Raw genomic sequence first — 239,271 nt, forward strand, 5'->3', positions numbered from 1 at the left:
GACTGGATCAGGGCTATCAGGGACCTGAAGACGTTTATTGAGCATTTAGCTCTGCAGTCCTCTTTTGCCATATGAGCAGGATCTTTGTTCGTAACGCTCTGAATGTTAGAATCCGGGAACTGCAATAAACAAAACTAAGCTAGGACCCAATCACATCAACACTCAAGCACATGTATAATTTTACTCGTGTGTGTCATCCCACTGACCTGAGTCAAGTTACACACAGACCGAAGTGTTTGCAGGATCAGGGCCTCAGATTCCATTTGTACTCAGCTCTATCACACAAAGATATTCTGTATGGCTACATCAAATGTGAACAGGTACTTTTTCTTTACACCAAAGCTGCCCTCCTCCACAGCAGTAGTAAAAACAACAGTAGGCCGGCATGCTGAAGACAGAGTAGGGACCAAAGATGTAACTGACTACAAAATGCTTCATTTGAAAAAGGGGATTTGCTCTCTTTTTACTTGACTGTGTTGTGCCACGTACTTAATGTTCTTTGCTCTAGTGCAGTGTGTGTTGGATTGATTTAGGTATTTTTTGCTCTAGAATGCAGAACACGGCACTCTTTGCTACTCTCTTCAGCAGAGTTGCACTGATGCAAAGATCAGCTTTTGTTTAGAATGTAAAAAATAATCATCGGTAGTAATCGGAGGGTCACACAGTTGCAGGCAGTGGGCAAAGAACATTTAATTAAGCACAGAAGCCGTAGAAGCAGTCACTATAAACCAAAAAATACACTCAAATGGTAGCTAATCCCACATTTGAGATTATTATGAAATATTGCCTAACAGATCTATTAGACTATGGAATAGTCTCCCAAGGGGAGTGGGGAAAGCCCCCTTACTTGAGTCATCTGAAAATAAACTGGGCAAGGCATTCAGCAAAATCCATAAAAGAACAATCCCTGGCACGGGAAGGACCAAAATGACCTATATCTTTTCCATTTTTAATGTCTGTGATTCATGCACTACCCTTTCTCCTCTGGAGACTGGAGTTCAAATACTGCGATAGATCAACAGCTAAGAAAAGGTTTGATGGGTCTCCCCACACAATTTAGCATGATTAGCAGCTTCTGCTGAAGGGAGGTACAGCACTGAAACATTACAGTGTTACAGATCAGAACTGAAATAAAGCCAGAGTTGTGTGCGGAGAACCTTTAACAGAGTTTACTTGAGCTCATCAATAATCCCCTCATTTCAAGCCCAAGCCAAAAGCCATTGCAGTCAGTGGGAGTCTTTCCATTCTCTTCAGTGGATTTTGGCTCAGCTACCAGTTGTTGTTTTTAAAAGGTAAAGAAACAGATCATTGTGCATGTCAAATGTTCTCTAGCTGTGCAAATGCTCTGAAAGCAGTATCAGTCTCTCTTGGAGGTTGAAGTATTTACATACAATCTGACAAAGGCAGTTTGAATAATGGCTACAATTGAAAAGATGCATCATCACAAATTATTTGCTAAACAACAAAGTTTCTCTCTCTCTCAAAGATTTTGTAGCGTGAAGTGGGTTTTGATTTTGATCATGTCTGTGAAATGAATTTCTGTATCAACTCCCAGCAAAACCCAAAGAGGAGCCATTCAAGGAGGGAAGGGTGGAGTGGAAGGGAGAGCACTTGGCTTGCTTCCCAGTAAACAATTTCTGTTTTTCAGGTAAGCTCATTCTCAGGTGAACATGAAAATAAAAAACATGTATTAATGAAAGCTCTGGACACTGTAATTAGCCAGAAGCGAAGAAGATCTTATACAATGAGTTCCAAAGGCATTCTGTATCTGGGCACTCAGGTACTTTTTAAAGCATTGCCTGTTATGGAAAGGCTTATTTCTTTCAGGATCACTGTCTGATGGTTTGATCATACACGCAGTTCTGTTGTCACACAAGCAAACTCCATCCATAATTGCTCCACTGTCAACAGAAAGTATTTACAGCGTGTACAGAAGGCTCTGACAAGAACAAGCCATTGCAAACTGGCTAGAGGCAGTTGTAACTTCATCTGCTGTGGTGGACAAGCTAAAAAACATAAAACAAAGCAGATCTGGAATGGCAGGGCCTGGTGGCTAACTGTCAATTTTCCCATTTCAGCTGTCTTGTCTTTTTATTCATTTGCCGCTTGACAAGTCTTTTCTCATGGAAATCTCAAGTTGTATTTCATCATGGAAATATTTTATTTCAAGGACTGGGTGTTCTGAAGGGAATCAGTAAAGCGATACGGAACCGTTCACTGCCAGTACAGAACTGGTGGCAGTCTTCTCGGTCCATTCTTAGTGAACTGGTGGCTGCATCACAATTGTCATGAACCGGATGTCTTGTCGTTAGTCTGAGCTGAGTGGCAAAGAACTAAACAGAACGACCCACTCAGCTCGCCAGGTCAGGGTCAGGGCCGGTTGGAAAACAATTCCATTTCGCAAAAGACAGGTTTTGACATTTGTTTTTGTTTGGCCTCAGAATGACATGGAAGTCTTGTGAAAATTTTCACAAAAGACATGAGAACACGCTCCCGCAGAAGAGTGAACAGCTTGGTGGCTGGAGCATGAGCCTGGGTTGTGGGAGACCCAGCTTCGACTCCCCGCTCTGCCAGATGTCAGTGAAACATGTCACTGTTGATGAAATGGGTATTTTTTGACAGAAATATGTTTAGTTGATACTGACAATTCTTCAACCAGCTGGAATGAGAGTGGAGGCCAGGTAGCTGGGGACAAGGCAGAGGACAAGGCTTTCCCTGCCTGGGGACAAGGCTTTCCCTGCCATTCTCTGTGCTGCACCTGTCTATAAGAATAAATCAAAGACTTATTCAGCCTGATGCCTTTTGATTTCACCAGCATGAAATTGCCTAGCCTATTAAATTTGCTCTCCCAACAGCTGTTTCCACGCAGCACAAGTTTACTGAACAAGGCACAACAGATCTCTGTGCTGACTGCACAGATCCAGCATAGCTTTTATTTTACTTGTGCACCTGAAGTTATTTGTAATTATGGCAAAAAAATGTCAATGATCTGTGTGCTGCTGGAATCCAGGTGGTTTTCTGTCTGATTTAACTTCTGAAGTTTCTTTCGTAAGGACATCATAGTGGGTAGAAGACAGGAATGGGCAGAGATAATGGCTTATGGGACCTGTAATAGCATACAGATTCTCTCATAGCTGTACCTTAGGTAACCAGTTCTAATTCATGGTAGAATCCAGATCACTAGTGACAGCCAGTCATCATCATCTGACAGCTGTGAATGGCCTACACAAAAGGACTGGTCTCAGCTCTTTTCTTAGTGGACAAGTACTAATCTCAACTGACACACTGACTGCCCTCTGCACTGAAACTGCCAAAGACTGTGTGAACCTAACATCTGAATTACTCTCTTATGCCTAGAAGTACCACCTCCAGAAGAGAGTTAAGGCGCAACTGCTACACAGTGTGGGGAAGGTGACCAGCATACAGAAATCTTTGGATATTAGATCCAAAATGTAAGACAGGTTCCTCCCACTGATCATCTTTTTTTTCAGTTCTTAAGCCACCTAGCTAAGATCAAAGATCATGACTTATGTAGCTGCAAGCCCCATTCCAGAGCCTGCAGCTGCACCACAATGCCATCCAAGATCGCCTAGTCAAAGCCATCCCGCCACCCGTGGACTTTGCTATCCCTGGAATGGACAGTCAACTGCAACAGGACATCGTCATCACTAACGAGGAATGGAAGAAGATGGTCATGGTGGACATCACAGTTGCCTTTGAAAACAGGACCCCGGCCTTCTGCAAGACCTGAGGTCGAAAGGTGGAGAAATACACCTCTCTGGTCGATGTCTTGAGTGCTAGGGGTTATGAGGTTCAAACACATGTGCTGATCGTCGGAGCACTGGGCGCATGGGATCCCTGTAACAAGTAAGCGTTGCGCGAATGCGGGAACGGTCAGTGCTATGCTCGGCTGATGCGGCAACTCATGATGTCAGATGCCATTAAGTGGTCAAGGGACATTTATTTAGGACACATCACCGGACATCAGCAAAACCAGGAGCTGGCGTGCCATTGAGAAGTGAAGTCAGGAAAGTAACTGAAAAACTTCTCTGATGGATTGTATTTACTATCCTAAATTCTCAGTTACTGAGGAACAATCTACACCCATTGCTATATTTTCTTTCCACAAGCTACTCTTAATATAACTTTTTATGAGTGATGTACCCAAATATTTGGATGCTACTATTTTAACTGTATTCTTAAATTTATTAACCTTAATTTGGGGTATTGCAGATTATATACTATGTGTATTTTCTTTCCTTAATTTGTGTATTAGATAGTTTTAACATTAGCTTTAATACAATTTTTATATCAAAAGATGTACATAAGCAGATCAGGGGCCTTTGCAAGAAGAATGGACTCCAATAGAAAAGGAGGACTTGTGGCACCTTAGAGACTAACAAATTTATTTGAGCCTAAGCTTCCGTGAGCTACAGCTCACTTCATCGGATGAAACCTGACTCCAATAGGTCTTTCCTATCTCTTACTACAGTGATCCTGTCAGGAACTGGGGCCTGACCTTCAGGGAACCTTTACCAGGTGCACTGTTTGTAATCAACTTACCCTGAAGGCTGCCAACACACAGACTTTTGTTTTGGTTAAAGCCCTTCTCTTTCACTGTACAGTACGTGATAGGAAAGTTCAAGGTGTACTGGCAACAGGAATTTCCTTTGCTCCACCCTTCCCCCTGAATGTTAGGCTTGAATTTTATCAAGGACCTGCAAAATCACCTTCAGAGCTGCCATTGACTGCATATTGATTAGCACAGCTGCTCGGCCAGGGTTCCAGCATGAAGCTCTTTACCATCGTGCCCTGTACTACCATCACCCTCGTCTTCCTCTCCATCATTCTTCTGAGTTCTTACTTAGCAGGTAATTCTGTTCTATTTAGGTTCTTATACTGCAGTTGTCACCTAGGTATTTGAGTGCCTTGCACCTCAGCATTCAGGTGATTAACGGACTAAACAAAGATTTTGTTCTTGATTTATGCAAGAAATAAGCCTCTGTCCCTTAGCTAAGAAGTGTAAAGAACTGGTGCTGGTTAAAATTAGTGATAGTTACTGCAAAAGGATTCCTTGAGGGGAGCACTCACAGTATCGTTCTGAAGAGATCTGATGTTATTAAATGCAGCAGTTTTTCAAAACTCCCATGCGCCTTTGCCAGGCATGTACTTTAACAGTGCCACAGACCGAGTCTGCTGATTCAGCTGTAATTTGCTCTGTAGGATGTTAAGTACTGGAGGCAGCTACAGAAGAGACATGTGGCTTCCATACTCAACCTGCTGGGTTAAGCGACCACTTTAAAGTATCCAACATTTTTCAGTATAATTTGGTTCAGTCTTTAACTGCTAATTATTCCAGACAACTGATTTTCGCTGCTCCCTTGAGAGGAGTGGCTGCTTAAAACAGGGCAGGTATTTTCCTCTCAGGATATTGCGTCCATTTAGGTGTCAGAATTTCTCTAGGTCTTTTAGCAGATTTTTAAAGATGGGCTACTTAGGGTACGTCTACACTACCCTGAAAGCCCCACAGCACTGCTGCGGTTGGCTGGCTCAGCTGAGTCTGGCTGCAGGATACACATTCAGGCTTGGGCTGGAGCCCACGAGGAGGGAGGGTCAGAGACCAGGCCCCAGCCTGAGCCTGAACATTCAGACTGCTATTTCTAGCCCCGCAGCCCAAGCCTCATGAGCCTGAGTTAGCTGACCCAGGCTCTGAAACTCAGTGCCATGGGCTTTTTATTGCAGTGTAGCTGTACCCTTAGTTTGCTTTCACAGTAGCTCTTTTTCAGCTAGACTAGGGGTGGTCAACCTGTGGCTCCAGAGCCACATGCGGCTCTTCAGAAGTTAATATTTTAACGGCTCCTTGTACAGGCACCAACTCCGGGGCTGGAGCTACAGGCTCCAACTTTCCAATGTGCCAGGGGGTGCTCACTGCTCAGCCCCTGGCTCTGCCACAGGCCCTGCCCCCACTCCACTCCACCCCTTCCCACCCCCTCCCCTGAGCCTGCCATGCCCTCACTCCTCCCCCCAGAGCCCCCTGCATGCCACAAAACAGCTGATCAGGAGGTGCGGGGAAGGAGGGGGAGGCACTGATTGGCAGGGCTGCCGGTGGGTGGAAAGCACTGGGAGCAGAGAGGGTGGGAGCTGATGGGGGGCTGCTGACGTATTACTGTGTCTCTTTGGCAATGTACATTGGTAAATTCTGGCTCCTTCTCAGGCTGGCCACCCCTGAGATAGACTGTAAAAGTAGAGATTATAACCACAACGCTGCTTTGTACTTCCGTGGTGCCTTTCTTCCAAAGATCGCACATTATTTTACAAGCTTCACAACATTCCTCTGAGGTAGTTATTAACCCTGTTTTACGAGTGGAAAAACTAAACACAAATGGATGAAGTGAGCTGTCCAAGGTCATGCAGCAAGTTGTAGCAGAAGTGGGAAAAGGAACTGGAAGTCCAGACTGCTCCTGCCCTTCTCTAAGCTGCTCTCGATATAGCTGTGCGGAGGAAAGGACAGGATTCGCAACTCCCTGAGGCCAACTGACCCAAAGTCAAAGGTGGCACACAAGAACGTTATTCTGAGCGGGAAGATTTCTTTAGTATTTCCTGTAACCTCAAGTTTCGTGGCTCTAGATTTCTAAAAACATGGAACAAAATTCCTGAAAAACAAAACCAAACCAAAAGAGGAAGGATGGTTTTGTGGTTAAGACACTAGACTGGGACTTAGGAGACCTTGTTCAGTTCTTAGCTCTGTCAGCCTTCCTGTGTGACCTTGGACAATTCATTCAGGTGGGGATTTTCAAAGAGGCCTAAGGAAGGAAGACAACTCCTAGGCTCCTTTAGAAATCCCAGCTTTATTCTCCTTGTGCATCAATTCCCACAGTTGTACAAACGAGATAGTATCTCCTTCCCTCCCACTATTTGGCTGTCTTGTCTATTTAGGCTATAAACTTTTGGGGGCAAGGACTGACTTTTCCTGTTTGTAGAGTGCCTGGGCACAACGGAGATGTGATAAAAAAAATGAAGCATTCTTTAGGTCTTTCGTGACGAGAGACGCTCCTTTCTAAGCTAGTGCTGACAATGGTGGTCTGAGGGGAAGGGAACCCAGAGGAGACAGCATCCTAGAACACACATTTGGGAACTGTGGGCTTTAATAGTAGAAGCACTGGCAACGTACAACAGCCAGACAAGGGGCAACCTCCTCCCACACTAGTGAGTTGTAGATCAGCTGAACAACATGCACTGTCAGAGACAGCACCTGCCCTGGCAGAAAACCCCATGCGCTGCCATTTCACCTGTGCCACAGGAAAAAGCTCTTTTCCCCAGTGCTTCTTGCAGAAGAGGATCATCATCAGATTGCCTGTGGTCAGCAGACTCCAGCCGGGCCAAGACATTTCTCCATTTCCTGTCTTTGTTTTTCAGTCTACGGAACCCTTTTCTCCTGTGCTTTTTCCTTCCAGAGGCCGAAAGGAGCTCCAGTGTCTCCTTGACAGACCATGGGGGCAATGGGAGCCAGTGGCCATGCCCTGGTAAGACTTCTTTGATTCATTACTACAGCTCCTAAGCCTAGTGGTGAGATTACACAAAAAAAGCATCGAAAGGCAGCTATGGGGTAGGATTTATTACTATGATGCACTTAACCGAAAGCTCAGGTTATGGGTAAAGTTCTGTGAAACATTTTACTAGAATCCTAAATTCACCTGATATGGGTGGCTTTTGAGGCCTAGTGCTTCCTGGGACCAGTCAGCCCAGGTTCACAACTTTCACGGGCCTGGACTAATTCAGTTTGCATAGCGTTTGGTTCCACATCCCTTTCCACACAAACCAGACCTTTGTTTTCTCAGGCACCCAGTGGTTTGAGCCCCTTCCCTCCCAGCCAGACCAGCCATGTCTGTAGGGTGTGAAAAAAACCCTTCTTAAAGAGCCCACTGTCCCCTCCCCACAATCCCCAGTTACCAATCCCTCCCCAAACTACCTAATGCACTGAGTTTAACTAATCCAAGAGCCTCCTTCCAGCTGCTAGCTGCTCCAGTGCTTCCAATCTCATCCTCTTTCCCAGGTGCCAAATATTTCTGTGAGCCATGCACCTCCACCGGACTTTTTCCTGCTTCAGAATGACCCCCCACTCACTCACACATAAATGAGATTTGCCTTCACTCCCCCCTGGCTTTTTTTCTTGGAACAGCTACTTTTACCTTAGTCCATCCCTGGAATCAGTCAGTGGACAGATGCTGAACTAGGTGTTTTCAAAGGATGCCCCCTTGAGGGAGCAGCAGCTCTTGAATGGGAGGGTTAATACTGTCCCCCACCACCCTATGCATTCAGCTAAATGAAGGCAGTTGGCCAGAGAGTGTAAAACTGGGGCATGAGGAGCTGGAGAGCGCAGAATGTAGAGGCCAGGATCAGGTACATGCAAAAGTCATTCCCCCACCTTCCCTCTGGCAAAGAGAAGTCTGTTCTGTGTAAAATGACCTGGATGGCTCGTTTTGCTTTCTCTGCCATCAGATGTGCAATTCTGCCCGGATGTAGCCAACTGCTGCCAGCTCGGGGTAGACGAGTACGGCTGGATTGCAGCTGCTGTTGGCTGGAGCCTCTGGTTTCTGACTCTCATCCTGCTCTGCGTGGATAAGATCATGAAACTCAGTCCCGATGAACCCAAGTATTTGCAAGCATGAGATGTGGCAAGCCAGCAAGAACCAGCATCCGCCAAGGTCATCCAGGGAAGAGCAGATGGGTTAAGAAGCAATTGAACTGCTTTGCTGAAGAAAGTAAAGTACAGTCAGGCCTCTTATACTAAAAATGGGTCCAGATCCAAGCGAGGCATGGTAGTGCCTTCCCCAGGAGGTTTTATAGCTGATCCGCTTGAGCCAACCAAGTCCTGGAGTGGATTCCAGTCCCTTGTAGTAATTTACAATTAGTCCTATGATGCAGAATGCCCTCTTTCCTGGATACCTGTACTCTGCTATGAGCTTGCCACCTGCAATTCACCTATCACTAGCCCACATAACACTTACAGAGGACAGTTCAGTACACAGCTTTTGACCGTTGAGCAGACAACACGTTAGTGAAGCTAATTTTATTTATAAAAGACCCACCATTAGCAGCTCCATACTTAAGAGTATGTAACCTGGGCCAAATCCTCAGCTGGTATGAATTGATGTAACTCCACGGCTTTTATGGAGTTGTCTTCACACAAAAGTTGCACTGGTTAAATTAAAAGTGCGTTAAAACTGATTTATTTAAACTAGTGCAGACTTCTGTGTGGACACTCAAGGCTTGTCTACACAATAAAATTGTGCTGGCTTAATTTAGAACTGATTTAGTTCAGCTAGTGAAACTTGTGTTTGTGGATTCTCTTGAATCAGTTCAGAATTGCACCAGTTTAATTTAAACAATTTTTAAAATTATATATTTAAACCACCGTGAACCCATCTGGACTCACTTTGGTTTAAGAGAGCATCATTTTGTTTTAATAATCAAGATCAACTTAAACTAAATCCAAAAAAGCCACCGTTAAACCAAAGTAAGTGCGTCCACAACAGGTTTGCACCCTTTTAACTAAATCAGCTTAAATTCACACCTCCGGTTCCAACTGTGCAACTTTCCTGTCTAGACAAGGCTCAAGTCAATTAAAAAACCAACCTTTAAGACCTTGTCTACACCTGTGGTGGTGGCGGCATGTAGGGACATGTAGCTCCACAGCACAGTGAAAAGTGGGGAGGCAGTGGGACCTGCAAGGCACTGCTCAGATGTGTAGAGGGCTGGGTAGGGTATATACCCTAACAAGACACCATTTAATACAAGGTAACTCCTCTGTGGAGAGAAACGCTGAGCTGAAATTTTAACATCAGGAAATGAAGCATGAAAAAGGAAGGACTTTATTCTTTTGTGGCTTTTTTATTGTGATTTTTTTTTAAACATGCGCAGAAATACCAGTAGGAAACAATCACAAAACATCGCTCATCAAGAAAACCTCACCATTTCAACATGCAAAAATTAAACAAAAGCAACAGTCACCTGACAAATATTAGTGTTGGACCCGCCAACTACTCCTTTTCACAAAAAATATATATAAACTTGTATATTTACAAACTTACAGAAACAAAGGATTTGTATTTTGTCGTCATTGATTGAAAGAACAGTGAGTTGACAGTTAAACACTGTAAATTACGGATGAATGACAAATCTTACAGCTATATACACACAATGGTTTTGTCCTGATCTATTATTTTAATGTGTATTGGTCTGACTGCAACATGATGTGTGTTGTCAAAAACGCCATATACTGCCTAGTATCTACCTGCTGCAGAACCCTTTCTGTTCTTCGGCAGTTTTAGGGAGATTGTTCTCCAGATTAGAAATAGATCAGCGGCTGCTGGAAGTGGGATTAGCTATGATTTCTGTAGTTCTTTCACTACCCTAGCTAAGTTCGGAAAAAAAAATCACGGCTCTTGATACGGTGCAATTCCACCACAAAACAAACTTTATACACCAGTGTCATGGGGCAACAGCCTCCCATTCTCAGCAAAAGGCAGGTCTGAATTATATTGACTAAATTAATTATTTAGAATTTCTGTTATTAAATGGATATATCCCAGATCCCCACTCCTGTGTAAATTTCTTATGTAGTACAAGGGCCTTGTTTGCAAGCTGCATAAACCCTTTGCATTTGACATTACTAAGAGACAACTACACAGTACAGCATATGATTTTAAATACCTATTTGGTGCTTGATCCATAGCCTTTCAGTTGGACTCACTCCACTGACTACAGCGGGCTTTGCATCAGGCCCTTAAGGAAAATGTAGTCCTGTTTATGAATGTCATGAGTATAATACTACCATCACCAATATGCTCTGGGGTCCTCAGAAGTGGTGGCAGTATACAAAAAGCTCCTAGGCTACCAGTGCAAACAATTTAACAGTCCCATTTGTACACAGTAAGTTATGATGTAATTAAAACTCTTCTAAAAACAGAGACTGTCAACGAGGCATGTATTATATTTTTGCAATGATGACACGTGTTGTGAGAGACAAGCACAATGTAAAATCTACACACACACACACACACGGCAAATAGCCAACTGGTCTTCCAGTAACAGGACTTCAAGAATTAGACAGCAGTTGCAGAAAGTGCAAAATAAAAGGTTGTATCCAAGGACTCTGGAAATGGGCCTTCTAAAGATAAATAGAAAAATAACTAATGAGCTGTCATATGCACAGCAGGGTACCTCAGAGCTGGTGCACAACAGTGCACAGTACCCAAGTACAACCAAAAGTTTATTTGTGATGTGCCGCTACATTTGTTAGCGTATTTGGGAGGTGGAAAACACATCACCGTAGGATTTATGTTGTGGAGCTGCTAAATAGCTTCTTTCTGACTGACAAAATCACAACAGAAGGTTTATCAATGTGAAGATACACAACAAATAAGATGTCCAGTTTTCATTTGTAAGCCAAAGACGATTCAGTAGTACAGCACCTTTTACAACTGTGTTCTTTATGCAAAACCATGAAGCATTTAGTCTGCTACAGTCATACTGCTAATAATAAATATATCCGACCAGAACCTCAGCTGGTGTAAATCTGCATAGTTTTATTGATCTCCAGTGGGGCTATACCAATATACCCCAGCTGTCCCAACCTTTAGTTTCGGCATTACAAATTAGCAAAGCCAACCAATCTCTCTTTCACAGTACAGAACATTAAGCCCAACTAATTTGTGTGCAAGCTTCATTTTCACCTGCGATAAACCTCACAACTCTTAAGCTAGTACATACTGTACGGGTGTTATCGGATTGTTTAAGATGTTTTAGGTCCCCAAATGTCTAAGACAAAGCATGCTGAAATGAACACAGACTGACCAAGTGATCTATTAAACTGTGAAATAACCTCCCACAGATGATGATGGAAGTCCCAATGCTCAAATCATTTAGAACTTGACTAGTGCACTGCACAGAACCACCTTGCATTGGCAGGAAGATGTACTAAATGTCTTCCCCATCTCTAACCCATGTAATCCAGTCCTGGCCATTAGAACACAGAAAAGGCAAAAAGGGTTGAATTTGGATGGTAAGACAAATAAACATAATTGAATAACCCCAGTGTGAATCTTATGATTGTTGGTCAAACCAGCAGACTTCTATTTGCTTTTGATGAGGGTAACAAAGATTCCCAATTCCAGGCATGAGATGTAGTGCCTATAAAGAGGGAGGGAATATCCAGTAAAGTTGCCATTAGCTTAAACAGAATGAGAGTTCTATGCACCCTAATAAGATGAACAGAGCAGCAGGAGGCTTGCAGCTGATCAGCTTTTCTAATACCACCAAGTGCCATTGAAATAAATGAGCATTAGTCGCAGCAAATGATTCTGGTGTAAATACATTAACTTGCTCTGAAATACAATAAATCCAAATACTGTATATCTGACTAGGGTTTTTCCTTGTTCCTTAACTCAAGGCTAACCTGATTAGCACTTCATGCGTGACTCTTCATCTTTCTCGATACCGCTGTTCTGGTAATTACTCACACTACTCACTCACTGTTTCTATCAAGGGGCTGTTCTTTGGGGTTTTACTGAATAGGCTACACATTAATCAATTGCACTTTACAATGATTGCACTTTACAAGTTCACCACAGGGATGAAAGCTGGCAAAACACCAGAGCTTCCTGCATGCATCTAATGTACAGAGTGAAGACAGAGATTAACTTCATAAGAAAAGATGGTCTGTACTGGGACTTTAAGAGCTGGGATTTTTTAAGCCAAAGAAGTTAATAGATTTCATTAAAGTAGTATACTTAATTACTTCCATTATAACCAAGGACAGTAGCAGACATTCATGGGAAGCCACAACAATTATGCTCAGAACTATATGCTCAAGACCTCCTGTATTCCATGATTCAGAGGTTTCAGCATCTGCCATAGAATTCACTCCTTGCTGCAGATGTGAACCGGTATCTAAACGTTCACTTTAAAAAGAATAAGTTTCCAGCCCTTATGTCACGCTGATAACCTTCCAAATGTGATTGAGCGTAAACAATGCAGTACTGTCTTCCTGAGTCTGCAAACAGCTTGAAACAATAGCCGTAGAACTGCCCCTTCATCTAAGTGGGATGTCAACTCTGAACCCTAAGGAAGTCAGTTTAATTGTTCGCAATTAAGTATCAGCATTTCACTGCTGATCATTGTAAAAGAAACATCCAGCTAACTCATTTGTGTTGGATGCAATGGCAAATAATAGGGCAGGGGCTGCAAAATGTTGCTGGTAAGAATTCAACTTCTGCTTCAGAACCTAAAGTCACTTCTGAGGTTTGGTTGACATCTAAAAGTTAGGTCACCCTAGCTACGTCACACGATGATGTAAAAAATTCAATTCCCCTGAGAGATGTAGTTAAGCCAACCTAAGCCCCAGTGTTGACAGAGCTGCAGCATTTATAGCATAGACATACGGTGACTCAAAGAGGGAGGGAAAGAAGAGATGCATCCATACGTCACGAAAGCTAAAATGCTTCCAGAGTGCCAAAACTCAGTGTCCCCTTCGCTGTCCCACATTCTGAAAGCTCCAACTGTCCCCTCCTCAACTGTGGAAACCTCTAATTTCTCCCTCTGCCAACATCAGCTACACAATTAGGTTTTTGCCATACAAATATCTGCAGCACGTTGAAAATTAGGGGCAGGATAAACTAAAACGACAACACGCTACACACTGTATTAGTTAGTCAGAAGCCTCCATTTTTATACTTACCAAAAGGTGCCACAGAAGCTTGAGTTTGCCACACTAGAGAACCCCAGAAACCAGGGACACTTGCAACATAATTTAGATCTAGTTGCCAGAGAATACATGGGCTTTTCACATGCTCCTGCAATATGGTTCTTTTCAAAAATAGAATAGAATTATTTAAGCAGTCGGCCTGGGCATTTTGAAGTTAACCTTTTGGAAACAATGGATAGATTATATCAACACTCCTCAATGACTTTCTCTTTCTCTTTTCCCTTTTATTCTGGTCACCACTCTTGTTTCTCTCTCTCCCTTCTGATCTTGGTTTCCCTTTAACACTTTCATATTCACTATATAAGATTTGCACAGCACTTTAACCACATAAAAACTCTATAATTCCTAAGTATTGGTGATATATATATATATATATATATTTATATTTTTAAGAGACAGACATACGTCATCCTACCTTCAATCTTGTGTTCCCATCATAACTCTTTCCTTCTGCTTCTAGGCTCCATAACCACCTCACCCTCCAAACCCTTTGGTCATCTCCACATCTTGTAGTGTTTTTTGAAACTTCAAGGCTCTATACCCTTTTCTCCAGTTCTCCACCCCATAGGTGCATTCAGTGTTTGTTGTGACAATCCAAAAGTCCTGTGAAACTCCCCTGGCTTCCTAGAGAAAAACATGCCATTTTAATCACTCCCTAGTTTATCTTTCCATAAACTAATCTTTCTTCGCTGATGACTGCACTTTACATGACAGTTCTTTCCCCTCCACTGGCTTTTTTCCATAACATACTTCGGTGTCAGAGGCACTTCCAAGTCTACAATAAACCACATTGCCCACCACATTATTTGACTCTCAACCTTGGTCCATGGACCATTGGTATTGTATGGAGAGTTGGTTGGTCACATGGTGCTGGCCTTTCCTAGTCTCTTAGGCTGACCAGACAGCAAGTGTGAAAAATCGGGACGGGGGTGGGGGGTAATAGGAGCCTATATAAGAAAAAGACCCAAAAATCGAGACTGTCCCTATAAAATCGGGACATCTGTTCACCCTGTAGTCTCTAGTTATTAGATCAAATTAGTAACAGCTAAACATTCAGCCAAATACTTTCTTAATATTACACTTCCACGTTACACAGGGATGTCAGGCAGTTATGAACGGGAAGTGGAGGTGGTCCACATGACGGTGAATGGGAACAGAGGTGTGCTTGAGGCACTCTCTCTCTGTCAAGTTGTGGTCCACACAAAGACATCGATTGAGAATCCCTGACTCGTAGGGTGTCACTAACGTAATATATTGTACCCAACAGTTCCCAGGATCTGTTAGGAAAATATTCTCTTCATCAGCATGCTCAGAATGCCCTAGCTCAAATCAATACCAAAGCTAGTAAATTTCATTTTCCTTTGTTAATGTTTGTAAGCTCTCTGAAGATATAAAGCACTTTATAAATGCTAAAGTGTTATTTTATTGCAGGCAGACACACAAAACATTGGCATTTGAGTCTTCCGGGGCTTTTCTCTACAGCCGGAAATTCATAGTAGATTGAATGGTAAGAAATAAAGCTTTTAGTATGAAATAAGACTTACGTGTCTCTCACATCAGTAGCGCCTCCCTCTTCTGAATCCATTCTAGAAGAACTGACAGAATAGGCACTCAGCTACATTTTTGCCCCAGTATCTTCCTGATAATCAGGGATTATAATATACTTATTTGCCCTACAAAAGTGAGCCATCACTCAGAGTTTAGGGCCTGATTCTCTATTGCTCTGTGCCTTGTGCAGTCATTTACACCAGTGAAAAGGAGATGTAAAACTCAACCACTCTGATCTGGTAGCATCTTAAACCCACTTGCACTGGTATAAATGACTACACAAGGTACAGAGCAATGGCAAACCAGGCACCTAGTTATTAGTCAGTGTTCACAGTAAGCTGACTGAGACATCACTATGTCATGTAGTGACTCACCAGCACAGACAGGGTCCTCCTAACTCCCATACCTTCGTTCTAAGCAATAGGGACAAAATTTTCCCTCGGTGGTTTATAAAATTTACACCTAAATACACATTTAAGTAGCTAAACAAAAGTGGCTTTTCAGGGATCTTCAACTCTGAAAACCAGATCACTTATTTAGGTGCCTGACTGAAGAGACTTGCATTTGAAAATTTTGTTGCAGAGGACTGCAGTTTCATTGTACTGTGTTGGAATCTGCAGTGGTGCCCTATTCCCACCATCATCAAGGCTGTAATTCAAAATCAAGAACCAAATGGCAGAGACTCAAATGCTGTTCACTACATAACTCTCATTTGCTCAAAGCCCACTGAAGTCTTCTGTTGGATGAGGGCCATAGCGAAGGTACAAGAGTACTTATAGCACTGGGACGGCCCCCAGTCTGAGCCAAAGAAGTTACATTACAAATACCACGCTGATTAGTTTGGAACCATTTGTCATATTCATTAAGTTCTAATTGTTCTGCAATCAGCTGAAAATGCTGACTAATGGCGGTTACTGCACATCAGCCCTAAGGGACCTACTACATTATTCACTGTATCACCTCACTTCCCCCCCTTTCTTACTTACCGAAGTTCATGCATATGGTATCAACTAACAGAGCCAATCAGCAGAGATTCATCTTCTCTGACAGGGTAGTGTAATTAAAACATCTGTTATATTAAGTGTATAAGAGTAAAAACTTAAGGGTAAGGTAATAAATTTGTTAGTCTCTAAGGTGCCACAAGTCCTCCTTTTCTTTTTGCGAATACAGACTAACACAGCTGCTACTCTGAAACCTTTTAATATTCAGTTGATTCTCCAATGCTCTAGTAAGTGCAATATTTCAAGTTGTTAGCCTTACCACTCAGGCTGCCATTCTGTCATATCTCAAAAGCTGAGCAGGCCTGAGCCTGAGCAATGCTAAGGATGAGAGATATTCATGGGCAAATAGAAGTGGGATTTTCTAATGTGCTCTGCACACTAGCCTCAACTCTGTTCCCACTGAAGTCAATATTAAAACTCCCACTGGCTTCAGTGCTGAATGCTTCCGAAATCCCACCTCAGAATGCAACAGGAAGTGGTAATGGTGATTTCAGGAAGTGGTGTTCTTGTCTCCCCACCTATTCTGAACCAACACCTTTGAGTAGCGTTAGGAGGCACTGTGTTGCTGGAAATGCTCTCTTTCTGAAGGGACAAATATCCTTCAACACTTGTGGTCACTAAAAATCCTGCTACACTTTTCACCAGAGCAAGATGATTGGCACCAGCATCCTGGCTAAATTCCAATTAGGTGAAACTCCCCTGTAGTTTGTACTGAATAGGGGATTCTTCACTTTGTATCCTGAACGGTTGCAATGTGTTGTGTAAAGGTTCCCACCTTCAACAGCAGAAGTGGAAACGTTGCAATGAGTACAGAACTTATCACTGTTTGTAAATGGGTTTATGAATGTCACGACACTTGGGAACTTTTGATAAAATGTGCTCTATAAATATCTGTTACCAACTTATCTGGTATCACTTTAATCAGGGTCACACAGTTTAACCCCTCCTATACCAATCAATCCATAAGTTTGTTTGCTATTCCACTATTTTAAGTGCCAGAATCATTCATAGCTGATAACCCTTTAATTGGTTTAATGTTTGACAACAAAGCTACATCTTTTAAACTGCCACAGATGGTGGCTTAATTCACAACTCCATCTGCTGTTTTCCTGTTGCCAGTGCTCAGTAATTTCCCGCTTTATTACTATTTCAATGTTTTCTTTTAACTACAGAACCACACTTCATCCAGGTCTATCTTTTAAATCCAGAACAACGTTAATGTATTGCTGTATATAATGATACTTTGTTTTGTATACCAGTAGAAGGAAAAGCAAGGTCACAGTCTATGGTAAATCTAGCTATTGCTCTCAAATTACACACATCACAGGACACTAAAAAATAAACAGCCTGACAGAGAAGCCAATTCCGTCTTTGCCTCAGAAATGACAGGAAAAACGTTAAGGAAATGGCCAGTGGAACATGACATAGGAGTGCCACAAGTATAGCTCCACAGGAAACCTGACAACTCTCAGTCCTCAGTCTCTTTTCCATCCTCTCTTGATTCTCATTTCACTGAAACTTTGCTAAGTAACTACCAACAGGCTAAAATAACACGAAACCAAAAAACCCACATTACATTTTCATAGCGGTTTAGCATACATAAGCTGAAGAAAACCTTCACTTCATCCATTCAAACATACTGATCAAGGCAATAGGGAGGAGTAGTCTGAACATAAACCTCCAGTTATGGGGCAAGAACTACTGAAAACTAAATAGGGTTAGCCATTCCAAGAGAAATATTTGCTTTAAATGCGAAATAAGGCATCAGTAAACAACACACAAAACCAAAACTAAATACTGCAGCCCTGCAAGCTACATAGGCAGAGACCTTTAGCGTGCTGTTCTAGAGTAAGTGCCCTAAAGTCACTTTTCTGTCTGTTGGCCTTCAACAGAACTCTCAATTGAGCTTCTGTTCTGGGGAGTGACTCTTTAAAAAGGCATTGTTGGGTTCCATGTTTCCTGTTCTTCAGTCAATTCCACATACCTGTAAACTCACCCTGGGATCTGAAAGTCAGATTGGATGTTCTCCGGCTAGCACATCATGTGCCAGCAATGCCCCTCTGCCATGTACATTGGTCAAACTGGACAGTCTCTACGTAAAAGAATAAATGGACACAAATCAGACGTCAAGAATTATAACGTTCAAAAACCAGTCGGAGAACACTTCAATCTTAGGTCGATTACAGACCTAAAAGTTGCAATTCTTCAACAAAAAAACTTCAAAAACAGACTCCAATGAGAGACTGCTGAACTGGAATTAATTTGCAAACTGGATACAAATAACTTAGGCTTGAATAAAGACTGGGAGTGGATGTGTCATTACACAAAGTAAAACTATTTCCCCATGTTTATTCCCCCCCTCCCACTGTTCCTCAGACGTTCTTGTCAACTGCTGGAAATGGCCCACCTTGATTATCACTACAAAAGGTCCCCCCCCCATCCTCCTGCTGGTAATAGCACACCTTAAGTGATCACTCTCCTTACAGTGTGTATGGTAACACCCATTGTTTCATGTTCTCTATGTATATAAATCTCCCCACTGTATTTTCCACTGCATGCATCTGATGAAGTGAGCTGTAGCTCACGAAAGCTTATGCTCAAATAAATTTGTTAGTCTCTAAGGTGCCACAAGTCCTCCTTTTTTTTTTGCGAATACAGACTAACACGGCTGCTACTCTGAAACAAAAGATCTTTGGGCCAAATTTAACCCTCATTCACATCTCTGCAACACAATGGTTTTCAGAGGAGTTGCACTGGTGTATGGGGATAGAAAAATGGATCAACTACTGGAACTCAAGCCTGATCTACACTTAACAATTAGATCAACCTAGCTATGTCGCTACGGGCTCTGGAAAATGTTGTGTCCTATGCAATGCAGTTAGGTCACCCAAACTCCCGGTGTAGATGGAGTTCTTCTGTTGACCTGGATACTGCCTCTTAGAGAAGCAGATTAAATACATCGATTGAAAAACCTTTTCTGTTTGTAGCATAGCTATACTCAATGATTCTGTGGACATGTGAGCAGCAGCAGAATCCAGTTCACTTTACCAGAGCTTATCACTCTACAGAGTTACAAGGAGTAAAAAGTAACACAAAAATAAAACACACCCTTACTTCTGACACTAGAGCAAGATCTGACTGAATGTACATGAGGAGCAGATTTGCTGAGCATGAATTTTTACAGTCATTTTTCTGACATGAACTGCACTTCAAAGAATGTTGTGCATGCACAGGGGAGACCAGGCACCCAGCAGCCAAGTCCTCTCCATGCTTCCGAACCATAGAACTGCTTTGAAAATTGTCCTTTCTAAATTTAGGTTTCCCCTTTCTTCCTTAAGCTTTAATCTCTAGCCACATTGGAACATGTGAATATCAAGAGGCTGGTGATAGTGATGTACAGAATTTCCTTTTCCTCTTTACATTTATTATAAAAAGTACCAGAAATAGGCAAAAGATGCCCAAGACACAGGGGTGGCAAGACTCAAAAATGGGAGCCTAAATTTATGCTCCTCTGTCCATACTTAGACACCTAAATAAGTGTGGACATAGGAGCACAACTTCTGGGGCTTAATTTCAGAAGTCTTGGTCTGAATGTAGAAGTAAAAAGTGAGCACCTTGGGTGAAGCTGCCACCCTCCAAACACTGGATATGAATCCTTGCTGCGAACTGTCCTGACACTGGAGCAAGAGGACTGGACTTTGAAATATCTCCTCTCCCCTGAAGTCCAGATTTTGAACACTTTCTGCTATGAAGCCTATCCGTCCACCAACGTTCCCTTTTCTGAATCACACGCTCATAGAAGCTATGCAGTGTTTCCTAAGCAAAACTATCTTTGAAACTATCACTGGACTATTAGTATAATCTCCTTGTGAATTATGTTGTATCATAGGGAGGCATGGGAAACACACGGCAACCTCCATGCGATCAATTACGTAAAGCGTAGGTCTAAAATATTTCGGTTAGTTCCAACAACTAAGTATCAAACAGGCTAGAGGTCAGCACTTTTGACAAAAAAAAAATCTAGCTTTCATTTTGCCAGTTTTTCTTTCTTTCACCTGTATATTCCAAATTGACCACTGACTATACACATAATAATTCTAGGAAAATTGTGAAGGGTTATGAGAGCGTGTAGGCTTCTACAAAATAGAATGGTGTAAGCATGGAATTAAAATATAAGCATTGGTAACACTGCTTCTTCTGCATGTACATACTAGCCAAGTGCTCAATGGGATTGATGAGATTCATTAACATATGCTTTATATTTTACCCTTTGTTCGTCCACAAAGCTGTAACACAACAGTACAATAAAAAGGACAATTGACAAAACCAGACACCTAGTTGGCCTAGGTAACCAATCTCCCTCATCTTGAAACTCACTCTGTTTTCCTTCTCCGGTTTCCTTTTTAAAGGTGACTAAAAACATTACAATTGGTTGGTAAACATGTACATGATTAGTACTGGATCATTTGCCTAGATTCTAAAGAGGAAATACACATCTTGGCCCATCTGTTTCAGACAGTGCTCTTTTCTTGCACCACATGAGCCACCTAAACCTTCAACAATTCAGCAGTTGCAGAAAGTCTGTACACAACCCCTTTGTGTTATGGCCATTCTTTTGAGTGAAGCATTGGACATCTTCCATGGAGGGTTTTAAATGGCATTGGGAGACAGAGGACCATATATAGATGGTGAATAGCAAATAAGGTCTCTAGCAGGTCTGAGAGCGGTACTCGGGCACAAACCTGTTACATGTGTTTTCCATTGTACTTCTCTATGAACGCTTCAGGTCTTAAAGAAGGACTTTCATACTAGAGAAAGCTTAACAGACTAACTTAAATCCTTCACCTTTCTCAAGTTGTTCACAGTGTTTAAACTGGGAAGAAAAAGTGCTTGTTCGCCCATCCCTACAAGTGATGATTTACTCCAACGTTCTCTCCACTTGCTGCAGTGAGGGTATGGCATAAATCACCTATCCTCCCATCCATTTCAGAGCTATCCTTCCATAATTCTTACTTATGTTTGCTGGTTACAGTATTTGCATTTAATAAAGATTTTACACCCAACAGCCCATTTTCTCCTGGAGTGAACTCAGAACACTATATTAATGATTGCACAATGTACCAATGATCATGTATTAATAGCACAATGTATTAATGATACCATAAGCGGAGTGATGTCGGAAGCACAGTAATCAGACTTCACTTCAGGTTCTAGAAGGAGAATCTGGGCTGTGAAGGACGGAAGTTTTAATGAAACACCCAATAAACAGTCTTCAGTAATATCAAAACATACAAATACTGACCCAAGTACATTTCTCACCCTGCTAATGCTCTTGTTTTTCAAATTTGCTTCAGTGTGAAAGTCTCTCTTTAAAGCATCCTTAGGGTTTGCTTTTACAAACCATTGTATGAAACCAGTGTTTCATCCATTATGTTTGTACCAGGGATGACATGTTATACACTAAGTCAACAGGTAAATCTTGAAGAATGTCATATTAAAATATTTAAAAAAAATATAAAAATTCAGTGACCTGATGGCTCCGCTGGTCATAACCATACAGGCATCAGGATTAAATTCAATCTGGGCTCATGAAGGCTTGGAGCACTGGCTGGGGGATTGATTATAAACCTCAGAATTTCACTTCGACTGCAAGTGCATAGCCTCATAGTTACCCTACCATAACAATGCTATCTATGCATACTATACCAATGCGGATTCAAGTATCAGCCAAATAAGGTATCTATATGAGGCAGATTCAGACATACCCCAAAGCCACCTGCTTGATGACCCCTTTTGTGGTCCATAGTTCAGACCATTCATTACTATCCTTTGGTTCTGTTTGAAAATCCCAACTCCTAGTATCAAGTAGTCAAGAACATCACTGTCTCAGTGAGAGACTCCTAAGCCTCCTGACCAATATTAACTTACACTTTCTCTATGCCACCATTTTAGATTTAATTTGATGTAAGTTAAAAATAAAAATACTCCAACAAACCAAAATTTAGTCAGAATTTTCACTTGTATTATGCAGGTTACAATTGTGCAATGGCCAAATATTAGTAAACTCATAGCTAATTGTAAATTAAACTCTGGAAAAATAATAACAGACACTCCAAGACATGTACCATCATTACTGTGCCCCTTCATCCATGGGGACAGTAGGAACAGATAGAAATAAAATAACGGTCTCAAACAACAAATCTAAGCTTATGTTAATATTCTAAATGTCTTTGCCCCAAGTTTTATCTTTTGTAAGATTCAGTTTCACTAGATATGACTGAGATCCCAGCGTAAGCTGTGGTTTATGGTAAATGTATACCTAGTGCTGGTGATCCTGCATCACCCAGGCTGGCTTGCTTTCTGGCCACACAGCAAACTACAGATTAGTATATTTTATCCCTCGTCTTGTGAAAGCATATAGTATGAGAGTATTTATGTTTAGAAGACAAACGTACATACTTATGCTCCAAAATTCAACTGTGACTAAGAATTCTCAACTAGATTTCAATGTATTTTTAACAAAATAAATATCCAGCCTTTTCTTTTTGGACATTTTGCTTTTCCACTCTGAATGAGTTTCCAGATATATTCTTGGATTTAAAAAGGCCATGGTTTTACTTTGCAAACATGAAGATGAAGGGACACTTGAAGCTTCAGCACCAGAAAAAAACGAAGAGGAGTGCAGAGAGTAGCTCCATTTGAAAACACAGAGCTCTAACAATTATTGTTCTGGTTTGTTACAAGTAGCTCAGAAATCCTTTTTCCCCCCCCTAAGTAGTCTTACTGTTATTGTCATTAAGGTGATTTCCCGTTCTGGATCACACCTTCAATGTCTCCGATCCTATATAGTTTGTAATCCCGCAAAGCAGCAACACGAGCCACTTCACTAAAAACACTGGAGAGGTTAAAATTCTTGTAATCTCTCATCAAATGTTAATTCAGTCCATCTTGCTGGTAACAGGAAAGCTTTGCCTTCTTCTTTAAGCAAGGTGTCTCACCATCTACTATTCTTGGTGGGGGTTTTGTGTGCGCGTGTGTATTTTTTTAGGGTTAGCTTTTGACCTAAAGTTTTATTTTGTTCATTAGATCAAACCAAAGAGGGGCACAGTAATGCTAACAGATTAAGCAGGATAGCCAGCTCTGACAATACCACTTTGGCCTCCCTCTCCCTGCCTCCACACAAATCTCTCTTTCTCCTTCTGTTGCTGCTCTTTTCTGAAGTGTAATCTCTGGTGCCGTGGAAGTTTACTCTGATGACAGAAGAAAAACGTTGCTGATTTCCTTTGAGTCTTGCTTCCATAGGAAGCAGATACCTGGCAGATTTGCAAGAGCATGACAAATCAGCTGTGAAAGTTCTGAACTGTTGTCTGTTTCTGTGAGAGTCGCAGAAGCTCCTCTCTAATTGCTTTTATGAGAGATGCCGAGGAGTGACCAGTTTGGAGGTCCTCATTGGAACCGGTGGTGTAGCAGAGCCCCTGTCCCTGAAGGCTGCTGTGTGGAAGATGAGCAGGTGGTGCTGAGGGCTGTCTGGCCGAAGTCCTCTGCATCTGGAATACTGGTGAGGAAGAATATTCTTGATGTCCATACATGTGTGTCTGCAAAATGGAAAAAAAAAAAAAAGTGATTGTTCCTCCTATTCAAAATAAGATGAGCTTGAGAAAGGAGAAGAAAGGAGAAAGACAAAAGGCAGAGGAGAGAGAGAAAAAGCAGCACGGAGATATGTCTAACCCCTGCTAGTTCCCTACTGCGTGAAAGGGTGATTGTGCTTGTGAGGTACAAAACAAATAAGTTGCTGGCTTGTCCTAAGTTTAGGAATTCTCATTTTCTCTTCTAAGGTTTACAAAAATTTGGCCATTCTCTAATGTCTGATGTTTAAATACAGAAAAGATGGGAGAAAGTCACGAAGGACTGTCTTGTGGATAAGGCACTGGACTGGACTTGGTTTAATTCCTCTCTCTGCTATCAACTTCCTGTTGGCCCTTGGGCAAGTCACTTAATCTCTCTGTGCTTCAGTTCCCCATATCTGTAAAATGGGGATACTAGTACTTCCCTTTCCCTACTCATTTCTGTCTTGTCTATTCAGACTGTGCAATCTCCAGGGCAGGAACTGTCACCATGTGTTTGGACAGTGCTGAGACCAACAGGGTCCCATATTAGTAAAAGTAGAACTAGAAGAAAGACTCAGCAAGAAAAATTTCATTTTTCCACTCTCTAGAGTTGTTTGAGCTACACAGTTTCAGAAACATTGCCTTGGTGTAGGCCCAATTGTCCCAAATTAACAAGGAATACACCCTGTTTTTGTTCTCTAGTGCTATTTGCTTAAGAAACAAAAGAGGGTCTTAGTTTAAGTGGGGGAGGAAAAGAGGGGACCCTAGTGAAGAAAACTGTATTCATTAAGCAAAACAATAAATTCTCTGTAGTCTCTTTTAATGGCTCTCAAACTGTGAATGGAGAAATATGGCAAAGCAGTTGAAACTAGTAATGGATGACAACTAAAGAATAGGCTTGGGATTTTTGTTAAAATGACAATCTTGAAATCACAGTCATCCTCATAATATGTAGGATGCTATCTTGCACAGCTCATGTATAGTGCAGCTGGGTTTTTTTGGGGAAAGGAGCTTTGATAGGAAAATGAAAGGATTTATGCTGGATAAAGTAGGACTTTTTTCTGTTATAAGTGGTATCCCATCTTGCTTGTGAGAAAGAAACAATTCCAGTTACTGGAAATAAATTAATTGCTGCTTTGATTTTTCAAAATAGAGGCATCCCGGCCAAATGCACTAAAATAATTCTTACCTGCAGTCTTTGGTTAGCAGACTTGGCAGGTAGTCTAATTCTATATTGAAGAGGGACAGGTTCTATGGTCCCAATTGAAAAAAGCAAACAAACTCCATTTGACACTGAGGTTTTACCAGCAAATTAAGCTATTTTCAGAGTACATTAACATTAGAAGTCACTATACAATTCAGCTTCTTACCTAGTAAAAAACAGTCAGTCAATAGTATACTGCAGGAATGGTTTCTTGGTGGAAGTAAAAGAGAATGTTTGCTGACTGTGGTTGTTGATTATTTTAGTTTTAAAGTTGCCTGTTTTTTAATATCTTATTAAAAGCACAGGTGGCTACTGTTGGGCTCTAAACAAGTCTGAGGCTATAAAAACGGAGACACACTAGCTCACAATGCCACCAATAAAATGGATTATGACAACCAGTTGAAGATGATCTACCAGTAAAAAGGCACAAGGATTTGTGCAAATAGTTTTAGTCTATTATTTTTTCCTTTTCTTACCAAAACAAAGATGTTTTCTACCGTGCAGATAAGTATCAAAGTAACATGAACTGCTGTTAAGTGTTTACCCTACTTCACTGATGCTTTCTCAATGAGAATTCTTTCCTCCTTCATAATGCGCTCTATTTTGACACAGAAAGAGTACCAGTGATGGCTGTATTTTACTATTTCCTAAAAGAAATATAACAACTTGTTCTAGCTATCCAAATCCCTCTGAAATCAATGGAAAGCCTCCCACTGACTTCAAAGGAGTCTGTATCAAGCCTTCTTGGATTAGCTTAGTGGAAAAGTAGGATGAAGTGTAGCGACCTGCTTGCTGATTTTGGGTCAGGAAGCAAGACTGAAGACTCATATCTTAGCATATTCCAGAGAAAATCTTCGAGAGTAAAGACTGTGGAAAGCAGAGGTAAGAATACTGTAAGGTAATAGAATCCATCACAGGAACACGAAAGAATCAGAACCCACCTGTGTCAACCAGGGAAGAAAATATTCTAGTTCTAACCTTCCTAACTGTGGAGGATAATGTCAGAAATGTGTGTTCATATGAGAGAGACAGAGTGAGCGAGCGAGAGAGCAGGAAGAATGTTGGTGAAAGGGTCCCAAGCATCCAGGAAACATGACACCTGAGGAACGCAACTGTAACAAAGAAAACTTTTAAAGATGTCATCTTTCCAAAGAGGAGAATTGCAAAGATCTGAACTAGCGAAAGAAATCAGTCTGTGAAGGTACAATAGAAAAAAACTTCTTTTCTGTTACAGGGAACCGTCAGATTAGGGCACGGATTTAGCATTTTTTTCTTTTTTTCCATTTAATTACACTTTGTAAGAAGGAGGGAAAGAACAACTGCCCCACTAGAGAGGCACACTAGGCATTCACGTGGGCTCTGTGACAAGCAACAGAACTGATGTTCTGTAGGGTGTGACAAAGTTCCTCCTCTGCCTTGGTGGGTCCTGCGCTTATTGGCGGATTTTCTCACCTCAGAGGTTCACGTCAGCCCTCAGTTTGGCCACTTTCATGGCTCCAATCTGCCGTTCACTCAGTTAGCCTCATCACTGGCCAGCATGGGGAAAGGAAAAAGAACAATCCCCGCAGTCTCTGATGATCCACCTAGTGGATCGGGGAACAGGCCAGAGACCTTCCCCTCTGGTGGAACCCACAGTCCAGTTCAACTCCTCCAGTATCGAGTAGGGAGTTGGAGGGATGAGGAGAAACCTGGCCTGCCCTCTACTCTGGGTTCCAGCCCAGGGCCCTGTGGATTACAGCTGTCTACAGTGGCTCCTGTAAAACCTGTGTGACAGCTACAACTCCCTGGGCTACTTCCCCATGGCCTCTTCCCAACACCTTCTTTATTCTCATCACAGGACCTTCCTCCTGATGCCAGATAGCGTTATCCTCAGTCCTCCAGCAGCACGCCCTCTCACTCTCAGGTCCTTGTGCCTCTTGCTCCCAACTCCTCGCACACACCACAAACTGAAGTGAGCTCCTTTTTAAAACCCAGGTGCCCTGATTAGCCTGCCTTAATTGATTCTAGCAGCTTCTTGATTGGCTGCAGGTGTTCTAATCATCCTGTCTGCCTTAATTGTTTCCAGAAAGTTCCTGATTGTTCTGGAACCTTCCCTGTTACCTTACCCAGGGAAAAGGGACCTACTTAACCTGGGGCTAATATATCTGCCTTCTGTTACTCTCCTGTAGCCATCTGGCCCGACCCTGTCACAAGGGTTTTAGTCAATGTTATAATCTGCACAATTTTTTTTTAAGCAAACTGAGAAAACCTCATAAGCATCTGCATATAAACTGTAGCAGTCAGAAAGGAAAAAGAGCAGGGAACATAATTAAAATGTTACCACAGTTGACTAAAGAAAAGGATGTTTGCTGAAACCACATTAGAGCGACGCGTGCCTATTTGAAATGGTAACAAGAGCTGCTAACTGAAAATAAGGGCAATAAAATCCTTTTAAATGGGTCCAGAAGCTTTGAAATGCTCACAAACCACTCAGACAACTGATGGGAGAAAATGAAGAGACTGTCTATCAAGGAAAAAATTATTTAATTAAATGTATGACAATATAGAGATAACATTGGAAGAGTGTATATGATAGGTATTGATGTCTGAAACAAACAACTGTTTACTTAGCATCTTGCAAAATGGGGCTCTGATCCTGACTGGAGTCTGAGCAATACTGTAATACAAGTAATAAAATAATAACAATATAATGGTCCATAAGCACTTGAGAAAAAAGCCCTGAAGACCGATAAAACTAAAGTCACTTGAGCTGCCTGGGGAAAGGGCTGAAGGACAAATTATGAGAGCTGTCAAACCAACATGGACCCTGAGATACCACTGGAAGAGGCATGGAACAGAGCCTGTAAGATCTCTCCGCTGAGTGCCGGTCCAGGTGTAAACGAGCATTCGGATGCTTACCTTGACCAGAATGGAATGAGTTACTTGGATACCACATTCCTAAGCACGGAACAGGGGTACAGATATCTAGCTACATTAGACAAACAGACCATTTTGGCCTTGTTAGCTATGTTTTGCATAGCATGAGGAGAGTCATATTTACATCCTGTCTGATTTTCAGAGGTGTTGAGCACCCACAATTCCAACTGAAGTTAATAGGAAATGCTCTGCATCTTTGAGAATCAGGCCCCAATCCTGCTTAATTTTGATTTTGTTGAGCCTCTCAATATTTTTATTAAATACACCTATTTTAAGACAACATGGAATATGGATCGTGGTGATTGCTAGTGGGGACAAATGCTGGTGGAAGTACACAAAGGGAGGAAATTCTCTTCCTCAGGGAGGGGACGAATTTGAACAGAGGTGACAACTTGAGAGTGGGGCGGACAGCCAGAGCATAAAGGGGTTATCTCCAAAAGGGTACCTTGAGAAAGCTGGCATAGGCCAGTATGGGTAGAGGAATGGTTTAAAGACCAAGTGCATGAAATGCTGGTGACAGGTATCCACATCTTTCCTGAGAAAGACAATACAGTAGCTGAAACATCACAACGCTTATAGTTTAATCAGAAATTTCATCTTCTGGAAGCAGTATTCTGTCAAATCATGGTGCCTGTCCGGTAGTATAGGTAAACTAACAGATATGTTGTTGACAGGTGAAAGGAAAACACCTTGTCCAGAAATCTCTACTGCTGTACACGACACATCTAATTCTACGTTCAGTACCCAGATTCTCTGCCCTTATGAACTGGTGCAGCTCCATAGAAGTAATGGAGCTGTGCCAATGCATGCCAGCAGAGAACCTGGGCCATTTACTTCAGTGCTTTCTACCTGCAATTATCTCAAATTAAAGAAGTGCATGGAAAGCAGACTCGACCTCTGCTCGAACTCTGGGGTAGAAGTGGTGAACTATAACCAGAACACAGTGGTTAAAGGCCTTGAGTGAGGAAGCGGTTAGGGAAGAGTGAGAGAAAGAGGTTAGAGAAGCAGAGGTGAAAGAATAGCAAGCAAGAGAGGTTAGAAGAGCTAGTGAAGGTTGGAAGAGCAAGCGGAGGTTGTCAGAAAAGCAAGTGAAAGAATCATCGGAAGAAATTCCAAACAGCAACGAAGGCAAAATCTGAACATATCACTGCTTTAGAAACTATATAAATGTGAAACAGTACTCACTGCATCTCTCCTAGCACATTCATCCTCTCCACGATAGTGGGGCCACCCTGGTCCCCCCGGCTGGCCATGCCCTGCTCTGACTGAGGGAATCTCCACTTGTTGGGCTCCGATTCTGCTAGCAATTCCCACCTGAGTGAGGTGCTGTATCTGAGAACCTTAAAAGCAAATATTGGTTTTTCATCTTTATACACAGTATGTTTGCAGGGCAGACAAATGACAAAAAGCTAACATATAATTTTTTGGGGGAGGCAGGAAGAAAAAGAAGCTTAGTTTTTGTTTAACACACAAATCAGGATCAGCAGACAGAAGGATACCAATGCAGATTGGAGAAGAGAAATGCATTTACTCTGGTGCAGCTCACTCAAAATTTGGTATTTTTCATTACCTTTCATTGATAACAAACATTACACATACATGCACATCAGACACTGAATGTACATCTCAAGTATATGCCAGTCATTAAAACAAAGACTACAGAAAGCCCTTACAATTTTAAATGCTAGTGATCTGGCAGCAAAGAGGAGACATTTGCTATTGCACCAACAGACCAGGAAGACCCTAAGTGCGCACTGTTCTCTGTTCCATCCCTCACAGCCACAGCATGAATGGCTATCCCTGTATATTGTTTTTCCTGCTTTCATTTGTGCTTAAAGATTAAACAGTACTGACATTAACCAATGGGAAGGTCAGTACACAGCTTACTTCCTTTATTAACTCAGCCTGGAACCTAAATCCACTCCCTTCCCACTGCTTTCTGCTGAATGCCAGGACAGCTATCATCATTAATTGCAAGAGAGACATTTAGCAACATGCCAAGTTTACTTTTCTCCAAATTTTCTCTTATGATGGGCCAAAATTTTTCTGTAAATACATTAGGAGCGAAATAACTTTAAAGATCTGCAGATACCTCATTGAAAACTTTGAAAAACAGAAGCTGTTGATACTTTGTGACTGTGTGTTTTGTGCGGGGGTGGGCACATAGACAAGTTGCCTAACTTGCATGTAATATTTACTTTACTCTTCTTTCCTTAAAATAAATTTTTAAAAAATTATAAAACTGATATTTGGTTGTTCTTGTATCTTAATTGAAGGATAAAAACTGGTTATTTGAGTTCACCAGAAACAAAAACTTGCAGCTGATCAACCATAGAAACTTAAGGAACAGTTTACATAATATATTAAATCATCTATGAAATAATGAACCCCCTCACCACAATCACTTTGCACAATTATAGGGAGAGGAGAGCTGCAGGTCAAAGTTAATTCTCTGGACTACAACATGTACATGTCTAATTTAGAAATTCCTGAACACTCCTATATTTTCAGTATTTTAAATTCCCTCTCTTTTGGAAGAAAGTTAATAGAGACATTTACATGAGAACAGAATCTTTGTTTCTTAAGAGTTCATCAGCTCCTGCCGCTTAAACCCAATGTGAAGTTAGAACCTTGTTTGCTATGGAAATTGTCTCACAGTCAGGAAGATGATTTCATGTGGTACAGATAGACTCTTCAGATACTGTTTTTATGCAAATGTCCCTAGTAAGAAAAAAGAAAAAAAAGATGCAGGATAAATAGGCAAAATTTTGCTGAACAGAATATTTTCTCCAGAAGGCATCAGTTACCGTTTAACTTACCACAAAGGAAATACTGCAGTCACCTGTGAAAAGTCAACATTCACTGAACTCTTTTTGAAATGCTGAAGTTATTTCCTATTCTAAGGCTATCTTTTCACTACAAAAAAAAAAAGGTGTTTTTAACCATAGGATAACTAATCCACATTAGCTATCCCACTGAAAAATCCTAGTGGCACTGTAGTTTTTACCACGAGGCAGCGAGGCTCAGGCCTGGGTATGGTGATGATCTTGCCTTGCAAGCTAGCAGTAAAAACTACAGTGCCTTGTCTCCACTAGGGGATAGCTAGCAATAGTTAGTTGGCAGTGAAAACAAAGCCTCAGTTTGGAGTATACCATTTACGGTGACCAGATGTCCCGATTTTATAGGGCCTGTCCTGATATCAGAGGCTCTCTCTTACACCAGACCCTATCACTCCCCACCCCAATTTTTCACACGTGCTATCAGGTCACCATAGTACACCTGATGGCAAATGATGACTTTTAGTAGGGACAACTATATATGGAACATATTGGAAAAAGGTGTAATATTCCAGTGCACGTTCAGTATAAACCCAAAGTACCTGCAGTGCTTCCTACTGGTCGTGGCCGTGCCACCGATGGCATTTCTTCTGGGTATAGCCCTCTGGAGGAATACTGAACATCAGATTGTTGCTGGTCTGGGTGCATTAACTCTGCAGGCTGAAGGAAACCCGGGCCAAAACTTTGCCTGTTGGCAGAGCAACACATGATCACACTGACTGATCTTTCCACTGTGAAAATATTTACACTTGTCCCTTATACTTAACCCTATTATGATCACTCATGCGTATTTTTACCGTAGCTGCTACAAAAAAGAATTAAACTTCATTACCATAATCCTCTTTCGTAACATGCACTTCATAAGAATAGGCTTGTACAAAGACTAACACAGGAGTTTGAACACAAGCATTTTCATGGATTGGGGTGGCTTCAATGCACTGAGAAGGGTTTGAAAAAAAAAGAAAGATTTACTTTTTCGCTGAGGAAAACCATCATCACTACTACCTCAAAGCGACCACGGAACAGGACAGAGTCAAATTCACTACTAATGTAAGCAGGTTCATCTAACTTCACTGACTTCAGTCGAAACACACCTGCATAATTTAGGGACCCAAAAACCCTACTAACTAATGTTGCTGAGTCAGGGGCTTGGATCTAAATCAACAGGAAGAAAGTGCAAAATGTAACATGTATTTGGCAAACAGAGATACCATTTGGTTTATGGGTACTTCCCTAAGTGTTATGAATATTTGTTGTGTTGAGCTCTAGAAATTTTCAAACATCCTCTGATTATATATGATACATCGTACCATGTCACGTTGTGTCGTGACACAGGTCAAGAGAAGGTATGTTAACATCCCTACTTCCTGCAGTGTGATTATTCAAAGGCAGTCTCCACCAATGGTGATAATCATAACTCCACAATTGTTTGCTTACCAAGGGTAGTCTAAGGTGACTTAGCATTAATAAAATGTGTCAGATTGACAGCACTGGAGAGGAAAGCCTATTCACTGAACTGTTATACCAATATGACTCACCCTGAGCTGGAGACATCACATTTAAGGATTAGCTTGATCTCCACTGTCTATCGAATTCTCAGTTTCTCTGCTGAGTGTGTCAACATGGTGCCAATCAGTGCTCATTGTGAGAGTGCTCTCTGTGACATGGACTCCCATTTAGCTATACCCTCGATCCTGCAATGAGCTCTGCAGGAACTCATGTGCCCAGATTGAGCATTTTACAGGACTGGGACCCAAGTTTCTATACTATGCTCATCACCCTGGTGTCTGAGCAGCTTTTTCCTAGGAATTTGGCTATTTATTCTCCCTAGATTTTTATTCCACTCATTAACATGGACCACTAAACAGTCATCTGATTGTATCTTACTCAAGCCACTGCTGACCTGGGGAGCATTTGAACCAGTGACCTACATAAGAAAGGCTCAGAGGACTGCATGACTCAAAGTTGGTAATGGGATGTGGAACCTAATAGAGAGAAACCAGTAATTTAAAATACAATATATTAGTCATTTAGGATACAGCCTAACAAAGAGTTCTGAAGGGTTCAAGAGAAACATTTTTAGTTTGGAACAGCCACACTCTCCCTATATCCCATGGACTTGTTCCCAATTATCTACTCAGCAACTCCAGGGAAGTGATTTGGAACCAGCTTTCCAAGCATCATGGGACATTAAAATGAATGTCTGAAAGGGGTTTAACGATGCCTATTTGGGGTTGTTATCTGGGGACCAGTAAGAGTGGAACAGTGAGAGAAGCGCCCATATGGTATTTCATGCCTACACCACCAAGCTGGAACCTTATAATCAATAATCTATTAGAATCATTTTAGATGTTTCCTTTCAAAGGAAATATCCTCCCAAGATTACAGCTGAGGGTATTATTTTTGTGCAAAATTATTTTTTGAGGGGGGGCACAAGTATTTCCATTACTGTTGCTCTTTCTGTAGATGAAAGAAGTTTATGTTTAACAGTTCTCCTCAAGCCTCCCATTATAATAAATGATGGTTTTAACTACTCTTTACCACTAGTCAGAGATCCATGACAGATGATGCAAAATGGATACCTGTATCATTACCTAGCTATTGCTGGTCCTAATTTGGATCAGACAGACTTTCCAGTCCTGGTTTCTATTTTCCAGACCAGCCTTCCATCTGGCTTCTCTAGTTTCAATGGAAAGGTTTCACTTCCAGCCAATTTAATTGGAAAAAACCCTTTGCAAATCAATTTTTAGATTTAGACATTCTCAGCATGCTCAAGATCAGTGTACGTCTATCGCATGATGCAACATTCATACCATGATAATGGCTGCCAAGCCCCAGTATCAGCACAGTAAGTAAGTGACCTAACTTAATATGTTTTGCCTTTCTGCCCAGGTTGGTTCCAGCCCATTAAATATGTTGATTGCATTAGTACAGAGAAAAGGGAACAATCTGGTTTCCCGATCACTGTTCCATGCATTGGCTATTTAAGCCATTGGACTGTGACGTTAACAATGTCGACCTGTAGTGATTTCAAAACACTCCCCTTCCTATTTCTATAGGTTTCTGCATTGTTTCTACCAGTTTCATTAACTTTGTCTTCAGGAGATGAGTGTAACCTTCTTTACTAGAATACAATACATTTCTTCCCTGCTCCGTCACAATGTAAAATGAAGAAGCCGTGGTATTTTATACGGGTTTTAAAGAAACCTTCCTGTGCAGGTCAATGAAGTTGCAGGTTGTTACTTTAACCCTGTGGCACTAGCAGGTCCTGGGTTTCCACCACCACCACCACCACCTGTGGTATTAATGTTTAACTTAAGGAAATTCAAACTGCGGGTATCAAGGGGCTCATAGCCTTTTGAAAAAGTAATACACAGTGAAGGTACTGCCTTGTTCAAGGATTTGATAACTGGCTATGGAGCCTTTCACTATTAGCCCGCCTCTGTAAATCTGAGACAGGTTGAGAGCGAATGAAAATTGTTAATAATTGATGCCTAGTGGTGATCTACATACAGCGCGCTGGTGATCTCAGTACTGTTTCTAATGTGCTAGCGTCTCAATCACAAAATCATCTTCTCACGTCATGATTGGCCGTATCAGCCAAGACCTCAAAGAGCAAATGTGCATGGGGACTAAATTCCCCTCTCCCCTTCTAGAGGTGATCCTTTCACTCTCAGTCCCATGGGCAGGGAAAAACTGTCCATCCCCATTCTGCAGATAGAGGTTTTCAGTGCCTAGGACTGTCAGCACAGCCCTTCTCCAAGAACTACATTCATTTTAAAATAAATAAAATAAGGAAGTAATACACTATGTATAAATCAGACCCCGACTTTCTCTTGGAGCATTGTCCTGAGGAGAATTTGTGCTCTGACACATCTGTCTCCAAGGTTAGCAGGTGATCTTCCCTTTACTGGGGTAAGCTTTTGGGACTGTAACTTGCTCCCACTTGATAATGTATATTGAACATTCGTGATTATATGGGAATTAAAGGGAAAGCCAAATAGTAAATTTGGAGTTGGGAGGGAAGGGAGGCATTTATCAGTTGTAAACCTACGAGGAATAATGTTTCCCTTATATATCTACATAGATTGGGATTTTCTCACCTCCTTCTTCATATGAGACTACCACAGCAGGGCCAGGAGAGCCTATGAGATAGATCCCCACTGATTTTATACAGGTGGGCTTGCTACCAGGCCTTCCCTGAGAGGCCCCCTTTGCTCTGGAATTTATTCCCCACTTGGCCCAAAATAAATTGAATCTCTTAATCTATAAGGCATGCAGGGAAGACCATTTATTTACAGGGCTTTTCAAGAGGGCAGAGGGAATGGACAAGAGGGAGTCTTTGTGTGGAGTGAAGTACATTTGGTTGCTCTGATTTACTGTTGGTTAATTTAATTTTTTTTATTATTAACATCTGACATTTGAGCATGGGCAGTGTTCCGCTATTCATTCAGCATCTGGCACAAACCTTAATCTCCCCTAACTACCACAGTGCTTTTCCATCTAGCTGAGACTGCAAAGTATGAGCTTCCAATAGCCCGCTGCTGCACCATGAGCAGAGCACTGAGAAATACGGAAGGGATCATACAGTTCCTTCCAAACTTCTCTTCAAGCACTTGTCCTCAGAATATGGCTAACTTCCCATCTCTGGCATGAGAACTGCAGGGGTGTATCCATGAAGTTCTCAAAGGACTGGGACCTGTATCTCCATTTGTGCAGTAGAATAAAAAGAGTTAACAAGCATGGAGTTTCCATACGTTTAACCATTGCAAAAGTGGCTGCCCAGCAACAAAGAAAGCATTCTATCATTGGCATACAGCTTACACATGTTATATGAATGAAACAAAGACAGGAGAAGCAGCTTAGTGCAAAGGAGAGTGCACTGGACTGGTATGCAGGACACCTCTATTCTGGGCTCCACCTCTTTGTGCTCCATTTGCCCTCACACCCTTTGTCTGTCTTGTCTGTTTAGAGTGTAAGTTCATTGGGACAGAGACTCTCTCTTAATATGTGTTTATACCAAGAGTGTCAAATCTACTCAGATGAGAGAGTTTAATTACTTGTTTAATTATGGCCCATGGCCAGGATATAAATTCAGAACTTCATATTCTCCTCAATCCACAGTGCATCTCTCACTGACATCAGTGAGAGAGGTCTGCGCAGAGATTAAGTGAAAGATACAGACAGCCTCTATGTAGTTACTAAACTTTTATTTATTAGCTATTTATTCAGCAACTTTTTGACATATTCAGCATCGTTCATTGAGATAATCAGCTCCCCTTTGGGTCGATGCTACTCCTGCCATGTGTTTTTCTTCCTTCCCCTCCCCCCACTTCTCTTAAGTCTTTCATTCTTCCTTCTGCTCTTCCCTCCCAGGAACTCCCAGCTCCCACGCTCTTTCCTGTTCCATCTATTAAAATGATCAGCAATGGAACAGTTAATGTTGACAATGACATTTCTTCGTCACTGGGCTTTAGAAATGCCACTCCAATGAGATTAACATGTTACACATGTTGATGTCATTGTTTCAGGCTCTCTGCAGACTCTGGCACTCAATGGTATGCTCCATTCACATTTGGAAGGTTATCTTCGCAGCCATGAAGGCTTGAAATTTATTGTTTTTTAATTAAAGCTTGGAATCTACGTAATCCAAGTGTGTCATGTTGGCCACATAAATACTTTATGCAGGCTGTACCTGGCCTGTGGGCCATCTGTTTGACACCCTGAGTTTGCACAGTACCTAACAGAGTAGGGTCTCAATCTCAGTAGGGCCTCTTGGAGCTAATGTAATATAAATAATAATTATAATTCCATGAACAGAAAGGTACCTCTGCAGCAGACCCGGCGCTGTTGGAGGAGTCATTCCAAATTCCACGTATCTCTATTGGAAATAAATTAATAAAAATAAAATCAATAAATTGGAAATTTCAGTCAGTGTTTTACAGGTTGAATGAGACCCAATTGCCAGGCCTACATGTGAGCTGACTGCAAGTTTACTGACAGAGATTTACAAACATTTTTTGTTAAGTGGCACAAGAAGACCTGGGAAGTGCAGCTCCAACAGGACAACCAGCTCTTCTATGTTTGCTCATGCTCCTTATGTGGCTTATCCACCTTTTGAAAATGTGTTCTCTGACTTGCAGCTCAAGGCCCCCTACAATGTGTATTTAATATAAATTTTATGAAAAACTAAGCTATTATTTTACCTTGTGAGGGTGGGGGGAGCCAATGGCACACAGGTAGTGCTAGATCTTAATTTATCCTGCCTAAAATGATTTATTTGGTACAACAGACTTCCAACTCTATTTACAATTTCATACAGGAGCATCAGCTAATGGTTAGAGCAGGGGAGGAGAAAATCAGGATGTCATGGTCTCAAATGTCCAGGTGGAAAACTCTGCCTAAATACTTAGAACTTTATCTTCGTGGGCTCTAAATAGGTGCTAAGCTAAAACAGACTTTAGAAAAGAAATGTTATTCATTTAAATACCAAGACTGATCTGTGAAAGATCACAACTGAGTGGACCAGGCAAGTGTTCTCTTAAAAGAGAACTCCTATCTGCCTCCAACTGAGAAAAAAAGTTCACAGGATGGTTTAAACAGTGAATCCCCCATTTGGTAACTGTTCACATCACAGATATCCCTGGTTCCAGTAATTGCTCAATATCCGTGATGAACCCTGATCTAAAAGGTATAACAATAGTGACCATGGCTCAACTGGTCCTAACACCCTGCCCTGAAAAGCCTTTCAAGACGTATCACTCACACTAAATGGGTTGTTTACTGCCTGGGCTGGACCATATGGTGATCCCCACTGGGGGCATGTGGTTCCCCTCCCTGCTCGAGCAGGAGTGTTGTTTACCGGCTGTCCCGCAGAGACCCCAGGTGATGTGATGGCAGTGGAACTGGCTGCTTGGCTACTGGGAGCCACCAGGGCAAAGGCATCATCCAAGAGAGAGTGCATGGTCTGCCGGGCCTCTTCAATGGATGGCTGTGGAGGGATGTACTGAGAGGCTGGGTGGGGAGGCAAGCCTGGGTACTTCCCGAGATCAAGAGAAGAAGGTGTCTGTGGTTCTGCAGGCAGGTCAGGATCAGACTACAGAGAAGACAGAGAATGGAACCAGGAGTCAGACAGACTTTTACATACGCAGTTTCAAGTCAGTGACATTTAACTTCTGAATAAGGATTAGAACAAGCTGGAAGCAACAGAGGAGAGAGACCTGGGTGTGTGGATTGATCACAGGATGACTATTAGCCACCAGTGGGACGCAGTTGTGAAAAAGGCAAGGCATTTTCAGTAGAGATAGAGAAGTGTTAATGCCACTGTACGAGGCCACTGGTGAGACCTCATCTGGAATACTGTGTACAATTTTGGTCACCCATGTTCAAGAAAGATGAACTCAAACCGGAGCAGATGCAGAGAAGGGCTACTAGGATGATCAGGAGAGAACGGACAGCCTATCTTATGAGAGGAGACCAGAAGAGCTTGGACTGTTTATCCTAGCAAAAAAAAGGCTGATCGGGGATATGATTGCTTTCTATAAATACATTGGGGGAGGGGTAAATATCCGGGAGGGTGAGGAGCTATTTAAGCTACAGGACAGTGTTGGCAGAAGAACAAATGGGTTGAACTGACTCCAAACAAATTCAGGCTGGAAATCAGAAGAAGGCTTCTAACCACCAGAGGGGTGAGGTTCTAGAACTGCCTCCTAATAGGAGTTGTGCAGGCAAACACGAGAGAACAGCACAAATTGATCAATGCGACTCTACGACAGCACTGCTGGTGATGCTAGGTGCCAGGGCTCATTTCCGGTTTTTGTCTTATAAAAGCTCATGCTTCAGAGCTTCAGCGAGCCACCTGCAGGAATCAGGAAGGGATTTCCTCCCTCCGCCCCCCATGAGAATTTGGTCGGGGGTTGGTCTCCTTCCTCCAAAGCATCATCCGGCGTGGACACAGCTGTAGATGAGACCCTGGATGGAGTGGGCCAGTGCTCTAAGGTGGCATCAAGCATTCTGTCTCTCAGGTGCTTGCTGGCTGGTTCTTGCTCACCTGTTCAGGGTCTAACTGATTGCCATGTATGGAGTCAGGAAGGAATTTCCCCCAAGGTCCCCCAAGGTGATCTTGAGGGTTTTTCACCTTACTTTGCAGCATGTGGGGGTGGGTCACTTGCCAGGATTATCTGGGTATATCTCACTTAATCATTTCCCTGCCACTGCGGGGGTCTCAGGCACTGGTGCACCTCGGTCCCTTCTATTCTCTCCCTGCAGCATAACAATCTAATCTGGGTGCTGTAACACTTTGGTCTCAATTCGGCTGTTGGGTTTAGTATGTGGGGTGGTGTTGGTGGCCTGTGACATACAGGAGGTCAGACCAGATGATCTGGTGGTGCCTTCTAACCTTAAATCCTATGACCATCGAAACCAAGTTGAGATTTAAGGCATCTGTGTGCATGTCAGACAAAACCAGCGCAGTTCTTCTACCAGAGAATCATTTAAGTTCAACTGTTTCAGCCAATTTAAGCTTCCTCACTACATTACTAGGTGGGGAACAGCGTACCACCTGATAGAGACCGAGCTGCACTAGAATGATGTGGTTTGTAAATGTATATGTATCTGAAATCACATAGTGAATGCTGACTCTTATCTAGAAGATGACAGTCTGAGCTAGCTCTCTCTCTCTCTAAATCAGGGATGGGCAAACTTTTTGGACGGAGGGCCTCACCTGGGTATGGAAATTGTATGGCAGGCCATGAATGCTCATGGTTCCCGGCCAATGGGAGCTGCGGGGGTGGCGCTTGGGGCAGGGGCAGCGTGTGGAGCCCTCTGGTGCCCCTATGCATAGGAGCTGGAGCGGGGACATGCCGCTGCTTCTGGGAGCCATGTGGAGCCCCAGCACGTGCGGAGCAGGGCAAGCCCCGGACCCTGCTCCCCGTCAGGAACTTGAGGGCCGGATTAAAAACGTCTGAAGGGCTGGATGAGGCTCTCGGGCCGTAGTTTGCCCACCCCTGCTCTAAATGAAGTCTTTCTGAACCTTTGCAGCTCTACGGAGCGAGTTGAGTCTTTGTGTAACAACTGACCACGTTAGCTGAAATGTGAAACAATTACGGCTATCCTGAGCAACACAGGACAGGAGCTATTCAACAGCTAAGCGGTTAGCTGTGAGGAAGCTGAACTGAAGTGCATCGTCCTAAAGGGATTCACAATAGTGCCTGATGTAGCCAGCACAATTACTACATACGGTCTTACCTCAGGAGCATATTGCTCCTCAGTAACAGGAAGTTACGCAGCCTTGCAGTAGCAGACTTATTGTGTCAGCTCCTTCTTGCTACTGCATGCCGGCTGCAGTGTCACCTATCAAGCCACACCCCTCTACGTCACTGGGAGTTTCGAATGCTGAGGGCCAACTCTCCACGGGTGCCGAAAGGGCTGAGCTTGCGATGTGACAAGTTTCAATTAAATAGCTGTGGACTAGAATTCATTCCAATATGGGTGACATTAAAATGATCATGTCGCATGTTTGAACGCCGATGAAGACCACAGAAAGAAACGTTATGGTCCTTCACTACATTTTAAAAAATGGAAACTGTTTGAAACTGTCCAGAGGTTTTGACTGTTAGCAGCGTCTGAGTGAAGACTGATTAGTGGGCAGAGTGCGGGTGCACCAGTCCAGAAAGCACAGTAAGTGCAGTTTATTACATGATATTATTAAACTTAAAAGTTCTTAGTTACTATTTTTAACATGGAAAGAAAGCTAATTTGCTAGATACTGTATGAAAATTATTTCAGTTATTTCTGCACTGATATCTAAGTTTAAAGAAAAGAAAATCTATCATTGAGGGACCTCAGTTTTTCACTACCTGAAAAACTAGAATAAAATTTCCTATAACATTTGGGATTATTTAATCACTGGTAATGTGGACTAGAATGTACTGAACTGACTGTGCTCAAAGGATCCTGTCGCATGCACACGTTTTCATGTGATGGGTCTTTTCCAGGATTTATATTTTAGTTTCTAACGTTGCTCATTGGAGAATCCTTTTCTCATTTCATAGCATTTCCTATGATTACTGTCCCTAATGGCCCCATTTTCAATTCTCATTATATAGTTTATTGGGACTGATAAAAATGCTTTTCAGTGCTTCTGTTTTGAAGACCAAGCAACACCAGCACGAGTGGAAAATGACAGGTTTTACTATTTTACCCAAACATTCTGCATAGGAGGTTCTTGACTCACTCAGTTTCATCCAAATGGAATTAGCATATAAAGTAGCCACTCAGAGCATATCAGGAAAATAGGATATTCGCCTAAGTCACAGTTATCGTAAGAACTATCAGTGTATTCCTGTCATCTGAAAGACAAACATACAATATATGCAGAATTATTGACTCCTGGTGGTCTTTTGTATGTCCCATCACTGTCGGTGGTGATTAGCCTGTCCTTCTCAGCATCAATAGGGCTTCCATTTATCTGATGTCTCCGACGCTGCTTGGGAGAACGTTTTGCACGTGAACTTAAAAAAAAAAAAAAGAGAGAGAAATCAAAACCAAGAGAAAGTTCAGCACCTTTTGTCTTACTAGAAATACAACTAGTTTTTATGGCTGGTTATGGATTGTCCTCAGTTCTTCTGTGCATCCTTTCAGGTATGACCCCCTGCTGCACATGAACATTTTGGAGAGTCCTCAGGCAAGGGACATCTCCTATGAAGTATAGTGCAATATCTCAGTCATATGTAATTCTACATGAAAACTGCCAAAAATTATGTCATAAAGGAGGGATTTAAAACAAAAAGAGAAACGTACATTTGGTCATCCTTTGGCAAAGCATCAACATACTTCTGAGAATGACCTTGGTGACAAGGATGCTATCACTACACACAGCCTGTGCGTGAGTGAATGAGTGTACAATTTTGCTTTGGAAGACAATTTTTCTACCTTGGCTGGCACCTAGAATATTTAATAAGTTCATATATTCTTCCAGTCTCCTTCAATCACAGTAGAGAGTATTGATTTACAATTCATATTTTTAGGATTTTTAAGAAATAAAACTACATAAAAAGTAAATCAATACTCCCTAATACAATTGAATGACAGAATCTGATAAGCAGTCAATCCTATTATAGTGCCTGTATGATGGAATGGAATTTTGAGTGCCCAGTTTGAGACACCTAGGATCTGATTTTTCAGTGTTCCTAGCATTATATAGCATTCTGTATGTTCAGAGCAGTCTCACCACTGACTTCAGTTGAAGCTGCAAGTGCTCTGGAATTCTGCAAATCAGACCCCAGGGTCTTAAGTTAGTCACCCAGAAAATGAGGAACTGACCACCCGTGAAAAGTTTGGTTTAACTGACTTGTCCATCACCATATAGGAACTCTGTGCTCTACTGGACACAGACTCTACTGCCATTTCCCCCCAGGTCTTGAGACCTTTTGTCCTGTCACCATCCCAGTCTTGTATCTTCCCACCCCAGCTCCTCGTTCCTGTCTTGTTTTCCTCAACTAGCAGTCTCCAGTGAGGCTCCACTCAGGCTTCTTATCCCAGTCCCAGTCTCCTTGCTTCACAAATACTCAGTCTCCCTTGTCCCAGTCTCACCCAGTCCATTCCCATTCTTCTTGCCAAGCCAGTCCCAGCTCAGTTTCCCGAACACCCGATATTCCTCATTCCAGACCTGCAGCATTCTAAATGATGGCATTATGGAGCTAACAAAGTAACCGTCAGACTGCAGGACAGAGATTACGCTGAGCTTTAAATTGATGTATGTAAGAGCAGGTCTTCACTACCCGCCGGATCAGCAGGTAGTGATCGATCTATTGGGGATCCATTTATCGCGTTTCACCCATCGACTCCGGAACTCCAGCTCGCGAGAGGTGGAAGCGGAGTAGACAGGGGAGCAGCAGCGGTAGACTCGCCGCCGTCCTCACGGCCAGGTAAGTTGACCTAAGATACGCCGACTTCAGCTACACTATTCCCGTAGCTGAAGTTGCGTACCTTAGGTCGACCCCCCACAGTGTAGACCAGGGCTAAGTCAGCTGAAGGAAAGACACAGTGGAGGAAAAGTTTTGTTTGTTCTCAGTGTGAAAGTGGTCCAGGCAGGACTGCGTTTAGGGAACCTGGAACTCAAGAGAAAGAGCCCCCTGTGTCCATATACCCCACAGAAGACACAGAGCAGACACTGTCTTGACATATAAGACCAGGAGGGAAGATCTGTGAGATGGGTTAAGTGCTGTGTGCATCTGGTTACCATGAAGGAATAAGGAAGAAGGGATTTTATTGTCTGGTATTTGCCGAGTTTTAAAGATAAATTTGAACTTTTGTATATTTTATCATTAGTTTTCATGGTCTCTTGACTGCATGTTTTTCTCTGTTTTGATATGAAAATAGTATTCTTTGCCATTTACTTTTTTTTCTTATTCCTTAGTCTCTGTTAGTGCTCTTAAGTAAATTCAAACTTTGTTTCACCCTGGGTTTGTTACCTGTGATACTTAGTACAAATTGTGGTGGTGGTGTGGGGATAGTGTGTGATTAAGTAGTTTGCTTCAGCCTGCTCCCAAAATTACGTTGCATTTAACAATTACGCTAGAGGAATTAGACAGTTTCCATGTGATCTTATGCAGCTACTAAACAAAAGAGTGTGCAAAAGTAGCGACACAAATAATAAATATCTGCTTAAAAATGGCTTTGGTATGTTTCGTTCCGCTATTGAGAAATGTCCATGAGAACCTGTAAAAAAAACGCATGGCCCTCTGAATGCTGTTAAAAAAATCCAACCACCACGCAAAAAACCTCTGGCATGTATTGACTAGACCAAAACACCTAGAATAACCCCAACCCTTTCATCTCTCCAACTCAAAAGTTCTTTAGGGAACAAAATGATTCTAAGCTCTCCAAGTGCAGAAATACAGGCCTGATGCAGTTTGCAAGTCTTGACACTGATTCTAAAGGAGACTGAATCTTCCCCTTGCTCTCAGTCTGTACCTCTTCCTGGGTTCTATAAAAACAGTAGGCACGTTGCCTCCAGGGTCCAAGATCTTGTCAATCTGCATCTGCGCTTTGCGGTATATTCTATGCTGCTCTTTGGCGTCAACAACAATCACATCATCCACAACTGGAAATTCATAGTGGCCTTTGCGCTTGGCTCGAAGACGGATCTTATTGCGGTGATGCTCGATCTCAGACTTATGCCTCAGAGCTGTTTGTATCTTAAAGGAAGAAAAAGAGAAAACCATGAGATACACTTTTGCAGATAGAGCCTATTACTGCTGTACAATAAAAAGGAAAGCCAGAGCTAAAGCAAGCAATTTGAAATTGGCACACAGGTCCTCCCTCAGTTATCTCGTCCTTTTGCGGGTAATAGACCTATAATCTCCCCAGGTAGATGTGCTATCAGACATGGTATAATCACTAACACAGCAAGTGAAATTAAAGACAAGTGGCAGAGTGTTTATAAAAGGCGTGATGGATAACAAAAAGTCCTGCCAGTTGCCATGAGAAACATTGCTCCATTAAAATTAGACTGCAACCAAGGGTGTACGTGGCATATGTCTGCCTGCACCCATCATAGGAGAGATTTGATAATTATAGCCAAAGTCTGTCTCTGATTCCCTTTTTAAAAAAAACCTCATAATACAAGGGGCAAGAACTTAAGGAGCTGCTTGAGGAGCACATTTGGAAGAGGGAAGGAGGAGTGGAATGGTCCGGGGCATGGCAATAGGTTCTTCAGGTCACTAGTTTAAGCGTAGACCAGTGCTTTTAGAGCTGGTCCAACACCTACTGAAGTCAATGGGACTCTTTCCATTGATTACAGTAGATATTGGATCAGGCACTTAATGGCCACTGTGCTTGTGTTGGAACTGTGTTGAGGTGCACAAAAAGCACGAAAAATAAAACCCACTATAATCTTTTACAAAAGTATAAAAAAGCCATTAGACCAATGTACATAGCAGGATTTTTCCTAGTAGTTAAATTTACATTTCCTGGACTTCCTTGTCTACAGGTATTAGATGTATTAATTTACTTTCCAACATATTATGTAAGGTACTCAACACAAAGGACGAATTGAGCTTTTAACCTAGAAGCAGGGGGAGGAGACGATCTTCAACCAAGTACAAAATGAGTTACTGAGCAGCAGCTGGGAGAAGCATGCAGAACTAGACCCAGATAGCCGAGTCATCTAGGTGTCACACAAATGTACAGAGCCACCACGCACCACAGAGTGTTTATAAGTACCTGCATGGTAACTCAAGGTTGCATGGTAAACAGTGTGTCACCACTCTAGTTGCAAGATATACCTAAATCAGAGCTCAAACAAAAGGTCAGGCTTTTCTCCATGACCCAAAACAACAGGCAACTCATGACTACACACTTATAAAAGAAAAAAACCATTCACAGGATCTGAAGTGTGACTCTCAACATATAAGGGAAATGCGAACCTTTTTGCTCCCCTTCTCACTTAGCAGCCCATTTCTATATCCACTGTATATACACCACTGCATGAACACAAGAACATAAGAATGGCCATCTAGCCCAGTCCATCTCAAAGGTCCATCTAGCCCAGTATCCTGTCTACCGACAGTGGCCAATGCCCGGTGCCCCAGAGGGAATGAACAGAACAGGTAATCATCAAGTGATCCATCCCGTTGCCCATTCCCAGTTTTTGGAAACAAAGGCTAGGGACACCACCCCTGTCCATCCTGGCTAATAGCCATTGATGGACCTATCCTCCATGAACTTATCTAGTTCTTTTTTGAACCCTGTTGTAGTCATGCACACAAACACTATCTTAAAATACCTCTTTGTTAATTTTGTTGGACTCTGCTACTCGGTCAGACAGTGCTGGGTTCTGAGTGGGAGGGGCTGCGATTGGCTGCATGGCAATCAACTGGATCTTGCTGGGGACCCGTCTACTTGCGTCTGAGGAACGAGACATCCTGTCCACATGCTCAAAGATAGAGGCTGAGGAGTGCTGCTCGTTTCCACTACTGGTCTGCGGAGGTCCTGAATTACCAGAACAAATAAAATAAAAGACAGTGTCATAGCTAGGATCAACTCAGTGAAATGTCTGGCCATACAAGATAACATGAAATGGTGTGCTACGACATTATGCCTTCTTTGCCGCTGCATTTAATTTGCCCTGGAGGTCTTCCATCTGCTGCAGATTTATTGCAGGCAGTTTACTCAGTAGTCTGCAGATTACTAAACTTTTTCATTTTTTCTCCCGACGGTGAACAATCATTCTTTATTTTTTTAAATCAAGTATTTGATATTTTACAAAGATAAAAATCTCAAACTAGTTTTATCACACCAAAAGCTATTCAGAATGCTCTAGTACGTACTACAAATTGCTATTGATAACATTACTTAAGAAGGCTTAGATTCCACAAATGGAATTTTACAAGCCAATAAAAGACTTCGAACTACGAAATGCCATACTTTAACAGATAAGTGATAGCGAGGGCAATTTTTCAACTAAACAAAGATTTAAAAATCTGTCCAAAATCTAGTTTTAGAGGTAATTTTTACAAATTTAAGCTTTTTAATTGTCTGTTTTTTCTTACCAACAGAAAGTAAACAGTCTAGCATTAGGTGTTTAGCTGTACGAACAGTGCTTTGCTCTGATTCGTTGGGAAAATTAATTTCTACACCTACAATCCAAATATACTTAAGAGTGTCATTCTAGGGAACCAATGGACATTTGCTTGATAACGAGCTCATCAAATATCTTGTTACATTTTTGTACTAATTGGTAACATATGCAACTATACTACTTAGTCAGAACCTTTATAATTTTATCGATAACTTTTTCTTCACAGTGCCTATTCTATAAATGAAAATTTCAGAGAAAATGTCAATCTGAAATATGGTCAATTTAACGAAATTAATTAAAAGTAGTTTCAAGTACTGCACCTGCCCCTATGTCCTCCTGCCAGTTTTTGTGGTTCTACAATAACATTTTTCTTTTTGAAAAAAATATGTTCCTCTCCCCACTGCTGCTGCATGATAGACCTACAAACAAAGGAAGAAACCCACTAAAACTCACTATTCCTACAACAAACTCCATATGAAGGCACTGCTGTGCTTGTGGAAGCCCTAAGAAGTGAGCCAGAAGAACTCCGCATAGGTCCTGGGGGCTGCTCATGTGGAACAATTTGCAGGACTGAGGCCTAAATGACTGATTGTACAAATGAACTAGAGAAACAGACTATACAAAAAAGTGCTGTCAAATGCATTAATGGAACACATGGAAAAAAAGAGAATTTTATTTTGCCTAATTTTTTTCAGCACCAATAATCATAAGTATTATTTTTAATACAAATACAGAAAGTAGCATATTTTAAGACGATTGTGTCCCTTTAAGCAGAAAAATAAAAGACAAAAATTAATTCCTTCTGTAAATACTAAATGGGGAAAAAAAGTCTCTGAAATGATTATATTATTTCAATTGATCCATCACATCTGTAATTTGCTAACCTACAATTAAGAGAGTTAAACATTTTATTTAAATAATATTAAATATTAAAATGAATAGCAAATCTCCTATGGATATCTCATTGAGTTTATCTATGCTATTGACAACAACTTAGATGATTAAAAATAAATAATTTTAATCACCTAATTTACTTTTTACTATCTACGGTGTTTGTTTCCTTTCCTCTTGAACAATTTAAACACACTAGTCAGTTTTTCTTGTTCACTGTCCATTCTAGTTACTTTCACTTTCAGCTTCTCACGTATTAAAACAACGCAGTGGCTTGGGTTCCAAGTGCAGCTGAGGAATGCTACTTTGTTAAAACAATTATTTCCCCTAGAATGTAACAAAACACATTGAGCATTTGTATTGGTTTTAAGAATTTTGCAAAAGCTTGTCTTTACAAAACCTAAGTTGCTTGTACAAATGTGATCTAACCTCTCTAATTTTGTCCCCCTAATTTAACACAAAGCAAGTCCAAGTGCAGCTATTTCCCTTCAATGGGCATCGTTCAAAGTCCACTGTAGTCAATGGGCAGTAGTAGGTACAGTAATGAAGCCACCAACCTATTTTCACATATGACACTGAATAACCAACTGATAATTTTTAGTCCCAACAGACCTGGGCTGAGTAATAACTGTGAACAAGTGAAAAGAAAAAAGAAAAGGAGTACTTGTGGCACCTTAGAGACTAACCAGTTTATTTGAGCATGAGCTTTCGTGAGCTACAGCTCACTTCATCGGATGCATAGCATATTGTGGAAACAATATGCTATGCATCCGATGAAGTGAGCTGTAGCTCACGAAAGCTCATGCTCAAATAAACTGGTTAGTCTCTAAGGTGCCACAAGTACTCCTTTTCTTTTTTCTTTTTGCGAATACAGACTAACACGGCTGTTACTCTGAAACCTGTGAACAAGTGAAGGCTCATTATTCAATTATCAACCCCTTGAGCCATCCAGTCCCATGGAAGTAAAGACTCAAATTTACGAGTCACAATGATATCACTTAGGGCTAGGAGCTATCTAAAAATATATACTACATTAAACTGAACAGCTGACAGAGTTCAAAGCAGCATAAATATTGGCCATTTAAAAGATATTAACTATTCACATTCTGTTCAGGGAAGGAAGCCAAAAGGCAAAGAATAACAGAGATCACTTTAGCATACAATACTTCAATCAAAACATCACAAATCACATAATTAAACAAAAAGCCTCAATTAGAAAAAATGCACTTGCTACCGGATAAACAAATTATCCTTTAATATAATTTGTGTTGTTGAGAATTCTTTCTGACAGTAAATTGCTCAAAACCAATCTTCGTTTTTAGACTCTGAGGACAAATCGACTCAAACTTCAGATACAATTAGTTAAGCTTTCTAAGACTTTTATTCGCATTTGTACCACAAAACTGCCAGTTAAACAAAGGCTGTCAAACACTAGGATACTTACCCACTCTGTTTGCTCCTGACAGCATAAAGGAGAAAGCAAGAAAAGATGACACCATAGTTACGAATAATTCAGCAGAAATGGCATTTAGAAAAACGTATGATAAAAAGGCCGCTCTGGTGCTGAGTGAGATACATGATTGCCAAGCCTTAGCTGTAGGAAAAGGAGGCTCAGACTGGAGTTTAACAGCAGTAGACTACACCATTACAGTGGGGTCTGGTCTTGAACATTAAAAATAGTCCCCTTTATCCCTTGACCAGGAGGACCAATTACTGAGAAACGGCTTCTTCAGCCCCAGAATGGCAGAAGGGAAAAAGAGGACACATTTTGCACAGCTCTCCAGCAAATCCTTTCAGATAATTAAGATACAGTTAAAATTAGCTCTTGCTGTAACAACTTCTAACACTCCCTAAAGCCTAACATGGAAACTCTGAGGAAGATGCGAAACAAGGTGACAAATAGGGAGTTTCCCAGCAGGAGGCAATGGGATAGTATTGAATGAGATGCAATAGGGCTGGATTCACATAGACTGGAAGTAGTAGTAATCCAACAGTCTTTCATAATATTAACTCCTCATAAAACACTAATATTATACTCATTTATTCAGGCATTAATTCTGGTCCTTACAGCAAACATAAGACATTATAACATACACCCTAGGCCACTAGGATGACATCTTACAAAATAAGAAGGGCACCTCGTGAAAGGTATATGCAAGGGACCTGTATTGCATTCTAGTTTACTAGGAAGCACACTTTATTTTCTGGCAGCATTTGCCTACTTTGTGTTTTGTTTGCTTACATGTTACAACAGAATGTTCATCTGGAGGTAAACCAGCCTCATCAAACCAGCCCTTTCAGAATCATTCAGTGTGCTAAGCATTGCGTAGGTAGAAGCATACACTGGGGGAAAAACAGGTGCTTTGGAAGGGAACTAGTGATTGATATTATCATAAAGACCTCTTGCATCTTACTCATTATCACCTCTTCTCTGACACAATGGTAAACTGGGAAATGTATGCTATTAGCTCAAGTATATTGGCATTGCATTCCTCAATAGCCACCTCATGGAAAACTCTGAACACCATTCAACTTTTAGAGAGATCTGCCTGTGGTACTTCCAGTATTCCCTTCTCTCTTGTTTTACTACTACTAAGGACATTTGTACAAAACAGGATTGTAATGTATCTGGACCTCCACACTGGAGCTACTCTGATTGATGAGCTGAGGATCTGGTCCTAAAATCTCCAGTGAGAAGTAAGCAATATGAATAGAAGTGTTAGCTCTTAATCAAAATCCTGTTTTCATGCAAACATTTTAAATACTTTAAAATGCAGGTAAAATGGAATAAAAATATGATAGGGGTGAGGTGAATAACGTGCAGTATTTTCCATGAGATGCCAACAAGTCTTTACCAAAACTCGTGCTAATAATAAGGCATCCTGACTTCCTAAATTATACCATGCACAAGCACCACACTGATTTTTAAACTCTTAACTTGCCACCCTATTTTTAAATCTCACTTTTTCAAAGTCACAGTTAAAGGCATTGCCCCCACGGTGTCAAGTCCTGTTGTGATCTCCTTACACCTGTAATTTCCTGCAAGATTTCTACCAACAGAGTCATAATGACGTGATTAGAAACGTATTTGCTGGATGAGAGAACAGAGGGTGATTGGTGTTATATCACTTGGATCAGATGCATGCCTGAATGAAAGAAACATGCAGATCTCCAACTGCAACATATGAAAAGAGAAAATAAACAGAGGGAAAAATGGAGGAGAACCAAAACAAGAAGATCCAATAGACAAAAATTATTTTTTAGAAAATAGCACTGAAATGTATCTCAGTTGTGCCCTACCAAAACACTGCAGCAAGAGACTGAAGAAAAAAATGTAACAAACCACTCTTTGGAGCTCTGCGTGGTTTGCCCTCATTGGCAGTGGTTGGTGGTCTTGCGTTTTCTTCCCCTGTCTCTCTCCCACTGGACTGTTCACTTGCTGTGGAGTCAGCATCTGAAGGGGAAACTCTGCAGCCATAAAAAAAGAAGATATAAAAAAAGATGAATGAAATGTTAGATGGGTTTATAAAGGGCTATAGCCAGCAGGTACAAGGAGATCCCATAAGAACATATGTTGGTAGGACTTTTAAAGTTCTTTTGAGAAAGAACTTTGACTTATAATACATAACTGATCACCCTTGTCATGAACGTGGGAATTGCAAAATTGTGGCAATGCTGTGCCCCGTGACTTCACTCATACACATGACAGGATTGTTAAGTAACCTGTTTTTACTTTTAAAAAGGTAATCTTAATTGTAACAGAAAGCCCTTCACATTAGCAACTAGCAGGATTACTTTTCAGGCAGAAAAGTCATCTGTTACTTCAAAAGTAATATGACTAAATGTGTAGTTAGTATCAGAGTATGAACTTACCAAGTCCAGCTACTAAAGTAACTCTGAAAGTAAGTCCACACTGATAGTTTTGCTAACTATTTAAGCCTACAATCAGCCAGGACTATTAATATTTTATTTACTCAATACGGTACAAAACAAAAGAAAGATACAATCCCTTGGTTTCTACAAATCATGGACATAGCTTGTCTATGCAAAAACACATTAGCATTATTGTTATCCCATCCTTCCTCCTCAGCAACTCTGTTTACTTGTTTGTCTTAGATTTAGATTGTAAACTAACTGGGGCAAAGACTGTGTCATCTACATGGTTGTTCAGTATCTAGTAAAATGGGGCCTCCATCTATTTGGGCATTCAGGAGCTGCAGGAATACTAATAACCTACAATTTCTTATATCACTCAATTTAATTAGCTCATGGTAGGTATATATAGAACAATTAAAGGCAATCTTGTGGTTTTCCCCACCAGCCTCTGAATTGCACGCGTATTTCAGCTGACAGCTATTCAAAAAACAGAATACAAAACAATAACGGGACAAAGTACACTAGATGCAACTGATTCTAAATTCAGCACTTCAGCAGAGGATTAGCTGATGCGATAGTATGCATATTGGATATATAATCTTGTAAACATTCATAGTCTGTCTGTGCACTAATGCAATGGTTTCATGAAGCGGACTAGTTGGTCCACCAACCTTGCTAAGTGCCAGATTTGGCAGATATTTGATCCAGTTACTAAAGCCTTCAACTAAAGGTCAGCCTTCCCTAGAGAGTGCACACTAAGATAAGTGCTGCTCAGGCAGATGAGTTCATCAAAAGTTCAACCCACCACATGCACTTGTTAGCGTTCCTAACTCAACTTCCCTCACCCTATGCATACTGCCAGTCTATCTACAGAACTCTATACAAATTCTCTTCCTGTAAAAGTAGTATATTGGTTATTCACATCCCAATACAAAATACTCCTGGAAAAAAGAGAATCACTATAGTATGTACAAATCTTCCTCACTACATAATCTTTTTTATAGACAGAAGAGCCCCACAAACAGGAAAGTGAGAGCTGAGCTCTCTCTGTTTGAGCATCTCTTTGTCAGAACATAAGAATGCCCTTGCTAAGTCAACACCAATGGTCCATCTAGTCCAGCATCCTGTCTTCCGACAGTGGCTGGGGGCAGATGGTAAGGAGGGAATGAACAGAACAGTATTTATTGAGTGATCCATCCCCTGTTGTCCACTACTCCCAGCTTGAGGCAGGCAGAGGCTTAGGTACGCCCAGATCATAGGGTTGCATCCCTGACCATCTTGGTTAAGAATTAATCTAATTCTTTTTTGAACCCAGTTATACTTTTGACCTTCACAACATCCCCTGGCAACAAATTCCACAGGTTGACTGTGTGTTGTGTGAAGAACTACTTCCTTATATTTGTTTTAAATCTGCTGCCTATTAATTTCATTGGGAGACCCCTGGTTCTTGTGTTATGTGAAAGGGTAACTAACACTTCCTTATTTACTTTCTCCACCACCATTTATGATTTTATAGACATCTATCATATCCCCCTTGTCTCTTTTCTAAGATGAACAGTCTCACACTTTAATCTCTCCTCTTATGGAAGCTGTTCCAGACCCTTAATCATTTTTGTTGACCTTCTCTGTACTTTTTCCAATTCTAATAAATCTTTTTTGAGATGGGGTGACTAGAACTGCATGCAGTATTCAAAGATGGATTTATAGGGTGGCATTATGATATTTTTCTGTCTTATTATGTATCCCAGGGATCGGCAACCTTTGGCACGCGGCCCATCAGGGAAATCCGCTGGCGGGCCGGGACGGTTTGTTTACCTGCAGTATCCGCAGGTTCGTCCGATCGCAGTTCCCACTGGCCGCAGTTCGCCGTTCCAGACCAACGGGGGCTGCAGGAAACAGCGTGGGCCGAGGGATACGCTGGCTGCTGCTTTCCGCAGCCCCTATTGGCCTGGAATGGTGAACCGTGGCTAGTGGGAGCTGCGATCGGCCGAACCTGCAGACGCTGCAGGTAAACAAACCATCCCAGACCTCCAGCAGATTTCCCTGATAGGCCGCGTGCCAAAGGTTGCTGATCCCTGATCTCTCTCTTTCCTAATGGTTCCTTACATTCTGTTAGCTTTTTTGACTGTCTTTGCACCAGAGAACTATCGCTGGTGACTCCACGATCTCTTTCTTGAGTGGAAACATCTAATTTAGACCCCATCACTTTGTCTGTATAGTTGGGATTATGTTTTCCAATGTGTATTACTTTTCATTTATCAACACTGAATTTCATCAGCCATTTTGTTGCCCAGTCACCCAGTTTTGTGAGATCCCTTTGTAACTCTTTGCAGTCGCTTTGGACTTACCTGTCTTGAGTAATTTCATATTGTATGCAAACTTTGCCACCTCACTGTTTCCCCTTTTTTCCAAGATCATTTATGTATACGTTGAACAGAACTGGTCCCAGTAAAGATCCTTGGGGGACCCTGCTATTTGCTGCTCTCCACTACAAAAACTGACTGTTTATTCCTACTCTTTGTTTCCCATCTTTTAACTAGTTACTGATTTATGAGAGGACCTTCCCTCTTATTCCATGACTACTTAGTTTCCTTAAGAGCTTTTGATAAGGGACTTTGTTAAATGCATTCTGAATGTCCAAGTACAACATATCCACTGGATCACCCTTGTCCACATTTGTTGATACTTTAAAATAATTCTAATAGATTGGTGAGGCATGATTTCCCTTTGCAAAAGCCATGTTGACTCTTCCTTAACATATTGTTTTCATCTATATAGCTAATAATTCTGTTCTTTGCTATAGTTTCAATCAATTTGTCTGATACTGAAATTAGGTTTACTGGTCTGTAATTGCCATGATGGCTTCTGAAGCATTTTTAAAAAATCAGCATTACATTAACTATCCTCCAAGCATCTGGTACAGAGGCTGATTTAAACCACCAGTTACATACCTCAGTTAGTAATTCTAAAATTTCATATTTGAGTTCCTTCAGAACTCTTGGGTGAATACCATCTAGTACAGGTGACTTACTACTATTTAATCTATCAATTTGTTCCAAAACCTCCTCTACTGACACTTCAATCTGGGACAGTTCCTTAGATCTGACACCTAAACAGAATGGCTCAGGTGTGGGAATCTCCCTCATATCTTCTGCAGTGAAGACTGATGAAAAGAATTCATTTAGCTTCCCCACAATGGCCCTTCCTTGAGTACTCCATTAGCACTTTGATGGTCCAGTAGCTCCACTGGATTTTTTGGCAGGCTTCCTGCTTCTGATGTACTTAAAAATGTTTTTTGCTGGTAGTTTTCATGTCTTCTGTTAGCTGCTCTTCAAATTCTTTCTTGGCTTGCCTACTTATACTTTTATACTAGACTTGCCAGAGTTTATGCTCCTTACTATTTTCCTCAGTAGGATTTGATTTCCAAATTTTAAAGGATGTCCTTTTGTCTCTAAGCACCTCTTCTACTCTGTTGTTTAGCCAGGGGGGCATTTTTTTGGTCCTCTTGCTGTACTTTTTATTTGGGGGGTTACATTTAGTTTGAGCCTCTATCATGGTGTTTTTAAAAGTTTCCATGCAGCTTGCAGGCATTTCACTCTTATGACAGTTCCTTTTCATTTCTGTTTAACTAATTTCCTCATTTTCCTCATTCTGTGCCTTTGTTCTACCTCCCACTCTTCGTCTTCTCTATTTAGATTTTTAGTAAATATGTATTTTATGGTAGCATACAAATGCCTTATTAGGGATTGGTGCTCCATTTTGCTGGGTGCTGTTGTAAGATGTTCAGGGCAGGGGAATGTCCCTTATTATGCATTTGTACCTTGCACAGTACAAAAGGACCCTGATTTCAGTTGGGGCCTCTAGGTGCTACTTGAATAAATAAATAGTTTATATATCATAAGTCTCTTCCATTTGATCAGCCCATGATGTCAGCCTCCTCTGCCCACTAGTTAAATTTTCAAACAAGCACCTTTGTGCTTTCTCCCATGTTGCCCCTCACACTTATAGGAGCTCCCCGTAAACATCAACAAAACTACTTTATTATCCTCCTTCAAAACCCTCCTCTGCCATGATGCCTACAAAAAAACCCTTGACAACAGTCAGGCTCGTGGCGTGCTGAGACCACAGGCCTATCATGTTGACCAACACTGGTTTATTGTTCTCTTCTAGCTTCCCACCTGTCTGTATCCATTTGCTATCTCTTGTTTTATGCATAGATTGTAAACTCTTTGGGGCCCAAACCATCTTTTTGTTGTGTCTGTACAGTACCTAGTACAATAGGGTCCTAGTCCATGACTCAGTATTTCAGTAAATACAAATAACAAATATGAATATTCACCATACTGTTTTGTACAGCATTATATTGAATCAGATTCTGTTTTATTCTGTACATTCCCACAAAACCAAATAACTGAAGGAATGATCCATAAAATATAAATCCGTAATATGTTCGTCTTTCCCTCCCGCAGGGAGAAAATGTTTTAAACGTCTCACTGGCAGCTGCACATCAACATATTATGAAGTGACTCCACAGCTGAGCCTACATGGAGATTGCACTTAAAGCAGGGGGGGAAAATGCCCACATTTCAAATTTGGCATAATGATTTTTTAAGTAAAATATTTACTAACTTATCCAGAGGAAACATTTAAAAAAGCTTCTTTTTGAAAATTTACCATGTTTTCCTTTGAGTCCTGCTAAAACCCCCAGACACCACAGAGCTCTCAAACTCCAAGCTACTCTCTCTCTTTTCACACACTTACACATTCTGATAATATCTCTGACACAGGCCACTTTTGAAATTTTAAAATGAAACACACGAACTCATCTCTCTCATTTAGAATAATCTAATTGATCTGAGCCAAGATTAGCTGACAGACGTGACAAGTTCCTTCAACTGCTTCTGTTTTCTGGGATGCTGCTAGCCTCGGTCCCTGACTCACTAGCTCTACTCCTTACAAAGCCCATGGGGAGGCAGGGAATATGGGGGATGGGCTCTGGAGAAGCCCATGTGTGGCAGCAAGGGTGTCAGGAGGCCAGAAGAGTGAATGAAGCTCTGGGGTGCATGAGGGATTGAGTGGAGAGGTGTGGAGATTTATAGGGGTGAGTTGGGGTGCAGCGATCTGACACTGAGCAGGGAGACTTAGGTGGGAAGGAAAAGGGGATGTCCATCCTCTGCTTTCTGGCACACCATGCTGCGGAGAACCAGAGGAGTCAAGTGCTTCTCTGCAGAGGCAATGATATACCAGGGGTTCCCCACAGTTCTGCCAGTGCAATGCACTAGGGAGTCCAGGCAGCAGCAGATGAAGAGCCCTTCAAGTGCCGACAAGTCAGTGCAGAGGCAGTGTGCTGCTTAGACCCCCAAAGCACCATCTGTATGCCCCTCATTCTTCCCAGCAAGCCTCTCCACCCAAAATATTCTCTCCATACGCACCCCACACGCACCCCTCACTCCCTCTCCACATCCTCACCCACCATCACTCTTGGTTTCCCCCTGTCGTAATGCAGCAGCACTGCGGGCAGCCAAGGTGGGATCAGCAACCATGCTGGGGGACACAGCAAGGGACAAATGGCTGTGTGTGTTGGGGGCATCTGGGTTGCAAACAGGGATGGTGAAGAAGGGGTGGGAGTGAGCAGAGATGTGAAGGGGAGAGGAGGAAGAACTGGTGAAAAGTGCAGCAGAGAGGAGCTCTGTTCTGCTGAGCCACTTGTGGTTCATCATACCATGGCTCCTCGTCTCTGCTTCATTTCTTCCCATCAGGCCCCACCAAGCTCTGGCCCATTTGTCCCACATTTCCCTCTCACAGTCCAAATTTCTGTATGCCCCCACAGCCCAATCAACTGTCATGCCCGGCTACACCCCTGCACACCACTCAGTACTCTCCCGGCAATGCCACACTCCTTTCTCTCACAGACTTCCTCGATTGCCCCCCCCCCCCCCGCACTCTTCCTAGGCACCCACTTACAGTAATGATACAATCCTACGCCCCACGTCCTCACACAGCCCCGCTCCTCCATATGCATCTCCTACCCATCATCTTCATCCATCACACACCCTGCTAATTCTCAACCACATTCAGCTTTTAAATACTGATATGCATCAACACTGATAAATGTGGTAAGGGAGTAGGGTAGCATCAGCCCAGGGACTTGGGTGTGGAAGCACGGTGAGGAGTGAGGCTGTAGAAGTTATGGATGCCAAAATTGCAAACACTTGATATAGGTGGTTTCATAAAGCACCAGTGATTTTCATTCAATCAGCACATTTGTGAGCGAGGAAGCCACCCGTCTTCCACAAACTAATATCCAGTCTCTTCTGCAAAGCTGCAACGTATCTCAGTGTCCTGCTTTGGTGAGAACGATTCCGACAGCAGCTCTAGTGAAGTTTAGTTATGTGACATACACATATTCAGGAGAATATCAGAGTACCGTATTCCTTCCTCAGTATGCTGCACAAGACAGAGAGAACTGGGCTGGTAGGAGACCTTCCTCATCACAATACTCAAGATAATTAATAGCTCTATGAGAGAGGAAGATGGATGGCTTCAGTCATCACAAATGCCACAGCACTAATATCTCTAACTCACTGTCTCAGCTACACACCCTTTCTCCCCATAGGCCTGATTCTCTCTGGCTCTGGCAATGCAATGAGTAGTGGATGAATGATGATGTCATTCAGCCCTTGCTGACGGTCAGGAAATTCTAAGTGAAGGGTGATATGTTGTTCTCAACTTGCTGAGCTGTGCACCTTTTTGCCTGACATCAGTTTGAGGAGAGTGTTGGACATTTAGCAGATAGGTAACACAGTGATGGGCACAGAAAAGAGTGTCGTCTTTGAGTTTTGCAGCTTTTGTTGATTTGTGGGAATTTTAGTCTGACTTACATATAATAATTGCAACTAGTATCACTAATAGGATTTCTTAATCACCCATTTCCCTACTAACCACAAGCAATTACAAAATTCAATGCATTAAAAGCAATACACTTAACATTACCCCATAATAGGTAATGCTCCGATTCTGCCCAACCTACACCCTGCCCAAGATATCCCATTTAACTGAAAATGCTGCAATTAAAAGCCAAAAAAAAAAAAAAAAAAGCAGCCTTGCAATGGCGCCTATAAAGTAGCTAGACATAAGCTCTGATGAACTGCTAGAAAAAGCAAGTTCCAAAGTCGAGGATCCTTCACTGAAAATGCTTTGCAGTTTACAATACCACTTTGCATTTAATTAACCGTAATCTAGCCAACGCTACTTCTCTTCAGCTGAACTAACCTCCCTCTGTGTCGAACATTCTTTGAAGGCTTTGAAGCGGTCTTTGATTTGGGGCTTGGCACATCTCCATTTTCAGAAGGGGTAGTGTCCTTAATAGGTCCTGGAAGAGGAGCTGGCTCATGAATGATCAGGATGTCATCTTTGTTGTGCTGGCCCAGATGCTGCTTAGCAAAATCAAACCCCTTCACACTGGGGGCTTGTAGCTGTAATGAAAGAATAAAGACCAAACAAAAAATATTAGAAGACACAGTGTGAAAGCTTAATGTCAGACTGTTGTTCAGAGTTGTAATCAATGATCTTTAGGATGCTGACCAGAAAACAGGTTCCCAGGGTGAGTGGGAAAGCGCTGTAAAAAGAAAAAGAAAAACTATATCTGCAAACATGTTTTCAGATTATATATAAGATACAAAGGCAACAGCTCCAGGGGAGAGAAGGCATTATGTTGCTACCACACAGACAACTAATTCCTTAGATTTAATAATTGCAATAATACCCATCATTTTCATTGGGTTTTCCATCTGAGGATCTCAAAACACTGCACAAACTTTACAAGTGTCTCTCAGTACCTAAGAGATACGGAAGGATTATTGTTCCCATTTTACAGATGAGGAGACTGAGGCATAGAGATACAGAGGACTGTAGAAACTGCCATACCAGATCAGATCCAAGACTATCCTTCCTTACCCATTTGTACAGTATTACTAAATTACAATAGATGACTGTTTTGGCTGGGAAGCGGTGCTCTGAAGGACCAATCCTCACCAGGACCACAAAGCCAAAGTGCAGGTGCAATCGGATCACTGTTACTGATGGGATAGTACTGTGCTTTAAGCAACAGCAATCCCGGTGGGAAAGCAGGAAAGGAGTTACAGGGCCTCAGGAAACCACAAGATTAAAAATTCTTTAACTACCTGTACTAGGCTTCACTCTGGATGCGGGGAAAAAAGTTTGTCAAGTTCTGCTAATCTAAAGACGTTATGGCCCTCACATCATTATTTAGGTAACACTCCTACAGGATTTAATGGGAATTTTATCTGAGTAAGGAGTTCAAAATTGGGCCTTAATAGTCTAAACAACATTTATAAAATAACTAACTTACTTTAATAATATTTGTTTTTGGCTCTTTCAACTTAATCAAATTATGAGAATGAGAAGTTCACCTGCTAATTTTCCAGACCTTGAAATAATCAGAATCTGTTCCATTCTAATTTTGTACACATTTTTTTTTAAAAATTGCTTTTCTTTAGGTCACATTTAATTAAAAAGTCTGGAAGCTGAAAGTAAGAAAAACCTTTGACGATTCCGGTTTGCACAGCAAACACACACATATGATGGCTGCATAACAAACACACCCACCACTCTGTTTGTTCCCAAAATAGGTTTGAAGAGAAACCGAAAGGTGTGTCTGAGTATGCTGACGGGTGCATCTAGTTTTAAATGTTTAAATGAGCCCCCTTTCATTAAGCCTAGCATGTAGTTTCCAACTACAAAATGGCTGATAAAATGCCAAAACAAGTCTGCCTATGGAACATTTTGAGATCGTCAAAATATTTTCCAAAGGTTCTAGAAGAGCATGTTGAAGAAGTGTGCACTGTCTGCTTGATCCAGCAGATGGTGATAGAAGCCCTACTGTTGAAAAGATTCCTTGACAAGGGCATACATAACACATGCCCAATCATGTCTTTTTTGGGTACATTTTGCATAAGAGGAGAAAACTTACTAGTTTACTAGATATTTTGGATTTCCTCAATTTACCCCTTCCACACACACTTCTCCCCTGCAAGGTGAAAGAGGGCAGCATTCAGCATTATGGGCCAGATCCAGAAATGAATAAATCACAGATCTATTGACTTCAACTGAGCTATGTTGATTTATACCAGCTGAGGAACTAGTGCTGTTTCTCCACCTTTATTGACTTCCGTGCCCACAATCCCAGCCATGTATCTGAACCTCTCCCCCACACCACATCCCCCTCTTCTGCACACAATCTTATTGACTTTAAAAATATATATATATAAAAGACCAATGTCTGACATGATCTTCCTCTTTTCCCTTTCTCCTCCACTTCCCCACCCCCTTTCATCATCTTCAACACCCTTTCCTCCAACCCACTCACTTGCTCACTCGACCCCATCTACTCCTGGCAACTATCTGCCCTCCTCCCAATCCCTACTCTCACCCACTCCCTATCACTCCTCCACAACCTCTGACTCTTTTTCTGGTCTGCTCCCCCACGAGCAGAACACCCGCCCTAACCCCAAAACTATGGCTCCATCTTCCTTCTGCCCTTTTTCTTCACATTTATGCAGTGTGCCATTTATAATTGCTAACTCCATTCTTCCTCCTTCATTCCACCAAAAACACACTCACCTGAGGTCTTTTGCAGCCTCTTCCTAAATCTCAGATCTTCTACTCCATCCCCATCCTCCTTGGCTTCAATACTAACAAAAACAGCAGAGACCACACCATCCTTCTTAAACTCTTCTCCTCCCTTGGTTTTCTCAACCCCGTCCTTTTCTAGTTCTCTTCAATCCTTTCTGACCATTCTTTCAGTGTTTCTTTTGGTATTGGGTGGGGTGGTGTGGAGGAGGAGAGAGAATCTTCTCCCTTTACACTCTGGATGATCTTATCCACTCACGTGGCTTCAACTAGCAATGGCCAATTACTTAAAAATTACCAGTGACTTAGGAAATGTCAGAATTAAAGTTGCCCCTGAAGAGTTAATTCAGACCCTTTGTACATATACAATTTTTAATTATATGATCACATACTATTTTCCCCCAGGACCCCTGCCTCATTCAGTACACAGGATGGACTGTTCTCCAAGGATGAATCAGAACTGTGTAGTGCAAGAGGCTGTTATCTGTCTCCTCTGTTGCAGAAGATGGAAGGTGTCTAGTGAATGAGCCAGGAATGCAGAGAAAGGGAGGCTGTTATCTTCCATGTGGATCTGCCACTAAAGGAGAATGAGATATGCACTTTGCCGGTGGTTTCAGAGTCACTTGCTGACAGCAGAGGAATGGTGACTCAGGAATATCTAGTTCCATTCCAGGTTTTGGAGGGGCATGTGGTCTACTGGCCACACACCACTCCGCCCTGTTTCTCCCACGCCTGACCACTCTGGTTCCTCATCAAACATCAGTCCCAATCTTCCTGTTCCCAGTCTCTCCCCGTCTCCCCTCCCTAGGGTTCCCATTTCCAGTCTATTCCCTCTGCTGCCCTCCCAGGTCCATCTTTTATCCCTTCTGCATTCCCAGGCAGCAGGTTTCTCTTCCTCGCTGGCTGGGTGCCAGCAGAGGGAGCACTGAGAGCACAGGAGAGATGGGATATCCCTGGTCTCACTTCTGGTGCCTGACCCCACAGCCCTATCCATTGCAAGGAGAGTTGTGCTCAGCCTCTGCGACCTTGGGATAGAGCATGTTCAGTACAGATGGAATCTTCTGATAATTTTGCCCCCAAACTCGACTAAAAAGCCTAATGTGCAAACTGCAATTTTTCTAAGGTTTACAACTTGGTTGCATTTTTCAAAAGAAAACATATCCCTGGCAGAAATTCCACCCTCCTGCCAAATTTTGAGCCCTTGCTCCAAAGCACAGAGGCTCTAGATCTCCTCAACAAAACAGTTCCGACACGGTTTTAGTAATATGTACAAAACAATGTATTTTTCCTTAATCTCATTCTTTTAAAATAGCAGAACCCTTTTTGCTGAAACTTCCCAAAATGATTCAGCCTGAAACAGACACCAAACATGGGAAATTTCAGCCAAAAGTTTAACAAAGTTATAAGCACTGAAAACAGGAAGTGTCAGGCAACCTTTACTACAGCTGGCTAGGAGCTACTGGCTCTGCCTACTATATATCTGTATCTATCTATACTGTATCTATCTATATCTACTCGCTGCTCAATATTTTTATTAAAAATAGAAAAACTAGTGTATTTTTGGATACAGACACAATACCCATAGACTCCGATTTTGTAAAAAACAAACAAAAACAAAAAAAAACCCCAAACAAACAAACAAACAAACAAACAAAAAAAACCACCTCTACATTTCTATGATCTTCATTCTTTTGACCTCATGATTCTTCTTAAAAATGATACTGGCCAAAATCACATTCTTGGTGACAAGTGTCAAAAGGACATTGCAACACAAGTCCAAATTCAGCAAAGCAAGATGGTCATAACACTGAGATGCAGTGGAATAAATAACATCAGCGTAGTTCAAGATTGAAAAGGCCTTGAGGCCTTCCTGTATTTGTTTTCATGTGCGACAACAGACTACTTTCATCTTTTTTTTTTTTTTTGGTAATAAAAAGTGATAAGCTGTAGCAGGCTTACCTGATTATACCATCTGTGTTCATCTCTGAATAGAGGTAACCAGAATCCCATGGGTAGATCAGTCATTTTATTCCTCACACACCAGTGATGGAAATTGTGGGGGTAGGAATGGAAGAGACCAAACTATTACACCTCTTTGAAGAAAACACATTTGTTCTGGTACATCTGTCTGTCCTGGCACTGAAATAAAACCTTTCAGCTTTATTTTATTGCCTTCTCAGCCTGTGCCTAAGACTGCACAAAATCAGCACTTTGAAAATCTCAGGTTAGGTTCTCTTAGGGGGATGTTTAATTTTACGTTGTAAAAAACTCAATTTTTAAAGCCAAGTTTCTAAATGGTAAAACAAAAAGCAGTTACAAAATTCAGTGAAAACTACTGTCACACCTTCAATAAAGAGAATGAGCTAACCCATTGTTAAGGCAGCTGTTGTTCAGTACAAGGTGATATCTATTGAAATTGAGAGTCAAGATGTTTAAAAAACTGGTGCCTCAGGTTAGCCTCTGAAGTCTATATTTAGACACCAAATTCAATGGGAGCTCTTAGGTGACTGACACTTTTGAAAAATTAGACCATTTATTCAGGTGCCTAAATATGGATTTAAAGAGACTAGCATGAGGATTCCATTTTTGAAAATCTTGGCTGAGACATTCAAGAATGTTCATCCAATCAAGGGGGAGAAGACTGTCTGAAAATCATTTGACGCTTCTAACGTAGACCATGTGTTTGCCAATATACTGTTTTCCTAGGTAAAGGCACAACATGAATGAGACCAATTTGTTTTCCAATAATAATGTTTGGACACACATCTGTGAATGGTTAGAATGGAAAACAATATGGAGGAAATTGGTTTTCTCTAAAATAACGTACTCATTTCATAAAGCATCAATCACACATCTCCTACACTTACAGCTACTACTGAAAAAAGAAAAGGAGTACTTGTGGCACCTTAGAGACTAACCAATTTATTTGAGCATGAGCTGTAGCTCACGAAAGCTCATGCTCAAATAAATTGGTTAGTCTCTAAGGTGCCACAAGTACTCCTTTTCTTTTTGCGAATACAGACTAACACGGCTGTTACTCTGAAACCAGCTATTACTGATGTACTAGTCTACATATTACATTTGAGACATTGTTTTTTCTATTTATTTTTATATGAACAGTATTGCCTTGTTCTTTGAAGAGACATATGCACTGAAGAGAGGTTGCCAAAACATATTGCTAATGAAACAAAGGAACTAAATTTGATCCCAAGAATAATATTTCAGATCTGGCAGCTAATCTGTGAACAGCACTGGAAACCCTGTAAAAATGTCTTGCTGAATTATGATATAACTAAAATACTAGTGCACACAGTTCTGGAAAACCAACAGAACAAAACAGTGAACATTTACTTTAAAAAAAATTCACAGTAAAGATATTTTGATATCTACTCATTTAAATCTAGGGAGGAAAAAAAAGCCAATAAACATAGCACTAGCAGACGCTGAAGATCTATTTCAGTGGTCTGACAGCTAAAAGTTATACAACGGTCACAGACTTCCACAATTTCAGACTTACAGCATTAAGCTGTTCTATGTATTCCGAGGATAACACAGCACGGTCAAGTGTGAATTCATTGTATTACTCTCAGAATGCACCAGTAATGCAAACTATTTCTAGCAACTGCTGTGCATACAAAGGTGTACATTTAATTGCACCTTATTTGGTTTTACCATTTCTCTATCCAATTATCCAAGTTATTTCTAAAATTACATTTTTTCCAAGTGACCTATTAGCCCATCCTCTCAGCACAGTATTAAGAGACATTTGGAAACATTTACCACTAACTAAAGTTTTGGAACTCCCAAGACACATATTACATTTTAGCATTTAATTCCACTGTGTTTGTATCAGAGTAGCAGCCGTGTTAGTCTGTATTCGCAAAAAGAAAAGGAGGACTTGTGGTACCTTAGAGACTAACAAATTTATTTGAGCATAAGCTTTCGTGAGCTACAGCTCACTTCATCGGATGCATGCAGTGGAAAATAAGGTGGGGAGATTTTATATACACAGAGAACATGAAACAATGGGTGTTACCATACACACTGTAACCAGAGTGATCAGGTAAGGTGAGCTATTACCAGCAGGAGAGAAAAAAAAAACAACCCTTTTGTAGTGATAATCAAGGTGGGCCATTTCCAGCAGTTGACAAGAACGTGTGAGAAACAGTGTGTGTGTGTGGGCGGGAAATAAACGGGGAAATAGTTTTACTTTGTGTAAAGTTCCCCAGTGCACTTTGACTTAATAGGTGTCCCTGCTTGAAAAAGTACTCTTTGCAGATATGTACAGACACAGTCAGATTCCTGGCAAAGCAGGGGGCATCAGGAATACTCGTCCAGCTGTAGGTGCTGGAACTAGGGGTGCTCGGGGTGTTGCCGCACCCCTTGGCTTGAAACGGGTTCCATCATATCCAGGGTTTACAGTTTGCTTCAATGGCTCTCAGCCACCCCACTATACAAATTGTTCAAGTGCCCCTGGTCCCAGCTATCAGCCCCGGTGCACATTAAAGAAGCGCCTCTGCCAGCAGGCAACAGTTCCCCCAGGGGACTGCACATTAGCTGGGAATAGCAGAAACACAGTGTGCTCTGGCCATGTCTCCTTCCCCAACCTGACATATCCCATGTTGGGAACTGCAGGCAGGGTTGTGTATGTTCTATGCCCTCTGGCAAAATCCATATCAAGGGAGATGTGGCCCTTCTCTGCTGCCTTTGAGGCACCTGAGTGGCACAAATGGAGCAGAGCAAGGCACAGAATTGGTTCTGGTGCCTTGAAAGGTGGAAAGTCACCTCTGGACTTTTAGATGTGGTCTTCTGGTGAAGGTGGAGGAATTGCACATCCCGTTCAGTCAAAGCCATAGCTGTAAAGCCAGTGGATACAAAGTGCCAAATAGTTGTAAGAGAACTTACAAGATCTTTTAAATAAATCAATATACTTATCCAGGACGCCTCTATGGGTGATACTGATTACCTTCAGTCAGAGAAGAACTTTTTCCTGAATAATTGGCAACAGCTGAAATCACCTTGGAACCATAGCGTAGAATTTGGTTTTATCAGCTGGAAGCTTGAACAGCTTAGGCAAATTGACAAAGTAAAATGGGCATCCAGAGCAGATCAGGTTCCATTAATCAATTTTTGGATGATCAGAAGGAGAGAAATAGTGCTTAACCTAGTGGCCTTACAGGTAATAAACAGAACTGCTCTGATTGCTTCATAATCTACCAATTTAAGGAGGGTCCAAACAATTCTAGTTTTGATACTGGTTTCTCATCTAAACCCTTGCACCAAATGAAATGTAATATAGCTTTGTAAAGCCTAATTTTAGTGCTATGGGGCTGGGAAGAATCAGATTTGTTGTTCACGATCAGCACAGGGGCAGGATCGTTTCCTTTGTCCATGGCTCAGCACTGGGGGGAAAGGAGCAAAACGCTACTGGGAACGAATTCTGTAAGTAGTTAAAGACCGATCATGTGCAACATTTAATATAGGCTCAGCAAAGCATTAGAAAATGCATTATCGGGATAATCTTGCAGGCTTTCTAGACAAGTCTGAAGCAAGACTTGAACAAAAAATTCAAGATTTTTGACTCTCTAGTGACTAAAATGGAAAGTACAATGGAAACAGCGAAGGAAAGGACAAACTGAGTATAGAGTCCAGATATTTCCAAAACAAAGTAGATACTACCTAAGCTGTTTCTGGTCTGTGGGTCAAAGAGACTGCTTCTCTTATCTCTGCTTGAGACAATAGAAAACGGAGGATTTGGAGGATACAAGAGTGCACTAAGGTTACAGATTCCTCTCTTGGGACACAGATTTATTAGACACTTTGATAAAACGGAAATGAATGTTGGCACTTCATTACAAATTAGTAAAAACTGTTGAAGCTATTGTAATATGTTATATTGCAAGATTTCACGTAATCAGCCACCATCTTGCTCTGAAATTTCTGGAAAAAATTATGAACGGTTATAAGCACTCTTCATACATGCTAGTGGTGAAAGTCACCTCACTGCAGAGATGCCTTGCACAAAAACATCAACACTGGGGTTAATTTAACCCTAAATTAGCAACCATCCTTTAAGTCCCTCCAGTGCCTTCATAGCTGATCATTGCCTACCTATTTCAATTTTAATCCTCTTCAGGAAGGGACTGCATCTTCCTTCATTTATTATATAGCACAGACCTTCGCATATTATCAGTGCTTAACAAATAAATAATAATACTATTTATCACTGTTAAGTTTATTTTTAAACACTTCCTCCAAACAAAACAACCCCCCGCAACCCTATCAAAAGTATTATCCTTCACTACATGCCAAATCTCAAATTAATTTTCAACTCCTATTCAGGATTAAGTATTATTCCAATCAAACGCTGAATTAAATATTACCATAGCCAGGGTAAAATGAAAGTTCATGTAAGGTTTCACTTGTTGACCTTGATTCTGCAACTGAATCTACAACGGCAAGATAAGTGGCAGCTGCTATTGATTTATTCTTGCTGCTTTACAAAGTGCAGCCACTTTCTACTTCTCTCACCTTTTCCAAGACTTTTAGAGAGGAAACTGTTTGACTGAACATGAGGTGACAGTAGGCTGAACATAACTGTAGTAATACCATACTAATGTCCCTGGCAAGAGAAAGCAAGAGTTTAGCCACGAACAAGTATTTCAGACACACTGCCATGTCCTCCTCAGTTTTGTTCAGTAAGTACAAAGAAAAAGGAGGATGCCATACTAGTTTTGTCTTTGTACTAATGCGTTTTTTATGAAAATACAGCTTTAGGCAGTTTAGCATAAAAAATACACTATCAAATTCCTCACCATAAGAATGGCCATACTGGGTCAGACCAAAGGTCCATCCAGCCCAGTATTCTGTCTACCGACAGTGGCCAATGCCAGGTGCCCCAGAGGGAGTGAACCTAACAGGTAATGATCTAGTGATCTCTCTCCTGCCATCCAACTCCACCCTCTGATGAACAGAGGCTAGGGACACCATTCCTTACCCATCCTGGCTAATAGCCATTAATGGACTTTACCTCCATGAATTTATCCAGTTCTCTTTTAAACCCTGTTATAGTCCTAGCCTTCACAACCTCCTCAGGCAAGGAGTTCCACAGGTTGACTGTGCGCTGAGTGAAGAAGAACTTCCTTTTATTTGTTTTAAACCTACGACCCATTAATTTCATTTGGTGGCCCTTAGTTCTTATATTATGGGAACATAACTTTTCCTTATTCGCTTTCTCCACACCACTGATGATTTTATATACCTCTATCATATCCCCTCTTAGTCTCCTCTTTTCCAAGCTGAAAAGTCCTAGCCTCTTTAATCTCTCCTCATATGGGACCCGTTCCAAACCCGAATCATTTTAGTTGCCCTCTTCTGAACCTTTTCTAATGCCATATATATCTTTCGTGAGATGAGGGGACCACATCTGTACGCAGGATTCAAGATGTGGGCGTACCATGATTTTATATAAGGGCAATAAGATATTCTCCATCTTATTCTCTATCCCTTTTTTAATGATTCCTAACATCCCATTTGCTTTTTTGACCACCACCGCACAGTGTGTGGACGTCTTCAGAGAACTATCCACAATGACTCCAAGATCTTTCTCCTGATTAGTTGTAGTTAAATTAACCCACATCATAATCTATGTATAGTTGGGGTTATTTTTTTCCAATGTGCATTGCTTTACATTTATGCACATGAAATTTCATTTGCCATTTTGTTGCCCAATCACTTAGTTTTGTGAGATCTTTCTGAAGTTCTTCACAGTCTGCTTTGCTCTTAACTATCTTGAGCAGTTTAGTATCATCTGCAAACTTTGCCACCTTGCTGTTTACCCCTTTCTCCAGATCATTTATGAATAAGTTGAATAGGATCGGTCCTAGGACTGACCCTTGGGGAACACCACTAGTTACCCCTCTCCATTCTGAAAATTTACCATTTATTCCTACCCTGTGTTCCCTGTCTTTTAACCAGTTCTCAATCCATGAAAGGATCTTCCCTCTTATCCCATGACAACTTAATTTACGTAAGAGCCTTTGGTGAGCCATCCATGGCCTAGCCCTCCATGACTTTAGCTATAATACCCGAAGCTCTGATCTTGTTCAATCTCAAGCCCCAGGCCTGCATCAGGACCTACTAAGCAGGGACCCCAGAGCCCATGTTGAGACCGGCTCACTTGCAGGGGGCAGCACACAGATGCAAGGGTTTGCTCTAGCAGATCCCAGTGCAGGACTGGGGTTGACATATGGTTTGCTTTGCTTAATGCTTGGGTGGAATACCTCCAAAAACCACTTTGGGCTTCCAGAGAAAGTGAGGTTTGTGATTCACCAGGCAGCATGCTTCCCTGTGAATCAGTACTGAGTCAAAGCAGAGTGGTTGTTTTTTGTGGGGGTTTTTGCTTGTTTGTTTTTTTACATTTCCAAACCTTTCCCCACTTCTGGGAAACACAGCAAGGCCAGACAATGCCTTGCCACACATAAACTTGTGGAGGGAAATGTTGCACATACCACATAAAAATTTGTGGCTGAATACTCAGGCTACATCTATGCTGCAAGTAGGGGTGTAATCTTCAGCTCATGTAGACACACCCATGCTATCTTTAATCTAGGTAGTTCACTAAAAATAGCAATGAGAACACTGCAGCACAGTCTACATCATGCCTACCAATGCCTGTATCTACCCGGGGGACCAGGTGGGATTATACAGCCTGCACTGAAGTTTGTGGCACCAGGGCATCACTGTTATTTGTAGTTAACTGGCTAGATTAAAGATAGTGCAGGTACATCTACAAAAGCTACACATTAAACCTCCGGATGCAATATAGACAGAGCTTTAAGTTGTTAACCAACTGCATATTTCTATCAATATTGAGTGAGCTCAGTATATCAGCTCCAAAAAACAAAAGATTCTCTCTCCAGGAAGTTAAAGGAAGAGCTCTGTCAGCACAGAGAACTGAAATGACCAAAGTCTGATATATTCCACTCAGTAGAGCACACACATATCTCTGTATACATACACACACACAGCCATAAAGAACTGCACAGCAACGAAAATGTGCAAGAACAGACCCATTACACAGCCCAGGTTATAAGATTTCATTATATGCATATACTATGTTATTTGTGATAAGACAAATTGTACATGATTGGTGGGAGGGATAAAAGGTTTTAGCTGCCATTTCCGGAAGCTAAATCCACTTGTAAAGGCAAGTTAGAAAGTTAAGAGGACAAAATACATGCTTTTTACAATATACTTGCAAAACACTTAGTAAATTTGTAATAGCCTATGTCGAAGGAGCCTTAAGATAAGTCTTGAGTTCCAGGAATTAATGGGACAATTGGGCAGTGGAACAATTTGGCTTATGAGGTATTCAAAAGACACAGAGATGATCCAGACAAAGTTAGAGTATTTCTTGCATCTAGAAGGAATAATACAGCATCTTTCTCACAAGGAATAAAGGTAAGAAGATGGATTAAAATGATGCAGGCAAGTTTCTTTCAACCTTGTCACCTAGGTTTCCCCAACGGGAAGACAGATCCTAGGGGTGTGACACAGCATTAGATAATACAACAAGCAAAGGAAAAGCAATGGTAACCACTGAGTTTTTTGGATTTATATTATTGTGTAATTCATAGCAGTTCCACTTTTTTTTCCAGATTGCAGGAAGCCTCTCCCATGGTGCGTCTCACCTTCTCATCTAACGACACTATATATTTCCTAGACTGTTGCATTCACAAGTGCTCAGGTTACCTTAACTATTCCCAACACATCTTCCCATCTCCTTTTACCTTCTGTCGCTGCTGAATATTGCTCATGGTGTCTGGCTGAAACTCCAACTTGTCTGTTCGGCAGAGCTTCCAGTATAAAATAATAATGATAAGCAGCACCACAGCCACTGGGACTGCCACACCAACAATAATCCACAGATTGTTATTCTGAGACTCAGACGATGACTCTTTCACTTTATCCACAGCTGCAGAGTTAGAAGGGGGTAGTGGGGAGACAAGAATTTTATACAGTTATATATTTTTTTTTAATCTGTTGACACTTTAGGGGATATTCATTTCTACACTCTCATAATTGTTAGTAAAGAGCTACATTTATAGGAAACAGACTGCCGTATAGGCAAGGTGATAAATGTATTACTTAATGTACATCTTGGCCAGGAAACACAAGTGTGGAGCAAATGATCAATTGTCTTAAAGCCTACTTTCAATTCTGGAGACCTGTGCTTAAGTTGCAAGTGAAAATGGGTTTCCATCACAGCCTTTGACATGATTAGTCCTCTCTGTTCAGGAGGAGCCATAAATTGAGTTGACATGTAACAGTGTGGGAGAACTTTTAGCATTCTTGCCTGTACCCTGACTTTGTAAAAGGGACACAGTCAATTTGAAATCCAGTCACCTACAAAAAACAGGTTAAACAGTATTTTCACGTACAGTATTACACCTAGCCCTGAGTTCTGCAATCATATTTTCCCAATTTATTTACTAAATGTTTTTCTTTCCCGTTATTATGTGCAAATCCCTACTAACAAAGGAGGAAACTAATTATACAAGGGGACACAAGGAAACTACTATGCACAAAGTAAACAAACTGGAAATAGAGAAAATTAATTCTAGTCAATTTCATTTACAGTAATTATAGATGCTACTTGAAACAATAGCAGGTAAAACATTTTCAGTCAGAACTGTAATTTTTAAAGGGGCACTTTCAAACTAAAATTAGTATTTCTGTGTGAATTTATTTTTGTGTATTATTCTTACAAGTAACTCCAGCTGGTACAACTGGAAGAGATTAGAGGAAAATAATTATCAGATTTTTTCCCTTTTGTTTACTTTGCACATTTGATACCACTTGGAGTATAGTCGGTTTCACTGTTTCTATCAATATATTAAGTTTTCCTTTGGTTTCTGTGGGCTTTTGACAGCAACAGGAGAGACAAACACATAAAAATAACATATATGCTTTTTATTTGTGATTTATGATCTTCAAACTTTTTAAAATTAATTATTTGGAAATGAAATTTCATTTAAAATGATAAAATAAAAGAGAACAAACTTAAAAACACACTTGGGTGTACACAGCCATTAGCATCTTCCCTGTAGCAGGAAAACACCATAGCAGCCCAACACCGTCGCATTTAACTTCAGAAAGGGGGACTACACAAAAATGAGGAAGTTAGTGAAGCATAAATTAAAAGGTACAGTGTCAAAAGTGAAATCCCTGCAAGCTGCATAGAAACTTTTTAAAGACACCATAATAGAGGCTCAACTTAAATGTATACCCCAAATTAGAAAACATAGTAAGAGAATCAAAAAAATGCCCCCATGGCTAAAAAACAAAGTAAAAGAAGCAGTGAGAGACAAAAAGGCATGCTTTAAAAAGTGGAAGTTAAATGCTAGTGAGGAAAATAGAAAGGAGCATAAAAGGCCAAAAAAGAATTTGAAGAACAGCCTAGCCAAAGAATCAAAAAGTAACAGCAATTTTTTTTTAAGTACATCAGAAGCAGGAAGCCTGCTAAACAACCAGTGGGGCCACTGGATGACTGAGATGCTAAAGGACTCACTCAGGACGATAAGGCCATTGCAGAGGAACTACATTAATTCTTTGCATCGGTCTTCACTGTTGAGGATGTGAGGGAGTTTCCCAAACCTAAGCCATTCTTTTTAGGTGACAAATCTGAGGAACTGTCCCAGACTGAGGTGACATTAGAGCAAGTTTTGGAACAAACTGATACACAGTAATAAGTCACCAGGACCAGATGGTATTCATCCAAGAGTTCTGAAGGAACTCAAATGTGAAATTCCAGAACTACTAACTGTAGTTTGTAACCGATCATTTAAAACTGCTTCTGTACCAAATGACTGGACGATAGCTAATGTGACACCAATTTTTAAAAAGGGCTCCAGAATCCTGGCAATTATAGGCCAGTAAACCTGACTTCAGTACTGGGCAAACTGGTTGGAACTATAGTAAAGAACAAATTTATTGGGGAAGAGTCAACATTTTTTTGTAAAGGAAAATCATGGCTCGCCAATCTACTAGAATTCTTCGAGGGGGGCAACAAGCATGCAGACAAGGGGGATCCAGTAGATTTAGTGTACTCAGACTTTCAGAAAGCCTTTGACAAGGTCCCTCACCAAAGGCTCTTAAGCAAAGTAAGCTGCCATGGGATAAGAGGAAAGATCCTCTCATGGATTGGTAACTGGTTAAAAGATAGGAAACAAAGGGTAGGAATAAATGGTCAGTTTTCAGACTGGAGAGGGGTAAATAATGGTGTTCCCCAGTGGTTTGTACAGGGCCCAGTCCTATTCAACATATTCATAAATGATCTGGAGAAAGAGGTAAACAGAGAGGTGGGCAAATTTGCAGATGATACAAAACTACTCAAGATAGTTAAATCCCAAGCAGACTGAGAAGAGCTACAAAAGGATCTCACAAAACTGGCTGACTGGGCAAGAAAAATGGCAGATTAAATACAATGTTGATAAATGCAAAGTAATGCACATTGGAAAACATAATCCCAACTATACATATAAAATGATGGGGTCTAAATTAGCAGTTACCACTCAAGGAAGAGATCTTGGAGTCATTGCGGATAGTTCTTTAAAAACATCCACTCAATGCACAGCAGCAGTCAAAAAAGTGAACCGAATGTTGGGAATAATTAAGAAAAGGATAGATAATAGGATAGAACATATCATATTGCCTCTACATAAATCCATGGTACGCCCACATCTTGAATACTGCGTGCAGATGTGGTTGCCTCATCTCAAAAAACATATATTAGAATTGGAAAAAGTTCAGAAAATGGCAACAAAAATGATGAGGGGTGTGGAACGGCTTCCATATGAGGAGAGATTAATAAAACTGGGACTTTTCAGCTTGTAAAAGAGAGTACTAAGAGGGAGGGATATGATAGAGGTCTATAAAATCATGACCGATGTGGAGAAAGTAAATAAGGAAGTGTTATTTACTCCGTCTCATAACACAAGAACTTGGGGTCATCAAATGAAATGAATAGGCAGCAGGTTTAAAAGAAACAAAAGAAAGTATTTTTTCGCATAACGCACAGTCAGTCAATCTGTAGAACTCCTTGCCAGAGGATGTTGTGAAGGCCAAGACTATAACAGGGTTAAAAAAAGAACTAGATAAGTTCACGGAGGATAGGTCCATCAGTGGTTATTAGCCAGGATGGACAGGGATGGTATCCCTAGTCTCTTTGCCAGAAACTGGGAATGGGTGACAGGGAATGGATCACTTGATGATTACCTGTTCTCTTCATTCCCTCTGGGGCACCTGGCATTGGCCACTGTCAGAAGACAGGATACGGGGCTAGATGGACCTTTGGTTTGACCCCGTATGGCCGTTCTTATGTTCTTAAATAACATCCCAATACTGGTTTATCCTTACAACTTCGTGAATATTTCCCAAACAAATATTACACTTCATTAGTAAATATAGAGCATAAGCTTAAAAGGTAACTGAGCTACCTAAACTACTAAACTAGAGGGAAAATAATATTTTAAAATCATGCGTGAACCAATCATTAATATTTTCATAATAACTACCTCACTGGGCATATACATTTTTTCCATAAAAATCTTTCTGCAAGTGACTTTGTAGATCAGACCTATGCTGTATTATATCTGACTATTCTAGCTACTGCTACCAAAGCAAAAAGACTTTGTGCTTTCGTGTCACTCACTTCTCATCTACATACAGCAAAGTCTTGTGTTCCAGTAGGAGTACTCAGGGCAAACAACCTAACTAGTTTTAAATGGAGTTTGCTAAATTTATGAACTGGATTATGAGACGTGATTGCCTGAGATAGGAGGTGACTGGACTGAATGATCCAGGAGACCTCTTCCAGTCCTGTGTCCTATGTTTCTATGTGTTGCCTACACTGAAAAAAAAAATGAAGTTAATTATGGATTTAAATCTAGTCAGAGATATTATATTGTTTATATTACAAATGTTATAGATTTTAAACCTTCCTCCCTCACCAGGGTGCACAGTTTAGAGTAATTCTTATATGGCACCTTAGCTTCATTTGGCTGTAAATATTTTCCATTTCACATTCCCGCCTCACAACTCTCATTGAGTTGGCATGCTAGGGATCTCCTATACTAATGTTCATGCACATCTAGTTAATGAAATCTTATTAACAGGTAATGACAAGATCAAACTACAGACACATCACTAATAGATCAGTAAATAAAGATGAGATCTATGACATTCAATCAAGGAAAAGAAGCCACAAGTTGTGCCTCCCAGCTGTTATGATCCAAACAACCCCTTCCCCACAGTAACTGCATCTTTCACTCACAAGGAAAAAGTGTCTTTCTTTTTTTGCTTTTTTGGGGGGTAGGGAGTTATAAAAAGAGTAATATTTAAATTGTGTAGGCTTGCATATTTCACATAGATGGAATATTCCATCCCACAAGTATACTTTTTCCCCATTACCCTAGATTTTTTGTAAATTCACGGGTGAGAGCCTCACCCCTGCTCCAGCTCCTTCATGGTGCTTAAAGGGGCTGGAGCAGCACAAAGAGCCTCAAAAGTCCCGTTTCTGGCTGGCGGACACAGAACAGGCATCGCACAGACAGTTCTAATGCATTACAGACATGATATAATACGTATTACAGTTTGCTTTGTCTCCAGATTTCCATAACTAGGGTCATGTTTCTCCTTTCTTTTCAGTGGTACAGCGATGCAGAGTTGGTGGGACTTACGTTGTGCAACTGCGCCTTGAATGCGGTATCCAAGAATGATAGCGGCTCTCTGGATGTCAACTCTGTTAATCAGATCTGAAGACTTTACAGCGCTGAGCCTCTCTCCAGTTTGATCTTCCACAAAATAGATCAGTTCTACAGGGTTATCAGCACCCACTAGCCGTGACACGTTGACAATCTGAAGAGATACAGGAGTGTTTTAAACTTCAAATAAAAAATTTTTTTCCTCCAAGGTTCTCCCATATTTCATCTTTTAACCCTTTCCTCACACACTTCTATGCTTATGGGTTTGCACTCAAAAAGAAAGGCAATGAGAACAGCTTTACTTAGAGAGAATCAGTGCTTCTCTTTGAACTGCCACTGTCACTAACCCCTGATGACGCAAGAGCAAAAGGCCCCAAATTAGATCACGGTGAGAAAACATGTTGCTGCTAAGGTGAAATCTTAATATCCATCAGACCAGGCACGCCAGAACACATGGTACCCCACTAAATGCTCACTGCGAAACCTGGAAATGGACAGTATCCAGAGAAACCCAGCAGAAAGACGTGTTGTGTAAACAACTCCAAGACTGTGAGAGTATTAAGAGACAATATAAGACCTAATTCTACACTACTTCTAAGCATGCAAATATCCCTGATTTTAGCAGCATTCTAGTTAATACTGAGGAAGCGAGGACATCAAAAACTGATTGTTAGGTGTTTATCATTAATCCATAATAATTTGCTCCCAAAGTAAAACTCAAGACATCACCTCATAAGTAATAATAATGGAATAATAATCACAATTCATTATTAAGAGAAAACTCCATCTATTCCAGTGGATGATTACATCAATGCAGTGTTAAATCAGTGCCCTTAATTACACAGGCCAACATTCAAGTGCTGCAGGAAAGGGAGAAATCTATAGACATGACTGCCTGGTGGCTGAGGAGGCAATTATTTACGGTGAACTAACCCTTTGCACAACACAACCGCTCAAGCACAAAGCTGAAGTTCTTGGCTTGAACAACTTTGGTATCGCTGTAACACAGATTTCTGGGTGTGGGATGGGAGTAGGAGTGACTTCTAGCGATTCAGATTTGTGCCAAATAAAGAAGTTAATTCCCAGCTAAATTTTACCATGCAGTTGGAAAGTGATGTCAGGAATTTGTAATACTCTAAGGGTTCGTGGGTTTGATTTCCCTTATGGTTTGATTTCACTTGCCCTTCCCAAAGCACCTATTTTGGCTTCACTTTATTGTTTTTGACTTCATTTACTTGACTTAGACCCAAACCGTGTTGATGTTACCCATATGCATAGGAAGGCTTTGTATTTGCTCCAAATAAATCATTTTGCTTGTCCATAACTAGAGCACCGAACCTTCCTACAAGAAGCCAAGAATTTACAAGACACACTAAGAAGCCAAAAAGAAAAGGAGTACTTGTGGCACCTTAGAGACTAACCAATTTATGTGAGCATAAGCTTTCGTGAGCTACAGCTCACTGCATCCGATGAAGTGAGCTGTAGCTCACGAAAGCTTATGCTCACATAAATTGGTTAGTCTCTAAGGTGCCACAAGTACTCCTTTTCTTTTTGCGAATACAGACTAACACGGCTGTTACTCTGAAACTAAGAAGCCATTCCTTCAGTGCAACTTTAATGCCATTAATCAAAAATATGTGTTCTCTGAGGCAGCCCTGTAGACACCTTCTCATGAATGAACATTTAAATTGTAGATGAGAACCCTCAATACTCTGTTCTTGTAAAATTAAATCTAATACATTTTAACCATCTTTAGATTAACCATTTATATGGTGCATTCAGTTTAAAAGTAGGTGAAATAAATGCTGGGAATGATTCTATGGAAGGCTGAACCAAGGTAATGCGATATGGAAAGAATCATAACAGTAGGGCAATGGTATTGTTCTCTCACAGAATTATCTTCTAATAAGGAATTCATTCCACTGATGATTTCGAGTCCCATTCCTCCAACCATTTGTGCACATGTTTAAAGTTAAGCACATGCATCAGTGTTTGCAGGATCAGGGCTTACGAAAGCAAAGCCAACTACTCTCCCCTCCCCAGTTTCCAACACTCAAATTGTTATTAGGGAGTGCAGTGCAATATTCCAGTTCACACCAGTTGTATTAGCTGTAACATTCCATCTCAGAACATCAAGTTTATGATGAAATCATTGACAGATCCTTTATCGTAACAGTGTTATTGGACTCTGATGCAATTATATCACGAATATACACTTTAGATTTCACACACTGACACACAAACAAGACAAATTTCTTTTCAGTACGAAGATTGGAAAAAGATGGGAGGATCTCACCCTCCCACTCTCCTTCAACCCTTCTGCCAGCTGAGGAGTTGTCTATAACTCAGTGGTTCTCAACCTATTTACCACTGTGGGCCGCATATGCAGTTCTCTATGTGTTACGTGGGCTGCAACCACACAATATAAAATGCCATTGCCCATGATATATAATACTGGAGGGGTGAGGAGGGGGATTAACCTGGAAAAAGAATGTATGGGGCGGGGTGGCTCTTTGATAATTCCAGCTGAAATAAATGTTCATGCAGTTGGTAGGGCAGCATTTAAAAGTGCACCCCTTTGTGACCCGGCTCCACTTTTAATTCTTTTTTACCAGGACTGTGACCCCTTGCGACTCTGCCTACTTTAAGCCTTGCCTGAGCTGGGCCAACGAAACAGCTCATGGTCAGCAGTATATCCTCCTCCGGGCCGCTGCGCTGCAGTCCAGGGGGCAGCGTGCCTGGCGTGTGGCACACAGCAGCTCTGTGCCCTGGGCGCCTCTCACCTGGAGCTCATCTGAGGTGGAAGCAGAGCAGGCTGCCCAGCTGCTGTCTCTGTGCATGGGTGAGCGGGCACTGACCTCCGGCTGGCGGTAATGACTATGGAGGGGGTACAGCTGGGAAACAGCAGGTTGCTCCAAGCCCAGCTCAGTGCAGTAGGAGTCCCATGTGGGGCTCAACACTAGGATGCTGTCCAGGCCAGAGAGGATCACTGCTGTGGAGGGCACTAGAGCCCTGTAGCAGAGATTGCACAGGAGGGGGAGAGGGCTCCTCCCCACCTGGCCTGTTGCGGCTGCCCAGTCGGGAACATGTCCCTCCACGGCTGCTCCCAGACAGTCAGCGGCAGGGGTAATCCCATCCACCAAGCCAAGGGACACCCCAGCTGGGAAGTCACCCACAGGACAAATTTCCACCCTGCACCAGCTGTTGCTTGCAAATAATGGTACAAAATTTTAATATGATGACTTACAGGGCAGCCTGCTGCTCTAGCTGTGAGCTCCGGGTCTGCCATGTCAGCAGGGGATGGGCAGGCAGGCCCTGTCTGCTGCAGGCAGCCCAGGGCGCACTGCAACCCGGAGCATGCTCATCCTCTTATGACTCTTCTTTGAACCCGCTCCAATTTATCAACACTGTCCTTGAACTCTGAACAACAGAACTGGACACGCTATTCCAGCAACAGTCGCACCAGTGCCAAGTACAGCATAAAATAAGCACTCTACTACTGAAGATTCCCCCGCTTATGCATTCCAGGATCACATTAGCTCTTTTGGCCACAGTGGCACACTGGCACAGCGGTTCTCAACCCATGGCCCACATGCAGCCCAATCAGCACAAAGCTGCAGCCTAGCTGAGCTGTGTGCTAAAGGCCCCGGGCGCCGGGCTCCCCGCTGCCCTGTGGGGTCTGGGCTGCCAGCGGCTGCCCGGACCCACCTGGCTGGCTGCAGGCTGCCACCGGGGTCTGGGCCGCCGCCTGATCCCACATGATGGGGTCCAGGGTCAGGGTCCCTGCCCAGCTCTCTGCTTCTGGCCCCACTCTGTGGAGGGGGCTCTGGGCAGAGGGCGCTGGGTATAGGGGTTTGTGGGGGGAGGTGGCACTGTGGTTCTCAACCTGTGGCCCATGTAACACTTTGTGGGCTGCATATGTGGCCCACAATGATAAATAGGTTGAGAACCACTGCACTAGGAGCTCATGTTCAGCTAGATTATCCACCATAACCCCAAATCTTCCCAGGATAGAGATGCCCATCCCTAAGTATGGCCTACATTCTTTGTTCCCAGATGTATACACTTAAATTTAGCCATAAACACATATTGGTGCTTATGCCCAGTTTAGAAAGTAATCTAGTTTGCTCTGAATCAGCGACCCATCCTCTTCATTATATACCATACCCTCAATTTTTGGGTCATCCACACACTTTATCAAGTCAACATCTGTAAAATGGGGTAATTAACACCCACTTTTGCAAAACTCTGGATTTCTCTACACTTACATAGCAGTTTACATCTAAAGTATTATTTTAGATATATTTCATAGTACAAGGCATAGACCACAGTGTGTATTATATATATATATATATAAAGTTTATGTGTAGTAGGTCTCATACTATTTTACCAGTGAGGTCTTCTGTACAATTTCAAATTATTTTTGTTTTATAATTTGTAAAGTGCTTTAAGGTGCTAAAGACAGCACAAATGCATAGAAATCCAGTTTTCCCATCAAATGGAGATGCCTTCCATGTGTTAAGAAGCAAGAGCCAGTATTTTATATCTGTGCTTTGAGGGTGGAGGAGAAGGGAGAGGAAGCATATGAAAAAAGCAAGAATTTTGATCATTAAAAAACAAAACCAAAAAAACCCCTCGTCAGTGCAATTCACTCCGTTTCTGCATAAATCACATCTTTTCTGTTAATATTAGACATGTGCTTTAACCTCTACAGACTAAAAGCTTAACTATGTTGCAGTGTCAGTAAAAATTAATTTAAAAAAATGTTTCCAAAGGAGTACCATAGGTCAGTGAATAGTGTTGCCTTGGTAACCAATTCCAGTCCATAAATTACAGTAGGAAAATCTACGTAGTGGAGCAACTCAGAAAGCATTTGCACTGTGTCAGTAAGCCAAAAGATCCTATAATCAGTTGCCAATTTGTTAGTAAACAGCAGGATTACTTCTTTTTGAGAAATATGTACATCCCACAGGAAAAAAGAACAAAAAGAGATTCTGCTCTATCAAAAATAGGATTTAAACATCAATGCAATTAAGTCAAGCTGTGCCAGGGTCTGGATTACTTAGCAGACATTACAGCATGAACCATATGTTCAATGAGCAACACACACACACACACACACACACACAAACACACACACACACACACACAAAGTCTACCTTAGGTTTGAGTAAGATGTTGCATAAACCTGCAAAACCAGGAAACACACTGGTGGAGCTTTAATGATGGCAGCTGTGTCCTTATGCAATCTTGCTGGGTCTACATGTTGCAGTATTTGTGACTAATATCAAGGATTCATCCAATTTGGCATTTAGGCTCTGATTCTGTAATTGTCATGTTGGGAGGGACTAGTAACTAAATCTGCATGAGGCGCCAGCTACAAGGTCTGTTCCTGTAGCAGCTATCCCAGCCAGCAAACCACCTCTATTTTGCTAGCTGGAAATCTGGTTTGCCACAACAAAACGGGTTTGTCCAACAGTCATAGGCAGAGGGGAGCCTGAGGACTTAATCTCTATCTGAGGACATTACTGGAAGCCTAAGGTACATGGAAACACTACAGTTCCCTTCAGAAATCCACCCCAAACACCACTGCCAGGAACACCCTCATGTGCTGGATGGGTCCCTCAAGCTCTCTCCTGCCAGTACAGGTCTGGTGAACTACCTCTGGTTCATCAAACCAGGCCTTGTCTACACTAGGGGGGTAATTTGACAGAAGTTATGCAACTCCAGCTTTGTGAATAATGTAGCTGGAGACAAGGTAGCTTAGGTCGACTTACTGCAGGGTCTACACTGTGCTGCATCGACAGGAGATGCTCTCCCGTCGACTTACCTTACACTTCTCATTCTGGCGGAGTACCGGAGTCGATAGGAGAGCGATCTGTGGTCGATTTAGCGGATCTTCACTAGACTGGCTAAATCGACCTCTGGCGCATGGTTCGCAGCAGCGTCGATCCCCAGTAAGTTTAGACATGCCCCCAGCAAACTAACAGGTGGTTCACCAGCTAGGGCAGGTGCTGGAGTAGCAAAAGTTAACAAAAGAATTCCAACAAAAAGGTCAAACAGTGGAAATTCTTGAAGTTTCCATTTAAAAATAATAAAAATCCCAAATAACCTCAATCTTTACTCACAGATTATGTGCTGTCAATTTGGGAAGGGTACACTGATCATACAAAAGAAGACACTGCTCTCAGTGAAAAGCTGAACCCACCTTTGATATCAAGGTTGCTACCACACTTATATAATAATTATTTTCTCATATAGATTCTTAGATAACTAAATATTAGCCATATGAGTTATTTAATTTCTGTAGTTTTCCTTTAAATGAGAACTTCACTGCTTTCGTCACGCTGTGCCACAACCTTAATTGCCATTCTTTTCTAGGATTCACCTTTTTGTTCTCTACAGCATTCAAAAGGAACATAGATAATTTCCATCTAACATAAATGAAGTATTATTTTAATATGAGCTTCTGGTGGGTTTTTTTTAAAACAGTACTTAACAGCCTCATTCCTCATAAAAGTGCATGAGAGCTGACATGACAGACTACTCATAAAAATGTCAAGTGCCTTTAAGTCCGCATGATGTAATGTAACCTACAGAGTATGCCTTGCATTTGCAAGAAGAAGCTATAAAAGGTGAAATTCTCTGTGAAACATTTGAACGAACACACAAACATAGATGGGATTGTGTTGTGTATAATAAGCAGCCGTAAGGCTGTAAATCCTGTGTGTAGCTATGGCTTTAGGTGTTTATCTAACAGAGCGTGCCACCCTATGAGCAATGCAGATGAGAGAATGGGAAAAGAAAAGATGAGCCCTTTGGGTACTGCCAGTCCAAACCTCTTATTTTTATGAAAGGTTCAAAAGTGTTTAGATTTAAAGAAGTGATTTTACCCAGTTATGATTTTCAATAAATATATTTATTAAGGAAAAAAATGTGCCCCCCACAACGGTGCCAGTCCTACTTCCACAGCATAGGAAAAGAAAACAATTACTGTGATAGCATTTATCAACAATTGCCTCCTTTTCAGCACAAGCTCTTCAATTTTCACAGCACTCAGTGGTGTCGTGTTTTCATACAAAGTACCTTTCACTTCAGGAAACCTCAGTTCTAAACTGGCTTGTCACAAGTGAAATGAATGTGTGGTCTCAGTTTAGTCTCCAGTGGACAAATGTCCTTTTAACTAAAACAACACACAGTTTGGTACAACTGGCAGTCTGCGCCCTTATTTCACTCCATTGTGGGTTGGTATTAGAACAGAGCTATCAGAAAAGGCATTACATTATGCACCACATGTTGCTAGCCTGCAGTATAAGAGAAAGGTTGAAAATAACATGCATAGACTGGAAATTTTGTTATTTGTGTCATGGTTTCCTCTGGATGCGCGTGCATGCGCACACACACACACTTCTCCAAACCAGTTCACAATCTCGTTCAGAGAAACCTGCAGAATCTGCTGCAGCAAAATTAAAAGATTTATTGCGGTTGAGAATTGATTTCTATGCCTCCTATCCTCAGCTGAGGTGGGAGAGGTGATGTTCTATGTTACAACAATTTGCAACAGGCTCCAAGGGGCTATTGTGCAGCCAATGGACCACTGAAATGCCACAACACTCCAGCCACCCACCCTGGTCTCAGACATGTGCCAGGGCTGGGCATGATGGCACAGGACTAGCTCTGCACCACCTGGAGTCCCTTACACCAAAAGAATCCTCATATAATGGTGCAGAGTAGCTTTATTGGGGTCAGGAATCTGGGCTCAAACCTATACTTCTGCTACCTCACCCTCAATAATTACAGGCCAAACCCACAGAATCATAGAATATCAGGGTTGGAAGGGACCGCAGGAGGTCATCTAGTCCAAGCCCCTGCTCAAAGCAGGACCAATCCCCAACTAAATCATCCCAGCCAGGGCTTTGTCAAGCCTGACCTTAAAAACTTCTAAGGAAGGAGATTCCACCACCTCCCTAGGTAACGTATTCCAGTGTTTCACCACCCTCCTAGTGAAAAAGTTTTTCCTGATATCCAGCCTAAACCTCCCTCAAATAGCACCACTGTATACACTAAAACTCTGCTGCTCTAGCAGATCCTGTTAGCAAGTGGCTGCAAGAGGCAGGACAAGGAGCATGTGCAGTAGTTCTATGTCCTGAACACTGAGAGAATAACAGTTCTTATGAAAAGATGAAAGAAAAGGAGTACTTGTGGCACCTTAGAGACTAACCAGTTTATTTGAGCATGAGCTTTCGTGAGCTACAGCTCACTTCATCGGAGTGAGCTGTAGCTCACGAAAGCTCATGCTCAAATAAACTGGTTAGTCTCTAAGGTGCCACAAGTACTCCTTTTCTTTTTTCTTTTTACGAATACAGACTAACACGGCTGTTACTCTGAAACCTATGAAAAGATGGTTACCCCCTTAATAAAACAGCTGCTGATCCCCCAAAAGTCAAGGTTACCCTATTACTACATTAACTACCTATCTGCAAAGGGCAGCCCAACTGAAAAGAACTTCATCACTTTTGGTGGGAACACTGCAAAGTTTCACTGTCTAATATGTGGTTCTGAGGGCTGAGGAGGGAAGAACACAAGTCCTGTTTAGGTGACAAGTCACAGATTGTAAATAGTGCACTGTACTAGTTACTCTTTTGCCTATAGAAGAAAAAATACTGCAGGTAGGGAGAGAAACGTTTATGTTCATGTTTACACTCAGTTACATGCAGGCTAAAAGGTAGGGAGAGAAACGTTTTTGTTCATGTTTACATTCAGTTACATGCAAGCTAAAAGTAAGTGCTCCAGAATTTTCAGTCACATAGTGCAGACACTATAACTCCATGCTCACCCTAGGATTGTAAATCTAAACTTGGGTGAAGACACATGAAGGGTTGTGTTTGTGGGGGCATAAGATTCTTCCCTGTTGTCTTCTAAGTGGGTACTGGCAAACAATGGAGTGTAAAAAAGAAAAATTACAAAAGTGTGGTCACTTTCTGATAGTTAATAACTTGATCCAGGAGATAAAGAAGGTAACTGTCAGCCAACACAAGCACAAGGGACTACATGTACCAGATCACAGGTGTCACTTATGTGCCAAAAGGACTGTTGGAAGTATTATATATAAAGTATACAAAACTCCACAGTGAAGAGGACAGGGTTGCTACATACACGGCATACCTGACACTAGCCCACAAAAGCAAGGATATGAGAAGTTAAGCTACTTGGCAATATATACCCTCTCCTCCTTCATCTACAGGCATGTGTCTTAACATTATCACAATTACCATACACCACAACCTGAACTCTTTCCCCTTCAACCGTCTCTTCTCCATACACCCATTCACCAAACTACCCTCACCTAACACAATTAGCTATGGCGGTTTGGTGTAGTGCTGTGTTGTGCTGGGAGAGTATGGTATAGTTTGGTAAAAAGGAGTGATGAAAGGCTGGTATCCCTAGGGAATTAAGCAAAGGTTGTGGGGTGCAGTACTAGGTTGTACTGCCTCACCACTGGGGCAATCCTCAGCTGCTGCCCAGTTAAGGAAGCTTGATAGCTCCTTTGTACCAATGAAGCAGTAAAAAGGAACAGTTATTGGTGACTAAGGCCATGTCTGCAATACAGCTGCTGCAGCTGTGCTGCTGTAGTGCCTTAGGGCAGATGCTTCCTACATCAGTGGAGGGGTTTTTCCATCAGTGTAGATAATCCACCTCTCCGAGAGGTGGTAGCTAGGTCAACCAAAGAATTCTTCCATTGGCCTAGCTATATCTACACCAGGGTTAGGTCAACCTAACTTACAACACTCAGGACACAAAATTTTTCACAGCCCTAAGCACAGGTGCTGGAACTACGGGTGCTGCTGCTGCACCCTGTGGTCTGAAGTGGTTTCCATGATCTACAGGGTTTACAGCTTGATTCAATGGCTCTCAGCACCCCCACGAGACAAATTATTCCAGGGCCGCTGGCCCTAAGCAACGTAGCTAGGTTGATCTAATTTTTAAGTGTAGACCAGGCCTAAGACCTGGCCCATAGAATACAGCAGAAGTACAGCCACTTCCGGGAGTAAAGCTCTGTGTTCTCTCCCAGTGAAATACAATGCTATCGCTAGAAAGGGATCTCACTTAAAACCTGTGCATGTAAACAACGCAGAACTGGCGGTTTATTACCTAAAGGATAAAACAGTAACTTTTTCCATGCAGCCTAACTGTATGTATTTTCAATATGATCGCATCTTTGTGGGTAAGACATAAGGTTTATTTTATTTCAAGAGGCAGAGGGATAAACATGTGCAATGGGGAGAATGAAAAATCTGAAACAGGGCTCTGTATTCACAGTGAATCATAGCGGCGCAAAAGAAATAAAATACAAACTACTCATAGAACAGATGCTTCTTTGAGCCCCAAACCCCTCAAACATCTGGAAATTAAAACAGGAGGGGACACTGCAGGGTTATACTGAAGGAAGATGACAGGTCTGAACTGCCTGGATGGCAACTCTGAGGTCAACTGTTGATGGATTAGCTGGCAAAGTTATTTTTAAACAACTTTCCCATTAAAAAGGTAGACTGGGTTTCAGTTTGTTGATCTGGCTGATAAAGGACCATCTGTGACAGCCAGAAATCTAAGGAAAGGTTAAGTTTTCAAACCTTTGCAGCCAAAAGGTGGCTTTCACCCACATGAACACCACCAGCCACAATGAAAGTACAGTCTGAGAACCACCAACACCCAGATATCACAGCATGGGAGGGGCTGTTATGGATGCCAAACATGGTGCTGGTGCAGTTAATTCTTCTTTCACTGCAACTTCTATGACTGAGAATATCAGACCAAACAGGCAGTTAAAAAGTGTAATATGTTATTCTGTTTGACAAGATCCCTTAGCTGCATAGCATAAGTGCCAGCCAGCACTCAGACGCATTATCCTATTTCATATTTATATACTGTTACAAAACACGACAGAGTACCTAGAAGCGTTTTAAGAGCTGTATGGCCCCCCCAAAGGGGGGGGGCAGCCTTTGATCCATAAAAGCGTTGTCCCTCTCTTTGCAAGACACCTCAACTAAATCAGGAACTCAGTCAGTTCTTAAAATAGGCTGCTTTTAAGAGCTGTTCCTGAGGATTGTTTTTAAAATCACAATACTTACTTTATAACCATTTAACACTCCCATTGTTTTCACTGTTATCACAGTCATTAGTTCAAAAGGCAGCAGGGCAGCTAAAAGAATGTTAAGTTGCACAACATGATTTATGCATCAGTCACATATGGCAGCTGGACTAGAGGCTTTCATTTCATTTCTTCTTCCTTCAAGTGCTAGGTATTATTTACTGTTTGAACAGTTTATTCCCCTTTACACATACACACACACAAGCACAGGTCCAGCCTCTGACCTATTAGTACCTGCACAACGTTGCTGCCGGCAAACGTGGCTCGTTTCCATATTCGCCCTCCGGTCAAAGCCTCATTTAACAGCTGAGCCAATTTCCGCTCCATCCCAGCCTGAAACACTTCCTCCTGAATTCGCTGGTTGACAACACCCAAGAGAACTACATTAAAAAAAAAATCAACCCAAGAACAAACAAATTAGTAACAAGCATTAGTGTCTTTTATGCAACTTCAATTGCAGGCCTTGAATCATTCTCTAGAGCCCTCTGCTGGACTACTTAAGCATAGCATTGAAATATTCACACAGGAATCCCTCCCAGCTCAGCGGGAGATTGCAAGTTGCAATGCAAGACTTTGGAAGAAGGGGTATTAAAACTAAAAACCGCTGAGGTGATTCCTGGAACTTCACAGGGGCTAGACTGGTCCAGAACAAATGTAGTCACGGGGCAGCCCTGCCTCCAAAAAAGCTAAATATATGAAAATATATATATAGTGAGATATATCAAAACACAAGCAGCAGAGAGTAAAGAATTTAAAGTTATAACCAATTCCGATTTACCTGCTTTCAATGTTAACCATACTTTGAGTTCACCAGTCACAGAGTCAGGGGTAGGCAGGGATAGGGGATATAAACAGGAAGATAAAAATAGGACAGAAATAGCAGAACACGTAGGAAACAGAAAGGAGAAGAGTGTATTGTCACCTGTTTCAGACAGCCCCGAGCCTAAGCCTATGAGAGCAGTGGTGCACAGAAACTGGTTAGCACGAGTGGCTTGGACAACCCAGGAGGCAAGTGCTGTAGACACTCCAACCATTAGAGCCACCACGGCAGTTCAGTTAAAGGGGTTACACTAATCATCGTCATTAAGGCATACCACATTTAGCAATTCCATCAGTAGTTACTGGGCACAGAAGCCCTTTTTTGGTTCAGACAGGTTCTAACCTCCATGGGCCCATGCACTCCCCTGGAAGGAACCCACAGGTTCTAAAGTCTTTAGGGCTTGTCCATGCTGGGCAGCTGCCTTTCTACTTTGGACCTCACCCTTTTGAATCTGGTCTCCAGCAGGCTGGAATTCCAAGCCCGCACCTGCTACAGTCCTTTAGCTGAGACTTCCTTCCCCAGGCCCCGAGCCGTCTCTGTGGCAGCCTCTAGCCATAACTGTGTTCCCCAGAGACTTCCTCGCAGCATTCCCATTTCAGGCTGCTTTTCCTTGGCCTTTTCTTACTGAACACCCCCACCCCCTGATCTCACATACACAAAGATGCGAGGTTCCTTAACTCAGCCTTCCCTCCGCCCCCTCCTCCCGCTCTTTTCTCAGCATCTCCTCTCTTTCTGCCTCTCTACAGAAAAGCTCCTTTCTTGGTGTGGGCCACATTCCAGGAGCATCTCTTGCTCCCTTCAGGGCCAGAGGGACCACTGCTTCACTCTCCCACTTTCTAAGATGGCTTCCATCACTTGTTCCACCCCCATGATTTGACCGACTAATGGAAATGTTAGTTTTTGATCAGTCCCAAAGCTGGAGCAGCACTTCCCCTGGCTGGTGAAACAGTAACAGCCTGGCCCTTTAGCGGTCCATGAATGTATAGAAAAGCAGCTGACTCTGTGACTAGCACTACCCTAGTGTACTTCTCAATCACAGGTGCATGGAAAAGGATTTACCTGCTTGTGAAATTTCTATCATAGGAGGATGCTAGACTGACACTCTCAGCAACAGAAATTAATATATCAAAAATATCCTTCACAAACAGAGCTGGTTGAAACATTTTTTGGATGAAAATTTTCATACAAAATTTTCATTTTGGTCAAATTTTTCTTTTTTCTTGGTTGAAAAAATGGATCAAAAGCTCAGAAGAGTCTGACCAAAAAATTCAGTTTTCAGAAAAGTTTATATATTTTTGGCTAAAATTCTCATTTTTTAATTTGGTTTTCAGTACAAATGTTTGTGTTTCAGTTTTGAATTCTTTTTAAGCCTAAATGATTTTCAAATGCCTTTTTTTTTTTTTAAGCTTTTTGTTCTAGTTTCTCCATTGGGGGAAAAAGAAGTCACAGGAAGTTTTAGATTCTCTGTCTCCCCCTCCCCCCCAAAAAGAAATTTTCCACACAAAATAAGTGGTATCTTTCAACTGGCTCTAATCACAAATGAAGTATCTCAGAATTAAACAGCAATATAAATGATCAGTGATCAAGAACAATTAAATGCAGGAAACTTGACAATATAATTTTTTCACCTTCTTTTAAATTCATATAGATTGAGAATTACAAATAATAGCAGCAAGTGTATTCCACACCAGAAGGGCATAGTTACAGAAAGCACTAACTCTCACTGTTTTATGATTATATTCAGGGCAAATTAGGTCAGCTGACTTGGACGAGAACAATTTGCAGGAAATTAATTTGGGGGGAAAAACAAAATAGGATGGAGCTGCATCATTATAGTCCCCAAAACCATTTAAATTGTATGGCATCTATTTGTATTCTGTTGTATAGCCGTGTGTGCTTTGGTGAAAGGTGCCATGAATAAATCAAGTGTTAAAAGTTTAAAAAAAAAACATAGCTTAAAAAAAATAAAATAAAGCAATGTCCAACTTAAATGGCAGTTAGTGTATACAGCACCCTCTGCATATCGGAACTGTGTTACTGCACTCTGAATAAACTGCATTCTAAATATAAAACAATTTTTGAGCCAATAAACAAGGAATTGCAATAGTTCATTCTACACAAGTGCATTTCCCAGCAGTTCCAGGTTATTCATTCTTTTGCTTTGGAGTTTATTCAGACCTGAATATAGTTATTACCTCAAACCGTAAGCAATCTCAAAAGTTATTAATGTGTTATCTAGGTCCCGGCTAACAAAAATGGTCTCACAGCTATCTACCCTTATATAGTCTACATACCTGTTCTCACCCAGGAAGATTTCATCAATTGAGACACATTGAGTTGAGGGTAATGAAAGGCTGGGGGGAAAAAACATCTGTAAGAACTGTATACTCAACAGCACAAAAACAAGAAAAGAGGCTGTTTCATAATTCACATTAAGTCAGTGAACATCTTATTTGCCGATATAACTCTTAGTGCTATAAATAAGTGACAGAAAGACATTGCTCTTGATATATATTTTCTGGTTCATACGTCTGAACGTAAAGCAGCTGACTAAAGTGGTCAGATTAATTACCTGAAATATTTAACATACCACCCCGACAGCTTTGCTTCTAGAAATATTAAGCAAAGCCTGTTTGGCTAATTTGTCTTTAATGTAAGATGAGATTTTTGTTTGCTAAGATCAGGCTGTACACTGGATGACTCTAGGTCAGGGTTTCTCAAACTTCATTGCACTGCGACCCCCTTCTGACAACAAAAACTATTACATGATCCTGGGAAGAGGGCCCGAAGCCTGAGCCCCACCACCCTGTATGGTGTGGGGGTGAAAGCCCAGGCCCTGCCACCCTGGGGAGGGGCCAAAGCTTGAGGGCTTCGCTCTGGGCTGGGAGGTGTAACCTGAGCCCTGCCGCCCAGGGCTGAAGCCAAAGCCTGACCCCTGCCACCCAAGGATGAAGCCCTTGGGCTTCAGCTTCAGCCGTGGGTGGTGGGGCTTGGACTCTGGCTTCAGCCCTGGCCTCAAGAAGTCTAACACCAGCCCTGGCAACCCCATTAAAATGGGGCTGGGACCCACTGTTTGAGAACCGCTGCTCTAGGTGAGTCATTCATGGCTTTTTGAGGAAGAAAGCATCTAATTCTTTGTGACTGCAACCAGGTAGAAAAGTTAAGACTTAAGTATAAAAGAGAAAATTGAATGTACCTATTTTGTATTCCAAGCCCATAACAAAATAAAATATGCATTAACCACTGTGAAGCTCAAACTGGATTTATGAAAATCATAAATGAATTCCATGACAAATCCCGTGGCATTATGGTTTTATTTTGTTCAATAGCCCAAGTTTTGTCAAAATGACCAGCCTCCTGGAAACGCTAAGCTTCAGAGGTAAAATCCAGGCCTCACTGAAGTTAATGAAAAAACTCCCATCAACACCTGTGGGACCAGGATTTCACCCCAGATTCCCACTGGAGCAAAGTAAAGAGGCACTGATGAATAGATAAAGACAGAGGCTGGGACTAGTTTTCCTGAAAAGAGATCGAAACTTCATGAAAGGAATGGGGGTGGGGGTGGGGGGAGAAGGCATAGTTTTGTCAAAGTTTTCCCTGAATCATCCAAAGTTCTTAAAGTGCTTAACAAAGATAACTTGTTTAAAACACATTTTAAGGATGGGGAGAGTGAGGCACACAAAATTAAACTGACTTGGCCTAAGGTCACAAGGCGAGTCAAAACCAAAAATCAAGGTACCCTGACTTCCAGTTCTGTGTTTTAACCACTACACTATAATTAGTTCAACTCCTGCTATTGTAGGCACTCAAAGAAACAAAAAAATTATTAACGTTCTAATTTACTCAGTGTGTCTTATTGGCAAGCTAGCTAGCTAAGGCCTCTCCCTCTGTGTATAAGGTTGTTCACATAAATACGCTACCTTCCAGAATCTGCTGATTTTTACTATTAAAACCCTGATCACTCTTTTCTCCCTTAATGCAAAAGCAGAAGAGCCTCCAGATATATAGAACCTTTTCTTTAAAGCTCGGGTTTTTGACACCGCACTTTCCTTCTGTACAGTGAAGGAATTTACTCTTTATTCTCTTCTTGTTTAAATTAAATGCCACTGTGCCCAAAAACTGACTTCCAATTCAACATTTTCTGATACCCTTATTCCAGTTTAGTAGCACCTTGCTTCACGGATCGTGCTATTGAGACTTCAATAGGGCCACTACTGTGAAGTACGGGAGTGGTCCATGTGCATAAGGGTATCAGAATATGGCCATTTATGTATTTGAATTAAGTATTACATAACAAATGTTGAAAAATGCCACTTGCAATGTACAAACAGGAAGCGCCCCGCTTTTTACATTTCTATATTATATAACAATATATATTGCTGCAGGGTTCTTCTAAACCAAAGGATGAGAGGGTCTGGCTCAATATAGCTGGAAGGCTGGAGATTGGTTTCCTATGGTAAGGCACTCGTTTACCTCAATCTAAAAATATCATCCTGCAAAAAATATGTGTAAACTGCAGCTGCACTGGTGTTTTCCAAAGCCCAGGAAAAGCAAGATCACAAGATAATTAACCATCTGCCAATGGCAATAAAATTTTGAACTGTTAAGAGTGTTTAATTACTTTCTTTTTTTTAAACAAGGTAACAGTTGTGCTTTGACACTCAATATGATATACCCTTTTTTTCTAATTAGTGCTTGAAAATGATTTAATGTATGCAAATTCCTGTATGCCTAACAAACTTCATATAGAACTAGAAACTTAAAAAAAATCCTTGAGCATCTGATCTTGATGGTACAATGGGAGAAGTGCTCTAATCTTTCAGCCATGCAATATTGGGCTGAAAATCTGGCAAAGAGTGCAGGAAAGGATTGGGAATATGTACATGGTACAGCTGAGCTCTGTCCAACTCGCCGCTGTGTTTCATGCTCAGAAGGAGTTCCACGTTGATAATGTTCCCATTGCTACGCAGCCTTTGTAGATGCCACTTGTTTTTTTTGGCATGATCTAGGTAATGAATTGTAAAATGAAAAAACAGAATATAGTACACTTAAGTGCAATGTAATATGGGCTGGTATTTAAATGCACCTGACACCCATAAGGAGTACTGAATAACCCAAATGTAATTTCTGTTCTTTGTACGCACTCCCTCCCTCATACCAGAGGCTCTGTGTGCAACCTTTTCTCCATACTATGGTCTCCCAATCTCCCCCTCTCAGGGCTTTGTGTGCACCTCCATTCACCCTTTCCCCTCTCTAGTCAGCACTGGATTCTACTATTCTAATTAAAAATTGTATTTCTTTTAGAATCCAATAACCATCGTGATTTTAATGGTTTCCTATGGGAGATTTGTTTAAGAGCTCCAGAAAAACTTTGTTCCATTACCTTTTCACTTTCCTTCAGTTTTTAATGATACTTTGTATTGATTAGCAACATGTTACTGAGCAAGAAATGTCTCAGGTTAGATACCATGATTTGGGGAACATTTACATAGAAAGAACTGAAGTCATAAACCATACGTTATATAGACTATTTTTAAACTATTCCTAAAACGATTCTTCACTCTTTAACCTCTCCCTTAAGCCATCCAATAGAGTGATCTGTTTCCAAACAAAATAAATCGCCCAATATATGGAGTTCTGGAAGTTATCAGCTGTGCTCTTTATGAAAATAGTTAGTCTTACGAAAACGTCCACCGTTCTGCAGAAATGTGGAGGATTAAATAATCAAAAATGGACAAAATGTGCAGAATTCAAAGAAGTGACCTGACACATCTCATTGATCCATATTACTGCACCACTGGGCTATTTATCAGGAGTCCAGTAAGTTTATAAACCAGAACTGAACTGGAAAGGGGAAATTAAAAACAGTTCTTTAATCAAAACAGGCTTTTCTTGAACTTTTTTGTACCGGGGAAGAGGGGTTGGAATAATCGACTCACTTAAATTCAAAAGCCAACCTGTTCACTGAAACCTACCAGCCATGAAGACCACATGTTGTTTCATCTCGTACTGTATTGTATCATATTGTCCTGTACCTTTTCGTGCCTTTAAGCCTGCACTCTCTTTGGAACACGAAGCCTTTCATTTGACACAGTGTATCTTTTACAGAACATACAGCACTATCAGTGTTGCCCACTTTCATGATTTTATGGCAAATCCTGTGATATTTGTTGTTCAGAGTCCCAGCTGCTGGAATCATGTGAATGCATAAGAATCTCAGTGCTCGCACTCAAAACAGGAAGTATATTTCTGCAGAATAAAGCGATCCCTAAAGGTTCAGAAGCCACAAAGCAAAGAAAAAGAGCCCAGAATTTATTATTTAAAAAAAAAAACTCATGATTTTTGGAGGGGGTGGGGGGGTTTGATTCATGATTTTTGGATGCCTGGGGACTGGCAACAGAGCACTATGATAATGATAACACTATAATTGTCTTCGTAGCAGTCCACCATGCTCAAGATCCTTGTCAGTCCAGATTATAAAACATACTCTTATTATTTGTATTGCAGTAGCACCCTAGAAAGCCTTGATTAGGTTGTAGTAAAATCTCTGCCCGAATCAGCTTCTAATCTGAGAAACTAAATGTAAACACATGGGCAAGGGAAAAACAAATGGACAGATGGAAGGGGAGATGAAATAACAGACAGGATATTTTAGTAGAGATAAGATGTTAAAATTGCCTAGCACTCTTTAGTACCTTGCAAGAAAAGAGAAAAAAAGAAAAAAGCTGGCAGCTCCCACCCTTGGCCATTCCCACTGCCATTATTCTTGCACAGACCCCTCCACTGTGCAACAGGTACCTTTATTAAAAATAAGAAAGTTACAAAATATCCCGAAGTACCTTACAACCAAACCATGTACTGCATTAGGACTATCCTGCAAGCGTTCGGATTCTGTTTAAGCTTTATGAACAGTCTCCAGTAAAAGGTTTTTATACAGAAGATGATCTAAAATAGACAAAGACTGGGCATAAAAATTTCTTTTTCCAGACACAGTTACTAATATTCAGGCTGTCAAAAGTTTCATTTAATCACGCCCAACAGTTTGAGTTATAATATGAGATTAGCTTTTCCTTAGTTTGAACCAACATCAACTTGCTTGTAACTAAACTCACCTGGAATTTGCAAATCAATCCTTTACTTGCACACTATTTTAAACACATTTATATATAAAAAAAACATATACACAGACAAGACTGATTGAAAAAAAAACACTGGGAAAAATCTTTGGAATGCATTAAACCACTCTTCATAGTGTAATACTGAAAGTGGTGGGCCAAATAACTAAGAAGCAAATGGCACAGAAAAGTATGTTAGGCAATATGAGAAACTGAGATGTAAATGCATTTTCCAGAATTAATGAAAAGCTAAATATCCATCAATTTTGCATCAAAGATGAAGGATTCTGTATAATTTGCTGAATGCATAAGCAGATTTCTGACAAGGGCGGACATCTTACAAGAAGGGATATCCCGGGTCAGACCAATAGTCCATCTAGCAGAGTATCCCGTCTTCTGACAGTGGCCATTAGTAGGTGTTTCAGAAGGAATGAACAGAAGAGGCAATCATCAAGTGATCCATCCCCTGTCACTCATTCCCAGCTTCTGGCAAACAAAGGCTAGGGACACTTCAAAAATGGGTTTTGCTTCCCTGCCCATCCTGGCTAATAGCCATTGATGGACCTATCCTCCGTGAACGTATCTAGTTCTTTTTTGAACCCTGTTATAGTCCTGGCCTTCACAACATCCTCCAGCAAAGAAGTTCCAGTGTGAAGAAATACTTTCTTTTGTTTCTTTTAAACCTGTTGCCTATTCATTTCATTTGGTGACCCCTAGTTCTTGTGTTATGCGAAGGAGTAAATAACGCTTCCTTATTTACTTTCCCCACATCAGTTATGATTTTATAGACCTCTATCATATCCCCCCCCCCTTAGCCATCTCCTTTCCAAGCTGGAAACTCCTAGTCTTATTAATCTCTCCTTATACAGAAGCTGTTCCATACCCCTAATCATTTTTCTTGCCCTTTTCTGTACCTTTTCCAATTCCTATACATTTTTTTGGAGACGGGGCAACCACATCTGCACGCAGTATTCAAGATGCGGACGTACCATGGATTTATATAGAGGCAATATGACATTTTCTATCCTATTATCTATCCCTTTCTTAATTATTCCCAACATTTGGTTTGCTTTTTTGACTGCTGCTGTACATTGAGTGGACGTTTTCAAAGAACTATCCACAATGACTCCAAGATCTCCTTCTTGAGTGGTAACTGCTAATTTAGACCCCATCATTTTATATGTATAGTTGGAATTATGTTTTCCAATGTGCATTACTTTGCATTTATCAACATTATATTTCATCTGCCATTTTCTTGCCCAGTCACCCAGCTTTGTGAGATCCCTTTGTAACTCTTCACAGTCTGCTTTGGACTTAACTATCTTGAGCAGTTTCGTTTCATCTGCAGATTTTGCCACCTCATTATTTCCCATTCTTCCAAATAATTTATTAATATCTTGAACAGTACTGCTCCCAGTGCAGACCCCTGGGGGACACCACTCTTTACCTCTCTCCATTCTGAAAATGGACTGTTGACTTCTACCCTTTGTTTCCTGTCTTTCAATCAGTAACTGATCCATGAGAGGACCTTCCCTCTTATCCCATGACAGCTTACTTTGCTTAAGAGCCTGTGGTGAAGGACCTTGTCAAAGGCTTTCTGAAAGTCCAAGTACACTACATGCACTGGATCACCCTTGTCCACATGCTTGTTGACTCCCTCTAAGAATTCTAGTAGATTGGTGAGGCGCAATTTCTCTTTACAAAAACCATGTTGACGCTTCCCTGATATATACCATGTTCATCTATGTGTCTGATAATTCTGTTCTTTGCTATAGTTTCAACCAATTTGCCTGGTATTGGAGTTAGACTTACTGGCCTGAAATTGCCAGGATTGACTCTAGAGACTTTTTAAAAAAATTTCTATCCACCAGTCATCTGATACAGAGGCAGATTTAAGCAATACATTACATACCACAGTTAGCAGTTCTGCAATTTCATATTTGAGTTCCTTCAGAACTCTTGGGTGAATACCATCTGGTCCTGGTGACTTACTACTGTTTAATCTATCAGTGTGTTTCAAAAACTCCTCTAATGACACCTCAATCCAGGACAATTCCCTCAGGTATGCACCTAAACAGAACGGCTCAGGTTTGGGAAGCTCCCTCAAATCCTCAGCCGTGAAGACCAATGCAAAGAATTAACTTAGTTTCTATGCAATGGCCTTATCATCCTTGAATGCTCCTTTAGCATCTCCATTACCTAGTGGCCCCACTGGTTGTTTAGCAGGCTTCCTGCTTCTGAAGTATTTAAAATTTTTTTTGCTGTTACTTTCTGAGCCTTTGGCTAGCTATTCTTTAACTTTTTTTTTTGGCCTTTCAAATTATATTTTTACACTTCACTGGCCAGAGTTCATTCTCCTTTCTATTTTCCTCACTAGGATTTAACTTCCACTTTTTAAAGGATGCCTTTTCGTCTCTCACTGCTTCTTTTACTTTGTTGTTTAGCCACAGTGGCACTTTTTTGATCCTCTTACTATGTTTTTTTTAATTCAGGGTATACATTTAAATTGAGCCTCTATTATGGTGTCGTTAAAAAGTTTCCATGCCGCTTGTAGGGATTTCACTTTTGGCACTGTACCTTTTAATTTCTGTTTAACTAACTTCCTCATTTTAGTGTAGTCTCCTTTTCTGAAATTAAATGTTACTGTGGTAGGCTGCTTTGGTTTCCCCCCCGACAGGGATGTTAAATTTTATTGTGTTATGGTCACTAACACCAAGCAGTTCAGCTATATTCACCTCTTGGATTAGATCCTGTGCTCCACTCAGGACTAAATCAAGAATTGCCTCTCCTCTTTTGGGTTCCAGGACTAGCTGCTGTAAGTAGCAATCATTTAAGGTGTCAGGAAACTATCTCTGCATCCCATCCTGAGGTGACATGTACCCAGTCAATATGGGGACGGCTGAAATCCCCCAATATTATTGAATTTTTTATTTTTAAAACCTCTCTAATCTCCCTGAGCATTTCACAGTCACTATCACCATCCCTGTCAGGTGGTTGGTAATATATCCCTACTGCTATATTCTTATTATTCAAGCACGGAATTACTATCCATCAAGATTCTATGGTACTGTTTCGTTCATTTAAGATTTTTACTTCATTTGACTCTACGCTTACTTTCACATATAGTGCCACTCCCCGACCAGGACGGCCTGTTCTGTCCTTCCGATATATTTTGTACTCTGGTATTAGCATGTCCCATTGATTATTCTCATTCCACCAAGTTTCTGTGTAGCCTATTATATCAATATCCTCATTTATCAAGGCACTCAAGTTCACCCATCTTCATGTTTACACTTCTAGCATTTGTATATAAGTACTTTAAAAACTGTCACTTTTTAACTGTCTGCCATTACCTGATGTAATTGAATGGGACTCTTTTTCATTTAACTGTTTCTCATCAGATCCTACCTGTATTTTATCATCTTCCATCCTCTCCTCCCTACTAGGGTATAGAGAATCTCCATTAATAGATCCTCCCCTAAGGGATGTCTCTGTCCAAACCACGTGCTCTTCCGCACCTGTCAGCTTTCCCCCTTAATTTAAAAACTGCTCTACGACCTTTTTAATTTCATGTGCCAGCAATCCGATTCCAATTTGGTTTAGGTGGAGCCCATTCTTCCTGTATAGGCTTCCCCTTTCCCAAAGGCTTCTTCCTGTATAGGCTCCCGCTTTCTCAGTTCCTAATAAATCTAAACCCCTCCTCCCTGCCCCATCATCTCATCCAAGCACTGAGACCCTGCAGTTCTGCCTAACTGGCCTGCATGTGGAACTGGAAGCATTTCAGAGAATGTTACCATCGAGATCCTGGACTACAATCTCTTACCTAGCAGCCAAATTTGGCCTCCAGGACATCTCTCCTATCCTTCCCTATGCCACTAGTACCCACATGTACCACGACCACCGGCTCCTCCCCTGCACTACACATAAGTCTATCTTGAGAGATCTGCAACCTTCGCACCAGGCAGGCAAGTCACCATGCAGGTGTCTCAGTCATCGTAAACCCAGCTATCCGTTTCTAATGATCAAATCCCCCAGTACTATTACCTGTCTCTTCCTAATAACTGGAGTTCCCTCCCCCAAAGAGGTATCCTTAGTGCGAGAGGATACCATGACATCATCTGGAAGGAGAGTCCCAACTATGGGATCGTTTCCCTCTGCTCCAGTTTGATGTTTTCCTTCCCTGAGACTTTCATCCTCCACAACACTACAGAGGCTGTCTGACCAAGGATGGGACCGTTCTACTGTGTCCCAGAAACTCTCATTTATGTACCTCTCTATCTCCCTTATCTCCTCCAGTTCAGCCACTCTAATCTCCAAAGCCCGTACAAGGTCTCTGAGGGCCAGGAGCTCCTTGTACCGAATGCACACAAATGACACCCACCCATAAGGCAGGTAATCCTCCATGGCAGATATACAGGTCAGATATAGAGCGATCACTTTGTGAAAAGTGTTCACCCACAGGTGATACGGTGTTTTCGTCTCATCATTTTTCTGAGAGAGTTCATTCAAGAGTATAGCGATTGCCTTGTTTAGTGGGTTTAAGATCTTTAGATGTGACTTCCTGCAAGTATATGACTGCTCTGCTGATGAAGTGAAATGCATGAAAGCAGAAAGACTTGGTCCCCATTACCAGAATTCAGTGTAAAAGGCAACAGGAGTAGTTTTCCGTCTTAACACCGCTTACAAACTCTTTAAGCGTGATCTCAGTTTTAACAATTTAGAAATACTCTGCAAGTTATAGGACAAAAATTGGTCTTAACCTTTGATCAAACTATATTAACACTTCCAATTTGAAAACTTTATAAAGGCAACTGGAAAGTCTCTTAGGTATGTCTACACTGAAGTTAGACACCCGCGGCCGACCAGAGCTAGCTGACTCAGGCTCGCGGGCAAACGGGTTGTTTAATTGTGGTGTAGACACCCGAGCTCTGGGACCCTCCCCACCTAGCAGGGTCTTAGCTGCCTGTGGACAAGTGTTCTGATTCTGCCACCTCCTCCTCCCCTCCCATTGCAAATTACAGATTGAACCAATACTGGAGTCAGTGATTAAGTCCAGCTACTGTTGCACAGGGACAGCTTATGTGATCAGAGGCACTGTTGTACAGATTTGCATAGAAAGACCAAATTAGAAGCTATGGAAATTAACTAATGTTAACACTTACATAGAACATTACTATGAAACTGCAGAGAACACCACACAAAACCAATTTTCTGCCTCCTTAGTGATATGACGTACTCACGTTCAGCAATTTGCTGCACAGGAAAGCCCAAGTAGAAACTGAACTCCACCACAGACAGGTTCCTCAGCAGCTCACTGATTTCAGATCCATTCAAGAATCCATATGTATCCTGAATGGCAAAGACAATGTTCACAGGGCCCTGCCGAAATGCCACACGAGGCTTGCTCAGAGTTATATTCAGTATCTGAAAAGACAAAACTGGACAGGTCAGGAACAGCAAAAACACCAGCACTTCTGTTCCCTCCCTACCCCATTTTTTTTTTTAATAATAATAATATAAAGTGGGATGCTTTACAAGAGAGCTGAGTAACATCCATTTCAGACTGATTCAGCCACACTGTCTCAGCAAGAACACTGTTTCCCTTCCAAGATTTATTCTTTAAACTGGGTTACAATCCATGCTGATGAGAAAGGTGCTATCCAGAAAATGACTGAAGAAAATGTCCAGAGAAAAGTCAAACGCAGAGTCAGCAAAACAAAAGCTATCAACAAAAGAAGCCTGTGTGGATACCTTACCTATCTGGAACAGATAGGAAAAGACCCCCAACTTAAGGTAAATGAACACTGTGCAAAGAGAGCTGTCCTGTCAAAATCCACTATGCCCTGCACTTCCAGAGCCAAAGACGGGTGAAAACAAAGTACAATCAGATCTCAAAATGTGCTTCCATAGGTCTTTCCCTGGAACTTCACCTAGCAGCTACGTTCACAAACAGATCACATGCATCAAAAGCAGACAGGCTAGTGTGTTTAAAGTTAATTTTGGTATGGGAAAATTACAGGTATTACAAGCTGTTTCATAAATGTTTTATTATGACATCTTATATTGTCATTTTTATTAACCCAAGTATTTCTATTTACTTAATATCTATATTGTATAATATTTTGCATATATTCTTCACTTTAAAGACGTACTTAAACACAAAGAAGTTATTTTATTTTTATGACAGGTTTCAGAGTAACAGCCGTGTTAGTCTGTATTCGCAAAAAGAAAAGGAGTACTTGTGGCACCTTAGAGACTAACCAATTTATTTGAGCATGAGCTTTTGTGAGCTATGAAGCGAGCTGTAGCTCATGAAAGCTCATGCTCAAATAAATTGGTTAGTCTCTAAGGTGCCACAAGTACTCCTTTTATTTTTATGGTGATTAGATACTATTTTACATTGTTTATGAGTTTATACAGCACAATTTTTATTGATTTTAGTTTTAGAACAAAGTTAGAATAAATAAACTTTCAGGAAAAAAAAGCAGCATGTCTTATTAATTAGATTTAGAGTTTATATCCAATGAGTTTTAAGCCCCTTTATTGAGTACAATATCGAATAAAGACTTCTCAATTTCCAAATCTAAAGTTCAGGTAATCGCTACTAAGGGCACATGGCACTGGTGGAAACACTAATGAACCGTGGAACCCAAAAACCTTAAAATCTATTAGTTATCCTCAGTATAAACCCACCATTAGATTACCCACTCAAAATGTGTGATGCAGAGTACGGTGAACTTCCTTTTTCTCAGTGCATGCTAGCATTCTTACCTGCACTGTGAAGTTGTAGATATCCTGGTGATGTTTTCTCACCTCCATGAATGCCATTGTCAGCCCTTTTTCAATGCGCTGGCTGAAGTTACAGAAGCCAGTATCAACGTTTTGAGGCACAAACTGAAGCACTGGAGGTAAAGGGTATGTGTTAATCCCACTGAGTGCAGTGCAGTTATTTGCACTGAAGGGAGAGAGTGGGGAAGCAGGGAACCCTCTCCCTCCATAAATGAATCCGTTTTCCATTAAATCCCGACTGCACTCTTGGCAGCTGAAAGTCCAAACAGTGCAGCTCAAGAAATTAATTACGGCAGAAACTGTTCTGCATTGATGCAGAAGGTTTTCTTGTCAGTAAAATCTGATGTGACAATAAGGCTCACTTGCTGTCAAGAGATTCTGCAGCCAAAAAATAAAATAAAATCCACTTCCTATTACAGGCGACAAAGATTCCCAGCTATACATAAATTGTCTCTAATACTGAGTCAGTCTGAAGCTCTGGAATCCCTGAATTATCCAAGATTTTTTTTATGAAAATCTTTAAAAAGAAGACGACCAGCAGCATCCTTCTTTGTAGGCTGATGGTGAAGTCTAGTATTCAGTTTGGTTGAAAGACTCCAACTTTGGTATACCAGGCATCCATTGATACCAGTCTGACACCTTTCAACAGCACTTAATAAGCATACATACATTATATATAATGTGTGCATACATGCGCACACCAATTAAGCACTGGTGAAAGGTGCCAGAGCGACAGCACTCGAAAGTGAAATTCTTAAATATATAATAAGAAGTTCACTCTCTAGTGCTGTCATTCTGGCACCTTTCACCAGTGCTTAATTAGCATGCACGTGGCTAGTGAAAGCTGTCAGATTGACAGCACCAGTCTCCCACATCATGAATATAAATCAATCTGAATATGAAAAGGTCTTTTTAAAATTAAATTATAAGCAAAATAAAACTAAACATTTTAAATAAAATAAACTTTAAATTCAAAAATAATTTTCAGATATACATGAATAAATAATTAAATATGCCTTACTATTAAAAGCAAAATACTGGAGAACAGAATACCTTTCTCTTTTATGTATCTGCCAAGACCCTTATTCAGGGTTCTGTATTTTCCCTGCAACAGTCTGCAAATGGTAAGTGGCCAGTGAGGATGAAGAAAGATCTGGAGTTTTGCACCATGATAAAATTGTTAACTCTTAAAACTTGGTAAAAAAATGCAAACTCCCTACACTGACTGTCAGAGACATCATCAGCTATAACAAAAAGTAGGGAGTAGAATAGAACATTGCATTCACCTCTTGCCAATTAAAAGTTTTTCAACTAATTAAATAAACAACAGTAATAGCAATGTTTTGAATGTATATAGCATTTTCCATCCAAAGATCTCAAAGCACTTTGTTAATATTCATGAATTAAGCCTCACAAAAATAAAGCCTAGATCTTTTGATTCCCAATCTTGTATATTAATCACAAGACCATCCTTCTTCCCAGATCAAAATCTGTATCAATACTACGTTATTTCTCCCCCTCTCTACAGTGTGAAGCACAGAAACAAGAACTCACCTGTGTGAACTTGGAACCTGGGATCTGGCATGGTGAAAGAAGGCTGCAGTGACAGGATGACAGGGGCCTGACCACGTAGAAGGCTGCTGTTCATAAGCACATTTATGACAGCTATTGCTGTGTAAACAAAAGGACCCGATGTCACCAAGAAAGAGAATTTTGGGGAAATTTTATAAACCTATGGAAAAGAAATTAAATAAAATTATCAGCATCAATATTGGCAACAATACCTCACATCTCTCTCTGTCCATCTAATGATCTTGAAGCACTTGGATAAATTAAGCAACGTATCCCTGACAGGTAGAAAAATAATTATCTTAATTTTACAGCTGAGGAAAGAGAAGCACACAAAGTCAGAGAGCTGGGAATAGAATCTTTATCTGGAGACTCCAACTCCAGTGGAGTAACCACAAGAGCATCTTCCCTTTGCTAAGTTTACCCAATTAGAAGTTGTACAGTACAGCAGTTCTCAACCAGGGTTATGTGTACGCCTGGAGGTATGAAAAGGTCTTCCAGGGGGTACATCAACTCATCTAGATATTTACCTAGTTTTACAACAGGCTACATACTAACGAAGTCAGTACAAACTAAAATTTCATACAGACAATGACGTGTTCATACTGCTCTATATGCTGTACACTGAAATGGAAGTACAATATTTCTATTCCAATCAATTTATTTTACAATTACATGGTAAAAATGAGAAAGTCAGCAATTTGTCAGTAATAGTGGGCTGTGACACTTTTGTATTTTTAGGTCCGATCTTGTAAGCAAGCAGTTTTTAAGTGAGGTGAAACTTGGGGGTACACAAGACAAATCACGCTCCTGAAAGGGGTACAAGTAGTCCGGAAAGGTTGAGAGCCACTGGTTCAGAACATTCACCTTTGCTTTTGCAAAAAGTACTGCAGGAATTTAAATGGCCACAAAGTGGTCAGGACTTCAGTTTTATGGATCATCTCTAGCAGCACAGTATCTCATCCTCTACACGATATTGGAGGGCACTACAGATTCCATACCAATAACTGGTGACTTACTGAATCACCAGCATGGCTTCTTGCATACTGGACACACATATGGTAGTGTATACATCCCATTGACTGTGTGTGTGTGTGTGTGTGTGTGTGTGTGTGTGTGTGTGTGTGTGTGTGTGTGTGTGTGTGTGTGTGTGTGTGTGTGAGAGAGAGATGCAGGAAGCAATACACACAATATAGTTTATAGATATAATACAATTTTGTATGTGTACCTATACATACACTTTTTTTTTTCAGAAGACACTCCTCCCCCTTATTTCAGCACAGCTACCAATAGAAACTTCCCACAATTCATATATCCCCTTCTATTCGTTTCAGAAGATAAATCTAGAGTTGAGCTGTCTATTCTGAAGATCTCTAGCCATCACATAACAGATGAGGATCTAAATAGAGGATTTACTATAAAACCAAGTGAAGGTTTCAAAGCAGGCGCTTTTGTATATCCTTACAATATTATCTAAAACAAAAACAAGGTGAAGGATTTGAGTATTTTACAGTATTTCTTTCTCCAACAGGAAGTCTCCCCTAACCCAGTCAACACACCTACTTCCTGGCTGCTTCTTCACACTCCAGTTCCCTCCATCTACCACACATGATCACATTGTGACACACTTTCTACACAAAAAGCCAAGACCAGAGCCCTAAGACTTCAGGTACACTTCCACATCTTTACAGAGGGAGACACCAGCTCTCTCCAGACCTTGCCCGAATGATGGGATACCCTGAAGAATTTGCAGCTGAGGATCAGCCTTGTGGAAGAGCACAAAGTGCTACCAAATCCTAGCTTACATGTCTCTTATTGACATCTCTATGGCAGCACAAATTAATAGAAATTAATTTTCAGAGGACACAATAGAAAGCCTTTTCTTTTTTGAAAAACAAAATGAGCAAGATGTATTAAAAAAAATTAAAAAAAAAACTGCAAGGAACAACCTCAAGTATCAAGGAAAAAAATACGGTCTCAAGAAAAATATATACAGATCTCCCTATATTCCTTGTCATTAGACGCCAAAAGCGTGTTACTGTCAGATTTTATTATAAATGGATCCAGACCTGTAGCATTCAAATTAGTTCAATATAAACAGTTCAATATAAACAGATACTTCAAGCCTTTTTGCCTGAAGTTTACCCTTTTATCTCAAGAAGAAATGTTTTTAGCAGCTTCAGTTTGTGAAATGGGGAAGGAATGCCAGAGAAATGTTGTCTAGTACCCACAAAAGAAGACAGGCAAGAAAAAAAGAGGAAACAGTGTTTTCAATCCTTCAGCTGCAATTATTTGGTGTTTGCTAAAGTAAAACATGCAGAAGGAGAACAGCCCAGCATAGCACGAACTGATACTGATGTACTCTAATCTGACACTTCAGTGGTAAGAGAAGAAAAAAATTGTTATCCCCTAAACTCCCTCAAATTTTGCATAAAGTATTTAGCCTGAACAGTCAATACACACCAAATGAGTCCATTTTTGTGCTTCATCATGACAGGAGGTGGACAGTAAATCCAAAAGAAACATAATTTGAAAGATTTTGAGAAGTGTGAGCTGGAGAAAGGTAGTGAGAGGAGAACCATTACAGGCCCAAGACAAAAGTCTAAGTAGTATGCTTCACCACCACCACCGTACCAAGTGTCTGATGATAAGAAGTATCCCTAGAAAGCACTTTATTTCCCAAAGGTTTACCAAGGCCGGTAGGTGTTAAAAGTGAAATGCAGAGCTTTTTATTTTTTGAATTACTGTGTGCGCGAGGATGTGCAGCTTAAGATCCTAAAGGTAACATTTTCAAACCATATTTTGGCACCTAAACAAAAACAGCCTAAATTTCAGAAATGACAAGCACCCACAGATCTCACTGAAATTAATGGGAGCCACAAGAGCACCTCCAAAAAACAAGGCCACTTTTATTTAGATGCCTATCATTTAAGTGCCTAGCTTTAGATAGGCAGGTTTGAAAATCTTGGTCTAAATCACTAACAGGATTAGGAGAAGTCTTAAAACATAAATAAATACTATAATGACCTGACTAATGTGTATTTGTATACTGCCTTCCATAGGATAGAATCAGAACTGATCAACTAGTCTCATAAGCCCCATGCAGCACAGAGTTGACAGATTCTCAAAAGAAAGCATTTTCAATTCCTGTTTAACATTAACATTTGTTCATATTTCAGCGGAGCAGCAGTTACATCAAATTGCAGCCAAATATTTTATTTTTGTAAAGGATACCTTGCTACTATGCTAAATTTAACAGAACTGCGTCCTATTTTACTGTGCTGTAAAAATGAAACATCTGTAAGCTATAATAGGAGATGTAATAAAAGAAAAATTAAAAACAAAATGTACTAATTTACCTCAAGTTGTACTTTACATAAACCAGTTCATGACACTGTTGCCAAAAAAAAAAGTCAGATTTGTTTGCTTGGTTAAGCTAAGCACCAAGGAAGAATCTGTTTAGAGGGCTGCATGACTGCAGTCATTAATACATGTTACTATATTGGACAGCTGTTAATTTTAAAGCCTAACAACCTTGGCAGTATTCCATTACTGACATGAAATTATATTTTGGTAGGGTAGGGAAGCAAGAATACTTCAGCTTTCTGGAGTTAGAAACAGCTACCCCCAGTGCATCACTAAGAGAAAACACATACGATAGTACTCTTCTAGTTCAACATAAGCATGACTTATTTTACAGAGCTGTTCTCTGCCTTTGATGAGAAAGAATTTGCAAACGATGAACCAAGACTCGGAAGACTAGCTGCATTATTTATAAGAAGAGTAGACTCCCAGCAGCCTTAGGGTCAATATAGTCTGTCAAGAGGTCTGCATGGCAATAGTGGACATAAAAGGAATGAGTTTGAAAGAGAAAAATCATAAAGGGACAGGATATCAGATGTTTGCTCCAGTCACTTTACAAATATTTAGTAATATGTCTGGTTTTATTGCAGTTGACATCACCATGTCAGCAGAAGTTTCTCATATTACTGAAACATACAGGGCTAGTTCTCAGCTAGTGTAAATCAGTGTACGTCCACGGAAGTGAACCTTTGACTTCAATACAGCCATGCAGACTTGCACCAAATGAGGATATGGCCCATAGTTTGGAATCACTGGATTTGTCTAAATGGAAAAGAGAAAGGACATTTCATTTCAAAATGGTTTATTCTGCAGATCTACTGTAGAAGCGCCTATTCTAAGCTACACAGACTATTCATATACATAAAATGTAAAGGATATAAATAAATAATAGTACTTGCCAGTCATAACGATTCACAATTTGCAAAAATAAATAATACAATTAAAGAGCTTACCGGAAGCCTAGATAGCCACCCTTAACAAACCATCCCATTTCCCTTTAATCCACATCACTATCCTCCTTCAAAAAGCCCAGGAAGGTAGAGGAGCTTTGTAAAACCAATTGCTTAGGCGAACAGAGGGATTTGAATCCAGGACCCTGACAGTTAAAATGATGAACTTCTACCACTTAAACCAGAGGACTAAATAATATAGCAGAAACTCATAAACCACTTATGTGGACCAGCTACAAGATGTGGACAAAGATCCACATTCTTAGGATAGGTCTTCACTTCAGAGTTAATTCAAGTTACAACATTTGAGTTTCTCCACTTGAGCTAGCCTAGCTTGGGTGACAGCAACCATACTGTACCTCTAGCTATACCAGAAGTATTGCATGCACATAGGTGCTGTAATGAACCAAGTGAGGTGTTAGGTCTTCCAGGGAGCACATCGCTTAGTTCTTAGTGCTACACTGGTGTCTCTCTTTTGTGGTGTACTATGGGAAATGTTGTCTGTCCTTCCCGGGCACATGGACAGAAGTAGTCTTAGACTGTCAACTCGTTACAGGACACAACTTCTGGTTGTGTGTACCTAGCCTATGTTTCCGTGAAGACCTGGGTCACACTCAGAATGATGACGTACCAAATGTTGGCATTCATGTGGACAAATAAAGGACAGGAGACGTGAAGCCCAGAGTCTTTTGGCAGCAGTTTGTTGCCCTCGGAAGGTGGAAACATGAAGGAGAACACACAGGCTGCATGCAGGCAGGATGAAGGGACAGAGGCAGCTCATGCAGACTGTCGTAGCTGAGAACTCTCTCTGTGCTGACCAGCTGTTCCAAAGCACCAAGTGACAGGACTGCAATGTAACACAGACCTGGGATGAACAGCAGCAGAAACAGAACTTTCACCACCTTCCTGGAGTTGTGTGAAGAGCTTTCCTCAGCACTTTAAAGACAGGATAAGCAGATGAGACAGACCGTACTAGTACAGAAGTGTATTGTTATTGCTATCTGGAAGCTGGCTACCCCAGACCGATGCAGGTCAGTGGCTAATCAGTTTGGCATCAGGATGTCAACCATCAGTGCTGTGGTGATGGAGATCTGCAAAGCAATTATAGCTTTAATGAATTATAGTTTGGTGAAGATTGGAAATGTTCATGAAATAACAGTCTTTGAACAAACTGACCTGAACTGTGCTGGCACCATTGGTGATAGAAATGTGCCCATTATCTGCATGCTCCACAAGAACCTCATGACTACATAAACCAGAAAGGATACTGCTCCATTGTTCAGCAGTCACTGGCTGACCGCAGAGGGAGGTTCAGAGGCAACTTCATGGGATGCATTGTCAGGGAGCATGATGCCAGTGCATTCTGGAGATTCTGCCTATTTGAAATTTGACAAGCGGGGACTTTATTCCCATCCAGTGGGATATCAATAGGATGTCTGTCTCCACTGTTATTTTGGGAAACCAGCTTATCCTGCATTGCCCTGGCTCATGAAGCCCTGCCCGGATGTGAGGACATCTGGCAGAAGGTTCAATTATACCATGTGCAGCTGCAGGATGGTGGTGCATTTGGCTGACTGAAGGTTAGATAATGTTGCCTACAAAACCATTTAGACTGCAGCTTCTAAAATGCCATTCATGTCATTGGGGCATGCTGTGTTCTGCACAGCAGATGTAAGGTTAAGAGGGAATACTGTGGGCAAGACTTGGGCAATGATTTTGCTGCTTTACAAATCCGATACAGGCAGCCAGGAAGTGCATCAGCTAAGGTTGGGCCTGGGAAGAGCTAGGGAAGTAACGGACTCCTTGGCTTGGAAGGGGAAAATAAGATAATGAAAGCATTTACTGTAATGGACTGCACCTATATGAGAATGATGTGCTTGTATATGTATTGTCAAGCTGTGAGAGTATTAAAATCATAGAAGTGTAGGACTGGACAGGACCTCACTAGGTCATCTAGTCCAGTCCCCTGCACTCGAGGCAGTTTAATAGAGTTCCTCTCAGTCTTGTTCTCAAAGTACTTACACACCAAGTGACTATACAACAAAAGATTTTATTGAAAGAGAGTAACACTGTCAGTGCAGCTGTCAGAAGGTCGTCAAGTGCACAGGGGGTGCAATACCACATCACCTGTAATGAAAACGCACATCGTCAGAGTTCTTGCCATCACTCTACTGTGCCTGCACAGGGCGGAGTGCACAGGGTACAGCTGACCATGTGCCCTCCCTCCCATCCATGGACTGGGTTACCCCTTCTGTAGAGGGCACTGGCTGCAGGATATGTTAGTGTGGAGGGGAGGCAACAGCAGGAGGCTGACCTGGACAGGGTCCAGACCCAAGTTGTACTGAAACCTGCTGCCATCAGTCCCAGCATGTGCTCAGACAGATCCCTCTACTCCTCATGGTCCTGCTCCCTCATGGTGCAGTCATGGGTGATGTAATCTGCAGCCATCTTCTTCCTCTCCAGCCTCTCCTCAGCTGCAGCCTGGTTCTGCCTGTCCTGTTCTATCATCTCCCTTGGAGCTCAAGGAGGCAGTCTCATCTACAGACAAAGTCCCTGTGCATCTCTATCAGCTGGTTATCCTTTATCCTTTTCCTTCAGAGGTTCTGGACCCTCGTGCTGACTGTCAGTGGTCTCCTAGATGGATGTCTCACCTGCACTGGGACAGATGGCCCTGAAAAACAATGCATTATTCTTCTGCCCAGAGCGGGAAAAAAGAAAAGTTTCTTCCCTTTAACTTCACAGCGAGGGAAAAGTCACAACTTTTATCTCCTTGGCATTCATTGTCCTCCATCTTTACATTTCTCTACTCTGAAGCTGCCCAGTTCCAGCATTCCCTCCCCTGCCCCCGACAATGGCAAATGCTTTATACAGTCACACAATTTTTTTTTATAATTTCATTTTTAAAAAGGGGGTTGGGGACTTGGGTGTGCAAGGGACAGGCCTGGAACGACAGAACATTAATACCATGACAGTACTGTTACTTCAAGTTGTGCTGGCAATGGAAGAGGTGAACCTGCCTGACATCCCTGGACAGGTGTTCCAGGATGCTGGGAGATAGCTTCCTAGCATAGATGGGTGGTTATTTCATCATCTGGTGAGTGATGGGCAAACAGATGACTGGGGACTAGTGAACTAATCTGGGACAGTATAAACAGGCTGCTAAAATAGAGGCAGTAACACAGAACCACCACAGATGTGCCTTTGCAACCTAGCCCCTTCCACCCTGGCAGCCGAACCACAGACCAGTATTTCCAAGAGACTTTGGAAGTGTTCTGGATTTAATACTACCAAAGACCATGCAATGGATTTATTTCCTAGGCTAGTGGGGTTTTTTTTGTTTTTTTTATATAAAGTTTTGGCTGCCTCCAAAAACATAATGCTAGTGTGAGAAAACACACGTTGCTGTACACGCATTCTGCAGCCATGCTTGTCTCACCCCCATTGCTGCGTTTGCTACCATTGCTCAGCTTGTATTAATAGCCACGGCTTTGCACACCTGGAGGGGTGTGCACCACACAAAAAAAAAATCACTGCTTGCATGTTTAAAATTTTGTTCCCCCATGCAGAATTCATCTTGGACTGTATGTGCCCAGTAGGAAGGCATTTCTCCTCTTACCCCTCAAGTATACCTGAAACCAGTATAGTATAAAAGCCTGCCCTCCAGCACCCAACACCCCCCACTACAGTAATAGAGATTGGTACTAAACAGGCAACAACAGCCCCCTTATGTTGTCATATCCCCCCTAGCCATAACAAGGGCAAGTCACTCACTCCCTTACCCAACTGAGGTGATGCTGGTTCCTCTGCTGCATTCCCCCCCAGTCTGTTTCTCCATCTCCTCCCCAAACAGGTCCTGGGAGTACTGAATGAGGTCAGACTGGCTGTGCGTGGACGTGGCAAACATCTGCTCTGCCTCCGCTGAGACTGCTGTGGCTGGTGCTGACCCTGGCTTCAGTTCCTCCCCTGAGTCCACGCACAGGCCCTTGAGGTGTCCGGGGTGTACTCGGGCTCCATGTTTGGGACACTACTGAGCACCCAGTGCAGCTCCTCAGAGGATGGGGACATTCTAGGGGAGTCATCAGACTAGGACTTGTAGTTCTTTGCCTGGCAGTACAAGTTCTTCATGGATTTTATCTTCTCTAGTCCAGTGAATCCCGTCCTCAATGAGCTTACTGGAGGTAACATTGTAAGACTTTTGATTTCTGGTCCTGGACCTGAAGCCATTCTGATTGGCCTCACACCACAGGTCCACAAGAACATTGGTGTCAGACTCAGGCCAGCTAGATGCATGCTGGGAGGATGCTCTACCAGATGCCATCTGATCTGAAAAGTGCAACAGGTGCAGAAAGCTGCGTGCTAAGGCAGTGTCTGAAAACCAAAGCAGGCTATTTATACTGACTGGAGATAACTTTCAGTCCTGAACTAAGGACCAGGTAGGTAAACACAACAAAAGTCCCAAGGTGAATTCTGGGACAGCATTAGAGACCTTTCAGCACTCAAGAAGACTCTAGCTGCAACCAAGCTGCATGCATTAGCTTGAGCATCAGCAGCACTCCTTCTTCAACCAATACCCCAACAGGCCATCTAGCTTGAGTTTAAAGTATCACTGTGCTCGAGCTCGAGATTTGTGAGAGTAGACAGGAACAACCCTTAAGTTATAACTCAAGATGACTTTGCAGGAAAGACAAACCTTTCTGATGGGTTGCACTTGCAATACGCCTTGACGGTCAACACACCTGAGCTTTGTTCCATCAAGGGAGGCTTTGCTAGATTGTATAAATCTATACAGTTGTAGGGCTAGTATCTCTTTAAACAATGTTTATAAGGAAAGCATGAACGCTTGGGGAGATAATATTATCCCAGATTCAAATAATAACTAACTCCCTTTGTGACCCTGGGGCAAACTGCTGGATCTTCTTGTGCCTCAAACTATGTCTTCATTGCAGTTAAATTGATATCTACACTCAGATTAGCCTAGCTCAAGTGAGACACAGAGTTGTGTTAACTTGAGCTTTAGCTTACCCCTCCTCCTCCCGAACAGGGCAGACACCTCAAGTTACAAGCACCACTACGCTCAAGTTAAGGATTTGTGTATGTGGACAGGAATCGAGTTAGGGGCAATATACAAGTTATAACTCAAGTTACCTAGGCAGTTAAGACAAGCCATCAGCCACCCAGGAAAGCTGGGAAAATTAAAAGAGGAATCTTGCACAGAATGAGATGTTGCATCTGTGTTGAGCTATTATGGTCAAATTAACAGAAAGCTGGAGAAAAGCTCTTTGTTTATAAAACTTGGTTTGTTGAATGGACAACACTGAGTATAAACAGAAGATGTTTTGAATATTCTTCAAAATATTCACTAGAGTCAACAATAATAGTTAAGAATGAAAGAAAGCTAAGCCAATAATTCTTAAGGTAAACAGAAATACACCCAAAATGCTAAACTGAGCTGGCCCCAAAGAGTTACTATTAGCATTACTACGCTAGTTACCCTTAGTCTCAAAATATAACATCCCAGAACAAAGATACTATTAAACCCTATGCTACTGTTGACAATCAAATTATGGAAATTAACCCTCACCTGAAAACCTATGTAAAAATAGCATGACATTTACAAACTATTGTTTATTTATCCATATTTTATTTTACTTGGGCTGAATTAGCTTTCATCTTATCCATGCCTCTTGCGTTCTTAAAATTGAGATGGAAATCTCATGAGAACACAGTATCAGCAATGTTCTATTTAGAACCCAGAGGGTTAAAAGGAAGCATAAGTGAAAAATCACTGGACAGGGAGAAAAAGTTAACTAAACTTTCTGAAGCCTCAAAGCACATTCAACTTAAATTTGGTGCAAAGTTTAGGGGTAATTTTCTTGTTTTCACCCATCCTAAAATAGCACTAAGTTGCATGACACTGCTAAGCAATTCCCAGCCCATTCAGACACAGCACAGACTTTAGACTGTTATTGACCAGCTGGATTACTCCGTGACATTTATTGAACTGCCTTATTTGCAATAATGCATCAATAGTTTTTGACAGTGGCACTTCCCATAATATAGCTTGTGTTTTGCAAAAGGCCTTGCATTTTATGTGCAACATCTTCAAACTAAAAGAATGAACTTCCAAAGAATGTAAAGGATCTCTTTTTGAAGAAGAAAGTTACACAGTATATACTGAAATTCTGAAAACCTTATGCACAGTACATTTCATCCTTTTGTAATATGAAGTTGATTCATGCTTCCTAATTTTAATTCAGATCATTCCACACAGCTACATGTAATAAACTGTAAATTAAACTTTGCTTAGTCTTTAAGGGCCAGATTCTTCCACCTTTACATAACAACGGTAATTATTTCAAATTTTAGAGTATCTGATTATGCAGAGACTAAAGTCAGCATTTTGTTTGCCACCCAAAAAACTACTTCTAGGGTCTGTCAAAAAAATTTTTTTTAAAAGGGGTACTTTTAACTGAATGCAGACTTTAATGTAAGTTCCAATTTACACTGATTTTTTTAGACTTGGGAACCATGTTGAAACATTATATAACGATGACAAGAAGTAATTCTTCTGTTCTACTCCATGCTGACTAGACCTCAACTGGAGCATTGTGTCCAGTTCTGGGCGCCACATTTCAGGAAAAATGTGAAAAATTGGAGAAAGTCCAGACAAGAGCAACAAAAATGATTAAACGTCTAGAAAACATGAACTATGAGGGAAGACTGAAAAAATTGGGTTTGTTTAGTCTGGAAAAGAGAAGACTGAGAGGGGACATGATAACAGTTTTCAAGTACATAAAAGATTGTTACAAGAAAGAGAGAGAAGAATTGTTCTTCTTAACCTCTGAGGATAGGACAAGAAGCAATGAGCTTAAATTAGAGCAAGGGATGGACTTTAGGAAAAACTTCCTAACTGTGAGGGTAGTTAAGCACTGGAATAAATTGCCAAGGGAGGTTATGGAATCGCCATCGTTTAACCTACTCTTAAAAATCTCCAAACACCTGTAAGGGATGGTCTAAATATCACTTAGTCCTGCCATGAGTGCAGGGGACTACTGGACGAGATGACTTTTCGAGGTTCTATGATTCTATGATTCCCAGACCTGATTTGAGCCCCAACCTGGAGGGTGGTCTAAGCCTTTAAAACAAACAAAAAACAAAAACACAAAACTTCAGCATCACAGAGGAGGGAAGGGAAAACACTACTGAATATCCCAGACGTACCTATCTGTAGACTTAAAAATGACATTTAACAACTGAAAATTATTTCCTAGTTTCTTCAATCTACCAAGTCTTGAGTTCAGGATTCCATATTTCCCCTGCAAGCACTGATATCACTAAAACCTAAATGAGCACAAGCTATGGAAAAGGCTCCCTGCTTTGTTTTAAATGCTTGGGATGTCATCAGCTGGCACTGGAGAAAGACAGAGCCCTGAACTGATATTTTAGACGGTATAAGCTTTTCAATTCATCTTTTGATATTAATCTATGCAGGGGTTAAAGTGGGGGAGCTCTCAACACAGCAGCCAATAAAGAGGGTGAGCTGTGGGGGAGCACTGCTAAACCAAGCCAGAGAGGAAGGCACGCTTCCCTAAATCTGTCACATTATAAAAATATAAGTAACAATTCATGTTACACTTGCACTAAAAATGCGAGAAAAGATGTTTTATGTATACAGTATTCCTGTTCAACCGCAAACAAAATTCCATTGTGCTTTAGAATCACCAGGTTTTTGTGTTTTTAATCATTATTTTACATAGGAAAATTACAAACGAAAACAAACACACCACGCTATAGCATTACACTAAGCAAAGAACGCACACATTTGGTACCACTTACCTCCAGTTCTACTGATCGCCTGAACTGAACTCTCAGCACTTCTTTGATGGAATTACTGACATTTTCTAGCACAGCTCTGCGGGCCAGCACTGGAAATTAACGAGAGTCAGTAAGTACATTTTAGCTTCATCTATGGTGCTTTGGTTCATTGTTGCATTTTCAACTGTGTGACGCATGACAAAGCAGATAATGAGGTCAAGTGTGTTGAAGGCGTAAGACACAGGGATAAGGTGCAGATAGAAGTATAATTATACCCTGAAAAGGTAACTCTGTAAATAGCTTCATGGGTTCTGTGGTTATTTTCTCTCAACTTTGTTCATTTGCTAGTAAAAACAATTACCTTTGTAACAGACGGACTAGAAATTCAAACTGGATCTGAAAGTCAAACTGCGTTCTTTTTTACTTGAGCACTTGTAATAAAGATTCCGCTGTTGTAATACAGTTAACAATTCTGTAGATGATGCATAAGTCAGAATAGAATGCAAATCACTGTCCAATAACTGTGCTGGATATACACTACTAATAGGCATTTAAAAAAAACAGTTATTTTTATTAAAAAAAAAAAAAGTAAGCAAACTCTGCTCTGATTACACATGGAGGCACGACTGTTGAATAAGAAACTACCTTAAAAACACTCACAGGTGCATTGCTAACCATAACCACACTTTAAATTATAACAGTGATTATTGAAAGCAACTGTAAAATGGCATCTCGGTGTTTTGTACTTATTCTCCATCAAATATTTACATAGTAAAACTGCTCTGTTTACAAGTCCCCTCCACCCCCCAAAAAAGGCTCTTTCTTAACACTAGCACAGCCAACTCACCCTCGTAGCTGGAAAAAATTGAACTCTGTTCTTTCTGTTTTATACATCAAACGCACACATTCTGACCATAAAACTTAAATGGAAAATTTTTGTTGATTGACATTAAATATGGCTCCTTCACAACTGTAGTATATTAGCTCGGCAGGAACAAGGCAACTTTCTTTTTAAGCATACAAAGTCAGTTTTCTGATCATAACCACACCACTTCCAACTAAAATAATCCAAATACAGGTACATAGCTCATTTTCACATGGCAAAATAAAATGTTAAAGATATTTAGAAAAACTAACTTTAGTTTCACATGTTCTAAAGTTTATTTTAAATTATGGCATTTATAAACACTCCCAATATCTTCAAAGGGAAACTTATTCCACCATGCTATTAAAAGATTCTGCATAACAGTTCTGTAAGAATACTATAAATTTAACACCAAAATTATAAAGGAGCTGCAATTAAGCCTACATGTATGCATGATCAATTTTAAAGCACCATTTGCATTCCACTTTTCCACAAGGAATAGGTTTTGTGCAGCTAAATTTTATAATTTGTATGAGCAAGGGGTAGAAACCAGGCTATATGCATGGAAATATAGGCTGAGTTTTGAAAATCTGGCCCTTCATAACAACTACAAGTAAACAAGACTGTATGTTTACATTTAGTAATCTATATTCCATGCTGTGTTTCTTTCAAATGTTTACTGAGCACCCATACATGTGTAATTTAAATGATAAGATTTGCATTAGAAGGTGACATTCATTAGTGATTTGGGGGAGGGGGGGGAGCCGGGAGGAGAAGAACGGGGAATACTTTTGAAACAATTTTAAAGAAAAAAATTGAAATAAAGTTAGCAATATCTTACCAGCCATGACTAAGTAAGTATCGGGAACCGTGATGTCACAAACATATGGTTGTCGGGTTGTGGTCATGGCAGAGGTGATAATTATAGCTTCAGATGGAGTCGTGGCCACTACAGCAGTAGAAGGGGATGACGAAGTACTTGAGTTGCTCTCAGTAGTTGTACGATGGCCAACTATACTACTAATGGTGGTAGTAGTGGAACTAGTAGCACTTGTTCTATTGGTAAGTTCAGTTACATTAGTTTTTGTTTGTATGCCAAATTCAGTGGAAGTGTTTATGGAGGGAGGCAGCTGTGTAGGTACAAATGATGTGACCACAGAAATGGACTCTGTAGGTGAAGCTGTAATGCTGTTCACATCTGTGTGCAACAACAGTGTATATGGATTTGTTATAACATGTGCTGTACTAGCAGTTGCCTTGGAAAGAGATGTTAAAAGTAACGTGTGGTTAGCAGTAGCACCAGTATCCTCATCTGAAGCTGTAACAGTTGAGAGAAGGGACGAAGATACACTTAAGACAGGAGTTGTCTGAAAGGTGGTAAACCATGAGGTCAAGTGTGTTTCATCAACCAAGATATTGCTGGTGAGAATAGATTCTGAGTCAGAAATGGACAGCACCAGTGTAGGAACTGCTGATTCAAGGGAGAAGAGTGAAGACTCTAACTGAGAGGTAGCTTCTGCGAAAATTGAGGTAAACGAAACTTCAGAACCCATTAGCAAGACTGATGTTCCTTCTAGTAACATGGAAGAGTAAGAGTAAAAACTTGATGATACCACTTCAGAATTGTGTGTGTTTGGAACAGAAAATGTATTTGAATAAAGGTATGAAGTCTGCCAGGGAGAGAGATGAGAAACCTCTATGCTTGTGCTGTCAACGGCAGGAAACTCAGTTGAATCCCAACTAGAGGAATCATCAAAAACTACTGATGTCCCCAGCAGTGTAGGGAAGACCTGAGGTAATAGTGTTGATAAATCACTTGGCATTCTTGAATAAAAGGTCGATACAGCAGATGATAAAGATGACCAGCTGCTAGGTTCAGAGAGAAATGGTGTTGATAAAAGGTTGGATGAAAAATCTGAAATATTTACAGATGATTTGTCTGTTGAAACACTTGCAGGTGTTTTGTCAAGCAAAAGTACAGATTCTGAGGGCATAAATTCAGGTGATTCCAGCAGGCCTGTATGTTTGATTGTAACTGATGGTACATTCTCACTTGTGGTAAACATGGATTCAAGGAGAATGCTGGTGATAACAGAAGGTTTTGCTTTAACACCAGATGTTAAAGTAACAGTTTCAGTAATAGGGAAGGAGAATTGAACAGAAGTGATATCCAATGATATTCCCTCAGAGGGCTGTCTGTAGGAAGGAAATATTGTTGTACTCATTATGTTAAGACCAACGTCCACACTGTTTGAAAAAGACAAGTTTGACTCAGAGACTTCTATAAGTCTTGAAGAAAATGAAACAACAGGTCTTGATGGAAAAGTAGTATCAAAGATTTCAGGAGTTGACTCCTCCAGTTCATACAAGTCAGTAACTACAGTTGTAAGTGGAGTAATGCCTTTTTCCTCAGAGGCAGTGAATGACAATGTTTCAATATAATCACCCGAACCCACATCATGTTCTGTGTGTCCTGCTGAAAAGCCTTGTTCCGGTGGAACTGAGGCAAAGCCACAGTTCGAACATGAAGCATATGGTCTAGTGAAAGGCACTGGGCTTATTAACTCACTGAAGAGCTCAACTTGACTTGGTATTTCTAAATTGCCAGGCAAATTTGGTGTTGTACTGGAGGATTTATGGGAAAATACATGTGTAAACAAGTCATCAGTAACAAAAGTATCAGAGTCAGTGGATCCAGCAGCTAAGTGAACTGGGAAAGACACATATGGAAGACTAACTGAAAACAAAGCAGGCTCCATGCTAGTTACCAAAACAGGTGCTGCCCTAGAAATGCTTGCAACAGAATAGGTCCTTAGATCCAAAGTTTCTGTTGCATCGCTATTCACATCAGGGTAAGCTTCAGTGTATTGATCAGTACTTTTTGCCAAAGCATCTGGTGTAATTTGGCTATCCTCATTCAGCTGTCTCATAAGAACAGAGGACCCTTCTGAAGCAGTATCAAAAGGCAAAAACAGTGAGGAGTCTGAACTAGATGCATAGCTTCCATCTACATTTTCCACCAGTCCAACCACCACCTCTGATGTAGTGGAACTTAAATAAAAATCTGTATTTGTGGGGTCCAATAGCAGGTCTCTGCTTGTAGTCGGAATTATACCATCTGGAGCAAAAGGCTTCAACTGTATGAAAGCACGACTGTGACCAGAGGCAGCACGTGATGTTGTCATTTGTTGTGCTTTCGTTTCATCATATGGCAACAAAAGGACAGATAATGAAGGTGTTAGCAACACAGTTTCTAAGGTTTCTCTTGGTGGCTCTACTGAACTATACTCCACTGTAACAGACTTTAGCGAAGGAGTCCACTGTTCATTCAGAAAGGAGCTCATCAATCCATGGTCACTTAAAAATGCTTCATTGCTAGTTACTGTGACATCTCCTACTGGCATAGTTCTTCCTTCTTCACTTCTCCTCATTCTTTCTTGGTCATACAAAGTCATATCAAAGGCAGTGGTAAGTGATGATAAAACCACATGAAGAAAATTATTTTCCTGGGGTTCTACTGTGCTTTGTGTTAAGGCCTTGTGTGTCATGATGCTCACTGTACTTTGATGTAGTTCAGATCCCACTGAGACTAAGGAAAGATTTTGCTGCTCCAAGGATAAACCATCTGAAAAATAAAAGAAAAAATTTGATCAGTTTTAATGTAATCAAATGCACAAACACTAAGACTGCAATCAGGAAACCCTACAAATGGTGGTTAATAGGCAACATACTCAGAATTCTGAGATAATAATCGTAAAAAGTGACAACCAAGACAGACAAAACTTCTGAATGACAGTATAGACTGTCAACACAAATGTTAAATTTTATTACAGTCATAAATTCCATGGGGGCAAGTAGCTTAACGTTAAAGTCTTCCCAATCCACACCTGACGCTAAACCCACCAAACTGATAGGATCTTTAAAGAGACAGGGTGGGTGAGGTATCTGTTATTGGACAAACTTCTGTCAGTGAAAGAGACAAGCTTTTGAGCTACACTTAGCTCTTCTTCAGGTCTGTATAGCTCGAAAGCTTGTTTCTCTCACGGACAGAAGTTGGTTCAATAAAAGATATTACCTCACCCACCTTGCCTCTCTAATAACCTGGGACCAGCAGGGCTAAAAAAACACTGCAAACAGGATCTTTAAAGGCAGTAGCTTTGTTTTCAACTGTCTTTTTCATATACTATAATACGCGCCAGCTAACATCCTAAGTATATAAAAATGAGTAAAAAGGCATAATACAGAGTAAAATTCTTCTGCTTTTTAAAATTAGTATTACTGAATTTCCGTGAGTTCTTATTACGCTCACCAGTAAAGTGAACACACAGTGCGCAGTGAAATAGTTATGTAGTGCATGCAGGATTCTAACACCTCACCAATCAAGATATAATGGGCCAAGTTTTCAAAAACAGACTCTAAAGTTATGCCTACTGCCACCTGGACATGCATACTTGGGCAGACATCCAAGCACAGTGCTGAATTTACGAACACATTGCTGTTTATGCATGGAAATATGAGGCGCAATAGTCCAATATAGAGGTGTATTATTATGTTTGTTGACTAGCAAATTGACACATGCAAAAATTGCACTTTTCACTCACACAGAGTTCTTTGGTCATAGGATCATAGAAAAGAAGGGCTGAAAGGGACCTCAAGAGGTCATCTAGTCCCCGGATATAACTTTTTTCAGTCAGTTCTCCCCACCCATCCACCCATGAACAGTAGGTGGCAATCCCACTCCCTCTACCTGCTACAGGCACCATCCACAGAAAATTATTATAGCTGTCCTATGCAGAGCACTTCATTTGGTCACTGAGGCCAGTTGTGTCCGGCAGAGAGCAGCCAAGTTTTCTCATCTCTTCACACTCAGGCTGCTGGAGCAATCTTGTAAAATGGAATCTCTCAAAAGGATCTGGAATCTCTCAAAAGGATCCACTTTTATTCACAAAATTTTTTACAGAATTACTAAATTAGCCACAGGTTCTTTAAAAACACTTTTTTGCCTGTGGAGCCTGGACTTACAGCAATGAATGGTCCATGAGACCTTTATGTGATGAGGCAATTTCCTATATCAGTAAGTGTTGATATATATATAGCCCAATACTGGTTTTATTCATTATTGTACGTCTCCCTGTTATATTATAGGAACTTGATGCAGTGTTAAGTGTCAGCAGTCAGCACAGACACAGATATTACAGCCCGTGAGTAGAAAATCCTGTAGTTCCCTTTATAGTGTAGCACACTGTAGCAAACACACCAACCTTTTTGGTGCACTATTGTACAAAACCTAATATACTTTCACACTGTCCTCATTTTAGGGACGAAGGGATGATGCTGGAGATCTTGCCCAAAGCACAGTGAACCGAAAAGACTTGGTAATGTTGCTGTCAAGGTTAACATTCATGTGAATGCTGATGGGACAGTAGGCACCGCTAAGAGATGCCCTGCTCATGGCTCTTTGGCATGACTTTAACTGAGAGTCCTTTCTCTGGGAGTAGAGCTGCTTCATGAGGTCATGTGTAAAGCTGATGTGTGTGTTGTTCTGCTATTTAAACAACTGATACCTGACAATATTTTAAAGGACTTACATTCATGTTAATTATGCTGGACCAAGGGGTATGTCTGCACTCAATGTCACTCGAGTTTATTAATTGCAAAATTATGTCATTTGCTTCTAGCAAGATATGAACCTGTATTAATGCTACCATGTGGTCCTCTCCTAGTCTCTGAGCAGTATACTGTGACCATTTCATTTGATCATTACTCTGCACTTGCAAGCCACTGACAGAGTAATTATTACTCTATTACTTCATTTGGAATACAATTTTACTGTTCCCATCTACCAGAATCCAAGTGGCAATGGCTGGATTTGAGCACCTATGAGAAAAGCTAGAAGCCAACTGTCAGGATACCCTCATTTGAACATTACTTGCTTTCTCTTAGCATGTCACTTTCCCGTTTCATGGTGGTGTTCTTGGGGCGTGATGGAGACCTATGTGACAGCTATTTCAGAAACGCGTGTGCTTGTGTGAATCAGGAAGGCAGATTGTGGCTTGAATACTCCATGTGAGTTTCAGGATCCAAGTACTGACCCTGCAGCCAAACGCAAGAGAGCTAGCTCCGGACACATCACATATAAAATCTGCCATCTGATCACCTTGCTATCCCATCCAATCCCGCTGCTGTCATGGTAATGTTCGTGGGATGCTACTGGCACACCACTGCAGTGGTGCATGTGACAAGAGAAAATATATACAGGGCAGTTTAGTCACAGAAAAGGAATTAAACAGTTAAGAAATATAATTAGATATCATCATATACAATGCAGTGATATAAAACAAAAAGTGCTCTATAGAGGTACAGTAAGTTGTCCAACTGGAGCTGTGTCCTGCTAGAACATCCCTTTCATTCAATAACCTGTGGCAAGTCTTTGCAAAGCTGTCTGTTACGCTGTCAGACTGCCAACACCACCTCCTCCCAAAAATGATGCTGTGACAAGCTGCTCCTTTTTGATCAGTCTGGCAAATGCCCCAATATAATTTTTCAACTGAGAGGTGGCACATTAATGTGATTAGTTTCATATCTGGTGATCTGAAAAACGCCAACAGATTAGCATTAGTATGCAGGACACTACCAGTAAAGGATGTGTGCTATGGTAAAATTTTATTTTATGGAACTCATGCACAGTGTCTTGCAGCATATGCACTACTCACTCAGGAAAAATCTGAACAGAGTTTATCCCCTGAGCCTCAATACAGGCAGAAGCAGTTGTGTGGCCTTGGGTCACTACAGGAACAGAAAACAGAGTGACGATACAGCATGGACAAAGTATAAAATCACTGCATTACAGTAAACAATCTTTGATCGTACCTTCCTTGGAAAAAAAATATGTGCAAGACTAATACCCACACATAATCACAATTGTATCCCTGATAATTTTCTGCTCAAATAATTTTCATTCCATTATCCCTGTGAACCCAGTGTATAGTGCAGTGTACCATATCATTATGAATTTTACAAAAGATTTTCATTCACTTGCATAGTGATTGGAATGATTGTGAAAAAAGTGCCTTCCAATATGAAGGCCAACACCTTGTCTGCTAATTGCTCCCCAGACACAAAGCTTCAGCAGGTGCTTTGGATACAGTTCAGGTTAACAAACTCCAGGGTGCATTGCTCCATCATCAGAAGCCTCCCTGACATTGATCCATCTTTTGACCTGGTTTTTGTGCTTCTTCTTAATCACCTCGAGTGTGCAGACAGTGACTAGAGAATAAAGTGACAGACTAATGACTGAACATTGTAAACATATATAACTTCTAAATGTAGTATACACACAGGCACGCAATAAGATTTACCGAGTGTTTCCATAACACTGTCCTCCTTTCTCACTTTGTTCTCTGTGCACTTGCTTACGGCAATGCCAAACTTTTCTTGAACGCTCAAAGACTTTAGGGGAGGCAGTTCTTTGTTTTTTGTTTGTGACTTATAATTTCATTTGTATCAGCAAGACAGATGTATTAGGCTTCTTTACCACAACAACCACAGTAACTATAAAAATGTATACACTATTTATATCTATTCTGACATGCAAGTATTACTACAATCTACTTACTTTGTGCAATTATGAGCTGATCTCTTCACATGTCCTGGGAACACTGGTCCAAATCTATATCGGCTGATATTTATGCCCATTCCAGGGACACTGGAATCACTTTCAGTGGTGCTTGCACTACCTCTGGGCATCATCCAGAGATTCATATTGAGAACTCTGTGGATTTTTGGCATTATGATAGTGATAGAAGAATGAATACTAAGCAAATTCTGCTGGAAGCAATTGAGAGTTGTTGCATGACATTGTGTTGTAAAAACAGTTGCAGTACTGCAAGACATCTAATGAGCATGCAGGCTGGTAATACACGCTTATATGTACAAATATAAAAAGGTGGGTAATGTTGCTCTGAATCCAGGCTGTGACTTTGCAATAGGCATTTCTTGAGAGGAGATTTCCATTAGCTCTTATTCAAACCACACAAAGGGTTAACAATACAATAAAAGCAAGCAAGACCTTTGCCATGCTCTGGTGTCCTTTACTGGCCTAGAGAGCCACCTGACGGAGGTCATGAAAGTGAGCAAGCTCCTGTAAGATGCTGGGAAGGATACTGAAGTTTTACTGAGATACAAATGCTTTGGAGAAGTTACTAACAGAGAAAGGATAAAAGTGCAGGGTGATTAGACAAACAGAATGTCTAATAGTCTCACTTCAATAGCTTGCAAACCTTTAGAACAAATCTTGCAGGAAAGAATAACTACATCCATGGAGGTAAACAGAAAATGGGATGTAATGCAACATGGGTTTACCAAAGGTATATTGTGCCAGACTAACCTGATTTTCTTCTTTGCGAAGATAACTGATTTTTTAAATAAGGGAAATTCAGTAGATCTAATATACCTGGACTGCACTAAAGCATTTGACACAGCACTACATGGGAAATCATTAGTTAAATTAGAAAATATGGGAATTAGTTCAATAATTGTAAGGTGGGTAAGTAACTAGCCAAAGGGAAGAAGGCAATGGGTGGTGCTGAAAGGTGAGTTATCGGACTGAAAGGATGTTAGAAGTGGAGTTCCTCAAGGATCAGATTTGAGACCAATCTTATTCAATATTTTAACAACCTTGGCACAAAAAGGAGCAGGTTAATGAAATCTGCTGATGATAAAAAGTGGGGAGGCACCATCAATACAGAAGAAGATCAGATTATTATATAGGAAGTGACCTTGTAGAGACTGGAGTAACAGAAATGGGATGTTTTAGAGTAGGAGCCGTGTTAGTCTGTATCCGCAAAAAGAAAAGGAGTACTTGTGGCACCTTAGAGACTAGCAAATTTATTAGAGCATAAGCTTTCGTGGGCTACAGCCCACTTCATCAGATGCATAGAATGGAACATATAGTAAGGTTATATATATAATAATAACAAACTTATCTGTTTGTGTGTGTATATAAACAAATAAGTTGGAAGTTACCATACAAACTGTGAGAGGCTAATTAGTTAAGATGAGCTATTATTAGCAGGAGAAAAAACTTTTGTAGTGATAATCAAGATGGCCCATTTAGACAGTTGACAAGAAGGTGTGAGGATACTTAACTTAAGGAAATAGATTCAATATGTGTAATGACCCAGCCACTCCCAGTCCCTATTCAAACCCAAGTTAATAGGATGAAATTCAACAGAATAAAGGCAGTAGCTAGTGCTGGTGGCCTGTGATGTACATGAGGTCACACCAGATGATCTGGTAGTCCCTTCTGGCTGTAAACTCTATGACTATTTGTTCATTATTGATTTTGAAACAACCGGATAGCAAGTTTGCGAGCCAAAGTTCTACATACTGTATACATTGCTTGGCTCTTAAGAAACAAGGGAGCATCAATGGCACGTCATTAATAATACAAATTATTGTTTTCTGTCATCTCAAGGACAACACTGCATTATTAGACTGCTACATATCAGAACAGTGTGTGCAACTCATCAAGAATAGATAGGACTTGTAGCAGGGGCTCCAAAAAGCAGACAGACAGAAGAGAAAGCATAAAAATAAAGTGAAGTTCATGGAAGGAGGTAAGCCTCAGGTAAAGCATGCTGCACGACAGACAAACCCCTCGTTACTGCAAAGCAGCCAATCCAGCTATTCTCTGGGATAAAAACATACAGACCACCTGTGCTCTGATATATTTTAATGTTGTGAACTGCACGAAGTTATTGACTAATATCAGTACTGGCTTGTCTGCCAGCACAGCTGTTATCTTTGGACAACTATACTGTTACTGAGCCAGCCAATGACGACAGGGCAACAAGCCAACAAGCCAAAATCTACAAAGCTGATAACATTAAAAGAGAGATTAGATGGCTCAGGAAACAGAATTAAGACTCTCAGCTACAGATTGAAAAAGTAAAAGGAGAAAACCACTCACTTGTGGTTCTGAGTAGATGAGTCATGGATGGCACAAGTGCAATGGCTTAGGTTGCAGACTACTCTTTAGTCGGTGCAGACATAAGGATTTGCCAGTGAAACCATGGTGATAAACTATCTTTAACATTAACTTCCAAACTACCCAAAGTAATGAGTGGAGTTAGAACATAACCCACCAGTAATTCAAGTACATCACTGAGGACTTCTGAGCACGAGAACATGATGTTCATTCAAACCGGTTGATCTACCTTTGGAGATTTCAAGTACGAACAGGATTATGGCCATACACCATGGTGGATACACCAACACAACCTCTAGTAGGCAAGAAACATCAGTGCAGTATTTTGCTATAACCAAATCAGAGTATTGTTCCATAATATAGACTCCTTCTGTGACAAGCTGCACAATGCCATCTGGCCAAGTGTGTCTCATAAGCCAGCAGCGGGACAGCCAACTTTTCATGGAAGTCATAGGAGAGATATATTCCTATGGCCTTGTGGCACTCCAGCATCATATGCCCAACGTCATCTATAAACTGTCCTCCAAGGGAAGGAAGAATGATCTTGTGGTAAAAAGCACTGGACTGGGACTCCAGAGATCCTACTTCTAGTCCCATCTCTGCCACAAACATCCTCTGTGACCTTAGGAGAGTCATTTCACTCATCTGTTTCCCAGTTCTCCATGTGTAATATGGGCTATTAATTTCCTGCCTTAGAGGAATGTTGCAAAGCTGAACTCATTAATAGATGTGAGGTGCTCAGACATTACAGTGATGAATGCAATAGAAGAGACTATACATTTTTTGAAAACTACGTTTTGAGGGTAGAAATAAAAATGCTCTTAGAGAAACCAAAGCAACACTTGCAAGTCGGTAAGTAAAGGTCTGTAAGCCTCAACCAGGACCAGCAAACTACTCAAAACAAAAGTTACTTCATGAATGATCTTTTCAATGCACATGGACACAGTGACCTATGCATAATAAAGGTTTATTTGTAACAGTACATTCCTATTTTAATGCTCTTATTCTGTAGATAAGGAACAAAGCTCCCTCCTGTTACCATGCTCAATAACATTAAAGAGAGACCACCACATGATAGTACTTAGACCAATACGGGAAATTATTATGATTAATGCATTACATAACAATGGATCCTAAATTATGACATGCTAAAGCACTCTGCAATGCAATGTACAAGTCACACAATTACTTAAATGTCGGTGTGTTTGAGGAATAGCATGCCTCCCATTTCAAAGAAACATTTGCCAACATTTTCCCCACCTGCCACAGGGAGCAAAAGGAGATGGAAATACCCAAATGCAGCTCAGGAGGGGACCATCAGTGTGCTTGGTGCAGAGAAATCCTCAACACAATGACAGTGGCAAATGCATTTGAAAAATCAGAAAGTCTTCCTCAAAGGGTCAAAAACTCAAAGACTCTATGACTGTTTAATCATTTAACATTTTCCTTTCTGGATTAGCTGTGGTCAAGCAAGTCTGTGTATGCTGTGTCCTCACAAACCATTTACACAGTTATCCTGTCAAGTCTGTGGGCAAATTTACTTGGATGCCTGGTTCATGAGAAAATACCAAGTCATAATAGCATTTGCACTTGAAAAGCAGGATGCCTGGGACTTTTTGTAGAGAGGTACACAAAAGCAGTAAAAGAATGACTGAGAAGGGAGCTTGTTTTGCTTCTCTCCCCTATAAATCATAAAATACTATTAAGACAGTTATATTAAGACAGAATATGGAACAACTTTTTAAGTGCACCCACTAATTTAGAGAGCATGTACTAACCTAGAGAATGGACCTAGGCCTTTCTGAAGCTTTTGATCTCTATATAGTGGCATGCATACTGATAGAATATTATTACCTTGCTTGGGGATATATATAACTGAACCACAAGTATGGCAAAATCTTTTAAAACGTCACAGAAAGTCATACTAGACCAATATAATACACAGGTGTGACAGGGCCAGAAAGGGTTACACAACTAGCAGGCTATTTGATCCAGATTCAACCTTTAGAGACATGTTAGAAAAGTATGTAAATGGTAATTAGGGCCATTTCATGTTAGATAGACTAGAGCTTTGAAATGTAAACTTGTATTTTTAGAAAATTAGAGGTAATACTAATTGAATGAGTTTACTTACATCTGGTTAGACACTAACCATGTAAACAAATGGTTCCTGGCTATTACTATAGCTATTAATTCAGAGATCAAAAGGAAATTTTAACATTTAGATGAAACTTGGGTGTAATAATGTCACTATCTATATTTCTCTTTGAAGTCTGTAGTAAACTCTCTATGAACTGCTTACTGGATAATTACCTTATGCTGATGAATGCAACAAGTTACTTGTGTGTACATAGGAAACAGGTAGTTCTACTTCAAAGCTGCTATTCTTCACCAAAGGAATACCTTCTGTCAAGAGGTTATTATAGCTGCCAGAGATCTATATAAAAAAATCTTGGGTCCTGATCCTTTTTATCTCAGATGTGCTTAAGCTTCATGCAGGGGAAGTTTAAGTCGCAAGACTGAAGTCTCCAGTCCCTTCTGGACTGCCCTGATATTGAATATTTGGACATTGAACTATAACCTGATGAACTGATTTTGAAAAGGGCTCTTTGCAACTGTAGAACTCACCATCTCTACTATGAAACTGAGAACTCTATTGCTACATGTATAATGATCTTTTAACCAAGATTCACTCTCTCTTTTTTTTTTAATACATTTTAGTTTAGTTAATAAGAACTGGCTGTAAGCATGTATTTGGGTAAGATCTGAAATATTCATTAACATTAATCCGGAAGGTAATGTGTCCGATCCTTTGAGATTGGTAGAACTTTTTATATGATTAATAAGATTTTCAGTAATCCTCATCATATTTGACTTGGCTGTCTGGGTGGAAGCCCAAGGCTGGGTTGCTTTAAGGGAACTGTATTTCTGGCTTCTGGGTAACAAGTAAGGTATTGTAAAAGCTGTTTTGTTGCTGGCTTGGTGAATCTAAGTATTAGAATAACCACCAGTTTGGGGGACTGTTTGCCCCATTCTTTGCAGTTTGCCCTAACTGAGCAATCTCAGAGTGACCCCCCCGGGAACCCCAGTCACAAAAGGTTACTATATTTACAACACCAGTGCACGCTTTTGGAAATTACACAGGCCATGCTCAATAGCTATTTCTCTGAGAAATTTTTTTATTCTAAAAGATCCAAAATGCCTACATTATTTGACATGTGCGCTTGTGAAATTTAATTGCAATGAATTAAGTTGCTTAGTCCACCTTCAAGAAGGCAAACGTCCAGAAGCCTATGCTAAGTTGCAGCATTATACAAAGCTGGAGATAAAATACCAGGCCAAGTATAAGTGGTTATATTTCAAAACTTTTGTGCAAGTATAAAGTGTACAGTGAGAAGGTATATAACATTCACACACTTTCAGTGCCCTCTATGTTTCTATAGATTTCCAAAAGAAGGACATCTTGAAGTCTCTCTTTATCCACGTAGGGTCAGACTGTGCCCAGCTGCTCCACAGGTGCACACAGAACGAGAAGCTACCCATCTGGTAGTCTGCACTCCTGCGCAGCAGCTAGACACAACTGCAGGCTTTCTGGGAGCAAGCTCCTTACAACAAAGGAGACAGAGGTGGCAAGGCTCTCTCTTCATATTTGTCAGCAGAGATGGCCAGGCTCACACGAGAGGTATAGCAGCAGATGCATTCTCACTGCTGGAGAGCCTAGGCAGAAATCCTGTCTTCCCTGAGCACAATCTTTCATGCAGGGGTTGCCAACCTGTGACTCCAGAGTCACATGCGGCTCTTCAGAAGTTAATATGTGGCTACTTGTATAGGCACCGATTCCGGGGCTGGAGCTACAGACACCAACTTTCCAATGTGTCAGACGGTTCTCACTGCTCAACCCCTGGCTCTGCCCCCACTCCACCCCTTTCCGCCCCCTCCTCTGAGCCTGCTATGCCCTAGCTCCTCCCCCTCCCGCTCCAAGCCTCCTGCACGCTACGAAACAGCTGATCGGGAGGTGCGGGGAGGGATCAGGAGGAGCTGACTGGCGGGGCTGCTGGTGGGCGGGAAGCACTGGGAGCGGGGGAGAGCAGATGGGGGGCTGTTGACGTATTACTGTGGTTCTTTTGCAACGTACATTGGTAAATTCTGGCTCCTTCTCAGGCTCAGGTTGGCCACCCTGTTTCATGGTGATACTTAGGTGGTACTGCACCTGCACACTGCCCTCAACATGGGCCAAAATCCTGTAAGACACGATCAGGCCCACAACAAGCTCTACTTTTACGACTTATCACTGCAAAATGATTAAATTCTCCATTTTTCTCCTCCTCCAGCATGAAAATAGTTTCCCATAGCAACTGACAAAAAGGGTCCCACTTATTTTAAGGGAGAAAAGCTTTTGACTTGGTTCAGGATTCTGTATTTCCTCTGCAGTAGCAAATAGAAATAGCTGCAGTCATTACTCTGATTCAGGAATTTGTTGTAAGACATCCTTTGCTGGAGTGGAACAAAGACCCTCTGCTAAGTCCTTGGCAGATAAAGAAAAATGCAGCTTTTATTTATTTAGCACCATTGTTGTGCATGCTGCTTTATAAACAAGTTAAAAAGCCCAAGAAACAAAACAAACAAAAATAGTCCTTGCTTTGAGACACTTGTGATCTCAGTAAAATTTTTCATACATCAAAAATAATGATAGACCAATGAGTCAGGAAGTAGGGAAAGAGGGTAGGGAAGGGATTTAAAAAACAGTAAACATATGTAGAACCATACTGTGCAACACTACTGCCTTTGGACATTTTGCATATTATGGAGCCTTGTGTGAACATGATAGGTGCACAATATACAGAGTTGTTCTTTTTTGGGGGGGGGGGGGAAGGGGGAAGGTTTGAACCATGAAGACAGAGCACCCATGGATCTGGTTATAAGAGAAATCCTCCTTTAAGGCAGTCCACAAAACATTCACACCAATGGACGCCCTGAGTGGATATTCACATTCCTAACAAACTTGCCATGATCCAGATGTGAAAACAAGATAAAAGTGATTATTCAAAACCAGGGTATTTTGGAGCATTTGCAGGAGAAGTCAGGAGAGAAGACTGAATTAAGGAACTAATCACATTCTCCTGAGAATACCGCAGATATATAAAAAGAAAACCCAGAGCGCTAAGAAAAAAAAAGGCAATTACACTGTACAAGCCCAAAAGCTCTGCTTCAGCTTACGCGCACACACACAGAACTGCAAATCGCAGTTCAAAGTCTAGTTTTTGCTGGGAGCATTCACACTTTTTTGGCAGTTAGCTGTACATGACATCGTGTGGGAAGCCTTATATCGGGGAAAAAGTGCACGCAACTTGAACTGGACTTACAAAAGTTAATTCTAAGAAAAACTCTAGTTACATTTGCTCATCATGATAACTAGGTCACACTTTTAAAGAAAAATATAAAATGCCCCCCCCCTTAAATTAAAGACAGCCTGCATTGTGATTTGAGTTCTATTCTCTAAAGACCTTGTGTCAGTTTATATCCAACCAAAATACAATTGACACGCTTTCCACATTCTGGCCTCCTCTAACATGCAGACTCTAGAAGCACTGAAAATTGCAACTAAATTTACATTAACCTCCTCTTTGACAGAGATTACCCAGACCAGATAGAAGTGTTTTAGATCCCTTTGTTCAGATTTAACACATCCTTTTTAAAAATAAAGATGCACTTTGTAAAAACTATGTTACAGTTGTAAAAAAAAACTCTAGTGGTGAGGTAACAGGCAGCCCAAAAGACAAGCGCAACTGCCTAATTAAAATGAAGCTTATTCTGTATCTTAGTAACCCCATTATCCATAGGGACACTTCTCACTGACATAGTTCCTTAACTATGCTGACAAAGAAGAAAATAAATAAACTTCACTGAGCTTTAAACTGTTTGGCCAACATACTTTTCTGCTTCTAAGCAGCGCTGTCTCTAGGATTTAATTTTAGTACTCATAAGAATATACAAGTGACCCAAACATTCAGGGCCTCAATCATCCTCTTTGTGAGCTTAATTTAAAAGACAGTTGTTAGGCAAGGCATGATTAAAGTTTTAGAAGACAGAACTTTTAAGGAGTATCTTTTGATCCTGCTAAATACTATTAGGCCTTGTCTACACTACCAAATTTTGTCGACAAAAAACTGCCTTTTGTCAACAAAACAGTGAATGCGTACACACTGCGATGTGACTTTTGTCAGGAAAAATGCCCGGTTTTGGTGACAAAATACAACCACCCCGACTAGAGAAATACACCTTTTTCCTCTAAATTTTTCTCGACAAAGTGCCAGCGTAGACAACATGCTTGATTTTATTGCTTTAATTGGTGTCCCACAATGCTCAACCTGACTCCTCTAGTCAGCAGTTTGAACTCCGCTGTCCTGCAGCCAGATAAACAACCATCTACAACTCCCCCTTCAGATGCCCCTGGAATTTTTGAAATTCCATTTACTGCTGGCTCAGCATGGAGAGGTCTCATCACGTCTTCCCAGGTGACCATGACGGGTTATCACAGCAAACACTCTCCCGCTTGGACCACTGCAGAGCTGTTGAATCTGATCAGTATATAGAAAGAGGAGGCTGTGTGCTTGAGTCATAGGAATTGGGATACCTACGGGCACATTTCTCGAGGTTTGTGCAAAAAGGACTGGGATTGGGACATTTTGCAGTGCAGAGTGAAGATAAAGGAGCTGAGTTAGGCATGCCATAAGGTGAGGGAGGCAAACCGTCACTCTGATGCTGCACCTAAGACCTACTGGTTCTATAAAGAGCTGGACGCTATCCTTGGTGGTGACCCCACCTCCATCGCCAAGAGTCCCATGGATACTTCGGAGGGCTTGGAGGAGGCAGAAAGAGTACCTAACCTGGAGGACAAAATTACTGATGAAGAGGCGGAATTAGACAACGATGTGGAGCTCCCAGGAGGGTCGCCCACTGGGAGCCAGGAACTGTTCTCCACTCCAGAGGTGTCTAGCCAGTCTCAGCAGTTGCTCTCCGGCGAGCAAGAAGCAGGAAAGGAGATGCCTCATAAGTGGCTGTGGTTTGCGTAGTGCAGAGGTGGGTTCAGGGTATAGAAATGTAGAAGACTGGCTGTGTTTCTGTGAGGTGGCCATGTCCCTGTGTAGCTAGTCTTTACGGCGGAACAGGGTGTTGTTGCATCCCAAGTTCTCACAGAAATCCTCCAGAGAGATCTCCTGAAAAGTTTATTGGAGGTACTCAGCAATCCTCTGCCAAAGGTTCCGTAGCAGAAAAGCTTTGTTCCTTCCCCCATTCTAGGAAACTTCCCGCGCCCTTGGGCAATCACTTATGCAATGACCAAAGCGGCACACAGGCGAGCAGCATAGGGAGCAGGGCGGAAGCCACAAGCATGGAGTAGATGTACCCTCATTTCTCTGCTTACCCTTAGCAGTGAGATGTCTGCTAGAATGACCCCCGCCTGTGGAAAAGTGGGAGAGAATTTTTTTCCTAGTCGGCTGCACCACAACCCTTGCAGAGAGTGTGCTCTTTTCCCCATGTGGAGCACCTCCCTGCTCCCCCTCCAACACTCACCATGCTTTGGGTGTTAGCAGAGATGTGTGCCTGTCAAGGGTCAGTGAGAAAGTGATTATTATGTTGCCAAAGGTGCATTTAACTGAAATGTTTCAATGCTGTGTGTGAATTTAACAATCCTGCTTCTGTGCATTGTCCCTTGTGCTTTGGCACATGTGGCCTTCAGGAACACCCCACACACCCCGGCCGAGCATCTCTGCCAGGTAAGAAAGTGCCCAAGATGGAGCAAAGGAGACATGTTCCGGGAAGTACTGCACTGCTCTAATGCAGAAAAAAGGGAACTTAAGGAGTGCTGGGAAGCCAAACGGCAGGACAGGAAAGAGAATCAAGAGTTTGTTAAGGACGCAACTAAGTGGATGATTAAAATAATGGAGAAGCAAACGCAGATGCTGCAGTCCTTAGTACTGCTGCAGACTGAGAGGATCCGTGCTCGCCCGCCCCTGCAGCACATTCAGAAATCTTTTCTGTGCCCCCAAAACTCCACCCACACAGTCCTTTCTGCTTTCCAGGACTTCTCAGTTTCCCCTTCACTCCACCCCGTGGGACAACTTTCACAGTGATAGCTGGACCTACATACAGCTGTGAAAGTCTGCCCTTTCCTGGTACCTCATTTCCCACCAAGCATCTTTGTGTGTTTGTTTGTGTGTACTGTTTCTTGTGCAATAAAAGCAAAGTTTTTAAACAGTAACTCATCTTTATTTGTTTCCTACAACTTGAGATAGCAGGCACTACCAATACATGCACAGGCATTTTAAATCATTTGCTTACTGGAATGTAAGGCCCCCAGTGTCACCACTGCTTCCTAGCAATGTTACATTACATGTAGTTTTCCAGCACCAATCACAGAGATATACATTACTGGTTCTCATTTTCGAAGTGTTGACTCAAAGCCTCCCTGATTTGAATTGCCCCCCCGGGCTCCTCTGACAGCCCTGGTATCTGGCTGCTCAAAATCAGCAGCCAAGCAGTCTGCTTCAACACTCCGCCCCTGAGCAAACCTTTCACCCTTAGCTTCACAGAGATTATGCAACGTACAGCACGCAGCTATCACCATGGGAATATTATCCTCATTGAGGTCTAACCTGTCATAAAGGCATCGCCAGCGCACCTTTAATCTGCCAAAGGCACATTCCACTGTCACCCAGCATCTACTCAGCCTGTTCTTAACCACTCCTTACTGCTGTCCAGGTGTCCACTGTAAGGTTTCATTAGCCATGGCTGTAAGGGTTACGCCGGGTCTCCCAGGATCACTATGGGCATTTCAACATCCCACACTGTAATCTTCTTGTAGCTTTCTGTACAGGCCAGCGTTCCTGAAGATGCATGTGTCATGCACCTTCCCGGACCACCTCGTGTTGATGTCAGTGATATGTCCACGGTGATCCACAAGCGCCTGCAACACCACAGAGAAGTACCCCTTCCTATTGATATACTCCGTCGCAAGGTGTTCTAGTGCCAAAATTGGAATATATACGCAATCTATCACCCCTCCACAGTTAGGGAAACCCATTTCTGCAAACCTGTTCACCATTTCACACACATTTCCCACACATTTCCCAGACTCACGGTCCTTTGTAGCAGGATGCGATTTATTGCCCTGCATACTTGCATTAACGCCGCCACAACAGTTGACTTCCCCACTCCAAACTGATTCACAACCAACCGGTAGCAGTCTGGAGTCACCAGCTTCCACACAGCGATTGCCACATGTTTCTCTACCGATAGGGCAGCTCTCACTCTGGTGTCCTTGTGCCGCAGAGCAGGGGCAAGTTCTACACATAGTTCCAGGAAGGTGACTTTCCGCATCCAAAAGTTCTGTAGCTACCGCTCATCATCCCACACCTGCATGATGATACGATCCCACCATTCAGTTCTTGTTTCCCAAGCCCAAAAGTGATGGTCTACCCTATGCAGCTGTTCTGTGAATGCCAAAAGCAATCTAAAATTGCTCCTATTCATATCACGCAGCATGTCAGGTGCCGAGGAGTCTTCTTCAGTTTAGAACTTAACTGCACTGCCACCCATGATGTCTTCATGACAGTTAACACAGCATAGGATAGCAGTGCAGGATCCAACCCTTCTCACAAAGATGCCAGGGTGCACAGCAAAGAAAGGCCATTGAAAAATGCTGCAAAAGAAAGCCAGAAGCCCATGGAATGCTGGGACAGAAAACAATGCATCACGGGACATTGAGCCATGTCCCAATCTGCACCCCAATCTGCTCCACCTTCCTACAACACCTAGTGATAGAAGGTGTTGATCTGGACTGTGGGAACACCTTGGAAACACCTGAGGTACAAGGTCTGATCCAGGCTAGAGGGATTTCTAGCCTGTGAAAGGAATACCCGGGGTTTTTAAGATGCAAGCAAGGGCAGCTGGCCCCTTAAGGAATCTCTGCAGTGGTCTTAAATCACCATTTAGGGTGAGAATTTGCTACTTATATCCAATCTCTTTGGTATATTAAGCTTAGATTGCATTTTTGTTTATTTGCTAGGTAACCTGCTTTGATCTGTTTGCTATCCCCTATAATCACTTAAAATCTATCTTTTGTAGTTAATACATTTGCTTTTGCTTTATCACAAACCAGTTTGTGGGAGTTATAACTTGGGGCAAAAAGCTGTTGTATATTCTCTCTCTACATTGAGGGAGGGAGTGAATTTCATGAGCTTACGCTATACAGATCTCTGTGCAGTGCAAACAGTATAATTTTGGGTTTACACTCCAGAGAAGGGTGCATTCTTGAGCAGCTGGGCAGTTTCTTAGCTGAAGCCTCCCCATGAAGAGCTGATCACAGCAACCTGTAAGTACTGCATCTGGGTGTGTCCCTACCTGTACGTACGCTGATGAAAGAGCAAGCTTGGAGAGCTTGGCAACTTATCACAGCAGCACAGTGTGAGAGGGAGCCCAGGCTGGTGGGTCAGGGGGGCTCAGTGGTATCCTGGTTGCAGGTGGCACCCCGTGGGGAACAGTCACAATGCTTAGCTTCACTCACAAGTATTCTGTAACTGATTTCAATAACACTACAAAGCTGAGTTCCTAGGAAAGAAGGCTGCTTGGCAGCACCTCTAGCAAACAGTACTGCGCAAACTGGTTCAGATGAAATAAAGTCAGCCCAAAAGTGAAATGAAACCCAAATATTTGAGTATCAAATAAGTTTGGCTAAACTGTTTTTTTCTTTTAAATCTGTTTTTTGCATGCCTGGTGTGGACCTTAACTGGAAAGAGAAATACCTCAAAATACTACAGTAGATACTCAAAAAGCTAGTCTTAATACCAAAGAGCAAAATTTTTTTTACATCAATGCAATCCCACGGTAGTAACCGTAACAAAAAACCAGAGATACAGAAAGGTTTTCCTAACATTTTTCTTCAATGGGATGTTTGTTTTGTTCCAAAGGATGGCATAACCATCACCTTTGCTAGAGACACTAGAAATGCATTCACTGGAAGGATGGATTGGGCAATCAAATTGTGCATATATTGCAGCAAAGAGTCACAACATTTAGCAATTAATTCTAGTCTTCTTATCAGAATTCTTATTCTCCTTTGATTGCATCCTCAAAGGTGAAAAAAAGAATATTTGTTATCTCAGAGCAAATAAACTTGCCCAAAGCCTTCTCTTCTTATTCCTCCTGTATACCTAATGCATTACAACAGGCTTGATCACTTCTGTCAGAGGCCTTGTCGACACTAACCTTGTAAATCAATCCAAGTTACGTTAGTTAAGTTACGTAACTTAAGTCGACGTAACTTATATAGACTTAGAGCAGCGTAGGCACCGCTTTATGTCGAGGGGAGACGCTCTCCCATCCATGACAGCGGCGCTGATTTAGCGTGGTAGTGAAAACACGGTCAGAGTATTCTCCTGGAAACAGCTTATTCTGGACGATCGTCAGCTGAGCAGAATCCATTGCTTGGCTAAGAAAGTTCAAGTCAGTTGACTTCAATAGAGTGTACCCAATTATTCCAGCAGTGAACTTGGTCCTCAGAGTCCAAAAGTTCACCTTTTTCCATAGAGCTACTATTATGCAAGGTACTAACATGTTTTGTGTCCTAATACATCTCTTGGTCTTTTTAATAGCTAAAAGTGAATGCGCTTCTCAGAGTTGACCAATAAATTGTAAGTTAAAAAGCAGGAGCATCCCCAGCTCCTGCCTTCATTCTCTTGCCTGGTGGGAACAGGACTGGACAAGACTTCAGCCCAAGATTCCAAGTGACAGCTCTGAATGGTCCACAGTATCTTTGTAAAGGCAATCAGTCTGCTCGTGATGGAAACAAAAGGGAGAGGGATAAACAAGAGGCCAACATCAGTGGTGTGAATAAATTGGGACTCAGTGGATATGAAGTCAGAGGCAAGATGTAATGAGTCCATACTTGAGAAAAAAAATCAGAAAGGCTGATTTTTAACTTGATTCAGAGATTGAGAAGAAACCAACAAAGGTAACAAATGATTTGTGTGGGGGATGTGGGAGTACGACTAGAAAGCATTGCATGGTTCTTTACAGAATATTCTGGCTGCAGAATTCTTGACTGCCTCAAGTTTAAAAGAGTAGGGCTTTATGAATATTACAAAAAGGGATTTTCCAATAGTTTATTATATCAACAGGTACTTCTAAGGCTGAAAAGTAAAAGCGGAAAGGAGCAGATCATTCAGTCTCACCAAAAGTTAATATGTATGAGGACAAAGAGAAGAGGCCTGTTGGGAAATGGATCGGTCTACACAAATTTTCTAAAGGAATGCTAACGTAGCCTGATTGAAAAAGGACAGTAAGTATTAAAGAGTCTGAAGTGCCTCACTTTTGCCTTGTTATCCTTGAGGAAGATGTTCTGTTGTGACAGATGGTTCTTGGAAGGGTGAAACAAAACAGCCTCTTCAGGACAATGAGGAGCAAAGAGGGTGGGCAAGGTATCATGTAAATGCTTTTGACAACAGCCACACTGAAGCATTCAGGAATCATCCTTTTTACACTCTTCTCTCGCTGTTGCCTATCCTTCACACTGCACTGCATATGCCATGCCCTGTGTGACCTTGCGTTTAGGGTTTCCTGCAGCAGCATTTTAATTATTTATCTGCCTTGTAGAAGAATTAAGTGATACTGGAAACTATCCTCTCTCTACAAACCCATAGAGTACCAGCCCCTTTGCCAGGCTGCATTGGTCTAAGTGGAAGGAAAAAAAGAGAGGGGGTAGATTTCTTTATTCTCCGTTCACAACAGATTAAACTTTAGCTATCAGTCTGGAAAATCTAGAGATGCTATCAAGATATACTTCAATTTGAGGTCATGGGGCCATTCTTGAAGAAGCAACAGTCAGACTGCCTCTATCCTTACAGAAAGGAATCTTGAAGGGACAAAACGCTAGGTCTCCTCTGGATGAGCAATGCTCACTGATGTGCTAAAGGTACTGGACATGTGCCATCCCACAATCTGTTCTTAGGATCTGCATCCCTTCTGGCTGATGGAGACTAGTGGGGGAATACTGGGTCGATTGCTGACAGAAACTGTTAACGCCTACATTAAAGATGGCAGGGTGCTGGCTTCTCTTAAAGAAGCTATTGTGGGTACTTTGCTCAAGAAACCAATATTTGATGCCGACAACCTGGCTATCCCCCACTGTCACATCTTCCATTTCTGGTAAAGATTTTAGAGAAGGTTGTGTCGGGACAACTGAGTGACTAACCACCTCAGATATTCTTGATCTTTGTCCATCTGGGTACCAACTTGGATATGGAACAGGAACTGCACTGGTAAGGCTGCTAGACAACAGCCTCCTGGTCATGAAGATATGTTACGGATGCTAATGACAGATGTTTCAGTAGCCCATCAGTACCACAGACCATGAGGTATTGTTGACTATGCTGAGGACTGCTGCTGCTGGCTGGCTCTGTTCTTTCCTGGGTTGAAAGGCCGCTCTAAGGCCACTATCGTTTGACATTCCACAGGGTTCCAAACTGTCTCTCTCAATATTCAAAGGCTATATGGGGAGAGTCGAAATGTTGGTAAGGGGGTATAGGCTACAACCTGTTCAGTATGCCAACAACACCTCACCCAACTGGAGCTGTTAAACTCCTTATCCTGTGTCTGGTGAGGTTGGGGCATGTCTAAGAACTAGCTGGGCTGCATCTCAGTCTGGATAAGCCAATAGGCTGGAGAAAGCAACCAAAAGACATGGCCAGGATGTATCAAAGGTATTTACTCTCCATTTGTAATTACGATACAAGCAGCATTGGGGAACAGTTCTGCCTTTGAGAATACAACAGTTTCATTTGGATTCAGACCTTGCTACCATGATCCAGGTCTCTGTAATGTCAAAGTTAGAGAACTACAATGAACCTTGTATAGTACTACTGTGACATTACCCAGGGTGCAATCTGGACTGATGAACAGTTGTGTCCTCTCAGTTCTCAAACCTGGGGTGCCTTTTACTCTGCTTAGCTGTGACAGCAAACCACTATTGGTCTGCTCACAGACAGCCTCCAGAATTTAAATTACTCCCAGCTTTACTGTATGAGTGGTAATGCCAGCCACTCTTGAATTACACTGCAGAGTAACACCAGCAAATTTCCAGTCCCAGACTTTCCCCCAGAAATGTGTGTCTCGTACTTCCCGCATTCTCCTGGACAATACAAGCTCATAGAAAGTCTGTCATTTTACTAATAGAAAATTATATGCACAAATCCTGTTATCCCAAAGGGAGCTTCCCAAACACTTCAATCCAAACACACAGGGTTAGATAAAACACTAAAACAAATGTATTAACTACAGAAAGACAGATTTTAAGTGATTACAAGTAATGAAGCATAAAAGTGAGAATTGGTTACAAGAAAATAAAAGTAAATTGCAACCAATTCCTAACTTAACAAGCTAAGTAGATTCAAAACAAAAGTCTCTCTCACCACGTCTTAGCAATCTTACTGGCTGAACTCTTTCGATCAGGATTCTTCTTCCAGTCCAATTCTGTTTCCTTTGCTCTTCAAGTGTTGTTGATGCCATGGATAGAGAGGAAAGGGAGAGATAATCTGGGGGGTTTGCGCTCCTTTCTTATAGCATTTCTCTTCTTTGAGAATCATCTAAAGAAGAGGCTCAGGAATGAGTCTCAGGAGACAATGTTTGTTTTGACGGGAACCGCCAGCTGTTTCTTTTGTTCTTCATGTAGATTTTTGCCCATCTCATCTTTCCTGATAAAGAATGGCCATTTAACCAGGTGACAGTCCATTTGACTTTGCTGACACCTGGCTAAGGCACTGGCTAGCCTTTTGTCTCAGGGGAACTGGCTTGTGGCTGCTTTCAGATTTGGAATACATTTTACCAAAACAATAATTATCAACGAATTATGAACAACCATAAACGGCTTAAGACCTTCCTACATGAAAGACAGCTTCTCACTTTGTGCCTTATCACAACTGCAAACAGCAGAAGGCCTTGGGCTGGATCCCCCTCAATTTAAAAGGGGAGGGGGGCTGGAAGTAATTCTCTCCATGAGGGATCCTCAGATTTGGAACCATCTCCCTACCCTGTCTGAAATAGCCCATTGTCCTTCAACGCCCTACGCAAGGCGCAATTTGCTTTTTTTTGAGATTGTGGGCGTGATGTAGGAAGTTGAATTTTAGTGGGTGTTGTGGTATTAGTTACTAATTATCTATTTCATTCTTCTAATTTGTGTGCTTTGGGTACTCACTTTGTGTGTGTGTGTGTGTGTGTATAAATCCAAGTAACTAAATGGGTAAATTTTTCTAAAATAAAGATCAAATTAGCCCTGGTCTACACTAGGACTTTAGGTCGAATTTAGCAGCGTTAAATAGATGTAAACCTGCACCTGTCCACACGACGAAGCCCTTTTTTTTGACTTAAAGGGCTCTTAAAATCGATTTCCTTACTCTACCCCTGACAAGTGGATTAGCGCTTAAATCGGCCTTGCCGGGTCGAATTTGGGGTACTGTGGACACAATTCGACGGTATTGGCCTCCGGAAGCTATCCCAGAGTGCTCCATTGTGACCGCTCTGGACAGCACTCTCAGCTCAGATGCACTGGCCAGGTAGACAGGAAAAGAACAGCGAACTTTTGAATCTCATTTCCTGTTTGGCCAGTGTGGCAAGCTGCAGGTGACCATGCAGAGCTCATCAGCAGAGGTGACCATGATGGAGTCCCAGAATCGCAAAAGAGCTCCAGCATGGACTGAACGGGAGTTACGGGATCTGATCGCTGTATGTGGAGAGGAATCCGTGCTATCAGAACTCCGTTCCAGTTTTCGAAATGCCAAAACCTTTGTCAAAATCTCCGAGGGCATGAAGGACAGAGGCCATAACAGGAACCCAAAGCAGTGCCGCGTGAAACTTAAGGAGCTGAGGCAAGCCTACCAGAAAACCAGAGAGGCAAACGGCCGCTCCGGGTCAGAGCCCCAAACATGCCGCTTCTATGATGAGCTGCATGCCATTTTAGGGGTTTCAGCCACCACTACCCCAGCCGCGTTGTTTGACTCCTTCAATGGAGATGGAGGCAACACGGAAGCAGGTTTTGGGGACGAAGAAGAAGATGATGATGAGGTTGTAGATAGCTCACAGCAAGCAAGCGGAGAAACCTGTTTTCCCGACAGCCAGGAACTGTTTCTCACCCTGGACCTGGAGCCAGTACCCCCCGAACCCACCCAAGGCTGCTTCCTGGACCCGGCAGGCGGAAAAGGGACCTCCAGTGAGTGTACCTTTTAAAATACTATACATGGTTTAAAAGCAAGCATGTGAAAGGATTACTTTGCCCTGGCATTTGCGGCTCTCCTGGATGTACTCCCAAAGCCTTTGCAAAAGGTTTCTGGGGAGGGCAGCCTTATTGCGTCCTTCATGGTTGGACACTTTACCACTCCAGGCCAGTAACACGTACTCGGGAATCATTGTACAACAAAGCATTGCAGTGTATGTTTGCTGGCGTTCAAACAACATCCGTTCTTTATCTCTCTGTGTTATCCTCAAGAGAGTGAGATATCATTCATGGTCACCTGATTGAAATAGGGTGCTTTTTTTCAGGGGACACTCAGAGGAGCCCGTTCCTGCTGGGCTGTTTGCCTGTGGCTGAACAGAAATGTTCCCCACTGTTAGCCACGGGGAGGGGGGAGGGTTGAGGGGGTAGCCACGCAGTGGGGGGAGGCAAAATGTGACCTTGTAACAAAAGCACATGTGCTATGTACGTAATGTTAACAGCAAGGTTTACCCTAAAAGAGTGTAGCCACTGTTTTATAAAATGTGTCTTTTTAAATACCGCTGTCCCTTTTTTTTTTCTCCACCAGCTCCATGTGTTTCAATGATCACAGGATCTTCTCCTTCCCAGAGGCTAGTGAAGCTTAGAAAGAAAAAAAAAACGCACTTGTGATGAAATGTTCTCTGAGCTCATGCTGTCCTCCCACACCGAAAGAGCACAGACGAATGCGTGGAGGCAAATAATGTCAGAGTGCAGGAAAGCACAAAATGACTGGGAGGAGAGGTGGCGGGCTGAAGAGAGTAAGTGGCGGGCTGAAGACATGGCTGAAGCTCAAATGTGGCGGCAGCATGATGAGAGGAGGCAGGATTCAATGCTGAGGCTTCTGGAGGACAAAACCAGTATGCTCCAGTGTATGGCTGAGCCGCAGCAAAGGCAGCTGGAGCACAGACTGCCACTACAGCCCCTGTGTAACCAACCGCCCTCCTCCCCAAGTTCCATAGCCTCCACACCCAGACGCCCAAGAACGCGGTGGGGGGGCCACCGGCCAACCAGCCACTCCGCCACAGAGGATTGCCCAAAAAAAGAAGGCTGCCATTCAATAAATTTTAAAGTTGTAAACTTTTAAAGTGCTGTGTGGCATTTTCCTTCCTCCTCCACCACCCCTCCTGGGCTACCTTGGTAGTCATCCCCCTATTTGTGTGATGAATGAATAAAGAATGCATGAATGTGAAGCAACAATGACTTTATTGCCTCTGCAAGCAATGATTGAAGGGAGGAAGGGAGGGTGGTTAGCTTACAGGGAAGTAGAGTGAACCAAGGGGCAGGGGATTTCATCAAGGAGAAACAAAGAGAACTTTCACACCGTAGCCTGGCCAGTCATGAAACTGGTTTTCAAAGCTTCTCTGATGCATACAGGGGTCGGTCCTGGGGCCGGTTTTGTCAAAATGATCTGGAGGATGGTGTGGATTGCACTCTTAGCAAATTTGCGGATGATACTAAACTGGGAGGAGTGGTAGATACATTGGAGGGCAGAGATAGGATATAGAGGGACCTGGACAAATTGGAGGATTGGGCCAAAAGAAACCTGATGAGGTTCAATAAGGATAAATGCAGGGTCCTGCACTTAGGACGGAAGAACCCAATGCACAGCTACAGACTAGGGACCGAATGGCTAGGCAGCAGTTCTGCGGAAAAGGACCTAGGGGTTACAGTGGACGAGAAGCTGGATATGAGTCAGCAGTGTGCCCTTGTTGCCAAGAAGGCCAATGGCATTTTGGGATGTATAAGTAGGGGCATAGCGAGTAGATCGAGGGACATGATCGTTCCCCTCTATTCGACATTGGTGAGGCCTCATCTGGAGTACTGTGTCCAGTTTTGGGCCCCACACTACAAGAAGGATGTGGAGAAATTGGAGAGAGTCCAGCGAAGGGCAACAAAAATGATTAGGGGTCTGGAACACATGACTTATGAGGAGAGGCTGAGGGAACTGGGATTGTTTAGTCTGCAGAAGAGAAGAATGAGGGGGGATTTGATAGCTGCTTTCAACTACCTGAGAGGTGGTTCCAAAGAGGATGGTTCTAGACTATTCTCAGTGGTAGAAGATGACAGGACAAGGAGTAATGGTCTCAAGTTGCAGTGGGGGAGGTTTAGGTTGGATATTAGGAAAAACTTTTTCACTAGGAGGGTGGTGAAACACTGGAATGCGTTACCCAGGGAGGTGGTAGAATCTCCTTCCTTAGAAGTTTTTAAGGTCAGGCTTGACAAAGCCCTGGCTGGGATGATTTAATTGGGGATTGGTCCTGCTTTGAGCAGGGGGTTGGACTAGATGACCTCCTGAGGTCCCTTCCAACCCTGATATTCTATGATTCTATGATACCGCGCCCTCCTGTGCTCTTCTAACCGCCCTGGTGTCTGGCTGCGCGTAACCAGCAGACAGGCGATTTGCCTCAACCTCCCACCCCGCCATAAACGTCTCTCCCTTACTCTCACAGATATTGTGGAGCACATAGCAAGCAGTAATAACAGTGGGAATATTGGTTTCGCTGAGGTCTCACCGAGTCAGTAAACTGCGCCAGCGCGCCTTTAAACGTCCAAATGCACATTCTACCACCATTCTGCACTTGCTCAGCCTGTAGTTGAACAGCTCCTGACTACTGTCCAGGCTGCCTGTGTACGGCTTCATGAGCCATGGCATTAAGGGGTAGGCTGGGTCCCCAAGGATAACTATAGGCATTTCAACGTCCCCAACAGTTATTTTCTGGTCTGGGAATAAAGTCCCTTCCTGCAGCTTTTGAAACAGACCAGAGTTCCTGAAGATGCGAGCGTCATGTACCTTTCCTGGCCATCCCATGTTGATGTTGGTGAAACTTTCCTTGTGATCCACCAGAGCTTGCAGCACTATTGAAAAGTACCCCTTGCAGTTTATGTACTCGCCGGCTTGGTGCTCCGGTGCCAAGATAGGGATATGGGTTCCGTCTATGGCCCCACCACAGTTAGGGAATCCCATTGCAGCAAAGCCATCCACTATGACCTGCACATTTCCCAGGGTCACTACCCTTGATATCAGCAGATCTTTGATTGCATGGGCTACTTGCATCACAGCAGCCCCAACAGTAGATTTGCCCACTCCAAATTGATTCCCAACTGACTGGTAGCTGTCTGGCGTTGCAAGCTTCCACAGGGCTATCGCCACTCGCTTCTCAACTGTGAGGGCTGCTCTCATCTTGGTATTCATGCGCTTCAGGGCAGGGGAAAGCAAGTCACAAAGTTCCATGAAAGTGCCCTTATGCATGCGAAAGTTTCGCAGCCACTGGGAATTGTCCCAGACCTGCAACACTATGCGGTCCCACCAGTCTGTGCTTGTTTCCCGAGCCCAGAATCAGCGTTCCACAGCATGAACCTGCCCCATTAGCACCATGACGCATGCATGGGCAGGGCCCATGCTTTCAGAGAAATCTGTGTCCATGTCCTGATCACTCACGTGACCGCGCTGATGTCGCCTCCTCGCCTGGTATCGCTTTGCCAGGTTCTGGTGCTGCATATACTGCTGGATAATGCGTGTGGTGTTTAATGTGCTCCTAATTGCCAAAGTGAGCTGAGCGGCCTCCATGCTTGCCTTGCTATGGCATCCGCACAGAAAAAAGGTGCGGAACAATTGTCTGCTGTTGCTCTGACAGAGGGAGGGGCGACTGACGACACGACTTACAGGGTTGGCTTCAGGGAGCTAAAATCAACAAAGGGGGTGGCTTTACATCAAGGAGTATTTCAGGCAGGACTTCACGGAGGGTTCCAATAAGAAATGGTGCACCTAAGTTATTGTTCTTATTGGAACAAGGAGGTTAGTCTGGTGCGAAACGATTGTCTGCCCTTGCTTTCACGGAGGGCGGGAGGGAACGGGGGCCTGACGATATGTACCCAGAACCACCCGCGACAATGTTTTAGCCCCATCAGGCATTGGGATCTCAACCCAGAATTCCAATGGGCAGCGGAGGCTGCGGGAACTGTGGGATAGCTACCCACAGTGCAACGCTCCGGAAGTCGACGCTTGCCTCAGTACTGTGGAAGCACTCCGCTGAGTTAATGCACTTAATGCACTTAGAGCATTTTCTGTGGGGACACACACACTCGAATATATAAAACCGATTTCTAAAAAACCGACTTCTATAAATTCGACCTAATTCCGTAGTGTAGACATACCCTTAGTCTTACAACTCTTTCTACCCAAGAAACTTAAAAAAACAAAAACAAACCCACCACCCACCTACCACTTATGCTCAGTAAATCTAAATCTTGAAGTAATCCAGTGCCAGGCTAGATAGTATATTTCTCCTGATGATCTTCCTAAAGAGTAAATTACATAAAAAACACTTTGCATGTCATCGTCATCATGTTCCTATTACGCCTCTGACGTTTAGGGGTGTGACAAAGCTCCTCCTCTCCTGTCTGTTTCTAGCAAGTCTTTAAATGGTTCCCCAGCTGTGCCCCACATTTTTCAGCTCGGCTTCCACAGCTCTTCGCCATGTTGTTTTTGGGCGGCCTCGTTTCACTTGCCTTCAGGTGTCCATCTTATTGCTACTCTGGTGATGGAAGCACATGACTGATCCATCTCCAACACCTCCTGGCAATGATAGTGCTCAGGTCCTCTTGGCTGCACTGTGCATGTATCAATTAGAAATTCATCATTTACAAAACAAATCTTAAAGGCCCCAATATGCTCCTTTTAAAGGGAATGACAGTATCTGGATTATCATTTCTCTATTCAGAAATTATATTTTAATCTGTATCACTTGGGATAGATAATAGAATGTAAATAAGTGAAGTATATTACAATTCCACAAAATTACTTCCTTTTTCATGACATTTCTACTTAGAACCCCCCCCCCCCCCCATCTGAAGTTGAACTGGTACAAAGGAAAGAGAAAGAAAAATGTTTAATTTCTGCATTAGGCTTAAGGACTCTTGAGATGGCAGATTTACATTACCTTTTATACAAGTTGTTTGAGTCTATCCTGTGAAGTTGTAAAATTAATTCTTGGCTCCAGATGAAGATATGGTCAGAGGCCTGCCTATTAGGTCTAGCCAGACATGTTCTAGGAGCCCATCTTAGTTCCTTAGTATGTTGGGATTTTTCCTCTCCGTGATGGAAGAGCTGAACTGAGGAACCAGGTTAAATCTGGATGCATCCTAAACCGCTTTCCTTGCAGAAATCTCCTAATAGCATATTTCCATTGAATAACATCACTTCCGAATCTTGGGGCCTCAGTGTATGCATCTCAGATGTCCTCGTCCTCCTTCCACTCACCCTCAACTTGTAAGATGGGCAACTGAATTGGATCACTATAAGGCAATGAGGGTATCCAGGACATTGGCTACAAGTGGCAATTTGACTATAAAAGAAATGTTAAAAATTTTAATAATTTTTAAGAAAAAGCTCAGTATTCTATAAGACCTCAGCTACTAAGTATCTGCTAGAGACCTTGAGAATGCCTGCTCCATCTGCCAGAAATAAAATCACGTTGGGAGGGATGTCCCTGGCTAAGCACTAAGGCAGTAACGATCAATTTTGGAAGCACAGGGAAGTTTCCAGATTCTGTTTAACATGAACTAATTTATTCCACCAAAGAGTTTAACGATATTGTTTTGGTGATCATACAAATGCAGCAGAAAAAACATGACAAAATATTTTAGAGACCTCTCATTTTAGAGATCTCTTACATTTAGTAATCTCTTACAATTGGAATCCTCTCTCTGAATTAGCTTGGATTAAGGTTTCTTAGCCTGGGTTTTTAACATTTAGGAAAAGATTTCAATCTTGATGAGAGAAGCATGAGAAATTTGGAAAGAGCTCCTATTTGGCCTGTTGCAAAAGTAGAAGGAACCACAAGGAAAGAGATGCTAATGAATTTCTGAGTCCCCATATGCATCCACATATTGCTGTAGTATTTGCCTTCAGGCTAAATGGAGTTTCAAGGAATATGAAGGACATGGCTACACCCAAAGGCAATTGAACCTGATCCTCCACTACTTTGAACCTTGTGTAGTTATTTACACCTGTGCAAATGCTAATATTCTGATTTGATAGTATTGTACACCCTTGAATAGGCATAAATGACTGCACAAGATGCAGGGACAGTTGAGAATGCGGCCCAATGAGTACCTGTCACCATAACCACCTTTAAGAAGGGGCATCCTTTGTGATGAAATAGAGAGACTACAACTGGAAGTACTGGGGTTTGGGAAGCTTTCTTTACGCCAAAATGCACTGAGAGCAGAACTGCAATGACTATGGCCTGGTCTACACTAATGTCAACATAGGGCAGTTTATGTCAAATTATGTCTGTGTACCCAATACAGCCTTGTCCTGCTGATGTAAGTGCACTACAATGCCGACATAATAACTCCACCTCCACGACAGATGTAGCGCTTATGTCATTGTAGTTAGAGTGAGGCAGTACACTGCCTTACTTACACTGGCTGTCTTGTCAATTTCACGGCTCCTTGCTGGAGCCCAGCTCCCCATTCCCAGCCAGGCTGCTGCCCAGAAGCTCCCTGCTCCCAGAACTGAAGAGCCCATGTGCCTGCACCCCCTCACATACCTCCAAGTAGGGAGGCAAGAAGCCCGGGTGATTGCCCCCGCCCCAGGCCGGGAGCAGGGGGGGACAGGGGGATGGACAACAGCTGGGCTCCTGGCAGGGAGCTGCACGGAGCTGAGAGTCCTGGCTCTGAGCCCTCCACACTGTCCCTCTTCAGTTGGTGGAAGCGCTCTGATGAGGATGCACACCCCTGATAGAAGGAGGGTAGTGTGGACATCAGGCACTGTAGTAATTACTGCAGTGGCTGAAAGTTGACCGAACATAAATCAACTTAGGACTGTAGTGTGAACATGCCCTGAGTGATATGCTAGGGGAGACACAGCTAGGTCAACAGAAGCATTCTTTTGTCAACCTAGCCACCGTCGCTCAGGGAGGTGGCATTCCTACGGCGATGGAAAAATCCCTTCTGTCACTGTAGTCTGTCTCTACACTATGGGGTTACAGCAGCATAGCTACAGCGATGACTACACCAGTAGCACACAGCTGGCCTACGTCTGCTCACTCAGTCGGAAGCAGTGAACTGGAGTCTGAGTATGGTGCTCTTAAAAGTCTACCAGGGAGAGACTGAAATTTAAATAAAAAGGGGACAAGGGAAACAGCGGTACACCCTGAGCTGTATGATAGGAACTGGTGTGAGCGGAGTTGGTGTAGAACAGACAGTTCATGTGGCCATGACCAGTGGTTTGAGAGTTGATGGAGCTGTGTTCTAAGCCAGCACATTTGTGGTTTAGCTGGTAATTACGTCGGTCACCTGTAGCAAGTGAATTATTCACAATACCTCTTCACCTATCCAAGGCTGGCTGCATGAGTACAGCTGTCCAGCCAAGCGGTCCAGTGCCTCCAGTGGCACTCTCAGCCGTATGCACATGACGCACAGTACATAATATTGGCAAGGGCACACAGAGCTCAGGTGGTTGGCAGTGGGGAAAGGCCAGGAAGGCCAACAAGGTTGGAGGGGAGAGAAAGAAGAGGGCATTTGCAGGAGCCAGGCCCACAGCAGTGGCAAGAACAAGCAGCATTGGCCATTCCAGGCTGTCATGACAGAGGGGCTCCAGAGACAAACCTGAGCAGTGCTGTGACCCCCATGTACCAGGTCACGACGACACTCACTCAATTTTGGCCCTGCTCCCTCCCCGCCTCCATCGTGATTGGGGGATGGGGGCATGCAGGGCCAAACCTGAGTGCGACGTGCGCTGCTCCTCCTCCCCGTTGTTGCCCCGGGGCCAGCTCCTACACCAGGGTTTGCATGGCCCTGGGGCTTGCCTGGCCTTGCCCTTCTTCCAACAGCCAGTGTCTCCCTCTGCTCTGCCTGCAGGACTCGCTCAAGACCTGCTACAAGGGGCTGAGAGAGCCTGCATGGAAGAGCTGGCCGGGAGAGCAGGGAACCCTGGTGGAGTAGACTCAAGGGGGTTCAGCTATGCACCATATGGAAAAATTTCTGGGGGAGTCCCAGGGTGTCTTTCCAACAGGGAGACTGTAACACCCAAAGTCGCCCCCTTGAACCAGTCTCTTTGCATATCTTTTTCTCTTTCTAAGGACTGAAGTGAGGAAAATTATGTGCTATATGACATTTCTTGACGGGTTATTCAATACTCTGTGTTCGAAATGAAATAGTCTCAAACCTTCCAGATGTGCTAGGTGAGCATATCTTAACAGTTCTGCTTATTTTTTTATTGTTTCTTCCCCCCCCAACTGGTATGAGAAGCGTTTGTAAGTTCTCAGCCAGCTCATTCTTAGGCCATGTCTACACTACCACTTATATGGGCATAACTTATGATGCTCAGGGGTGTGAAAAAACACCCCCCTCAGTGACACAGTTATGTCGGTATAAGTGGTGGTGTACAGCACTATGCCAGCAGGAGGGTATCTCTCGCTGACATAGCTACCACCATGGTTTAATGATGGCGATGGGAGAGCTCCCTCTCGACAGCATAGAGTGGTTAAATGAGAGATCTTACAGCAACGCAGCTGTACCTGTACAGCTGTGCCACTGTAAGGTCTGTAATGTAATGTCATAAGGTCTGTAATGTCTGTAATGACATAGCCTTAATCACAACCGCAATTACACAATATAAAAACATAACAAGCACAGATGCATCAACTAAGCATGGGCAACTGGCCGTCAAATACATGCCAATGTTATTTTATAACAATACACCACCCCTCCGAACAGGGATAGAAATGTTTCAGTCACTGCAGGTTCCTGTGGGCTGCTTCCGTCCCTTGCAGTTATGGAAAAAGTTTCTCAGCAGGTTATGCTAAGGTTATACTCAACTTCACTTCAAGGCCCATTTCAGCTTCCAAAAGTGCAATACTTTTTTATTTGCTGCCTCTAAGTGGCATTAAGAGCAAACTAGTACAGTTCCTGATGCTGCAATATGCTTTAAAACCTTTCATTGCCAGCAATGATTGCCTATAAAAAAGCTGCAAGCATGTACTATAAAGTGGGATGCAGAATTTCCCCACACTCATACGGTGTCAGGATTCCATCTGAAGAAGGATCATAGACACAGCTGAGAGGAGGCGGTCACGGACAGATACATTTGAATGGTTTAGGGCGAAGGTTGGTGCTTGCAGCACTGTAGCTGGAGCTGAGATCTCTCTGAAGTTGAGAGAAGATATCAGTTTTACTTTTAGTGTGCTAAATAAAGAGAAACTAGAAGGAATGACAATCATTTGTCCACACAATGTCTGCTCCCTATAGAGCTGGGGTTATTAAAAGGGAGCTGGCTGTTGTTGAGAAGGGTTGTGCACATGCTTTTTGTATTGTATGCTGATGCCAGGGGAGAGAATACCAGAAGTGGAGACTCTAGCTGATGCTTCTAGTCACCTTAGTTCAATATTACTTTATTAATCACTGCTTTGTATACAGGCCCCAATCAGGGACCACTGGGCTAGGCACTGTACACACATGAAATGATGAGAGAGTCCCTCCCCCGAAACTCTCTGCCTATAAGAAAATACTCTAGGGGAGGGTATATATAGTTTTATGCAAGTCAAAGATTCTGGTTTGCATTTGTCATTTTAAAAAACCTGTCTGTGGTTTCAGCAATTAATGTCTACCACCTTATTCTCCATCACCACTTCCTTTTCCCCTCCCCCAAACCCCACCACCAGGCAGTTCTCGTCTGCTTTAGGACAGGTATACAATCCTAGGTTACAGTCATTTAAAAAAAGTAAACAAACATAACGTTACATACCACTTAGGTTTTTGCAAATCCTAAGCATCTTATCCTGCAATCTTTTTGCAGCACTGTGAATAATACTGAGTATTAATTTGTTTCGAGATATATTTCATTCTGCTCTGTTAGGAAGTCTCAAATCACACAATCATTTAGCACAGGGGTGGCCAACCTGTGGCTCCAAAGCCACATGCGGCTCTTCAGAAGTTAAATGTGCGGTTCCTTGTATCGACATCAACTCCAGGGCTGGAGCTACAGGCGTCAACTTTCCAATGTGCTGGGGGGTGCTCACTACTCAAGCCCTGGCTCTGCCACAAGCTCTGCCCCCACTCCACCCCTTCCCGCCTTCTCCCCTGACCTGTCACGCCCTCGCTCCTCCCCCTCCCCCCCAAGAGCCTCCTGCACGCCATGAAACAGCTGATCGGGAGGTGCAGGGAGGGAGGGAGAGGTGCTGACTGGCAGGGCTGCCAGTGGGTGGAAGGTGCTGGGAGCAGCGGGGGGGGGGAAAGGGGAATCTGATGGGGGCTGCTGACGTATTACTGTGGCTCTGACAATGTACATTGGTAAATTCTGGCTCCTTCTCAGGCTCAGGTTGGCCACCCCTGATTTAGCATGTCACTAAAGTAAATTTGCTTATTATATTTTCAAATGAAGCACTTAAAAAGTCTGAAATGTATTATTCAGTAGTGAATATTCCTGTCCAGAGGATGTGAGGGTAACTGTATTGATCCAAGATTTTTTTTTTAAATTTAAAATTTAAAATATTTATGTAAGCAGAGTCAGGATGGGCTCCACCCTGACATCTGGTGGTGAGGTGTGGCAAGTAGTGGAAAAGAACTTCAGGGGCTGATCTCAATTTGCATAGGCACACCCACCCCGCCTAGAATGAGGCCATAACTGCCCAAATGGTCACTTTGGCTGTTGTGGGATCCCCAGTGTCTTTGTTATTGGGGCGGGAAGAGTAAATTGTTATTACCCTGATTATGGGAACTGTGCTTGGAACTGTACTTGGCCTTTTGTTATGATGGAGGGACTCACCATCAACTGAGTAGCACTCGCTAGGCAAGGGACATGGGTTCCAAAACTCTGTGAGGGGAGAGAGACTTGAGACAGGTATTAGTACCTGGTGGTGTGGGCCCCTTTGTGAGGGCCTGAAGCACCAATTGCACCTCTGTCTCTCTCCACTGTGGAATGTCAGAGCTAATTTTGGGTCTATTAAGAGTCTTGCTACAGGTACTGTGCTGCATTCACTTTGGCCTTATGGTGCACCAGCACTAAGGCCCCCACTACTATGAGCTGAAATCACTGAGAGCGGAAATCACTAAGAGCTGAAATCACTGAGCACTGTGTCAAGTAGTGGGGAGCCGGAAGATCTAGAGTGCAGTGGTGCTGTTCGTGAGACGGCGAGCTGTGCAGAGCGGAGCCGTTCGCGAGACGGCTAGCTGAGCAGAGCTGTTCGTGAGACGGCGAGCTGTGCAGAGTGGAGCCGTTCGTGAGACAGCGGTGTGATCGTGAGACGGCGAGCTGAGCCGAGCTGTTCGTGAGACGGCGAGCTGTGCCGAGCGGAGCCGGTCGTGGTGGAGCGGAGCCGTTCGTGAGACGGCGAGCTGAGCAGAGCTGTTCGTGAGACGGCGAGCTGTGCAGAGGGAGCCAGTCGTGGTGGAGCGGAGCCGTTCGTGAGACAGCGGTGTGTTCGTGAGACGGCGAGCTGAGCCGAGCTGTTCGTGAGACAGCGAGCTGTGCCGAGCGGAGCCGGTCGTGGTGGAGCGGAGCCGTTCGTGAGACGGCGAGCTGTGCAGAGTGGAGCCGGTCGTGGTGGAGCGGAGCCGTTCGTGAGACAGCGTAGCAGAGCAGAGCCCTGTGGGGCAGTCAGCTTCAGGACACGTAAGGTACCCCTTACCTCTTTCCCCCACACACAGGCACATTTTAGCCAGACTGGGGAGTAACACTCTGCAGATGAACTTTTGAACTCTGGGGCTGGACTTTTTGGATTTTGGGTGATTTGAGGATTGCTGGACTCAAGAGACATTTGGGTTCTGGGACTCAAGAACCCGAGGGAAAGGATGTGGCCCAATTTTCTGGGGTGGGTCTTTGCTCATGGTTTGGTTAATGAACACTAGTTGTGGTGTTTTCCCAATTTAATGCTGATGTCGTTTACCTCATGTTGTTAAAGATTCTCTACTACACCGAGACTCCGTGCTTGCGAGAGGGGAAGTATTGCCTCTTCGAGGCGCCCAGGGGGTGTGTAAGATTTTCCCAGGTCACTGGGTGGGGGCTCGAGCCAGTTTTGTATTTGCTTTGATGAGAGGGAACCCCTGTGTACTGAACCCGGCCCTTGCTGCTATCAACTTGGCCTGGCAGAAGGGTTACATTTAGTTCTAGTGTGCACTTAAAGCAGACCACAACCTTCTAGAAATAAAAACATAATAGCATAAGTATTCTCATAACAGCAGGAAACAGTCACCTTATTAGCAGCTAAATTACCCCAAGTCTCCTTTACATTACATTTCTGCCAACTAATCATCTGTAAATGGCCAGGGAGAGCTCAATGCACATTTTTCCCCATACCATGGAATTTAAATCAGACATGTCTTCTAAAAGAAAGATGCACGCCTCCACTTGCCCAATTTTTTTCTGTGCTGCAATCCAAAAATTCAACCGATGACTGCAGCAGTTCTCTGAAGATGTCCAACTGCTCTGAACGTGGCATGAGTTTCATCAGTTGTCTTCAATCCTGATCTCTACTTTTGACACCCACCCACCCGAGTAGTTTGAAAGTACAAAGCTGTTACAGTGAGCCAATTAATAGTTCCAACACATGCACAGGCTTAACAATTTTTCAGTAGTAGTATGGTAAATATGGACTAAAAATTTACCATACTGGCAAGCTGAGATTTTGGAAAAATGCTACCTAGATAAATTATTGCTTTATCAGGCAAGTAGAGCTGTTAATCTAACTCAGTGGTTCTCAACCTGTTTATCACTGTGGATCGCAGCACCCAGCACCCTAAAACCACTCACAGTCCCTTATGCCCAGTGCCTCCGCCCAGAGCGTGGCCAGGAGCGGACCCCTGGGTGTGGGACGGCAGGTGGACCCCAAATCCCACTGCGCAGGGCCAGGCAGCAGCCGGGACACACCCCCGGACTCCATTGCCACGCAGGGCCAGGCAGCAGCCAGGACTCCCAGCACTAGGCCAAGAACAGAGAGGCTGGTGGGCTGGCAGCCAGGACCCAAGAAGGGGGGCCAGGAGCAGAGCCCCTCCTAAAACCTGGGGAAAACCCCTATTTCCCCCACAAACCTACCCACAGACCCACTCTCCCACCCTCTGCCCCACTGTGGTACTCACCAGCCCCCTGCTGGGAGGGGAGCACTGGTGCAGGTTGCAAGACGCTGTCTCCCCCTTAGCCAGCCCCGCCCCCTGCCAGACCAGAGCAGCAAATTTTGATATTTTTTTGTAGCACACAGCTGGGCTGCAGCTGTGTGCTAATTGGGCCACGTGTTGAGAACAGCTGCTCTAACTCCACTTCAGAGTACACAAAACCCTGAAATGTACTGGGGGACTACGGTGATCCTAAAAGAGTGTCTACTCTGCAAACCAAGGTGCGATTGCAGCATAGGTAGACATACCTGCACTAGCACAGGTAAAAATAGCAACGAAGACATGGGGGCATGGGCTTCAGCACGAGCTGGCAACACGAGCATGTATCCAGGGTCCCTAGCCTGCCTGTACTGCCCGCACTGAAGCCCAAACTACGACATCTGCACTGCTATTTTTAGCTGTGCTAGCGTGGCTATGGCCATCTGAGCCATAATCACACCTCAGATGGCAGTGTATACATACCCTAAGATTATCAAGCCTGTTAAACTTTGTTTCAACTATGTGTCCTACACAGAGTTTTACCAAAAAGATGGCAACCTCTTTAACCGTACATATGTAAACTGCAATATTTAAAAGGCAGGTTTCTAATTACAGTTGTCATTCCTGAACCTCACCCGGTAATGATAGCAGTCATCTTGCTGACCACAATGGACACATGCAAAACTGGCAGTGCTTCTGGGAACAACAAAACAGTAGGAACAGTAAGGAAATTTTACAGCCAGCACTAAAACCTTACCCTATCTCGCTGCTAAGACTCTAATCCCATATCTATGCTGAAGTTCTTTTGATAGACTTCTGTCCCTTTGCAGGAATCCATTTGTAGACTCCATTGATATTCCCCACCCCCCTCTAAATTCTGCTCCCTAGCTGTAAACATTAAACAAGCTTCCCAGCCAGCAAATACAATTTTCTGCTTTCAATACTTTTACTATTTGTATTATCACTGCATTGTTAACTATAGCGTTAGTTACCTCTGTGTGCCACTTCAAATCCTTTCAGATTGCTTTCCGTCCCTCGTGAGAGCTTCACAAATCACTTTTTCATTGAAATGACGGACAGTCGGTGACTACCTAGGTACATCTGGCAGCAGCAGAGGTGTATTTTGCTCCCTGTTTCTGGCACGCTGTGTGCAGGTGAAGCGGTTAGTGGTGGGGGAAAGGGAACAGTGTTTACACTGTCAGTGTTTTTAGGAAGGGTACAGAGTTCATTTACAGAGGTATGCAACTGATTATATGGGAATGATGGAATTACATTTTTGATAATGGGCTGCAAACTGGGGTTAGTGAGCTAGAGCCATCTTACTCTCAATCCTCTGCAGCTCTCTCACTGACAACAATGGATTGTTTGCACAAAGACTGAGGACAGAACATGTGCCTGGTGAAATAACTCAACTTTTAGCAAAATTCACTGCTGCACTGAGCACCACTCAGTGGAAAAGAAGTGATGTAGGGCACTTTTAAGACCACCACTATTGCTGCCTGTTGTCTATTTGTTTATCCAGTTACCCAATTTATGTACACAACTGCAATAATTGTGTAAGTAAATTAGGCACAAAATTGTTCATTTAAGTTAAAATGTGGCCTATACAGTATCATCATTAGGCTTAATAGCCAAGAACTTTCTGAGATGACTGTGGACAGTTCATAGATAGTGTTATCCTTTCAGAGTGCCTAAGACAGTGCTGTATTAATTTACATTTGGAAAGTTATCTTAGTACCCTCTAAGACTAGAAATTTATTTCTATTTGACACTAAACTTTAAATTCTGCAGAACCTGAATTTGTCATGGGAGCCAGATAAACACACCAAGCAGGCCAGAGGTGGCCTGAAAACTGGATATTTGGCACTCCTGCCATAATATGTTTTACTCCTCTAATTAAGAGCTACACATAATCAGGTCACACAGACTCCGACAGAGGTCCTGTGACAAAAGATTTGGGTGAAAATGTCTTAAATTGTAAGCTTAGTCAAAGTCATTGAGCGTGTACAAAGCATTTAGTAGAGAGTTGTTTTTCATTTTTAAAGGAGCCATTCATTTTACCCTTGTAATATCAGAGGCTCAGCTGTCAACACTTTCAGAAGCAAAATTAAACTAATCCCTGCAGAGAATGTGCTATGACAAAGGAGAAAGAAAAAAAACAACACACTAAACTTCTGTTAGCCATCTGTTCTAAAAATGATTTAATACAAAACAAGGCCCGTAACAGGAAAAGTGATACTACAGCTTTAATAATTGATAATATATTCAGTTGCTCACAAAGTGGGGACTCTGTGTACATATTCTTTCATGACTAAGCAGGACAGTGAATTTTTCTGTCTCCCTAATGCATGATCCAGTAATAACCAATGAAAGTGGCTTTTTATTAGCACTGCATTAATGATGCCAGGGTGGTGACCCTTCAGCCTTACAGTTCTGCTTCAATTCCCAGAGCAGATTATGAAGTCTGTGAGTAACTAAACAGCTGGATACAGTTAATTTCTGGATCCTGAGTGTGTGCATCTCTCTCTCTCTCTCTCTCTCTCCATTCTTGTGAGGACATTGTTAGTGGAGCAAGAGGAAGAAAAAAAGTGGAAAGCCACAATGGCTCTATTTGCTATATTCTAGTTTTAGTTTAAACTAGTGAAACTATATGAAGATGGGTTTATATCATATTTTGCACGTCATAGAAATAAAAGAAGGGTCAAACCCAGCACAGAACAAAGAAAGATCTGGGGGTAAAAGCAGGGCAAGACAATATTTATAATTCTACAACATCAGAAAATAAATTTCCACAAGTAAAATTTTGGGCTAGCAAATACATTTGAGTTCTAAAATTCAGTTTTTAGGTGAAATTTAAAAAACCCAGACACACACAGATGGAAAATGTGAAAAAAGGAGTCCTAGTGAAGATTTTGGGTTGGCATAAAAACTTCAGTTGTTTTATACTAAAATAGAATTTACATTACTAAGATGTAAAATCAGCTCCTTTGTTTTTAGATCAAAAGTTACTGACTATAAATCAAACTTGTAGCCAGTTGTGGTCTTACCATTACACTTCCCTAATTTTCTTGCTTGATGCAAGGATGTGGCAATAGTCATGGACTAGTTAAACTTATTTCCAGTCTGATGAGAGAATGTATGAGAACATGGGTATTTTTAAGAAACAGCTTAGGCCTATAATGTATGGTGGTGCCAAGAATGGGCCACAGGGCCATTATCCCTCACTAGAAGGCTGGAAAGGGATTCCTTAGGGTGGGGCCCACACAATTGCTATATTTGTATTTTGAAAGAATACATGGCATGCAGTTGCAACAGCAGAGCTTTCCAGACAGTGGCCTCCTGACCAGGCCTCTCCACAGTGACCTCAAAATGAAGCCTGCCCACCTCAATAAGGACTGGGCCATGCTGATTGTATCCAGAGCACACGGACCACCTAACTGGCCCTGAAGCGACAAAGGTAGTGCCGAAAACAAAATGGGAGTTGCCCCATAAGGGTCAAGACCACGAAGAAGGCACTACGTTCTCTCTGTCCCACATCTCAAAGGAATGCCCCTCCTTTGGAAGGCTACCTAAGAGAAGATGTAATAAAGACTTTTCACTGCCTAGCCAGTCAGAGCTGTCTGCTGCTGTTTAAGAGACCCCTACTGGCGTCCAGCTCTGTCACCAAGCTACTCCATCACCCATTTCTAGTAACACTAGCTACAACCAAGTAATATGTGAGACAAAGACCACAAGACAATGAAGCTGAAAAGTTCCATCTCTTTTTACCTAAATTCTCTCTTTTTTCTATTTTATTATTGGGGGGGAGGGGAAATGGAGGGGAGACATAGCCCATCATTAAGGCTAAGATTTTGTCACAGATATTTTTCGTAAAAGTCAGGGACAGGTCATGGGCAATAATGAAAAATTCACAGAAGCCCGTGACCTGTCCCTGACTTTTACTAAAAATATCCATGACAAAATGGGGAGCCTGACCAGCTGCAGGCAGGCTGGGAGCTCCAGGCCCTCCACCCACCCATCCACAGGGGCTTGGAACCTCAGGGTCCCCCTCTGCTGGCAGCCAGGAGCGGCAGGAGTCCCTCTCCCATCCGGGGCAGCCGGGAGGACTGGGAGTCTCCCACAGTGGCTGGGAGCTGTGGGGGTCCCCCTTTCCACCCGTGGCGGTCAGGAACTGTGGAGGGTCCGCCTGCTGCCACTGGTGGCCAGGAACTGCAGGGGGCTCCCACCAGCTGGGGTGGCTGGGGTACCCCGCAGCTCTCTGCCTCCGCAGCCGGCAGGGGACCCTGCAACGCCCAGGCAGCGCTGGATGAAATCATGGAGGTCTTCGGAAGTCATGGATTCCGTGACATCCATGACCTCCTTGACTAAATCACAACCTTACCCATTATCATTTTTCTCTACCTCTTTTGAGATATGAATGTGAATACGTGAGATTCTCTCCTTTTTGGGAACCAGCACCAATAATGATTCCCTAATCCCAAATCCTAATTTGGACACTGAATCATTACACAGTTTTCCTCAGTTGAGGAAGAGTGTTATTCAGAGTTGCTGTACTGCAAACTCTAAGTATTAACGATTTTAAGCACTTTGAGATGTACTCATGAAAAGACCTATATACAACAGATGGGTATTAATATTAATACCTACTTCTGTTCTGAAATAACTTGCAAGCTCTGTGGGAGGGGAATAAGAGGAGGAGAATATTATTTACTATAACAGTGATATTTATGGAGAAAGCATGAAGTAGCATTCAGAGGTGGCTTAAGAAACCACTTTGGCCTGTATGTTTCATTAAGACTAACTGATTTGACCACTGCAGGCAATCTCTTAAAACTGAAATGGACAGCTATGACCTACACCAACTAAAGAAGTTTCACAACCATGTGCAGAATCTCTTTGTAGAGGTGGGGTGCATTAGACTGAACCGAAACAGTCACCCCTTTCAGTTTCCTGCTGCAAGAGTAAGAGTAATCATTTATGTCAGCCCATGATCTGGTTACCTGTTATATTTATTTGATGATCTGACCGATTGACAGACTTAAACCAATTGTTAAGCCATTAACCTATTGATTTAATTCCAATTGTCACCTTGATTTGAAAATATATTCATTTAATTTGATCTGTTTGCTTATTTCTTCATAAACCCCATAAAAGAAATGCACAGAGCTGGCTTATTCTTTCAAATAAGGAACTTGGGTCAGAAACCTCAAGAATGATGGAAACTTAGGCAAGGTAGTTAAGAGCCACTTGGCTCTTTCACTAAATTAAACCCTTTGGTCTCACAAGATCATTTAACATTGTTTGGTCTGTGTAACGATGCAAACAACTATTGTAAAGCAACACTGGTGACAGCCTGCATTAGCACTATCCCTACCTTTATGGTAACAGCCCAAAGGCCTCGTCTCTTATAACAGACTCATCCTTCTAGCCCATAGCAAGTTCAAATTTCACCTTGAGCAAACAGGACCAGGAGCTGCTGACTCTTTCCCAGTATTTATCAGGTAATTCACAACAGCAAATATATTCAAGAGGTTATGTACTATTCATCTAATCCCTTACACACTGAGGAGGACTAGCAAACGTCTGAGATGAGGGGAGAGACAAGGTTGCCACAAAAATATTTATTAGGGTGTGTGACGGGGAGCACTTGCCCTGCACTGGACAGGGAAGGGTTAACCCTACATTGTGGGTTGAGAAAACCACATCCCCTTCACTTTACTGGGCATGCTCAAAGTGCACTGGTATAAAAGGGAGCAGCTCAGCTCAGCTGGGGCTGACCACTGGGGAGGAAGGAGGTACTCCACTGGCTCCAGCCAAGGATCAGTCGAAGCCCAAGGCCATGGGGGCTGGAGACACCATAACCCAGGCAGACGCCAAGGTACCTATGAAGACCTCGCTGCATCAGGAATCGCTGGGGACAGCACAGACCTGGGAACCCAGAGATAGCAGAGATGCCCAGACCACAGCAATGGGAACTACAGTAGGAAGCAGGCCAGGGGAATTAGATAATGGTCTGGTTAGTGAACCAGACTTTTGAGTCAGTGGGTTTCAGTCGGAACCCCCAACACTGACTCAGTGGCACGCATTCCTGCCACTACCTGGGCTAGGGTCCAGTGAAGAGGGAAGGCCTGGATCCCCCTACCTGAGCTACCACCCCCTCTTCTTGTGTGTGGCAGCCCCCTTCCTGACTCTGGCCACTAGGCCTTGCTGAGGAGGGTGAATCTATGGACTCTGGCTGCTAGGGCTTACAGCCCTGTTAACTGGGGCAAATCTTACTCCTGAGGGCATTCTGAGCCAAAAAATTAAAAATTCTGCACACGATATTTTAAAATTCTGCAAGTTTTATTCGTCAAACAAATGCAGAGGCTCCAGTATGGCAGTGGGGAGCACAGGTCACTGGCTACACAAAGGTGAGAGATCACCCTGCAGCCTCCCCACCCCCAGGACATGGACTCAGTGATGAGGCTGCACCCGACCCTGATGCAGCACAAGGCCTGCACCTACCCCAGAAATACCCTAGGGCCCTGCCCCTTTGCACCAAGTATGGGGCAGGCAGGCTCAACCAGGCAGGATCTAAGTGTGGGGGGATCCAGATGTGGGTGAGAGGATTCTGTGTGTGACAATCTGGGTGCAGGCAACTGAGTTTGGGGCGGGGGGAGATCTAGGTGTGGCGAGATCTGGATGCATAGAGTCTTGTTAGGGGGCGGGGGGGTTTCCAGGTGCAGGGGCAATGGGATTCTGCAAGAGCTTCCAGGTGAAAGTGGTTGGGGCTCAGCAGAGGGGTCTGGGTGCAGCTAGTTGGGGGTTGATGGGGTGAGAGCTGGATGGGGGGCTCAGAATGGTGCAGAAGGCGGGGCTCATCAGCATGGGTGTTTGAGTGCAGGGAACTCTGTGGGGGGTGGTCTGGGACTGGTTGGGAGTCTGGAGGCAGCAGGTGTGGATGCAGAGGCTCCAGATGCAGGAATTGAAGTTCAATGGGTGGGGTTCACGTATGGAAGGCTACGGAGGTTCTGGGTGGATGGGGTAAGGCTGGGTGAGGGTGTCTGGGTATGGGAGGTCTGGATGCACGGGGATTGGGCAGATAGGGGAGCAGCTCCCTCTACAGCGACCCCTCCCCCCACAGCTGAGGAGCAAAGGGGGCAGGATGCTGAGCTTTCTGCAGCTGGGGGAGGTTTTGGGGGGTGGGTCTGACACAGCCACTTTGCAGGGAAAGAGGAAATCCTGTTCTCTCCTGCCTCCAGCCCAGCCGGGACTAGCAGCTAATCCTGGCGCAGGGTAGGAGCTACTGGCTAGGGTGTCCCCAGCCCTGCGGTGATTTACCTCTCCACCAGCTGCTCCAGGTGCTTGAAAACAACGTATCTGCACAGCTAGGGAGTGGTGTGACTGCTTTTGCAGCTTCCCTGTCAGAAAGTCATTTTTCTTCAGGGAAGCAAATAAATCTGTGGGGGACATGAATTCTGTACAGGTGCAGAATTCCCCCATGAATAAAATCTATTGACACTGACCATTGGATAACACTGCCCTGTTGACCAGGGCAAATTTACTGACTTTGGCTGCTACATCTTACTGCCCTGCCAAGAAGGGTGAATCTATTGACACAGGCCCCTAGGCCTTACTGTCCTGTCGTCATGAGGCAGATTTACTGACTATAGCTGCTAGGCCTTACTGCCCCACTAAGAGGGGTGACTCTAGCCTGTGGCCACTAGACCACCTTAATGCCCTGCTCAGAGGGGTTAACCTATTGACTTTGGCCATTGGGCCACGCTACCCAGCTATTAGGGGCGAGTACGTTGACTCTAGCCATTAGGCCTCATTACTGTGCTAAGGGTGAGTATATTGACTTGGTGTGATGAGATGGATGGTTTTTTTCCCAACCCTGTCACAGGGTGCCAAAAAGTCAAATACTGAAACTGACTTGTTGGGAGCGTAATAAATGAAGAATATTGCAACTGCACAGAGTATTATACTCTGCAACCTATACAAGAAAGTAGAATCATCATCGCTCTCATTTGGAGGGTGATCAATGATCCACTGGATAAAATCAGCCTTAAATAGTGAAACCTTGCAAAACTCCAAGTTCCATGAATCTGTAATTTGATCATAGTACTTTGAAATAGGACTAGATCAGTGGTCCATGGAGCCTAGGGGTCCACAGACTATCTTTAAGATTTCCAAAGGGGTATGTGCCTCCATTCAAATTTTTTTTTTGGGTTCACAAATGAAAAAAAGGTTAAACCACTGAACTAAATCAAAGGACACTAAAGAATGGTTAGTGTGCAGCAGCAGGGTTCACAGGGACAGTTACTGCATGGCAGGCATGGGTGTGACTCTAGCCTATTGCAGGCTATGTTCATGTAGAAATGCCCTAAGGGTCAACTTTTGGGTACTGGTTTTAGCATGTTAGAGTAAGATGCAATGAGTAATGCAGGACAGATTAAAAAAGGCAAAGTTGTAACAGAAAAGTAGAAAAAAAGACAATAGTTAAACTGAAGCCTGTATCATTTAATAAAGCAATTAATCAATCAAAATCTATTTGGCTTACACTCAACCTGCAGGGAGATATCAAGAAAGATATATAATCCCAATACCATTTTGAATTTATGATGCTGCAAGAATGCTTTCGAGACAGACTAGTCCCTAAATCTGATCTTTTTTTCTTCTCCCCTATGTTTACAAAGTAAAAACCATCCTGTGAGCTTGTGGGTGTGGTGTTTTTCCCCCCTTTAAATAAAAAAGGTTTTGTTTTAAAAATAATCAGTGACGGCAGCTCAGCATTCATTAGCACCCCCTGGATAATAAAACAGCGTCTGTATACCAGAGAGAGAAAAGAACAGTTAAGGAAACAGATTTCAGCTTTAAAATGTCCATGGGGTAGTAACAGAGTAGGAGAATAAATATGTTTGTAAAAGATGAGGAACACCATGATAGTATCCTTTAAGAAATTTCACATTCTTCTCTCCCTTCACCTCCATAAAGAATTGATAACATGTTTGGGTTTCAGACATGCATCTGTTTGGTACAGCTACTGTATACTAGAAGTAATGTTTCTTGAGGAAAAGTGCTACAGAAACAATCTTTGATGCTTAACATCCAGAATAATACCACCTAACTCTTATAGCACTTTTCATCAATTGATCACAAAGTACTTTACAAGTCTTTAATGTATTTATCCTCACAACACATCTGTGAGGTATGGAAGTATATTATCCCCATTTTACAGATGGGGAATTGAAGCAGAGAAGCTAAATGACTTGCCCAAGGTCACACAGGAAACATGGAGAAAAGCGGGGAATTGAACCCAGCTCTCTCAAGTTCTAGGCTTGTACCCTAATCACTGAAACATTCGTCCTCTCTCTTGTAATATTTTCCTACAAGTTAACAAGTAAATTCTTTGATATCTTTGATAGTATTTCTATGATTAAAAACATTACAGTATTCTTCCTGGCAATCACTAACATAGTAAATCTAGTAAAAATGAGACACTTCATAAGAGTAATACTATGTTCTTGAGCTAAAAACACATTTTATGAATTTACACTTCATGGGAACTACTGAAGTGCCTCTCTTTCCAGTAGTTAGCATACAGGTAAAAAAAAACACCTGAACATAAACAAGATTGTATGCCATGAACAATTACATACTGCAGTTTAACACAGATCTATAGCAGTCTCACGTCCACTGCAATTTCAAAACCTTTATTAGAAAAAGTAACTTATACTACCAGAGAACAGGAATTCTCCACTGCTGTTGTTGCACAAAGGGGGATTTAGTGAGCCTAATAACAGAGCCATTTGGTGCCATTAGCATTGGTTTCAATTTTAAGAAGAAATTTCATTGGCTTTAAATCTAGTAAAGTACATTTTATGCCTCACTCTGCTTTGTTACACATTAAAAGTCTGAAAAAATGAACCATGTTTATATTTATTGTACCCTGTGGTCTGTGCTTGGACCTTAAAGGTGAGGTTAACTGAGATGTTCAGGTATTAACACTAATTTGAAAACTGCTTCAAATAAGTTTTTACTTTCCAATTTGACATTCAGTCTGACCGGGTATTAGAAGGATACTTTCCACAGCCTCAACAAGTAGCTTCGGAAGAAATGCCACTGAACTATGACAATACAGCAAGGCATCTGAACATCATTTTGCACACCACAGGACATCTGCAAAGAGCTTCTACATGTTATCTTCACTAACTCATCAGGGGACTGTCAGAAATGGCGACAGATGCATTATAATCACCTGAACATCTTGATACTGCATTTGTTTGACACTCCGGGAAGTCGAAAGAAGAAAATCAACCTAATTTTTCAAAAAAAATTGATCATGCATTCAAATACATAAACCAGGTGCAAGAAAAAAAATATGGAGGCGTATTGTGGAATATGGCTCAAAAGGCCTAATTATAAGGAGCAGGGATGGGGAATTGGTGTATGTAGCTGACCCATAGGTGTTGGATGTTGCATTGGAATAGAATTTTGAAGAGGTACAGAAGAGAAGATCGGGGGTATTTTCTTGGTATTTGGCTTGGTAGAAGGGTGATGAAAGGCTGCCATTCATAGGAGGAAGAGTTTCAGAGTAGCAGCCTTGTTCATCTGTATCCGCAAAAAGAAAAGGAGTACTTGTGGCCCTTAGAGACTAACATTTATTTGAGCATAAGCTTTCGTGAGCTACAGCTCACTTCATCGGATACATTCAGTGGATAATACAGTGGGGAGATTTAAATACAATGGGTGTTACCATACACACTGTAACAAGAGTGATCAGGTAAGGTGAGTTATTACCAGCAGGAGAGTGGGGTGGAGGGAATAGTTTTACTTTGTGTAATGACCCATCCACTCCCAGTCTTTATTCAAGCTTAAGTTAACTGTATCCAGTTTGCAAATTAATTCCAATTCAGCAGGACAGGCCCAACAAAGAAAATAACAAAACGCCACTAGCCATCACCTTCAGCCCCCAACTAAAACCTCTCCAACGCATCATCAAGGATCTACAACCTATCCTGAAGGACGACCCATCTCTCTCACAGATCTTGGGAGAGAGGCCAGTCCTTGCTTACAGACAGCCCCCCAACCTGAAGCAAATACACTCACCAGCAACCACACCAGAACCACTAACCCAGGAACTGATCCTTGCAACAAAGCCCGTTGCCAACTGTGTCCACATATCTATTCAGGAGATACCATCACAGGGCCTAATCACATCAGCCACACTATCAGAGGCTCGTTCACCTGCACATCTACCAATGTGATATATGCCATCATGTGCCAGCAATGCCCCTCTGCCATGTACATTGGCCAAACCGGACAGTCTCTACGTAAAAGAATAAATGGACACAAATCAGACGTCAAGAATTAGACCATTCAAAAACCGGGCGGAGAACACTTCAATCTCTCTGGTCACTCGATTACAGACCTAAAAGTCGCAATATTACAAAAAAAAAAAGACTTCAAAAACAGACTCCAATGAGAGACTGCTGAAGTGGAATTAATTTGCAAACTGGATACAATTAACTTAGGCTTCAATAAAGACTGGCAGTGAATGGGTCATTACACAAAGTAAAACTATTTCCCCATGTTTATTCCCCCCCTCCATCCCCCACTGTTCCCCGGACGTTCTTGTCAACTGCTGGAAATGGCCCACCTTGATTATCACTACAAAAGGTTTTTTCCCTGCCCCGCTCTCCTGCTGGTAATAGCTCGCCTTACCTGATCACTCTGGTTACAGTGTGTATGGTAACACCCATTGTTTCATGTTCTCTGTGTATATAAATCTCCCCACTGTATTTTCCACTGAATGCATCCGATGAAGTGAGCTGTAGCTCACGAAAGCTTATGCTCAAATAAATTTGTTAGGCTCTAAGGTGCCACAAGTCCTCCTTTTCTTTTTATAGGAGGAAGAGTTAAGGTTATCATGTGGGGTCTGCTTTTTGGTAGTTTTAGTAGTGGTAAGTTGTGCGTCAGGTTAGGTCTATGCTTACGGTCACATGTCGAGTACAGCCACTACCCGTTTAGCTACACGCTGCAAAGACAGACAGGCTGCGTCCACACTTCTCACAGCTGTGCGTAGCTACACATGGTAAGGAAAGGCAGAGGGGATGTGCTATCCCTTTCATTGGGGCAGGGAAAGGCTCCGGCAACAAGCAGCATCAGGACTCTACGCGGCTAAAAACAGCAATGTAGACATAGGAGACACCGCTTGGCCACACAGAAAGCCATGTAGGATATATGCCCTGCGAGTTCAAGGCATGTGGGGCACTCTACTCAACTCACCTAAGCGGTGCGTCACTGTCTACACTGCTATTTATACCCGTGCTAGCTGGGTGTGCAGTGTCTGTTCTCTACAAATTGCCTAAGCGTAGACTTATCTTAGGACAGTGGTCTCCAACCTTTTTACGCATAAGATCATAGAATATCAGGGTTGGAAGGGACTTCAGGAGGTCATTTAGTCCAACTCCCTGCTCAAAGCAGGACTGATCCCCAATTAAATCATCCCAGCCAGGGCTTTGTCAAGCCTGACCTTAAAAACTTTGAAGGAAGGAGATTCCACCACCTCCCTAGGTAATGCATTCCAGTGTTTCACCACCCTCCTAGTGAAAAAGTTTTTCCTAATATCCAACCTAAACCTCCCCCACTGCAACTTGAGACCACCACTGAGAACAGTCTAGAGCCATCCTCTTTGGAACCCCCTTTCAGGTAGTTGAAAGCAGCCATGAAATCCCCCCTCATTCTTCTCTTCCGTAGACTGAACATCCCCAGTTCCCTCAGCCTCTCCTCATAACTCATGTGTTCCAGTCCCCTAATCATTTTTGTTGCCCTCCACTGGACTCTTTCCAATTTTTCCACATCCTTCTTGTAGTGTGGGGCCCAAAACTGGACACAGTACTCCAGATGAGGCCTCACCAGTGTCGAATAGAGGGGAACGATCACGTCCCTCGATCTGCTGGCAATGCCCCTACTTATACATCCCAAAATGCCATTGGCCTTCTTGGCAACAAGGGCACACCGTTGACTCATATCCAGCTTCTCATCCACTGTCACCCCTAGGTCCTTCTCTGCAGAACTGCTGCCGAGCCATTCGGTCCCTAGTCTGTAGCGGTGCATGGGATTCTTCCTTCCTAAGTGCAGGACTCTGCACTTGTCCTTGTTGAACCTCATCAGATTTCTTTTGGCCCAATCCTCCAATTTGTCTAGGTCCCTCTGTATCCTATCCCTACCCTCCAGCGTATCTATCTCTCCTCCCAGTTTAGTGTCGTCTGCAAACTTGCTAAGGGTGCAATCCACACCATCCTCCAGATCATTTATGAAGATATTGAACAAAACCGGCCCCAGGACCGACCCTTGGGGCACTCCACTTGATACCGACTGCCAACTAGACATGGAGCCAATGATCACTACCCGTTGAGCCCGACAACCTAGCCAGCTTTCTATCCACCTTAGAGTCCATTCATCCAGCCCATACTACTTTAACTTGCTGGCAAGAATACTGTGGGAGACAGCGTCAAAAGCTTTGCTAAAGTCAAGGAACAACATGTCCGTTGCTTTCCCTTCCATCCACAGAACCAGTTATCTCGTCATAGAAGGCAATTAGATTAGTCAGGCATGACTTGCCCTTGGTGAATCCATGCTGACTGTTCCCGATCCCTTTCCTCTCCTCTAAGTGCTTCAGAATTGATTCCTTGAGGATCTGCTCCATGATTTTTCCAGGGACTGAGGTGAGGCTGACTGGCTTGTAGTCCCCAGGATCCTCCTCCTTCCCTTTTTTAAAGATGGGCACTACATTAGCCTTTTTCCAGTCGTCCGGGACTTCCCCCGATCGCCATGAGTTTTCAAAGATAATGGCCAATGGCTCTGCAATCACATCCGCCAACTCCTTTAGCACTCTCGGATACAACACATCCAGCCCCATGGACTTGTGCATGTCCAGCTTTTCTAAATAGTCCCGAACCACTTCTTTCTCCACAGAGGGCTGGTCACCTCCTCCCCATGCTGTGCTGCCCAGTGCAGTAGTCTGGGAGCTGACCTTGTTTGTGAAGACAGAGGCAAAAAAAGCATTGAGTACATTAGCTTTTTCCACATTCTCTGTCACTAGGTTGCCTCCCTCATTCAGTAAGGGGCCCACACTTTCCTTGGCTTTCTTCTTGTTGCCAACATACCTGAAGAAACCCTTCTTGTTACTCTTAACATCTCTTGCTAGCTGCAACTCCAGGTGTGATTTGGCCTTCCTGATATCACTCCTGCATGCCCAAGCAATATTTTTATACTCCTCCCCGGTCATTTGTCCAATCTTCCACTTCTTGTAAGCTTCTTTTTTGTGTTTAAGATCAGCAAGGATTTCACTGTTAAGCCAAGCTGGTCGCCTGCCATATTTACTATTCTTTCTACACATTGGGATGGTTTGTCCCTGTAACCACAATAAGGATTCTTTAAAATACAGCCAGCTCTCCTGGACTCCTTTCCCCCTCATGTTATTCTCCCAGGGGATCCTGCCCATCAGTTCCCTGAGGGAGTCAAAGACTGCTTTTCTGATGTCCAGGGTCCGTATTCTGCTGCTCTCCTTTCTTCCCTGTGTCAGGATCCTGAACTCGACCATCTCATAGTCACTGCCTCCCAGGTTCCCATCCACTTTTGCTTCCCCTACTAATTCTTCCCAGTTTGTGAGCAGCAGGTCAAGAAGAGCTCTGCCCCTAGTTGGTTCCTCCAGCACTTGCACCAGGAAATTATCCCCTACACGTTCCAAAAACTTCCTGATTTGTCTGTACACCGCTGTATTGCTCTCCCGGCAGATATCAGGGTGATTGAAGCAGGGCCTGCGATCTAGTAACTTCTGTGAGTTGCCGGAAGAAAGTCTCGTCCACCTCATCCCCCTGGTCCGGTGATTTATAGCAGACTCCCACCATGACATCAACCTTGCTGTTCACACTTCTAAACTTAATCCAGAGACTCTTAGGTTTTTCTGCAGTTTCATACTTGAGCTCTGAGCAGTCACACTGCTCCCTTACATACAATGCAACTCCCCCACCTTTTCTGCCCTGCCAGTTCTTCCTGAACAGTTTATATCCATCCATGACAGTACTCCAGTCATGTGAGTTACCCCCACCAAGTTTGTTATTCCAATCGCATCATAATTCCTTGACTGTGCCAGGACTTCCAGTTCTCCCTACTTATTTCCCAGGCTTCTTGCATTTGTGTATAGGCACTTGAGATAACTTGCTGATCATCCCTCTTTCTCAGTATGAGGCAGGAGCCCTCCCCTCTCACGCGCTCCTGCTTCCTCCTGGTATCCCACTTCCGCACTTACCTCAGGGCTTTGGTCTCCTTCCCCCGGTGAACCTAGTTTAAAGCCCTCCTCACTAGGTTAGCCAGCCTGCTTACAAAGATGCTCTTCCCTCTCTTCATTAGGTGGAACCCATCTCTGCCTAGCACTCCTCCTTCTTGGAGCACCATCCCATGATCAAAGAATCCAAAGCCTTCTCTCTGACACCACCTGCGTAGCCATTCGTTGACTTTCACGATTTGACGGTCTCTACCCAGGCCTTTTCCTTCCACGGGGAGGATGGACGAGACCACCGCTTGCGCCTCAAACTCCTTTATCCTTCTTCCCAGATCCATGTAGTCTGCAGTGATCCGCTCAAGATCACTTTTTGAATTCAAGATCAACCCAGGATCTACCCCACCCCTTCCCTGAGGCCCCACCCTGCTCACTCCATTCTCCCCTCCCTCTGTTGCTTGCTCTCCCCCACTCTCATTCACATTCACTTTTACTGGGCTAGGGCAGGGGGTTGGGGTGCAGGAGGGGGCTCTGGGCTGAGTCTGGGGCAGGGGGCAGGAGTGAGGGGTGATGTGGTCACACTGCACCTAATCTCATAGAATCCACTAGACATTTCATGAGTTTTACTTTTTGTTACTGTAATTTGTGATTTATAGATTCAAAATCCTTCAGGGATCATCACAAATCAATGTAACATTCTCAACTGTGGGGTGTGCACTGCCTGAGCCTGGGGCAGGGGATTGGGGTGCAGGAGTGTGGGTGCAGGAGAGGGCTCCGGGCTGGGGGTTGGGGTGTAGGAGGGGCTCTAGGCTGGGGCATTGGTGCAAGGGGGGGTGCAAGGTGCAGGCTCCAGCTTACCACAGGCGGTTACCACAGGCGGCTCCCGGTCCATGGCACAGAGGGGCTCAGGAAGGCTGCCGCCTGCCATGGCCCCACACTGCTCCTAGAAGCGGCTGGCTGCTGGCACGTCTCTGCAGCCCCTGGGGGAGGATCTCCGTGCATTGCCCATGCCCGCAAGCACTGCCCCTGCAGCTCCCAGCCAATTCCTTAGGTTTCTTTTAAACCTGCTGCCTATTAATTTCATTGGGTGACACTGGTTCTTGTGTTATGTGAAGGGGTAAATACATTCTTATTCATTTTCTACACGTCATTCCTGATTTTATAGCTATCACAACTCCTTAGTCCCACTTTTTAAAAATCTCTCATCACACAGAAGCTGTTCCATATCCCTAAACATTTGCTGAGCTTCTCTGTGCCTTTTCCAATTCTAATAACTTTTTGAGATGAGGTGACTAGAACTGTATGCAGTATTCAAGGTACGGGTGTACCATGAATTACAGAGTGGCATATTTTCTGTTTTACAATCTATCCCTTTCCTAATGGTTCCTAACATTGTTAGCTTTTTTGATTGCCACTGCATACTGAGCGGATGTTTTCAGAGAACTATCCACGATAACTCCAAGAATGTGCATTATTTTGCACTTGACACTGAATTTCATCTGCCATTTTGTTGCCCACTCACCCAGTTTTGAGAGATCTCTTTGTAACTCTTCACAATCTGCTTTGGACTTAGCTATCTTGAGTAGTTTTGTATCATCTGCAAATTTTTCCACCTCACTGTTTACCCCTTTTGCCAGATCATTTATGAATAGGTTGAACACCACAAGTCCCAGTACAAATCCTTGGGGGACCTCGCTATTTACCTTTCTCCACCATGCAAATTGACCATTTATTCCTAACCTTTGTTTCCTATCTTTTTAACCAGTTACTGATGTAGGAGGGGATCTTCCCCTCTTATCCCATGTGACAAAGTTCCTCCCCTACCTTGGTGGGTCTTGCCCTTATTGGCGGATTTGCTCGCCTCGGAGATTCATGGCAGCCCTCAGTTTGGCCGTTTTCATGAACCCACAGTTCAGGTCAACTTCTCCTGTGTCTGACCAGGAGTTGGGAGGTTTGGGGGGAACCTGGGCCAGCCCTCTACTCCAGGTTCCAGCCCAGGGCCCTGTGGAATGCAGCTGTCTAGAGTGCCTCCTGGAACAGCTGTGTGACAGCTAAAACTCCCTGGCCTACTTCCCCAGGGCCTCCTCCCAACACCTTCTTTATCCTCACCATAGGACCTTCCTCCTGGTGTCTGATGATGCTTGTACTCCTTAGTCCTCAAACAGCACGCATTCTCACTCTCAGCTCCTAATGCCTCTTGCTCCCAGCTCCTCACATGCACACCACAAACTGAAGTGAGCTCCTTTTTAAATGCAGGTGCCCTGATTAGCCTGCCTTAATTGATTCTAGCAGCTTCTTGATTGGCTGCAGATGTTCTAATCAGCCTGTCTTAATTGTTTCCAGAATGTTCCTGATGGTTCTGGAACCTTCCCTGTTACCTTACCCAGGGAAAAGGGACATACTTAACCTGGGGCTAACATATCTGCCTTTTATCACTCTCCTGTAGGCATCTGGCCCAACCCTGTCACATCCATAACAGCTTTCTTTGCTTAAGAGCCTTTCATGTAAGACCTTGTCAAAGGCTTTCTGAAAGTCCAAGTACACTGTATGAATTGGATCACCCATGTCCACATACTTGTTGACTACCTCAAAGAATTCTAATAGATTGGTTAGTCATGATTTCTCTTTACAAAAGCTGTGTTGACTCTTCCCCAACATATCGTGTTTATCTATGTGTCTGATAAATTGTCGTCTTTGCTGTAGTTTCGGCCAACTTGCCTGGTACTGAAGTTGGACTCACTTGCTTGTAATTGCCATTACGATGTCTTGAGCTTTTTTTTTTTTTTTTTTTTTTAAATAAATCAGAATTACATTACCTGTCCGCCAGTCCTCTGGTACACAAACTGATTTAAGCAATAGGTTAAATATCACAGTTGTTAGTTCTGCAATTTCATATTTGAGTTCCTTCAGAACTCTTGGGTGAATACCATCTGGTCATGGTGACTTATTGTTTAATTTATCAATTTGTTCCAAAACCTCCCCTGACACCTCAATCTGGGACAGTTGCTCAGATGTGACACCTTAAAAAATGTCTCGTGTGACAATCGTCCTCATCCTCTACAGCGAAAACCAATGCAAAAAATTCATTTAGCTTCTCCACAACGGCCCTCTCTTCCTTGAGTGCTCCTGTGGCACTTTGATCCTCCAGTGGCCCCATTAATTGTTTGGCAGGCTTCCTGCTTCTGATGTACTTGAAAAAAAAATTGCTGTTAGTTTGTGTGTCTTTTGCTGGTGGTTCTTCAAATTCTTTCTTGGCCTGCCTAATTATCCTTTCACACTTGACTTGCCAGAGTTTATGCTCCTTTCTATTTTCCTCAGTAGGATCTGACTTTCAATTTTTAAAAGAATGCTTTTTTGCCTCTCTTTTTTTTGTCCTTTATTTTTATTTGGGAATATACATTTAGTTTGAGCCTCTATTATGGTGTTTTTAAATAGTTCCCATGCAGCTTGCAGGCATTTCACTCTTGTGACGGATCCTTTTAATTTCCATTTAACTAGCTTCCTCATTTTTGTGTAGTTCCTCTTTTCAAAGTTAACTACCATGGTGGGGTGTTTTAGTGTTTCCCTTCCCTCTCCCCCCCAAGGATGTAAAATTTAATTACATTATGGACACCACTAACAAGCTGTTCAGCTATATTCACCTCCTGGATGATATCCTGTACACCACTTAGGACTAAAAACAAGAACTTCCTCTCCCCTTGTCGGTTCCAGGACTAGCTGCTCCAAGTAGCTGTCATTAATGGTGTTGAGAAGCTTCTCTCTGCATCCTGTCATGAGGTGACATATAAATCAATAAATATAGGGTAGTTCAAATCCCCTATCAGATTTTCTGTTTTTTGTAGCCTCTAATCTTCCAGAGCATTTCACAATCACCATCCTCATCAGCTGGTCGACAGTCTATTCCTACACTTTATTCTTATTATTCAAGCATGGAATTTCTATCCACAGAGATTCTATGGTACAGTTTGTTTCATTAAAGATATTACAATATGCTTCCCTTTCGCTGACAGAGTCCATCCAAACAAGCTTTACAACAAATAAAGATTCTAGCATATTCCACGTGCTTTTAAATACATTAATGGTAATTCATTTAGGTAACTATGTGTTTCAGGAAATTATTAGTCACATTTAGCTAAAAATCATTCAGTACAATTTTCATAACCTATACATTTCTACTATTAACTGGATGTTGTTGAGTAGTCATGCAAATATTGTTGTGAATAAAAGCTTTTTCTAGGGTTTTTAATTCAGAGAGATGCATACACACACATCAAGCCTTGTTACTACACTCAAAAAGTTGTGATAAGCTTAGGTTACCACGATCCAGTTACTAATAGGTCAGAGACTGACCAAGTACCACTGTGGCTTTGCCTCTTGGGAGACATACAAATTACTGCCCAGAGAATGATATCATTTCCTGGTGAGTTAACCAAGAGAAAACTGTCTGCCTTTGTCCACCCACGCAACCAGTTTAATGGTTCCACAATAATAATTTGATATTAATATAGTCTAAATGGCTTTGCTTCCACAGATGGTTCGATTTATAGTTTCTGCCATTGCACGTTCACAGGCTCACCAGCCCAGCGTATGCTGCATGCTCCTGTACACACAGGAAGAACTGAAGACTTCAAAGCTGTGGGGTAAGGGCTGGGAGGTGTGGGGAACACAAGGGGAGAACCATTTGACAAGTAGTCTCTCTCTGAAGAGCAAAATACTCAAGACCTGCACAAAGAAAAGTGTACCCGTTATTAGAATATATGTTTGAGAAAATACATTTGTACAAGGTTAAAGAAATTCAACGGAAGTAATTCATGCTACTTTTAAATACTGCAGACATAAGCTTTTTTAAGTCCTCAACTAGACTAAGTTTACTTCCATTACTTTTCCCTTTTTCCACCAGGATTTTAAGCAACCAGATGTTTTTATGAACTGCAGTTTAGAGCAGCTCCTTGTGGATTTGCAACAATAACTACAGAGACCTAAGCAGAGATCAGGAAGAAAACCAAGTTGGAAATTGAGTAACTTTATACCATTGAAGTTTTCCAGTGTATTATTTCCAGCAAATAATACACTTAACATCTTTCTCAAATGAACCTGATTAAGAGGCATGTCAAACTTACTCTGAATCCAAACATTAATCTCTATCCCACCAGGACCTGCAGTTTGCTCACGTTTGATTCAGAAAAATGACTGGTATTCAAATAGGTTAGCCAAGTGCTTCCTTGCAAGGGACAAAATACACTCATCTCTCACTCACATAAATGGGATATCAAATGATAAACCTCAAAATTTAGGTTGTAACAATGTTTTACAGGTTGAAGAAATTAATCCCAGATCATACTAAGCTTCTTTGTTTCTTTAATGTTGTATCTTCCACACATTTGGTGTTTGGGCAGCTTGAATATCATCTTGTGTTTGCTTTTTCCACACCATTTTCCCCTTGTTTAGGGAATAAATGACAGGCAGCTGTATTACCAAATCAGGAGCAACACTATAAAAATCAAGCCTCCTGTTGAAAGCCATGATAGATATTAAATAAGGAAATATTTTCATATGTCACCAGATTTTACTATGGGAAGACAACGCAAAATATGCCCACCTCGTATCTCAAGGATACCCAGTCAGCTATTGGATTTACTATGCCTACAAACTGCTCATTTGGCTTATACCCACAGAAGACATTTCCTTCCAGATTCACTCCCCCTATTAACAAAAGATAACTACTGTAAATTCATATAAAACCACGTCTCCTGAGATTCAGTTACCAATTATTTGTATTACTGTGGCACTTAGGATAACTACTCATGGACCAGGACTCCATTGTGTGCAAACACAGAACAAAAAGACAGTCCCTGCACGTCCATCTTATCTCCACAAATGAAAAGGGAACATTTATTTTGTTAAATGAAAACAGGCCTTTTCCCCACCAAATCCAGTACATAAGGTTCTCAAAAGAAAAAACTTCTAAACCTAAGTAATAACTAGCTGAAACCAACAGGTCTTTCCTTATGACATCTGATGTAATTATTTCAGTAAAATTTAACCCTACTCTAGTCTGCACTGGACGATACTGAACAGATTTTTACTGAGGTTATTTCATTGTTTTCTCAATGTGGGTAAGCAGCTTTTCATAAGAAAACAAGAAGTTCTTGTGCTTAAGGGGGTTTCATTTTGTTTTCTTCAGTCAAATCAGTTTACGTCATTAAAGAATGATCTGAACAAAAAAAGCTTCTTAAAGCCAGGCAGTAAAATAAGATTAATGAGACCCTAGCCAATCTGAATTAAGAACTTAAATGTTGTAGAAACAAACCCAGGATGTTTTATGTGAATGGCAGCATGGAGAAGTTTAATTCAAATATTTCATTAAAATGGGGTTGGGTTGTAAGTCATGAATGTTTTATTGACAAGTCTCTGCAACTGAGCCAGACTAGACTGAGCTCCAACACATTTTGGTTGAAAGTGTATTGTTGGGAAGTCTGCATCTGAGCTTTCCTACTACTGTATTTATAAGCTGTATTTTATGTTTAGTAAACAGTGCATTTTTATATCAATTCAATGGTCTAAAAATGTGGAATATACATTTAAAACTGGGCAGCAGGAGAACAGTGTGCTGCTGTATTCTGGGACAGCAAGAGGCAGCCAGCATCTTATGTTTTGTGAAAACCTCCTTGGTAATAATGACTGACAGTTGCATTTTTGCCTTCTGCCACCTGTGACAGTCTCTACAGCGAGGTGGGGAAGAAAAATGAAGTAAGTCCACAGGTATCCAAGGCAGTATTTCAAGGATGCCTTCAACCTAAAGGGAAAAAGTTAAACAGTGCTAGGTATATTCTGTTCAGATATCAGACAATTCTGCAGCCACAAAGATTTGCTCTAGAATCCCCTGTGCTCTATAATGGTATTCCAAAAATCTAAGCCTTCATTTAATAAATAAAAAAAAAAGCCAGATTTGTAGCCAGTTTGGTTGAAAAGATAACAGTCAAACATAAACCAAGAGTAAGCCAATGAAGTCCTGTCTTCCTGAATTTGCAAGCTTCCTAAAATAGCTGCAAGAACAGTGTGAATTGCTCTGACTGATATCAATGAGCAGTTAAAATGGTCAGAATTAGGTTTCAGAGTTAACTACTTCTCTGCTGACCACTTACGCCAACAACCAGCTAACAACCGTAACCCCACAACCTTTAACTGAGTCCCGCACATTGCCAAGTGCCAAAAGATCCAACTGGTGTCTACCCAGTTGTCAATGTATGCAGATTCCACCTTCACAACATACTTACAACACTCTGAAAATATCAAATTAAAAACAGATTAGTACAATAATCCTTTTTAATTTTCATATTTAATGTGATGAAAGATAAAATTTATTTGACGTGCCCAAAAAGATTCCCAGTCTCTGCACTGGAGTGCTGCCGCACTTCAGAGGTCTGACCACAGAATTGAAGTCTGATTTGCTGTGGAGTACCAGGGGATCTTGACATAGAACATGCTTCTTTTGATTTACCTCTGCTACCTAGAGATCAGGATGAGATCACTTCACTGGCTGTATGTGGAGCAAATATATGCTCATTTTAAAGAGTGTTTGCTTAGCAATACTCCTCCTTTCGAAAGAGTAGAATGAAGACCTCTAACGTGCCACACGTCAGGTTCTCAGATCTGAAGGGTACATCTATGGTTGGGGGTGTGATTCCCAGCCAGGGTAAACAGACACATGCTAGTTCTGCTTGAGCTAGTATGCTAGAACTAGCAGTGTTGATGCTGTGACACAGGCTAGCCCCCCTGACTATAAGCCCACTCAACCCCACCCCCTGGGTCCACACACAGGCTCCTAGCCTGTGCCGCAACATCCACACTACTATTTTCAGCACACTAACTCAAACAGACCTAGCACATATCTTTCTACCAGGGCTAGGAGGCATGCTCCCAGTTGCAGTATAAATATACCCCATATCAACATTCCAACAGAGATCTGCATCAACATCCATTAGTGAAAGAATGCACTGATGATTTATATCATCTTATCATGGAGTGACACATTCTTAAAGCACTAATATATGAGTGAGGAGGAGGGTAAACCAAATCAAGTATGTATGGACCTCAAACATCATTTGTTGCACAAATTCAGATCAGTTTTCAGTAGCATCCAGAGCTGAAGGATTTTTAAAAGTCCTCCCTTTTGTCTTAATATTAAGTGGAATTCTAGACCTTTAGAGACATATGTTTGAAGCATTCCCTTAAAACAAACTCAAAAAAAGTATTTTAAAAACCGAAGTACGTACAAGTGCTAGATGCACTTATGGCAGAAGAATGCAAAATACCACTAATGCATATCCCAGTGTTGCTTCCAAAACACGACAGTTTTTCTATAAATATCTGCAATTATTGGTCAAGAGCCAAAAGCAGGTCAAGGTACATTCTACTCCAGCCTAATATCCTGCTCCCTAATTTGTAAGTTACCTCAATAAAAAGTATTACAGAACAGGCAGGGTGCTGAGAGCCATTGAACCAAACTGTAAACCCTGTATATGATGGAAACCACTTCAAGCTAGGGGGTGCTGCAGCACCCCCAGCACCTATGCAGAACAGTGAAACTATACTATAACAAATCAGTACCTCAATACCACAGCATTTGCACTACATACTTATACTTACAACAGAAATCTGGCTGGTTGCATTTTTCCTGGAATTGATCGAGAAATAGTCTTTCAAAAATTCTTTTTTTTTTTTTTTTTTTAAACAGGCAGGAAAGAGATGGTTGTCCCAGATAGTGAATTTTTGAGTTCACTCCCCAGGCAGTGAGGAATCCTGGGAGACTGGCATCCTACAAGGCAAGCTGCCAAGAAGCCCAGGAAACGCTTGTCTCCAAGCATGTGACCAGCAGGCTGTTGGTTACCTGGGGAAAAGGCTCAAAAACCTGCCTGCTTTCCACCAAACATGTGGTCAAAATCAACACATACCCGCAGAACATTTTCATTTTAATGAATTGGCATTTTCGAAGGCGTTCCATCAAAAAAAAAAAAAAAATTTACAATTAGCTCTAATTTTCCCCCAGCTCTAATTTTGTTATCAGATCTACCAGCTTGGGGATACAAAGAGATAACTTCCGGTGATTTCAGCACAGCAGAATGCAGTTACCAAACTGTGATTTGTTTTAAGGTATACCGAGGAAAAACCAAGATTTCACATCTATTCCTGTTTAAAAAAAAAAAAAAGAAAAAAAAAGGACAACTGACATGTTGTAGACTACACAGTACCAACTCTTAAGAACATGGCTTAAGTAGCCGTGAACAAACATAGCACTGCACACCCTTTTCAAACAAAAGCTATTTGCAGGTAACATTACTATTATCCGACCCATATTTCTGCAACATTTCCCTTCCTCAGCGTTCATTCTTACAAGATGCTGAACATCTCCTCCAACATGGGAGTGAAGGCCATTCAGCACATTACAGTAAGTGCTCATCACCTCGCAAGAATTTAATCAGCGGAAACATTATCCCACATCACTAGATTCCTTTGGAGGTTTAAACCATCCAGTTACTTTCTACTGCTGCCTAGTTGAAATATGAAATTAATAAAAGATAGGTGGGAAATCCCACACTGATTTCATAAGTGATCACAAGGCAGCTCTTTAGCATTTTTTTAAAGCAGTCTGTAGAACTACAAAGGATTAAAAAAGCTAAGACCCTACATTTTTTCCTTGAAGATTCAGACAACACATACAGAAACAGGTAGTCAGAGGGTACGTCTACACTGCAGCGTAAATCTGTAATTGAGCCTGGGGTTAAGCCTAACCCCCACTTGTATCTACACTGCAATTGCGCTGAACCAGGGTTCCAGGACTCTGCAGGGCTGGAGGGTCTGACCTTGAATTAAGCTGGGTCCCAGGGTCAGAGCCTATTGCTTTGCAATGTAGACGCAGCCCCACTTGACTTGGGACCCAGGAGTAAGCTGGAAATATCCCACAATTCCATGGGACAACTTCCTTAGTCCTCTCTATCCTAACAATCGGCAATCTACTCTATTGAAAACGGAAGCCACCCTCCCTTTGTAAATGCCAGCAACTCAGGTCAGTGTTAACGCATTCTATTCTGATCACTGCTCTGCAAGCAGCACTATCAGAGAGCCTCCTGGGTTTGCAACAGAGAAGAAAACAATCAAGCCTTTTGCAAAGCAAGCGGCTTCCAGGGTGCAGGGCGGGTAGTAAAGTTTTCCCACAGTGCACCATGGTCCTAGGGTTAAAAGTTTTAACCTAGGATTGAAATACAACGTAGATGGTCAAGCCCAGGGTTCCCTATCACAGGTCAGCTGACTCAAGTCCCACTAACCCTGAGCTTATATTGCAGTGTAGACATACCCTAAATAACCAGTTTCTACTATTCTTAAACTATTCATACTCCAGCATAAAAAGTGCTTTTAGTCAGTATTTTCTGTATTTCTTTAATCCCAAAGGCAACTGCAGAAAATTGAGGACTTCTGTTTTAAGAGTCCGTTCGTTTCTACTGCTTCTGACAGACTTTCACCATCACAACCCTCTGCTTGCAACACCAAAACTGCTTCAGGTGGAAAAGATTCTGTTATCACATATCAGGAGGAGAATAAGCAACGGAAGCAACAGGGGAGAAAAGGTTACACTTCCAGAATCTCTACTCAAGGACCTTTAGTAGAGAATAATACAGAAATCAAGATTATCATTTCTGAGACCAAATCCTTCAAAGTTCTGCACAATCTACTATTTAAACAGTTGCATCGCTCCAATTTTTCTAGCCATGTTAGATCCCTAGTTTCATATTAAGTCACCATTGACAGTATAAGAACAATGCTTTCTTCTGTATCAAGTCAATCTTTGGGTCATTTTTATACAGGACTTGCCACTGTACTATGGTGGTCCCCTCCAAACATAAATGTCTCTAACGGAAGGAGGTTTTGTAGCCATTACGTCCAATGGACTACATGTGTTTGCAATAGTTTGTGTTACTCATGCTAATTTCTCATTAATATCTGGGGCATGCTGCTGACCTACTGTTGCCCTGATTCACTCCCCACTGGGCGTCTGCCATAGACAGAACACAGAACAAACAGGACAGCTATATAAAAGATTAACTCGCCAAGTGTGAATTTTTAGTTTTTATGAATAAAACAAGAAAATGTAACTAAGTCATTCTGATTTTCAGACTCCAGAGACCTGCATTCAAATTCTTGCATTACTCACAAGTGAAATGATTTCAAAAATCTTTTTAAGTCACCAGGACCAAAGTTACTTGCTCACTCACTTGTGATAAGTGGAAAGATTCTTTTCCAGAGCAGTCAGGTCTAAGCCATAAGCTTCAAATTTAAGAGCCTTTAAAAAAATCAGTTTCCGTTTTTATATCCCTTATGGCTGCAAAGATAACCATCTCAATATAAGCTAGTGAAGTGACATCTTCCTAGCCTGCCTGAAGCTTCAGGGCCTTTGCTGCTGCCTATGCATTTGCAAAGCAGCGGCCAAAGTGAAATTAAAAAGACCCTCCATTTTTGGGATGCAATTCAAAAGACTTTCAACAGTGTTAAACTGTATCAGCTTCCCAAGTGGCAGAGTGTAAATACTCAGGTCTCAGAGTAGCAACCATGTTAGTCTGTATTCGCAAAAAGAAAAGGAGTACCTGTGGCACCTTAGAGACTAACAAATTTATTTGAGCATAAGCTTTTGTGAGCTACAGCTCGCTTCATCCGATGTAGCTCACGAAAGCTTATGCTCAAATAAATTTGTTAGTCTCTAAGGTGCCACAGGTACTCCTTTTTTTTGTAAATACTCAGTAGCCCAAGGCAGACAGGAGAGTTATTCCCAAGAGAGTAAGAACCAGACAACACATGTAAGAAGTGTACAATTGAAGAGACCTCTTCCCCCTTTAACCCCATGCCCTATCTTCACAGCAGCCAGGAACACAGTAACTTGGTAAAGTAGCAGAGATCTTGCCCCTGCCTTGCAGCAGCAGGTGGTTCTGGACATAGGCGCCAACTTCCTCTCTATCCAGGGGGTGCTCAACCCTGCCTTTTCCCGCCCCCGCTTCACCCCCAGCCCTGCCCCACTCCATCCCTTCCCCCCAGGCCACACCCTCTTCCTGTACCCACCCACTCCCCGAAGCATGCCCGGTCCCCACTCCTTCCTCTTCCCCCCAATGCCTCCTGCACATCACAGAACAGCTGTGAGGGAGGGGGAGGAGTTGATCAGTGGGGCTGCCAGCGGGCAGGAGGCACTGGGGGGGGGAGGGTGGAACTGGCTGCTGGTGGGGGCTAAGCACATGCTAATTTTAGCACCCATGGAATTGGCACCTATGGCTCTGGAAGGGATAAGAGTCAGAAAGTTTCTTATTCCAGAAACTACAGGATCACACTAGGTGGCATTCCACCACAAGCACACACCAGCTACAAGTCAGCACTGCGGGTACATCAGACAGAGCTGAAGTGGTTTAAGACCTGTAGGAAAGCAGAATTCATTCACTGAGGACTAAGGGTTTGAGTTTTTTAATATACCCTCTTTCTGTAGCTGCAGTGGAGCAGTGTCATTGTTAATAATTAAATTCTCCATAACCGCTCTTCTGTGTCCTCTTTTTCTGCTAGGAAGAAATATTTGTTTAAAAAAATTCAGCAGTGTTTGTATTCTTGCTACATTGAAAACAAGCTCAAGCTCTAAGCTCTTTGAGTACTTCAAGTGTCCCAAAAACTACTTTACATAAAAACAGCCATAAATATAATTACAATAGTACAGTAAACATTTCTATATAAATCACTACTTTGCATTATAGTTGACTTGGCTACAGACCAAGCTGAGTCTAGTTAAAACTTCACCGGTTTAAGATGTTTAACAGCTCTGAAAGGCTGTCGCTCCAAGTGAACGTTTCCAGTCCTGCCAGCTGAAAAAAGTGAGAGACTTGAAGAGAATGGAAAAAATCCTCAGGTGACATGGAACAGGGAAACAGCATTTCTTAAAAGGGTGAATGCTAGTTACATAAATCAAAAATAAGGAAATGAATGAGATTGCTAGTGGAATACAAGTAATAACTTTCAATACAACCACCTAATTTACTCTTCCATATGAATGAACTCAAACCATTGAGTGTTTTGTGTTAACAAGGCTACATCTACCCTACAGCTGGGATCAATGCTCTAAGATCAATCCACCAGCGGTCAATTTAGCGGATCTAGTGAAAACCCGCCAAATCGACAGCAGATCGCTCTCCAGTCAACCCCTGTACTCTACCCCCAACGAGAAGAGTAAGGTAAGTCGACGGGAGAGTTTCTCTCATCGACCCCCCGCGGTGCAGACCCCATGGTAACTCGACCTAAGGTACGTCGACTCCAGCTACATTATTCATGTTGCTGGAGTCGTGTAGCATAGGTCGACTTACCGCAGTACTGTAGACATAGCCCAAGATTACTGCAGCATAATGAAAGCAACAGTCCTCTTTACTTGAGCTGCCTATCAATAGTTTTAGGGATTTTTTTCTTCTTTTGACCTTGAGTATTCAGCGAAGTGACAGGCTTTTTATTTGCAGTAGGAAAAACCTTATCCCATTTTTTTTTCTATTCCATTTCAGAATTGGGTCTCTGCTGACTATTGCGCCTTAACTGTTGTATGCAGTGTAGCTGTAGCCTTATCAGTCCCAGAAGGTGGATGAGGTACTATCTTTTACTGGTTTCAGAGTAACAGCCGTGTTAGTCTGTATTCGCAAAAAGAAAAAAGAAAAGGAGTACTTGTAAGATGAGCTATTGCCAGCAGGAGAGTGAGTTTGTGTGTGTGGTTTTTGGAGGGGGTGTGTGTGTGTGGGGGGGGGGGTGAGAAAACCTGGATTAGTGCTGGAAATGACCCACCTTGATTATCATGCGCATTATAAAGAGAGGTTTCAAAGAGGGATGGGCTATTACCAGCAGGAGAGTGAGTTTGTATGTGTGTCTGTGTGTGTGTGTGGGGGGGGAAGAGTGAGAAAACCTTGATTTGTGCTGGAAATGGCCTTCCTTGATGATCACTTGATGATCACTTTAGATAAGCTGTTAGCAGCAGGACAGTGGGGTGGGAGGAAGTTTTGGTTCATGGTCTCTGTGTGTATATAATGTCTTCTGCAGTTTCCACGATATGCTATGCATCCGATGAAGTGAGCTGTAGCTCACGAAAGCTCATGCTCAAATAAACTGGTTAGTCTCTAAGGTGCCACAAGTACTCCTTTTCTTTTTTCTTTTTATCTTTTACTGGACCAACTTCTGTTGGTGAGAGAGACAAGCTTTCGAGCCTCTTCTTCAGGTCTGGGACAGGAATTCCCAGTGTCACAGCAAAATGCAAAGTAGAACAAATTGTTGAGCATAAGCAGAATCTGAGCATAAACCAGTCTGTTTTGGACATTCATGAAGGGATGACCAAGTTACTCCATTTAGCTCAGAATCCGCACTGGACCCACTATAATGCACTGCTTCATACATCCAGCTAAAGTACCTTAGGAACTATACAACCTTCTTATGGATCTTAAGACTTGTTTTCTGAAAATCTTCAATCTTCTTAGTTGGATATGATATTAGAGTTCTGAATATATCAAAGGAACACCCAAATCTTTGTTTAGTATTGGCTCAAAGGTCAGAAGTGAAACCTCTTGATTAATATGAAAGGCAGGAATGGCCAACTGTGAGTCATTCCCATGACAACTTTATATGCCTCAATGTCCCTTCACTGACGAGCCATGATGTGGATACCCTATGCCCTGTCTTTCCTGGACAGTTTCACCACACTGTTCCTTCCCCATGCCGAAGAAGTTCATCACTGGGTGCACCACCTTGTTTAGGTGTCTGTCTTGTGATGACAGACCCACTCTTTGGGACTTGTCAGCAGGATAGTTCTAGCAGTACTAGCTCCATCTCCTTCTTAGTGTGGTTTGAGAGATTCTGCTTGTCACATGCATTCCTAGAGAGCTGTTGCCTTCCCAAAGGGGATTTTACCTTTACTAGATCATGACACAATCCAACAATCCACTCTAGGAAAAAGCCCTTCAAGGAGGGTTGCTATTTCTGGGGATGTTGTAGAGATTGTAACACTTGTCAGGAGCAGAAAGTTTTCCATCAGGACTCTCCCACAAGACGACAGTGAGGAACTAACCACAGAATGGTCAGGCAATGTTTCCTCACTTGGACCATCTGCCAGGACAATGGACATCACTTCATGTGCCTTGGGCTCACTGATTAGGGAGGAAGAGGAGGGTAAGGAGTGTATGTTTTCTGGCAGCTCAGGAAAAGGAGAGCTTCCTCAGAATTATCATCAGTTCACATCGGGAGACTACTGTCTTATTGCCTCTGCCTGGTCTGACAGAACCAAACAAGTCAATCTGACCCCATTTCCATCCTCCACGATGTCCTCGCATTGCAGGATGAAAGAGCATACAGTCTTGCAGGGTCTCAAATGGGATTAGCTGACCCCCAACTGCCATCCTTCTTCCCTTAAATTATAATTACGTCTTCTACTAGAGGAATTCTAGCTCTCAGGGAGCTTGCAACCATCTGATGAATCTCTGAGCCAGGAAACTGGATGGCCTAGTTCTGCCAAAACGGATCTAAAGCCCACTCTACGGGGAAAAAAACAAACAAACAAAAAAACCCCACACACCACACCATCTTCTGAGAGAAGCAGGGAGGCTACACGAACAGATGGTCAACATGCCTAAAAGTACTGTAGATGTGCTTCTGAGAGTCCAAAGCCTTCTTTCAAAAGGACATGGGAAAAGGTAAAGCGTGTCTTCAGCCTACCTCCATTTTAAACTTTGATGATACATTGTTTCCGAGTTGCACTGTTGGTACTCCAGGCACCAGGCAATTCTAAGTGCATTTAAGCACTTTGTTTAACATTAGAGAACATTTCGATGCGGCAATGAATAAAGGAATAATGTTTCTATCTTTGAGCAGAAATGCTCTGACTTCTGCACCTTGACCTTGAAATAGGTCAGACTCCTACGACCTCAAGCGTAAAGCCCAAGATCTAAGAAGAGTTACCTGGTGAGCGGAGTTTAAAAGAGATTGTTATAAATTTTCATCTTAAATTTCAACCACCATTTTATAATGTAGCAATTTTAAGCATGAAACTTGCTGAGAATAAAGTATTTTTAAGAGCTTGCTGCAATTTGGAATAGACCAAGACTGTATTTGTGGTGGTACCGTATCATATGCATTCTTAGTTCATTCCACCTTCCTATACTATACAAACTGGAGTCTTACTCAATAGCATCCTGCTACATGGGCTTAGGAGCCTCACCCATTTGAGTCACTGCTGTGATGCATGATTTTTTTTTTTTTTGATGTATCACCTTAAATTAGAATTCTCAGTTGGGAGCCTGAGCAGAAAAGCAGAAGAAAACATGGGCATACATTTGAACTTCCCCCTCTCACCTTCAGGGGAGGTCAAACCCAGGTTAACAGTGCATTGAGAAGAAAGTGTGTTTTGTAATGGTTGTTTGGACAGTGGACTTTAGTCTCCAGAGTTAAGACCAATGATTAAGGTATAGAATTTTTATTAATTATTTGAGGCTTTGGGATGCTACTAAAATGCAATCACAATCACAGCTCCACTGTGCTGGGCAATGTAGTCCCTGACTCAAAGAGCTTACAATCTAAGAAACCACCAATAAATTTTTTTTAAAAATACCAGGTAATCTGCAAGAACATATCACACATGAAATACATATCATGAGAAAGCAGCATACTGAATGAGACAGAAATGAATGGAATAGAAAGAAAAAGGGAACAAAAGAAATTTAAGAAGCACCACCACCAGAACATCAATTCCGGGCTGAAAGGAGTAAAAGTTCAGAGGTAGAGGTGACTGCATTTCTGAAACCTTTGCACACCACTTTGATTCACAGAAGAATTCTAAACCTAGACTGGGGATTGGGGAGGGGTGGGAGGGGGAGGGAAGGGAAGGGAAGGGAAAGGAAGGGCCAGCAATTATTCTGTTATGTAGATATTTGATGCAGGCTGCCCAGGAAAAAAGCTAAGGTTACCTGAGTCACATAACTAAGGCAATACAAGCAACGGGAATATCTACACCAGCACAAAAAGCAGACTGACACTAACAAGTTATTTTGATAAATTCACAACTGCATATCCCTTATTCTGAACATTCAAAAAGATACAGAGCAGATTGTAAAGCTGATTAACTGAAACCAAACATCATAAAAAAATATTTTGCAATGCTCTTCAGTGTTTACAAAATGAACTGCTGGGACACATGCGTCATCGAAGCCTTACTCATTCAACAACAGCATTCTTCTTCCGTGCTATTTAAGTTAGCCGTAAACTATGACCATGTAATGGAATTATTATGAGAAGAGGGGAAAACTGTATCATTCCATTAAAAAACAAATCCAGAAGGCACATGTCTCAAAACAACCTGGTAAATTTACTGTACCAGAGTTACCATTACTATAACATACATTTATAAAGAAAAGAAAACTACATGCTCTGTGTAGATGAAGTTTGATCCTAAATTAAACTGGGATAGCCACAAAAATATGAAGTAATAGAATTATAATTGGACATTAGAGAGGCCAGTAAATTCCTGTGTTTTGGTATAAAGTATTTCAAGCGGTATCAGACGTATAGTGAATTACAGGTCTAAATTTTTGGCTTCCACATGAAGTAGCAAGATAATTTACATCCCTTCTCCCCACACGTTAAGAGATCAGATAGACACAGTAGGGTTAACGCTAAAGTATGGTCATGAGTGAATCTTGGAATAGCTACAGGTTACTAGGCTTCATACACTCTTACGTATATTTTAAGGGACATCTCTTTCAGTCTATAGCATGGGATTCTCAGTCTGGGCATTGTGACCTCCAGAGAGGTACTGAACAGGTCTCACAGGGTCACAACTACCCTGCCCTTCCCATACTGCTAAAGGAGAGGAGGGGCACTGTGTGGGGGGGGGGGAGAGAAAAAAAAATCACTGGTCTTCAGGCAAATGATGATACACAGCTCTAGGTCACCTCCAAAGGCGGGGGGGAAATCACTATATCAAAATGTCTAACATTTGTCAGAGGAAATGCAGGCTCCATTGCCTCACACAGAGGAGATATGACCCTGTCAGATGTCACCCTGAGAGCGCCTCCTGGTGGTACAGCTCAGGGGGCTCCTTTAAATCTCACCACAGTTTGTATTTCTTTACTCAAACCACAAACACTAGATGGGGATCAGCCCCCACCTCAAATCAAGATATTGTTCTAGACTGTCATGGGAAAGTAATTTTCTCTAAGTACCCTCCTACTTTATTCATCTCACAATCTGTGAAAGTCTCTCTTCCTTTAGCCCTCATATTATGTAAAGAGGTAAGACAAAGTTACTAACACAATAAGTCTATTCCTCACAAAGAACCACAAAACCGAGCAACAAATTAAAAAGAGATACGGTGGGTAAGGTAATATCTTTTATTGGACTAACTTCTGTCTGTGAAAGAGAGACAACCTTTTGAGCTACACAGAGCTCCTCTTCAGGTATCAGAAAAAGAGAAAAGCAGTAGCTCAAAAGCTGGTCTCTGTCACCAACAGAAGTCAGTCCAATAAATTGTATTACCTCACCCACCTAGTCTCTCTCATATCCTGGGACCAATACAGCTACAACAACCCTGCAACAAATGAAACACGAACTCACTTTCCCATTCTGCTCCCAGAGAGGGCTGTTCAAATGAGACTCTGGGCTGTCAGCCCCCCAACAGTAATAATCCCTTACCCACGAGCACCTGAAAGGACAGCTTTCCTTTAAATCTGTCCCTCACAAAGGTCAATAGTCACAAAAACAAGGGTTGCAAAAAATATTACCTAAACAAAATCACTCCCCCAGAAGTCTCAGTACCCGAGACCCTCTCCCACTGACAGGGTACAGAGTGTGCACATTGTATATGTTTGAAGTTTATACTCTTAGTTTTATTTTGTTCTTATCTTCAATAATTCAGTTTTCAGTCTGTTGTAGCCCTCACTTCAGAGGCTGATCTACTTCTCCATAGTGAAGTCACAGTGTGACGGAAAGACTACCATTAAAAACAAAAACATTTGGGACCCCCTTTGGTCATATTTCACGTTGGCACAGGCCAGGTTTGACCATATGCCTGTAAAGCTTTCACGGGTTAAAGTAAGAGGAGGAGGAGGCTGAGAGGGAAGGACTGTTCACTCTGCTCTCCCTGGCTCAGGGCAGTGCTACTTCCCACAAAGTTTGCATTAAACGAATTGGTTTATTGTAACAAATGGGACTGCATTACTCACCTCACAAGTCACTTCTCTCTGCTCCTACCTCAGTTTGACCTATGCATAAGAGTGAAAAACCCATTACTTCTAGTTTAAGCTATTTGGCACAATGGGCTGTATTTGCACAGCACCTAATGCAATGGGGTCCTAGCTCATAACCTGGCTCTTCTGTGTTTCAGTTTTCACCAAAAAAGTTAGTAGCAGTTGGACGTCTAACATAATGGATGCCAGCGAAAATGAGGTAAGATCAGAGACTAAAATAGGGAAAGAACAAGTTAAAAATTACTTAGACAAGTTAGAGGTCTTCAAGTTACCAGGGCCTGATGAAATACATCCTAGAATACTCAATGATCTGACTGCAAAGATATCTGAGCCATTGACAATTTATCTTCAAAAAGTCATGGAAAACAGGAGAGATTCCAGGGGACTGGAAAAAAGACATATATACCGCCAATCTATAAAAAGGAAAATAAGGACAACCTGGGGAATTACAGACCAGTCAGCTTAACTTCAGTACCCAGAAAGATAATGGAGCAAATAATTAAGCAATCAATTTGGAAACACCTAGAAGATAAGGTGATAAGAACAAATCCTGTCAAAGCAACTTAGTAGCTTTCTTTGACAGGGTAACAAGCCTTGTGAATGGGGGGGGGGGGGGAGGAGAGTGGTAGATGTGGTATGTCTTGATTTTAGTAAGGCTTTCGATATGGTCTCATATGACCCTCTCATAAAACAAACTAGGGAAATAGAACCTAGATGGAGCTACTATAAAGGTGGGGGCATAACTGGTTGGAAAACTGTTCCCAGAGAGTAGTTATCAGTGTTCTATAGTCAGGCTGGAAGGGCATATCGAGTGGGGTCCCAAAAAGATCAATTCTGTGTCTGGTTCTGTTCAATATCTTCATCAATGGTTTAGATAATAGCAGAGAGAGTACACTTACAAAGTTTGCAGACAATACCAAGCTAGGAGGGGTTGCAAGGATTAAAATTGAAAGTGATCTGGACAAACTGAAGAAATGGTCTGAAGTAAATAGGATAAAATTCAATAAGGACAAATGCAAATTCCTCCACTTATGAAGGAAAAATCAGTTGCACACATACAAAATGGGAAATGACTGTCTAGGAAGGAGTACTGCAGAAAGGGATCTGGGGGTCATTGTGGACCACAAGCTAAATATGAGTGAACAGTGTAAACCTTTTTGGGGGGGGGGGGGAGAGCAAACATCATTCTGGGATGCATTAGCAGGAGTGTTGCAAGAAAGATACGAGAAGAAGTAATTCTTCCGATCTACTCCATGTTGATTAGGCCTCAACTGGAGCATAGTGCCCAGTTCTGGGCACTACATTTCAGGAAAGATGTGGACAAATTGGAGAAAGTCCAGAGAAGAGCAACAAAAGTGATTAAAGCTCTGGAAAACATGACCTATGAGTATGGCCCTATCAAATTCACGGCCATGAAAAATGCATCACGGACTGTGAAATCTGGTTTCCTCCTGTGAAATCTGGACTTTTGCGTGCTTTTACCCTATACTACACAGATTTAATGGGGAAGACCAGTATTTCTCAAATTGGGGGTCCTGACCCAAAGGGGTCACAACGTTATTTTAAGGGTGTTACGGTATTGCCACCCTTACTTCTGCGCTGCCTTCAGAGCTGGGTGACCAGAGACTGGCCACTGCTGACTGAGGGCTCAGCTCTGCAGGCAGCAGCGCAGAAGTAAGGGTGGCAATACCACACCATGCCATCCTTACTTCTGACAGCAGCTCTGCCTTCAGAGCTGGGATCCTGGCCAGAAGCCACCACTCTCCAGCGGCCCAGCTCTGAAGGCAGTGCCGCCGCCAGCAGCAGTGCAGAAGTCAGGGTAGCAGTACCACAACCCCCCCTACAATAACCTTGCGACCCTCCCACGACTCCTTTTTGGGTCAGGACCCCTACAATTACAACTCTGTGAAATTTCAGATTTAAATAGCTGAAATCATGAAATTTAAGATTTTTAGAATCCTATGACCCTGAAATTGACCAAAATGAACCATGAATTTCGTAGGGCCTTATCTATGAAGGAAGATTGAAATAAATGGGTTTGTTCAGTCTGCAAAAGAAAAGACATGATGACAGTGTTCAAGTATATGGAAGGCTCTTACAAGGAGGAGGGAGAAAAATTATTCTCCTTAATCTCTAACGATAGGACAAGCAGCAATGGGCTTAAATTGCAGGAAGGGTGGTTTAGGTTGGACATTAGGAAAAACTTCCTGTCAGGGTGGTTAAGCACTGGAATAAATTGCCTGGGGAGGTTGTGGACTCTCCATCATTGGAGATTTTTAAGAGCAAGTTAGACAAACACCTGTCAGGGATGGTCTAGATCAGGGGTGGGCAAACTTTTTGGCCTGAGGGCCACGCTGGGTTTCCAAAACTGTATGGAGGGCCGGGTAGGGAAGGCTGTGCTCCTCAAACAGCCTGGCCCCTGCCCCCATCCGCCCTCTCCCACTTCCCGCCCCGACTGCCCCCCTCAGAACTCCCGACCCATCCAACCCCCCCCGCTCCTTGTCCCCTGACTGACCCCTCCCGGCACCCCAGAATGCTGGTGGCATAGTGAGCTGAGGCTGTGGGGGAGGGGGGACAGCACGGGAGGGGCTGGGGGCTAGCCTCCCCAGCCAGGAGCTCAAGGGCCGGGCAGGACGGTCCTGTGGGCCGAACGTGGCCTGCAAACCGTACTTTGCCCACCTCTGTTCTAGATAATACTTAGTCCTGCCATGAGTGCAGGGGACTGGACTAGATGACCTCTTGAGGTCCCTTCCAGTCCTATGGTTCTATGATAACTAGGCATCCTGGATGCTCAATATACAAACAGTAGTAATTATGAAGGCAGAATAAATAACGTTTGCTGACAGAGTGCCAAGATACAGTTTCCTTCTTTAAGGATGCCTTGTCCTAAATTACATAATACCAAGATACCATAATGATGGCATCTTATAAATACCTAGATAGAATATTATGGCAGTGTTTAAAGTTATACAAGGAATTAGATTTTTTTGAAAACTGATCTACCAAAAGTATGCCAGAAGCACCCAGACAGAACTAATGTATAATGGATGCCCCGAAAGTTACCTCTGAGCTGTCACATTACTGTAGATCTTTATAAAAATGTACATAACAAATAGCAGTGTTTACCCTTCAAGTCATATTTTTCTATTTTTTTTAAAAACATGAACAAAGATGAGAGCAAGCACCATTTAACAATCCTTCATAAAGATCAAGTTATTCCATCTGTCACTCACATTCAAGAACTTCCATCTATACCATAATAAATTTTTCCCTTCTTTCATAAGATTGATTAAATGAAGCTGTAAAAGAGGTCTTAAAGCCCAATGTATTTCTGTAGTGACATCTATTCCATTACTCCATGGGTCAGTGTATTGCTCTGATCCCTATAGAAAGTCTTCTACTTGTTTGTTCATTCTGATTTTAAAATAAGTCAGACAATGGTGTCTTCACTTAGGCTACTCTACAGCTTAATACATCTCATTGTTGGAATGTATTTCCTGCTATTCATCCAGGGTTCTGCCCCCTCCACTAGTCACTTTGACTCAGTCTACATAACCAATTTATGTCAATGTAACTACTTTGGTCAGGGGTGTGGAAAACCCTACTCCTGGAGGAATTCTGCACCAAAACATTAAAAATTCTGTGCACAATATTTTAAAATTCTGCAAAATTCTGAGAATTTTATTTGTCAAAATAACACTACATAATCACACCAGTTTCAATTATTTTGGTAATTTATTTCAAAATATCTGTCAGCAAGTATGTCTTTAACAATACAGACAAACAAATTCCCGCAGGAGTAGAGAGTTAAAGAAACCCCTACGACAGCCCAGTTCCTGTTTCTCTGCTCCTTCCACCCCCCACAAGACACCAGTTAGGGAGCCAGACACTCTCATCCCCTTCCCCGCCAGAGTCCAGCCCAGACACACACACCCTCCCCCTCCTCCCTCTCAGACGCCAGCTGCGGGCCCCTCCCCTCCAGAGCCCAGCTGCGCCCCCCCCACCCCAGCCCAAACAAACACTCTCACCCCTCCCCTCCAGAGCCCAGCTGTGTCCCCCTCCCCATCCCTACCACCCAGAGTCCAGCTCGAAGCCCCCCCGGCCCAGACACTCAAATCCTCTATCCCTCAGACACTCATAGACCCTACTGGCCTAGAGCCCAGGGATCCAGAGGGAGAAACAGCCTGATACTGGGTCCCGGGCTTGCATGGAGTTTCCTGCATGCCACCACCTCTTTCCTTCAGGGTGTGCAGGGAACTGCAGCTGCTGAGAACCTTCCAGCTCCCTCTGGCAGTGTTTTCTATTTGCGAGCTGGGCTCTGCCAGGTCCAGTGGCCCTTAGTGGCGCCCAACATCTCTGCAGCCCATTTCTGTGGGGGGGGGGGGGAATTCTGCATGCACAACATTTCAGCAAAATTTTGCATTGTGCAGTGGAGCAGAATTCCCCCAGGTGTAAAATCCACACCTCAGAGGAACGTAGTTATTCCAAATTAACCCCTGCCCTGCTGTAGGGGCTTATCTACACTTACAGTACTGCACTGGTGCAGCTGCAGCACTAGCTGCACTTAGTGAAGACACTGCCTATGCCAACAGGAGAGCTTCTCCCATCAGCGTAGTTAATCCACCTTCTGGAGAGGCGGTACCTTTGCCAATGGGAGAAGCCTTCCTGTCAACATAGCACTGTCTACACCAGGGGTTAGGTCAGAATAACTAGGTCACCCAGGGGCGTGGATTTTCCATACCCGAGCAATGTAGTTATATCAACATAAATTGGTAGTATAGGCCAAGCCTTGACAGCACTATATCAACATAACTACCAGTTCTCAGGGAAGTGGCGTACCCACACCAATGAGAGAAGCTCTCCTGTCAGCACAGATCGCTTCTTCACTAAGCGCTACAGAAGCGCCCCTCTACCAGTGCGCCACTGCAGTGCTGTAAGTGTAGACAAACCCTTTGTCTCAACCAATTATTCCTACTTACACACACAAGTAGTATGCCTAAGGCATTCTTCTCCATCCTTGGAGTTTAAACCCTTCCAATTCTTGCAGACTATTAACATCCCTTCCTTAGCTGCTGCGTAGCTAAGCTATTTATCTCCATGTTTCTTCATAAACTAATCCCTACAACCCCTTGCGCTAGAATTAATAATTCCATACAATACATTTCGATTCTGGAAAGAAAACATATCCAAGGTGGCATCACGAGGAAAATTAAAAAAAAAAAAATCACTGTCAAAAGCAAAAACCAGACTCAGAAGCAACCTCAAGAGTTAATGCGCCTTTGCAGTAGAAGACAAACTGCAATGGGCAAGTACCTGCTTTCACAAGATTACCATTGTAGCCAAGGTACCAAAGAGGGGAAGAACTGGATTTCAGTGGCTACTTAGAGGGGTCTCCATACAGCCTTATCGTGCTCCTCCATATCCACAATAATTTTATTTTAGGAGTAGGAGCGTGAAGGGGAAGAAACAAAGAAAATGAAGTGCCAGAATTGCCTCCGATTTGTGTAAACAGATAAACCTTGTATTTTTAAACCACTGGAACTGTTGTGTATACAATTTGCCTATAACTGACATATTTAATACCTTACAGAATTACTTGTTATGTAATATGTCGTTCAGTCAAACCTTCCAAAAGACGCATAATTATCTTGTTGCAAACCACCAAATAATTGCTTTTTTTTGTACCTCTCCTGTCTCATTCAGTAAGTCTGCTTGAGTTTTCTCCCCACGCAACAGGAAATTGACTTAACTGTCGCATTCCATTAACGCAGACAGCCAGCACTCAGTTTTGAATTGCTCCTTTGTAAAAACTCCATGAAATGCTAAAATGAAAGCCCCTGCAGTATCAACACTCTGCAGACTAGAAACAACAAGTTAGATTTGGGTAGATGACTCATTTAAAATGACATTGTATCAAATCCAAGTTGAATTTTTGCAATTCAAAATTATTACTCTTTGCAGATTTAACTTGGCTGAAGGGCAGGTGCTGAAGTCTTTAGAAGCTCTACAATAATCCTAGGCTATGTCTACACTACAGCTTATGTCGGCATAATTTATGTCGCTCAGGGGTGTGAATAAACTAACCCCCCTGAGCGACAGAAATTACACCGACATAAGTGTTGGAGCGGACAGCGCTATGTCGGCAGGAGAGCTTCTCCCACCAACATAGCTACTGCTGCTCGCGGAGACTGGAGTAGTTAAGCCAATAGGAGAGCTCTCTCCCGTCAGCTTAGAGCAGCTACATTAGAGAATTTACAGCAGCACAGGTGCACCAATGCAGCTGTGCTGCTATAAGATCCCTAGTCCAGTGGTTCTCAAACTTTTTTCCACGGACCACGTGAAAATTGCTGAGGGTCTCGGCGGACCACTTAATGATCTTTCCAAATGTTCTTTGTACCATTAGCTAACTATCGTAAAGTGCTTTGGATAAAAGCGCTATAGAAAAAAACCTTAATAACAATAAACATTTTTTGTTCTACAAATAAAAGCACACAACTCATATTAAAATATCAGTCTTACCTTTCTAATGTGATGGATGTGCCCTCTCCCCCGCCGCAGCAGCCCCTGAGCTGGGGCTGGGAAGGGGGGGGTGTCTCCCCCCGGCAGCCACAGCCCTGGAGCTGGGGAAAGTCGCCTCTTTCTCTGGCCACCACAGCCCTACATGTCCCAAGTTCCCCCACCCCCTCTTCTCTTCCCACTGCCCCCTCCCACTCACCCCCTATTCCCCTCAAGGCCACCACCTCACCTTACATGTGTGTCTTCTCCAGGGTCCGGGCACCTAATTATTGGAACCATGCCTGTGTGGCTCCACTAATTAAGTGGGTGGCCCTCCATTCTCTCATTTGCAACAGCCTAGGCGCACACCTTAGAGGAAACTATTGTGGACCACCTGAATGGAGCTTGCGGACCACTGGTGGTCCACGGACCAGAGTTTGAGAACCTCTGCTCTAGTCAGTGTAGCCATAGCCCTACTCTTTCCCTAGGCAACCACCTATTTTACTGATCAAGAATCTCCAAGAACCCAGGAAGTTATTTTTTATAACAGTACAAAACAAAGAAAAGGTTTCTCCCCATACATGCACACTTGTTTATATGCAATATACTATCATCTTCAGTCCACTTCCTCCTCAGTAGGGAGACCTGCAGAGCAGAATTAAAATCTGATTCTCTCCATGAGCAAGAGATATGGTACTTTTACCAGGCCAGGAAAATGAAAGCAAGAATTCTGGTGTGCTATTCCTGGTTCACAACCCCCTTCTGTCCTAGCTTCCCCAGGTATAAAACACTAACACTCAACTACCTCTAAAGATGGGTGCTAAGCTCATCTAACCTTCTATTTTAACAAAAGTAAGATCAGAAGGAGGAACCATGAAATATTTCAGAATTTTATAAGCAAAGTTGCTCCCAAAAGCAAAGTCCTTATTAAACAGTACACGTACGTTTGATCTTTAGGCATTTATAGATCACAAAACTGTAGCACGTTAATGCTGCAAGGTCAAGTGTGTCGTCAACAAGCAGGCAAGCAAACTCAGAAAAATAAAGGCAGCAAACAATATCTGCCAGCTCCTTTTTTCTCATTTTTCAAGACTAAACCTAAAATTGAGTAATTTTTTAGAACAGAGAAATTGTCTTCCTGACTCAAACAGACTCGGGATCCATCCAGCCTGGTGCCCTGTCTCTGACAGCTCAGAGCTTTGGAGGGAGGTGCAAGAAACTCTGCAGCAGGCAGTTCTGTCCCACAAGGTAAGTTTGAGCCTCTATTAGGTAGAATTTGTCTTATTCCATGAAGACTTGCATCTCCTCCCAGACTTTTGGGGTTTTGGATCTACTATTGTAACTCTGGATGTTCTGGTTTTCATATTAATGCTTACCTACACAACTGGCTTACTCGTGCCTTCCACTTTCATCAACATGGAGGATTTTCCCTCCATCTACAGAATAGCATGTATCTCAGTCTGATAAGACTAGTAGCACACACTAGCACCAACCACTTGTCTTCTCCAAGCAGAAGATCACAATATCCATGCAAACAGAATACATACATACAATTGCCATTTCCAGGAGCAGGTAATGGAGAAAGTGTGCAACCAAACTGATGGACAGATGCATGTAGGAGGAGACATTTATAAGCAAATGTGTAACAGTAGAGGCTATGGGGGCCTCCTTTCCACAGCGGGCACCAGCGCCAGGTAGGTAGGGCTGGGGCCAGTCTGTGCTCCCAAGCTTCAGCTATTCTGCACTGTGCTGGGGGGGAGGGGGGAGAAGAGGGGGAAGATATCCCTGTTCTGCACTGGTTAAGCAGGGCTGGTGAGTGTGGCAGCGTGGGAGGTTTGTGTGTTTTGGAGTGCTAGGTAGTGGGGGTGAGGCCTGTGTGTGTTGGGGCGCTGGACAGTGGAGAGGTCTATGTGGAGCTCTATGTAGTTGTGGTGGTGGGGGATGTGAAGAAGGGCTGGGTAGTTCAGGATGGGGAGGGGGAGATGTGTGTGTGTTGGGGCACTGGGTGGGGGGTCTGTGTGTGGTGCTGGGCAGTTGTGGTGGGGCTGTGGGTGCAGGGGCATTGGGCAGGGACAGTGGTGTGCATTTGTGGGGGGGGGGCACTGGGCATAGTGGGTCCGGGTGGGCTGGACATAGGCAGTGTTGGGCGGAGGGGCTGTGTGGCATGGCATGGGCCTGTCCCAGAGGGGAAGTGGCATGCTGGCAGCGCAGGGCTGGGCGGGCCAGTGTGCATCTGGCGACTGCCGGTGTGTAAACAGTGCCCTTGCACTGGGCTGGGTAGAGCCCCATTGCCCCTGGCCGGCTCCTCATTCCGGGTACCAACCTTCCCACACCATGCTCCATTGCCCACAGGGAGGCCCACAAAAGGTTAATCCAGCCCTGGCTGCAAGGCACCCGCCCAGCCCAGACACTCGCATCTTCTACCCCCCTGCCCAGAGTCCAACTGCGGCCCCCCACCAGCCCAGAAACTCGCATTCCTCTACTCCCCCAGAGCCCAGCTGTTGGGCACCCCCCAAGCCCAGACACTTTTACCCCTTGCCCTCCCAGAGTCCAGCCACAGGGCATCCCCCAGCCCAGATACCTGCACCCCTTCCCCTCCAGAACCCAGGGATCCAGAGGGAAAGACAACAGCCTGATGCTAGGTCCAGGGCTTACGTGGCATTTCCTGCATGTGTGGCATTTCCTGCAGGTTGAGCTGAGAACTACTGCTTCCTGGAAACCTCCAACTCCCTTCCCCCTCCCACCAGCAGTGTCCTCTATTTGCAAGCTGGGCTCTGCCAGCCAGCAGCTCTGCAGCTCATATATGTGGGAGAAAGAGGAAATTCTGTGCAGAACATTAATTTCTGCGCAAATTCCGCACTGCACAGTGGCACAGAATTCCCCCAGGAGTAAATAATCTTCTACCCACTTAAACAAGGAAACCTCACTCTATGGATACACTATATGCACAGTGTAACAGATACTGAGTCATTGCTTCAGTTCGCGTCTGTGTGCATTTTTAAAACTAGAATACTTCTGACACAATAAGTCCTTAAATACAGTTTAATTTAGGCACAATACATTTCAATGGAGGACTTACCTAAATCCTTGATAGATGATATGCTGTTTTTTTACACACACAAAAAGGACATTTCCCAGTTGGCACTGCTGTCTACAAATCTCATAAGATTCTACATGCAGCATACAAATCATGAAATAAAGCATGTCCCACATAGTCAACTGTGGCCATGAATGGGTTCCTTACTCAAAAGAGCCATTGATTTCAAGTGAAAACTTTCCATTTGTTACATGCTTTGAATGTGTAGTGCAATGATACAAAAGAAGGTTGCCCAAAATTTTCAGAAGTCTGTACACTGACATCCGAAATGATAGAATTCACAAGAACTATCACAACACAAGACCAAGGCCTGACCTTTTCAAAAGTGACTAGGGCACCCAAAATCACAACTTGGGACAACTTAAATGGGCCTGATTTTCAGAGGGCAGATGTTTAGAAAACTAGCACCTTTCAGGAAAAACAACATTTACTATTCTTCCAAAAAAAAAAAAAACTACTACATGTCCCCTTTGCTATTCAGACATTTATTTCAAAAGTAGCTCTTTTCCTCTTGATACCGTTTCTCCTTGACTCTGACTGGCAATTACAGTCTTGAACTCTTTGGTAATAGTGTCACCTCTCAACACTCTGAGTGAAGTTCAGGAAATCAAGAGGAAGGGAATATGGCCTAGTTAGGGAGAACCACTGACTGACACCACTAAAAGAAGTCAGTCAATTAGACACAGCAAGAGATAGCTTTCCAGTTTGAAAGGTCCCTCTAAAGAAGACAACAGACCCCCATTTTTAGCTCACTATGCAGTATCAACCCACAAACCACATGGTTAGACATAATTTAAGAGCTCTGACTAAAATACAAGCCTTCTGTGAGCCAGCTGCACGGCTTATCAGCCTACTGCTGGAGTGCCATCTGTAAGTCTTGGTGACTTTGGTAGGGATGTTTTGTGCGTGTCAAAAGGAAATTACATGTCCACATTCTCCAGAGAAGGAGCAGAGTGGTGGAGGCAGAAGGGATGGGATTACTACAACTCTTACTGCCTATCAGCAAATAAGAACAGATGAAAGTGACCACTAAATAAGAGCCATGATAAGTCAACAAGTCTGTTCACCCCCTTCCTCAACAAGCCTTCTGGTTTCTTCAGAGAATTAAGTAATTTCAGATAAATAAAATACTAGCACTTTTAGAAATGGTAAACAAAATATTTAAATCTTTGGTACTTCTGTCCCTCCACCCACTCAGCTTTTGCTAGACCTTACTTCACCCTATGCATTAATAAGATGTCATAAGACATTCCTGTATAGCACAAAATTTATGCTACAGTATGTTGCAAGATTGTTGCAAAAATGAAACAAATCCTGTAATATGCATAGAATCATGATTTAACTCCTTCAAGACACTTTCCATTAAAAAACTGTCCATCCACACACCTTCACTTGGTGAGGTTTTTTTTATGTAATGTATGCATTGTACATGCCATAGTTAAACAATTTCCTCCATCCAGGGTTCCACTTGGCAACTGCAGAAAATTTTCAAAAATTATCTTCAGAGAAATGATCCCAGTCCAATAACCAACAATTTTAGAAAGGTGATCAACAGCACTGGGTTAAGAGGGCATAGAGGAAGATGGGAACTATTAACCAGATCGAGCTATGAGTTTCATTTAAAGCTGTGAAGTCAGGATATATCTAAAATTATTGAGTTTTCAGTAGACACAGCTTTTCATTCGGTGGAATTTTGCGTTCACAGGTCTCAAAACATGGTCCTAATTGATAGATTCCTTACCCTCTCCCATGTCTTCAATGTCACACACTAGGACACCAACAATTTCCAAGCGATATTCAGCTTAAGAACAGCATGAGAAAAATGAACTGTGCTTCCATTTATTTCTGTGCAATTCACAAATCTTGTAATACATATATTTATATTATAATTGAGCAACACAAAAAACAATTAAAGAACATACTGTTTTCAGGAATGGAAAGAGAATGCATCTGAAATTAGGCCATTTCTACACTTACATTGCTTCAGCTCTGCCGCTGCACTGCATGTAGTGAAGATGCTCTATGCTGACAGGAGAGATTTCTCCCATCGGCATACAGAAAACCACCCCCACAAGTAGCATAAGCTAAATCAGAAGGAGAACTTCTCCCACCAACACAGCATTGTGCACACTAGCTCTTATGTTGGAGTAGCTTATGTCACTCAGGGGGGTGGAATATTCACACCCCTGAGCAACATAAGTTTTGCCAACATAGGCAGGAGTGTAGACATGGCCTCAGTGTTACCTTAATAAGATTCAGTTAATTTTTTCTTTTAAGTTTTCAGCTGCTTTCTAAATCCCTTAATATGCCACTCTCCCCACTGGGAACAGGAATCTTAAATGTGATGGCTTCCTTACTTTTTCCATGTAGTGCAGGGAATAAAAACAATGCCTTTCAGCCACACATAATATAGTGGTGCAATTGATTCCAGATTGCTGACAAAACCAACAGTTTGTTGCATGAACTTGTTGAGAATCCACCAAGCCACACTTGGATCCTGTACATGGCTGCCAGTCCTAAACAAAGCTGAAGTAGCAACTAAGGCTGAATACCACTTCCTCCCTGCCTCCAAATGAAAGCAGACATTTTTCAAGGATCAAAATGGCAAATATCACGGGGCAACACTTCATAAACATCTGCACACACTAGGTTTAGTTCAAACGTACACGCTTCCTGGGGTTTGGCTTTACTGAGAACTCAAAACAAAAATGTGAACTTCAGCCTGAGCTCTCTCTGCTGTTCCTAGGGTTTCCCTGCAGAGGCTTCTGCCCCAGACACATTTCCTTCTGCCCAAAAAGCTACTCACATGTCCCTTAAAGTAAACCCAGGATGGAGTTACTAATCTACACTTGTTTACTGATTACTGTTAAATTACTGCTACATCTCCATGAAGTGTTTCAACACCTGCTAGCAGAAGGACCCTGCCACCTAGCTAAGGAGAGGATCAGCCAAATAACGCTTTTTTAAAAGTGCTATAAATTTTCAATACACACCTAAATAAAACAAAAAGTTTTTAAATCCCTTTTTAAGATACTTGTCTTTACTATTAAAAGCTCAAAGAATCAGATGTTATTTTAATCAGTTATGTACAAACTCTCTTAGAAGTTATAAAATTTCTACTGTGCAAAAAATTTTGTTCAGTTGAGTAAATTCTCAGTCGCAGTATTTAGTTGAGATACAAGATCTCCAGGTATATGCTCTCAGGTTCCGACTTAGCAGTGCAGCACCATGCGAAAGACCTTTTAGCACTTGAACTATGGTCTGGCACTCAAAACAATAATTGCCAAATCTGGAAGACAGTATCTAGTTTAGCTGAGACTATTTTCATTCAGTCTACATAAGCCACTTTCTTTCTTTTCCATCAAGATAGAATTAAAGTTGTGCTTTCACAGAGATCTTTTCCTCCAAGACTACTATGTTGGAACTGATCTGATCCTATAACACCAGGATAGCAAATCTCTGAAGGATTGACATCCTGCACCGCTTTAAGGACACTGCAACTGGTTAATAAAAATGACCATTCTTCATGGTAGTCATGCACACTTGGGCACAAACAACCCAGTAGTTTTTGTAGATCTTTACCTAGAAACTTTCCCTGAGAGACTTCTAGCGAAAAGACAACATTCGTTATTATAGCAAGGTAAACTTGAAGTTAGTCTACTATGTAACTATTTCAGAGCACACTGTTCTACCTGTAATTTTATCTCCTTGTTATAAAATGTCACAGCTTTCCCAAAAAAATAAAAATGGAACTTTAATGAAGATAATCAAGAAACCAAATGTTACACATAACATCGGTAGATAGGCGACTAAAGATATACTTTTTAAACTGACTGGTGCCTTTAACAATATCGCCCAATGTAAGCCATCTCCTTATCTTGCATATCTAAGGAATAGAATTGTGAAGAAATGAGTGCTCCCCCCCCTTGCCATCTGCTTCCAGGTAGGTAGAAAAATAGGCTCTTGGGTCACTGACTAAAAATCTTTGTCTGGGTACCAGCAAAACTTATTTGTGCCCAAAAGCCAATGGCCAAAAACTTAATTATTCAAAACAAAATTTAGTTGGACAAGTCAAGCGCATTAACTGGAACACAGCATTGCCTTCATTCAAGCTGTTGTAGATGTTCGATTCCACTCCTAATTCACTATGGTTTTGAGTGATTAGGTTTCCAAAACCTAGGATTTTGCCCAATCCATCATTTTTATAATGTTTGGTGAGAAATCCTCACTTTCCCTGAGAGTCAACGTTACCAAATACAACTCGTTGGTCATATGTCAGTAGCGAGGAAGATTCAATGACTAAACCATAAAGGCATCCTATATGTTGTGAGCACCTCAGAAAATACTCATGGATCTTTTCATCATCTACACCATCTTTTCACCATCTACATTTAAACCACCTGTACAGGTGTTCCCTACCATCTGTCTTCACTGCATTGTCAGCTGGAGCACTGAAAATGGAGAGTAAATCTGTCCCAGATACTGCCAACTTATGAGGATGCTGGGACAAAACTTGCACCTGGTGTCAGAGGTGGAACCTTAGTCATTCAAGGCCCCAGAAATAGGCCATCCCTCCCTCCCCTCTTTGAATTGTTCCACAGGCGCAGATTCAAGTTTGTCTTCACCTTCAAGTTTTTCCTCAGTTCTTCCCATTGCTATGTGACCTCTCATGTCACAATCCACTTTGCTCTGCCACTAATGCTGGCCTTCTCTACCTACTCATCAGGTTCTTTCACAATCATCCCAGCACCTCCTGGCAAACTGCCCATCCTGCAGGGGACACCCTTTGAATAAATCCATAAAGTCACTACCCTCTCCTCAAGACCCACTTCAATAATGATGCCTTTAAAAAAAAAAAAAAAAAGTCAGCTACAGCTATTTTTTAATTTGGTATTAAATACTGTAGTAGCTGTTCAGCTATGTAACTGCGTGATCTTATTTCCATTAAGCTCATCCCCACTTCCTCATTCCCTGCTTTTGTCATTATTTCAGATTTTACACAATGATTAATAAAGTGGTAAATTCTTTGGACTTGGGACTCTCTCCAATGGCTTTATATGGCACTTAACAGGGAATCTAGACACTAGTGAAATAAAAGATGAAAAAAAGAAAACCAAGGCATGAACTGGTTTTGCTTTGTTCTTCAGCAGTGAAGAAAATTAGGTGTAGTTTAGTTGATGCAACCATAGAAAGGACATCAGTATGAGTCTCTTCTTGTGATGATGCCAACATCATTTTGCTTGACAGAATACAGAAACCAAAATATTATATTTCAGAATAGGGTTAACAGAACTACTGAGAGATTTGTTCCCTCCCAGCTCATCTCAGAGATTTAGAACATAAATGGCTTATAAATGGCAAACATGGCAAGGAAATTTATGAAACATGTTAGGATTAAATCTCTAATATATTAATATTTATACCAGAATACATGAATTGATTAGAAAGTTTTCACCACTGCAGAAGTCCATGTTTTAACCTAACCTACATCTAGCTGCCACTTCAGACAGGCTGCCGGTATGCAAGTGAGAATGCCTTCCCCTCCCACCCACAGAAATCTACACAGTCAGAGGTCCCAAAACAACATTACAAGCGTGTGAGATGTCAACCAAAAGCTTGATTTATTAGCATGGATGTTACTCTTCCAGTTGTTGTACTCCACATGGTGGTTTTTGCAGAGACAGAGAAACAACTATCTTGATTTATTTTTCCACAAGTTATCTCCAAGCCAGCTATCACACAGACCAACACTCTCCATCACTAAAACTCTTTATTTATATCTAATCTCCCAAGCCCAGGGAGAGACAGAGGGCTCAATCCTGCTTCCATCTGAGTCAGTGGATGTTTTGCCATTTATTTCAAGAGAAGCATAATAGCTGTTCCAAAAAGAGCATTATTATTAGGTTCTGGGTCATCATTTTTCCTACAGCTTCCAGGCAGGAGTTCCATAGGCTGCTATATATTAACATTTTTTAAATGATTTTTCTATAAGAGTCAGGGAGATAGCTGTATCTTACCCAGTTCATGTATTTCAGTTTGGGTAACTTCAGACACAACTGTGGATCAAATGATTGATTGTTAGGAAGCACCAATTAAAAAAACAAGCAACTGTTATTGATAACCATCCAGAAGTTACGTAACCTGATGTTTGGCTTCTTTGTTTATACATATTAATGAATAAAGGAAGAGCAGGCATGCTGTACTAGTGGCTACACTGAAATACCATTTTTTAATTGAGTCTAATTAGGGTTTGTTTGTGGGGTTTTTTTTTAAATCTAAAGTGAATGCTTAAATCACAGCATGCACCTTGTTAGAGTATTCTTCCAATGACTTGGCTCCCATAAAAACACACTGTAACCAACTCCCAGTGATGTCCCTGCAGCTGAGAAAGTCAATTCAAGTCTCACTTGAAAGGCCAGGCAAAACATCATCTGTGACACACTTAGTACATATTAAATTTCAGAATCACATTTCAATTCCCTGAATTGTATCCTGCAATATACTATGTGATAATCTGAAAATATTTTATGACAAAAAAGTCATTGCATCATCTAATATGGCAAACAGTTGCAGAGTGTACGTTGCAAAATATGAAATACTAAATACCTGTGAAATACTAAACTAGTACAGGGACATATATAGTATTGCTAAAGTATCAAAAAAATGTAGTTTGCTTCATTCTAGGATATTTACATATCTTAATGCTACATTTTAGGATTAAAAATAGTTTACCTCAAGTATTAAATAGCTGGTTCCTAGAAACTGGTCAAAAATACAGTTTTATGAAATAATTTGAAGTTGTTTTCACTTTTAAGAGTTCAAAGCAGAACCAGGGTTTGGTTTTTTGCCACCCCCCCCCCTTTTTTTTTTTAATTCAAGCTTTTTCTCTACCAAAAGCTTGGGTTTTAGTAAATGAGAAAATTTCTCAACAGCTTTTATAACAATTGTCACAACTTAAAATGTCACAATTTTTCATTAAAACAAAAAGGGTTGATAATGTTAATTTGTCAAGAAAAAATTTTTAAAAAGATCATTTTTCAACAAAAAATTGTGTTTGAAAAAAGTTTATCAAGCAAATCATTTAATGCCTTGCTTTTTTGAATTTTGGTTTAGCTATCAAAAATACTATTTAACAGATTAATATTTAAATTCCCCAAAAGTGAAGCCTCAAACATTACTGATATTTAGTGCTGATCACACCACAAGTAGATTTGCTCTATCAACTCATGTAAATTAATCACTGTTTCTATCCTTCCTCCAGAAGCATTTTTACAAAACAACAACTCCTTTGTCTAGGTCTTATAGACCTAAAATCTCAATATCCACCACTAAATATGCTTGCAATTCTTTATCCAGCTGCAATGCCAAGATTCAAACCATGGTCCACTAACTGTCTAGTATGTTAAGACAGTCTAGTATGTTAAGGCTGACTTTTTTTCCTCCTGATTTAACCAGTTCTATTACAAGTTGATAAAAAATTCTCTCGTTCTGTTTCTCATTAGTCAAATTACATTTGCAATTCTAAGAAATAACAGAAACAAACAATAAGAAAACAGATTTTTTTTTTAAATTCATGCTGTCTTTACACCTTAGGGAGAACATGACAAAATTCTTGCACACCTTGCAAGGTGTTCTAAAGCAAAAAATTCAAGTCTGCATGATTTTAAACACCCAAGTAGTACATTGTTTTGCTGGAGTATTAATACAATGAACTGAAATTTATTTTAAAGAAGAGTAAGATCCATGCATTTAACCAGATATCATTCATATCCCTTGTACATTAAGCGTCTACCAGCAGTCATGAGATACCTCAAGTTCAAATCCCACCAAAATGACGACATTTAGCCTTAAATGTGATAAGCAGATGCAGTTATCATACAGATATCACTCTACCTGAAAGACCGGCACCTAGATACAACATACACGGCTCAGGCTTAATTCAGGAGGGAAGTGATGGTATCAGGAAGGAGCAAACATTTCAAGTAGCCAGCCCTGGTACTGGCCCCAACCTTCATCAAGGGCATCCGCCTGCCAGTTATCAAGACAATGCTGTCATCTTGTACAGCGGTTCTCAACCAGGGATCCGCAGCCCCCTGCGAGCTCGCAAGTCCTTTCAAGGGGGCTGCGGGGCTGAAGCCCCGAGTCTCGGTGCTCCGCAAGGGGCTGAAGCCAGGAGGCGCAGGGCTGAATCTTGGAGCCTTGATGCTCCCTGTGGGGCAGAAGCCTTGAGCCCATGGGCAGAGTTGGGGACATGGGGGGCACTGCCCCCCTACACTGCAACGCAAGATCATGGCAGTCCCAGGGACATCTCCACACCTCTCCCGAGTCCCCTCCCCATCTCCTCTCGCCGCCCCCTGATCAGGCCGGAGGCGGGAAGCCAGAGCCATGCAGTGCGGGGCAGCTGCTTTTCTGGTTGATGCTATGGAGCAGACAGTGTTCCTTCCTCTCCTGCTGGTGCTCCAGGTGGAAGCTACTCCTCAGCTCCCAGCCCCCTTTGCTCCCACAGAGGCAGCCGGTAAGAGCCACCCGGGTTGAGAGACCCAGCTCCATGGCTGGCAGACCCCTCCACAAACAGGGATTGCAGGGGAGTCCTCCCAGCACACAGCCCCTAATACCCCTCTCCCTATGCCTTTCCTGCACCCTGGGCTACTCCCCTGCCCGCACACAGCCCCTAGCTACACCCTCCCTGCATCCTAAGCTGTTTTCAAACTTTTTGAGCTAAGACCCCCACATTTGAGTTATAATTTTTGGTACCCCTCCACCCCCCAACCCAGACAGGCTGGGTGGCCTGCTGAGGTGAGTCAGGGAGTGGAGGTGGCGCTCCCTCCCTGGACCCCACAATGTAGAGGTGGCTCAAGCCCCACGAGCCCCTACCCCCCAAACAGAAGTCAAACTATGCCTATGCCCAAGGCCCCTGCCCTGAGGGCCACCCCCACTGTGCCCTGGAGTTTTTAAATAGCATATCGAGAGGGGCCTCAGAAGAAAAAAAGATTGAGAACCCCTGGTCTGGTATCACTTCAGGTTCACAGAACAACAGAAGTGTAGGGCTGCAAGGGACCTCAAAGGATCACCTAGTCTTGCCCCCTGCACTAGGCAGGACCAAGTATACCTAGACCAGCCATAATAGATGTTTGTAATTCATTCCTGTTCCTCACATCTCAGGGAGCAGCAGTAGCAAGGAAAGTCTTTTACCACTGTGACACTGTGCTGCAAAGCAACACCCTGGCACCCCCATATTCACCGCTGCCATATAATTATGATATAGTTTGTACAAAGTATGCCTTGTGAGGTATCATTCTAAAAGTCTTGATCTGCTGAACATTAATATCTCATTGGATTGTAGGTGCTATAATTGTATGTGAAGTTACGAAGTTTTTTTATGTATGTGTTACTGAAAAATGTTGAAGTTAGAAAAACCCACAACTAGCCTTTCAGGTACAACAATGAAGAAGCTAGACAGTGCTAATGGTCCATCGGCAAAGACAATGGACCACCATGAAATAGGTATGTCCTCATCTGGGAATGCTTCAGACAGCCTATGAATAACGGCTGCTATGACTCAGCAAGTCATGCAAGGGCATGTGACCAGACCACATGACACTCCTCCATTTTGGTACCCATATTTTTCTACACACTAGGCTGGGACCTTAGCTCAGAACAAAGGGTTCCCACCATATTGAGAAACTATGGAAGCTGGGGGATGACATCATGCTTTGTCTTCACTCCCCCACAACTCAATACCCAAAAGAACCTCTGGAAAACAAAGGACTTGGAACAGGGGAGTGGGACACCCAGGCTGCAAAGCAGATGAAGCTTCTGCCTCAGGAATCTGTAAGCCTGCTTGTATCATCAGTCAGGGTGAGATATTGCTAATTCAGATCCTATCTATCTAGTATATTAGGCTTAGTTTCCGTTTTTGTTTATTTGCTAGGTAATCTGCTTTGATCTGTTTGCTATCACTTAAAATCCATATTTCTGTAGTTCATAAACTTGTTTTAGGTTTTATCTTAACCAGTGTGTTTTTGTGTGAAGTGTTTGGGAAAATCTCAGCTTGGTTAACACAGGCTTGTTGTGCATATTCCTCTCCACATTGAGGGAGGAGCGAACTGGGTAATGATTCATACTGGTCAGGTTATTGACCTGAGCAGGACAGTACAGCTCTGGGGTCCTAGGTATTTTGGCTATAGCCTCTCCATTGGTGGTTCATGTAGTAACTGCAGCTGGATGTGTCCCTGCCTGTGTGAATGCTGGTGGAAGTGTAGGACCAGAAGCGGTCTGGAGTTTGTCACAGCAGCACAGTGAGAGAGAGAACCCAGGCTGGTGAGTCAGAGGGCTCAGTGGTACCTCAGTTCCAGGCTGCGCCCGGGGGTACATCAGCAAGTTTAGATTTATATGGTACTGTATTTAAATAAAAGTCTTGAGCCAATCTTTTTTAACAAGATTCTGCATTTGAAGTGACAGATACAAGAACATTAAAAACCTTACCAGTCAGCTCCAAAAGTACTTTACATAAACCAGCCATAATTAGCGCTAAAGTCAGGGTCTGGCAAGATCACTTATCACAGTACCTCACTGAGACCACTACATTAGCACCTCTGCCTGACTAAACAGCAGCCTAGAGAGAAAAGTAACAAATATTAACCTTCAACTTAATATCAAACAGAAAATAGATTACTCTCTCTCATATCAGTGTGGATAAAAACCCAAACCTGAATGGAACATATGATTAAGGTTATATACTGAAGCACACATTTGCTGGAGATTTTCCTGTTTATATCGTTAATGACAGTACAAATCCTCAGTAATCAAAGTTAATGATCCAAAACACAAAGCAGTGGCCTGAGTCTTTTAAACCAGAGTAAAGAAACATGACAGAAAGACCATGCATTTCAGCAAAAGCCTATTTTGGCAAGGTCTCTTCTTTCCTTGCAAGTATTCTACTGCTGAATCTGGCAATACTGACAGTGTCTTCACTGTTTTTGTACTGACTCCCAGAGTTGCTTTGGAATTGGTAACATTACTTGCACAGGTCTTAAACTCATGTGATAGTCCAATCATAATTAGAGCCATCACAAAGGAGACTGTTCCACCTCAACAGATGCTAGGAACTGTAGTGGAATAATTTTCCCCCAGTTTACTACGTAGTTTTAAACAAGACTCGACTGTAGTATGATTTTGGTAGAACAATGCCCTATATGACACAACATTTTCATAAAATTCACTGCTGTTTGACAATCTTTGCTGAAGAGAAAATTATGGCCTGACCCCAGAGACTGAATTATTTCTCAGAGTGGGTAGCTTTGCTTGTCAAATTTGAGGTCTAATTAGAGTCATATTAGGGTGATCAAACAAAATGGGAAGTCTTACCTGTTGAATTATTTTTGTATCTTAGTATAGTATCAATATATAATAACTGGAACAGTTCACGGTCTCAAACTTGAGGCAGAATGCAAAACCTGCCATAGCTCAGGATTTCTGGCATGATTTCTCCAGTTTCTCTCTTTTTTTTTTCCTCCTCCTCCTCTTTTGGAGATTTCCTCTCCCCATCTGATTCTTCCAAAGCTAAAATTAATGGGGTAAGAAGATTTACCTAATTCCCAGCACTCCTGTGAGGTAAGTGCCATTCTACTCAGAGAAGTTACTACATAAGAATAGTACCTGCTTACTTCACAGATCTGTGCCTTCTATGTACAGAGACATATCTGTTCAGTTTCCCCCCCTACTAAAATACTACTCTTTACTGCAAGCAGCTGTACAGACAGGAATCAACTCAGAAAAAACCTACATTTTCTCCCTGGTGAGTAAGTCCATTGCCTGCTTCAGTTCAGCTTTCCTAATCACAGGTGAGTTCACCTCAGCTGTTTATAGTTTGTCAGTTTCACTGCTGCCCACTGGGTTTGGAATCACAACAAAATAGACCACAGCATTGTTAGTTTCACTCTATGGCTGATGGGAAAAATGCCAGCAGCCCTAAAGACCAACTCCACATTCAGGTTTATTTCAGTGTCATAAAAGGTTACCAAAAGTTTGGTAGTGGTTGTTCTTTTTAAATGAAACCTTACATTTTGCAGAAGTTGATGGCTTAGGCGCTCTGCTCACTAGAGAAAATTTCATCCCCAGTACTGACAAATAGATTTTTCAACTGGTCATATATTGTAGGTCTTGATCATACAAGGTACTGAGTGCTTTCAATTTCCATTTAGTGCTCCCCCTACCCCCCCAAAAAAACCAACAAAACAAAGAAAAAACCCTTAGTTTGGATGGCAACATCTTTTGGAGGTCACAGAAAACTACTCAAAATATCATTTCATACTACCTGATACAGGCTACTTTACAACTCAGTTTAGTTAACTGGATGCCACAGAACTGTCATTTCATACAGTGTCAGTTTAAATTTTGTCTCTATTAAAAAAAAAATCCACTAGTAGTTGACTTGATTTTAAAAAGAAAAGAAAAAAAAGGAGTTCCAGAGAATTGGGGTGAGCTATTGCTCGTATAACATTTACCAATAGCAAAGATTATTTCGACAAATTTATATGTAGTTTTTCCTTAACAAACTGACTTGCAGTTAACGATGAGAAGGGGAAAAGTTTAAGTTTGGCAAGGAACTGCAGATAACCTGCATTTGCTCTTCCTCTCCTTTCCAAAATTCCCCTGTGGGACCACAGTATTCCCAAAGAAACTGACCCAAGCCTAGACAGTTTCATTCTTATCATGTAGGGCCCGGAAAAGCTGTGACTAGTGTAAAACTGACAAGACTGGAATCCTATCCTTCTGTGTACATAGCATTTCTGTGATCCAGGAAGAGGAAGCATGAAATTGACCAGGCTCCTGCCAGTTTCACTCCAGTATAGCAGCTGAAGCAGGACAGAGGGGAGGACAGCATACAGTAAAGGAAAAGGGAGCAGAGGACACACACAAAAGAAGGAAGAGAAATGAAAAAGTGTTAAAAAAAAATCCCACAAGATAGAAGGGAAGAAAATAGATGGAGAGGAAAAACAAAGCAGAAATTTTACTACTACATTTTAGGTCACAGACTGACAGCTGAGAAACAATGTTTGTGGAGGTTGTGTTTGTTAGATCTTCCCCTATGTTTGAACATTCACACACGTAGAGATGTTTTAATATTCCACACACTCCAGAGAAACAAAAGTGTGTGAAGCACCAATTTGAGGAAGGGAGACTAAGCTTAATATCTCAACTTTAAATCTAATACCATGCATTTCTGAAGTCAGAAAACAATACATTCTGTAATATGCACACACACAAAACTCTAGTATTTACTTGTTTGAAGTAACCACCTGGTTTGCTTTTAAGAGCCAGTTATACAGAGACCTGAATTTTACTTAAATTATTCAGAATATAAATCAATAAGGAATACTGTGCAAAGAGTTTGTTTAAAAAAAATGATGCAAGTTATATGAAGAGCCTGTTTTCTATCAAGTAACTCTATTTGAGCTTACATCATTACAAGGGGGGTTACGCTAGGCCAACTAAAATTACCACTGAACCTAAAACAATTACTGAAAACACTTTATGAAAAATCTGGTAACTACTGTTTCATTTGCTCTACTTGCACATAAATAATGCTAAAAAAATCTCTGCATGCTTATCTAACAAAAATGTTTCTTTCCCAAAATAAAACTTGTGAACAGGAACTCTGAATCACACAATGCACACAAAATAAAATATATGAAATTACTCAGACACACCCAGCCTGGTTGGATTTACTGGTACTGGATATCCCTTTGCCAGAAACAACTAGCATCAATAAGTGTTAAAACCTGAACTGATATTTCTGTTCTAGTTTTAATAAACTTTCCAGTGTTTTGAGTAGAAGATGGAGGATGGTGAACATTGACTATAAACTCTCTTGCACAGCCCCATTAAAGATAATGAGAGTTTTGCCATAGACTTCAATACGGCCAGGATTCCACCCTTACAGTTTTAAAAAACAAACACAGCCATGTTATTCTTTTAAGTTTTCTGGGCTGATTCAGATGTTTTCAAACCTACAGTTGTAGGAGATGCCAGGTCACAGAGGCTCCACCAAAGTTACCTTGATGTTTACTAGGACTGAGAAATAGGCAGGAATACCTACATTTTTCTGAATAATTAAGAGGTCTCTTCCTTTAATCATGGCTCTGACTGAAAGGTTTCCCACCCCACACCTTACCTTAGGCCAGGGGTCTTAAACTTGAATCACCAGGAGGGCCACATGAGGATTTGTACGTTGGCCCGAGGGCCGCATCCCCCCACCCCCCTCCTGCCCACGGGGTGCAGCAGGGGGCTCAGGTCAGGGGGTTGGGATGCAGGAGGGGTGCAGGGTATGGCAGGGGGCTCAGGGCAGGGGGCTGCAGTGCAAGAGGGAGTGGAGGGTATGGCAGGGGGTTGGGGTGCAGGCAAGGGGCTCAGGGCAGGGAGTTGGGGTGCAGGGTACAGGAGGGATTCAGGTTCCGGCCCGGCGCCGCTTACCTAGAGCGGCTCCAGGGTGTCAGGGGCACGCACCGGGGCCAGGGTAGGCTCCCTGCCTGCCCTGGCCCCATGCCAGGCCACTCTGCTCCGGGAAGCGGCGGGCACGGCTTCCCTGCGGCTCCAGGGAGAGGGGGAGCAAAGAACCCTGTGAGCTGTTCTTGTCTGTGGGTACCTCCCCCGAAGCTCCCATTGGCCGGGAACGGGGAAGCGTGGCCAATGGGAGCTTCAGGGGAGGTAGCCACAGGCAAGAACAGCTCACAGAGTTCTCTGCTTCCCCTCCCCTGGGGCCGCAGGGAAGTGGTGCCTGCCGTTTCCCGGAGTGGCGCGGGGCCCTCAGCACCGCGGGGTTGGCAAATCCACGGGCCGGATCCAAAGCCCCGAGGGGCCGTAGTTTGCCCACCCCTGGCCTGGAGGTAGGCTGGGGACACGACGCGCTGAGGAGGGGACGGGGGGAGAGGGGGACTGCGGGGAGCTTGGTGGGCTGCAGGGAAGAACCCCGTCGCATGTTTGAGACCCCTGCCTTAGACCTTAGTTCTGCCTGTGCTGACGATGTATTGATCGGTCCAGTTCCCCCATTGATTATGGTCGCTCACTACTAACCCAGGAACCTATCCTTGCAACAAAGCCCGTTGCCAACTGTGTCCACGTATCTATTCAGGAGACACCATCATAGGGCCTAATCACATCAGCCACACTATCAGAGGCTCGTTCACCTGCATATCTACCAATGTGATATATGCCATCGTGTGCCAGCAATGCCCTTCTGCCATGTACATTGGCCAAACTGGACAGTCTCTATGTAAAAGAATAAATGGACCCAAATCAGACATCAAGAATTAGACCATTCAAAAACCAGTCAGAGAACACTTCAATCTCTCTGGTCACTCGATTACAGACCTAAAACAAAAAGACTTCAAAAACAGACTCCAACGAGAGATTGCTGAATTGGAATTAATTTGCAAACGGGACACCATTAAATTAGGCTTGAATAAAGACTGGGAGTGGATGTGTCATTACACAAAATAAAACTATTTCCCCATGTTTATTTTTCCCCCTACTGTTCCTCACATGTTCTTGTCAACTGCTGGAAATGGCCCACCTTGATCATCACTACAAAAGGTTTTTTTTTTTCTCTCCTGCTGGTAATAGCTCACCTTACCTGATCACTCTCATTACAGTGTGTATGGTAACACCCATTGTTTCATGTTCTCTGTGTATATAAAATTCCCCTACTGTATTTTCCACTGTATGCATCCAATGAAGTGAGCTGTAGCTCACGAAAGCTTAGAGACAAACAAATTTATTTGAGCATAAGGTGCCACAAGTCCTCCTTTTCTTTTCACTAGTTGTAGTTCTTCTTCCCCGCTGATGGCAGCACATTCAATATCTGTCACTGTCATCTGGAAGTTCTTCCCTGGCCTCTCTCATTTTCACTTTCCTCCCACAATGCTTACTTAACATGGCTCCCATCTTCCATTTGGTGTACACGTCCCAGCAACCGGAGCCTTCTTTCTTTGATCATATTTTCTGACTCTCCCCATTTGTTATTTTGTCTTTCCATTCAACGTACGTCATCCTCAGCCATCTGTGATGGGAAGCCTCCAACCTGTTCGTTAGCCATTGTCATCGGCCAAGTCTCTTCTCCATACACTAGCGTGCTCAGTACAATCACATGGAATAACCTGACCTTTTGTTTGGTGGGGAGACCTGTTTGACCAAATATTGTTCAGCATTCCAAAAGTGGTGTTTGCTCTTCCTAGTCTCGTAAGAATATCTTTAACACTCCCCAGATAGCAAAACTTAATCGGAAGTATCCCATCCACTATCCCCATACCTCCCTTGTACGTCGTCTTCTCCCTCACCACATAACATTTTGTGCCCCTTTAAAGCCCAAGAAAGGCCTCTGCTTGAGGCAACCTGGAATTACACCACCATATGGGAGGGAAGGATCCAAATCCTTGTCTGAGCACCATGCACAAGAATTTTGGGCCTTGCAGCAGAGGACCAATTGCATGACTCTGCAGATGGCCCCATGCATACCTGAACAAGAACAGTTAGGGCTGGTCTACAACAAAAACTTACATTGGCATAGCTACATCTCTCAGAGGGTGCGGGGAAAAAAAAAATCTGCACCCCCGAGAGACGTAGCCATGCCAAATAATCCCCAATGTACATAGCATTAGATTGATGGAAGAATTCTTCCGTTGACCTAGCTACTGCTTCTTTGAGAGGTGGATTAACTACAGTGATGGGAGAACTCCTTCCATTGCTGTAGCACCTACACTGTAGCTCTATAGCAGTGCAGCTGCACTACTGCCATTGAAGCATTTTAAGTGTAGATATTACCCATAAGAACATAAGTAGGGCCATACTGGGTCAGACCAAAGGTCTATCTAGCCCAGTATCCTGTCTTCCAACCGTGGCAAAGGCCAGGTGCCCCCAGAAGGAATGAAGAGATCATCAAGTGATCAATTCCCTGTCACCCACTCCCACCTTCTGGCAACAGAGGCTAGAGACACCATCCCTGCCCTTCCTGGCTAATAGGTCCATCAATGGATGGCTATCCTCCATGAACTTATCTAATTCTTTTTTGAACCCTGTTATGGTCTTGGCCTTCACAACATCCTCTGGCAGGGAGTTCCACAGGTTGACTGTGCATTGTGTGAAGAAATACTTCCTTTTGTTTTAAGCCTGCTGCCTATAAATTTCATTTGGTGACCCCCTAGTTCGTGTGTTATGAGGAGTAAACAACAGTCCCTTATTTACTTTCTCCATACCAGTCATGATTTTATAGACCTCTGTCATATCCCCCCCCTTCGTCGTCTCTTTTCCAAGCTGAAAAGTCCCAGGCTAATTAATCTCTCCTCATATGGAAACCGTTCCATACCCCTCATCATTTTTGTTGCCCCTTTTCTGAGCCTTTTCCAATTCACCATGGTACCTCTACCCAGCCCCTTCTCACTCCATTCCCCGTCTCTTGGCCGCTTGCTCTCTCCACCCTCACTCACTCATATTCACCAGGCTGGCTCAGGGGGTTGGGGTGTAGGAGGGGGGTGAGGGTTCCAGCTTGGAGGTGTGGGCTCTGGGGTAGGGCCAGGGATGAGAGGTTTGGGGTGTAGGAGGGTGCTCCAGGCTGGGACTGAGGGGTTTGGAGGGCAGAAAGGAAAATCAGGCCTGGGGCTGGTGGTTGGGACACTGGAGGAGGTGAGGGCTCTGGATAAGGGATTTGGGGTGCAGGAGGGGGCGCTGGGCTGTGGCAGAGGGTTTGAGTACAGGGTGTGAGTTCTCCAGCTGGGGGTGCGGGCTCTGTGGTGGGTATGAGGGGATTGGGCTGTAGGAGGGTGCTCTGGGCTGGAGCTGTGGGATTCAGAGTGCAGGAGGAGGATCAGGGCTGGGGAAGGGGGTTGGGGCATGGGAAGGGGTCAGGGGTGCAGGCCTCTGGCAGCTTCTGGAAGCAACAGCATGTCCCTCCTCCGGCTCCTATAGGGAGGCGCAGCCAGGCAGCTCAATGCGCTGTCCCGTCCGCAGGCACCGCCCCTGCAGCTCCCACTGGCTGTGGTTCCCAGCCAGTGAGAGCTGCACAGCTGATGCTTGGGGCAGGGGCAGTGCGAGTGCATGGAGCCCCCGGCTGCCCACTCCAGCTCCTAGGCGGAGGGGGACATGTCCCTGCTTCTGGGAGCCACGCGGAGCCACGGCAGGCAGGGAGCCTGCCTTAGCCCTGCTGCGCCGCCGACCAGACTTTTAATGGCCCGGTCACCAGTGCTGACTGGAGCCACCAGGGTCCCTTTTCAACTGGGCATTCTGGTCAAAAACCAGACACCTGGCAACCCTATACTGAAGTTAGGCTTACCAATCTGTAATTACCAGGATCAGCTCTGGAGCCTTTCTAAAAAAATGTTGTCACGTTAGGTATCATCCAGTCATCAGGTACAGTAACTGATTTAAATGATAGGTTACATACCACAGTTAGTAGTTCAGCAATTTCACATTTGAGTTCCTTCAAAACTCTTGGGGTTTTTAGCCATTTATAATCTCTTGAAAGCTAGAAGGTGAAGCTCCTTACCTTAATTTTATTTCCTCCCATCAGACAAATGTAGTAGTTCATAACTACAGGATTGCTCAAAACCATTTTAAAATATATGTACAGCACTTTTTGGTGGTTGGTGATTGTGTGTGATAAACTGTATTTAACAGGCACCTCTGATTTTCTTTCACCTGCCCTCTGTCCACTAATCCAGGTTCACCAGGATTTAGTCCAAACCCACAGAAGACTTCAAACAACTGCCATTTTTAAAAGAAATCCTGGTATGTTTTCCTTTTCACTCCATATGAGTTTCTCCACCTCCCTCATCCCAAAAGCCACATTGCCCGTGACCCAGGACTGAATATTACCTCTCTATGACCAGTGACAGCTTTAAACAAAATATTCTCTAGCCTCTTTCAGTTATAATAATCTTAGGTCAAACATTTTCTGATAGAAGTGCAATTAAGTTGATATGCCTTTAAATAAGTTTTTACTGTGTTACTATAAAAAGCACATGCATGCTGGAAAGACAAAGAAAACTTTTTTTTTTGTTCTTTAAGAATGGAAGATATTACGTCTTTGCAGAATTGGAAGTCCATGGCTGACAGCCCAAATCTGTTTCCATCTTTCAGCATAAGGACAGGATATAAGGTCACTGTCAGCTTTTAATTGAAAACATTTTCAAACCAGACTTCTGACAGGGAACAGGATTTTTATGTCTTCTTGTGCCGCATGACTTCTATCCCAGCTATAACACATGAGCTTCCCTGATGCAACATTAATTCCAGATTTAAAATGAGTACCGGGTATGTGCACTTGGGAAAGTTAAGTAACTGGAAGCAAGGGCAGCTGACATGCAAGCTTCCCTTTTTGCCCCACCAATATTCTTATCTCAAGCCTACAGGGACCGCCTCAATAAATGCTCCATTTTGGTCTCCAGACACGGCCAAGTTGTGCCAAACCACGTGCGATCGTTGTGAGATTTAGAGTGCTGCCTATGGGAAGCTGCACACACAAAACTCATTTCATTTACAATCAAAAAGTTTAAGCCATAGTCAGAAACACAAAAGGAGAGAGTGTTTCAACCACTCAGCCACCCCGTTCTCCTTGGAAACATTTACATCCCAGTAAATAGAGGCCAAAAATATCATCTTGCTATACTGTAAGATCAGAACTTACAGTATAGTAAGTTAGTCTGCTGTTCTACAAAATCTTTTGTTTTGAAATTCTCAAAACTATCTTCAGGCTTTTTGGGGGGGGATGGGACCACCCCTTTTTCTGCTACAAAACACACACACACACACACACACACCCTCTCAACAGCTTACCTTTTTAATTTAGCAAGCAACTAGTCCTCAATCAAGAGCACCATCCATGAAAGTCTGATTTCTAAAACAGCTGTAAACATTGAAAATTGCAGCATACTGAGCACGAGCAATAGAAAGTGTCATTATTTCTAAATTATGCCCTTCTATGAGATGATCTGCACGTTTATATTATTTTCAGATGTACATTAATAGGCACCTAACAGCTTTAAACTTGGGCCCTCTTGACCCCTCATTTCTCTTTTAAAAAAAAAAAAAAAAAAAAAAAAAAGTGAGCATTTGAACATGTTTCATTCAAGTGTCCCAATTTCTGCTGTTTAGCACCTCAAATATACTGGAGCCTCCAGAGAAAGGGAACTCTGAAATACAGATGACTAAAGTTTGGGTCTAAGTTTGCTTCTTTGCTAATCTGCTACCCGAGTGCACAGGATCCGTTAGGACTTCTCCCCACTTCATGGAGAAAAGTTAATCCCTAACTTTTGTAATAATTAAATGGCCAAAAAGCCTCCCTAAACACAGAATTAAGGGTTCTTACTGATAGCTCGTGCCCTTCCAGAACACTGAGTTCAGCAAAACTCAAACTTCTGAAAACCTGGAAATGCAGAGTTATGGTACACATAACCACATTAACTCTGCCCCCTAGACCTGGCAATAGCCACCGGGAATTATCTGCATGCACTCCAGCTGCATTCAGGGTGTTAAATGTAGCTGAACTGAATGGCGGAAGCAATAGTTGGGGCAGGTTAATGGAAGTGCATTTGTGATATGAGGAAATCTGGGGATTAGTTTGAGGAGGATTGCCAAAACTGTGACATGAAGAGATCTGGGCCTAAGGACCCCAATGTGTGGGAATCAAAGAAAAGAGGTGCATGTGTATTTTGAGGTTCCAGTCTGCATCATGTCAACATAGAATTTGTGCAGTCTGGGTCAATAGCAGGGCCCTGGGATCTTCTTGCCATGGATATTGTCATTAGTTAGGTGGGATATTAAACCACAGACTGCTTTAATGATAGCTAGAGAATGATATAGGTTTAAGTGGTATCCTATGTGCAGTTGTGATGGGGCTGTAAAAGAGCGTGAAGTGGCTGTTAAATTTTACAAGTGTGGTATTTTGTCAGGGGGAATAGGCTCAGTGTTAGAGTGTAAACCAGATGCAGGTAGCATCTGTGTGTTGTACTGAAAAGGAGAGCAAGTATGTGTGGTATAGGGTATTGCTCAAAGAGGGCAGAGTTAAGGTCGGGTGAGCATTTACCATAACTCTCTATTTCCTGGTTTTCAGAAGTCAGAATTTTGCAGAAAGTAAATTAAGAAAAAGTAATCTACACTTTGATACTTCAACTGCAAGCAAGTTGCTCTAAAGAACAGTTATTTCATTATCTTGTAATAAGCTTCTTGTACAGTTTATGTGGTACATTTGTTTTAGTGGCTCTTCAACTATTAAAGAATGAATGTCACTGACCATCAGAAGACTTTGTACCCAATAAGAGATGCTGAAGCAGTGTTACATGTCAGGCAATTCTAAGAGAATACTCAAAGTTTACTGCATATTAATAGGGGCATATGACCACCTCTCTTGTTTTCATGCACTCTTTAGTGAAACCAAAACCAAAGATTAGGATAGGGAACAAGGATAAGATATCATTGACAGATTCCTGTATTGGTCTTTTATAAAGCACTTCAGACTAACTTTATTTTTGTTAATACCCCCAACCCTTTTAACATTAAAATCATCACAATGAATGAGCCATATTTCCTCTGAGTATTAGCTTCCACTGGCTAGACACTGGTTTAATTATAAAAACAGCACCACAAATATTATGTCCAGAGGCCCCGAGACATTGCAATTAAAGGCTGCTAATTAAAACAAAAGTCACACTCCACTTACTGTCTAAAGTCATAAGGAGCTAAAAATATTTTTACTATCCTTTAGAAGAAAGCAAGCTTTGACACCTCCCTAAAGACATCATACCTAAACTCTATTCTACATATAGCATCTCTGAAATTTACTGGAGATTTTCAACCTTCATAGCAGTCCAACCAACTGTTTAAAATAAGTGGAAAATCCCCCACCAGCTGCAAAAGGAGTTGGATCAGACCTTAAACATGCAATACCACAATATGAAGTATTAATAAATGAAGATATACACTGTAAAATGCACAGAGAATCACCAAAAAACGGGTAACCCTCCCATCTGTAAAGGTTTTTTTAAAATATATCCAACACTTACAAATACATCAGTCATTGCTACTTCAATTTTGCTAATCCTTCATTAAAAGAAAGTCAGCCTTTCCTAAATGTCAAACTTTGGCTGGTCCATTGTGTGGTTGGTTAAGGCAAGTCTTACTGTTTATTATGCTATTATTATCACCTAAGAAGGTGTTTTATTGAAATCAAAGTTAAGATTTTTATTTAAAGCATACATCAACACAAGGTGTCTGTTTTATGAAATGTCATCTGTTGAGCAGGCACAAGTGTCTACTGACAAGTGATACAATAAGAAGTTTGTGTGTATGACACGTCTTTGTAATATAATTTAACAACTACATTAGTTTCATTTAAACCGCATTTAAGCATTGACAAAATATTAACTTTCCATATAAAGTATGAACAGTAATCAATTTCAGACAGTTGTCATCTCACTGCTAGGTTTACATTTTTTGTTTTAAAAATAGTTGCATACTAGACAAGGTTTTCTAATTTCAGCACTTTGTGGTTCCATACAGAAAACAAAACAATACATCTGGAATCCTGCAAATGCTATTACAAATTGATGTTGTGACATTTCCAAGTGCCAATACTATTCAGGATATCCAAGTATCTTTTGTTAAAAAACACAACCATAACAACAACACGCATGTACAGACTGCCCAACAATCCCTCCAGAAGCATGCAAGTTGTGGGAAATGTATTCACTGCATGGACTCCAAGAGCACATCAGCGTTCAGATGACATCATAGAAGACCGAAACACCCGATTACCAGACAGATTTAGAAGGATGGGGGGAAACTGACACCACTCCATATGAATTACATCCTCAATTCTATGCTGATAGGCAGTCACTCAGCTACCTTGCTTTAAATAAGGCTGTCTGCTCATTTTAAGAAATTATACCTTAACATTAAAAAAAAAATGTTTTCCAAAAAACCTTTTGGGGAGCACGTTCTCTTTTTAAATCTCCAAAAAATATTTTGAAATTCCCTGTACGGAGCTTTTTTACAATCACTTGCTTTCAGTCTTCCCAGTACACAAGGCACGAGGGTTTTGGCACAGAAGAACAGGAATGACCATATTCAAGTGTAGTTAGATACTGTTTCTCCCCCCTCTTACACCTTTAACATAACCACTGTCATCTCCGGGAGAGGGGAACAAACCTGTATCCCAAAAGTGCTTGCAGTAATGCTATAAAATGTTTTTTTAAAGTGAAGTATCCGTCACAAAATAGCCTAGAACAACCAACCTCACAGAGGCCTTTGGTACATAGCACAGAACAAATTAGAGCCCTGGCAAATTTTGCCATGAGTCCTCAGTACAAAGAAGCCTCCGTACAGCACTACCCGTAGGGACCACACCTGCAACTACGGGCAAGGCAACCCGGCACAGCATTGCTCTGTGCACGGCAGAGGAGCCCACGGATGGGGCCTCTGCTCCCTTTTGTTTCCTCACCTGCCATCGGGGAGCCCAGGAAGCCCGGCACGGACAGCAGCAGAGGCAGCAGCACCGGGAGACCCGTTCGCAGGGCCGGGCGGCGGGCGGCGCACCCAGGCTGACCCGGGCACCAGCACACCAGCGTCACCAAAGCAACCATGAAGCATGTCATCCCATCCATGGCAAAGCGCAGCCTCAAGTCATCGCTGCCCCGCTGGGCATCCCCCGAAAGCCAGGGCTGGGCTGAGCCGGCGGCTCCTCCTCGGCACATCCACCCCGCAGGGCTCACGTGCATGGGGCGGGGGCTGCAGCGCCCCCTGCCCCCGCCCCCCCAAGGTAACCGGGGCAGCTGCCCGGCGCAGGGGCGGTGGAGGGCGAGGCGGGGGGGGAGGGGGAGTCTCACAAGGGGAAGGAGAAGGGGGGTAGCACGACAGCCCCGGGCGCAGGCGGCGAGCGCTCGGAGCAGCGGGGCAGCAATCGCCCCGAGGGCAGAGGGGCTCCTCCTGCCGGCCGGAGCTCCCGGTGCCAGCCGCTGCAGCGAGGCTCCCTGGCTCCTGCTGCTGATGGCCCGTCTCGGCTCCTCACGTGGGTCGGGGCGGCGGCGGCGGCGGCGACTGCTCTGTCCCAGCCGCCGCGGCGGGCCCCAGCTCCTCCCGGAGACGCGCCGAGATCCCGCCGGGGGCCGGCCCGGAGGCGGGGAGCGGAGCGGAGCGGGGCGGCCCGGCACCTGCGTGCCCGCGTGAGAGGGAGGAGGAGGAGCGCGCGCGTGCCCGCCCGCGTTCTGCGCCGGGCCCGGCTCGCGCCCCGGCTCCCCGCGCGCGGGCACCACGCAGAGGCAGCCAGGGACCCCGCGCACCACCGGCCCGGGCAGCCTGGCGCGCGCAGGGGGCGGGTCAAGGCCCACATTGGGGGGGTGGGGGGAGGGAGGTGTGCAGGGGCGGGGCCGGAGGAGGAGGCCTCTGACGTCGCCAAGCTTCGTCTCCTGTTGCTGTCGCCTTTGGAATTGTTCAGGCGCTGCGCAAGGAGCGCTGCCCCTTCACAGCGTGGGCGGGGAGGGAGGCAGGTGGCCCCAGTGGAGCTCCCACTCGGCTCTAAGGGGTGGGAGGTGAGAAGCAGCTGTCTGGCCCTCCAGGCGGGGCTAGGGTATTAGGCTGCCAGCCTGTCCTCGAAAGAAGAAGTTAACTTCCAGAAACATGAGGGGGGTGGGCCTGGGCTATGCCAGAAAAGTAGGTTGCTCTGGCTACTACAAAAAACAGTGAGGAGTCCAATGGCACCTTAAAAACTAACAGATTTATTTGAGCATGAGCATCCATGGGTAAAAAAACCCACTTCAGCTGCAACTGCTTCTGGCTACGGCGTTACTCGAGGGTGGTTCCGTTGACCTAAACCCCTGGTGTAGGCAGGGCTAGGTCGGCGGAGGAGTTCTTCCATCAGTCTAGCCCCTGACTCTCAGAGAGGTGGATCAGCTACTGTGATGGAAGAATAGGGGAGGGATAGCTCAGTGGTTTGTGCATTGGCCTGCTAAACCCAGGGTTGTGAGTACAATCCTTGAGGGGGCCATTTAGGGAACTGGGCCAAAAATTAGGGATTGGGCAGTGGATTGGACTAGATGACCTTTTGAGCTCCCTTCCAACTCTGCTATTCTGTGATGTCTTTGAATCATGATTGGAGAACTAGAGGTTAGAGAGTGGATGGGTGAGGTTCTGTGGCCTGCAGGAGGTCAGATTAGGTGACCATGAAAGTGTCTGCAGTGTAGATGTGGCCGTAGTTGTTCCAACGGACACGGGGATAGACAGGGATGGTGAAGCCTTGTTCATCCCTTAAATGGTGTCTTGACCGCACCAGAAGGATTCATATTCAGAAAACACAAAATACTTTTTGGTGGTGGAGTTAGTAGTTGCAGTCCCACAACCATGCCTTGTGGGCATCATACTCTTCCCAAAAGTAAGAGCTTAAATCCCTCAACCCAAATGTCAAAAAGCAGGGAATGTTGAGTGAAAGTCATTCTACTGTCCTGTACAGCCATATCTACATCCCATACAGAATTTTAGAATTGAAATTATAAACATCAAACATGGAGGAAAACCATCATAAGAATGGCCATACTGGGTCAGACCAAAAGGTACATCTAGCCCAATATCCTGTTTTCCCAACAGTGGCCAATGCCAGGTGCCCCAGAGGGAATGAACAACAGGTAGTCATCAAGTGATCCATCCCCTGTTGTTCATTCCCAGCTTCTGGCAAACAGAGGCTAGGGACACCATCCCAGCCCATCCTGGCTAATAGCCATTGATGGACCTATCCTCCTCAAATTTATCTAGTTCTTTTTTGAACCCGGTTATAGTCTTGGCCTTCACAACATCCTCTGGCAAGGAGTTCCACAGGTTGACTGCATTGACTATGCATCTTTAAAGCTTACATTTGTCTGACAGGACACCCACACAACATTAACTCTGCCCTTGTAAGGAAAACCGTGAGAAACTCCCAAGAACACAGTACCTTACTCTCGCTAACAAAATTAAAAAGGCCATTTCACCACAGCTTCTGATAACAGGAGTCCAACAATAATCTCAGTATAGTCACAGAGCAAATACATCTGTCTAAAAGAGATCATGTTGGAACACTGAGCTGCCTCGCCTTGTTTCAGCTGCACAACCACAATTAAACAGGTTAACAATGTATCAGGGGATTTCCTAATGTTATTTTCCAATAGTTGACACTGTATGGGTAGAAGTTTCCCAAGTGGTACTGTTGCAAAGACACTTGAAGCCTGGAAGCTCAGAATTTTGAGTAAACACCCAGAATTCAGTGATAGAGAAACATTACTACCCCCAGGAAACCTGCCACACTCATTTATTACGTTCAACATGGTTTGGTGGATGGGGTGGGGAAATCCTGCTAGAAAATAAAAGAAAGAATTTTGGTCTTCTAATTATCTTGCTTACTGTACCCAATAGCTAATGTAACGCCAATATTTAAGAAGGGCTCTAGAGGTGATCCTGGCAATTGCAGACCAGTAAGTCGAACGTCAGTACTGGGCAAGTTAGTTGAAACAATAGTCAGACACATAGAACATAAATTATTGCGCAGAAGTCAACATGGTTTCTGTAAAGGAAGATCATGTCTTCCTGATCTATTAGAGTTCTTTGAGGTCAAACAAACATGTGGGCAAGGGGGATTCAGTGGACATAGTGTACTTAAATTTCCAGAAAGCTTTGACAAGGTCCCTCACCAAAGGCTCTTAAGTAAATTAAGTTGTCATGGGATAAGAGGGAAGATCCTTTCATGGATTGTTCCCTGTCTTTTAACCAGTTCTCAAAGGGTAGGAATAAAATGTAAATTTTCAGAATGGAGAGGGGTAACTAGTGGTGTTCCTCAAAGGTCAGTCCTAGGGCCAATCCTATTCAAACGATTCATAAATGATCTGGAGAAAGCGGTAAACAGTGAGGTGGCAGAGTTTGCAGAGGATACTAAACTGCTCAAGATAGTTAAGAGCAAAGCAGACTGTGAAGAACTCTCTGGTAGTTTGATCTCTATTCTCTTCCATATAATAGTTGGTGACTTTGCTAAACATGTATAGAATTATTTTCAGTTTCTCAGTATACATGGATGATAAGGCAACTTGGTGTCCTGTAATAATGTATGAATATTATATGTTCTGTCTGTCTGCCTGACTTTTGTAAAGGAGGTACTCTATGGATATGAGTCATTAATTCAAGCAGGGGTTGGCTGTACATTGGAAAAAAAGACAGTAGCATCAGATTGCCCCTCAGGTGTAGGTAAATGGGTGGCTATGCCATCATTCATTCTGATGTCCTGCTTCTGACCCCCATTGAGCTCAGTGGAGCAGTTTGTAAACAAAGAAGAACCAGAGAGCTGGAAACCTAAGACAAAAGGGCTGGGGGTTAGGGGGAGTCAAGTGACATTCTTGAAGGAGAGGGGTTGTGTGGAGTTGCTGGTAAGAAGTGGTTCTTACAGACACACATCCCAGAGGTCTGGGTTCTGGACTAATGAGGGACCTGCCTAGGGTCTCTGCCAAGGGATGGCATGGCAAGCCTGTAGGTAAGATAAACATGCATACAGGCCTTTAATGTTTTCAAATCCTCTCTCTTATTCTATGCTTTGTTCCTAGTGCAGAAAAACAATATTTTATTTGGAGAAAGCTACCTGGGTCACAGTACTTACCATTGGTCACAGCTCCTGAAGGGAAGATCCATTCAGATGAGTGCAAGGTACAGTAGCCCAAGGCCTAGTCTAAGAGTAGAAACCTATGAACATCATTTATGACATCACAGAAGAGATTCAAACTCAGAGCCTAGTTCTGATTTGACTTGTCGTAAACAAGTATAACATTCATTTCAGCACAGGTATTTCAGATTTACAATAGTGTGAGATCAAAATTAGGACCACGAGGTTGAAAGCTTGAAAGTTTAGTAATGGAAGCTGAGGATGAGGGTGGCTTATTGGGAAACTAGTTTGGGGAATATATGGACTTATTTTGTAAAGAGGAAAGGGTTTTTTGGCTAATTCTGCTGGGTCACTTTCATAACATGTCTATTTTCCCCCTGGTTTAGTAACTTGGAATGAAAAGACTACTTAAGTGGCCTAGAAATGACACTTTCTAACGAACTTAGATCCCCTTTGCCCAGAGAAAAGCTGAGTTATTATATTAACCTGCTACTTTGAACAGGGTTTTTCTTTTGTAGCAACAGCAGCTGTTACCACAGCATCTGATTTCCCGATTGGAAGGAGCAGGAGAGACAAGTAGCCCAGAACCCACCTAAGTGTTGCTTCTGGAGTTAGCAAACCAAGATGCTGCAGAAACAAAAAGTAATTACTCAGTATTGATTGTGGTTGATATGGGTCTTGCTTTTGCACATATCCCACCCCCAGCATACAACAAATTCTGTAGTGAATAGCTTCATAGGGAGTATCTGGGAGCTTAGGGCTCATAAAAGGATGGTCTCCCAACATACATTTCTCCCTCCCACCAAAATAAATGTTAATGAAGGAACTGGATGGGTGAAAGGATAGGTAATAGCTTAAAGAACTCGCCATCTTCAAGGTCACCAAAAAAACTAGATGAAAAAACTTTTCATCAAAACGTCTTTACAACAGAAAATGGTTTTTCAACAAAATGGAAACGGTCATGAACTTTCAGTTTTCAGCAAAAGAAACTTCAGGTTTTCATTGAAAATGTCAAAAAAAATGAGAGATTCAATTTTTCAATGAATTTTTTTTTCCACTGTGTGGAGGGAATTATGATTTCCCAAACAGCCAGTGCCCAGGTTGAATCCCAGATCTCCCCAGCTCCTCTTACCCTTCCCCAGCATTGCTCTACTTCAGGTACCTTGCTCTCAGGCAGATAACCATTCCCACTCCAGGCCTAGAATAAGACTTCTACAGCTTCTGGCCCACAACCCTCTTATCAGGGCCAGCTGGACCCTGACTGAGCTGTCCACACCTGTGGTCAGCTACAAACTCAGGGTCTCACTGCTTTTCCCAGCCACAGCCCTCTCCAGGACTGCTTTTAGCAGCTGCCCCACTCCAGGCCCCAAAACAGGACATTAGCACTCAGTTCCCATCCCAAACCATCCATGCTCCCATTGCCCATGGTCACTCACTTCCCCCTCCCCAGAATCCTTCCATCCTGCTTATCTCTAGGTCTCCTTACAAGCTCTCCCTCACAGGTTCTCCCTGGGTTGTTTCCCCAGTATTCTGGATGGAGAGCCCTACTCCAGGTCTTACATTATCCTCAGTCTCTCTAGACTAGTGGTTCTCAAACTTTTGTACTGGTGACCCCTTTCATATAGCAAGCCTCTGAGTGCAATGAAAGCATAACAAAGTGCATCTATTCTCAGTCCTGCTTGTTTGGGACAACACAAGTAGGCATTTGCAGGATCAGGGCCTAGGCATGTTAATCGTTAATGTAAGTGGATCTAAGAGCTTGAGACTTACCTGTTTTAAAAGCTAGAATGGTGTGCACACAAGCCAGCTCTAAAACTCTCATCCAGTAGGGATCTGTATTTTCAACTGCTGTTTCTGAGTTGCCTGGAGTAGTCTGGCTGAGCCACATTTGCAACTGCAAGGTAATAAGGGAGGGGCTGATACAGTCCCTTATTACAGAGATTTTTCAGCTGGGCCATGGGGGAGTCACAAAAGAGAATAAGCCTGTCCCATGTGAATAGTTAAGAAGGCACCAGGTGCAACTTCTGCTGACATTCAAAGTCCTAGCTAGAAGGTTTACTGAAATGAGCAGCTGCATTCTCTGAACAAAAAGGCTTTTCCCCTCTGATTCTTTTCAGTGATATTTTACACAACATACAATTAAGGTCAGGTAAAGGACATGTTAATTAATGTCCCTCTCAGTGAAAACTACATTTTAGGCACTAAATTCTATTTGGTTATTGTTTCTGAAAAAGTTTCACTTTTAAATTCCATTTGAGTCACCAATTCAGGGTCAGAATTTCTCAAAATAGTATATGGACACGGTTCCATATTTTTAATAAATGTTCTCCATGCAACTAGTGTTTAGAGGTCTCAAAGCTTAGACCAACTCTGCATCCTTTTAAAAACATTCATTGTATTTTATTCACTGGAAATATTTTACTTCATTTTGTGGTGTTACGATTTGCAAAAATTATACTAATAGCCCAATTTTATGTAATTATACTAATGCAAAACATTGTTAAATTGAGTCCCCATTACCTACATCCTAATTCTCTGGGCTGCCTCACTTTCAGATTATAATCTAAAGTCTGCACATGAGAGAAAATGCTGTTATTGTAACATGAAACCCTTTCCCCAGTTATTTTTCCACCGTCTTTCACCACACAAGCTGTTTTTATTGTCTGCAGCCAGAGGCACACTGAAGAAATCCAATTTAGCATCATAGGCCTGCAGTACATGTATTTTAGATAGGTTTTCTGTTGAATTTTTGTGGTAACGACCCAAATCCACTTGCACCATAATTGCATCTATAAATGTCTCTTGTGCTGCATATCTAAGACCAGAGTGTGGCTGGCCCTGCTTGGGTACATAAGGGGAGGGAGGAGAAAAGGCAGAGGGAGCATTTTCCCACTTTTATGCACCTGTGTAGGGGCCAGCCACAGTGGCTATAGCTATGCTCCAGCACAGAACTGGTACAGTCTCAGGCTAACTGCCCAAACTTGGACCCAGGATGTCAGGCAGGCTTGTACTCGGATGGCTAGCCTTAGCCCCTGCCCATGCTGCAGCATACACCCTGTGATTTTTAGCATGCTAAATTAAGCTGAGCTAGCGCAAGTTTGTTTACGGTGCTGGGAATCACACCTCCCAGTTGCAGTGTAGACATACCCAGTGTGGCTTTGGAGTGCAGGCAATGCACAAGGCTAGCACTGTGGTGATGCCAGCAGTATTGCCAATCCCAAGTCTTAAAAAATATTGAGACGTGCTTAAAAATAATAAATGTGGGCTCTTTTTTATTTAACATCTGGTTTTTGAGCCTTTAGGGTTCATGTTTTCCAGCTTTTCTCCAAGTTCATGAGGGCTAGAAACTTAATTTTTCTTAAATGAAAGCTCAGATTCTCTCAGAGTCACATGATTCTAGGATCTGGGACTTTCAGAAAAAACAGCATATATCACAAAACTCATGAGAGGTGGCAGCACTGTGCTAGTTGTCCCCCAAATAAAGTTAGGAAGCAGTCCTAACCTGGCACATGTGCTGCCTTTTGAAAGGGTAGGGGGACTTCCACTCCAATATGCACTTTCCTGATGCCCCAGGAGGATTCCTGGCTGACTCCCGCTGCAGTCCGTCTATGTCTGCACCCCTTCCCCAGTGCGTGGCTGGGCTTTAAAGGGACAGTCCAGCCACAATGTGCACAATCCTTTAGTTACAACTGTTTGTCATAGCCTACATACCTATTATTTGACTTTACACGTGTGCCATTTGAATGCTGTTTTGGTCTTCTATCTAGCCCATATATGCTTACAGGCATCCATGCAGGATTCTTTGCAGTGTATGACTTTTCACTCTGGATGGGGCAAGATCCTCCAAGAGCTATGAGAATCCCTCCCTCCTGCCACCTGTACATTACTGAGCCCTTGCTAGCTCATAAAGTGAGAGAAAACCTGGGCACCTGCATGTCAGAGGTAAGTAACAGACAAGTTTACCAAGCTTGACCTCAACCTTGTATTTTTCCCATTAGTTTTATATTTAATGACTGAAAGCCTCCACTCTTCTACTCTTCGTCTGTATGGTCATGGTGCAAACACAAGTGCACCATTCATACAGGTTGTTAATTCTTGAACCTATACGTTAAACTAATGCAGGAGTCATCACGCAGAATTAGAGATGACCCTGAACCAGAATCCTGGATCTGTACACTCAAACACTGTCTGGGGGCAAAATGGGGATTATAATCCAAACCTGGATTCAAGTTTTAGAATAGGGATAATGGGCGCACTGGAACCCAAGGCATGAACAAGCCCAAACTTTGCAGAAGGAGGGAGTTGAAATCCAGATCTAAATTTTTCAGATTCAGCCCATCTCTAATCAGAATGCTGTTCCAAACCAATCACTCGTCTAGGAGTCAGTCTCCCAAACACATCCTGTGATGAATTCTTCTGCATCTGGGATTTCAGATGCCCAAGGACATGAGCCAGGTCCTGTTGAAGTTAATGGGAATCTTTCTGTTGACTTCAGTCTGAGCCTGATAAAGTACTTAACCTATTGTGGAGTTTCAGTTAAGAACTGTACGTATCTCATGATCTGTACAAACAATGGGACTGTTGCATTTTATTATGCTGAAAGGAATGTATTATCTATCTCTGAAGAAGACCTCAGAAGAACTAAAATTAACCCCTAGAGCTGGTAAGAAAATGAGGGTTTTTTCTGTAGAAAATTTCAATTTTGGGGGTAAAAATTTGAGTACCAAAATAGTTTGGCCAAAAATTGAAATAGTTTGTTTCAGAAATGCTGCCAAGGTTCCTCACGGGAGTTGTAGTTTGGGTCCTCGTCTATAGGCTGAGCTTCTTAGTCAGACCATATGTCCTATGATGCACCATGGTCTCCCCTCTTGGAGAGGAGAGACAGTGCACCATGGGAGTCCCTTGCCAAGGCACATCATGGAGTCTGGCTGGGCAGCCCAGAAATGAGAATGAGGATGTGAGACACCTGAACTACAATGCCCATGAGGCACCACAGAAGTATTTCTGACTCTAAATATTTCAGTTTGAAGCCAAAATATTTCAGTACTGGAATTTTCGCTAAAAAAAGAAATTTTCTGTGGAAAAAAAGAAAGCTCACTTCTGTGTGTTTGCTTTACGTTTCACCTTAACATGGTAATAATATATCTGATTCATGTTTGCTCTACATCATCAGCAACTGGTGACTTTGAAGGCTGACTTTAGCCAACAAGGTAGAATTCTTCTATCTCAGTTTGTCGAGTATGCTCCTATTATGGTTCTCTCTTACATCATTGGAGATCCCGCTAAATTTTCTTCTCTTTACTATCCTCCTTTATCCATAGGACCTTATACTACTGCCACAAACCTCTCTTTCTGAGGACCAGAAACAAACTTTTACATACTTCCCTTTAGTCATTCAGGGGATCACTTGTGGTGCTGGTTGTCATAAAACTGCTCGGAGACTCTGACTGATTGTGACACCAGCCCCAGCAATTATTTAACACCAAGATCAGACAGAAATAAACAGACAGGCTGTCCTGATGCAGCAACACCTCTTTCTCACATTACAGTCTGGGAGTTCTGTTAAACTGAATCTCTGGTTTCCACTGTATTACTAGGACTGCAAAGCATCTTGTTTTGGGATCCCTTTCAGGCCACCTGACTAACTTACTACACAACAAAAAGCAGTAAGCTCTAATCAAATGCCATTTACTTAATCTATTTCCACACAAAGTTATAGTGAAGTTTAAATGATTGTTAGTCCCAATTCTTATCTCACCTTTGCCAAGTTCATGTTATGTGTGTGCACACACATCATGCACATGTATCCACAAATACTTCAGTATTTTATTTTTAGAATAGAAATCAATACCAACAGCTTCTTAAGACCAGCCCTGTGACAACAAACCAGAATTCTCAACCTAGCAGTCCTTCAGTAACAAATCAGGGTACATGGTGGGAAAAAAACAAAGGAAAGAAAAACTTTAGAATGTAAACAGATTTCAATTTCATGCTTCCAAGGAATTATATAAACACTAAACAGTGAATTAAAAATGAAGAAAAACACATTCTTAATGCCCTTAAAAATCATAGACCATATATCACATTTAATTATGTGCATTTGAAAGAGCTACAACCTATGCTTTGTCACTAGAAATTTTTTTTACAATATGAAAAATTATATATATGATCATGATACTGCATTTAAATCCACTAGAGAGAACCCCTGGGCTCATACATGCAGATAAATGGCATTCATTAAACTTTGAATTCTTCAGCTACCCTTGGCTCACTAATCCATGTATCCAAACCCCTGAACAGCTTCAGAGAGCGTCAGGTTTTTTTAAACAATCTGCAAGAAAAATGTTCCTTCTGGGGAGAAAAGATGGCCCAGAGGTTAGAGCATTAGTTTGAGATGTGAGAGATCTGGGTCCAGTCCCCTATTCTGCAACAGACTTCCTGTATAACCTTGTGCAAGACACTCTGTTGGTGCTCAGTTCCCATTGCCACAATAATACTACTTCCCTACCTTACAAGGGTAAAGACTATGAATCACTCAGATAATATGATAATGGAGACTGTTATAAGTATCTTAGATAGACTGATTATGGCCTGGCATAGTGGGGGAAAAGGGGCATGGCTATAGAAAAGGGGGTGTCATTGGTGAATCATTTATGTTACATCTAATATTGCATTTTCAGCCCCCTGTAGCCATTACATCAGTGGTTCTCAAACTTTTGTACTGGTGACCCCTTTCACATAGCAAGCCTCTGAGTGCGACCCCCCCCCTTATAAATTAAAACCATATTTTTATATATTTAACACCATTATAAATGCTGGAGGCAAAGTGGGGTTTGGGGTGGAGGCTGACAGCTCGTGACCCCCATGTAATAACCTCACGACCACCTGATGGGTCTGACCCCCAGTTTGAGAACCGCTGCATTAAATGCTGCCCTAACACTGAACAGGGTAAACAGTATGCAAAAAGCAGTCCTAGGATTGGGGCAACATAAATGAAAGTTTTAAGATACCTTTGCACATCAGTCTCTGACTTGTGCTCTTGTGCATTTTGGCTGTACCTGAGGATTTGGCCCATAATCTTTTAACATCATAGATTGTAAGGTCAGAAGGGATTGTTATGATCATCTAGTCTGACTTCTTGCATAACACTGGCCATAGAACCTCACCCAGTGATTCTTGATTCAAGCCCAATAACTTGTGTTTGAGTTAGAGCCATGACTATCAACCTTTTCCATACAGCAAGCCCCTTTTCCAAATAGCAACCCCATGTCAGAACACACGGACTCCCCTCCCATAGATTAATGAGACCCTCATATCAAGCCAAAAAAGAAAAGGATGGTTGTTAAGACACCCTGAGCCTGTTCATAAACTCCTGGTTGAGAAAATGTAAATTAGAGCATATCTCTTAGATACATCAAAGCTTGATTTCCTGCCGCAAGCATCTGAGTGTTTTTAAGAGTTCTCGTCAACTTTAGTTCTCTTGTAAAAGAAGATGCACTCTTTGGATAGAGCTCGGTACAATAGCTTTCTAAGTACTCTCTCACTGTGCTGTTGCTCTTGATTTATTTTCTGGAATGGTCAGTTAGCATATTTTCTTTAGTCCAAGTCTTAAACCCACTAGAGCGCATAGGTCCATTGCAATAGTGTACCTTAGTAAGAACGTACAGCTGAAGAGCAAAAGCATGAATGAAAAAGAGGAGACGAAAATGCAGAGAAGAAAAAAATAAGTCGAGAGGGAGAAGGCAAAAATAGGATGAGAGAGAGAATATGTGAGAGGGGGGCCTGTGTGCTGAGGGGATGCAAGCGGCCTCTCACTTACTTCGATATACATCAACAGTAACTCTGTTAAAGTCAGCGGAGTTACTGGTGTAAAATGGTTATATGAGAGAGGAAAATGAGTCCCAGGATCATACGGTGGGGGGAGGTGAGGAAGGGCCAACCACCAACCAAAACTATTACAGATGCATGTTTCAGAGTAGCAGCCGTGTTAGTCTGTATCCGCAAAAAGAACAGGAGGACTTGTGACACCTTAGAGACTAACAAATTTATTAGAGCATAAGCTTTCGTGGGCTACAGCTCACTTCATCGGATGCATAGAATGGAACATATAGTAAGAAGATATATATATATGTGTGTGTGTATATATATATATATATATATATACACACAGAGAGAAGGTGGAAGTTGCCGTACAAACTGTAAGAAGCTAATTAATTAAGATGAGCTATTATCAGCAGGAGAAAAAAACTTTTGTAGTGATAATCAAGATGGCCCATTTAGACAGTTGACAAGAAGATGTGAGGATACTTAACATGGGGAAATAGATTCAATATGTGTAATGACCCAGTCCATCAACTTCCACCTTCTCTGTATGTGTATATATATATCTTCTTACTATATGTTCCATTCTATGCATCCGATAAAGTGGGCTGTAGCCCATGAAAGCTTATGCTCAAATAAATTTGTTAGTCTCTAAGGTGCCACAAGTACTCCTCGTTCTTTTTACAGGTGTTAGTAACAGGCTGGCTTAGGGTACTTATCCCCTTCTATATGCAACACAATAACAAGATAATTTAAAAGAAGAGAGGGTTTAATTTTCAAACAATATAAATAACATCAGATGAACAGGTAAATCCTTGGTGCAGAGGCAGATAACTAAAGCATTCTTCTGGGCACAGCTATCCTGGGGAGAGAAATAAGGTGGAGGATAATTAATGGTGCAAACCCTGTTTCCCAGTTATGGAGTACTACCTCAGATCCAGTTCCTTCTTCATCTCCTGACCAGTGACTGACCTCCCCAGACTCTCCGTAGAACTCTCTGGGTTTTTTGGTTGAGAGATGACCCAGTCCACTTTGAGCTTTGTTTGGAAAATCTGACCATTTCACCTGTTAGCTCTTAGTCTCTTTCTCTTTACTTTGTCACACCTAAGAGTAGTCCTGCAGGCTTTAGGTATCCCTAGATCCTCACTACTCCTAGTGAGTTCATTTAGCTGAAGGTTTGCGATGGTCCAGGTGCGTATAATCAGAAGTAATGCAATGAGACTATGTGTGGAGAATGAGGGAGATATCTGTGTTCTTTTTAATATCATATGTACCTCAATTTACCTGTTCAAGTCATCCTGCCTGACTGCATGGAATTAAATCACATGGGGGAAACAAGACCACGACAGAGATAAGGTACCATCAGGAAGAACACCAAGGATTCTTAAGAAAACAACGGGGCAGCTATTAATTGGGGAATGTCCACCTACCTGGCTTGTATCAGGCCAACAGGTTAATTTTTCCCAGACCTGAGCCTAGGAACAAAAACGGCATTAACCTGTTAAAGACCCCAGCCTCAAGAGGAAGAGGATGAGTGGGCAGCGGTGGCTGGAGATGACTCTCTGCCAGGGCTACACTGAGAGAATGCAGCAGGGTCTGTCCATCTGTCCCAGGCCAGAGTAGGGATGACTGGGCTGAGTGGAACGTACCCAAAACTTGCAAGGTAAAAATAAAGCTTAGGTAAGCCCTAGGTGTGTAGGCCTTTTGTTGTTTTGTCCCTTTGCTCTGTGTGCTGTGTACGTTTAGGTGAATAAATAATGGTTGGTTTTGAAGAAGCTGTTTTGAGTCACTTCAATCAGCCACTGTCTCAGGCTTCCAAATGAAAAGGGCTTACAGGTGTCAAACACAGTTGGGCCTGTCAGGTTAACACAGTTGGTAAACAGTGGGGCTGTACAGAGACCCATTCTAAGAGTGGTAGGACCACATGGTTCCACCCAGAGAGCGGTGAAGATAGTGAAACCTGTCACCAGAGGGGTGCACTCAAGAGGAACTAAAAGGGGTCTAATTTGAAGATAATCCTGTACATGTGAAACTGGGCAAAGGAAAACTTAGCTTGGATACCAAGAAAGAATTCCTAGTAGTGAGATCTATAGGACTTTTGAATTGTCTCCCATTTTGTGATGGGCTACATAGCCCTGCAGCATACACTATAGGAAGAAATCCTTCTTTGGCAGGGATATGAACAAGATGGCCTAACAGCTCACGAAAGCTTATGCTCTAATAAATGTGTTAGTCTCTAAGGTGCCACAAGTACTCCTTTTCTTTTTGCGAATACAGACTAACACGGCTGCTACTCTGAAATCCATCACTAATATCTATGATTACCAGCATCAAAAGTGCTACATAAATGTGAGAGCTCATTACTTCCTATAGAAGAAAAGCAACCCCCCAGAAAAGATCAGGTAAACCTGAAAGTGATACTGTCACTTGACCCCTGTATTTCTTCATTCATCTGGTTGCTCAGAGTGGTTGCCTGGCAACTGCTACACTGCTTCTGCCCATGCGCACAAAGCTTATTGTAAGGAACTGCATTTTGGTTTGCAGTGGCAGAGTGATCCCACTCAGTGCAGAAATGATGCAGTCTTTACTTACAGCAGGTGTAAGCATATTAATCCAGGAAACAACACTGGAAGACAGAATCAAAAGAGCCATATATTCAATGCTTTGCCTGGGGCTTTCACTACAGTCCCACCCCACTCCTATTCATAGCATGGAATTGATGTCAATGGCTGTTGTGCAGCAAAACCCCTGTCACACACTATTCTGAAAATGTCACAGTTATAGAGAGACAGATGCTCTTTCGTCTGTGGGACCTGAGGACAAAAAGTGGTTTTATCCTGCAGTTGCTACTAAGTTTTTGTAGCTCATATGCTAATTATTCCTCGTTCTGAGGCCCCATTGAAATAGGACTATGAATAAATCCCAGTGATCTGAAATTCGTTTATGTCCCCCAAATAAAAACCAAATTTCACTTAGCCAAAACTCTGATTCTCTGAAGATTTTGGATACCCCTCCAAGTCATTCAGTTACTCAGAGTTCACCTGCTCTTGACACTGAATCCCCTATTTTCAGGGAGGGTGTTTACATATAACATTTTAACTAAGCCTTTTTCTTTTTAGAATAATTCATTTGTATTGGCCTTCAGCCAGAGAGCTACAAGGAGCTATGTAAAGCGACACGGAGACAGTGCATTTCACAGCAGGGCCATGGTGAGGTAGTGAAATTGTGGCATCAGCAAGCTTATATACAGGGAATGCTGCAGCCGCCGAGAAATAGCTAACGATAGAGTAATGGTGACTGTGCCTGTATTTAAAGTTTAAACCGAAATTAGCTTTATGACAGCATAAGTAAAATAATCCTGTAAAGGGCTGAAATCTCATTAGCTATGGGATCTCAACAGTAAGTAAGGAGCTGGGGAGAAATGTGGAGCCCATTGTAAAGGGGTTCTGTCAGATCAGTGCAAGGGTACCGATGTAAAGAACCCAGGATTTTACAAATAGTGTTTAATATAATGTGTGTGTACACCGGGCAAAATGAAGATTGGCTTTAAACTCAAATCCCAAATTCCTAGGGGGAATACTAGAGTAGTATATAGGTTTACAATAAACTTTTTGCCAACAAAAGAAGTGGTATTCTGGATGAATAGCTTTTTTTTTTAAGTCTGGCTCAGCTTGTAGCTGGGTTTAGGCTGTAGTTCAGTCAGTTTGTTGCTTATTCAGTGGTGTATGGAGGACTACAGCCTGGAATTGTGTCTTCAGTCTCAAATGTGATATGTCACAGAAGCTGAGCTGTGGCCACATTTAAGGCAACACACATTTATTATAGGTGGATTTTATTTAAAATAGCTGGAGAATAATACAGCCTGTGCACTGTGTAGTGCTACATTTATTTATATGTGTGACATATCAAGACTGAAAGGGAATATTTTGAGAGATTCTTGACAGCCAATAGGCGCTAATGTAATACTAAGATCCCAGGTGCAATGTTCACCGCGGGAGTGGAGATCTGAGAGAGTTTGGTAGGAAGTATGTTATATAATGTGGATGAGAAATGCTTAGATTCTGGCCATTGCTGCAAGGACTCTTCCAAGTGGTATGATCCCAAGAAAAGTATGTCAATTGCTTATAAGAAATAGCAAAGCTCTAGTCTGGAGAAACATCTCGAAGTCTCTGATGAAGAAACTTATT

At 42.5% G+C, this 239,271-nt stretch overlaps 2 protein-coding genes across 6 annotated transcripts; one reads left to right on the forward strand and one right to left on the reverse strand.

The window, feature by feature from the left end:
• The first annotated feature begins 4,702 nt into the window (after nucleotides 1–4,702).
• Nucleotides 4,703–12,351, forward strand: TMEM213 (transmembrane protein 213). The gene is made up of 3 exons (XM_074940420.1): nucleotides 4,703–4,871; nucleotides 7,455–7,523; nucleotides 8,500–12,351. Exons 1-3 carry the CDS (start codon nucleotides 4,790–4,792, stop codon nucleotides 8,667–8,669), a joined length of 321 nt encoding a protein of 106 aa, XP_074796521.1. The 5' UTR covers nucleotides 4,703–4,789; the 3' UTR covers nucleotides 8,670–12,351.
• A 6,391-nt stretch (nucleotides 12,352–18,742) lies between these two features.
• On the reverse strand, nucleotides 18,743–223,393 carry KIAA1549 (KIAA1549 ortholog). 5 transcript variants are annotated; one of them, XM_074940396.1, is made up of 21 exons: nucleotides 223,094–223,393; nucleotides 116,921–119,704; nucleotides 115,236–115,324; nucleotides 103,072–103,249; nucleotides 101,500–101,630; nucleotides 99,969–100,152; nucleotides 89,908–89,967; nucleotides 87,028–87,173; nucleotides 75,621–75,798; nucleotides 70,671–70,855; nucleotides 58,501–58,703; nucleotides 50,696–50,820; nucleotides 48,797–48,811; nucleotides 45,667–45,872; nucleotides 43,854–44,077; nucleotides 41,245–41,389; nucleotides 37,741–37,974; nucleotides 36,707–36,759; nucleotides 31,421–31,566; nucleotides 29,227–29,381; nucleotides 18,744–23,909 (listed from the first exon to the last, which is right to left on the reverse strand). In XM_074940396.1, the coding sequence occupies exons 1-21, from the start codon at nucleotides 223,368–223,370 to the stop codon at nucleotides 23,655–23,657; spliced, it is 5,973 nt and encodes a 1,990-aa protein (XP_074796497.1). In that variant the 5' UTR covers nucleotides 223,371–223,393; the 3' UTR covers nucleotides 18,744–23,654. The 5 variants fall into 5 exon arrangements, with proteins under 5 accessions (XP_074796511.1, XP_074796497.1, XP_074796481.1 ...); XM_074940380.1 differs by having other exon boundaries at nucleotides 37,645–37,974; XM_074940410.1 differs by lacking the exon at nucleotides 37,741–37,974 and having other exon boundaries at nucleotides 18,743–23,909.
• Between the last annotated feature and the right edge of the window lie 15,878 nt (nucleotides 223,394–239,271).

This window comes from Natator depressus, chromosome 1 (assembly GCF_965152275.1).
Source record: "Natator depressus isolate rNatDep1 chromosome 1, rNatDep2.hap1, whole genome shotgun sequence".
Classification (NCBI taxonomy): domain Eukaryota; kingdom Metazoa; phylum Chordata; order Testudines; family Cheloniidae; genus Natator; species Natator depressus.

Coding starts and splice junctions, on each gene's coding strand:
- TMEM213 (XM_074940420.1), top strand. CDS start 4,790: ATGAAGCTCTTTACCATCGTGCCCTGTACTACCATCACCCTCGTCTTC. Junction 4,872..7,454: donor TCTGAGTTCTTACTTAGCAG/GTAATTCTGTTC, acceptor TTTTCCTTCCAG/AGGCCGAAAGGAGCTCCAGT. Junction 7,524..8,499: donor GAGCCAGTGGCCATGCCCTG/GTAAGACTTCTT, acceptor CTCTGCCATCAG/ATGTGCAATTCTGCCCGGAT.
- KIAA1549 (XM_074940380.1), bottom strand. CDS start 223,370: ATGCACGTGAGCCCTGCGGGGTGGATGTGCCGAGGAGGAGCCGCCGGC. Junction 115,325..116,920: donor TACTTACTTAGTCATGGCTG/GTAAGATATTGC, acceptor GTTAATTTCCAG/TGCTGGCCCGCAGAGCTGTG. Junction 100,153..101,499: donor TCTACAACTTCACAGTGCAG/GTAAGAATGCTA, acceptor TTGTCTTTTCAG/ATACTGAATATAACTCTGAG.